General features: G+C 42.7%; 1 protein-coding gene across 1 annotated transcript; it reads left to right on the top strand.

The window, feature by feature from the left end:
- Nucleotides 1–110,145: 110,145 nt before the first annotated feature.
- LOC311143726 (contactin-associated protein-like 5) lies at nucleotides 110,146–238,942 on the top strand (the record flags this gene model as incomplete). The annotated part of the gene is made up of 24 exons (XM_084179599.1): nucleotides 110,146–110,218; nucleotides 132,954–133,064; nucleotides 135,152–135,345; nucleotides 144,422–144,569; nucleotides 153,864–154,067; nucleotides 190,526–190,710; nucleotides 190,952–191,095; nucleotides 192,226–192,493; nucleotides 199,404–199,547; nucleotides 202,057–202,231; nucleotides 209,886–209,992; nucleotides 214,553–214,672; nucleotides 219,714–219,914; nucleotides 224,280–224,436; nucleotides 224,903–225,030; nucleotides 225,237–225,407; nucleotides 226,147–226,365; nucleotides 227,315–227,554; nucleotides 232,993–233,217; nucleotides 235,225–235,358; nucleotides 235,564–235,651; nucleotides 236,258–236,461; nucleotides 236,855–236,929; nucleotides 237,131–238,942. The coding sequence occupies 24 exons, from the start codon at nucleotides 110,146–110,148 to the stop codon at nucleotides 237,364–237,366; spliced, it is 3,951 nt and encodes a 1,316-aa protein (XP_084035725.1). The 3' UTR covers nucleotides 237,367–238,942.
- Between the last annotated feature and the right edge of the window lie 49,416 nt (nucleotides 238,943–288,358).

Raw genomic sequence — 288,358 nt, 5'->3', positions numbered from 1 at the left:
CACATTAATTTCTCTGCACCTGCAATAACATCTGCAAATCTGTGTATAGGGAACTTGTGAATAGGGAATGTAAAAATAACCTGGGAGCGCATTTCTCTATCATTAGACATAAGGACAGGGTATGTGTAATACTGTCACGCCTCCTCCTGCTCCCTCCCTCCAGCGCTCAACGTCACCGGTCTACTAACCACCGGCCCTGGCAACTATATTACGCACACCTGTTCCCCATCATTACTCACACCTGGTCATCATTTTCTCCTTGATTACTCCCCCTTTATTTAGTCCTCAGTTGACATCAGTCATTAGGTAGTATTATTTTCTCTCACGTTCAGTACTCTTCTCATGTTTGTTCATATTTATTGGTTCATTATTAACCACTTAAGGATCCTACCCTTTTTTTCACCTAAAATGACATTCCCAAATCTAACTGCCTGTAGCTCAGGACCTGAAGCAAGGATATGCATATTCTTGGTACCATTTGAAAGGAAACACTTTGAAGTTTGGAGAAATGTGAAATTAATGTAGTCGAATATAACACATTAGATCTGGTAAATGATAATACAAACAAAAAAACATGCAGTTTTTTTGGGGGGTATCATCTTTGAAATGCAAGGTGTGGAGCCAGAGACAGCAGGGGGTCAAACTGTAGAACCCAGTTCCTACATTTGAATATAAAAATGTATTTTGTCAAACAAAACTATGCTACATTTTATCTCTGGGACCCTCAGGATCACAAATCAGAGCAAGATTACTGAATGTAAGTACATTATTTACCTTCAAAAGTGTTTTGTTGTTGTGCACTCTCTTCAACCAATAGCATGGTATTTTTTTTGCTGTAATAGCTACTGTAAATTGGACACTGCAGTTAGATTAACAAGAATGTAAGCTTTCTACCCATATAAGACATGTCTATGTCCCGGAAAATTGGCTTTGTTTACTTTGCCATTCTAGTCGCATATTGAGCAGCAACAGTCCCGGTACAGGGACACCGATCCCGTAGAGGTTAAACTCACCTGCTTCCTGAGTTCAGGCGTATATGTTACAAATACCCTGTTTAAACCATGTATTAGAAACACTACCTTTACTACAGCTTTTTTGTTGAGCCTATGTCGTAATTGCATTGCATCAAACACGTGTTACTTCCATGTGCAAACTTCTAAGAAACCTGTCAATCATTTAAGAAGGACTAATGGGTTGAGTTCTTTGATGTGCCTCCACTTAATTATTTAGACCTTTTATTTTTCATGTAAACTAGAATGGTCGGATTTGGTTTAGCCAATAAGAAGCCCTGTTAAGTTTTTGGTCAAATCGTGTGAACTCTGGGTTTGGAGAACCTGAGCCAAGATTAGGAGAAGAAAATTAAACACTGAAGGAATTAAAATATAAGAAGCAACAGAAACCAATGAGGTTGAGGAATCTGACTCCGTAGAAGTGAACTCAGAATAAAGGGAGGATGCAGAAACAGAGATTATAAGATCTCAAAGAACCAAGAAAGATCCTACTCTACTGACATATGACACACCTGGAATTCCTAGCGTGGCGTCTGCTAGTGAGATATGTCTCCACTAAATACTGTACAAGTGGATTGGGTACTACTCTGTATATTAATTTTTCCCTTTGAGTTACTCTAAGAAACAAAACACAAGGGTTGACACATTTCCTGTGTTTGTACATTTGTTTATTTTGATGTTTTAAATCCTTATCTTACCAGGTAAATTGACTGAGAATACATTCTAATTTACAGCAATGACCTGGGGAAGAGTTACAGGGTATAGGAGGGGGGATTAATTAACCAATTGGAAGCTGGGGATGATTAGGTGGCCATGATTGTATGAGGAGGGCCAGATTGGGAATTTAGCCAGGACACCGGGGTTAACACCCCTACTCTTACGATAAGTGCCATGGGATCTTTAGTGACCACGGAGAGTCAGTAAACCCGTTTAACATCCCATCCAAAAGATGACATTGTGTTTTTAACCCTGGTTTATTTGTCATGAGGACATGCCCATTTTGGTAGGGGGAGAGTGTAATACCCTGTTAAAACCATGCATGATAAACACTACATTTACTACAGCTTTGTTGTTGGGCCTATGTTTTAATTGTATTGCATCACACAAATGTGTTACTTTCATGTGCAAACTTCAAAGAAACTACATGTTAATGATTTAAGAGGCAGTGTTGGGTTAAGTTCTTTGATGTGCTGTCCACTTAATTATTTTGACCTTTTATGTTTTATATAACTAGAATGTCCTAATTGGGTTTAGCCAGTAAAAAGCCTTGTTAAGTTTTTGTGCCAATCGTGTAAACTCTGGGTTTGCTGTTACAAGGGACTTTTAAGTCAAACCGGAGGATTCTGCTCAAGACTTGAGGTGTTTGTTGAGTTCAAAACGTTCACATCTGAAGAGATTACGAATTGCATTTAGCAAAGAGACTTAATCTTACTCACCTGTTAGAAGTGTAGAGAAAATCTAGTTAAACATCTATCTATCGAACTTACCTGATTTCACCTTCTGTGGAGAATATAGCTAGTCATCGTTGCAACGGTTGTTAACCTGGCTTCATCGGATCGGGAGCTGCTTTGTTCCGAGACGAGTGAGGACTTTAGTGACCTGGACATCTTTTTTGTTTCATGCAAGGCATATTCCGCCATGGATTACAAATAGGCATCGGCCTTGAAATTATTGTTTCAGGGAGTTTGGTACCGTGAGTAAAATTGCTGTATTATTTGTCATACCTTCACTGAGCTCCAACGTGCTCCAACTTTAGCTTGAAAGCATGCTAGGTCTGACAGTGTCAGTGACTGAGTTTTATAAAAGTGCACTCTAATACCCAGGGTTTTTATACTTTTATTTCTATACACAATAATTGATGGTATTGTGTATGTGATAATTTTTCATAACTAGATAATACAGCCAAGTCAAATTGCATTCAGTGTGTGGTTTTATTTCATTGAGTCATACATTCATTCTTATTGCACGGGAGATTACTGAAAACAGTAATCTAAGCCTTTATATACAGTGGGGAGAACAAGTATTTGATACACTGCCGATTTTGCAGGTTTTCCTACTTACAAAGCGTGTAGAGGTCTGTAATTTTTATCATAGGTACACTTCAACTGTGAGAGACGGAATCTAAAACAAAAATCCAGAAAATCACATTGTATGATTTTTAAGTTATTAATTTGCATTTTATTGCATGACATAAGTATTTGATACATCAGAAAAGCAGAACTTAATATTTGGTACAGTAACCTTTGTTTGCAATTACAGAGATCATACGTTTCCTGTAGGTTTTGACCAGGTTTGCACACACTGCAGCAGGGATTTTGGCCCACTCCTCCATCCAGACCTTCTCCAGATCCTTCAGGTTTCGGGGCTGTCGCTGGGCAATACGGACTTTCAGCTCCCTCCAAAGATGTTCTATTGGGTTCAGATCTGGAGACTGGCTAGGCCACTCCAGGACCTTGAGATGCTTTTTACGGAGCCACTCCTTAGTTGCCCTGGCTGTGTGTTTCGGGTCGTTGTCATGCTGGAAGATCCAGCCACGACCCATCTTCAATGCTCTTACTGAGGGAAGGAGGTTGTTGGCCAAGATCTCGCGATACATGGCCCCATCCATCCTCCCCTCAATACGGTGCAGTCGTCCTGTCCCCTTTGCAGAAAAGCATCCCCAAAGAATGATGTTTCCACCTCCATGCGTCAGGGTTGGGATGGTGTTCTTGGGGTTGTACTCATCCTTCTTCTTCCTCCAAACACAGTGAGTGGAGTTTAGACCAAAAAGCTCTCTTTTTGTCTCATCAGACCACATGACCTTCTCCCATTCCTCCTCTGGATCATCCAGATGGTCATTGGCAAACTTCAGACGGGCCTGGACATGCGCTGGCTTGAGCAGGGGGACCTTGCGTGCGCTGCAGGATTTTTCTCCATGACGGCGTAGTGTGTTACTAATGGTTTTCTTTGAGACTGTGGTCCCAGCTCTCTTCAGGTCATTGACCAGGTCCTGCCGTGTAGTTCTGGGCTGCTCCCTCACCTTCCTCATGATCATTGATGCCCCACGAGGTGAGATCTTGCATGGAGCCCCAGACTGAGGGTGATTGACCGTCATCTTGAACTTCTTCCATTTTCTAATAATTGCGCTAACAGTTGTTGCCTTCTCACCAAGCTGCTTGCCTATTGTCCTGTAGCCCATCCCAGCCTTGTGCAGGTCTACAATTTTATCCCTGATGTCCTTACACAGCCCTCTGGTCTTGGCCATTGTGGAGAGGTTGGAGTCTGTTTGATTGAGTGTGGACAGGTGTCTTTTATACAGGTAACGAGTTCAAACAGGTGCTGTTAATACATGTAATGAGTTGAGAACAGGAGGGCTTCTTAAAGAAAAACTAACAGATCTGTGAGAGCCCGGAATTCTTACTGGTTGGTAGGTGATCAAATACTTATGTCATGCAATAAAATGCAAATTAATTACTTAAAAATCATACAATGTGATTTTCTGGATTTTTTAAATAAAAATTACAGACCTCTACATGCTTTGTAAGTAGGAAAACCTGCAAAATCGGCAGTGTATCAAATACTTGTTCTCCCCACTGTATCTATTAGTAATATCCCTAGCCTCTTGCATTTTCCCCTAGAATATCATTATCAAACAAGTTCATTTACTGAGATGTCCTTTTCACCATTATTCCCATGTTGATCTATCTGAGTCCGTGGTGAGAAGGTTAAACATGCCCCAACTTTCTCTATTCTACCTTTCTTCACTCCAGTTTATAAAGAATATTCTCACTTCTCTAGAAGTGCATTGCCTCAATGACCATCGTCAAACCACTTTAAAAAGATCTATGATATTTGACTAATTGAGGAAATATAAATCCTAACATTCTGATAAATGTAAATAAATACATCAACTCTATTCATGGTTTTATGACGTAAGGCAAAGGTAATAATATTTTAACCAATATTACCACCTGCTCTGCCAACTAACCATTTGTCACCATGCCAACAGTATCGGCCTAAGAGTTGGTTTCCTGAGTAGGGACTATATTCTCTGCTTCTCTTTCCCTAAGTCTCTCATTATGGCTTGTGTCTAACACCGCTGAGAATGTGCTGCCTGGCGATGTCTGACTCCCCGCAGCATTAGACAGGAGAGCTATTGGAACCAATCCTGACTCTAAATCCTAATAACCTGTTACACTTAATCTCTCTCTCTCTCTCTCTCTCTCTCTCTCTCTCCAGTGCAAGGTGTAATGGTTAAAAACGGTTTCCATAACAGTCTTCATAAAATTAATGGTCTTTGTATTCTAATTATCTATGTTGAGACTCCTGTGTGTTAATTAGAAACATGGCCGTTACCCTGCCCGTAAACAAGACTAACACAGCAGACTGCACTGCATCAAGGAACCTAGATGAAGGCAACAGTAATTAATTAACATAAATAATTACAAGAGAGCAAGAAATGCTGTCAACCAGCAGTTTAGACAAACTATTGCAGCAGTTCTCGTTGAATTGCTATATTACTGGGCTGGTATTGTATTTCACATGATGTTGACAATCGATTTAAAATTACTGTTGATCTCTGATTTTCTTTGTGGTCTGGGCAGCTTTTGTCAACACGTGAAATATTCTGAGATGTATTCTCACTTGTCAAAGGTCGCAAAGCAAATGTCAGCATTTGGATACAATAAGAGATACAGTGCCTTCAGAAAGTATTCATAGCCCTTGATTTATTCCAACTTTCCTGAATTCAAAATGGATTAAATAGATTTGTTTCTCTCACCCATCTACACACAATAACCCATAATGAAAAAGTGAAAACATATTTTTGGACATTTTTGCAAACGTATTGAAAATGAAATACAGAAATATCACATTTACATAAGTATTCACACCCCTGAGTCAATATATGTTAGAATCAACTTTGGAAGCGATTACAGCAGTGAGTATTTCTAGGTAAGTCTCTAAGTGCTTTCCACACCTTGATTGTTCAACATTTACCCATTATTATTTACAGGATTCTTCAAGCTCTGTCAAATTGGTTGCTGATCATTGCTAGACAACCATTTTCAAGTCTTTCCATTGACTTTCAAGAAGATTTAAGTCAAAACTGTAACTTGGACACTCGGGGACATTCACTTTCTTCTTGGTAAGCAACTCCAGTGTAGATTTGGCCTTGTGTTTTAGGTTATTGTCCTGCTGAAAGGTGAATTCATCTCCCAGTGTCTGGTGGAAAGCAGACTGAACCAGGTTTTTCTCTAGCATTTTGCCTGTGCTTAGCTCCATTCCATTTATTTTTTATCCTGAAAAACTCCCCAGTCTTTAACGATTAATAGCATGCCCATAACATGATGCAGCCACCACTATGCTTGAAAATATGAAGAGTGGTACTCAGTAATGTGTTGTATTGGATTTGCCCCAAACATAACACTTTGTATTCAGGAAAAAAGTTAATTGCTTTGCCACATGTTTTAAAGTATTACTTAGTGCCTTGTTGCAAACAGGATGCATGTTTTGGAATATTTTTATACTGTACAAGCTTCCTTATTTTCACTCTGTCAAATAGGTTAGTATTGTTGAGTAACTACAATGTTGTTGATCCATCCTCAGGTTTCTCCTATCACAGCCATTACATTCTGTAACTGTTTTAAAGTCACAATTGGCCTTCCGCTCTGGCTGAGTTAGCAAGGATGCCTGTATCTTTGTAGTGACAGGGTGTATTGATACACCATCCAAAGTCTAATCAATAACTTCACCATGCTCAAAGGGATGTTCAATGTCTGTTCCTTTTTATTTATATTTTCCTATCTACCAATAGGTGCCCTTCGTTGCAAGGCATTGGTAAACCTCCCTTGTCTTTGTGGTTGAATCTGTGTTTGAAATTCACTGCTCGACTTAGGGACCTTACAATTATCTGTATGTGTGGAATACAGAGATGAGGTAGTCATTCAGAAATCATGTTAAACACTATTATTGCACACAATGTCCATGCAACTTATTATGTGACTTGTTAAGCACATTTGTACTCCTGAACTTAATTAGGATTGCCATAACAAATGGGTTGAATACTTATTGACTTAAGACATTTGAGCTTTTCATTTTTAATTAATTGGTAAAATTGTCTGAAAACATAATTCCACTACAAATACAAAAAATCTCAATTTAATCAATTTTAAATTCAGGCTGTAACACAACAACATGTGGGAAAAGTCAAGGGGTGTGAATACTTTCTGAAGGCACTGTATATTTTTTAAGGAAGGTGTCCAAAGGGTTGAGTACGTTACTTTCTAAATGTAATTCGTTACAGTTACTAGTTACAGTGGGGGGAAAAAGTATTTAGTCAGCCACCAATTGTGCAAGTTCTCCCACTTAAAAAGATGAGAGGCCTGTAATTTTCATCATAGGTACACGTCAACTATGACAGACAAATTGAGGGAAAAAAATCCAGATAATCACATTGTAGGATTTTTAATGAATTTATTTGCAAATTATGGTGGAAAATAAGTATTTGGTCACCTAAAAACAAGCAAGATTTCTGGCTCTCACAGACCTGTAACTTCTTCTTTAAGAGGCTCCTCTGTCCTCCACTCGTTACCTGTTTTAATGGCACCTGTTTGAACTTGTTATCAGTATAAAAGACACCTGTCCACAACCTCAAACAGTCACACTCCAAACTCCACTATGGCCAAGACCAAAGAGCTGTCAAAGGACACCAGAAACAAAATTGTAGACCTGCACCAGGCTGGGAAGACTGAATCTGCAATAGGAAAGCAGCTTGGTTTGAAGAAATCAACTGTGGGTGCAATTATTGGGAAATGGAAGACATACAAGACCACTGATAATCTCCCTCGATCTGGGGCTCCACGCAAGATCTCACCCCGTGTGGTCAAAATGATCACAAGAACGGTGAGCAAAAATCCCAGAACCACACGGGGGGACCTAGTGAATGACCTGCAGAGAGCTGGGACCAAAGTAACAAAGCCTACCATCAGTAACACACTACGCCGCCAGGGACTCAAATCCTGCAGTGCCAGACGTGTCCCCCTGCTTAAGCCAGTACATGTCCAGGCCCGTCTGAAGTTTGCTAGAGTGCATTTGGATGATCCAGAAGAGGATTGGGAGAATGTCATATGGTCAGATGAAACCAAAATAGAACTTTTTGGTAAAAACTCAACTCGTCGTGTTTGGAGGACAAAGAATGCTGAGTTGCATCCAAAGAACACCATACCTACTGTGAAGCATGGGGGTGGAAACATCATGCTTTGGGGCTGTTTTTCTGCAAAGGGACCAGGACGACTGATCCGTGTAAAGGAAAGAATGAATGGGGCCGTGTATCGTGAGATTTTGAGTGAAAACCTCCTTCCATCAGCAAGGGCATTGAAGATGAAATGTGGCTGAGTCTTTCAGCATGACAATGATCCCAAACACACCGCCCGGGCAACGAAGGAGTGGCTTCGTAAGAAGCATTTCAAGGTCCTGGAGTGGCCTAGCCAGTCTCCAGATCTCAACCCCATAGAAAATCTTTGGAGGGAGTTGAAAGTCCGTGTTGCCCAGCGACAGCCCCAAAACATCACTGCTCTAGAGGAGATCTGCATGGAGGAATGGGCCAAAATACCAGCAACAGTGTGTGAAAACCTTATGAAGACTTACAGAAAACATTTGACCTGTGTCATTACTAACAAAGGGTATATAACTAAGTATTGAGAATATTTTGTTATTGACCAAATACTTATTTTCCACCATAATTTGCAAATAAATTCATTAAAAATCCTACAATGTGATTTTCTGGAAAAAAAAATCGAATTTTGTCTGTCATAGTTGACGTGTACCTATGATGAAAATTACAGGCCTCTCATCTTTTTAAGTGGGAGAACTTGCACAATTGGTGGCTGACTAAATACTTTTTTTCCCTACTGTAGTTACCTGTCCAAAATTGTAATCAGTAATGTAACTTTTGTATCACCCAAACTCAGTAATGTAATCTAATTACTTTCAGTTACTTTTGGCATTAGAAGACGACAAAAAGGATCGATCAAACGTGACTTGTGGTCAGACTCGCTCAGGTGGAACAAACTTAAACTTGCGCCTTCTTTCAATGCTGAATTGAATGTCATTGAGAAAACAGAAAGGTCTAAAAATATTTTCCAAACATCCTTTCTGAATTCATAAGTAATGGGTTGGGTTCTAAATTGAAATATATTTATTCATGTTACCATACTAGAACTTATTGATTACTTTACATTTATAAGGAATATATACAGTGTGGAAAAAGGATTTAGTCAGCCACCAATTGTGCAAGTTCTCCCACTTAAAAAGATGAGAGAGGCCTGTAATTTTCATCATATGTACACGTCAACTATGACAGACAAATTGAGAAAAAAAATCCAGAAAATCACATTGTAGGATTTTAATGAATTTATTTGCAAATTATGATGGAAAATAAGTATTTGGTCACCTAAAAACAAGCAAGATTTCTGGCTCTCACAGACCTGTAAGTTCTTCTTTAAGAGGCTCCTCTGTCCTCCACTCGTTACCTGTATTAATGGCACCTGTTTGAACTTGTTATCAGTATGAAAGACACCTGTCCACAACCTCAAACAGTCACACTCCAAACTCCACTATGGCCAAGACCAAAGAGCTGTCAAAGGACACCAGAAACAAAATTGTAGACCTGCACCAGGGCGGGAAGACTGAATCTGCAATAGGTAAGCAGCTTGGTTTGAAGAAATCAACTGTGGGAGCAATTATTAGGAAATGGAAGACATACAAGACCACTGATAATCTCCCTCGATCTGGGGCTCCACGCAAGATCTCACCCCGTGGGGTCAAAATGATCACAAGAACGGTGAGCAAAAATCCCAGAACCACACGGGGGGACCTAGTGAATGACCTGCAGAGAGCTGGGACCAAAGTAACAAAGCCTACCATCAGTAACACACTACGCCGCCAGGGACTCAAATCCTGCAGTGCCAGACGTGTCCCCCTGCTTAAGCCAGTACATGTCCAGGCCCGTCTGAAGTTTGCTAGAGTGCATTTGGATGATCCAGAAGAGGATTGGGAGAATGTCATATGGTCAGATGAAACCAAAATATAACTTTTTGGTAAAAACTCAACTCGTCGTGTTTGGAGGACAAAGAATGCTGAGTTGCATCCAAAGAACACCATACCTACTGTGAAGCATGGGGGTGGAAACATCATGCTTTGGGGCTGTTTTTTTGCAAAGGGACCAGGACGACTGATCCGTGTAAAGGAAAGAATGAATGGGGCCATGTATCGTGAGATTTTGAGTGAAACCCTCCTTCCATCAGCAAGGGCATTGAAGATGAAACGTGGCTGGGTCTTTCAGCATGACAATGATCCCAAACACACCGCCCGGGCAACGAAGGAGTGGCTTCGTAAGAAGCATTTCAAGGTCCTGGAGTGGCCTAGCCAGTCTCCAGATCTCAACCCCATAGAAAATCTTTGGAGGGAGTTGAAAGTCTGTGTTGCCCATCGACAGCCCCAAAACATCACTGCTCTAGAGGAGATCCGCATGGAGGAATGGGCCAAAATACCAGCAACAGTGTGTGAAAACCTTGTGAAGACTTACAGAAAACATTTGACCTGTGTCATTGCCAACAAAGGGTATATAACAAAGTATTGAGAAACTTTTGTTATTGACCAAATACTTATTTTCCACCATAATTTGCAAATAAATTCATTAAAAATCCTACAATGTGAATTTCTGGATTTTATTTCCTCATTTTGTCTGTCATAGTTGACGTGTACCTATGATGAAAATTACAGGCCTCTCTCATCTTTTTAAGTGGGAGAACTTGCACAATTGGTGGCTGACTAAATACTTTTTTCCCCCACTGTATGTTGGGGTCAATGGTGGGTGGATAAGAACTAGGTGTATGGAAAGTTACTGAGTGAGACAACGGGGAGTGTAGAAAGTTTACATTCTGTCAAATACTTTATTGTTAAATCTCATGGCTCCTATGGAGGGAGGCAAAGGGCAATAGTCTGGTTTCAGTCACCGATAAGGTAGAACAGTCATGGATTAGGGAGGAGTGAGGAAATCAGCCCGAGGTCAGGTCAGATTAAGTGAGAAGGTACAGTCATATTACACACACACACATATACTTCCACGAAGGTTCTAGCATCAGGCAGGGCCATGACTACACCAGTGAGAGGAACCAATTACGTTCCTGACTTAGCAACATAGATGTATTGGCTGTCTAGATGTGCAAGGAGCTGACTCCGCCTAGTAGGAGGGTATCAATATATGTGCTTGTGTAAACATGTATTTTTCTTTGCAGCTGTATGACGCAGTGGGTGAATAAACTTGGTTTGAGCTTTTTCTAGTTGTCCGTGAGTTTTTACTCTGTTTGGTCAGAACCTGACAAATCCAAGAAGTAATCATCTAGTTTTTTAAAAGTATCTATCCGATTACAATATTTTTGCTGGTAATGTAACTGATAACAGTTACAGGTTTTTTTGCAATCAGATTACATGTAACTAATTAGGCCAACATGTAATCAGTTATTGCCCAACCCTGGCTGTCCTTAATGTGTCCGAATGTTAAACAGAGGTATCCATAGAGTTGTGTTTTAATCAAATGCCGCTTTGCTTACTGGACTGTAATACTGCTTGTCACATTCTGTTTGAGATGACTTTGAGGGGCAAAAATGCTAAAACAACCTTTCCTGAATTAAAGGCTACATTACCACATCCTCATGGCTTTCCTAAGTGTTTTTTGGCCCAGAGATGCCATCATTCGTGTAAGATAGATACAATTTGTCCTATTAATGCATACAAATTTGGTTCATGTTAAAAATGCACAGTGACATGAGACAAAACAAAGTTCAATTGATATGAATTAGTTTGTGAACTAGCTGCTCCTAAATATCCAAACATCAGCATGCCTCGAGTTATAAGATAACCATTTGTCTTTTTAGGACCATTTTATTCCACCTCCCCAAATATACTGTATATGTTCTCCCCAAAGATATATTAGGGGAGAACTGTTTCAAAGTCAGATGGTAAACTCTGACATAAAATTGATATACATAGCCTTCTTTTCGTTGAATCACTTGCATCTCTCCCATTTCATCATTTTGAAGGTTCCTTTGTTGGAAAAGAGGCATCCTTAGAATCACATCATCACACAGTCTTTTCACTGATTGCCATTTGAAAATGAAGGTAAGGCAAGGTAATTTATCATAGTGGTGGCTTGCTAATGTTATCTGCGCTTGGCGCCAGGTTTGAATCACTCTCTTATAATAAAAAACTAATACCACACGAAGTATAACACATTGTTGTAGATTAAAGCTGCAGTGCTGGTTTGTCTTAAACTAATAGCATTTAGGCCTCCCTCCTACAAAGATACTAAATATCCATACTAATTTGTCACAATACTTCAAAGTTTTGGATGTAGAAACTTCAATAATCTGCAGTGATCTTTTCAAAATGAACTACGGATGAGCTCATAAATCATAAAGGCCAAAAGGAATCTAAGCTTAACTTTGGATTTTAAGAATTACCTTGAAGTAAAATCTAATGAGAAGCTACAAAGCAATGGGAGCTCATTATTAATCTACATACAGTATGCCTCAAATTGACTGTTATCCAGTGGGGGGGAAATTCCAAGTTGATGGGTATATTTTGTATTTTAAAGGACATTCTGGGATAACATTATTGTTTTTAGCAATTTATTGGATAACTTTTCTTCATGTTTTGAAAATCTATACTGAACAAAAATACAAATGCAACATGCAACAATTTCCAAGATTTTACCGAGTTACAGTTCATGTAAGGAAATCAGTCAATTGTGGGCCTGGGAGGGCATAGGCCCACCCACTTGACAGCCAGGCCCACCTACGGGGGAGCCAGGCCCAGCCAAACAGAATGAGTTTTCCCCCCACAAAAGGGCTTTATTACAGACAGAAATACTCCTCAGCACCCCCACACACCCCCAGCTCATGAAACATGGACCAACACTTTACATTTTGCATTTATATTTTATATTGACAATCTAATGTTCTCCAGTATTAACTGAGTTCCATTTTATGTATTAGATATAGGGCAGTCAAACAAGTTAATTGCAGGACTTGCTGTGATTAATCATGATTAATCGCAATTTCAGAATTAGCTCAAAATGAGCTGTAATTTAAGATTGATTTTCCATACAAAAACATTACAAGAATATTGACGTCTTGATTTTGTCTAAAGTAAGAGTTAGCAAAATTAGTTAAATTGAGAAAGCACACTTTCCTTAACCTCAATGTCAACGTGTTTTTACATTGCGTTGTAGATTTTAGCTGTATAGATTATGTATTTTTGATGTTTTCAGTGTATTTATTTTTAAAAAATGTGCACTAAAATGACAAAAAGTGAACTTGAGTTAACTGATTAACTCTGACAGCCCTAATTAGAACCAATATGTACTACAATGGCATGCATAGACAACAAAAATGCACCAGCTGAATTGCAATGTATTTCACTGAGGTGGGTCTTCTGAGAGAAACCAGAGGTTCCAAAACAGCTGGAGAGGAAACGTGACAGTGCCAATCTGTAGATTGTTGAGGGAGCTGTGCATACATGCTGTGGTGCAATATCTAGTCATGTGCATTGTTCCTCATTAAACCAGATGGAGACAGAGTGCCCACACATCAATTATGGTAGACTCCTGATGGTTAAACTTTCCAGGGAGACCTGTATCTCTCTACTGAAAAAATGCAATTCAGAGCATGCTGTTATTTTGCCGCTATAAGGACTACAACTTTAATATATTCAAGGATTCACACAGTCACATTTGAACAATTCTTATGTAGCCTTAATAAATGGTTCTATTGCATTTATTATTTAAAACTGAAAAGCCAAATACTTTTAAATCTGTATTTTCTTCATTGTAAAATACCCCTTACAGTTCAATATTATGGCCATGGGATAAAATCATCACAAGAGGATTTTAATTATATTTATGTCCAACTAACACACTGAGAGATTATTTTCTTAACAATGCAATGCTTTTTGTTTAACCTCCAACTGAACCCCACATGAATATAACTCAAGGCCTGAACATTAGTAATCCAATACTTGGGAAATGTATATTAATAAATACTTGTGAATCTATATGAAGTAAGGATACATTTAGATAGAGAAAAAGAAAAGAGAGAGAGAGGGTTTTTGACTCAATCTTGAACATTTATTGCTCAGTGATACACAAGTAACATTTTAATATCACATTAATATACCACAAGCAGTTCTTCAGTAATCATGAACACAGATCCAGCTAAGTGTTTTGCACTGGTTTAGCATCACTCTTAATTGCTCGTATATTTGCAGAGTTCGCAATAAGGTTACGGCAATTTAGGAACGTAATATCTTTCTCACACGGTAAGTATGACATATCATCCCACAATCCCCAAAAACTCTTGGTGACCCTGAAAAAGCTTTAATTATATGGGTGATTCTACAGAAGTGGTGCAAATTGCAATAACAAGTATTTTGTTAAATTAACAGTCCAAAGTCATTAGTTATATACCTTTTTCTATTGAGAGGTGGCTGTCCCAAACCCTGATTCTTAAACTTAGTTTGAAAATAAAAAATGTCTCACTATTATTTAAATAGAACATCTTGAGTTGTTCTATTATTACATTTAAAGATATTTATCTAATTAGTAGTTTTGTTTATTTTCTATACTTTCTCTAAAAAATGCTGTCCCACCTTTTGATATCACTACTGAAACACACACATTAAAAGACTGTAGAATTAATGTGCCTTAAGCAACACTCCTTCAAATATCACCAGGTGATGGGATTGCAGCACTCTCCAGCATGGCCACATGGTGAGTATGATTTATGATTGTATTTGGATTCCCATTAGCTGTTGAAGAAGCAGCAGCTATTCTTCCTGGGGTCCACATAAAACATGACAAAATACAGAACACTAATAGACAAGAACAGCAACACACATTTACACAAAGAACACTATGACTAAAGAACAATACGACTAAAGTATCTTAGGTTTCATAGTAAGACATTCCCATTGAGGCAGGTTTCCAGAGAAGTGACACAAAACTTAGTGATATAAAAAATTTTATAAGAAAGAAAAAGTAAAGAAAAATAAATACATTATTATTACTAATCTCAGACATTCAAGTGCTTTGTCAAGTAGACACTTTCAGGCTGTTGCAACTAAAGAATACAACTAAAGAATAATGTGTGTGCGTGCGTGTGAGTGTGTGTCTGTGTGTGTGTCCACAGTCTGCATTGTTCCTTGGGGTGTTGTTGTATCTGTTTTTTTAAACGGCTTTTATTGCTTGCCAATTTATCTGAGGTGGAAGAGAATTCCATGTAGTCATTGCTCTATACAGTACTGTGTGTCTCCCAGCCTCTGTTCTGGACTTGGAGACTGTGCAGAGACCCCTGATTGCGTGATTTGTGGGGTATGTATGGGTTTTTCAGCTGTGTGTTAACTGGCTGAACAGACAATTTGGTACTTTAAGCACTTCAATATTTCTTACAAAGATCAGCAGTGATGCAGTCAATCTCTCCGCCACTGAACCAGGAGAGACTGACATGCATGTTATTGACATTGGTCTTCCATGTACATTTGAAGGCCAGATGTGCTGCTCTGTTCTAGGCCAGCTGTTCTAGGTCATTTTTTGCCACACCTGACCATACAACTGGGCAAGAGTCAAGATGCGACAAAACCAGAGCTTGCAGGACTTGTTTTGTCGACTATGGTGTTAAAAAAAAGCAGAGCATCTCTTTATCACAGACATACCTCTCCCCATCTTTACAACAATAGAATCAATATCCTTTGACCATGGCAGTTTACAATCGAATATAATACCAAGAAGTTTAGTCTCTACTTGCTCAACAGCCACAGTATTCATTACCGGATTCAGCTGAGGTCCAGTACTTAGGGAGTGATTTGTACCAAATAAAATGCTTTTGGTTTCAGATAATGTATATTCAGCACTAGATTATTCCTAGCCACCCATTTCAAAACTGACTGCAACTCTTTGTTAACGGTTACAATGATTTCACTAGCTGTGGGTGCTGACATGTATAGTGTTGAATCATCTGCGTACATAGACACACAGGCTTTGTTTAATGTTAGCGGTAGAGCATTAGTAAAAATAGAACAGTAAAGGGCCAAGACAGCTCCCTTGTGGAATACCACATTTTACATGTTCTACTTTAGCGAAGCTTGCATTAAAGAAAACCCTCTGTGTTCTATTAGATCAGTGGTCACCAACCTTTTCTGAGTCAAGATCACTTTCACAGTCAAGATCTACCGCTCAGATTTCTTTTTAAACATGACTTAAAAAATGTAAACCTACACAACATTAACCTAATAAAAACAGTTCTGTGTAGTAGGCCTAATACATTATCACAGCATATTGGCTATACAGTATGCTTGGCCTGATGGTACTTGCATCTGATGGTCAGTCTCAGCAGAGGGAGGGAGAGAGCAGCAGAGCTCACGGTCCCTGTTCTCTCCTTTCCTCCGGTGAGACTGACCAGAGAGAGGGGACCTGATGATGAAACTCGAGTCCTATGACCAGAGAAAGTGAAATATTCCTTAATATTAAAATACACATGAGGAACTGATAATAATATAAACGCAGGCCTATCGATACACTTAGCTACTCATTCATTGCAGCTGCAGCGCAAGCAGAAGTAGGGATAAGCACGTTTTATATTTTGGAAAATGTTGAATAAAAACAGTGTTGACAGTGCTGAATAAAAACATGACCTCACTCATAAAAACAGCAGCTCTTTGCTGTATTCTTTGACAGTCTCTCTCTGGTCATGGTTTTAAAAGTTATGAAATCTCACGTAGGCTAGTATCAAACTTTGCTGTGGGATCGTGGAAGCTGATTTGAGCTATCCGATTGGCCAGCACAGTAGGCACACTTGATTTAGCCAGAGCTCTCCTGGTCCACCGGGTAGGTGGAGTTTGTCCCTTCAGACAAATGAAATGGTTTAAAATGGGAACACTTATCCTACCCGGCGCGCAGGGCTTCTGAATCAAGTGCACCTACCACAAAATTAATAAATAGGAGCACAAGCCTTTATTGTTGGCTTTTCTACAGAAATGTTTGGTGATCGACTAGGAATGACTTGAAGATCGACCAGTCGATCGCAATCGATCGGTTGGTGACCACTGTATTAGATAGATAGCTCTCTATCCATGATATGGCAGATTATGTGAAGCCATAACACAAAAATAATTTCAATAACAAATGATGGTCAAAAATATCAAAGGCTGCACTGAAATCTAACAATATAACTCCCACAATCTTCTTATTATCAATTTCTTTCAGCCAATCACCAGTCATTTGTGTCAGTGCCGTACATGTTGAGTGTCCTACCCTATAAGTGTGTTGAAAGTCAGTTGTTAAATTCTTCATAGAGAAATAGCATTGTATCTGGTCAGACAATCTTTTCCATAAGTTTGCTCAGAACTGGCAGCCAGCTGATTGATCGGCTGTTAGAGCCAGCAAAGGGAGATTTACCATTTCTGGGTAGTAGAATAACTTCCCTCCAGGTCTGTGGACAAACACCTTTCTCCAGGCTTAGAGGACTGGCAATATACAGTGGGGAAAAAAAGTATTTAGTCAGCCACCAATTGTGCAAGTTCTACCACTTAAAAAGATGAGAGAGGCCTGTAATTTTAATCATAGGTACATGTCAACTATGACAGACAAATTGAGATTTTTTTTTCTCCAGAAAATCACATTGTAGGATTTTTTATGAATTTATTTGCAAATTATGGTGGAAAATAAGTATTTGGTCACCTACAAACAAGCAAGATTTCTGGCTCTCACAGACCTGTAACTTCTTCTTTAAGAGGCTCCTCTGTCCTCCACTCGTTACCTGTATTAATGGCACCTGTTTGAACTTGTTATCAGTATTAAAGACACCTGTCCACAACCTCAAACAGTCACACTCCAAACTCCACTATGGCCAAGACCAAAGAGCTGTCAAAGGACACCAGAAACAAAATTGTAGACCTGCACCAGGCTGGGAAGACTGAATCTGCAATAGGTAAGCAGCTTGGTTTGAAGAAATCAACTGTGGGAGCAATTATTAGGAAATGGAAGACATACAAGACCACTGATAATCTCCCTCGATCTGGGGCTCCACGCAAGATCTCACCCCGTGGGGTCAAAATGATCACAAGAACAGTGAGCAAAAATCCCAGAACCACACGGGGGGACCTAGTGAATGACCTGCAGAGAGCTGGGACCAAAGTAACAAAGCCTACCATCAGTAACACACTACGCCGACAGGGACTCAAATCCTGCAGTGCAGACGTGTCCCCCTGCTTAAGCCAGTACATGTCCAGGCCCGTCTGAAGTTTGCTAGAGTGCATTTGGATGATCCAGAAGAGGATTGGGAGAATGTCATATGGTCAGATTAAACCAAAATATAACTTTTTGGTAAAAACTCAACTCGTCGTGTTTGGAGGACAAAGAATGCTGAGTTGCATCCAAAGAACACCATACCTACTGTGAAGCATGGGGGTGGAAACATCATGCTTTGGGGCTGTTTTTCTGCAAAGGGACCAGGACAACTGATCCGTGTAAAGGAAAAAATGAATGGGGCCATGTATCGTGAGATTTTGAGTGAAAACCTCCTTCCATCAGCAAGGGCATTGAAGATGAAACGTGGCTGGGTCTTTCAGCATGACAATGATCCCAAACACACCGCCCGGGCAACGAAGGAGTGGCCTCGTAAGAAGCATTTCAAGGTCCTGGAGTGGCCTAGCCAGTCGCCAGATCTCATCCCCATAGAAAATCTTTGGAGGGAGTTGAAAGTCCGTGTTGCCCAGCGACCGCCCCAAAACATCACTGCTCTAGAGGAGATCTGCATGGAGGAATGGGCCAAAATACCAGCAACAGTGTGTGAAAACCTTGTGAAGACTTACAGAAAACGTTTGACCTGTGTCATTGCCAACAAAGGGTATATAACAAAGTATTGAGAAACTTTTGTTATTGACCAAATACTTATTTTCCACCACAATTTGCAAATAAATTCATTAAAAATCCTACAATGTGATTTTCTGGAAAAAAAAATCTCATTTTGTCTGTCATAGTTGACGTGTACCTATGATGAAAATTACAGGCCTCTCTCATCTTTTTAAGTGGGAGAACTTGCACAATTGGTGGCTGACTAAATACTTTTTTCCCCCACTGTAGCCTGTTACCATCCTCAGTAGCTTTCCATCTAGGTTGTCAATACCAGGTGGTTTCTCATTATTGATGGACAGCAATAATTTTTCCATTTCTCCCACACTTAACTTAATTAAAAATTACAAAGTTTTTCATTCATGATTAAGTATTCTATGCATGAATATGATGGCTCACAGTTTGGTGTTGGCATTTCATGCCTAAATTTGCCAACTTTGCCAATTAAAATAATTGGCTATATAAAAAAGTTTTGTGATGAATTATCCATCCGATTCAATGAAAGATGGAGTTGAATTAGTCTTTCTGCCCATAACTTCATTTTAAAGTACTCCAAAGCTTTTTTCCATCATGCTTTATATAGTTTATCTTTGTTTCATAATACAATTTATTCTTCTTTGTGTTCAGTTTAGTCACAACATTTCTCAAATTTAGAATATGTCTGCCAATCAGATGTGCAGATAGACTTCATTGTCACTCCTTTTGATTCATTTCTTGGAACCATACACTTTTTCAATTCCTCATCAGTCCAGGGAGCCTTAAAGCCCCTATGCAGTCTTTTTAATCTTATTTTTAAATCATCACTTTGTCTAATAAAATCACTGTGTGTGTTTATTGTTTTCATATACCGCCCAAATAAAAAATACATAATTTATTTCCCTGAGCCTCCTTGGGCCACTGAAATTCTCAGTCCGACTGTGTGGGCATTGGGATACAAATTTGAATATATTTACATGCAGTCCTGATTGGATGATAGAATGATTTAAATCCCCTACAGTGCAGACTATAGGCCTCTGTGTCTCAGAGGCCAAACACAGTAAGCAATACTTAGTATTACTTGATATGTTAGGCCTCTGAGATGCAGAGGCCCATGGTATAATATTCAGTATCATCACAATCTCTATTTCATCATTTTGCGAAATAGACTTTCTGATAATACTGGAGATTATAATTTATTAAAATGTTCTGATGAGTAAACACTCATGGCACATTTTGGAATGTTTTCCGTTGTTGAAAGTACATAAAGAAACCAGACTACAATGAAAGCTCATTGTCATTCTTCATAAATGGTCAGTTATTTACATAACATAATAAACAGAACGTAAACAAGGTTATAATGAAAGTCTAAATTATGGCATGTAAGTATTTGTTTTACAACTCAAGATCTGAAAGGTACAACCCAGTAAAGGGTATTTCTATTCGGATCCATACAAATAAGGAACACCTGTTTTAGTGACTGATGGTGTTATTTTTTATTATATGGAATGTTCCGTGATCAGACACTTGTTTATCCAGATAGAAAATTAAACACATATCTGCACCAAAGCAAATTACAGAAAGCATTGAATCTTACATACTTATTTCATTTATTTGATAAACAAAGTTATGCAACACCCAATGCCCCTATGTGAAAAAGTAATTGCCCCCTTACACTCAATAACTGGTTGTGCCACCTTTAGTCATTGTAGCTAAAGGTGGCACAACCAGTTATTGAGTGTAAGGGGGCAGTTACTTTTTCACACAGGGGAATTGGGTGTTGCATAACTTTGTTAAATAAATAAAACATACAGTATGCAGTGAGGGAAAAAAGTATTTGATCCCCTGCTGATTTTGTACGTTTGCTCACTGACAAAGACATGATCAGTCTGTAATTTTAATGGTAGGTTTATTTGAACAGTGAGAGACAGAATAACAACAAGAAAATCCAGAAAAACGCATGTCAAAAATGTTATAAATTGATTTTCATTTTAATGAGGGAAATAAGTATTTGACCACTCTGCAAAACATGACTTAGTACTTGGTGGCAAAACCCTTGTTGGCAATCACAGAGGTCAGACGTTTCTTGTAGTTGGCCACCAGGTTTGCATACATCTCAGGAGGGATTTTGTCCCACTCCTCTTTGCAGATCTTCTCCAAGTCATTAAGGTTTCGAAGCTGACGTTTGGCAACTCGAACCTTCTGCTCCCTCCACAGATTTTCTATGGGATTAAGGTCTGGAGACTGGCTAGGCCACTCCAGAACCTTAATGTGCTTCTTCTTGAGCCACTCCTTTGTTGCTTTGGCCGTGTGTTTTGGGTCATTGTCATGCTGAAATACCCATCCATGACCCATTTTCAATGCCCTGGCTGAGGGAAGGAGGTTCTCACCCAAGATTTGACGGTACATGGCCCCGTCCATCGTCCCTTTGATGCGGTGAAGTTGTCCTGTCCCCTTAGCAGAAAAACACCCCCAAAGCATAATGTTCCCACCTCCATGTTTGACGGTGGGGATGGTGTTCTTAGGCAGCATTCCCCCTCCTCCAAACACGGCGAGTTGAGTTGATGCCAAAGAGCTCGATTTTGGTCTCATCTGACCACAACACTTTCACCCAGTTCTCCTCTGAATCATTCAGATGTTCATTGGCAAACTTCACACGGGCCTGTACATGTGCTTTCTTGAGCAGGGGGACCTTGCGGGCGCTGCAGGATTTCAGTACTTCACAGCGTAGTGTGTTACCAGTTGTTTTCTTGGTGACTATGGTCCCAGCTGCCTTGAGATCATTGACAAGATCCTCCCGTGTAGTTCTGGGCTGATTCCTCACCGTTCTCATGATCATTGCAACTCCACGAGGTGAGATCTTGCATGGAGCCCCAGGCTGAGGGAGATTGACAGTTCTTTTGTGTTTCTTCCATTTGCGAATAATCGCGCCAACTGTTGTCACCTTCTCACCAAGCTGCTTGGCGATGGTCTTGTAGCCCATTCCAGCCTTGTGTAGGTCTAAAATCTTGTCCCTGACATCTTTGGAGAGCTCTTTGGTCTTGGCCATGGTGGAGAGTTTGGAATCTGATTGATTGATTGATTGCTTCTGTGGACAGGTGTCTTTCATACAGGTAACAAACTGAGATTAGGAGCACTCCCTTTAAGAGTGTGCTTCTAATCTCAGCTCGTCACCTGTATAAAAGACACCTGGGAGCCAGAAATCTTTCTGATTGAAAGGGGGTCAAATACTTATTTCCCTCATTAAAATGCAAATCAATTTATAACATTTTGGACATGCGTTTTTCTAGATTTTGTTGTTGTTATTCTGTCTCTCACTGTTCAAATAAACCTACCATTAAAAATTATAGACTGATAATTTCTTTGTCAGTGGGCAAACGTACAAAATCAGCAGGGGATCAAATATTTTTTTGTTATTTGTAAACTCTGGTTCCCTTTATCTAAGATTAGAATTTGGTTGAAGATCTGATAACATTCAGTATCAAAAATAGAGTATCTGAAAGGGGGCAAATATTTTTTGACGGCACTCCTATGTATAGCCAACTGCTATGGTAACATAGCATGACAACTATCATACATTAAGAGTTAGTAAGACAGCATGAACAGATCTAGGACCAGGCTAGAGCATTTCTATGACCTGCACCACCAGCTTGGTATGTACAGCAGCCACCTCCACCAGCATCGATCTAGGAGGGTTAGGGGGGAACCAGTTCAGCTGCTTCTTTACAAGTCGATGTTTCCCCGTCTGTCCTGTGTGTGTCTCATACTCTTTGTCCTCATCTTCACCAAGTAGCTCCTCATCAAAAGCATCTTCCTCCAAGAAGTCCATGACCTCATGGTCCTCCTCATCCTGCAGGCCTTCCTCAGCGATGACACTTTAGCACATAAGAAAGGGGATCATGAATGGAAGGGAATTGTGTAGCTACAAGTTATCAACCTGTTTGCAAGTTGACAGTTACGTTTTATAATCATAAAGTTCTTACTCTAACAATTGAGAAAACATGTAACATAATTTTATATCTGATAGTCCATAGCTGAAATAATGTTTTAATGTATGCCTGTAGCAAAGTCAAACCAGCTAGACCTGCAGCCTGAGCATTCATAAGTCACATTATCTATCATAAGGTTTATACATTAATTCTTGCATTCAACTGCCAGAGGCTTACTATCTTTTAGGAATCATATCACAGATAAACATACACCTAGTAATGAGATATCTAGCTATGTAGATAGCTAGTAGCTAATATTCCAATCACAAGTAAGTTTTGTTTCTGTAAAACCTCATGACAAATACTCTTTAATGTTTTAATTTGAGCATTTTATTTTGTTACAAAAAAATGTGTACAGTCATCAAATAAAAAAAGTCAAGTAGCCACCTTGGTTCATTTTGGGTGACTGACTGATTGCAGTTTGAACAACAGTCAACAGGCTAGACAGCTACCATTAGTTAGCTCACAGGGGAAGCCTATCAGTACCTTTGTTAGCTAGCTAGCTAAATTAGGTTAGTGGTGCACGACTCCAGGATTTTTGGAGTCAACTCAGTCTCCTGTGGTTGGAGTCGAAAGGAGTCGTCTCTTGCTTGACTCTCAAAACACGCTGAAACGGATGCGCACACACGTAGTCCTACTAGGAAGACAACATTTGCATTCTAGAGGACTGACATGAGCATGATGCTGCCCATTTGTTCATCAATTTAGCCTATAAAAGGCCTATTTTTTTTGAATATACAGTTGAAGTCGGAAGTTTACATATACCTTAGACAAACACATTTCAACTCAGTTTTTCACAATTCCTGACATTTAATCGTAGTAAAAATTCCCTGCCTTAGGTCAGTTAGGATCACCACTTTATTTTAAGAATGTGAATTGTCAGAATAATAGTAGAGAGAATGATTTATTTCAGCTTTTATTTCTTTTATCACATTCCCAGTGGGTCAGACATTTACATACACTCAATTAGTATTTGGTAGCATTGCCTTTAAATTGTTTAACTTGGGTCAAACGTTTCGGGTAGCCTTCCACAAGCTTCCCACAATAAGTTGGGTGAATTTTGGCCCCTTCCTCCTGACAGAGCTGGTGTAACTGAGTCAGGTTTGTAGGCCTCCTTGCTCGCACAAGCTTTTTTCAGTTCTGCCCAAACATTTTCTATAGGATTGAGGTCAGGGCTTTGTGATGGCCACTCCAATACCTTGACTTTCTTGTCCTTAAGCCATTTTGCCACAACTTTGGAAGTGTTCTTGGGGTCATTGTCCATTTGGAAGACCCATTTGCGACCAAGCTTTAACTTCCTGACTGATGTCTTGAGATGTTGCTTCAATATATCCACATAATTTTCCTTCCTCATGATGCCATCTATTTTGTGAAGTGCACAGTCCCTCCTGCAGCAAAGCACCCCCACAGCATGATGCTGCCACCCCCGTGCTTCACGGTTGGGATGGTGTTCTTCGGCTTGCAAGCAACCCCCTTTTTCATCCAAACATAACGAAGGTCATTATGGCCAAACAGTTCTATTTTTGTTTCATCAGACCAGAGGACATTTCTCCAAAAAGTACGATCTTTGTCCCCATGTGCAGTTGCAAACCGTAGTCTGGCTTTTTTATGGCAGTTTTGGAGCAGTGGCTTCTTCCTTGTTGAGCGGCCTTTCAGGTTATGTCGATATAGGACTCGTTTTACTGTGGATATACAGTGGGGAGAACAAGTATTTTATACACTGCCGATTTTGCAGGTTTTCCTACTTACAAAGCATGTAGAGGTCTGTAATTTTTATCATAGGTACACTTCAACTGTGAGAGACGGAATCTAAAACAAAAATCCAGAAAATCACATTATATGATTTTTAAGTAATTAATTTGCATTTTATTGCATGACATAAGTATTTGATACATCAGAAAAGCAGAACTTAACATTTGGTACAGAAACCTTTGTTTGCAATTACAGAGATCATACGTTTCCTGTAGGTCTTGACCAGGTTTGCACACACTGCAGCAGGGATTTTGGCCCACTCCTCCATACAGACCTTCTCCAGATCCTTCAGGTTTCGGGCTGTCGCTGGGCAATACGGACTTTCAGCTCCCCAGGTCTGAAGACTGGCTAGGCCACTCCAGGACCTTGAGATGCTTCTTACGGAGCCACTCCTTAGTTGCCCTGGATGTGTGTTTCGGGTCGTTGTCATGCTGGAAGACCCAGCCACGACCCATCTTCAATGCTCATACTAAGGGAAGGAGATTGTTGGCCAAGATCTTGCGATACATGGCCCCATCCTCCCCTCAATACGGTGCAGTCGTCCTGTCCCCTTTGCAGAAAAGCATCCCCAAAGAATGATGTTTCCACCTCCATGCTTCACGGTTGGGATGGTGTTCTTGGGGTTGTACTCATCCTTCTTCTTCCTCCAAACACGGCGAGTGGAGTTTAGACCAAAAAGCTCTCTTTTTGTCTCATCAGACCACATGACCTTCTCCCATTCCTCCTCTGGATCATCCAGATGGTCATTGGCAAACTTCAGACGGGCCTGGACATGCGCTGGCTTGAGCAGGGGGTACTTGCGTGCGCTGCAGGATTTTAATCCATGACGGCGTAGTGTGTTACTAACGGTTTTCTTTGAGACTGTGGTCCCAGCTCTCATCAGGTCATTGACCAGGTCCTGCCGTGTAGTTCTGGGCTGATCCCTCACCTTCCTCATGATCATTGATGCCCCACGAGGTGAGATCTTGCATGGAGCCCCAGACCGAGGGTGATTGACCGTCATCTTGAACTTCTTCCATTTTCTAATAATTGCACCAACCGTTGTTGCCTTCTCACCAAGCTGCTTGCCTATTGTCCTGTAGCCCATCCCAGCCTTGTGCAGGTCTACACTTTTATCCCTGATGTCCTTACACAGCTCTCTGGTCTTGGCCATTGTGGAGAGGTTGGAGTCTGTTTGATTGAGTGTGTGGACAGGTGTCTTTTATACAGGTAATGAGTTCAAACAGGTGCAGTTAATACAGGTAATGAGTGGAGAACAGGAGGGCTTCTTAAAGAAAAACTAACAGGTCTGTGAGAGCCGGAATTCTTACTGGTTGGTAGGTGATCAAATACTTATGTCATGCAATAAAATGCAAATGAATTACTTAAAAATCTAACAATGTTATTTTCTGGATTTTTCTTTTAGATTCCATCTCTCACAGTTGAAGTGTACCTATGATAACATTACAGACATCTACATGCTTTGTAAGTAGGAAAACCTGCAAAATCGGCAGTGTATCAAATACTTGTTCTCCCCACTGTATATCCACAGTAAAACGAGTCCTATATCGACATAACCTGGAATCACCCCAGAACTACACGGGAGGATCTTGTCAATGATCTCAAGGCAGCTGGGACCATAGTCACCACGAAAACAATTTGTAACACACTACGCCGTGAAGGACTGAAATCCTGCAGCGCCCGCAAGGTCCCCCTGCTCAAGAAAGCACATATACAGGCCCGTGTGAAGTTTGCCAATGAACATCTGAATGATTCAGAGGAGAACTGGGTGAAAGTGTTGTGGTCAGATGAGACCAAAATCGAGCTCTTTGGCATCAACTCAACTCGCCGTGTTTGGAGGAGAAGGAATGCTGCCTATGACCCCAAGAACACCAAACCCACCGTCAAACATGGAGGTGGAAACATTATGCTTTGGGGGTGTTTTTCTGCTAAGGGGACTGGACAACTTCACCGCATCAAAGGGACGATGGACGGGGCCATGTACCGTCAAATCTTGTGCGAGAACCTCCTTCCCTCAGCCAGGGCATTGAAAATGGGTCATGGATGGGTATTCCAGCATGACAATGACTCAAAACACACGGCCAAGGCAACAAAGGAGTGGCTCAAGAAGAAGCACATTAAGGTCCTGGAGTGGCCTAGGCAGTCTCCAGACCTTAATCCCATAGAAAATCTGTGGAGGGAGCTGAAGGTTTGAGTTGCCAAACATCAGCCTCGAAACCTTAATGACTTGGAGAAGATCTGCAAAGAGGAGTGGAACAAAAACCCTCCTGAGATGTGTGCAAACCTGGTGGCCAACTACAAGAAACGTCTGACCTCTGTGATTGCCATCAAGGGTATTGCCACCAAGTACTAAGTCATGTTTTGCAGAGGGGTCAAATACTTATTTCCCTCATTAAAATGCAAATCAATTCATATTTTTTTTTACATGCTTGCTTCTGGATTTTGTTGTTGTTATTCTGTCTCTCACTGTTCAAATAAACCTACCATTAAAATTACAGACTGATCATGTCTTTGTCAGTGGGCAAACATACAAAATCAGCAGGGGATCAAATACTTTTTTCCCTCACTGTAGCTCAGGCTACTCATTGATAGCCCTACTTTAGTAAACTTGCGCGAGATATTGCAAGCCAAGAAACTGCTAAATAAAGCATTGCAATAGCCTATAGCCTACATCTTTTGATTTCCGATGCACGATTCTGACTGTCTGCCTGGTGGCCAACATGCCTACCTTTGCCTGGCTGTGCCCATCCCATCTCTCTCCCTCCCTCGCTGGCTCGCTCTTTCTTTGCTGTGAAAGATGCAAGAGTGTGTGTTCTCGAAGTACACTACTGCAAATAGTTTCCTCCGTTGCAAAAAGACTGAATCTTAGGCGTCGAGGAGTCGATTCCGCTTGACACCTAGAAATGGGAGTCGACGGGCAAGGAGTCGAGGAATCGATTATTTTGGAGTCGACTCCCCACCATTAAGTTAGGTATGTAACCTTATCTGAGGAGACACTATAGTGGCCTGGAAATACTATGACATTGATAAAGTAGGCAAATAATTAGTAGGAAACAACTTTTTCATCATTATCATGTCGTCATATTTACTTGGCAACATTGCCATCTCTCTAAAGTTTGTCAAAAATAGGTAGCAATGCTAACTTTAGCTAGCTAGCCAAAATACATTCCTCCTGTCCTTCAGTCTTAGCTAGCTAGCTAAAGTTTTACTGAATCTAAAGTCAATCTGGCAACATCACAATGATGAGGAAAGGCTTTCCTGTTAATGATTTGCCACCTTTAGAAATGTAATTATGTTGCATAATGCACTTTTGTTTAATGCCTCAATGAGCCATTGTTTACAAACAGATGTGGACGAAGCAAAATGCACTTTAGACGAAATCATTGCGTTGTAGTAGAATGTTAATTCGGGCATCGGTCCTCAAGAGATTGTTCAAAACAATATTGTGCGATGCGTGAAATCCATGAATAGCATGTCCTTTACTTTTGATAATAGAAAAATAACTATCTAGAAACTTACTTCATGAATGGTTTCTGCTGCTGCCATTTTCAAGATCCATGAGACACAACCTTGATGAAGCTGCTGTGAAATCCATGTGTGTACCTAGTCTGATTTGCAATGCTGTCCGATGCGAAGTGTGCTGTGTATGCAAAGGTTCGGAACTTCTATGGCACTGAATTATTACAAATAAATCAAAGCCAAATCCGACAAAATTATTGTTAGCTACTGAACAGTTTCTCTTGCTTTTGCTCTTTGCTTTAAAGTAGGAAGTAGACCAAACTCCAGAAATAGCTTGGTCTTTGGTAGCCTAAATGCACGCTGCTAACAATCAGCAGTGGAATGTCAATATGACTGGGAGGTACCTGCAGCTGTGTAGGAGGATATATACAAATCAAGGGTGAACTATTATTGGTCTATTACAATCAGACAGCTGGGTGACGTTATGCTGTGGGCCAAAAACACCCACACGCTTGAACAGGCTGAAATTCCAGGTGTTTTTTTTACACAAAAATAGTATTATCATCATTTTCACAATTTCAGAGTGTTATTTCGAACTCATAGTGTGGAATTATATATATTTTTTAAAACAGGGAAATCACGTTTTTGACTTGACTGGACCTTTAACAGTTTTCATGGTCTGAACTCACTGGGTCTGGATCTTGGGACCAATGTCCTGCTATAAATCTTGGCCTTGGCTCCTGGATATTACCTTAGTCGTTGGTTTACAAACCATAGGCAACCCAATTTGAAGAAGACAATGATCTCTGATCATTGGCTGATCACTCCCAACCCATATGAATCCCCACCCAGTTGACTTCTTTAAAATGGTAGAAGCCCTTAATGGCAATGTCTATACTAAAATGAGTTATATCCATCGAGAGTCCTCCATTTATCTCTTTGATTGACACTTAAAACTGACGCCTGTAGGTAAAGGGATACTTTTAACATCTTACAACAATGAATTAGATGCATAAGTAATTTAATCAATCAACAGGTTTCAGATTTGTACAATCAACATTCAATATTTTACAGAGAACAATAGAGATATTTCTCTAAATTCAAATGAAAGGTTTTGAAAATAATGTTTTTACTATTTTGTTAATTTGGTATGCAAATACATTTTCTAAAATGAATCTGTAATAGCAGGTTAATCAAAATGATAACTACTGTGCATGGTTCTCCCTTTATTGCAACTTTTTCACTATGTTTCGGTAGTGACACATTTTGTGGGGTGGTAATTCAAATATGAAATACAAACAAAGTGTGTCAGTAGGATATACAGAGCCGTCGGAAAGTATTCAGACCCCTTGACTTTTTCAACATTTTGTTACGTTACAGCCTTATTCTAAAATGGATTTTTTTTAATGTACATCCTCAGCAATCTACACACAATACCCCATAATGACAAAGTGAAAACAGGGTTTTAGAAATGTTTGTAAATTTATAATAAGTAAAAAACAGAAATACCTTATTTACATAAGTATTCAGCCCCTTTGCTATGAGACTCGAACTTGAGCTCAGGTGCATCCTGTTTCCATTGATCATCCTTGAGATGTTTCTACAACTTGATTGGAGTCCACCTGTGGTAAATTCAATTGAATGGACATGATTTGGAAAGGCACACACCTGTCTATTTAAGGTCCCACAGTTGACAGTGCATGTCAGAGCAAAAACCTGTGTCGAGGCACAGATCTGGGGAAGGGTACCAAAAAATGTCTGCAGCATTGAAGGTCCGCAAGAACACAGCGGCCTCCATCATTCTTAAAAGGAAGATGTTTGAAACCACCAAGACTCTTCCTAGAGCTGGCCGCCCGGCCAAACTGGGCAATTGGGGGAGAGGGGCCTTGGTCAGGAAAGTGACCAAGAACCTGATGGTCACTCTGACAGAGCTCCAGAGCTCCTCTGTGGGGATGGGAGAACCTTCCAGAAGGACAACCATCTCTGCAGCACTCCACCAATCAGGCCTTTATGGTAGTGGTCAGACGGAAGCCACTCCTCAGTAAAAACACATGACAGCCCGCCTGGAGTTTGCCAAAAGGCACCTAAAGACTCTCAGACCATGAGAAACAAGACTGTCTGGACTGATGAAACCAAGATTGAACTCTTTGGCCTGAATGCCAAGCGTCACGTCTGAAGGAAACCTGGCACCATCCCTACGGTGAAGCGTGGTGGTGGCAGCGTCATGCTGTGGAGATGTTTTTCAGTGGCAGGGACTGGAAGACTAGTCAGGATCGAGGCAAAGATGGACAGAGCAAAGTACAGAGAGATCCTTGATGAAAACCTGCTCCAGAGCGCTCAGGACCTCAGACTGGGGCGAAGGTTCACCTTCCAACAGGACAACGACCCTAAGCACACAGCCATTACAACGCAGGAGTGGCTTCAGGACAAGTCTCTGAATGTCCTTGAGTGTTCCAGCCAGAGCCCGTATCTAACATCTCTGGAGAGACCTGAAAATAGATGTGCAGCAACGCTCTCCATCCAACCTGACAGAGCTTGAGAGCATCTGCAGCGAAGAATGGGAAAAACTCCCCAAATACAGGTGTGCCAAGTTTGTAGCGTCATACCCAAGAAGACTCTGTGCTGTAATAGCTGCCAGAAGCGCTTCAACAAAGTAAAGGGTCTGAATACCTATGTAAATGTGATTTTTCTGTTTTTTTGATGAGGAGAAAAAACGATTTAATCAATTTTAGAATAAGGCTGTAACATAACAAAATGTGGAAAAAGTCAAGCGGTCTTAATACTTTCCGAAGGCACTGTATGTCTGCCATCTGACATATATTGGAAGACGTGTGCTGAAATTTGGGGAAAATTAGGATACACATTTATTTTCAACCCCGAATTTGCCCCACTTCTCTAGAATGATTCATATATAGGGATGATGGGGGATGGAGCAGGGGGGGATTGTAAATGTTAAATATATAAAAACATCATAAACAAAGCAGTCTTTCACCTAGCCCCTCTGGTAATCATGTTCTTTGTGCTGTTGCCGTGGGAGTGGCCCAATTGATGGTCAGATGTAATTGTTCACATTCATCACGTCCCGCCAACCTGGGTACAGAGGCAGGTTGGGCTGGAGGATCCCTCCTTCTGACAACTAGGGAGAAAACAGCAGCACAGCAAGTTAATAAATCCCCCTAGAGTTGATTGTCGCACCAGTGCGTCAATCTAAGTAACATAATAAAAAATCCCCATCAAAATGTGTCAGTTTAAGCTAGAGATACAGTGTCTTTTTTTGCATTGGATGCGTCTCAATCCACAGCATCCGCCGATGTCAGACTTCCGCTTCTGCTGTGAAAGGTGGCAGAGCTAGAGAGGAATTTGTCAGGCCATGAGACATTCCAAAAATCGGTCTTCTCAAGAAAACATCTGTATAACATCTGTACCATAAGGTTTGACCTACAAAGCTATTATGACCGCTCTATGGAAAGGGGAGACTCTCAAGAACACGATGGTGGTCACAGGACAAAAATAATTATTGCAAGTATGAAGGTAGGCTTAGACTTTTAAGGCTTAGACTTTTAAGAATGTTAACAGCACAGTGATTGAACTTCAAGGGAAGCACATGTCAAACTGGTTTGTGTTGGTGTGGGTGTAGAAGTAAACAGTAACCATTCACTTTTTTCTTTTATCAATTTAACCTGATACGTGACCTTCAAATATCCGCCCGGGAGATGCCCGCAATAGAGGCCCTCCTTTAAAACAAAATGTCTTTCTTATCAACTGGAGACCAACCACAGTAACCCTTATTCCCAAAAGGAAGAAGGAAAAGACGGTTATATAGTCCTCTGAACTAATTTTCAAATGATTGTCCCTGTGTCATTTGTAAGCTATAACCCATTATAAAACATGGCCTCAGGGACTTAAAGGTTGGAGCCTTGGATTGTTATTCATGCATCCATCTTCTAGATGTTGACGTTAAATTCTGGTGCTTTGTGGTTTATTTGGGGACATGCCATGCATAGCCATGCAGAGACAAATCTCAATTATGTCCAATCATGTTTTGCAAGTAATTTATCAGAATAATGTTAGGGCCATAATCATGACATATCTCCAACCTCATTCCAGTAAGTTATTCTACCATCACCTTACAATTTGAAAGGGGTTGTTGTTTTGTTTACTTGATAAGCCACTCTTGTCACAGCCTGTCTCTCACCCTGCGACACCTCCCAGTAAAGCCGTAACCAATGCTCAATCACACCTCTCTGCCTGTCCTGAGGCAACATCTGGCATGCAAGGACCAGGAAGATGGATGCCGCTTGCAGGCCTCCCTGAATACATTCCCTGGCTCTATCCCTTGCTGTGTGGTGAAGGTTATGGATGTGCATCGAAATACCGGGGTTAGTCGCAGCAGAATGCTACTCTAGAACTGTTAAGTGCTCTATCTACTTAATCTGTGTGGCATTCTTGGAACCAAACAACCATGATAGGAAAAAATTGAGGCACATTCAATTGAATCTAGGGCTTGGAGAAATAATGTTATGTAATGCTTTTATCTTAAAGGACACAGTATGCGATTGAACTGTTGATAGTATGTGATAGAGCTATTGATATAATCATCCAAATGGCAGGCCTGGGTTTCGTGATGTCTCGATGTATGGCCAGACAAATTAACAGTGACAGTGGGAAGGAAATTACCTTGCCCTTCCATTTTGTAAGAAAATTGTGTGGATGCACTGTCCAGCAATTCCCAATCATGCTGCCTCGTCACTGTCATATTAATATACTCACGGAATAATGACTGGCATAGTTGATTGGAATGGAAATAGTCTGACTCGGCGGACAAGCAATGCATAGTATGCTAATGGCATCTTCTCATTAGTAACACAGATTTACATAGGTTTAGCTACATAGATTATAATAGAGCTGTCCTTATTAATTGACACAGTATGGCCATGCTCATAGAATACCTGAAAGCAAAACAACAATAGACATATTCAGTGTTGTCTATGAGTGTTGAAAAGCCCTCAAATTCTCGTCCTTTATCCCTTGTGGTGTCCTCACACATTATGAGGATTTTAAAAAGAATGACCTCAATTTGTGGGCGAAAATGAATGCTGGAGGTGTACGCTGACTATACTGAAGAGGATATTAAAGGCACATGTATTTGAAGTGGCATCTTTGACATTGTTCAGAGGACCAGATTGCTAGCATTATTCATGTACATCTGTCATTATCCCACACAAGGTACCTGCACCACACTCTCCCGACAGGCTAACTACAGATCCAGGTAATAAAAACAGCCTCACATTGCCTCATATTTTAACTACAGTGTGAGACATTGTACGGTACAACACTGTTAATTGAAACTTAGAACTGAAAAGGTTGAGAAGTGTGATTAGCTGCAAACTCCAAATGAATAGTGAACATCAATGCAGATTTGTTCACTTTTTCTTAAACTTTCTATTAAATAAAATTATGCACGAAAGCCTCATGAAAACGTTTGTTTACACTGTCTTTTCGTCTGTTTTAGAGGCTGACAAAAATATTGAGACTTGGAACTTGGAAGCTTAATAATTGATTAACCTGCAATTATGCTTTCAGATACACAAAATGAGAATGAAAGAATGAGGCCCATATCAGGTAATTTTTTTGGGGGGACCAAAAAGTTGAATTGTACGGAAACCCTGAAGCACAAGGCAAAAAATATATAATTTGACTCTTCAAATTTTCTAATTTGAACAACTTAGTATCTCGTTTGAACGACTTAGTAAAAATTATATATATTTAAGTCATTCAAACAAGATACTAAGTCATTCAAACAAGATACTAAGTCATTTGAACGACATCTAATTTGAATGACTTAATTGTTATTTTGTCTAGTTAGGCCTGATTTGTTATTCTACTTGTAAGACTGTGTAATGGTTGTTGCAGCCATTCTTTCAATGATTCCATCCATTGATGTTATTTTTAATTGGCAGTTATTTTATAGCATAAAGCAGGGCTGCTTTGAATGTAAGAGCATTTCATTCAACATTTCATTCTAGCTCACAATCAAGGACAGCTGTGTATTCCCTCCAGCAGTGTGAAGTGTAAGCCTATGACTATGTAGCCTTGTGAGACTGTCCTACTGGACTCTGTGCCGTTCCTTATTTAAATGTTATAGATTACTATGGTATGATTGTCTCTCATTATCTTCCTGATGGCAGTATTGAGTCATGACCCTAGGGCCTACTTGTTTTCTTTCTCCAATCAAATCTAAATCTAGGCTTTTAAAATACATTCCATTCTCCTTTCTCTTGTTTATGTTATGGCTATATTCCCACTAATATTCTTTTATGCAATTAAGCTTTTACATGTGTATTTTTCAGCCTTTATAATAATAATAATATTTAATTTGTAGAGTGCATTTCCCGCGCTCAATGTACATTGAAGCTTGTTGGTGCTTGCTTCTTTGAGCAAATCATTTGACTGATGCTGTTTGAGATTATTTATTCCCTTTTATTTATGAAAATAAACTAATAATGGCCATTATTATTTACAATTTATTTAAGATATTTTAGATCAATTAGATTGACTTATATGATGGTGTTTCTATTCCAAGAAAACTAAAATACATTTTACAGTAGCCTATGCATTGCCTACCTAAAAATGCTAGGCAGAGCATGCCCAGAGCTTGTGGGTGAGAAGTACCAGAGTGAAATTGGAGCGGGAGAGAAGGCCAACATAATTTATTTTACCTGCTCGAATTACGCTCTGCTCCTCGCTCCACATTCGCCTAATGACATGCTCTAGCAATCAAAAGCAGCCCTGCTTTAGGCTATCAAAGAACTGTCAATGAGTAATCACATCAATGTACAGTGCATTTGAAAAGTATTCAGACCTGTTTACTTTTTCCACATTTTCTTACATTACAGCCTTATTCTAAAATTGATTAAATTGTTTTTTTCCCCCCTCTCATCATTCTACACACAATGCACCATGATGACAAAGCAAAACAGGTTTTTATAAATTTTTGCAAATGTATTAAAAATACAGAACTGAAATATCACATTTACATAAGTATTCAGACCCTTTACTCAGTACTTACTTGAAGCACCTTTGGCAGCGATTACAGCCTCGAGTCTTCTTGGGTATGACACTACAAGATTGGCACACCTGTATTTGGGAAGTTTCTCCCATTCTTCTCTGCAGATCCTCTCAAGCTCTGTCAGGTTGGATGGGGAGCGTTGCTGCACAGCTGTTTTCAGGTCTTTCCAGAGATGTTTGATCGGGTTCAAGTCCGGGCTCTGGCTGGGCAGCTCAAAGACATTCAGAGACTTGTCCCGAAGCCACTCCTGCGTTGTCTTGGCTGTGTGCTTTGGGTCGTTGTCCTGTTGGAAGGTGAACCTTCGCCCCAGTCTGATGTCCTGAGCACTCTGGAGCAGGTTTTCATCAAGGATCTCTCTGTACTTTGCTCCATTAATCTTTCCTTCGATCCTGACTTGTCTCCCAGTTACTGCCATTGAAAAACATCCCACAGCATGATGCTGCCACCACCATGCTTCACCGTAGGGATGGTGCCAGGTTTCCTCCAGACGTGACGCTTGGCATTCAGGCCAAATAGTTACATCTTGGCTTCATCAGACCAGAGAATGTTGTTTCTCGTGGTCTGAGAGTCTTTGCCTTTTGGCAAACTCCAAGCGGGCTGTCATGTACCTTTTACTGAGGAGTGGCTTCCATTTGGCCACTCTACCATAAAGAACTGATTGGTGGAGTGCTGCTGGAAGGTTCTCCCATCTCCACAGAGGAACTCTGGAGCTCTGTCAGAGTGACCATCAGGTTCTTGGTCACCTCCCTGACCAAGGCCCTTCTCCCCCAATTGTTCCATTTGGTCAGGCAGCCAGCTCCAGGAAGAGTCTTGGTGGTTCCAAACTTCTTCCATTTAAGAATGATGGAGGCCACTGTGTTCTTGGGGACCTTCAATGTTGCAGAAATTTTTTGGTACACTTCCCCAGATCTGTGCCTCGACACAATCCTGTCTCTGAGCTCTACAGACAGTTTTTGCTCTGACATGCACTGTCAACTGTGGGAACTTATATAGACAGGTGTGTGCCTTTCCAAATCATGTCAAATCCATTGAATATACCACAGGTGGACTCCAATCAAGTTGTAGAAACATATCAAGGATGATCAATGGAAACAGGATGCACCTGAGCTCAATTTCGAGTCTCATAGCAAAGGGTCTGAATACTTATGTGAAAAATGGTATTTCTGTTTTTTATTTGTAATACATTCGCAAAAACGTCAAAAACCAGTTTTTGTAGATTGATGAGGATGTAAAAAAAAAAACTATTTTAGAATAAGGCTGTAACGTAACAAAATGTGGAAAAAGTCAACGGGTCTTAATACTTTCCGAATGCCCTGTATGGAATCAGTTAATAAATTTCTCCAGCTACCATTACACAGTCTGACAAGCTGCATAACAAATGAATTCTAATTACACAAAATAACAATTAAGTCATTCAAATGAGATAAGTTGTTCAAATTACTTAGTATCTTGTTTGAACATTTTATTTTACTAAGTCGTTCAAACGAGATACTAAGTCATTTGAACAAGATACTAAGTCATTCGAACGAGATACTAAGTTGTTCAAATTAGATAATTCCTACTTTTTATTTGCCTTTGGCTTCAGGGCTTTTGTATAATAGTATCGTTCAAACACAGAATTGTTGTTTTGTTTACTGGTGTTCAGAATATCAGTACATCTCACATCAACAGATTCATGAGCTACTCTCACTCCAGAATTACACCTATAACTAGAAAGTGGAGCGATGGAGGTAGCCATGCAGGCAGAATTCAGACAGCATATAATGGAAGCACCTGACATATCCGGGCCCCGGTTTCTACTAAAATCAAAGCAGAATCCCTGACATGAAAGTGGCATGGCAAAATGACGTAGAGCTAGCTCTACTCCAATGTCAGCTTTTCAGCTGTAGACAGCTTTGTCTGTTGTGATTTCCTTTACTGGGAGTCTAGAGAGTATCCATTGGCTTACAGGTCAGCCTAGAGACATTCAATAGCCTGACTTGTTGTCTGTCTGTCCTGTCCATAGGCTGTCCTGTCCATAGAATTACATTATAAGATCTCTATGGGCCTGTCCATATTCACCCTCAGTGAAGCACCAGGCTGTGAAATATTCATGTATGAAATATACCATCCGTATAGAGACAGGATTCATCAGCCTTCATACTATCTAATTACAGCAACACTGATATCAGACCTGTTTGATTGAACAAGGTTGAACTATAAAATTGAGGTAACTAATGGAGGTAAGTGCCATGAGCTACGAATGTGATAAATGGGATATATGACCTGAGCTTAAGAAAAGAAAAGTACTTTTTTTAGATGACACAATGGCAGCAGTGATTAAATAATATTTTTACTCCTCTGTGTTATTATAAGACTTAACAATTAGAGGATAAAACATTGTCATTTTAAGAGCAGGCGAACCATGCCCTCTAGTTAATTGTGTTCCCAGATAATGTAAGTCAGAAGGACAGGAACATTCCTCTTTTAGTAGTAGTCTGACTTTACCAGATCCTAGATTAGGTACACTGAGGTATACCATCTTAAAGTTTCAAGTTATTGCCTGCTTGTACCATCAGGTTGTCCTGTCACTTGTGAACTGATATTATTTGTCATGCTCTTGTTGCTGAGCTGCTCTGTTTCAGTCAGATAATGATGATGTATGGGTGTTTTCTCTCCTAGTTCCCCAGAGTTACCTAGATCTGTGCAGCTCAATCTAGTTTATTTAATCGAACCTCTGACTCATTTATTAACACACAAACTATTAGAGAACATGCTCACATTCCTTGGAGAGAACAACCACTTGAATAGCATTTTTAGGTTATTTAATTTAGCTAGAGATCTTTATGAAGTGTGTTATCACTGTCAACTTAAATTATGAATCACATTATCTCAAAACCTCCAGGGGACCATGACACAAGGGGCCATGACACAACGTCCCAAGAACATTCAGGGGACCATGACACAACATCCCAAGAAAGTCCTAAAAACGTCCTTGTGGACATCCCCGGGACAAACTGCGAACTAGACAAAACCTCCAGGGGACCATGATACAACATCCTGATGACTTTAAGCGACCATTCTGTGACGTCCCATTATTGTTTTCAGGGTAGAACTGTTGTGGGTTCCATATAGAGCCCTTTCCACAGAGGGTTCTACATGAAACCCAAAATGGTTCTACTTGGAACCAAATAGAGTTTTACCTGGAACCAAAAGGGTTCTCCTATGGGGACAGCCGAAGAACCCTTTTGGAACCCTTCTTTCTAAGAGTGTACATTACCCGTATCTGTGCAATCAAAAGCTTTTTTTTTTCTGTCTGTCTTTTAGGGCTAGTGCCATAAATTGACTGCTGAGGAGAGATACATCAAAGGCCTCACAGCAGAAGCTCTCAGAGTGAAAAAAAAGAGTTATGATCCCTGGTTCAGCAGAAGCATTGCAATGAGCAGACGCCCTGCACAATCCGCTCTACAATTCTGCCTCTGCCCCCGTGACCCTACAACCCAAAACATTACTTCACAGACATGTCGATCCGACTTCTGATGTGTTGCCTCCTTCTTTGATCATTGTGCCTTTCCATCAGGGCCTTAAGGATAGAGCCTATGGTCTAATTAGTTTTCCTCCCAGCCTCTCCAGATAGGGTCTCATTGGAAAAACACTGCCTCTTCTCTTTAATGCAGACATCAATGATGGACTGATTATGGTCTATGGACCATAGGATTTCCCTTACTTGGTTATAGTTCCAACATCGAGTTCCAAGGCTTGATCCCTTCTTTTTTATATACCACTTATGGGATTTATTGAATTTTGTCCATCTGTTGTTTTTTTTCCTTATATACAGGTTTTTTATTTAGCCTTAGCCATGTAATGGCCTGATGAACTGAACGCTGTAAGGTTAAGCCCATGTCACTCAGAATGTACACATTGTTCATATCAGCCTCAATCCATTCACATGGCAGGTTAAGTAAATCTTGTACTAAATGTCAGTATTTCTTACAAAATGACCTGCCCGTTTGTGACTAGTGGAATTGTTCTTGATGATGCCCCTAGGGCATATGACCCTGTGAGACCATGGATTTCATTAGTGGCTAGCATAATCCACTCAAAGGTCAAGTCTGTCATATGTTGTTTCATACATCAACAGTAACTAGTCAAGCAGATTATTTATCTGTCAAACCCAAATGAGAACATCTAAACACTGATATGTCATGTTAGGCGGATATTCTTAACATCAAGAACACTAATATTATAGATGTTTGTGTGATTGAATTCACAGTAATGCGTTATTGATGTCCATTCCTCATTCTCTGTGATTGAATCATGATGTACCATGGAAGGGTTAAGATATCTTTATGACTGTAATTCAATTATAGGCAGTCTCCATGACGACACCATAATTTGACACATGAAAGAGTTTCAAGAGGCATAGATGGTTTCTATGATTGTGTTCATGCCATTTATCTTTCCCATGTGCACTCATGCTCTCTCTCTCTCTCTCTCTCTCTCTCTCTCTCTCTCTCTCTCTCTCTCTCTCTCTCTCTCTCTCTGCCTAATTAGCGATATGAAGAAGGGTTCGCACTGTAAACCATATTATCTGACCATAACAAGCATTTCAGCATGAACATGGATGAAAGATTCGTTATTTTTTTATACAGTTTCACCTGTGATTGATTTAGCATATGTGACGAATCATGACTGATTAGTCACATCTACACAGTATAAGAATGTACAAATAACTGTTTTTTCAGGTAAGTTCATATAATTGGATCCACATTATGTTACTATGGATCTGAATACACCGGAGGATTTGCATAATGGAAAAATATATACTGCAAAGCACAGACCTTGATAGGGAACCACAATAGTGGTATGATATATTTTTTTGGTTAACATAGAATTACCCCTGCTGCAGTAGAAAGTTGTCAGGTAATGATGGTTCCATAAATAATTGCAGAATTCCTCTTTCGTCAGTTCTCCCAAAATATACAGAGCCCATAGAAACCATATATCATTCTAATATGCCACAAAATATGTGATCCACAACTCAGCCATATCAGCACAATACCACAACTACAGTGTGAGGTCATTCCTCTAAGCTATATCAGCTAGCAGAGTGCCCCCAGTATATATCTAAGTGTTTAATTCATTATTTAATGTCACAGAGAGGGGCTAGAGTCTACAGGCCTGGTAACAGCCCATGGTCACAGATGGGCAGCTGAGGTGAAGGTCCCAATCACACTGAAAATGGCCACAGACAGCAAAGTTCAATACCCTGACTTCCCTGACCAGCTGCTCTCTGCCAAATATAAGAGGGAGAAAAGTCAGGTCAGATTGAACATTGCACAACCGTACAGTAACACAACCAAAAATGCCAAGGGGTTATATTAGGTTTATTCAAGAACAAGGTGCAACGAACTGATAGCATCATTGAAAGTCAACCTTCAATAATTTCCAACACAGCAATGCCTACTGTACAACTGCAAAGCATTTGAGAAGATTTCTCCCAATAAAAAAAATAGATCCATGGTAGAATAATACAACAGTGCACTCTTCAAACAGATCATTATATCCCCGGGACCACCCATACGTAAAAATGTATACACACATGACTGTAAGTCGCTTTGGATAAAAGCGTCTGCTAAATGGCATATTATTATTATTATTATTATTATATTATTATTATTATATGGACAAATTAAAAAACATACTGTACTTACAAAATCACAAGGTCCAACAATTGTCTAAGCTTAGTTATTGGCCAAGCCCCCCCCCCCCCCCCCCCCCCCCCCCCAAAAAAAAATAAATACAACAAACAATGACATAGTACCCCAGTTATTTATTTTCTCCTCAGATTTGCTGGATGTAATTTTCAGAGCAAGGTCACCATTTAAATGACTCAATCATTTTGCTGTTAAAATGTTTTATGATCCAAGGCCACATGGATGCCTAGGAGGCATTTTCATTCATATTCATACGGTAGTTATAGGGATTCAATCTATTTTCTCTCATCTCCACAGCTCCGAGCAATTCCAAACGCAAGCTAAGTAGGACTAAATATTTAAGAGGTGGGTACATTTCCCATAAATGTACATGGATGTCTAGAGTACTCCCATAGTGCAATGAGAACCCATATTGAAGTGTGTCCATTTTTATTCCAAAGGAGCAAAAATAAGTATGGTTTTGGTCCTCTTATCCCATCAAACTTCTTGGACCATTCAATACTGAGCAATACTGAAAGTGATACTGATATTTCAGACAACTTTCAGATGAGAATACTGTGCTATACCCCACTCTTTAGACAGAGCTAGGAATCTTTTGATTGACAGGTTCTGCCATTACAGCACATTGCATAATTTCTATCTATTTGAGTGCACAGCTGACATTTCAGACCTGACAGTAATTGAGGATTTTATGTCTAAGCTAAAGACTGGAGTGTTATTTCAGCAACTTCATCAAGTTTTCCATTCAGGGGATTAGATTGTAATAAAAATTTGCTATTAGACACTCATCTAATAAATAGGCCTGCAGTCAGTATCCTTTTGTCGTTCACTCTTACTGCATCTGAGAGAGGCCAGTCAATTTAATATTAATGCCTTAATGAAAATAGACATTCTAATGCCTTCCAAATTCGCATCTGTCATTGATGGTATGAGATTGCCACCCTCTTATTATCTCACAGCTAGAAATGACTGAATGTCTTTCATGATGAGACAAGCACGGGGTTTGAAATCAAAGTGAAATCTAGCGAGCTACAAAGGAGTGCTGGATCTTAGGGGCCCTTATCTATTTGCACTACAAGGAAGAACATTGTTGTTTTATCAAGAGCAAGCCCTAGCAGGTAGCTAATCTCAGACATTTCAGAAACACTGAGAAATCGAGGTGAAACACATTTTCTTGCACATGGAAACAGCTCAGTCCGGGTGCATTAGTGACTTTGTGTATTTGTTCATAATGAGTGTTGTGTTTGAGGAGGATAGAAAAAAGCATGTTCAGTAATGTTAGGCATAATAGGGGGACTCACATCATGTCAACCTTCTTGTTTGTTGTCTTCTGTAGCTGTGTTTACCAGCCATCATAGCATGTTGTATGTGATACGATTTCTGCATGTAACATTATCTTTGATACGATCACATGCAAAAGGAGAACATGATTTGAAATGGTTATCCTCTTTTGGAGAATGATTGTTATTGTCAATATTTGTATAATTAACTTTATATTAGCTCAATCTTCAGACTGCTTTGTAACTAGGGTTGTGTTTACACAGGCAGCCCAATTCTGATATATTTGTTTCACTAATTGGACTTTTGACCAATCACACCAGATCTTTTCACATCAGATCTTTTTCAGAGCTGATCTGATTGGTCAAAAGACCAATTAGTTTTAAAAAAAGATCAGAATTCGTCTGCCTGTGTAAATGCAGCCATAGTCTGGCATAAAGTGACTGTCATCAGAGTACATGAAGAGAGAAAGCCCTTTTCACAGCATCCCCTGCTTCGTCCCCTGCTTGACCTGTGATGCCCTGAGTGACAGAGGTGCCCCAGAAAGTGCCAGCTTTAGAATTCACACCAATGGTGTCATGTCTGCACCCTGACACGTACAGTGAGGGAAAAAAGTATTTGATCCCCTGCTGATTTTGTATGTTTGCCTACTGACAAAGAAATGATCAGTCTATAATTTTAATGGTAGGTTTATTTGAACAGTGACAGACAGAATAACAACAAAAGAATCCATAAAAACGCATGTCAAAAATGTTATAAATTGATTTGCATTTTAATGAGGGAAATAAGTATTTGACCCCCTCTCAATCAGAAAGATTTCTGGCTCCCAGGTGTCTTTTATACAGGTAACGAGCTGAGATTAGGAGCACACTCTTAAAGGGAGTGCTCCTAATCTCAGCTTGTTACCTGTATAAAAGACACCTGTCCACAGAAGCAATCAATCAATCAGATTCCAAACTCTCCACCATGGCCAAGACCAAAGAGCTCTCCAAGGATGTCAGGGACAAGATTGTAGACCTACACAAGGCTGGAATGGGCTACAAGACCATCGCCAAGCAGCTTGGTGAGGTGACGACAGTTGGTGCGATTATTCGCAAATGGAAGAAACACAAAATAAATGTCAATCTCCCTCGGCCTGGGGCTCCATGCAAGATCTCACCTCGTGGAGTTGCAATGATCATGAGAACGGTGAGGAATCAGCCCAGAACTACACGGAAGGATCTTGTCAATGATCTCAAGGCAGCTGGGACCATAATCACCAAGAAAACAATTGGTAACACACTACGCTGTGAAGGACTGAAATCCTGCAGCGCCCGCAAGGTCCCCCTACTCAAGAAAGCACATATAAAGGCCCGTCTAAAGTTTGCCAATGAACATCTGAATGATTCAGAGGAGAACTGGGTGAAAGTGTTGTGGTTAGATGAGACCAAAATCGAGCTCTTTGGCATCAACTCAACTCGCCGTGTTTGGAGGAGGAGGAATGCTGCCTATGACCCCAAGAACACCATCCCCACCGTCAAACATGGAGGTGGAAACATTATGCTTTGGGGGTGTTTTTCTGCTAAGGGGACAACTTCACCGCATCAAAGGGACGATGGGGATGCCATGAACCATCAAATCTTGGGTGAGAACCTCCTTCCCTCAGCCAGGGCATTGAAAATGGGTCATGGAGGGGTATTCCAGCATGACAATGACACAAAACACACGGCCAAGGCAACAAAGGAGTGGCTCAAGAAGAAGCACATTAAGGTCCTGGAGTGGCCTAGCCAGTCTCCAGGCCTTAATCCCATAGAAAATCTGTGGAGGGAGGTGAAGGTTCGAGTTGCCAAACGTCAGCTTCGAAACCTTAATGACTTGGAGAAGATCTGCAAAGAGGAGTGGGACAAAATCCCTCCTGAGATGTGTGCAAACCTGGTGGCCAACTACAAGAAACGTCTGACCTCTGTGATTGCCAACAAGGGTTTTGCCACCAAGTACTAAGTCATGTTTTGCAGAGGGGTCAAATACTTATTTCCCTCACTAAAATGCAAATCAATGTATATTATTTTTGACATGCGTTTTTCTGGATTTTTTTGTTGTTATTCTGTCTCTCACTGTTCAAATAAACCTATCATTACAATTATAGACTGATCATGTCTTTGTCAGTGGGCAAACGTACAAAATCAGCAGGGGATCAAATACTTTTTTCCCTCACTGTAGGCTACCTCTCTATCCCTTGGCCTCTGTTTTATGAAGTGGTAGAGGAGGCCGAGTAGGCAGCTGGAATCACAGGCTTATTGTTTTGGAATAACCACAGCTTCATTTCAATGTGTAAAACCAGACAATTTCCATAATAATTTGTTTCTATTTACATGTTGATTATCTTTTGACTGTGATGGGATTGTTTACATCCACAACAATTAAATGTAACAGATTTGAGAAAAGCTTGAGGGCACACTAACAATATTCCTAATGTTTCATCAAATTATACAAACTCATGTAAACTTATAGTATGCTTTCTGACTCCTAAACTAGAGCACTGCGTTGATCTACAATGCTTTTCTACTCGCCTCATGTCAAACTGTGTTCCTCTTTTAATAAATGTTGCAGTACTATCAGACTTTTCATCATGAAACAGAAATGGATTTAAACAATTTCAGAATTACCAAACGGTCAGAGGTTCCTGAATCCCCAACACTGCAGAAGGGGATAGTTGATGATTCATCATTCTTAGGCCCTCCAAGTCAGTATCTACTCTAACTGTCCCTAGGGTCAGGGTGCCATTTTCAATGGGGAATTGAAGTATGTCATGTGTTTACAATATATCTTTATGATGTGCCCCTGAGGTAAAACAAAGAGCCCTCTGCCACATCGCTGTCCTTACCAGAATCAGATGATGGAACCTCTTGATCTGCTTGATCCTTATGACTCCTGTCGCTCTATCCACCGATGGTGGTGGAACACACTGGCAACACAAGTGGCATTCATGTACATCAATATTACATGCATGTAAATTATACATTTAATGTGATTTCATATGTTAAAATTTTATCCTCAAGGGTATGTTTATGCATGTAGCTATCTTACTTGAATCCATGCCATGCTTTGATATAATTAATTGACAAACCCATATACAATTTACTGTGTTGATATCGGCTTTGCTTCACCTACACCATGACCTCACATTGAGGTTGAAACATCTCAGCGTGCATCATAATTGGTGAGATAATTTAAGAAAATCGTATTCGTAAATCAACACAGATCCTCGAAATGGCTTTCGTTTATGACTTGGCCTACCCAGCTGCCTTGGCAAGGGTGGCCTAGCTAAGTATTGTTGTCATGGCGCCAGGCAACGCAGGCCTTTGCATCATAGTGGGAGTGAGATAAATGATTCATGAACAGCTGCCATTGTTTTCACTCCATTGTGTGGGTCAAGCAGTGTCCTGTGTGCATCAACAATTATTGTCCCCTCTTTTCTTGACCCTGAATTAGAGGGGGGGGTCACTCTGATTGAGCCTTCATAACAGATTGGAACCATATTGTGGAGAAGTCTGTTCATCAATGTAGTTTGTCATCACTGTGACATGTGTCAAGGTGTACTCTACCATCATTGTTTATATACCTGGGAACGAAAATTCCGCAGATTTGTTGAATTGTGTGTAGTGGTATGTGTTGGATTGATGCTATGCTGTTGTGGATGGCATAGAAAGGAAACTGTGATTATGTTAACACACAAGTATAAAATGTTTGGACATCATCTCAGCTGTTTGACGAGTGTGAGATCAAGTATATTGAGAGGTTTTAATATTTGATTTAGATAAGGACCGAAACAGGAATGTAGTCAAGGGTCCTTTATGTGTTTATGATCAAGTGTCACCTCCTATTAACTCTGTCCTCTGGGTCATCCTGTGAATGTCACTAATGTGAAGAAGAAAAAAAAATGGTTTGTGCTTGTGTGATAAACAGAAACAGAGGTGCCAGAGATGTGAAGCACATTAAAGCAGACATTTTAGTTGCCATCGTATCTACATGCCAGGGCTTATCAATAGTGACTGCTATCCATGGGGCTGAATACGTTACTATACAGCAGTGTTGCTGTCCATGGTCCTAAATAGGTTATGACACAGCAGTGTCACTGTCAATGTTCCTGAATAGGGATTGCACTATAGTGTCGCTGTCCAAGGTGCTGAATCATAAGTTATAGTTCTATAGTGCTGCACATGGAGCTGTGAGGGGAGATTTGCACTGGCACTGCAGTTTGATATGCTGAATAAGTATGTTTTAGGGACCAGGGTGCTGAATCTCTCAAAATTGATGGAGTAGAGATGGGTGTCCACATCCCTGAATCAGCATTCTATGTTTTAGCCAAGGGCCACATACCGTAGAGTAAACCTTCCCTTGATTGGTTTGTTTTGATTATTACCTGAGCATAATATGAGCATAGCTCAGGCATTACACCATGAGTTAATATAATCCTAATCAACAAATTCCTGGAACGAATATGTTGTTTCCTTCCATCTCTTCCTTTCCATCATGTGACCTATGACATTTCTCTTCCAGGAGCATGACATTCTTCTGTGTGTATTTAAATACATTTGGAGGTGAAGGCAGCATAGGGGGAGAACATGTTGGTTCACTGTGCAGCTCTGTAACCTTTATTTTCAATGTATTTCTATTTCAGGGTGTCGGTTGGGGAGTAGAGCCCGAGCCCTGCCAGGAGGTGCAGGGTGCCAGGCTGCCAGCTAGCTCATCTTGCCATTAGCAACACTCCCTCTAACCCCATGTCTGAGGCACACAAGGTCTTTAATCAAACTCCAGATGCAGTATAGCTGCTTCAATTCTATTCACACCCAGCCTAATGCATTTGATTGTATCTGTTTAGTCATGCACCGTTATGCATTTGGATTACATAATGTGAGTGAAATGTATTCTCTGCACTTTACACTTAAATTAAGTGCAAAACAGTGGCAACATCAGGTTCTTTTTTGCTTTTTCAAATAAGGAAATAATACAGGAGATGCTGTAAGTACGCTTAGCACTATTTTACCTGTTCATCCTTGTAAAAACGTAAATTGTTTTTTTTAGATTCCTTCAAAATGTGACAGTATGAAAGAACATAGTTCACCATATTCCATTTTGCCAGACTGCTTCTAAAGTCTCCAAATAATGGTTCAGGCGAAGCCATTAGTATTGCATGGGGATAGATGGATGTGGAAGGATGACAAATCTGTGACTTGCTTTTAGTGGAACAGTGGGACGTTGCATTTGATGTGTTTATTCTGAATCTTTGAGAGGGACACACTGAGAACTGAAGCCCTTGCCTGGAATGTGAATAACAGGAAAGCATGGCCCCCAAAAATGGAGGCAATGAACAAGGACTGTTGGGGGTCTCTGTTCCATGGGAATGGGTTGCAATAAGGACGTCTTGGTTGAAAATAGAGGATATAAGTTTTAGCCTCCCTGTGTTTTCCTCTCTTTCTGTAATATTCCAGAAACCACTGGCTGTTCTTTTATCATTTCCTTTCAATGAGCTGGGTTATTTGACACGGATTGATTCACATGCATCATGCTTTGGTATTGTTTAAGGACTGTAATCAACAAATACCCCAAAATGATACTTCAATCGTTATAGGAAATCAGAGAGTATTTATTACTTTCCTGTATTACCAAGATACCAATGTTATCTTCAGTTTTGATAATCTATTAATAGGAGCATCAAGTTAATGTGATCTTCTCTATGGAGTAATTCCCATTTGGGAATAACTTTGGCATTTTGCTGTTCTGAAAATAATTCCATCTCAGGGAGAGTTGATAGCATTTAGAATAGAGTTTTCCCCGATTCTGAGCCCAGAATAGAAAATTGTGTCCCAAGCAGCCTATAGAACCTCAGGGGAGTGATGTAAATAACTAAAAGCTCTCTTGATTTCTGTTGCATTTAATTACACCAGAGTTGTTATTTACAGTTTGAAAAGCACATTAATTAAAATAGCCAGGAGGGCTCAGAAAATGTACTTGAGATAACCTGGCTCTGTTCAGAACTCAGCTGTAATCTATTCCCCTAAAGGGTGCTCAGTGGGTTTGGGGATTCATTTGTTGGACATTGTGTGTATCTGTGGGAAAATGAAATGTATACATTCTCAGAGCGAGATAGAAAAAGTAAATATGCTTATTAGATGGGAAGAGTAGATAGTCTCTGTGGAGAGTTGAAGACAACATAAACAACAGACTCTTTTCAGAAAAGCACATACCATGATTACGCCTTTATGGGTTTAAATGGAGAGAAAAAAAGAAAACTTAACAATTTATTAAAGTTTATCCAAGGTATAATTATTTACAAAATCTGAAACTCAACATCTGACATTGAATAGAGTTACAGCAAGTACAGGGTTTTATTTCTCTGGGTCCAGAGCTCATTCTGTTATGTGGGCAGCTTGTCTCTCCCTTTTCTGTTTCCCTTCCTCCTTGTTTTGTCCCCTCTGTGTCTGTTGTATCTGTATGTGTGTTTGTCCCCTTTATGTGGGTGTGTCTGGAGTGGATCAGGGGGCGGGCTCAGGATCTGCCTCTCCTGTGCAGCTGCGGGTTGTTTTCAGTGATTCCTGCATCCTATTCTCTAATCATCCTGCACTACTAATTCCGGGGCATGGCTCTCCACCGGCGCCAGATCGTTGTTCTTACCAGAGCGGTAACTTGGCGCACCAGTAAAGTATTTTGTCTTTGTCTTCAGCCTGGCTCTCCACTCTCCTTAACCTGTCGTTTGTTTTGTCTTTAGTTTCGGACATACCTCCCAACCTGCCTGCCTTCCTGCCTGTCGGTCTGCCTGCCTGCCTGCCTGCCTGCCTGCCTGCCTGCCTCAGCCTCTCCTTCCTCCGGAGCCGACTAGCCCACTCTGTTCCTTTACTTCAGTGGTTTTTGGACTAAGACAATTTTTACTTTTATTAAATATTTTGTTTCTTCCACTCCCTTTGTCGTGTTTGTTTCTCTGAGTGCTGGGTTGAACCATAGCGTAACAGAACGATCTGGCCATGGACCCAACAGAGAGACAGCACGGGGCAAACGAAGACCGCTTCCAACAAGCTATCCAGGCTCAAGGAACGTTGCTAGGACAGCATGAACAACTGATTCGGACTCTTTTGGAAAATAATCATCAACTGCTGAACCAGGTGACTCAGTTAACTACACAAGTCTCTAATTTGTCTGTTATCAGTTCTCCATCTCTCTCTGACCCCCAGTTTGATGCACCCCAAGTTGGTTCCTCGGACATGATGCAGGCTTCGTTCCATCGGGAACCCCCTGTCACGTCGCCTGAACCGTTCCATGGAGAATTGGACAAGTGCCGGGGATTTTTGCTTCAGTGTGACTTGATTTTTCGGCAGAGACCACTGTCATTTTCTACTGATTCCTCTAAGGTACATTATGTTCTGGGGTTGTTAAGAGGGAGAGCTCTGGTTTGGGCTGAGGCTGTGTGCTCAAATCAAACTTTGACTGGATTGACTTTCGCTGATTTTTCTGCTAGATTGAAGACTGTTTTTGACCATCCTGACCATGTGGGTAATTCCTCCAAGATACTTTTTAATTTGAGGCAGGGTTCTAACAGTGTGGCTGAGTACTCTATTGAGTTCTGGACTTTGGCAGCGGACTCCAAGTGGAACAATGTGGCACTTCAAGGAGCATTTCTAAACGGTTTGAATGAAGCCATTAAGGATGAACTGGCTGCTCGTGACGAGCCACATGATTTACATTCTCTCGTTTCCCTGTCCATTAAGCTAGACAACCGGTTGCGGGAAAGGCGTCGGGAGAGAGGCGGTCGGCCGCATCTAGGAGGACGAGTTCCCCAGCCTTCAACCACTCGAGTCTCGCCTCCCCGGAGCCGGCAGCTTCTTGTTCCTGATTCCATCCCGAGCACAGAGGAGGAACCTATGCAAGTGGGTCGAGCTCGACTACCTCCAGCAGAGCGGCAACGGCGCCTCCAGGCGGGTGAGTGCCTGTACTGTGGAGACGCCACACACATTCTGGCTACATGCCCTAAGCGGCCAAAAGACAAGGCTCGCTCGTAACGGTGGGTCTACTTGCGAGCCCAGAGTTAGATCCTGAACCCATCATTCCCCGATTACAAGTACCTGTAACCTTACGTTTCCAGAGTCATTCCCTGCCACTCTCAGCTCTCATAGACTCAGGTGCAGAAGACAACTTTATTAGCCACCAGTTCGTTACACAAGCTCGTATCCCCTTGGAGCCACTACCTACCCCCATTCGGGTCACAGCCCTTGATGGGCGCCTCCTCGCGGAGATAACTCATCAAACCACCCCCGTTTCCCTAGTGATTTCTGGCAATCATTGTGAAAGCATTCAGCTAAGAGTTATGTCTGGCTCAGCTACCTCCCTAATCCTTGGCTTCCCCTGGTTGGCTCTTCACAACCCACAAATTGATTGGACACGTCACACCATTCTCAGTTGGAGCACTAACTGCCATTCTGAGTGCCTTAGGTCAGCGGTTCCCCCCACTAAGTGTAACCCAACTCATCCCTCAGCTCCTCTTGATCTGTCATCTGTCCCCAAAGAATACCATGACTTAGCGGAGGTTTTCAGTAAGGACAAGGCTCTGTCTCTACCACCACATAGGCCTTATGATTGCCCTATTGAACTGCTTCCTGGTGCTCCCTTGCCCTCTAGTCGCTTATACAATCTGTCCCGACCGGAAAGAGAGGCAATGGAGCAGTACATTGGTGATTCTCTGGTCTCGGGCATAATCCGTCCCTCGTCGTCTCCTTTGGGTGCAGGTTTCTTTTTCGTGGAAAAGAAGGACAAGTCGTTACGCCCCTGTATCGATTTCAGGGGTTTAAACAACATAACTGTTAAAAACAAGTATCCCCTTCCACTCATCAACTCTGCTTTTGAACCTCTGCATGGCGCCACAGTTTTCTCCAAGCTTGACCTGCGGAACGCATACCATCTTGTGCGGATCAAACCCGGGGACGAGTGGAAGACCGCTTTCAACACTCCACTGGGACATTTTGAGTATTTGGTCATGCCCTTTGGGCTCTCAAACGCCCCTGCTGTTTTCCAAGCTATGGTGAACGATGTTCTTAGGGATTTTTTGAACCGTTTTGTCTTTGTATACCTGGATGATATTCTTGTTTTTTCCAAGTCACCCGAGGAGCATGAGTCACAGGTCCGTCAAGTCCTTCAACGGCTCTTGGAAAACAAGCTCTACGTCAAAGCAGAGAAGTGTGAGTTCCACAAACAGTCTACATCGTTCCTTGGTTTCATCATTGAGAGCGGGCAGGTGAAGGCGGACCCCGAGAAGATCCGGGCAGTGACGGAATGGCCCATACCCACCACCCGTAAGCAACTTCAACGATTTTTGGGCTTTGCTAACTTCTACCGTAGGTTCATTAAGGGTTTTAGTAAAGTGGTGGCACCCCTTACTAGACTCACATCCCCAAAGGTCCCTTTTCTGTGGTCCCCTGAGGCGGAGCAGGCGGTAGGGATTTTGAAGGAACTGTTTTCCACCTCCCCTGTGTTGATACACCCCAATACCTCTCTGCAGTTTGTTGTGGAGGTGGACGCGTCGGGCTCAGGTGTGGGAGCCGTCCTCTCCCAGCGCTCCCCCACTGACCAAAGGCTTCACCCCTGTGCTTTTTTCTCCAAAAAATTGTCACCCACAGAACGGAATTACGACGTTGGAAACCGAGAACTGCTGGCGGTCAAGCTAGCACTGGAAGAATGGCGGCACTGGCTGGATGGAGCTGAACTGCCGTTTGTGGTCTGGACAGACCACAAGAACTTGGCTTACATCCAAGCCACTAAGAGACTCAACTCACGCCAAGCCAGATGGGCCCTGTTTTTTAGTAGGTTTAACTTTATTCTCACATACAGACCGGGGTCAAGAAATGTTAAACCAGATGCTTTGTCCCGCCAGTTTGCTGACCCTTCGGAGACCAGCGAGCCTGAGGCAGTCCTGCCTTCCTCATGCGTCGTGGCGGCTGTTCAGTGGGAGATCGAGTCTCTTGTGAAGACTGCACTTGCCACGGACCCGGGACCGGGTGATGGACCTCCCAACCTACTCTTTGTTCCCGAGACGGTCCGGTCTCAGGTGTTGCAGTGGATTCACACCTCCCGTTTTGCTGGTCACCCTGGGATGAGACGCACGTTGACGCTGCTTAGGAGACATTTTTGGTGGCCTTCAATGGAAACTGACGTTCGGGCTTTTGTGGCAGCCTGTTCAACCTGTGCTCGGGGCAAAGCCTCCCATCAGTCCCCTTCGGGGCTGCTGCTACCCCTCCCAGTTCCCAGCCGTCCCTGGTCCCACATAGCCATGGATTTTGTCACCGGCCTACCCAAGTCTGAAGGTAATGATACTATACTTACCATTGTGGACAGATTCTCTAAATCTGTTCACTATATAGCATTACCAAAATTACCGTCTGCCAGTGAGACAGCGGACCTCCTAGTCCAACATGTATTCCGTCCCCATGGAATACCTGTGGACATCGTATCTGATAGAGGCCCACAATTTACTTCCCGTGTTTGGAAGGTTTTCTGTTCTGCTTTGGGTGCTTCCGTTAGTCTGTCCTCAGGGTTTCATCCCCAGACCAACGGTCAAACAGAAAGAGCCAATCAAGACCTCGAAGCAACCCTTCGTTGTGTGGCTGCTCAACATCCATCATCCTGGGCCAAACATCTGCCTTGGATAGAGTACGCCCACAACTCCCTCACCACCTCTGCCACTGGTCTTTCACCCTTCGAAGTTACCATGGGTTATCAACCCCCTCTGTTTCCTGCTCAGGAGAAGGAATTGGCTGTTCCTTCGGTTCAGGAGAACCTCCGCCGCTGCCAGAGAGTGTGGCGCGATGCTCGGGAAGCGTTGCTTCGGACCACCGACAGGAACAAGAGGACAGCGGATAGGAGCAGGACTCCCGCACCTGTGTTTCATCCTGGTCAAGAGGTTTGGCTGTCGTCTAAGAACGTACCTCTTCGTACCAAATCACGCAAGCTGTCTCCTCGGTACCTGGGTCCGTTTGTGGTGGAGTCCATCATTAACCCCGCTGCGGTTCGTTTGAAGTTGCCTTCAGCCATGAAGATACACCCTACTTTCCACGTCTCCCAACTGAAAACAGTGTCCTCCAGCCTTTTGTGTCCGCCGGCTGTTCCACCTCCACCTGTTCGTCTCATTGACGACCATCCGGCCTACACCGTCAGTAGGCTACTGGACTCTCGGAGGCGGGGTAGGGGTCTCCAATACCTAGTCGATTGGGAAGGTTATGGACCAGAGGAGAGGTCTTGGGTCCCTAAGCGTTTTGTGTTGGATCCTCAGTTGATCACGGACTTCCATCACGACAACCCTGACAGACCTGGTGGGTCGCCAGGTGGCGACCATTGAGGGGGGGGTACTGTTATGTGGGCAGCTTGTCTCTCCCTTTTCTGTTTCCCTTCCTCCTTGTTTTGTCCCCTCTGTGTCTGTTGTATCTGTATGTGTGTTTGTCCCCTTTATGTGGGTGTGTCTGGAGTGGATCAGGGGGCGGGCTCAGGATCTGCCTCTCCTGTGCAGCTGCGGGTTGTTTCCAGTGATTCCTGCCTACGCAGCTGCATCCTATTCTCTAATCATCCTGCACTACTAATTCCGGGGCATGGCTCTCCACCGGCGCCAGATCGTTGTTCTTACCAGAGCGGTAACTTGGCGCACCAGTAAAGTATTTTGTCTTTGTCTTCAGCCTGGCTCTCCACTCTCCTTAACCTGTCGTTTGTTTTGTCTTTAGTTTCGGACATACCTCCCAACCTGCCTGCCTTCCTGCCTGTCTGCCTGCCTGCCTGCCTGCCTGCCTGCCTGCCTGCCTGCCTCAGCCTCTCCTTCCTCCGGAGCCGACTAGCCCACTCTGTTCCTTTACTTCAGTGGTTTTTGGACTAAGACAATTTTTACTTTTATTAAATATTTTGTTTCTTCCACTCCCTTTGTCGTGTTTGTTTCTCTGAGTGCTGGGTTGAACCATAGCGTAACACATTCATTGGCTTGTAACATTAACATCTCTCTATTGTCCCTGGTTATGCATAAAAGGCACATTGGGCCATTCATTCTCAAGGAAAAAGTTTCCTCTGCAGTGAAACTCAGGTATGAAGGCTTTCCAGTCAACTTCTCAGCATCCTTTCATCTACAGTAGCACAGTAATGCTCACCAAAATAAATAAAATATAATAGAAGTTGAATATGCAAAAATAGAAGTGGAATATGAGTATGGGCTCACGACAAAGCTACAAATACAAGCCTGAAGCAAAGCCTCGGAGGAAACAGGAAGCAGCTAGTAGGATTGATGTCTATTTTCTTTTCAAGCAGAGCCTCTCTTTCCCTCCCAGTGGAGTAAGATGCTTTCCCACTTGTCCCTAGAAGATGTCTCACTTTTCTGAGAGGAAACCACAGTGACAAAAAATAGATTTATAGGCTACTAGGACACATTTTGGAATGGAGCAATTACGATCAATAATTGAAAGGACCAAATAGTTCAGAGAAATCAGTGAAGATATCGTCCCCGATTCAAATGAATGAAGGATGAGTTTTAGGTTTGCAAATTGGGAAGCAATTAGAAGACATTTCTGAGTATTACTTTAAATCCTTATGATTGCGTTGTGTGAAATAATTGTCTTGCTTTTGTGTGGTAAATGTTCGTAGAGTAGAGATGAGAAAGGCTTTTCATCTAGTCTTTGTGCAGAGATGACACAAAGTCAGCTGAAAGAGCTTGCTTTCTCCTCAAGCTGTTACCTCAGAATTAAGATGTAATCTGTGCTGTGAGAATTAGAGAGAGGGTTCAATTAAGTTTATCTAACAAAACCATATGCAACTGTCCCAGACTGCAGCCCTGAGTCCATTTATAGTTTTGCTCAACCATCTGCCTCTGTGTCTTTAGATAGAGCAGGACATACTCTTCTGAATATGTTATTATATCTTTATGACCTCTATTAGTTATTTTCAATAGTGACTTCTCAGAATCCTTCTTAAGCAGGGATGTCAAACTCATTACATGGAGGGCCTAGTGTCTGCAGATGTTTTTTTCCTTTCAATTAAGCCCTAGACAACCAGGTGTGGGGAGTTCCTTACTAATTAGTGACCTTAATTAATCAATCAAGTACAAGGGAGGAGCGAAAACCCGCAGACACGGCCCTTTGTGGAATGAGTTTGACACCTGTGTTCTACAGCTAAACTGTATTCATGTAGATGTCTGAATCAGCTGGGCCTTGCTCTTCATACAGTATAACTACATAATTATGTATTACCATCACTCAGGCAAAAGCATAATATATATTTTAAGAAAATCTAAAGATTACTGACATCTGAATAGAACACAGCTGCTTTGTTATTTGAAAGATTTTTCAACCTGCAGATCCTTCCATTGTGGAATTTTGTCTCTCTTCTTTCTTGTACCATAACACCCATTTGCATGTCTGTAGGACTGCATGAAAGCCTGTCCCATATAACCTTGTGTGGGGTCATTTAGAAGTACACCATAAACTAAAGTTCCTCAGCTTCACTTCGTTAGTGTTCAGTTCTGTATTGCAGGTTACAGAGGTTTTGTTTTATCTTCAAACTGTTATTTTCTCCCAAACGAAGCACTTCGTCTCCAGCTGTTAAAGTGAAGAGGGTCGCTGTGATCCAGATGTTCTGGAGTTGAAATATAGGAAAAGATTAAAACAGTTTCCTGTATTCCAAGTCAAGACTTTTCTTCGTTAGGTAGGAGGAAAAAACAAGGAATGTTGATGATTGTTACAGGGATATGTTGTACTATTGGAAGTTAATAAAATCATCAAATTAAGGTAAAAGGCAAATTAATTTCAGAGTAAAATTACATTTTCAAAGCTATTTTTATTCTATACCATAGTTGATATTATGAGCATACAGAGAGAGCTTGATTATGGTAACTGCATTAGCACTTTTTCTTAATCTTTGCATAATGATGTTAACCCTCATACTATCAACATATTTTAGATACATGGATTAACTACTGGGGTCCTTTTGACCCCAAGAAGAAACTATTGGAAACAGCAACAATCAAAGCAAAATATCAACTTAATTCTTAGTAAAACATCATAAGACATTAAAATAATGTTATATATTTGCCAAATTACAGTTAATTTGCATATTCTGTAAAACAAAAATATATATTGTATGTGTCAAAGTCACTTCTAACCAAATGTTATAGCAACCCAAATACTATAAGTTGCACATATAGAATATTGGAGGATATTATAGGAATTCTGGTATTTATATAACATTTCCCACAGAATAACTATTTTTCGAAGAATACACACCAATATAGCACTTGTGTACATTTAGAGGGAAGTTAGTTTCTTTATTACAGTTCAACCAAGTATTCATACCACTGACAGACTTTTGGGAGCTGTTTTGACTGCAATTAAGGTAATTTTGATTTAGATTATAATAACTACTTGTTTAGATTTACCCCAGAATAACTACTTTTCAGAGAATACACATCAATACAGCTCTCTGTGTAGATTCAGAGTGTATCTGAGTTCTGTATTGCAGTTCTATCAAGTATTTATACTATTGACTTTTTAGAGCATTTGCAGATTTTTATATGCACAAAACAAGGTTGGGTTTTGTACACAGTCATACAATGCATGGTATAGAAAAGTACAATCTTAGGCAATTACATGAGGCGCTATATCTCTGGCAGATGATCTGTCTATCTTGTCAAAATCACTAATACAGGTTCCCCCTCCAGACTCTGGTGGTATGGATAACTTGTAATTATGTCTCCAGAGAAACCTACACTTAGGAAAAAAAGGTGCAATCTAGGACCTAAAAGGGTTCTCCGGCTGTCCCCATAGGATAACCCTTTGAAAACCCCTTTTTGGTTCCAGGTAGAACCCTTTTGGTTCCAGGTAGAAACCTATTGGGTTCTATGTAGAACCCTTTCCCCAGAGGGTTCTATATGGAACCCAAAAGAGTTCTACCTGGAACCAAAAATAGTTATATCTGGAACCAAAAAGGGTTCTCCTATGGGGACAGCTGAAGAACTCTTTTGGAACCCTTTTTTCTAAGAGCGCAGATTCAAATAAAAGTCCTATCTATACATTTTCTTTAAATGTTTTATTGTCACATACACTGGATAGGTGCAGTGAAATGTATTGTTTTACAGGGTCAGCCATAGTAGTACGGCATCCCTGGAGCAAATTAGGGTTAAGTGCCTTGCTCAAGGGCACATTGCCATTTTTCACCTTGTCAGCTCGGGTATTCAAACCACCAACCTTTCGGTTACTGGCCCAATGCTCTAACCAAAGAATTTGGTGGTTTTGGCTGAGGTCAAATGAGCCCAACATACTTTAATTTTGTATACGTTTATATTGATACAGAAACACTAAACAATGATTTCGATTTATTAAGAACAAGTTGATTGACAAAGTCATTAACATTTTGAAGAATTCAATAAACGGCCTTTGGGCTATGATCAAAAATATGTCTCTGGTGTCAAAATGACCCCAGTCGGTAGTATGAGGGTTAAATGGCTGTCCCTCTGTATACTGCAATTGAATTAAACAAATGTAATATTTTCGGAACTGACAATTATGCTCTAATTATATTCCATATATGTACATAACATATCATCATGTATTCTTGTACTGTGCATGACCTAGACAGGTCCTACTGTCATTAGATTGCCATTATCTTTGAAGGGTAGACATTTGTGTTATGGATTGAATTAACCAGATCAAAGCTTTAGCAAAGCTACAAACACTCCTAGTGACCCTAAGAGCAACTATCAGCAAATTACCATTTCAATAGTGACATTGATGCCGTGTATGTGTATGTTGCTAATTAGCGAACAGGTAGCATCAAAGAGGTGAGAGTAGTGAAATAAGAATTTGATCTGTGTACTATTCTGTTCATCAGAAAACTAAATCAACAATCAGTTAATCAGAAAAGTAGATCAACAAATAACTCAGAGATTTCTTATTAGTTAAAATGTTATTTTTGCTTTGTTTAGTATCATTGGCGTAAAACATCAGTTTCTCTGAAGTCACTACCTCACATGTTTTGAAAGATCTTAGCTCAACTTGGTGTAATGTAATGTAACTTCATGATTCCACTCCATTTGCTTGCTTTCTGTTTCCTCAAGGGGCACGTTTCAATTCGACTGTGCTTGGATGAGAAATGTGACTCTTCAGAGGCCATCAAATGAGTATGGCAGAGAGGTCCGCTCTACAAATATAAATATACATCATGTATATCATGATCCTGCAGAACTATTGCATCGTTTACCATCATAGCAGCTGCAATCTGACTTACAATTTGTTGAATGGGGTCATATGGAGCTCAATACTGAATGTCACAAACACTGGCTATGACAAACTACAATACTTTTGGGCATAACTTTCTCACTGTATTACACGTGCACCTCTTTTGCATTAGGTTCCTTATAGAGCCACAGTGGAGGTGTCATAATACCCATAAAATCTAGCAGTCAATCAGGGACATGGTTCCAATCATTTTTCCACCATTAATTTTTCCCATAGGGGATTTGTTTCGTGTAAGCTTACCCTTGAGTGACTTTTATCAATATATCCGGCTTTATTTACTCTCAGATTCAAAAATGCTAATTAGCATAAAAGTAGACATCATGCAAAACGACAAATCCCTGCAAGCTCCTGCAAGTCATCTCTAGCTGATACCTTTGCTTACAGGTATTGTGTCAATTTAAAACTTGCACAAGACAGTTCACAGAATTGTCAACTTAAAGAAACTTAGCCAATTTATTTATTACTACATTTAGCAATCATTAGATGGCATGTGTAGCTCTTTATGATAGCCACATAACCAGCTAATTAGCATTTCATTTTGGGGTGGTAAATACAGGCGAATATATTTATAAAAGTCACCTTGTCATAGAGAGATTTACACGGTTTTCAAAACGTCACACCAGGGTAAGCCTGCACGAAACATAGCCCTTATTGTAAGTGTTTCTAAAATCACCTATGGGAAAAATGAATGGTGGAAAAACGATTGGAATCATTTCCCTGTTTGACCGCAAGGTTTTATGGGTATTATGACTCTATTCCCCAAAATGTTTACGCTTAAGCGATACAAAAATACCATAGTAGCCTTTGTGGGTATCCTTGCCCTTGCCCTTGCCGATGGCAAGATGTTGTTACAGTTTATTCAAGCTATGAAGAGAGGCAATAGGAAAGGACTTAAATGTGCAGCATCTACCTCTAACATTGCAAAAATGCTCTGTCAGAAGAAAATAGTCTCTTTATAGACTCAGTTTTCCAATGCATTGCCTGCAGTTGTTTATTACAGGGACAAATCTGTTTTCTCATAAATACCTTCCTTTTGTTTGAAACATCAAAGAAAGTAGAACACATCTACTCACCATGTAGAACTTTCTTTCACATCTGGAAAGAAAAAACAGATGTTACTGAATCGCTACACGCCAAGAAACACTCTTTGGGAGTGCTGTGAGGGATGCCATCCTTGAAGTTTATTCAAGAGTCCTCCTGTACCTTGTGTAGCACTCCCAGGGATAGACGACATGAAGTCGAAAGAACACTTCCGATAAAAGAGTCCAAAGAGTGTCAGATATTAAAACCTTTTACTGCAGTGGGCTAAATCAGGGTCACACAGAGTGATTATTGGTAGTATTAAACAAATCTACTTTGAAACAAAGGTATACACCTCACACACATGGTTATGGGCTTAAAAGAAAGAAGATGCCTGTACCATGTCAGATACAGAGTTGAAATGTATTCAATTTTGAGTTTGCATCCCAATATTACACTTTATATACATCACATAAGACTGAAATATAACAAAACTGTTTGACATAGAAACAGCGGATTTCATCTGTTTTTTTGAAATAATCGTTTTATGAAAATAAATGATAAAACGTTCCACCTAAAAATAACATTCCACCCATGAGGCCAAAGAGGGCACTTTTGGTAATTGACTGCAGGAAAGGGATGTTGTTTTAAATATGTATTTGACTAATAAACAGCCAATTAAAAAACAAATTATAGAGGGCTGATTTGTACAATTTATTATTTGTGAAGTCCTGCCCCCCTCTTCGTTAGCAACAGTTGATCTGCACTCAAACACTTTTCAAGGTTTTTAAACAACTTATTGACCGACGTCGGTCGGTTATTTTTTTATGTGAGCTCGATGTGCAGTTTCTGTAGAGATAAATCAGATCAAGCCTGAACTGGAACCATAGTTTAGCGCAGAAAATGTGGTAATTTACTACAATGACCATAATCCATTGCGTGCACGCTTAAACTTGTCCTGTCTGTGCGGAGCAGACACAGAGACTGAGAGAAGAGAGAATGTGCAATTGAGAGGGATAGAAAGCAGTTGCTTCGGGAGCCTGAAAATACATTATCTAAGTCACGTGTCAAAATCCTTCCACAGAGGGCTGAGTGTCTGCAGGTTTTCACTCCTACCTTGTACTTGATTGATGAATTCAGGTCACTAATTAGTAAGGAACTCTCCTCACCTGGTTGTCTAGGTCTTAATTTAAAGGAAAAACCAAAAGCCAGCAGCCACTAGGCCCTCCATGAAATGAGTTTGACAACCCTGATCTAAGTGATTGATAGTTGGTATTCATTCTGCAGTCATAAAGGTATGCCTTATTTACTTTGAAGAACTACTAAAATAGTGAGTTTGTCAGACAGCATAGGCAGCAGCTCTATAGAGATGATATGATGACTTGGAATTAAATAATAAAGTATTCAAATAAAACAATTATTTTATTAAAGTAATGTGAATAAATGATGGTTAATAAGTGATACGCAGTAATGGGCAGTCACTACCATCATGGGACTTTTATTAATTGTTTTATTCTGTGTTACAGCTATCAACCCACATAAGGCATAGCACATTTCATGTCTAAAAAAAAATAATAGAAACCGAAGTCAAAAACCTTGATGATTTTTTAAATAATCAAACCGAAACTGACCCATCCTCAAAAAGCACTAATTGCTCAGCACTATCAAGAACACAACATTATTTGAAAAACTGTCAATTATCAATTACTGATACTAAAGATGCACACTTTGGCATGCACCACAGTGGTAGCAACCCAAACTGGGCTTTCGTAACATGCTTTGATTATTTGTTAGAGCTGTATGGATCTCTTAAATTGACTTAGTAGTATCGATACTCTCTGAAAGTAATGTGGGTGTCCTGATGCTTTAAAGGTACATTCAGTCAGAGATCAGATACATAAGGTTTTAATGTGACTATTATACACTGGGTGTATAATGACCACAAGAAGACAGAGAGCAGGCTTGTTAGCTAAATGAGCCCTCTCTCTCTGGGTTGGATTGTTGCTGGTTCCACAGCCTTGGGGTGACATTAGTGGAAATGCTTCATTTACTGTGCTAATGGCCCCAGCCATGTCGTGACATCTTCAGTCTACAGATTAGGGCTTGTTTGGTTAAGGGTTCTATTTAAAGATGTGTGGAGTAGGTTTGACATGAATTCAGCTCTCAGGTAATCGGAAAAAAAGTAACGTTAACGATCAGATTGGTTGATATTGAATGGATAGACAAATATATATTTTTCAAAAATACAAACATATTATTAGCTTATTGCATTTACACTAAACAGTGCTCTGCTATTCTTTCTGTTAACCGGAGGCTTCACTGAAGCAGCTTCCATCATATAATTTCACATAAATCGTTTTTTACAAATTTGTTCAGAGCTCTCTAGTGCCTAAGATGTCTGCCTGTGTCTTTTCAGTCTATACTCTACCTTGTTATTTTCTGTTCTCACTCCTATAAATGAGATTAATTACAGTAGTTCCTTTCTTTTGAAATATTGTTTACTCAGCCAATTTTTACTTGATGGCCACTTTTTAAAGTGACTTAAGTAAACAGTACAACACACTTTTAAAATACACATTTGTATTGTATGAACTCAAGTAACTTTGTTGAGTCTTTTAACGTCAGGAACAAACTGCATTTCCTTCCTTTGACATACCATGTTGCATTATATTTCCCCATGGCAGCTGCCAGTTTCACTTATGGCTTGCATTAGAGCAAAGGAACCAAGCGCTGAGCTGTCTCTTGGGTTTGACTAGATCCCATTCCCTACCACAGATGTGCCAAAGAGTGGGATTTAGCAGCTGTGGGAGGAACCATGGGGACATTCCCATATTCATCTCTTCCCGAGGATATCCATGGCCACAGCTGTTTCCCAGCCAGGGATATTCTATCTCAGTGGCTCAGAGTAAACAACAGCAGTGGTGCTCCACTGTGCTCTAATAGCTACCTGAGGATGGACCCGCAAGCAGGCAAAATCCTGCAGATCCTATCTCAAAAACCACAACAGACCCTGTTCCAACCAGTCCTGTAGGCTAGCTAGATCGTACTACAATTTTCTCCCTTTTTTAATTGAAACTGATGATAAAGACACATTGTGCACATTCTGTCTTGGAAATTGACTTCTTCGTGGATTCTTGTGCTAGGGGAAATGTAATAATTATTACACAATTTACTAGCATGGCTTTTTGCTCTTTGTTTTGGTTTTGTTTGCTTGCCGGCCTTGGTTTTAGACTCAAAGTGCATGGTATGTCCTCAGACTAACACATTTCTGTTCAAGGATTGCCAAATAGCTATGCTCTAATAAAAAATAACTATTCATACTGTACTTCTATATAAAATATTTTTGAAATAGCTGCCATTTTTTTTAGAATTACAAATTGATGATGCTGTAACTTGAAACACATTATAGAAGCAATAGTCAACGACTACATTTCCCCAATTATTATTTTTATGACACTGACGTGTTACACCTTTTTAAGCTCCTCTCCATCTTACTTCTCCATATAGGACTTCTAAGAAATGTCTATCCTCCATTGACTGTTTCTGTTTCACATTCAAGAATGTGCACTTGCCCTTTGATGTTCGAGACCTGTAATTAATTTCGAATCAATGGCTTTCAATGTTCAGAGAGGAGATGGAAGGAGGTAATGGGCATAGCTACATAGTGGGTGGAGGTATGTAAGGGGGGTCTGAGTACACCACCACACAACCTTCAATTGGATGTCGAATGTTCTTCTCATCAATAGAAATGACAAGGATTAGGCTGTAGAGTCAGGTTGTTCAGATGGATGAATAGGCCACATTGTGCGCTGAGGTGACGTCTGACCTCTTAGAAGTAGTTTGCGTACCTTTTCATAATGTTATGGTGAAAAGGATGCACGTCCACATAGCTGAAATATTGCTAGGATATTCCAAATTCAACCTAGTTGCAATGTTTTCTGTATAATAATATCAAATAATCACAAGTACACTTTCTGTATGATTATGATTTCATACAGAGAAGGTATTTTAGGGACACGGAAAGTTGCAAAAATATTACATGGAATTTCTGCCAGAGCAACAGCATGCATGCAAAAGAATAAAAGACACCCAAAACAAATAGCAGCCCAATTTACCAAACTCATAATATTGTGCATCTTGATGTGCCATAAAGGCTTCTCTTCTGGGTGACCTCCACAACATTTTGCTTGAGTGACCATGAAAAATTGGCTTTGACATCCAGGGGCCATCTTATGGCTGTACTGCTATTCACACCAACCACCTCCACTTGGCCAACAGCTTTCCTCAAATTGCATGGGATGCCGGGTGAATTCCTCACACCACACGAGAGGAAAAACAGACCTGTCTCCATACCATTTAATGCCCCCTTGTGTTAAGGATTTACATGGGACTAATTTAGCCCTTGCTAGATGCAAAACACTGACATGCAATATTTTAGTAAATATACCCTTCAGGCTATTGTTATACAAAAGTTAGGCTACTCACATATACATGTTAAACATGGTGTCCATTGTGTTAGTGTAGAGTTTCCCACTTAATTATTAGGGAGGAACTAAAACGTATTGAGATATTCTGATAATTATGAACGTAATGTACTGTAATGTGACATGTGAATTGCTATACAAATGAGCAGAAATTCATCCATGAATGATCCTGTTTATTAGTATGGGATATTGATGTGCTTCACTTCCAATTAGTCAGATTGTTGATGAATTAATCAGAATAAAATCAATACTGTTCATTGTCAAATAATAATTAGATATTCTTCATACATGATCTGTGGTGTGTTGTAGATGTTTTATCCTCCAGGTTATTAATTGATTACAAAGTATTACAGCAAACATTGTATTTATGTACTTGTATTCATCCATGACAGAGAGACAAATGACTATTAATCGAAAACAAATGTAAGTGTAATTTGTATTCTGACCTTTTTCATTCGAGCATTACCTCCTATGGACTCAAGTTCTTCATTTATACAAGATAACATAAGTCAAACATTTTGATAAATAGTAGTGATTGAGACTATTTATTCTAATTAAGCCTAATTTACACCTTCCGTTTCCACGCCGTCTGCTTGGTCCGCTCGAACGAAATGATGCAATATCGAATCTCTTTTCAAGGGAGTTACGTCGATTTCGGACACGGAAACCTGTGAAGACGGGAACGGATGTTCGATTGAAGAGGAAGGTGTACATTAGGCTTTATGCTTTTAGGTTCCATTTAACACATTGGTGTAACCATACAGTAACATCAGCATTTGGAGTGAGGCAATGAGGCCATACATAAAATGGCCACGTAGGTCATGTACAGAATAACGTATTAACATATTAGCTAGTATCCACTGTCTTACACAGAGGCCTTTGGGCATTCCACAGGGAATCTCCTGCCCAGGGTGACAATGGGATTCATATTTAATGCATGGCAACAGGGTTGTGTAAATGTTTGTGGCCCATACGCTATGGACAGCGCTCGTATGAGACCTTGGACTCCATTGTAGATTTTTTCAGGGGGGAAAGTTTGCTCAAGACTGAATGCACTGGTCACTTTAGGATGACCTTGCTATCCACATACAGTGAAGGTAGTCCACACTAACATTTATTTAAGGGTACTTTTTGGTTTGTATGGAACTGCACATGGAATTTGTAGGCAAAGACATTTAGGATTTCCATTGAGAGGGATGTACGTGGTCTATTTTCCCCTTTGCTTTTAGCAGGGTTAAGAGACAAATTCTCTCTGTGGAGCTATCTTAACTTTATCTCTGTTTTTCACACTGTTGTATTGTTGACATCCTCTGACTGTCCCATAATAGGAGAGGACATGTTTGTTGACACTATGTTATTGGACAGATGGTGCACTGTCCGATAGTTATTGGCAGCATCCACAGTCTCAGCACTTCCAGTGATGACAGATATGCCAGGTGGCACACTCTATCCTCTGGGTGCAGAGTTTTCTGCTGCTCCGTCATATCATACGACCTTACTTGCTTAATGACGTTGCAAGTCTTCATAGTCCAAGTTCAGCCTATTTTTCCTGTTATTGTATTTGACACTTAAAGAGAGTTCTTCACTTCTATCATCTATGTAATGAAGATGTCATATAACGTGAGCTTTTAAACTCAGAGAAAAGATAGACAGATCCAGACACTTGATGTTGTTCTCCCAAATCTGCGTGAGGTTGACAGACATTTTGGCGTACTGCAGAGAGGAGGCGGCACATCAGTTTGATCACAATAAAGATATGAACCACTCAGTCAGTCACTCAACGCAGTGAGATTCTGTGTTGTGACACGCCGGTGCAAATTAGACCCTTCCCCCAGGACATACACTCAGTGTCCAGTTTATTAGGTACACCCGTCTAGTACCGGGTCGGACCCCCCTTTGCCTCCAGAACAGCCTAAATTCTTCTGGGAATGGAAACGTTGCTCAATTGGTATCAAGGGACCTAACGTGTGCCAGGAAAACATTCCCCACACCATTACACCACCATCACTAGCCTATACTGTTGACACCAGGCAGGATGGGGCCATGGACTCATGCTGCTTACGCCAAATCCAGACTCTGCCATCAGCATGATGCAACAGGAACCGGGATTCATCAGATCAGGCAATGTTTTTCCACTTCTGAATTGTCCAGTGTTGGTTATCGTGTGCCCACTGGAGCCGCTTCTTCTACTTTTAGCTGATAGGAGTGGAACCCGGTGTGGTCGTCTACTGCAATAGTGTGACAAGGACCGACGAGTTTTGCATTACGAGATGCCGTTCTGCACACCACTGTTGTACTGCGCCGTTATTTGCCTGTTTGTGGCCGGCTTGTTAGCTTGCACGATTCTTGCCATTCTCCTTCGACCTCTCATCAATTACCTGTTTTCGCCCACAGGACTGCCACTGACTGGATGTTTTTTCTTTGTCGCACCATTCTCGGTAAACCCTAGACACCGTCGTGCGTGAAAATCCCAGGAGGCCGGCCGTGTCTGAGATACTGGGACAGGCACACCTGGCACCGAAGATCATACCTCGCTCAAAGTCGCTTAGGTCACTCGTTTTGTCCATTCTAATGTTCAATCGAACAGTAACTGAATGCCTCGATGCCTGTCTGCCTGCTTTATATAGCAAGCCACGGCCACGTGACTCACTGTCTGTAGGAGCAGTCAATTATCGTGAACGGGGTACCTAATAAACTGGCCACTGAGTGTCTATCACACATACAAAAACATACACTTACTACTGCTTTGTTGTCTTCCCATATTTACATTAGAGCTCACTGAAAGAAGAGCAAAGTATGGTTATTTGAGATCTAATGTCACAAGGTCACCATATATTCTCTTTGTTGCTGCAAATGCTGTCAGTAAGATAAGTCCTACTATCTCTGTGCTCATGGGAAAAAAATTAAATTCACATCATTCTATTTGAGAAAAGGTGTCCATATCATACCAGTGTCATCATCACTTGATGAAGTTTTCTCTAACATGTCAGACACTTTTAAATAGAGCTACAATCTCGGATATACAGGTATTTCTGAATCCCCCTCCCCATAGACATACTTTAAAGCAAATGACAAAGGACATACTGGGAGAGTGGATGAAAAGTACCGTTCTGTGCTGATCCCTACAGTTCTATAGCGGCTGTGACAGATGATTCTAAGGCTGAGTGTATGAGATGTGTAAAAGCCCTTGCCCATGTGGAGCTGCTCACCGGGTGCCCTGTGTTGTCCTGGTGGAGCTGTGGAGAGAGGAGTGGACAAGCCGGCTGACTGGGGGATTTTTGGAGGTGTCCAATGACTTATTGATTACACTCTGTGCTTTTCAAAGTCGTTAAAAGTCACTCCTCTCCATGTCTGATGAGGCCAGTGAGTAATTGTGAAAAAGACTCAGCCTCTGGTAATTGAACTTCTGTGGTTGGAAACAGATGGCTGTAGACAGACAGGAGAGGGGAGGGATCATTTAAGGATGATAAGTTGGGGAAGATTGCTCTTGTAGAGTGAGGACAGACACGCCTTAACAGCTTTATAGTTTAATCATGGATTCAAATCAAAATCAAATCAAATTATATTTGTCACATGCGCTGAATACAACAGGTGTAGACCTTACAGAGAAATGCTTACTTACAAGCTCTTTTCCAACAATGCAGTTAAATAAGAAAATAAATATAAAAACACATGAGAAATAAAACACACAGGAATGAAGCTACAGTATATACAAGGAGTACCATATCCATATCAATGTGCAGGGATACGTGGTAATTGAGGTAGATACTGTATGTACATATAGGCAGGGGTAAAGTGACTAGGCATCAGGATATGTAATACTAAAAGTAAAAAGAAGTAGCCTCAGCGTATATGGTGGGTATGTGTGTGCATGTGTGTCGATGTGTATACGTGTGATAATGTGAGTGTCTTATGGATGTTTGTGCGTGTGTATGTGTGTGTGTGTGTGAGAGTGTTGGTGTAATTGTGTGTGTGTGTGTGTATAGAGACCTGTGAGTGTACATATAGCCAGTGCAGGTAGAGTCACTGCAGATAGGCCATACAGTCCAGCCTACAGTGGGGTGTTAAGTAAATGGCAGAATTTCTGTAATTTGCCTTTTTATGTCAAAAGAAACCTCATGAGGTAATACAAACCACAGTACAAAACACAAGTCACAGTAACAGCTAACTGATAAGTAAAAGTAATAACAGCATGTACTTACAGTGGTATTTCCATAAGAGTAAGAACAATGAAGTGACCCGAGGAACTGCTGTGATTTCTGGGCGTAGCTAATTAACTGTCGGTTTGTTCTTTTGTTCTTTTTTTTAATGCTTAAGATATTTTTTAATCTATCCAGACTTTGTAATTATTTTTTAGATTTTTTGTTCTCAGTCATTAGGTACAGCTTTATTGTACAATACCTCAACAAAAGCAAAGGGGTCTGTTTCTGAAATGAACCTGACTCATTTTATTCACAACAGATATAGTTATTGAAGTGGAGCCGTTCAAATTATCGGAATACCCCGGAACATTGAACACTGCTTAATTAAATGAACCACTGAACCGCTCAGTAAGAGAATTGTAATCTTAATTTCCTGTGGTCTACCCTCATAACTAGGTGAACTATTTCCATAAGAGGTACTTTGTTACCAGTCCACATGAAACTCCACATGAAACTCCACATGAAACCTGTGCTTTAAAAGCTCTTCTGCTTTTACTAGCCTTTCTCTAATCCTCCTGATATGGTATGATCAGATCATATAATGTTAATAAGGGTCCCCAGTGGATAGCCATAGTGGTGCAGATATGTATTAGCCAGTGAAGGGCTTATACCGTAGCATGTATAAGCCCTGTGTAGCTCAGTTGGTAGAGCATGGCGCTTGCAACGCCAGGGTTGTGGGTTTGATTCCCACGGGGGGCCAGTATGAAAAAATAAAATAAATAATGTATGCACTCACTAACTGTAAGTCGCTCTGGATAAGAGCGTCTTCTAAATGACTTAAATGTAAATGGCTAACAAGACCCACGTGACTCGCAGCGCAGGGAGAGCTGTTACCACACTGGTCTGGAATGGAGACCATTTGTTAATGCAATATTTGTCCGAAATTGTGTGAGGGGTTTGATTGGTTCTTTGAAATGTATTTTTCCTCGGGGGTTGAGACCTCTCATTGTTTGGATTTGAAAATCCAACCGTTGTAATGGAAGTGGGCGGCGCTCGGGAAAGACACAGAGGAGAGCCAACCACTAAAAGCACAGCCCTCTTCATTATCAACACATTGTGCCGACAACATCAAAGAGCCATTCCAGATTATGACGGCAGGGGGACTTTGAGAGTTAGGTGTTAGCCAGACTACTTACACCCCCCATATGCATAAATTATCCCTATGACTCAGGACAATGAAGAGTGACTGCTTTGTGGAGGGGCCTGTCCTACAGGCTAGACTTTAATCCATGGTCCTAGCTCTCTTTGGTCATTAAAAGTCCCATGGCATTCATTGAGTAACGATGTGCCAAAACTCTGAATCTAGTCACCTTATCACCCTAAGCGTGTAATCGGTTATACAAACTATTTTAGTCCTCCCATCCCCTTGAATGCATTTTAACTAGAAAAACAATATATTACTGGAGTAAATTAAGACAAACTGTATAAATATATGTATTAAGAACTGGATGGTTCCTGCCTGCCCAGACATATTGGAATCTGTGCTCCTTTACTTATTCAAATTCTTCAGGCTTATTCTGGCATTTTAGCCTAAGTCTGGCCTCTGATGGCATTGCAAACTTTATGTCCTCTACAAAATTCATCCTCCAATGATTTTTTCTGGTCTGCTGTTTGACCTGATTTAACTTTACTCTAAGACTGGCTTTAGATGTTTGATACATAGACTCCTCTGTACACTCCCAGGGAGGGACCTTTCAGTTTCTTTATATTAACCTGCTCCGGTTTCACACCACCAACCACAGGGACCTGAACACCTTTTTATTCTCGGCTGTATTTTTGGTCCAAAGTGCTGTCATTGCACTGTCAAAGTTATGGCTCTACATCCTGGCTCTTTCATATACCTATTGATCCAATGGTGAATATAATATTGTGATATACTGTATTCTTTGATTCATTTATGGTACAATGTTGCCATGTGAAACTTAACTTTCATTTCTACTGCCAGTGATTGTTCCACAATTACAATTTTCAAATCTAATAAAATGTTATTTGTAACATACTTTGTAAACAACAGGTGTAAACTAACACTGAAATGCTTACTTATAGGCCCTTCCCAACAATGTAGAGAGAAAAATAGAAAATTATAGAAAAATAATAACACAAGGAATAAATACACAATGAGTAACAATAACTTGGCTATATACATGGAGTCCCAGTACCGAGTCGATATTCAGGGGTACGAGGTAATTGAGTTTGATATGTACATATAGGTAGGGGTAAAGTGACTAGGCAACAGGATAGATAATAAACAGTAGTAGCAGCATATGTGATGAGTCAAAAGAAAGAGTTAATGTAAAAAGGGTCAATGCAGATAGTCAGAGTAGCTATTTGGTCAACTATTTAGCAGTCTTATGGCTTGGGGGTAGAAGCTGTTTAGGTTCCTGTTGGTTCCAGACTTTTACTTTGCAATATCTTAGTACATTCCATGTATACCTCATATATGAGTGTGGGATGAAACTATTTGTAATGAGTCACTGAGCCAATTTAAAATAACCTAATCAATCATGTTGTCTAAACTTCTTGACGTCTAGATTGACATTTACCCAAAGGCCATTGAGATGTTGCTTTCCAAAAAAGGTCTTAGTCGTGACAGCATTTCATCTACATTAAAAAAACATTAGCTTCAATAAGCAATTAAATAGACAATCTTCAATAAGCAATCACACGTCTGGCCTACATGAACGGCACCATCATTGATGAGTGTACATGGTCATATCTTTACTGCAATTAATGCTATCTGACCGTGGAAGCTAAAACTCATCTAGGCCTAATAGCCATAGGAAATGTTGTTATTTTACCAGAACTTGGATACTGTAGGCCAGTGGTTCCCAATCTATGGGTCGCAACCCCTGTAGGGGGGCGCCAAAGTTTCCTGGGGGGTCCCGGGGCCTGACTTCATTTCAAGGGTAAAAAAAAGAATTGCAATAATTATTATTATTTGTCATTAAATTAATTGATCTATAATAATTAATAACTCTGCAATTAATAACTACATGGAGGTTATTCATCGTACAAGATACGATTCTGATGCACATAGGGGTATCTTTGGTTTGTCTCTAGAACATTCCAAGGCTGAGATATGACCAGCTAAAGATGGGGAGTAAAAAATGTAAGTAAAAAATGTAATCAGACTTTGCTTTGAATGGGATGATCTGTCTCCATCAATTGAGCTATTCACTTTCTGTCAGAGAAAATCTGCAACTAAATTGATACTTAACATAAATTATACGTTTTTTTAAGTTTCAAATTTTACTTGTCACATGCACAAGTACAGTGAAAGTGTTCAATATCAAAACAGTAAGAAATAAGAGGTGAAGCTATATAAAGAGTCAGTACCAGATTTCTAATGTGCAGGGATACTGGAGTATTTGAGGTGGATATGTACATGTAGGCAGGGAGTAGGAGAAAGTGACTGGTAGCAGGATAAATAATAATAACAGTAAACAGTATGTCAGCAGCATAAGTGGTGGGTGGGTGGGTGTATGCAAGTTTAAGTGTGTGGGTGTTAGTGTGAGTGCGTGTTTGTGTGTGTGTGTGTGTGTGTGTGTGTGTGTGTGTGTGTGTGTGCGCCCGCGTGCGTGTGTGCGTGCGTGCGTGCGTGCGTGCGCGTGTGCAATAGTGTCAGTGCAGGCGTGATAGGCGGATATACATTTAAAAAGTGACTGGTAGCTGGAATATATAAATACGTATGTTAATATACTAATAGTAATATAAACATGTAAACAGGAGTAATAGTGACCAGTAGTAGGATAAATATATAGATACCAATGGTAATGGCAATCAATAATCAATTAACAGCAGCGTAGTGGTAGTAATAAATCTAATAAATAATGATTTTAGCAGCAGCATAGGTGTAAGGGGGGGCAGTAGTTGTAAGCCATTTAACAGTCTTATGACCATAGAAGCTGTTTAGGAGTAGTTGGTCTGAGCCTTGATGCACCGGTACCGCCAGCCAGACAGGAGCATGGAGAACAGTCCATGTCTCGGGTGGCTGGAGTCTTTGGCAATTTCTCGGGCCTTTCTCAGACTCCACCTGGCATGTACATCCTGGATGGCTGGGAGCTCACCCCCAGGGATGCGCATGGCCGTCTGCACCACCCTCTGTAGGGCCTTCCGGTCGAGGGTGGTGCAGTTGCCATACCAGACGGTGATACAACCAGTCAGGATGCTCTCGATTGTGCAGCTATAAAAGTTCCTAAGGATCTGAGGGGCCATGCCAAATCGTTTCCTAAGGGAGAATAGGCACTGCCGTGCCTTCTTCAAGACTGTGCTGGTGTGAGAGGTCCATATTAAGTCCTCAGTGATGTGGACACAGAGGAACTTGAAGCTTGTCAAAGACCCAGTCCCCCAAGTTATTGACCGTTCTCTCTGCTACCGCACGGCAAGCGGTACCGATGCACCAAGTCTGGAACCAACAAGACCCTGAGCAGTTTCTACCCCCAAGCCATAAGACTGCTAAATAGTTAGTTAAATAGCTAGCTGGACTATCTGCATTGACCCTTTTTGCACTAACTTTTTTGACTCATCACATACGCTGCTGCTACTGTTTACTATCTGTCACTTTATTCCTAGTTCTATGTACTTATCTATCTAAATTACCTGGTAACCCTGCACATCGACTCTGTACTGGTGCCACTTGTATATAGCCAAGTTATCGTTACTCATTGTGTATCTATTATTTATTTGATTAATAAGTGTTTTACTTTTCTATTATTTCTATATTTACTTTCTCTCTGTATTGTTGGGAAGGGCTCATAAGTAAGCATTTCACTGTTAGTACACACATGTTCACAAAACATGTGACAAATCAAATCTTGTACATGTTCGTGTCCTCAGCCGTACCCTTGGGGTTGGCTGTGATAGCCCTGTGAGCAGTAGCTATGTCCTATAGTTTAGCGCGCAGCTCCGGTGTTAATCCAGGGCTTTTGATTGGGGAAGCAGCAAACCTTCACTGTGGGGACGACGTCTGTGATGCATTTCCTGATGAAGCCGGTGATGGAGGTGGTTAGCTCGTCGATGGTATCGTCGGAGTCCCAGAACATATTCCAGTCAGCGCTAGCAAAGCAGTATTGCAGCATAGTCTCTGCTTCGGTAGACCATTTATTCTTTGGGTGCGTCACAGGTACTTCCAGTTGGAGATTCTGTTTGTAAACAGGAAGTAGGAGTATAGAGTCATGATCTGATTTGCCAAAGGGGGGACAAGGGAGGGCCGGGTATGCTTGCTTGTGAGTTGAGTAACAGTGGTCTAGGACTTTATCGCCCCTAGTGGTGAAGGAAATGTGTTTATAGAAGTTGGGCATCGCCCCACTGGGCACAGACGTCAGTTCAACGTCTAGTTTTGATTTATATTTGGTTGAGTTTTCAACTAAAGTGAATTCAAAGTGAAATCAACAAAAAATTTCACCATTTCATAGGATTGAGGTTAAAAGTTGGATGAAAAAAAGACGAAATGCCCTTAAATTGATGACGTTTTGCAAATCCAATCAGTTTTCCACATTCATTCAACATCATCACATAGATTTATTGGGTTGAAATGACGTGGAAACAATGTTGATTCAACCAGTTTTTGCCCAGTGGGATCTGTTTTAGTGACGTGGAATTAAAATCCCCGGCAACAAGAAAAGCTAATCAAATCAAAGTTTATTGGTCGCATATACAGTTTAGCAGATGTTATAGCGGGTGCAGCGAAATGCTTATTTTACTAGCTCCTAACAATACAGTAAAATGTCAAGTAAATAAACATTTAAATTAAAGAAAATTAAGAAAAATTGGAACAAATCTAATTAACAACCCAAATAGTACTGTAACAGTAATCCAAATGCAATCTATACGTGTACACTGGATGTGCATGGTTTCATGCTTGTTTATATCCTCGTACAGTTCTTCAAGTGCCAGCTTGTTGTTGTTGTTGTTGTCCTAGGTGGAATATATACAGCAGTCACGATAACAGATGAAAACCCTCTTGGGAGGTAGAAGTGTGGGCATTTGAACATCAGGTATTCCAAGACGGGTTAACAATAGGTTGAGACTTCCACTGTGCTAGAGTCTGCACACCATTTGATGAATAGACATACCCCTCTCCCTCTGAATTTCCCTGAATCCGATGTACTGTCCACTCGGTGCACAGAGAATTCAGCAACTTGGATATCTTCTCCGAAAGCCATGTTTCAGAAAAACAGAGAATATTGCAGTTACGAGAGTCCCGTTGATAGCAACTCCGCGATCGGAAGATTTCCATCTTATTATCAAGTGACTAAAAGAATGGAGGGAAGTGGTGGCCGGTTTTCCCTTCACCTTAGTCTCAGGATGCCCGCTCTCCTGCCTCTTTTTTGCCTGTGTTTCCTCTTGGGTAGCCCGAAGATTGGGTCAGAAGTACACAAAGAGCCTAGGGCAGATCAGCCAAATTCAAAGTTGAAGCTGGAATTTAGGTTAGTAACTGCCGATCAGATGTTCAAAAGTTTTTGTCGATCATAGGAAATGATAGCAGACACATTTCATGAAAAAGAAAGTAAAGATAAATGCCAAAAGAATCACAAAATAGCTAAGTTGGGTTGGAGCACGCAAGATGGCAGCAATACAATACGGCGCCACATATACATATAACTATGTAGAATTATATATTATTACGGTATACATAAAAAAATTAAATACAGAAATATCACGAGCAAAGCACCCCCACACTATCACACCTCCTCCTCCATGCTTCACGGTGGGAACCACACAGATCATCCGTTCACCTACTCTGCGTCTCACAAAGACACAGCTGTTGGAACCAAAAATCACAAATTTTGACAGATTTCCACCAGTCTAATGTCCATTGCTCGTGTTTCTTGGCCCAAGCAAGTCTCTTCTTATTAGTGGTGTCCTTTAGTAGACAATTGAGACATGGATTGTGCATGTGTGCCATTCAGAGCGTGAATGGGCAAGACAACAAAAGGTACCTTTGAACAGGGTATGGTAGTAGGTGCCAGGCGCACCGGTTTGTGTCAAGAGCTGCAACGCTGCTTCGTTTTTTCCCGCTCAACAGTTTCCTATCTGTATCAAAAATGTGCAGTTTTGTCACACAACACAATGCCACAGATGTCTCAAATTTTGAGGGAGCGTGCAGTTGGCATTCTGACTGCATGAATGTCCACCAGAGCTGTTGCCAGATAATTAATTGTTAATTTCTCTACCATAAGCCGTCTCCAACATCGAATTTGGCAGTACGTCCAACCGGCCTCACAACCACAGACCACGTGTGCTTACGCCAGCCCAGGACCTCTTCACCTGCAGTATCATCTGAGACCAGTCACGCGGACAGCTGATGAAACTGAGTAGTATTTCTGTCTGTAATAAAGCCCTTTTTTGGGGGGGAAACTCATTCTGATTGGCTGGGCCAGCTCCCCAGTGGGTGGGCCTGGCTCCCAAGTGTGTGTGCCTATCTATCACTTGATGGTTTCATTTCATGTTTTGTTGTAACCGCTATATATATCCGCCTCACTCTCATAGAAATACGTGGTACTGCTAGGTTTTACACAGTCAAATGTGAAAATTACTACATTTTTTTATAAAGAACTTTACAAACGATACATTTTGACATCAATATATACATTTTAAATTGTTTTTAAAAAATGGATCAATACAGTAATATGAGATCTGTATGTCAAATATTTACATTTGACATTTTAGTCATTTAGCAGATGCTTTTATCCAGAGTGACTTACAGTTAGTGCATTCATCTTAAGATAGCTAGGTGAGACAACCACATATCACAGTCAAATATACAGGATATGAACATTCCATTCCAACTAAACAATAGTTATATAGCATTTTGCAACTAAACCCATTTTATTGCACATCTAAAATCTATGAATAAAAAATTTGAGAACATTAATATTTTACACACACATGAAGGTACCCATAAGAAATAATTTCTGATGAACAAACACAAAATGGGTGGATATAGCGTTTTGGAAGGAAACTCTGCAACTATGAAGCTAGAGAAGCACATACAATCAGAAATACCATGCAGTATTGCATTGTAAAATATGTGGTGGAAAAAGTACTTAATCGTCATACTTGAGTAAAAGTAAAGATACAGTGGGGGAAAAAAGTATTTAGTCAGCCACCAATTGTGCAAGTTCTCCCACTTAAAAAGATGAGAGAGGCCTGTAATTTTCATCATAGGTACACGTCAACTATGACAGACAAAATGAGAAAAAAATATCCAGAAAACCACATTGTAGGATTTTTTATGAATTTATTTGCAAATTATGGTGGAATATAAGTATTTGGTCAATAACAAAAGTTTCTCAATACTTTGTTATATACCCTTTGTTGGCAATGACACAGGTCAAACGTTTTCTGTAAGTCTTCACAAGGTTTTCACACACTGTTGCTGGTATTTTGGCCCATTCCTCCATGCAGATCTCCTCTAGAGCAGTGATGTTTTGGGGCTGTCGCTGGGCAACACAGACTTTCAACTCCCTCCAAAGATTTTCTATGGGGTTGAGATCTGGAGACTGGCTAGGCCATTCCAGGACCTTGAAATGCTTCTTACGAAGCCACTCCTTCGTTGCCCGGGCGGTGTGTTTGGGATCATTGTCATGCTGAAAGACCCAGCCACGTTTCATCTTCAATGCCCTTGCTGATGGAAGGAGGTTTTCACTCAAAATCTCACGATACATGGCCCCATTCATTCTTTCCTTTACACGGATCAGTCGTCCTGGTCCCTTCGCAGAAAAACAGCCCCAAAGCATGATGTTTCCACCCCCATGCTTCACAGTAGGTATGGTGTTCTTTGGATGCAACTCAGCATTCTTTGTCCTCCAAACACGACGACTTGAGTTTTTACCAACAAGTTCAATTTTGGTTTCATCTGACCATATGACATTCTCCCAATCCTCTTCTGGATCATCCAAATGCACTCTAGCAAACTTCAGACGGGCCTGGACATGTACTGGCTTAAGCAGGGGGACATGTCTGGCACTGCAGGATTTGAGTCCCTGGCGGCGTAGTGTGTTACTGATGGTAGGCTTTGTTACTTTGGTCCCAGCTCTCTGCAGGTCATTCACTAGGTCCCCCCGTGTGGTTCTGGGATTTTTGCTCACCGTTCTTGTGATCATTTTGCGTGGAGCCCCAGATCGAGGGAGATTATCAGTGGTCTTGTATGTCTTCCATTTCCTAATAATTGCTCCCACAGTTGATTTCTTCAAACCAAGCTGCTTACCTATTGCAGATTCAGTCTTCCCAGCCTGGTGCAGGTCTGCAATTTTGTTTCTGGTGTCCTTTGACAGCTCTTTGGTCTCGGCCATAATGGAGTTTGGAGTGTGACTCATAGTTGACGTGTACCTATGATGAAAATTACAGGCCTCTCTCATCTTTTTAAGTGGGAGAACTTGCACAATTGGTGGCTGACTAATACTGTTTTTATGTTATCCAGAGTATTAGTGACTGCAACTGTGCTGCTGGCAACAATTTACACTTTTTTTTGCCAATGTTTGCTAACACAGGCCATATTCAACGGGTGTTGAGCGTTTGTAAATTGGTCAGTTATTCTGCGCTCTGGCACACTCAGACGAGTGTGCTCTGAAATCGGAGTGGATAGCCAGAGCGAATTTACCTGCTATATCTATCAACAGCTGTCATGTCGCAGTGACATCATGAACATTCTATTGAAATGGATACTTGCATAGTGGAGTCTTTTGTTAAGACATGTAGCTAGCTAGCTAAACAATGAACCATAATCCCAACTCATGACGTTACTACCCTGCATGAATCTGCAGGTAGGTAACCAACCAGGTTCAATGTTAGCTAGCTAACATTAGGCTATAACTAGCAAAGCAAATGGCTCTGAGATACGAATAATATTACTACACAGATCATACACGTAACGTTAGCTAGTGAGCCAGCCAGCTAACGTTAACTAGCTAGCTAACAGTACACTTTAACTTGAAATGAAAGCGACTTTTTTCTGACAGAAACGTGTAATATCTGAAAATGTAGCTAGCTAGACTGTCTTACCCATATACATGGATGGACGCTTCTCCCTCTCTGTCACAGATGCCATGGTTGCCCTTAGTTTGAAGATGTAATCCGGAGACAAGTGTTTTCTCCATCTCCTTAGCTATCATACTCTAATTCCACTGATTTCAGAACTCGGTCCTCCAGAAAGTGGAGAGCAACACTTATGCAGTTCTACTACGCTATATATATTATTTTTTTTAAAGCCTTGTTAGACAGGATTCCTTACACGTACTGACCAGCTCAAATAGACGGAAGCGTGCTACATGGCAGACCAATCCGAACTCATCTCTCAGCATGTCCAGCCCACTCATCATCTCAGCCAATCAACTAGGCTCATAATTTAACAATTGTATTCGTATTTACAGATGGCATACAAGTTTGTTATTTAGGCACATGAAAGTTTACATGTTCCAGAAGGCATTTCTGCCATTACAGGTAGGCTAGAAACTGATTTACCTCCTCGGGCAATGCAGCAGCTGGAGTATTCTCTGATCCAGCTGTTGCTGTGAGGCAGCCAGATGCTGACCCCGCCCTCTCCATCCACCAGTTTCACGATGGATTTGTATGTCAGAGTGGGTTATTATGTAACAAAATTTTTCCCAGAGGGATCCAATAAGTAGATTGTAATTCTGTTAACTACAATCAAGTTGTTTAATTGAAAGACAAACAACTTAAAGTTTCTTAATTACAATCTATTAGTCGCTCTTTCTATTTTTCTCTCCCTTTCTCTCTCTCTCTTTGCATCTCTCCCTCCCTCCCTCCATCTCTCTCTCTCCTTCTCTCTCTCCCTTTCTCTCTGGTGTACTGTAGGCTTCATTATTTCATATCGAGTCACGCTCACCTCAGCACTCATCAGGAACAAATGCAACATTAAGTTAATGGAAACAAGCAGACAAAGCACATGTTCAGCTCCCACCCTCCCAACAACACACAGAGAGCCAATTACTGAAGAACACCCCCCTCTGCCAGACATGCACAGTCTATGCTATAGGCCTACTCTCAGTCTTTGGGTGTTGGCCAGTGATAAAGCGTAAACAGCATTTATAGAGTAGGGGTTTTGATATTTCATATTTAAGATCCATTCACAGATAATATTTTGACTGTTCTATTATGACTGCTCTCTTAATGTTTATGTTCAATCGGTCCTATCTGCATCACAATAAAACAAAATAGGCCAATTTCTCTTTTTTGTTTTGACCATTAAAGAAGAACAAATGGTACAGAGAATATTCAGGACCTTAACTGAACTTCAGTATATGCCCTTTTGAATAAGCTGTTCCAAGAAACACATAACGGTCAATCCGAGGTATAAGAGGGGAACAGTGGCAACATTTACATGTTCAATAAAGCTGATATCATCCTTATTAGCCCCAATGAAGTGCTGCTGTGGGCATGGATGGGCAATTCCTTAATGGACTATAGAAAGACTAGATTAGCTCATTGACTGGCAGTATTGGATCCCCTGAGTGAAATTAGCCAGACTGCCTGTCTGGATAAGAGTGAGGGAATGCTTAAGAGAGGAGAGAGAGGTCTCTCACTTGCTGTTGGTCAGACTGTAGTCAGCTCTCTATGGGACTCTGATGATAGAAGTCTGCCTTGCTACCTTTTATGTGGCCCTGTTTTAAAATCAATTGGGCTATAATCACAAAATCCAGACATTTGAATATATATTTATCAATCCAAAACAATCCCCTGTAAAATCACCAGATAACATTTTTGCCAAATGCTTTTTAGTTACGTTTTTGATGTAGACTAATAGTTTTTGGTGCCCTTATAGTACTGCTGATGTGTTGTTTATGATGTACTCTGGCATCTAAAACCAGCCATATGGCTTATCTGGTACCCAGAACCAACATTTGCTCAGATTCAAACAGGACTCAAAACAAAGACACAAAGGCTTCATTGAATTGGAATGATCAGACATTTACAAGCATGTTTTTGCTTTCAGCTATGTGTACTGACATCACACATGACATTCATTTGTAACCATTGCCAAATTGATAAGTTCTCATTTGCATTTCCGATCAAAAGCAATATGAAAACATGGGGAAATGTCCACGAAGGGTAATTGCTGCTACATAGAACTGTTTGAATAGCTACAGGGGAGAAAATCATTATACTTATTATGCTCAGTGCATGCATGGGGTAAGAGCAGACTGAACTGTATAGAGATGAAGTACTATTTGCATTATAACTGTGCATGCTAGAGAAGCATACTGCATATGACTGTATTGCATCCTCTCTATCCAAAGCCATTAAAACAATTATTATTATGTGTAAAATCACTAGAAACCAAGTTTGCACTGGAGAAAGCCTAAAATGTTACATCTCAATGTGAAAATACCTTTTTATCCTTGGCAGAATCATACATTTCCGAGGACCACTGCTACTTACAGATGTAGAATCTTAATTTGAGCCAGTTTGCTACAGCAGGAAAAAATCCCGCAGCAACAGGACATGTGAATTATTATGTGGATTATAATTAATGGACATTTTTGTTGATACATTTTTCACAAGGGAAAATCAAGTCTGAAATTTCAAAGTGGAAATTACAAACTTCAGTAGCCTTTTTAAACCTCAAATACACTATACATTTAAAATGTACTGCATTGCAGGAAAGTCCTCCTGCAAAAGAGTGATCAAATTAAGATCCTACATCTGTAGTTACTCCACTGTCAATCATACGGAAACAACTTATACACCCTCTACTTACTATTATCAAGGTTACACACACAGAGCTTGGAAAAGAGGGTCCTTGTGTTCAGTACACTGTAATTCAGTGCAATGTAATACTGTGAAGGACAGTTCCTCAAGTCCAACCTTATGACACAGCATAAACCCTATTGTTTGGTACTGCTGTGATATAGTAAGCGGATGTGAGGATTGTTATGCTGCTCAGTACTGTACCTATACCCACGCAAAGCGTTCTGATATTAGCACAAACCTCACCTACCACTCAACACATCAATTTACCCAGCAGCCTCTACTGCATAAACTGCCAAAGTGAAAGCCACAGACACAGGGGGCTCAGGAGTGGTTTTGTGAGTGCACATTTGTGAATGAAAAATAATTAATGATATCTTGGACATTTATATTTTAGCTGACAATTATATTACGGTATTGTAGTGGGGTAATATTTTATATATATGATATTATAGATACCTCACATGCGACCCATAATATGACTAAGCAATTAGCCCATTAAAGGAATTATCTGACTCCCTCAGATAAAGAGCAATATGCAAGAGACTATAGTTGTGTATTTAATTACTTAGTAAAATTAATGATGACATTATACAAGGCATAAGCTTAAGTTACAAAGCATTACCAAGCATTACAAGGCATTATTCTAGACATGATCAGAGAGAGAGAGAGAGAGAGAGAGAGAGAGAGAGAGAGAGAGAGAGAGAGAGAGAGAGAGAGAGAGAGAGAGAGAGAGAGAGAGAGAGAGAGAGAGAGAGAGCCCATAGCTCATATTTATTATTACCTTTATTTATATATGTTTTAGAGAGAGACCTGGTCCAACAGCAGCAGGGGGATTAAAGTTTCAGACAAAACAACTTCCATACACTAACACAACATTGAACAAAACTATAGACTATAGACACACATACAGTACAACAATTGCATACTACGTAAAGAAATACAAATGTCGTAACTAATAAACAGCTGGCCTAAAGACAATCACTCAATGATATTTACATCGACCAAGTGTTTAAACTCCAACGTGACTAGATCAGAAAGAAAGAAAAAAAAAAAGAAAGAGTATCTCAACACAGCAGTTCAGGAACAAAAAAGAGAAAGCATAATGAATCTAATACCTTTAATAAGCATCTGAGTTGTTTGGATTCAAAAACTGAGTTGTTGACCAATAGTATTACTGTAAAGTTAACCGCCAATCAGATATCATACCTACAGGATGTAACCTCTGCTCTCAGAGGTGAGACAATTAGGGTTGGAGAGATAATACAGAGAAGGCTGAATTCCTGAGAAGACAATAAAACCTTTGCATAGAGTGTTGATAAAAATAGTCACTTCGGAGGCTGCCATACATAATTCTCCCTTGAACACATCGGATTCTGCATCAGAAAGAAATGTTCAAAACCGGACGGCCAATTACTGTAGTCACTGTAGACAATCTTCAGACTAGCAGTTCATGGTCCAGCAGCATCACTTCAGTAGTGTCCTTTTGGTGGGTAGCATAGTCTTATTTAGACATGCAAATGTATTAGATCAAATCAAATCAAATCCAATCCAATTTTATTGGCCACATGCACCAAATACAACAGGTGCAGACATTACAGTGAAATGCTTACTTACAGCCCTTAACCAACAGTGCATTTATTTTTTATAAAAAAGTAGAATATAACAACAACAAAAAGTGTTGAGAAAAAAAGAGCAGAAGTAAAATAAAATAACAGTAGGGAGGCTAGATATACAGGGGGGTACCGGTGCAGAGTCAATGTGCGGGGGCACCGGCTAGATGAGGTAGTTGAAGTAATATGTACAACACCTTTGCTGCAAGCAAGCTAGAAAGGAATGCTCCATTCTTCTTTGTAAAAGCAAAACTCAGAACTGAAGGTACATCACAGATTAATTCACATTTCAATTAACATAAAATAGTATGTTTATCTGATTGGATTGGTCAATAGCAACTTCAGATGTAGTTTTATCGAATCAGTCAGATGAATATAAAACATATCAAAGATCACTGCATCATAGAATACAGTATATTTCTAATTACATCTCTCAAACTCTCCTCCCTTTGAGAGAAAATAGATTTGCCTTGAAAATGAGAAAATAAACTAAATAACAATGTATTTTGAAATAATCAAGAACAATTCATGAAGCTAAATCAAAACAACTTTCAAGAAACTGAAAATATTAATCTAACACGTTTTAGGTCTAGCCTATGTGTGAGAGTTACAATGTAGGCTCAGAGTGGTTTCACAAGCTGTTTGAAAATTAGCATCTCAGTTTACAGCACAAAACATTAGCATAGCAATAGTGAAAGTTCTAAGGCCATTTTGTAACAAACAGTGACTTTTCACAGCACACACACATCTATACATTCAGATGGACTTACTGTAGACATATGCACCACGCATAGGAAACCAAACTATTCTTTGATAATACAGAGAAGGCTGAATACCATAGAAGACGATACATCTTTTGCATAGAGTGTTGACCTCCCGAGTGGTGCAGGGATCTAAGGCACTGCATTGTAGTGCTAGCTGTGCCACTAGATATCCTGGTTCGAATTCAGGCTCTGTCGTAGCCGACCGCAACCGGGAGACCCATCGGGTGGCGCACAATTGGCCCAGCGTCGTCCAGGGTAGGGGAGGGAATTGCTGGCAGGGATTATAGCTCAGTTGGTAGAGCATGGCATTTGCAACGCCAGGGTTGTGGGGGGGGGGGGGGGGGGGCAGTATGAAAAATAATGTATGCACTCATTAACTGTAAGTAGCTCTGGATAAGAGTGTCTGCTTAAATGACTAAAAATATATAAAAATAATAAGAATAATCACTTTGGGGGCTGCCCTAAAGTGTACAGTATGGCACAATAATTACTGATAGGCCTGTATCAGCCCAAAATATGCACTCACAGCATTATACACCTTTTTATTTTTTATCATAAAAAATGGGATCTGTCTTGTTGTTGTTTATTGCCATATAAAGATGAATAACATTTACATAGGGTATAATAACACATCAATAGCCTCCACCTACATTTTCTACATTTTCTGACAATCATGTAAATGAATCGGTGGTCTGAACCAAAGGGTGAGACCAGATCAAGACAAAGGGCCCTGACAACTGCAGGGGAATGGAACTGGCCCAGCCGGGTATTATGACAAATCTTCTTCAGAATGAGAGCTTACTGTGCAATGCATCAGAGAGGAAGATTAGTGGGCCACTTCAAGTCTGAACTTCATTCAAGTTACAGAGTTTTTCTTTCTCTCTCTCTTCTTTCAAAGTTTCGGAGAAGATGAAATGCCAAACACTAGTAAAAAGAGCATTAACCAAACCGTCTTATCTTTTGGACGGAACATTGTCAGTGAAGAAGTGTCATCCCACAGGCAATAATTGGTTTTGAAGAAAGGGGACATGTATTGTTTTATTTTGGTTTATTGTGTTATAAGTTCTATTTTTTGTTGTTCAATGTAATTATTGCAGACAACACAAGCACATTACTTTTGTGTATGCTATGTGCATTCGTTCTCTTGCCCCCTTGGATGCTGTAACAAGCTTTCTACCTCTCTCAACACTGATATTTCCACCCTGTCACCCATGGCATATCCTCTGATCATATCCTCTGAACATTATATTGAGTAACTGTCTGAACCTGTCATCGTGTCATTGGCTATATGAGGTTTGATTGACAGGTGTATGCAGTGAGACTCCATGTTCCCACCGTTCCTCTATATCCTCTGTCATGACACCCTCATGGGCTAAGGATCAAAGATGCCGGCTAGGCAAAGGTTTGAACACCCCCTCTCCTGGGAGACAGTTTTATGACCGGTCGTAAATTCCTTGCAGAAACTTTATTTTCCGTGCCATGCAGTATTGGGAGAGGGAATTTCCCTGTTGAACAAAGGAAGTCTTCCCGCCAAGACTCCAACATCCAAAAGTGGATAACGAAACAATATTCCTACTTAAAATAATGTGGGATATGGTCGGTGGGGACTTAAAGAACAATCCTGTCAAATTCGTTACCATGTTGTGATGTCATTAACGACAGTGGAACAACATAACTGTATCTCTGGGGGTGTACACTTCCCAGTAATGAGGTTTGCATCTAATTGTAGAATAAAACAAATTATTAAGTATAATAATAATTTTGTGAAGATAACAATGAGATTTTAGCATTCTAGATGAGATTATTGTTTTTCATATTGATTTGTTCTCAGTCAGTGGCCACGCCCAGATGAGCACAAAATGATGGAATGCCCCTTTTACCCCGAGTGCATAAAAAGCCTTGAAAAACAAATTAACATTAGACCAGCAGACGTGAAGCATGAGCTAAATGTTGCAAATGGTTGAATTTTTACAAGACCAAGCATACTACGGTATAAGCCGGATGTTGCAAATGGTTGAATTTCTACAAGACCAAGCATACTACGGTATAAGCCGGATGTAGCAAATGGTTGAATTTCTACCAGACCAGGAAGCGTGAAGCTGAAGCTACACGTTACAAAATGGTTAGACCAGAAAGACCAGAAAACGTGAGACCTTAGTCCACACGTTTGAAATGGAGAAACTCTGAAACTCTCAACCTCTACACGAGGTGAAGAAGAAGACAAGAACACACTAGACCTTATCATCTCAGTGTGCAGCTGGTATGTATAGTCGTCTAGAGAACTTTCACTAAAGACATGAGTTGGGAAGGACAATCCCTCTCCGACAACTGCTGGTACATTTGAAGTATCTATCCTAACAGATCAACTCCATGAACTACAGGGTACACTGAAGTATCCATTCTAACCACCACTACGACCAGAAACTCTACCAAGAACATTGGGATCTCTGGTGGGCAAACCAGAGTCCTACATCATCAACTCATCTATCGAGGACAGCTACACATAAATACATGTTGCATTTCTAATCCACATGAGCGATGATTAGGGTTCTAAGCATTTGTATTTCCGTGAGTGTAGTTAAGAAATGTCCGATAGGTGAATTCCTTTGTCTCTTCCTTCCCCCCCTCTCTCTGAATCAGCCAACCCTCCTTCTACCCAAACATTCATGCTATTGTTAGTCCAGTCCACTAGGGACCTGTTTTCATTGTATTACGTTAGTAATCAATAACCTATGTGTGCGTGTGTGTTTGTATTGTGTTATTATTTAGGTAGTTAGTAAATAAATAATTTAGCCAATTTATGTATTGCTGATTCATCAATAAGGTTAGGTTTCTTGCAGGTTCAAGGATTATGCGACATTCAGAATGAGACTGATAAGAGGTAATTATTGTGTGACTGTTATCGATATATAACATATATATATAATTTAATAGTTTAATTCGGGAGATGGTAACTCGATAAGCAACTTCTTCCTTGTTGCCCCAAATTCCTAATGAGATAATTGTTACATGATTAATTTAATCGAGTGACCATTAAACATAGTTTGGTGATTCGATAAATAACAGTCATACATTAAAGTAAGTCACATCACGACACCTCTTTGAAAGAGTTAAATAACCTCATTGATTCATGGCCTGAGAATCAAGTGTATGTTCTTGAATTGAAAGGTGTCATTAAATAAGCAAATTAATAATTGAACAATGTGAAAACCATACCATGGAAAACAGGAGGGTTTCTGTAGATAAAAACAAATAGATGATTCATTACATGATTCATAGAGTATGGATTCAGAAAGTACACTATCACACAGCAGTATTGTGGACAACAAACAGAATGAGAAATACAACATGTCAAATCTGATCAAATAAAATGTAATGCGTCACATGCTTCATAAACAACAGGTGTAGACTAACAATGAAATGCTTACATACGGGTCTTTTTCTAACATTGCAGTTAAAGATCCAAAATAAATAAATACATTGAAATAGTGACATGAGGAATACATACTCAGTGAATAACGAATAACAATAACATGGCTATATACAAGGAGTACCAGTACCGAGTCGATGTGCAGGGGTACGAGGTAATTGAGGTAGCTATATAGATATACCGTAGGTAGGGGTAAAGTGACTAGGCAACAGGATAGATAATATACAGTAGCAGCAGCGTATGTGGTGAGTGTGAAAGTGTGTGTGTGTGAAAGTGGCGTCAGTATTTGTGTGTGCGCATGTTATGTGTGTGGTGGAGTATGTAGAGTGTTTGTGTGTGTGTGTATGTTTGTGTTGGGGTGTCAGTGTAAGTGTGTGAGTGAAAAGGGAAAAGGGGATATCTAGCCAGTTGTACAACTGAATGCATTCAACTAAAATGTGTCTTCTGCATTTAACCCAACCCTCAGAGGTGCGGGGGGCTACCTTAATCGACATCCACATCATCGGCGCCCGGGGAACAGTGGGTTAACTGCCTTGCTCAGGGGCAGAACGACAGATTTTTACCTTGTCAGCTAGGGGATTCAATCCAGCAACTTTTCGGTTACTGGCCCAACGTTCCTACCCACCAGGCAGAGTCCAGTGTGTGTGCATAGAGTCAGTGCAAGAGAGTTAGTGCAAAAAAGGGTAAATGCAGGTAGTCCGGGTAGCCATTTGATTAGCTATTTACCGTTATGGCTTAGCAGTCTTATGGCTTGGAGGTAGAAGTTTTTCAGGGTCCTGTTTGTTCCAGACTTGGTGCACTTGTACCGCTTGCCATGCCGTAGCAGAGAGAACAGTCTATGGCTTGGGTGGCAGGAGTCTTCGACAGTTTTTTTGGCCTTCCTCTGACACCGCCTGGTATAGAAGTCCTGGACGGCAGGGAGCTCGGCCCCAGTAATGTACTGGGCCGTCACAACCATCTGTATCGCCTTGCGGTCGTGTGCCTTGCAGTTGCCATACCAAGCGGGGATGCAGCCAGTCAAGATGCTCTCAATGGTGCAGCTGTAGAACTTTTTGAGGAACTGAGGGCCCACCTCAAATCTTTTCAGCCTCCTGTTGGGAAACAGGCGCATGTGTGTGTGGACCATGTTAAGTCCTTAGTAATGTGGACACCGGGGAACTTGAAGCTCTTAACCCGCAGCCCAATCGACGTGGATGGGGCATGCTCGCCCCTCCGTTTCCTGTAGTCCACGATCAGCTCCTTTGTCTTGCTGACGTTGAAGGAGAGGTTGTTGTCCTGGCACCACACTGCCAGGTCTCTGACCTCCTACCTATAGGCTGCCTCATCTTCGTCGTTGATCTGTCCTACCATTGTCGTGTCATCAGCAAACTTGATGATGGTGTTGGAGTCATGTTGCGGCCACACAGTCATGGGTGAACAGGGAGTACAGGAGCGGACTAAGCGCACACCCCTGAGGGGCACCTGTGTTGTTGGCCAGTGTGGCGGATGTGTTGTTGACTACCCTCACCGCTTGGGGCAGGCCATCAGAAACAGAGGATGTGAGCGGAGTGGAGCTGGAGTGGAGCGAGGAACGGAGCATGCGTAATTTGGCTGGAGCATGGACCGGATAATTTTTTTGGGGGAGAGTCAGCCTTCTCTCCCGCTCCAATTTCGCTCCGGTACTGATCAGCCAGTAGCTCTGGTCATGCTTTGCCCAGCATTTTTCATTTCCTTCATCACTGTTCTTTTAGTTAGGTCCATTCTGTTGTATTTATTTAGCCTACCCCACCACTAATGCGCTGAGATGATATGAGTCCACCAAGAAATAGGTCACATAGCCTGTGTAATTGATGGCAAGACAACGAATGAGCCCATGAAGCAGCACCGGAGACGTTTTGATTTCTACATAGGCTATTGTTAAAAAAATAGGAATCTCAGTTTGTAACAGTGCTAAAATTGTCTATCAACTGTAAAATGTGAGCGCAACATAGCCAGTTACAACTGAAGTATCTGATCATTAATAGATTAGAGAAAAAGCAAAGCCTATCATCAGGTTGGTCCTTGTTTAATAGCATATGACATGCTGTTGAAATGTTGAAGCGTCTTATGATAACCTACTTCAAAACCAAATGGTATATAGTCACAAAAGTAGATGGGGTGTTTGTTAAATTATCTTTTTAAATAAAAAATGAATGGAGCGAATTTGGAGCATCAGTTTCGGTAGGCTCGCGTCGCTGGGCAGCTCGCGGCTTGGTTTCCCTTTGTAATCCGTGATAGTTTGCAAGCCCTGCCACATCCGTCGAGCGTCAGAGATGGCGTAGTAGGATTCTATCTTAGTTCTGTATTGACTCTTTGCCTGTTTGAAATGCAGAAAGTAGAGTAGCATACATAGTGTAATGTAGCTACAGCGGGTGAAGTAGAAATAGTTGTGCATTCCTTTACCAGAGTGGCCAGGCATGAATTCTTTAGAAGAGTGTTTTTTTACATTGGATATACATTCCACAACACTGATTGTTGAAATGGTAAATATTGATGCAGTTTTGCTGACTGGATCTGTAAAGGGACTCTGTTGCTGCAGCAAAAATGAATTAATGTAGGGATTTTGTTACCAGTGGTACAGTTCATAAAGTGCAGTAAATTGCGATTTCCCTATTTCCTTGCATTTGAATGGTTTTCGATTTATCCTGATTATGTAATAATATCAATATGTAGATTTCGTATTGTTTCAAGCCTAGGTCGAATTAAGAGCATCTTCATTGATATTGTCCATGTTTAAAACAATGTAGATCTGCATTGTTAGAGTAATAGAAAAGGTGTCTCCCGAGTGGCGCAGTGGTCTAAGGCACTATATTGCAGTGCTAGCTGTGCCACTAGAGATCCTGGTTCGAATCTGTCGTAGCTGGCCGTGACCGGGAGACCCATGGGGCGGTGCACAATTGGCCCAGCGTCGTCCAGGATAGGGGAGGGAATGGCCGGCAGGGATGTAGCTCAGTTGGTTGAGCATGGCGTTTCCCACGGGGGGCCAGTAAAAAAAATATATATATATATATAAAAAAAGAATGATGTATGCACTCACTAACTGTAAGTCGCTCTGGATAAGAGCGTCTGCTAAATGACTGTAATGTAAAATGAGTATAAATTATTCCGAATTACAACACATTCTCTCTGTGTCTACAGTATGTGCGTTAGTCACTGTTGTTTTCCCTCCCAGTGCCATTGTCTATGTGGCGATCCCCCTGGATGTAGAGGCCAGGGTATTCAGGGATCTGCAATGGACCTGGGCCAGGGCTTGGCCACTGCCATGGGATTGATGAATATTCATCATATCTACCCTGTGGAAGACATCAGTTCAGCTTCCTGCTTTCCTCCCCATCCATCAGAGTGACTGCAGCCCTCCCCCTGGGCAACTCCATGCAGTGGCTCTGACTCTGCCCTCTCACTCCAGAGCAGAGAGACAGAGAGAATCCACAGCTACTCAGCCCAGAGTGTGTCATGAACTGGGCCCATGTGATATGCTTTTATGGAGACTGCAAGCTCTTCTTCTATTGCTAGTGCCGTCGGTTACACATTCCTGATACCATTGTGATGCATAAGTTACTCTTGAGGACCTATATTTCAGCGAGAAACATGCACTTTTGTTAAACTTTGTGCCTAAATGGAGCTCAGGTGCACACTCTGCGGCGAGTGTTACCTCTCCATTTTAGAATGACGCATTTGCATCCACTTATATCAGGAACTTTATGAATTCAACAAAAGCTATTCTTTTTTCTAATCAAAGCAGTTGAAATATAAAATGAACACACTCCCATCCATCAGGCTTCATAGGCATCTGGCTGTGGTAGACAGAAGCATACCAAATCAGTTACTGATTGCCTTAGTAGGGTAATTAAGCTTTGGGTACTGCCAGATCCTGTCACCTGTTTGTCTGCTTTGTTTACCCTTTCTAGCTCCACAGATACAGATGATGAGCGGTCCTCAGAGGAGACAAAAAAACAATTGGAAGTAGAGATACAGAGGCTCAGGGGTTCTCAGAGAAGACAGCAGCCAATCAGAAGCACAGATACAGAGGCTGAGTGGTCCTCTGAAAAGACATACAGCCAATCAGAAGTTGAGACACAGAGGCTGAGGGTCTTCAGAGGAGACAAAGAGCCAATTATAAGCACATATTCAGAGGCTGAGTGGTCCTCAGAGACAGACAACAAATCCGAAACAGGTGTGCAGATTAGTTTGAATTCTGTCACAATCAAATGATTGAGTCCAAGACAAACAGAACTAGAGGTCATTCCAGTCTATCGAGGTCAGGCGCAGGAACAGTTGCCCCTCCCTCGCATGCCGCCTGCCTAGGGTTGCAAAGCTATTCGTATTTTACTCAAGTTACTTCTGTAATTTTGGTAATGCATACCTGAATAACTTTCAAAAAATGTATTCATATATAGTATACATTTTTCATATCTGTGTCGATATTGTCAATGAGTTTCTAGTAGACAGACCATATGGTTCAAGAAAGAATTATTGAAAAAAACATCTAATCAACAATGGCATTTTTTCAATAAACTGCAACTCTTCCAACTATTGGCTTTTTTCTAAACTGCGACCAGTTTGGCTCCAAAAGTTCCCAAAAAGGCCAGTAGATGTCATCTTTTAAAATTAAAAATACAAAACTTGAAAGCTACCAAAATGTTGGTAGTTTACCGGTCAACTTTGAAAGTTTCCAGTAGTATACCCTCCCTTTGTAACCCTACGCCTGACTCACTTGGGACAACTTTAGAAATTTCAAATGTTCTACAGTCAAAAGACTACAATAGGCTATTGACAACTAAGGCAACCATGACTGCAGTTGTTTAACATAGAAGTCAACCTATTTTCTGTGGTCTCAAAATGATTAAACGTTTTATTTAATGTAAGAAAGTATATTCTTTATTTATACTTCAATTGGAGCACACTTTGTTAATATTGTGTGTTAAGTGATATGAAATAATGTCATTCAAATAAGTTCACTCACATATATAAATAGCCTATGGAAGATGTATCAACTTTTAAACATGTTTCTCTTTGTTTGGGCTAATGGCTATGGCTAAAGGCCTCTACCTGAGCACATGGCACATGGTACAATTCACACCTCCCTTGTAGATGGCGATAATTAGCCTAACACTCAGTGCTCAGCCCCTCTTTCCCACCAAACACTTGTTTGTTTGTTGAGCAATAATATAATATATGCCATTTAGCGGACGCTTTTATCCAAAACAACTTACAGTCATGGGGGTCTAAATGTTTTATGTATGGTACTGGGAATCAAACCCACTATCTTGGCATTGTAAGCACCATGCTCTGCCAACTGAGCTAGATGTTGCTGCGTGAGCTATGTGGCAGAGAGCTACTACAGCGCTGTGCAGCCCCATGGACATTTTACAGACGCAGGTGATGACACCAATACGTGTAATTGTAAGGACAGCCGGGACTTTTTTTTTTTCTGCTATGAACACAGCGTGAACCTGCAGGAGATCACCCATTGGTTGATGCAATGGAGAATCACAACCCTAATTTGCTCTCAATGTGTATGGTATATTACCTGGATATACAGTACATTATAAGGACACAAGGATGTGGAACTTTCTCTGAGATGACAAAGACAATGCAGTCCTTTATAATAAAGTTAGAAAACAGCTGATTTTGTAGTGATTGTTGCCTAGCAGTTTCTCGGGCCCCGTGTAGCTCAGTTGGTAGAGCATGGCGCTTGCAACGCCAGGGTTGTGGGTTTGTTTCCCACGGGGGGCCAGTATGAAAAATGTATGCACTCTAACTGTAAGTCGCTCTGGATAAGAGCGTCTGCTAAATGACTTAAATGTAAATGTAGTGCAGTGTCAAATTTCCACCATAAAAGTAATTAATAATAATATGGTGAATTATCGTGCATGCAGGTGTCTGGTCATTGACAGTCGGTTTGAGCGGTTCCTCTCTAGCGCAGATTGAAACACCAATGTCCTCATTATGTTTGCATATAACGCACAGGTACCATCAATGTGGGAGTCTTGTAATGCTTCATTTGTGTGATGGAAACTAAACTCACCCACCTCCTCAGCCCACAGGCAGAAGATAGCAGTGAGTAGGAACCCTGACTCAGTACATCAACCATTACATTCATCCCCTGTTCTAATCCTTGGTGTGATGACTCGGCGGTTCTAACAGCCTGCCAGGCAAATGGGGGCTCCCAGTCAGCCGCGGTTAGTGCCTCCCATGTTGAAACTCAATAATAGCGCCTTCATCTCATTGGCTCCCGAGGGATGTGGTGTCAGGGTTTATTGGTTCATCAGTCATTGCTCTATTGTCCTACCCCTCGGTTTTAAAGTCAACTTTTGGGCAACCCTCACCCCAACCTCTCTCCCTCCAGTCCTCTCCCCTTCCAGTCAGAACTGGTTAGCTGCGGCAGTGACTCCCATGGCAGGAAGCTATTACAGGATTGGCCTGGATATGCCGTTAGCCTGTCTGCAGACTGGCCTCCCTGGAGGAGCAGCGGTGGGTTCAGAGGAGAAATGGGCAGCTGCCTCCTCCATCACTGTTTTTATGGGAGCAGCAGAACCTCCCAGAGGGAAACAATTTGGCATGGTTGTGGATAATGGATGAGGATTATCCTTTGCTTGTTAGTTAGGGATAAGAGTAATTTTCAATCGAATAACTAATCATTTCTACACCAATGCATTCATAGAAAAACACTACAAGGAACAGAAAACAGAAGGGTACTAACCTGTGCTTTTTTCAAGGATTTACTACTACAGCATTACATTACTGTTTTCACATGAAGCTGGCATACTGTCCAGGGGTACAACACTGACAAGAAATGAGGGATGCCCTCTCTTTGTGTGACCCAGTGATCACCTCTCCACTGACTGTGCATCAGAGCTGGAGACAGAACTGTTCAATATCCGTCAAGTGTCTCCCTGTCTCTGTCTGGCCCCGCCTGAGCACTGTGACAGCCAGAGAGGAGATGAGAGGAATACAGACGAAGCCAAGGCTACAGCAGACTTCAAACAGACAAAACCAGTCAGAACAGGGGACCTCTGCCAACAGAGACATATACAGTATACTGCTGCAGTCGAAAAACAGCCCTAGGTGGATGCTTTATAGCTAGCTAAAGTAAGTCGTTAAGGCCCAAACGGAATCTGCAGGATTTTTTTCTGCGGAAAATCTGCGGAAAACTTATTTTTTTTACCTCTGGTGTATGTGTACATCATGCAGTGTAATGGGACACTTAATTTTATACAAATAAATGTCACATGTTACATGTAAAAATACATTAACCCACTTACTTTAGATTTAGAACATTTATTTAACTTTTATTTCAGTACAATCAGTGTAGACAGATATGAAAACAGTAAGTTCATTAATAAATGAATAAATAAATCGATATAAATAGTGTCATATAAAGTGTCATGAATTAGATACTTTTTCGAGTGAGAGAGAGCGCAAAAGAGCTAGAGAGAGAGAGAAATGTGAGGTGGAAAGAGTCAGCTCTTTTCTGCCTGGAGGATGTATTAATGTAGCCTATACAACTCAGAACGCAAACTTGAATTCAATAACATATTATGTTTTTGTATGTATGAACTAAGATCCAAGAATTTCATTGACAAAATAAGTGTTACACTATAAAACCCTGAGCACTTAAATCTGAATTTGAATCACTTGAATCACTTGTGTTTGAAGAGTCAATCAGGCCATCAGATAAATAAACTAAACATAGAGAGGTGTAGACAGGAATGTAACAAGGCCAACCAACATCATTTACTAAATACCTGTTCAACAAAATACATTTCTGCCTATAACATCCATAACTTTACAACCTGTTATACTGACCCAGGGTTCTTCAGAAGGCTCACCTTCCAGGGTTCTTCAGAAGGCTCACCTTCCAGGTGAGCAAGCTACTTAAGCAATAAGGCAAGAGGAGGTGTGGCATATGGCCAATATACCACGGCTAAGGACTGTTTAAAGCACGACACAACGCGGAGTGCCTGGATACAGACCTTAGCCATGGTATATTGGCCATATACCACAAACCCCAGAGGTGCCTTATTGCTATTATAAACTGTTACCAACGAAATTAGAGCAGTAAAAATACATGTTTTGTCATACCCGGCTAGTCGAGGTAATTGAGGTAATATGTAAATGTGGGTAGAATTAAAGTGACTATGCATAAATAATAAACAGAGTAGCAGCAGCGTAAAAGAGGGGGATGGGGTGGGGGTGGGGGTGGTGGGGCAATGTAAATAGTCTGGGTAGCCATGATTAGCTGTTCAGGAGTCTTATGGCTTGGGGGTAGAAGCTGTTAAGAAGCCTTTTGGACCTAGACTTGGCGCTCCAGTACTGCTTGCAGTGCGGTAGCAGAGAGAACAGTCTATGACTAGGGTGGCTGGAGTCTTTGACAATTTTGAGGGCCTTCCTCTGACACTGCCTGGTATAGAGGTCCTGGATGGCAGGAACCTTGGCCCCAGTGATGTACTGGGCCGTATGCACTACCCTCTGTAGTGCCTTGCGGTCGGAGGCCGAGCAGTTGCCATACCAGGCAGTGATGCAACCAGTCAGGATGCTCTCGATGGTGCAGCTGTAGAACCTTTTGAGGATCTGAGGACCCATGCCAAATCTTTTCAGTCTCCTTAGGGAAATAGGTTTTGTCGTGCCCTCTCACGACTATCTTGTGCTTGTGCTTGGACCATGTCAACCTGCTCCACTACAGCCCTGTCGATGAGAATGGGGGCGTGCTCGGTCCTCTTCTTTTTCCTGTAGTCCACAATAATCTCCTTTGTCTTGATCAGGTTGTGGGAGAGGTTGTTGTCCTGGCACCACACGGCCAAGTCTGACCTCCTCCCTATAGGCTGTCTCGTCTTTGTCGGTGATCAGGCCTACGACTGTTGTGTCATCGGCAAACTTAATGATGGTGTTGGAGTTGTGCCTGGCCATGCTGTCATGAGTGAACAGGGAGTACAGGAGGGAACTGAGCACGCACCCCTGAGGGGCCCCCGTGTTGAGGATCAGCGTGGCAGATGTGTTGTTACCTACCCTTACCACCTGGGGGCGGCCCGTCATTAAGTCCAGGATCCAGTTGCAGAGGGAGGTGTTTAGTCCCAGGGTCCTTAGCTTAGTGATGAGCTTTGAGGGCACTATGGTGTTGAACACTGAGTTGTAGTCAATGAATAGCATTCTCACATAGGTGTTCCTTTTGTCCAGGTGTGAAAGGGAACTGTGGAGCGCAATAGAGATTGCATCATCTGTGGATCTGTTGGGGCGGTATGCAAATTGGAGTGGGTCTAGGATTTCTGGGATAATGGTGTTGATGTGAGCCATGACTTTCAAAGCACTTCATGGCTACAGACGTGAGTGCTATGGGTCAGTAGACATTTAGGCAGGTTACCTTAGTGTTCTTGGGCACAGGGACTATGGTGGTCTTCTTGAAACATGTTGGTATCACAGATTCAGACAGGGAGAGGTTGGACATGTCAGTGAAGACACTTGCCAGTTGGTCAGCGCATGCTCGGAGTACACGTCCTGGTAATCCGTCTGGTCCTGCGGCCTTGTGAATGTTGACCTGTTTTAAAGGTCTTTCTCACATCGGCAACAGAGAGCGTGATCACATACTCGTCCGGAACAGCTGATGCTCTCATGCATGTTTCAGTGTTACTTGCCTCGAAGCGAGCATAGAAGTAATTTAGCTCGTCTGGTAGGCTTGTGTCACTGGGCAGCTCGCAGCTGTGCTTCCCTTTGTAGTCTGTAATAGTTTGCAAGCCCTTCCACATCCGACGAGCGTCGGAGCCGGTGTAGTATGATTCGATCTTAGTCCAGTATTGAAGCTTTGCCTGTTTGATGGTTCGTCGGAGGGCATAGCGGGATTTCTTATAAGCTTCCGGATTAGAGTCCCGCTCCTTGAAAGCGGCAGCTCTACCATTTAGCTCAGTGCGGATGTTGCCTGTAATCCATGGCTTCTGTTTGGGGTGTGTACGTACAGTCACTGTGGGGACAACGTCATCGATGCACTTATTGATGAAGCCAGTGACTGATGTGGTGTACTCCTCAATGCCATCGGAAGAATCCCGGAACATATTCCAGTCTGTGCTAGCAAAACAGTTCTGTAGCTTAGCATCTGCCTCATCTGACCACTTTTTTATTGACTGAGTCACTGGTGCTTCCTGCTTTAGTTTTTGCTTGTAAGCAGGAATCAGGATGATAGAATTATGGTCAGATTTGCCAAATGGAGGGCGAGGGAGAGCTTTGTACTCATCTCTGTGTGTGGAGTAAATGTGGTCTAGAGTTTTTTGGTTGCATATTTAACATGCTGGTAGAAATTAGGTAAAACTGATTTAAGTTTCCCTGCATTAAAGTCCACGGCCACTAGGGGACTTTAGGAGGACCACAAGCTCCAGACTGTGTTTTACATTTACATCATTTAGCAGATGCTCTTATCCAGAGCGACTTACAAATTGTTCTACAATGAACACACCCTAGGCCTTCAGCGAGGATTTGTGGTTCCCCAGCAGCTCCTTCAGATCTTGGAAACACTTGGCAAAGGTGTCGAGGAACTCAGAGAGTACATCCATGTGCTCTGCCAGCCACTCCACAGCACTGACCCATGAGCACCGCCTGGTCTGTACTGTGTAGACTGGCATTACAGGAGTGAGGTCCTTTTCCAGCATGCTGTTGGCGACACTGGGGGACAAAAAGACCTCTTAACTAATAAGGTGTTCATCTCCACGAACACTTCAAGCAAGACCTCTAAAACAAGGTTCAGGAGAGGTGCAACGTATGTCACATGGGTTGCGTTGGGAAAGAGCTTCTTACATTTAACATTTTAGTCATTTAGCAGACGCTCTTATCCAGAGCGACTTACAGTTAGTGAGTGCATAAATTTTTCATACTGGCCCCCCCATGGGAAACGAACCCACAACCCTGGCGTTGCAAGTGCCATGCTCTACCAACTGAGCTACACAGGGCTCTTAAAGGCCTTTTTCATGTAGCGGCTGAATTGATACAACGGCCCACACCTGATTGAAGCTCACCACATTGCTACTCAGACAGGATATCAACGCCTGGGACACTGTTGTAAAGTTGACTTGATCCAAATAGGTCCAGTCTGCCATTATAGGTCTCTCCTTTACTGGCTGAAGTAGAATGGCCAAGGCACACCTCACACAGGCGTCGGTGGTCTTGTCCAAGATCACGTAGAGATCCTGGCCCTTCAATACATCTTTGATATCCTGGGTGTAGTGCGGGTAGAGCTCAGGTAGGTATTCAGTGCACATATGGGAGGCTGCAGGAACACTCCCTCCTTGCTTGGAGTGTTTATTTAGAAACATGGAGATCTTCGGTACCTTCTCCTGCGGGACATCTACCTCAGTGTTTTCACAAAATCCAGGACAAACTCCTTCCTCTCTGACGTAGAGGATGTCTTGGCCAAACACTGTGCCAGCGTCTGAATTCTTGATTGACCTGTAGGATAACAATAAAAACATGGGTTAATATAAATGAAAAACTAAGGATAACTTAAAGCCATAATATGGCTTGGGTAAAACAGACTCTCTCCCTCTCACACATACACACAGAGAGAGAGAGAGAGAGAGAGAGAGAGAGAGAGAGAGAGAGAGAGAGAGAGAGAGAGAGAGAGAGAGAGAGAGAGAGAGAGAGAGAGAGAGAGAGAGAGAGAGAGAGAGAGAGAGAGAGAGAGAGAGAGAGAGAGAGAGAGAGAGAGAGAGAGAGAGAGAGAGAGAGAGAGAGAGAGAGAGAGAGAGAGAGAGAGAGAGATCCCAACACCCCCAAACCCACACACAGTTTACAAAAGGATGCCCCATCATTCATTTTGTGTTCATAACCTAGGCCTATTTATTGTTCTGGTCATTATTTCCTCTGTGCTAACCCTAACCCTATTTAGGCCAGTGAGTAAATACAGGCTAGGAAATCTAGCAATATTGGCCACTGTTGCCTTTGATCAATGTGCCAAGAAGCTGTGCATAGCACTCTCTCTCCCTCTCACACACGCGGGCAGAATCCAACACCCCCCTCTCCACACAAACTCCCCCCCCCCACATACACTAGAGAGTTCAGACACACACACACACACACACACACACACACACACACACACACACCACAGAGTTCACAGACACACCACAGCTAGATACTGTAGCAGAAACAGTAGCCAACCACACAGTGCTGATCACATGATTTCACATGTGCCTGGACTGATTTAATGACCGTCAATAAAAAAGACAAACAGACTCTCAAACATAATTGAGAAGAGGAGATGGAGGAGAGCAGGCTCATTGTCTCAACATTAGCTCTGTTCTCAGCCAGTGAAGGACATTGTCACACACGCACACACACACACACACACACCCACACAGTCCCCCGTGGACCTAGGGTGATACATCAGAGGAGATGAGACGTGCCATTAAATTGAACTAACGTTATGCCCAGTCACACAATAGGGCTGGGTGAGATGTCGAGTTATACAGCAAGTCATGAAGTCAAGGATCCTTATGAAAATGTCATCATTTAAAATGGCAGCCATCTTCCATGCTTATTAACAGGATTTGTCAGCTTGTGGTTCCTAGTTAATTCCAGACGTACTATATATGTATTTAGAATAAACAGGATTTTAAGTGAGAAAATAAGTGAGAAAATAAATTATGGTGGATCAATCTCCAGAGGGTAGAGCATCAATTCAGCAAGTGTTGTGGCTTAAGAATATGATAATATCATATGTAGACTACAGTATATCTATCTGCCAACTCCTCCATCTTCCCACCATGAACAAACAAGTATACTTGAGGAATGTTTTTTTTATTTGTTATCCTGACATAGTATAATTAAGAGACTATATATATGCCAACATACTATTGTTTTTGAACAACAACAACATTTAGTTGTAAATGGATCAAGCTGCTTAACGATATCAACGTCAAAGTCAGGACGTTCCCAATTTCACTCTCATCTGATAAGGCTGTCAGTTCTATTATCTGTGACTTGGTTGCTGGGAAGGTTGGCTTGACAAACCCAGCGCCATGGAAACGCACGCCCACCGTGAGCCCTGTCACTTATTGCCTTTGTAACAATATTACTTCAGCTGAGGGAGAGGACCAGAGCTAATATGAAAATGATAATGCAGCCATGATTAAAATAAAAATCTGCCCTCTGTCTCTAGGTAATACAAAAGCAGATAGCTCATATTGCCTTCATATCGTTACAAATACATCTAAAGGTGAGAAATTAACGGTTATTGCATCACAGTTTTGAAGCCAGGCAGTTAATATGACATTTTAAGAACTCTGTGACTCAGATCTCTCCTCCGTATTTGTTTCTTGTCTGTGGATGCCACAATGCCGGGGTAAATGTAATTGAGATCAAAGGAAAGGAACACTGAGATGACAACAAATGAAACACAGACAACTGATAGAGCATTTGGGACACAGAGATGAGTAGCACTGTGGCCAGAGGGTTGGTGGCTCCTTGTGGCAGCATTATTTAAAAAGCACTGCTAGAGTCTTTTTAAATAAAGACAGAGGCCTGTGGTGATTGAGAAACGCTCCAGGGCGTCATCATCAGAATCACTCAGCCCTAAATGTGAGAGTTCTTTGCATCTGAGATCTCAGCCTCATCCATCATCCATATGAGTGAAACTATAGGCAGCCTCTCCGTGTCCCAAATTAAATTCTCCACAGTGGCTGCGTCTGAGGATGTCCACAGAAGAGTAATGTGGCGGAGAGGACAACCTGAGAATGCAGCAATCAGGGTGGTGTCGGAGATCTAGTTGATCTGTGAGTCCTAGAAGGACATTTCTTTTTTTTTGTCAGGTGAAGGTGTTCGCCTGATTATACCAATGATTTTACACAAGTCTACATAGCGGTTTAATGCAAATGTCTAGTTCAAGCATCTGTTTCTGCTGGTTATAATATCCTGCCTCTGGAAGGAAAATCCATGATAGAGATACAGACAGGGGCCCAAAGTGATTTTGGCTGATAACCTTCCAAGTAATGTCATTCCACTTTGCCTTCTAAGAGTAATTGTATTTCTGTTTCTTCCTGATCCTTCCTACAACAAGCATGCACTTGATGCCATTGTTTACCATCACTATTGCTAATATTACCACTATTTATTATCTGAATGAATACCACAGCCATTTTACTAGCCACAGTATGTAGGTTGGGAAATCATCAATGCATAAATCAATTATTTTTACTCCAGAATTCAAATGTTGAGGCTAGCATTTCCTGTATCACTCTCTGGGTAAAACAATACACTATGGAGAATACTGTAGATGAAATGAGAGGAAAATCCATTAATATAAAACAACAAATGTTCAATTATTGATCAGGAATAATATTTCAGCAGTTTCTATTTCGTTTCATCTGCATTTTTCTCTTAATATTTTCCTCTCATATAAAATGTAGGAGCTCAATCTACTTATCCACATTTTCAGTATCTGCAGATTTCATCAAGTGGGTCCATTAGTGCAGTTTAACATTACACCTTGCCAACAATTTAGGCGGAGCATCTGGGAAGCTGTGATGCGTGTGATAGAGTTTATTCCGTCGATAAACAGTCGCGCAAGCATGCGACAACAAAACTCAGGCACAGGAGAAATATCTATCCTGGCAACAACAACGTAAGGGTAGCTCAACCGAGCTACACACAGCTCACTACCAACAATCACCCACACAGACAAGGAAGCAGAGGGAACACTTATACAATGACTAATTGGGAATAAGGACCAGGTGTGTGTGATTAATTAGACAAGACAAGTGGAGTGATGATAAATGGATCGGCAGCAGCTAGTAAGCCGGTGACGACGAACGCCGAAACCTGCCCGAACAAGGAGGGGAGGCAGCCTCGGCGGAAGTCGTGACAGTACCCCCCCCCCCCCCCCCCTGACGCGCGGCTCCAGCAGCGCGCCAACTCCGGCCTCGGGGACAGCCAGGAGGACGTGGAGCAGGGCGAGCCGGATGGCGACGGTGGAAATCCCGTAACACGGAGGGATCAAGGATATCCCTCACCGGAACCCAGCACCATTCCTCCGGACCGTACCCCTCCCACTCCACAAGGTACTGAAGGCCCCCCACCTGACACCTCGAATCCAGGATGCAACGGACAGAGTACGCCGGGGCCCCCTTGATGTCCAGAGGATGTGGAGGGACCTCCCGCACCTCAAACTCCTGAAGCGGACCAGCTACCACCGGCCTGAGGAGAGACACATGAAACGAGGGGTTAATACGGTAATCGGGGGAAGTAATAACCTATAAGTGACCTCGTTGACTCTCCGCAGGACTGACGGCCCCACAAACCGCGGGCTCAGCTTCTGGCAGGGCAGGCAGAGGGGCAGATTCCGGGTCGAGAGCCAGACCCGATCCCCCGGTACAAAGACGGGGGCCTCACTGCGGTGGTGGTCAGTGTTGGCCTTCTGACGACGCACGGCGCGTTGGAGGTGAACGTGGGCAGCATCCCAAGTCTCCTCCGCGCGCCGACACCAGTTATCCACCGTAGGAGCCTCGGTCTGGCTCTGGTGCCACGGTGCCAGAACCAGTTGGTTACCTAGAATACACTGGAACGGCGTTAGGTTAGTGGAGGAGTGGCGGAGAGAGTTCTGGGCATATTCTGCCCATGGCAAGAACACCGACCACTCCCCCGGGCGGTCCTGTCAGTAGGACCACAGGAACGTACCCACATCCTGATTTACCCGTTTCACCTGCCCATTACTCTCGGGGTGGAACCCAGACGTCAGGCTGACCGAGCCCCCAGACGTTCCATGAACGCCTTCCAGACCTTGGACGTGAACTGGGGACCTCGGTCAGACACTATATCCTCTGGTACCCCGTAGTGCCGGAAGACGTGTGTAAACAGGGCCTCCGCAGTTTGCCGAGCCGTGGGGAGACCGGGCAGAGGAAGGAGGCGGCAGGCTTATGAAAGCGATCCACAACGACCAGGATGGTGGTGTTACCTTGGGAGAGGGGAAGATCAGTTAGAAAATCAACACTTAGGTGTGACCATGGTCATTGTGGAACTGGTAAAGGTTGTAACTTACCAGCTGGGAGGTGCCTAGGTGCCTTACTCTGGGCGCACACTGAGCAGAAGGAGACATACACCCTCACGTCCTTAGCCAAGGTAGGCCACCAGTATTTTCCGGACAGGCAGCTCACTGTACGGCCGATACCTGGGTGACCAGAGGAGGGTGACGTGTGTGCCCAGCAGATCAGACGATCATGGATAAGAGCAGGCACGTACTGTAGCCAATCTGGACACTGAGGTGGAGAGGGATCTGTGCGTAATGCCTGCTCTATATACGCGTCCATCGCCCATACTACCGGCGCCACAATGCAGGAGGCCCGGCAGTATGGGAGTGTTGTCTCTGGGCCTCTCCTCTGTGTCATACAGCCGGGACAGCGCGTCTGCCTTCACGTTCTTCGTACCTGGGATGTATGATAGAGTGAAATCAAACCGGGTGAAGAATAGGGCCCACCTGGCCTGGCGAGGATTCAGCCTCCTCGCTGCCCGGATGTTCTCCAGTTTACGGTGGTCCGTCCAGACGAGGAAAGGGTGTTTTGCCCCCTCGAGCCAATGCCTCCACACGGTCAACGCTCGGACAACAGCCAACAGCTACCGATCACCAACACCGTAGTTCTGCTCCGCCGGGCTGAGCTTCTTCGAAAATAACGCACAGGGGCGGAGCTTGGGTGGCATACCCGAGCGTTGAGACAGGACAGCTCCTATCCCAAACTCGGACGCATCCACCTCCACTACGAACAGTAGTGATGAATCGGGGTGGGCCAATACTGGGGCTGAGGTGAACAGACCCCGCAGTTTGCTGAAGGCCAGGTCAGCCTCAGCAGACCAGCAGAGCCGGGACGGCCCACCCTTCAACAGGGAGGTAATGGGAGCTGCGACCTTGCCAAAGCCCCGGATAAACCTCTGATAATAGTTGGAAAAGCCAAGGAAGTGCTGCACCTCCTTAACCGTGGTTGGAGTCGGCCAATTACGCACGGCTGAAATGCGATCTCCCTCCATCTCCACACCTGAGGTGGAAATGAGGTATCCAAGGAAGGAGATGGACAGCTGGAAAAACATACACTCCTCTGCTTTAGCATAAAGGTCATTTTCCAACAGTCGGGCCAGCACCTTGCGAAACAGGGACACATGCTCGGCGCGCGTAGCGGAATACACCAGGATGTCATCGATGTAGACCACTACACCATGACCAAGCATGTCCCGAAACACCTCGTTCACAAAGGACTGGAAAACTGAGGGAGCATTCATCAAACCATAGGGCATCACCAGGTATTCATAATGCCCTGTGGTTGTGCTGAATGCTGTCTTCCACTCATCTCCCTCTCGGATACGCACCAGGTTGTACGCACTCCTGAGATCTAATTTGGTGAAGAAGCGCGCCCCTTGCATTGATTAAATCACTGAAGGAATGAGGGGGAGAGGATAACAAAATCTTATCGTCTCCCTGTTCAGTGGTCGATAATCAATGCACGGGCGCAGACCTCCGTCCTTCATCTTCACAAAGAAGAAACTCGAGGAGGCGGGTGAAGTGGAGGGACATATATACCCCTGGCGCAGGGATTTAGTGACATATGTTTCCATAGCCACCGTTTCAGCCTGTGACATGGGGTATATATGACTCCTGGGAGGTACAGCTTCTACCCGGAGGTTTATCGCGCAATCCCCCACCCGATGAGGTGGTAATTTAGTAGCCTGCATTTTAGAGAACGCTTGCGCCAGATCTAGGTATTCAGGGGGAATGCGCACGGTGGAGGTAATGTCTGGACTTTCCACCGTGGTTGCACCAACGGAAACACCTAGACACCTACCCTGACACTCTCGCGACCACCCTGTGAGAACCATCTGCGGCCATGAGAAGGTGGGGTTGTGGAGTGCTAACCAAGGGATACCTAATACTACAGGAAAAGCAGGAGACTCAATAATGGAAAAAATAACCTGCTCACAATGATTCTCCTGGGTAATCATGGTGACTGGTGCAGTAACTTCCTTAACCAATCCGGACCCTAATGGTCGACTATCAAGTGCTCTGATGGGGCGTGGAATGGATAGGGGAATCAATGGAATGCCTATACGGTGTGCGAATGCCCTGTCCATAAAGTTCCCAGCTGCGCCTGAATCGACTAGCGCCTTACACTGGGGAACATCCATGTGCTCAGGAAAGGAGACAAGTATTTTACAGTGCGCAGCAGAGGGCTCTGAATGAGTGTGGGTGTTCGATACCTGGGGTGATGCGTGAGTGCCCTGCCTGCCGCCTCCAGGCCCAAAAGAACGTTGACTACGACGTGTGGTGGATTGTCCCTTCGTGCCACCAGAGTGGCACTGTCGCTCTCTCGGCCGGAGTGGCACTGAGTGGCACTGTCGCTCTCTCGGCCTCCGCTCTCTCGGCCGGCGGCTCCACCCAGCTCCATCGGCTCGAGGTCCGGGTCTTCCGGGGTGGAAACGGGCAGACCCCTACCAGGACGTCCTCTGGCTGACAGCAGGTTGTCCAACCGAATGGCCATGTCCACCAGTTTATCGAAGGACAACATGGTGTCCCGGCAGGCTAGCTCCCGTCGGACGCCCTCCCGCAGATGGCACCGGAAATGGTCGATCAGGGCCCGCTCGTTCCACCCGGACCCCGCTGCCAGCATCCGGAACTCCAACGTGAAGTCCTGCGCAGTCCTTGTCCCCTGCCTCAGGTGGACCAGTCGCTCACCCGCCTCTCAACCCTCGGGCGCGTGGTCGAATACCTCCCGAAAGAGGCGAGCGAACTACCTGTAGTCCTCCAACGCGGCTCCTCCTTCGTTCCACACCTCGTTGGCCCACTCCAGGGCTTTCCACAGAGGCAGGAAATGAGGACGGACACCTTCTCCCGCTCCGATGGTGCTGGCCTGATGCTGACGAAGTGAAGATCCAATTGGAGGAGCCGCTGTCCCCTCAAAATGCCCGTGGTCGGGATATCTGGATCCCTCCTGGTGCTGGGGTGTAGGTGGCTGGATCCGGTTGGCCAGCTGGTCTCGACAGATCGGGTCTGCTCCTCTCCAGGCTTTGGACGACTTGAAGAACCCGATCCATCACTTCCCCCAAGCTGGCCAGCATCGTGGAGTGCTCCTGGACCCGTGCCACGACTCCAGGCATGCGCTCTTCTCCCGCTGACTCCATAGCGGGTGGGTGATTCTGTGATGCGTGTGATAGAAGGAGTCAGGCGCAGGAGAGTAATACGCATGCAAAGAGTTTATTCCATCGATAAACAGTTGTGCAAGCATGCGACAACAAAACTCAGGCACAGGGAAAATATCTATCCTGGCAACAACATGGCAAGGGTAGCTCAACCGAGCTACACACAGCTCACTACAAATAATCACCCACACAGACAAGGAAGCAGAGGGAACACTTATACAATGACTAATTGGGGATAAGGACCAGGTGTGTGTGATTAATTAGACAAGACAAGTGGAGTGATGATAAATGGATCGGCAGCAGCTAGTAAGCCGGTGACGACGAATGCCGAAACCTGCCCGAACAAGGAGGGGAGGCAGCCTCGGCGGAAGTCGTGACAGAAGCTTGAGGTTATTGAGCAAACTTTAACGGTCAACGACCTGCTCTATTGACTAGCGCCGTAACATGAGATTTTCAAACTAATAAAACGAACACATTTATTAACGCAACATGTAAAGTGTTGGTCCCATGTTTCATGAGCTGAAATAAAAGATCCCAGAAATGTTCCATACGCACAAAAAGCGTATTTCGCTCAAATTTTTTGCACAAATAGTGAGCATTTCTTCTTTGCCAAGATAATCTATCCACCTGACAGATGTGGCATATCGAGAAGATGATTAAACAGCATGAGCATTACACAGGTGCACCTTGTGCTGGGGACAATAAAAGGCCACAAAAAAAATCACACAACACAATGCCACAGACATCTCAAGTTTTGAGGGAGGGTGCAATTGGCCTGCTGACTGCAGGAATGTCCACCAGAGCTGTTACCAGAGAATTGAATTTTAATTTCTCTACCGAAAGCTGCCTCCATTGTCGTTTTAGAGAATTTGGCAGTACGTCCAACCGGCCTCACAACAGCAGAGCACGTGTATGGCGTCGTGTGAGCGAGTGGTTTGCTGATGTCAAGGTTGTGAACAGAGTGCCCCATGGTGGCGGTAGGATTATGGTATGGCAGGCATAAGCTACGTACAATGAACACAATTGCATTTTATCAATGGCAATTTGAATGCACAGCGATACCGTGACGAGATGCTGGGGCCCATTGTGAGGCAAATTTTAAGGTGTCTGTGACCAACAGATGCTTATCTGTATTCCCAGTCATGTGAAATCCATAGATTAGGGCCTAATTTATTTATTTCAATTTACTGATTTCCTTATATGAACTGTAACTCTTAAATGAACTGTTGAATGTTGCGTATATATTTTTGTTCAGTGTAGATTCATGGCAGATGGAACAGTTATTGCTAGCGTCGTTGTACTGTACAAATTATCATCTCAAGTTTGGACAGTTCTACAAAACATCTTGAATGAAATGGACTCTGTCTTTGCTAATGAACTGCACTCCTAATGCGGCATGCAATGCTCTCCCTGTAACCTCAGAAAGTGCCAATATCCATTATGGTGTACTCTAATCCATGGAAGAGTAGCATTTAGGTGCATTTAGACACAGACTGTGTAAACAGGCTGCTGATAAAAGCTGCTAAATTATACAATGCAGTGGACTTCCATTTAGCTATAATACATTTACAAACAATACTGTCAATGCATGGCTATTCCTATAGCCACCAAATATGGTCATCAATACTTACAGATGTATGATCTTAATTTGAGCCAGTTTGCTACAGCAGGAAAATAATCCTTCAGAAGAAGGAAATGTGAATTATTATGTGGATTATAATTAATGGACATTTTTGTAGGGGTTGATACATTTTTCAAGTCTGAAATTTCAAAGTGGAAATGACAAACAATAGAAGCGTTTTTAAACCTCAAATACACTACAAGTTTGCATTTCATGCTGTGCAGGAAAATTCTCAGCAACAAAAAAGTGATCAAATTAAGATCCTACATCGCTACGGCATCAAAGCTCACACCTTCATTGTTCAGTGGACAATAAACATCACACCTTTCCACACCTGACACAACACAAGGAGATATGTTCTGTAAATATCACCACACTAATACAGTATGTCAAGCACATGTAGGACTTATTGGCTTGTCCACTCCTGGTTCTGCATTGATTATACCAGACTCAAGTGATCTGCAGCAAAGCGGTAAAGTGAGGTAGAAGGGAGCGGTGGAGGACAGGTGGGAGAGCAGCTGTTCCCAGTGGGTACAGAGACATCAGCAAGACAGGGCAGATGGAGCCTCTCGACACCTCCAACAACACCATTTGCTTCAAACCAGAACAGGGCACACATGATGAATGGTTTTATTAATGCGTGACTATTGTGAAGATCAAATTAAATTAAGTCCGTAGCCATCTCTCTGATTACTATATATTCAATATATTCAGTATTAGGTCTTTCAATTTCCTTTGCAGTAGAACAGTCATTCACTAATAACCATTACAGGCATAGTGAGATGAGTCACTGTCATTAGTTCTACACAGCTCTTCGACATCAACCTAGTTTTCTCTATCCATTAGTCAATGATCAACCAACAAATCACAATTAATCAATCAACCACCCAATAAATCAGTAATTCAATCAACCAGCATGTCAATAAATCAAAAGTCAATCTAAAATAAAAGTACTGTTTTAACTCCTTGAGACAAGCCATTTTGTTTTCAGATCAGCAAAGAATTGACTGAACACTGAAGCCTGAAAAAGGTGTGGTAGAATGGACCTTGTGGTGATTTTAGGGCTTTTTGGATGCATGTACTTTTTACTCTTTCTCATTCAATATTCAATTTGCCGCTACCTTGGAGACCTTAAAAGAAAGTATACATTTTTCATGGGGCACTTGTCAAGTGGAAATGGTGTTGAACCCGGTACCATATTTGTAGACCTGAGAAAGGTGACAAATATTGCCCTGTAATTTAATAGCACTTTAGTGTAGGCCTCATATCTTGACACCTGACATGAACCCCAGGGTTATGCATTGAGGAATAGAGGTGTTAGATAAATGAACGCTGCATGCACTTATGCTAATGGTGAATTCTGCCAGATTATTCAGGGGGGTATCAGAAAGAAGGCAGATGAGAGCACGTGGACGGTTATGTGAGGTAAATAACTCTGAAATGGCTGTTTTCCATTATTCACAGGACAGTAAATCACCATAATAATCAATACATTAGAGAGGAATGTCTTATTCTAAGTCCAAAAGGTGGCCAATGTGATCTAAACTGTGATAATATAGCAGGTAATGTATAGTGCCTATAGATGTATGATGGGATTTTCAACAATATGGAAGCATAAGGGAACAATTTGCGTCTACGGTATAAGTCTGCATGTGAAAACCCCTGTTGTGTTGAAGTATTTTTTTCTCACAATGTGTTACCATGAAATCAATGACAATGATCGAGCTTATGTCACCCTACCTACCCTACCTGTCGTGAATATTCTTTGCCCAAGGATCACCATATTGTTGTAAATTATCATCCGAAGAGGAAATCTGTTTTTAGATACAATAATAGAGACAGTAGTATTTGTGTGTTAGCTGGAGAAGTCGAAATAGACGGTAATCACCGCGAGACTGGAGGCTATCCACCGCTTGGTGACCGCCTGTGGGCAGAAGCAAATAAAGAGAGAGAAGGAAACACGCGTGTTTCTTTGTACGGTCTCTGTAGACTATGTAGTCTCAACATGTAAAACATACAGCCTGTGGCACAATATCTGGAGGGAAACTTAGAGAAACTGCAACATTAAGCCAAACAAGTGGGAGAGGTAGACATGAAGTGTTAATTTGAGCCAGGCCTGCTAGCAGCTTGGTCTTGTTTTGACTGCTGGCTGTGCTTTGTGAAGAATGCAGCATGCGGATCTGTCCATTGTTGTGGTGCTGAAATAGTGTGAACGGTAGTTGAGAGAGCGGCTGTAGCCCACATTTGCATACATCGCAAGCCCTCCGCAGTGCCCATTCCTCTTAAATGAGCCATATAACATTTAAAAACGTTCATAACTAATGCAAAATATGGCTTAATCGTACAGAATGTCTCAAAAATAAACTCGAAATGATTAAAGACGATTTATGTTTGTGAGACAGAGAGAGAGAGAGAGAGAGAGAGAGAGAGAGAGAGAGAGAGAGAGAGAGAGAGAGAGAGAGAGACGCACAGATGTGACGGAGATTTGGGAGCAGCAGCAGAGTAGAGGGTGCTGTGCGCGCTAGCAGACCTGCCTCTTGATGGTTCTGTAGTGAATAGGTGAAGTCGAAGCAGCTGGAATTATAGCACACTGCTCGGAAGTACGCGTCATCGGAGGTATTTTCACTGAGGATATACAGAAGCCTGGATATCTGTGGCGAGCAAGGTGGAAATGTCATCTCTGGCCATCGCCTTTATTCTCACTGTGCTTGGCATTGTCAGTGCTTCGCTGGCGGCCAGTCACTGTAAGTAACTTGACAATACTACAACATACATTGTATAGAGAGAGTTGGTTCCTGTTTTCTAAGTTTGTATGACATTTTTCTTTCTCTCAGTCCTAAATCAGCAGAAATTGGAGCGTGGAATTCCAAACATGCCACCGCTTCCGTCCCCAACATCTGATAACCTAAACTCAGTCAGATAAGCTACAGAGCGGGTTTGCAAAACGTGTCTTTGTCTCTACAATTGTAAACGGATCTAATCGATTGTTTTTAATACTCAGATTAATCAACACACTTCCTGTACTTGGGATACTTGTTTTAGCACTTGAGTAAACATGTGTCGCATAGATCCATCTTTCTCACATTGCAGTGTTCTGTATTAACAGTAGGACCAACATTCGATTTTAAGTTTTCAACAACACTTTTCTATCTCGGGATTTGTGAAGCCCTTGTGAAAACCTAGAGCTGTATAGGACTGGGCACAGACGTCAATTCAACTTCTATTACATGTTGGTTCAGCATAATTTCATTAAAATGATATGGAAACAACGTTGATTCAACCAGTGTTTGCCCAATGGGATAAGCTGTTTTTATTTTATTAAATGTGTATATGCTACTGCTTCTTTGAGGGACCACACTCAAACACAATGCATGTGCATTATACCTACTACCTATGTGAACCCTATTCGACTAGAGGCCTATGCTGCTAGAGAAGCACAGCCTACCATGGTCATCAAACTTGCCAAGAGGAATGACAATTGCATTCTCAAGTGCAAATGCTTAGGCTACAATCGGTGTTACCATGTCTGCACTGTCACTAGAGGTCAGAATTAGTCTACTTAGGTGCAGGAAGCTCTTTGACCAGAGAATAGAATTGATCATTTTGAAGTGGAATGAGACAGTTATGAACACTATATTCTCAAAGCTAAGAAAAATATGACATGGTTCCTCATCTGAAGAGTATACTGTATACGACAGATGTCACTTATGATTATCAGCATAAAAGGTCATCAGTAGAAATAATATCAATTCATAAGACATAGCTTATTTCAAACTGGTAGAGCACGGCGCTTGTAACGCCAGGGTAGTGGGTTCGATCCCCGGGACCACTCATACACAAAAATGTATGCACGCATGACCGTAAGTCGCTTTGGATAAAAGCATCTGCTAAATGGCATATTATTATTATATTATTGATAAATAAATACAATGGAATTAGCAATCAATCTCTGATATTGATTTGGTAGCACTGTAGCTTTACTGTCCGTACAATTCTTTGAAACCTTGTTTCAAACAGGGAGTTGTCTAAATGGCATTACTGTTTGCAACATTTAAGGGTGAGGCAAAAACTGTGCATTGGGTGCTTTGCTGCTAATGTTAGTGCCTGAGACCTGTTTAGTCTGTGACTTGGTACCCTATTTTCACCTACAGTAATGAATTAATGTGGTTGGTGGCAGCTGAATGTCTCCCGTCGGTCAGGCATTGTGTTGCAGTAGCTCTACCTGGTGCTGGAAGGCTGCCTGGCAGGCAGCCTGGCTGAGAGAGAGAGAGAGCAGGGGGAAACACTACAGTGTGTTTGTGCCTCACAGTTTGAACAGCCTGCTGCTCTTCTCTATTTGGATCAGAGTCTTATCAAGTGAAGCTTCAGTTTAATGGTCCTCCCAGACAGTGCTCTGATCATTATGGTTCATTCTCCCCATCCCTCCCCCTATTTTTAAAGCTTCAATTTCAACTCGAGGAATGTACTCAGCACAGGATGCATAGAAGAGTGGTTTCTCTGACATTAATATGCATATCAATGTTTTGGTCAATGATTCTTACAGTATGTTATCCTGACATGGTGTCTAACGGATTACTAAAGATGACTAAAGATAGCAAACTTTCACATTGCGGTTTACCCTTTCCTGTGTGTGTGTGTGTGTGTGTGTGTCTGTGTGTGTGTGTGTCTGTGTGTGTGTGTGTCTGTGTGTGTGTGTGTGTGTGTGTGACTGGTTGCATGCATGAGTACTGGTGCTGTGCATGTGTGTGGCTCATTTAATTTCATGGCCTAACAGTTCAATGACCTCGTCCATCAGTTGTGATAACTTCTCATCATCTCATCGTGTATTTATTCAAAGGATATGGACTTGAGTCAACTGTGTGCACCGACCTGAAGCATGACATTTCAAATGTTAGGAGAAGACCCTTTTGTTCGAGCTATTCATGGTTTACTATTAGTTTATATATTTTGTTTATAAATAAGTAATACAAAGTTAGGACATAAAAATAGTGCTTTACAATAAAGCACTTCTTTCGGTAGTGCTTTATAATAACTCCACGTAATAAAGCATGTATAATGGATTAGTAAATAATTTATTCATTATTTATTAATCATTACTCCCACATTTGTAATGTTAGTAACCTAGTTATTCACACATTTATAAACAACATTTGAAGTATTTTAAATCAATTTATATTATTACTCATAAGACGTTTTTTTAGTTAAGTATTTTTGCGTGGCCTTATATAAAGTGTGGGCTTTTTATATGGTCCCCTTTTGATGAGCTATTTATACTTTATACATACTTTATAAATGTTTTGAGTGACCAGTGTAATTTCTCACAAAAAGATGGACATGCCATTGGTAGAAAATTCCAGCACTACCTGATGCTCCTTAAGGTCTCAAAATAGGCCCTACAACATGTCAATGGTTAAACAATAAGCACACAATATTCTTTTGACATTTAAAAAAAAACATTTTTAGTCATTTAGCAGACGCTCTTATCCAGAGCGACTTACAGTTAGTGAGTGCATACATTTTTTTTTATACTGGCCCCCCGTGGGAAACGAACCCACAACCCTGGCGTTGCAAGCGCCATGCTCTACCAACTGAGCTACAGGGGGCTACATAGAGGATGTTTAAGAGAATATATTGAACATTTTATTCCATAACATTCACACTGTTGTAATAGTGTGATGTGTAACTTCAGACAGACTCTATGCTGAGTAAAATAAAAATGTAATCTGAAAATGCTAACATAAGTGTTATGTTTCTCCCAAAACCAAAGTGTGGATTGCAGCAGTCACTCCTTAGAGTCTAATATCTGAATACATTATTTCACTGAACAATCCCATTACGTTTAAAGAGAAAAACGAAAAACGACACTGGATTCAAAACTTAGAGTTTTTCAATTAAAAGTATTACACAAAATTCTTGCAACCAATAGAATGTTATATATGGGTGATACAACCATCCCAGCTCTGCAGATTTTGCTGTGAAGATACAGAATCTTTAGATCAATTGTTTTGGTACTGTCCATATGTAGCTTGTTTTTGGTCGCATGTTCAGGAGTGGCTGAAGAATTGCAATATTTACCTGGCGCTAACTCTGCAAATAGCACTGCTGGGTGATTTAAAAAGTCATAGTCAATCAATCAATAATATAAAAATACTTTTAGCAAAAATGTTTATCTTTAATTTACAATCTGTAGAAACTATGATAATTGAAATGTTCAGAACTTTTGTGAAACATCACAGCACAGTTGAAAAATATGTCGCAAATAGAAATCAAAACTGGATGGTGTTCAGAGATGGATGGGAGGGGTTGAGTGGAGCTGAAGGATGGGACTAAAAACAAACAAAAAGATAACTATTGTAAAATATGCTGTGTCCGTAAAACGTATATATTATGTATAAGCTGGAAGTAGAATCCTAAGTGTTGTTGTCCATTCGTTTACGCCAATTAGGGGAGGGGTGGTGGGGTTAGGGGAAAATAATAAAGGAAAACATATAACACATTATAAATATACACTACCAGTTAAAAGTTTGGACACACCTACTCATTCAAGGGTTTTTCTTTATTTGTAAAAATGTTTACATTGTAGAATAATAGTGAAGACATCAAAACTATTAAATAACACATATGGAATCATGTAGTAACCAAAAAAGTGTTAAACAAGTCAAAATATATTTTATATTTGAGATTCTTCAAATAGGCCACACAAAATGACTTAACTAATGATTAGTAAATGGTTTATAAGGACCTATATTAAACATATTACAATTGGAGTGATGATTAATAAATAATGTTCTATTTACTAATCCATTATAAATGCTTTATTACATGGAGTTATAATGAAGTGCTACCCTTCTTTCACAATTAACCATTCAACGCGGTAAGGTTCAAAGGCATCTACAGACCTTACAGCAGCACCGCGCACATACCGTCATTTGATCCACTGCTACCATTCATGTGTTTTGGTGCAAGAGATTTGTTTTCCATCCTCCTCTTCATCTGTAAATATTCCATTGCAGTTGTAGTCCATTGTAGGAAAATTATTTAATCCAATGGTTCTCTGTAGCTCAACTGGTAGAGCACAGCGCTTGTAACGCCAGGGTAGTGGGTTCGATCCCCGGGATCACCCATACACAAAAAATGTATGCACGCATGACTGTAAGTCGCTTTGGATAAAAGCGTCTGCTAAATGGCATATTATTGATATTATATTATGAACTAATCCAATCTCCTCGAGAGGTAAATTCTTACTTTTCTTCTTACTTTTTAAACATTATTTTTGGCTAATCTATTAAAAAAATGTTGATAGCCACTCTTGCACATGTGGGATTTCAGATGGTAATAAACATGTGCAAAACTTGACCGGTTTCCTGATGTAGATATTTGGTTGGGTCTTTTAGCAAGAATTTCATTCAGGCAGATGTAATCACTGTAGGTGCGTATCATAATTCCAACAGTGATCACAATAATAACTGTATGCTGTCCATGCCTGTGTATTGCTACTGCGTACACACATGACCGATCACGCATAACCCAACATGACCCAACATAAAGTGCACCTTGTGTACAAATTAAGTGGAATATACAAAGGCAAACTATAGACAACACAACACAACAACCATATAAGTAGGCCGAAATGGCTCCTACAGTTAAAAACAAAATATTGTTTAGCTTAGCCATCCAAAATGTTTTGGTGCATCCAGTTTTTGTAATGTTTGGTCAAAAAGCTTAAATGTAAGGTGGCCAAAACAGGTATGGGCATGGGCAATGGACATAAATAGACATGTATTATAGTTTTGCTTAGTCTATACGGGGTGAATCAAAACACAAGCTGATCAATCATTCATGAACTTTCTGCATTCATATCAAATGTACTCTGTGATGAGGATTGACAAGCTGCTCAGAGATAAAACAGCTAGATTATCCTAGAGGACAAGCAAATAACTGTTCTCATATTTACCTTTGAGAAACAAAAGGAGAAGCCAGATATCCATCATGGGTGGTTTGTGTGGCCCCTGTGACAGAGACAATGGCAGCCACATCCTCTCAGAGGAGCCTGTTGCCACAAGAAAAGGGCAACCAGTGAAGAACAAACACCAATGTAAATACAACCCATATTTACAGTATGTTTATTTATATTCTCTTTTGTACTTCAACTATTTGTACATTGTTACAACACTGTAGACAGCCATAATATAACATTTGAAATGTCTCTATTCTTTTGAAATGTTTGTGAGTGTAATGTTTACTGTTAATTTCTGATTGTTTATTTCACATTTCACTTGCTTTGGCAATGTAAACATATGTTTCCCATGTCAATAAAGCCCTTTGAACTGGATTCAATTGAAATTGAGAGAGAGAAGTGTCTCTCTTACAGTAGCTGTGATAGAAGCAAGTTTATCATTGTGTGTAATGGGATTAATAGAGGCTCAACATAAGCTGTGTTGGGTTGACTAGGCCAATATTAATATTTGGGCCAATCTTGTTTAGGGCCGCCACACTAGCAGTAGAGTAAACAATCCTCTCATATGAACTTCTTTATACTAGAACTTGGACTGTCTGATTGCAAATGGCATAGGCTATTACAAAGTATATCTTAAGATTTAAAACCAGGAGAGGATTTTATTCTGACATTAAACTGTAAGTGAGCACTCAAAAGGTTAAAACAGTATATGTAATGGGATTCACTATATTTGTGAAAGCAGTGGCTAATTTTACATTTCCTAATACATCCCCACTCTCTGTGGGGGATTGTGGACTTTTGACCAAAGCATTAGTGTAATAGAGTCTTTTACCTCAACTTTTCTATGAGGTCAAACATGTTAGGTGTTTTAAATGGAGTCACCCTGCTGGGAGGGAGAGTACGGTTGTGAGGGTTGCCTTGGGCAAGGAACAGCAGCGGGGGAGGGGGGGGGGGGGGGGGGGGGGGGGGTTCCATTAAAAAAACTCATACTGATAGTAGAACCTATGACATACTTCCCTAGGGTCTGGCTACAGCATATTGCTCCAGATCCTGTCAATACCGTGGGGAAATGGGTCTTGACAACCCACACAAAGTCAAAGGGATTTATACAAGAGCACATTAGACACACACCTACACCTACACACACACACACGCACACAACTACATACACATACACCTACACATGCACACACCTACAGCCATGAAATAAGCGCGTGCATGCGGACACACAAAGACTGTCAGACATAGCAAGCCAGCCAACCTTTGAAACCCTCTAAAATGTAAATGAATACCTCTTATCGTAGATAGACCATATCACCGCACACAGCGGAGGCAGTTACGGTATGAATGACCTTGCGAGGGAAGACAAAGACAATAGCAGTGGCATGTGGCCGTAATTCTCTCTTTACCCATGCTAATTTAGTCCAGGTGTTTCTATAGGGGTCATTTAAACCAGGGAGTGATTGGTCAATTTAGAGATGAATGAAACAACTTTGAGAGATAGCCGTGTTCTGAATTGCCCTCTAAAAAGCCCCATCACTCGCCCCTTTTGCTCTTCTCCAGATCTCCAAGACAGATGAGGATCCATTATGTGATCAGGGAGTTAGGAGGAGGACAAAATGTCACTATAAATTACGCAGAGGGATGTTGTTGTGGTGTTGTTTAATTACGATGGGGACATTCCTATCAGCTGATGTGCTATATTTTCAAAATGATAATCAGCTGTTGACCTGGTGCTGAAGAAGACATTGTGATAAACCGTTATCATCATCAGGATCATGATAGTCTGCCTCACCATGGCTAGCCTTCTGCCAGGATCACAGATAATGCAGATTATGATACGCCTCGGGGGGCATTAAAATGTTTACGTTGGCAAGACACAAAGAACAGGACAGTGATACAGTTGGCAGGGAAAATAGAGCTGGCTTTATCCTAAAGGGGTTTCTATCTAAATCCATTACAAACACAACTGTTCTGGATAAACCCACAGCCGTAACTGCCTCTTTCTCACTGACTAGAGTTCATGTCTTCCTCTACCAGATTTATTCTTTTTGAACGGTTCAGCCCCCACTGTTCGAAACCATTGCTTTTTGTATTAATGAGAACGTGGCTATTATTTCGCTTGAGTTTGACTTATTGCAGCTGTTCCGGCTGAATTGAGTACTAAAGCAAAGAGAGGTAGAGTGAAAAGCTTTTTCTTCCTCTCCCAGAGCTCGTGATCAAATTAGAGTTCTATTTTCTTTCATAAGTTTTTGCTAGTGCCTGGTCCGCTATGTATTACCCTAGGCTTTGGATTATGGTTTGATATATTGTGTAAGATGACAATTCAAGTAAATTGTGCTTTCTTTTCAATAGGTCTGCAGGGCAGACTGTTATTGCTGTTCTGTTCTGATTTATCACACTTGATGAAGTGTTAAGACTAAACTAAATTTGTCTGTAACACAACGACCCACACACACAAAAGAGCATTTACATGTTCATTGCTGTGAGCTAGTTTATAATTAGTATATTTTTGTTAAAACTAGTTTCCTTTTTATTACATAGCTGTGTCTTCAAGTTGCCACAGTCTGAGTAATATACAGAGCGTGAGTGGGAGAGATTAGCTGTTTCCAGTTAAATTAGTACCCATATATGACATGCTTTTTTCATCTTCCAATGTGTGGAAGATAACATTGTAGGCCAGCTCTGGTCAGCTGAGGGCATCTCACCCCACGGTTGTGTTTTCTCATTAAGCTGGTGTTTCATGTGATAACGTCTAATGATGAATCGCTACAAATTATGGCAGCCTGAAAATAAATTATCCACTTGCATCAACTTCAGCAATTTGCATGCATTGACAGTAATCACCACACGTAAGATACGTTTCTCTCTTTTTGAAGGTGCCCAAATTAATTAATACTATAGAATCACAGTTCAATTTAGCTATAATGGGGTCTCAGTTACACCACTTCTGAGTGTGCTCACACTCACTCATACACGCGCAGACACACACAGCAGACACACACGCACAGAAACAAACACACGCGCACACACACACTATCTATTTGACAAATGTGGCGCTAGTGGAGGTCTTTGCATTTACGGTCTATTCACTCTTACACTGATGGAACACCATTCTCCATCTATTGAGTCCTATACATTTGCTGTAAATAGTAGTCTATTCATATGCTTTCAAATCTAATGAATTCATGGCATTTAGTAACTAACCACAGAGTAAAAATTCCCACAAATCTGTTTTTAAAAGATATAAGCAGAAATAAAGACTTTGTAAAGCCAAAAAATAGTAAGAGTTTATATTTGATCCAGTAATCCATTTTTGTTTGAACATATTTGGGGACATTTTTGCAGTCAAGATGACACTGTAGCGGTGGTGTAATCCCAACTGGCCAGGCAGTCCCAGATGCTCCTTCTGTATCCTTTGATCTTTAATGCAGGACACTTAATCAATTACTATGAAGTAGGGTTGGGCGGTATCCAGATTTCCATACCATCATACCGTTTCTGGACCATACTGGGGTATACGGTATTACCGGAAGTGCACACAAGGGGCGCTATTTAATTGTTTTATTTTATTATTATTATTGCATTTTTTACCCAGAAAACAATTTAGGCAACAGGGAACTTGATCCAGGAGGCGATTGAATGTTGCTGTGGGGTTGCGTGCTATGCCACAGCTTTTATTTTTTTTGCGGTATTGATAATCTTACCGTCGGTATTTCGAAATAACCCAGTATAGGATATAAACAGTGTATCGCTCAAGCCTACAGTAAAGTACACTTTTCACTGCATAAATCCACACAGCGCCCCTCCACTGTAACTTAAGGCCTCCATGCGTAACCTACAGATCATAACCTTAATAACCTTTTACTGCAGTGGGCTAAATCAGGGTCACACAGAATGTTTCTTGGTAGTCTTAAACAAATCTACTTTGAAACAAAAGTATACACCTCACACATATGGTTTGGGCTTAAAAAAAGAAGACACCTGTCAGATATAGAGTTGAAATGTATTACGTTTTGAGTTTGCATCCCAATATTACACGTTATATACATCACAGAAGACTGAAATATAACAAAACCGTTTGACATAGAAACACCGGATCTTCTGTGGGCTATTATGAAAAATATTAATAACATTCCACCCATGAGGCCACTAGAGGGCGATTTGATCATTTGACTGCAGGAAAGTTATGCCTTTGCATACTGTACCATAGAGATTTATACGTGTGCGGTTATCTACAGCTTCAAATAGTGTACATTCTATACATGATTTACAGTATACCTATTTAGATTTTGGGGTTGCCACACGATATTAGCACCATGTATTCTAATATCTGTGATATTATTCCAGTGTATTTAAGTGTGAGTGTGCTGGCAGACATTTCTACAGGAAACAGAGAAGGATGTAGTGTCAGACCCACCATCTGGGGCTGCTGGGATACATTATTCTCTTTCAATGGGAGTCCCTCTCCTTCAGTCTAGTATTCAGTTGGGGCTAATCTTCCACTAACCCCTGGTTGCTGACTTCCAGTGAGGGCTAATGTGTGGGGTCACTTTGGACCAACTAGGATCCAGATTTGTTCCCAGCACTGGAGCCGTTCAGTGGAAGTGAGGCAGGACCACCTGGAGTGTCAAATATGATTGGAATTACCACCCTGGAATCATTGTGGCTATGGTTGAGAAGGTTTGCTAAATTTAATGGTAAAAATAGTAACTTCTGTGATATTTTGTGATATTCGTTCTCCCATCCTATCGACACCTCATGGATATCTGAGGCAGGTCTGAGTTCGGGTGAACTGACGTTAACATTTAGTATAAAAAAACAAGAAAACGTTGGCATATAGTCTGTGGAATAAATAAATAACAGTTTGAACATCTGACTCACTAGAGAAAGAACCTCAGCTATCCTGTGAAAATAGGGCAATTTGTTACCGTAAATTAGTCTGGTTTCATTGTAGGGCAATGTTTGTTTGGTGTCTGAGAAGCTTGCTAATGAGCAAAGAGAGTTGAGAGATCTGTTGATAAGCACTGTCAAAAAGACGAATGGGCCCATGATATCAGGAGGAGATCAAAGCCGTCATCAGGACAGATAAAGAAGCTGGAGCCAAAGGCAAAAATTGGCATCACTGGTTTAAAAATGGGTCATAAACAATATTTATTTCAGCCTCTAAAAGTACTTAGTACTTTTCTCCTGGTTGAATTTAGGCCGACTATTATTAAACCCAGTTTAGTTGGCATATCATTGTTAGTCATCCGTATATACAGTGGGGAAAAATGTATTTAGTCAGCCACCAATTGTGCAAGTTCTCCCACTTAAAAAGATGAGAGAGGACTGTAATTATCATCATAGGTACACGTCAACTATGACAGACAAATTGAGAATTTTTTTTCCAGAAAATCACATTGTAGGGTTTTTAATGAATTTATTTGCAAATTATGGTGGAAAATAAGTATTTGGTCACCTACAAACAAGCAAGATTTCTGTCTCTCACAGACCTGTAACTTCTTCTTTAAGAGGCTCCTCTGTCCTCCACTCGTTACCTGTATTAATGGCACCTGTTTGAACTTGTTATCAGTATAAAATACACCTGTCCACAACCTCAAACAGTCACACTCCAAACTCCACTATGGCCAAGACCAAAGAGCTGTCAAAGGACACCAGAAACAAAATTGTAGACCTGCACCAGGCTGGGAAGACTGAATCTGCAATAGGTAAGCAGCTTGGTTTGAAGAAATCAACTGTGGGAGCAATTATTAGGAAATGGAAGACATACAAGACCACTGATAATCTCCCTCGATCTGGGGCTCCACGCAAGATCTCACCCCGTGGGGTCAAAATGATCACAAGAACGGTGAGCAAAAATCCAAGAACCACACGGGGGGACCTAGTGAATGACCTGCAGAGAGCTGGGACCAAAGTAACAAAGCCTACCATCAGTAACAAACTACGCCGCCAGGGACTCAAATCCTGCAGTGCCAGACGTGTCCCCCTGCTTAAGCCAGTACATGTCCAGGCCCGTCTGAAGTTTGCTAGAGTGCATTTGGATGATCCAGAAGAGGATTGGGAGACTGTCATATGGTCAGATGAAACCAAAATAGAACTTTTTGGTAAAAACTCAAGTCGTCGTGTTTGGAGGACAAAGAATGCTGAGTTGCATCCAAAGAACACCATACCTACTGTGAAGCATGGGGGTGGAAACATCATGCTTTGGGGCTGATTTTCTGCAAAGGGACCAGGACGACTGATCCGTGTAAAGGAAAGAATGAATGGGGCCATGTATCGTGAGATTTTGAGTGCAAACCTCCTTCCATCAGCAAGGGCATTGAAGATGAAACGTGGCTGGGTCTTTCAGCATGACAATGATCCCAAACACACCGCCCGGGCAAAGAAGGAGTGGCTTCGTAAGAAGCATTTCAAGGTCCTGGAGTGGCCTAGCCAGTCTCCAGATCTCAAACCCATAGAAAATCTTTGGAGGGAGTTGAAAGTCCCTGTTGCCCAGCGACAACCCCAAAACATCACTGCTCTAGAGGAGATCTGCATGGAGGAATGGGCCAAAATACCAGCAACAGTGTGTGAAACCTTGTGAAGACTTACAGAAAACGTTTGACCTGTGTCATTGCCAACAAAGGGTATATAACAAAGTATTGAGAAACTTTTGTTATTGACCAAATACTTATTTTCCACCATAATTTGCAAATAAATTCATTAAAAATCCTACAATGTGATTTTCTGGACCTTTGATGAAAATTACAGGCCTCTCTCATCTTTTTAAGTGGGAGAACTTGCACAATTGGTGGCTGACTAAATACATTTTTCCCCACTGTATATATATTTAGTATTCAGCTCACAAACTACCTGCAGCCTTTATGCCCTTCAGTCTGTGTTTGGTTCATAACTGGTGAGTTCATATGAAACAATGTCTTGCCCTCAGCAATATGGATACTATACTTCAGACAGTCCTCTCCAGGCTAACAGACTGTATTTGGGATTATGTCTTCAGGGATTTGTTTGACTGCATCAGAAGCAGCACTTGATTTGAATATGTAACTACTGTAAACTCATATTTCAGGTGGAGAAGTAGACTACTTGCATCTGAAGTTGGCAATTCCTAAATAATCCATCAAATTCCACTTCAGCTATGAACCCATTTAATCTGTTTGCTTTTAGTATTGTGTCAACTCAACAAATCCCTTTCTGACTAAACTCCAACAGGCGAATCCCTTCATTAGCCTTTATTCAGAGAAGGGATGGTCATTTTGGATTTGAATTAATACCAGCCCTTCTGTTCCAAGTCTAACAGGCAGACAAGAATAGCACAGTTCAGTGCTGCTCAGTCCAGTGCTGCTGCCTAAAACCTTCTATTACAGTACAATGCTCCAGCCTTCCTCCATCAGCCTCAATGTGCTGACTGCAGGGAAATGTAATTATGCGACCACCGATGGTTTGAGCTGAGTCACCGCTGCAGTTGGGGCTCTCTTCTAGTCCTGCCACAGGGGCGGGATAGAGTGTTTAACCATGTGCTTGGACACATGTTGTGCTGTAGTGATGACGGGGATTGTATTGTTGACACTGCACAAGCAACTTGTTAAGTTACTATAATACCTGTGTAGTAAAAATTTAATTATACCAACAACATGTTATAAACAGCTGTTTTTGTTGTGGAAGTGGAATGGAAACTGTACCTTATTTCAGTTATTTAATAATAAAAGAAGTATTACCAAAGATGTAAATTAGGTAATCTGACAGAACATGCATCCATACTGTAGATGAACTGTATGTGCCATCCTAAACCAGGTTGTTTACTTGGAACTTGACCTGTGAGAAAAACAAGTACTTATCTATTTAAAGTAAAATATTATGTATTCCTGATCCTATTTCACTAAACCTTGATCCTCTTACATGATGTTGATGTGAAGATGTAAATCCTGCAGAGCAGTGGCAGGCATCTCAGCTCAGAGAGTAGCAGAGGGAGATAGAGGGGCAGAGTGTGAGATAGGCAGGGAGAGAAAGCAAACAGCCAACATGCACAGTAGCCTACAGCATACCACAGACTAAAGAGGAGAGTGTCAACATCAAAATCCCTTCAGAGCACATTGGCACTTGCAGCCGTGATGTGTGTAATGTACATTGGCAGATATCTCACTGCCCGACTGTATCTGGGTCTTAAAAAATGGCTTGATCCACTCAGCATCAGAGACATCTGCTGGCGAGTGATCTGAGTGCCGTCAAATCAGGTCAGATGAGATCCAGTGGTCCAAACTATGCAAACAGGCTTAATGCTGTCTGTTTTCTAACATAACATTGTTGTCTACTAGATGAGTGGTCATTAGCCAATGCAGATGTTTCCAGGAGGAGAGCTCCAACATGGAGACGGCATCCAAAACAAGAAAGAAATCGATGAATGAGTCACTGATGGAGAGAGTACAGTGGTCATTATAATCAAGCTGTTGCCAGTTCTTTTTATGTCCTGGGATCCTCTTTAGCAGCCACACAGTAATGCTCCAGGAGCCACACTGCTCAGTGGAAACAACATAGGAGAGTTGTGGTGCAGTAGCTAGCTAAGTGAAGGAGCTCCACCCCACTCACTGCTCTTATTGGGGCCTGGCAGGCAGGACTGGATCATTGGAAGCTGAGGCCGACACTTTCAGATCACTGGACTCTTAATGTCCTTCTGCCTGGTTGAAGTGATCTAATCTCACACTGATGGATTAGGAGAACATGACAAGTGTTCGTGCAGGATGCCACCGGTTCCGCCTATAACTCAACTCAATTTGGATTTATGATTCAGTTAACGTGCACACCACAATCTGACTGAATGATACAATGAATGTCATGTTATCAGGTTTATCTTTGGCCGATATTGTCGTTATCTAAAAGCCGTGGTAATTTGAGTTTTATTTAAGTTTTAATGAGCCCTGCTTCATGTGTTAATCTCTAGATGATTTTCAGGCCTCAGAAAGCAGGTAATAGGCTAATCAAAGCCGGTGGGTGATTTGTAGAACCAGCGGAGAAAATCAATCTCAGGATTTAATGGGGGTAGAAAATAGTTTGATTTCATATAACCACTCATTGATTTAAAAGGTTAGACGTCATTATCCATGAATCCACAAACTACAGTATAATGTTACCTGGTTGCCTTGTATTTGCCTATAGTAGAGTGTACTAGAAAATGTTTATTCAGTCGCATATTTCTGTTGTCTTAAAGACATGGAGGAGATATTCAGCTACTCCTGAAGGACAATGGAAGTTCAGCAAAATAGTATTGGTTTATTATTTAAAATCTATTTTTATCTCCAATTCATGCGCCTTGGTTGGACTGTGTGGTAGCAGCAGCATTCGTTTTCCTTTTGTCTTAAATCTGTGCAGACAGGAAGATATAACAATGCTTTTTGGCAATGATATGAAAGACACCTAAGGGTCAAGGAGATGTTTTTAATCAGAAAAGTAATTGTTGCAAATGTAACCCTCTGGGGGTGTTTTGTGGAGATTTGCTATAGAAACGACTGCGTGAAATATATATTAAATATATTAAAATTTAAATGGATTTCATGACCTGCATCAGCAGTGGGCTGGGTTGACTAAGAATTCCCTTGAGTAAATATTGCTATTCTATTCTCTTTATCATTTAATTTTTCCCTCTCAAGGCCATTGACTCCTGTGAGAGTCGTAGATGGAGAGGTAGCTGCCCCTGTGAGCTGCTGAGAGCTTAGTGGAAATGTGTTTGCAATTACATGTAAATTCCCCAGAAACGTCAAGAAACGTCAAACCTTACAGTAGTTAACGTCGCTAGCTATATCAGCCTTTCATCTATGCTACAATAGTAATATGCTAAGACAGAGAACTGAAAGTAAAACATGGTGTAGAGTATTACACAACTCAGAAGAACGATTCTAAAGACTACTGTATATTCTGAAGCAGTTGAGTTTATTCTTCTGAAAAAGCAATGGATCACTGAATCCCTGTTTGTTTTCTCCCTCTCCACAACCTTTGTTCAGAAGGGGCCGAGACCTTGAGAGAGAAGTGTCTGGCTGCAAGTGCCAGAATAGGCCTCATTTTAAAGATAGCTGGTGAGCCACAGTGTGTCAGAGCCTGCAAAGCCATGCTGTGCAGCTTGCCCCCAGTCTTTAGAGTCCACAGGCAGTCGCACACAAATCAAATCAAATCAAATGTTATTTGTCACATACACGTGTTTAGCAGATGTTATTGCGTGTGTAGCGAAATGCTTGTGCTTCTAGCTCCGCCAGTGCAGTAATATCTAACAAGTAATATCTAACAATTTCACAACATATACCCAAAACACACCAATCTAAGTAAGGAATGGAATTTAAGAATATATACATATATGGACAAGCAATGACAGAGCGGCATGGACTAAGATACAGTAGAATATTATAGAATACAGTACATACATATGAGATGAGTAATGCAAGATATGTAAACATTATTAAAGTGACTAGTCTTCCATTTCTTAGTGGCCAGTGATTTCAATAGGCAGCAGCAGCCTCTAGTGTGCTAGTGATGGCTATTTAACAGTCTGATGGCCTTGAGATAGAAGCTGTTTTTCATTCTCTCGGTCCCAGCTTTGATGCACATGTACTGACCTCGCCTTCTGGATGATAGCGGGGTGAACAGGCAGTGGCTCGGGTGGTTGATGTCCGTGATGATCTTTTTGGCCTTCCTGTGACATCGAGTGCTGTAGGTGTCCTGGAGGGCGGATAGTTTGCCCCCAGTAATGCGTTCGGCAGACTGCACCACCCTCTGGAGAGCCCTGCGGTTGCGGGCGGTGCAGTTGCCGTATCAGGCGGTGATACAGCCCGACACACTGACATGGATGGTGTTTTTAAAACTAACGTTTATATTCCAAGTTTTGGAATGTTTTTGTTTTTGATAACTACAATATTCACATGCCATTCCAATCCTCTAATATCCTATACATGACCTGTCAAGGTGTAGAGGAGAGGTGCACAACAGATATTTGGGACATTTATGTTCTAAAGGCTGTTGCCATGGAGATGACCTTGACCTCTGTTAATATTGCTCTAGAAACCCAATTTTATGTTGTATAGACGGGATAGTTGTTTAGCAACAAAACCGACCGGTGCGCAACTATGGGGCAAAACAGACAGGGTTGGCTTAGATTGTTGACAACATGTGAGCTATATTTTGTCTCCAATGTTTATTGAACATTTGACTGCATTTGCACAATGACCACTTGTTGTCTCTCAAATACATCGTTACAGTTGTTGGTTAGCTAGATAGCGAATTATTTTGGCATATTAGTATTGACATTAAATCAGTCAAAACACCTCAAAACAAGACATGGTATCAAGTGCAAGATTAAACGAGCCACTTACGATTCCCCACATGGCAGTTTCTTGTCATTCTTGCTAGCAATCTGGCCACCCAGTATCACAACAAAACGGTGACTTCTGCCCCATGGAAGCACGCACATCACTTTTGTGACGTTGTCAGCTAACTCATCTATGTGTGTTTATGCTCCCCTGAAGTACCATACGATATTACATTGGTGTCAAAAGGGTGATGTGTACGCGGCAAGTGAAGTCAGACGCAGGACACAGAGACTACTTTACTGAATGCAAACGCACAAACAAAAGTCTCCAAAACACTGGAGGGGAAAAACACCCTGTGCGTAATGAGGCGAAATAGCTATGCCGAACATCAACGAGACAATACACAATAACACACAAAGGCCAAACGTAAAACAAGGGAACTAATATGCTACACAATCAACACTAATAAGCAACAGGTGTATAAACTAGACAACACAAGACAAACACCGAAAACATCGATCGGCAGTAGCTAGTACTCCGGGGACGACGAACGCCGAAGCCTGCCCGAGCAAGGAGGAGGAGCAGCCTCGGCAGAATCCGTGACAATTGGATAGACATGGCTGCAGTCACATTTGTGGACTGCACAGCATTGAAGGTCAGGGTTGAGAAAAGATGGTTGTAGATCTTCTTTCCCTTTAGACCTATCCTCCTCTGCAACCCAGGAATTTCTCATGGATGGCACACAATTGACGATGGACTAGTGTTGTCACGATACCCACATTTTGACTTCGATACCGATACCAGGTTTAGTATCACCATACATGATATCATCACAATACTCGATTCCAAAACGATACCACAACAACAAAAAAGAAGGCGTTTTAGCCAAAGTCACAGAATAGCACTTGACCCAGACATAAACTCAGCTACTGCTCTGTTTAATCGTTGGGCATCTTTTGAGTTCAATATCATCAGTATGAAAATGTATGCACTCGATAACTGTAAGTCTCTCTGGATAAGAGCGTCTGCTAAATTACTAAAATGTAAATGTAAATGACTACATTTGAAAATGTTTATGTCCTTTCTTTTGTATGCATTAATTAATCAATTAGACAATCATACAATTATTTTGACTTTGTTGTTAACAATCTAACTACAAATGTAACTACAAACAACATAATGGTAATCATTTATTTGAAAGGTAATTCTCTATTGTTAATCTGGGTAACTCAAGATGTAGCCTAGGTCTATTCACAATACAGGTGAATGCATATTATTCAATAGGAGTGTGTGCATGCATTGAGTTATTGAGCTTGTTTTAGCTGATTTCATGGGGCTACAATGACAAGCAGTCCCTTCCATTTAGGACTTATTTTATTGGCAACTGCTAGGAAAGACAAAGACAAAGAAGTGAATGAGTATTTGGTGGCAAGGGAGACGAAGTTAAGTAATACAGTTTTTGGTGACAGTCAGCTTTGAAATCAGCATATTTTGCATTATGGTTTGCATATTATCACAAACAAAGTATTAGGGTATTGAGTTGATGTTGCTTCAGCTGTAAGCTAGCAAGGAAATTTAGCCTACAATTAAAGCTGGAAGCTACCGGTAATGTCTGTTTATTATTATTTTGCAAACAGTAATGAACAGTTTCAACATTTCTGCGTGCCGTGTTGCATTATTCAAGTATGTTAACCTTTGTGCATCATGAGTGGGGAGCTAACAATGCAGCCCCGTCAGCTCTAGCAATGAATGAGTAATTGGAGCATGTACGTTGCTCTTCACACTATAAAGGGGCTGCACTGATAGACAGACTTGATCCTCTCAATCACGTGAGACACATTTGACAGAAGTACGGAACGTAACAAAAAGTTTAGTACCGAACAGTTTTTTAATAGTTTTTTGTATAGAAAAACAATCTACGTTTTGGCATACTGTGCAACGATGGACTAGCGACTATATTGCCCGGTACCCAGCAGTGTAATATTCCAGTTTCAAGAGTTGTTTGCAATGTTAATTTAAATGGAATAGACATCCAAATCATTTTCATGTTAGGTACAATATTGTGAGATTTTTTTTTTTTTTACTTGTTTTTGACAATGTATGGGGGAGGTAATGCATACATTTAAATGCAGATAAATGTAATTCAGTTTGGCATATGCCAAACACAAAGCAGATGGTCCTGTTTTAATTACTTTGCATGACTAAACCTGACACCTCGGAAGTGGAAACAATTACTCACTTTTATTATCACAGTACACGAGAGAGAGCGTGAGAGAGAGAGAGAAAGTGCTTATATAAACAAGGTATGACGACAGTGCAATATGCAGATCGATAAGAGGAGTTTATTGAATTGCACTCAAGGCCCTCCTTACTTTCAAAGACTGTGTAGTCCAATACTGTTGATGCCAACCTTAAGGCTTATTGCAGATGTGACCGCCACCAAGGACGGTGCCCTCTTAGAAAAATGGTTCTACCTGGAACCAAAAAGGGGTTCTCATATGGCAGGGTTCCCCAACTGGCGGCCCGTGGGCCAAAATTGGCCCGCGGGTAGTTTTATTTGGCCCCCCAAGTTTTCTGAGCAAAAAATAATATTAAAACAAATATACAGTATATCTTTGTTGAATTTTCATTGTTGGACAAGAAAGACTGTAAAAACCAGGAAATCAGCTCCAAGTGATTTTCATTTTGGAAATCTGTTCCCAAGTATTCCCACGCATAATAGAGAGACATCATGATCGTATACAAATAATAATAATTTATAAAAATTAATTGGATTCATATAGAACATTTCTCCAAAAAGTACGATCTTTGTCCCCATGTGCAGTTGCAAACCGTAGTCTGGCTTTTTAATGGCAGTTTTGGAGCAGTGGCTTCTTCCTTGCTGAGCGGCCTTTCAGGTTATGTCGATTACTTGTTTTACTGTGGATATAGATACTTTTGTACCTGTTTCTTCCAGCATCTTCACAAGGTCAATGGCTGTTGTTCTGGGATTGATTCGCACTTTTCGCACCAAAGTACATTCATCTCTAGGAGACAGAATGCTCTCCTTCCTGAGCGGTATGACAGCTGCGTGGTCCCATGGTGTTTATACTTGCGTACTACTGTTTGTACAGATGAACGTGGTACCTCCAGGCATTTGGAAATTGCTCCCAAGGATGAACCAGACATGTGGAGGTCTACAATTATTTTTCTGAGGTCTTGGCTGATTTCTTTTAATTTTCCCATGATGTCAAGCAAAGAGGCACTGAGTTTGAAGTTAGGCCTTGAAATACATCCACAGGTACACCTCCAATTGACTCAAATTTTGTCAATTAGCCTATCAGAAGCTTCTGAAGCCATGACATCATTTTCTTGAATTTTCCAAGCTGTTTAAATGCACAGTCATCTTAGTGTATGTAAACTTCTGAGCCACTGGAATCGTGATACAGTGAATTATACGTGAAATAATCTGTCTGTAAACAATTGTTGAAAAAATACTTGTGTCATGCACAAAGTAGATATCCTAACCGACTTGCCAAAACTATAGTTTGTTAACCAGACATTTTTTGGAGTGGTTGAAAAAAGATTTTTAATGACTCCAACCTAAGTGTATGTAAACTTCCAACTTCAACTGTACCTCATTCTCACCTCAACTTTTCTTTTTTTGTATTTTAGCACAGAAAGTAACACCACAAAATATGTGTGGTCGGTGTGAAGTTCTGAATGTTTTTCTCTCCAAATCGTGGAGGGTGAGGCTTGGGGATATATCACAGTGATTCTACAGTACACCCTGTATGTTTCTGAGCAGATTGGAGCCTCCTTGCTCTCCATTTCAATAGGTACTTAGAGCCCTCATTGAGAGATTACCATTGGGTATCATATAATTCCCTGGCCACTACAGCCTCACAGCTTATAACTCCACAACCACATCTTCCAACATTTCTTCTTCTTGTTTTTAAACAGAATGTAAAGCCTACTTTGGGGCTTAACCCTATCGGTCTCTGAAGTATCTTAGCTCTGATGTTGAGTGCAAATGCAGCACACTGAGAGATAACAAGAGGGCCTCCACACACTCCTGGGCCCCTCTCCACCCTGCACACTTTCTCCATGCTTTCATCATGTCTCTTCTTCCTGCTGTCACCCTCTCCTCTCTCTCTCATGATGATGTTGGAAATCAATTCCTAAAACCTGGAGCCATCTTTTTTGATGTGGGGCTCATTGAGGAGACCTGTGAAAAGGTTAATTAGCTGAATAATCAGCTTAGCTACTGCTTGGCAACTAAAACTGCAGGCCTCTATGGAGTGTTTCAGACATGGTTAGGGGCTCTTCCTCTGTATTTAACCATACTGCTAGTACAGCTATAGGCGATCCAATGGATGGTCACCTGGGAAGCACATGGGGTTTTGCTCAGAGTACTCCCTGTCCCATGCTATTACACGTCAAAAAAATCAGTAATAATGCATATGGGGGTGAGGCCAGGGTGAGCCTAAAAATAAATGGCTGTCACTGTTTGGTTGATGTTGGAGTCTTCTTAGCTCACCTGCAGATGCCTCATGGCATGGGATATGGTAGGGAGGGCTTGGCTGACAGTGGGGGAGGGGAGGAGGGATGGAGGAAGGGAGGGGAGGAGGTAGAGGGAGGGGAGGAGTGGGTCAGTGACAGGTCCCAGACTGCAGTCTGGGGGCAAGCCTCATCCAGCTGACGAGGGAAAAAGCTGTCCCCAGCAATCACAGAGGAGAGGAGATGAGAGGAAATATGCTCTAATGAGAAAGAGAGAGAGACAGCAGAGCTGGGGCAGGCAAGTGTGCAGAGAGGAGGGAAGAGGAGTAAGAAAGGGATAAAAACAAGGAAATAGAAGAGGGCATGGGAACAAGAGAGAATACAGTTCTATGAAAAGGAGATGATGTATTATAGATACATACCACGCTTCTCTGTGGAGCTGAGTCGCATGCTGGCATTCACTCGTCTGTAAAAAAACTGCTCTTGGCGTACCCATGGTGAGGGCCAATAAGGTGCAATAGAAAGCAGCAGGTCTCAGCAGGTCAATGAGGTACTACTGAATCAGTGATGTAATGAAACCTTGGAATACTAATTGGCCTCAGGGAAAGAGAGAAAGTCTGAGAGATAGAGATAAGAATGGAGGGAAAAGAAGAATGTGAGAAGAGAGAACGGAGGAGTGATATTTGCTCGGTATGTGAGATAAATGCCCTGCAGCCACACAGTCAAATGCAGTGCAGATGCTTCAATAGAAGCCACAATTGTAAACAGGAACAATAATGGATTGTCTCTTGGGTTTTCTTGACACTATTCTAAACAGATACATTAATGTGTCAATTGCTGGAGGAAGGGCAAGCAGCGAGCAGACAAAATAAGAAAAAGCACTTGTGGTATTTTATGTGAACAAGGAGGCGATTGCTTGTTGATTTCCTCTGAACTGAAAATGACTCTGTCCCAACAATGAGAGATTAAAGAGACTTGTATCCCCTTTGAACCAGGACAGATCACTTCAAACACTTTCTAGACGGTTTGTTGTCGGTCATTTGAAGGGGCTCTGTTACTTTCTGCATAACCAATCCTCAAAACATAAAAATCCTCTAAATACAAACCTAAACAAAATGCTGCACAGTCCTAGGTAAAGGGAGATAGCTTCAATATGTTGGAAACCATGTATTATCCCATATGAATTAATGATATATGACACATATGACTGACTGATCATTTATAATGAGAAAACTGTTATTTCTCATCATTCTTGTCTCAAGGATTATAGCAACAATGGGTAAATAAACTTTCACTGTAGTGCCTCATCACATGGCAAATATTTGACTGATTATGACGCATGTAATTAGTTACATCTCCCAGTCCACAAAGAACAGCAGAGTTTGGTTAAACAAAGAGAAAAGGTTACAAGAATTCATATTTCATCAGCCTGTGCATGACTTTGAAATCAAGCATTAAGCGTAACCCTTCTCAGAACCGATTGTCTTTCTCATCTTTTGTGTCTAATGCCATCAGAATTTAATGAGTTGGTTGTCACATTTGTCTGCATATACAATACACTGTCATTTGTCAGACATTGGGGGCATCATTCACTGGAGACAGTATAATACATGCTCAAGGAGATCAGAGGAAATAGGATCATTCAATGTTATAAAATGTATGTGGAAAGCATATTTGCTACAGTTTTCAGAAGTGTATCAAGGCTAATGTATTATCACGCTAACCTGATTGCTGTGGTTTTGATCTCTTTAGATAACTGCGATGGCCCTTTGGTATCAAATCTGCCCCAGGCCTCATTTCAGAGTTCCTCGCAGTCCTCCATCAGTAACATTCCACACTTCTCCAAGCTCAACAGAAGAGATGGTGAGTAAAGATTAAGACCATGCTCAACGCTGTGAATAAGTACATATCCATCAGTAATAACCTCTTGATGGATTGTCAACTTCCCATGAACGTCCTGTGCAGAGTATGTTGCTTTAACATTTAATTTCCACATGTAGCTTAATAAACATAAATGATCTGTGTATAGCTGTAAATTATTTGATCGATGGATTGTAAACAACAATTGCTTGTCATTTAATGATATTGTTGTGAGCAGTTAATTGCCAGCTGTTTCCTTTAGAGTCCGCCATCTGCATTTGATCACTAAACATCAATGGCTTTCACTCACTTAAATGAGAACTTGTCAAAGTATTGATGAACTCCAAAGGCCAACCTAATTGTCCCACACACTCCATACTCCTCAGTCTGGCAAGTAGTCAATGTGATAACAACGTAGAGTTGATGGAGTTGTGCCTGACTTAAAAAATGCTCTTCACTGTTTGGCCTTTAACATAGGGGGGGGGGGGGGGGGGGGGCTCCGTAAACAATGCTTCCTTTGTGGCTGAGACTCACAGTCCCAGCCCACAGCAGCTAGGTAATGAACATCTCTGCCAAAGCTGACCTGTTTCTTCTTCTTGATAGCTGAGTAGCTGTGGGGCTTAAACACATCTTTATGGAACATAGCATACATTACAATTAGGGCTACTCAAATGATTAAAATAATTAATGAAGTTAATGGCATTAATTAATTTTTTGTTGTTGAATTTGCTCAAATTTGGCCCTAAAGAAAGAAAGCAGTTCATTGAGTTACATGCATACTATGCTTTGATTGTAAGGGACGGAAACACACAATTATTTAGGCTACATCAGAATGTTTTAATAGCATTTTCACCATAAACAACTCAAAAGTCACTGCAACATAAAGCTATTAATGCTCACAATGTTTTAATGCTTCCAATGTTTAAATAGGTCTACTCCCACTTGTCAATGTTCTTGAAGATTAACACTTGCACACAGCACCCCCCCCCCCCCCCCCACACACACACACACACACTCTTGCTCTTTCTCTCTCTCTCACACACACACACATACATTTACATTAAAAAAATGCTATAGTTTGATATACACTTTACACATTAAAAGGTACTCAGACATATACGGTAATCATGATATATGGTGTTTTCGGTACTAACTACTACAGATCATGAGCTTTTCCCAGCCCTCAGCTACTCTCAGCCCGGGGGGGGGGGGTCTATTATCAAAATACAGTAGATATATCTCACACTTTGACAAGCTTCTCATACTGTATACTGGTGATGCATAGCTTAAAGTCAGATAAATATACGTTCTACACTGTATGTAATTTCAAGCTTTGGTATCGGTATCGGAATCTCAATGCAGTCGGAGGATAGGCTATTAATCCATCTCTGCTAGCATGTCTGTTTCTCTGTTCATTTCTCTGGGAGACTAGGTCCACAGGCTAAGGGTTATCAAGACTGTGTCCATATTTTTGAGTAATGGCTATGTGTAATATAATGCTGAATACCAGACCAGAATCAAAGCCTATTGTTAGTTGCTTTTGTTTCATGTTTTACTCTCATTGTTTTTCTAAGGCACAACTACATTATTGAAGTCATTAATGGTTCACTACTATAAAGACAAGAAAGAAAAACCCTTGGTTCTAATTGTTTCCGATCCGGCTCAAAGGACTGACTAGTCTAGGGGTGTCTGAATCACCTCCAACAATGCTACATTAAACTGCTTTTAGACAGGGTTTAGACAATTGTGAAGTGCTCATGAACACATAGTAGAGTACAGCCAGTAAGTCGTATGAGGTAACCCAAATGAAAAATGCTCTATTATTTCTGTCTGACTCACAGCCCTACATAGTAACTGCCACAGTGACCAGTGACCAAACACAATCCCACTCTCTCCCACACACTCTATATTCTCTCTGGCTGGAGCTTTTAGGAAAATAAACTTTCACACTAGAGATAACTGTCTGGACTACCCATCTGTTTGGGGTTGTGTGTGTGTGTTTGTCTGCTCATGCTGTGTCACACCTAGCCATGCTAGGTCACTCTTTGCACCTTCCTGTCCTGAAAAGTTTTTTCTCTCTCTGGTCTCAGGAGTGGGAGGCTGGTCTCCCCAGGTGACAGACAGACATCCGTGGCTGCAGCTGGACCTCAGGGACAGGATGGAGGTGACGGCCATCTCCACACAGGGTCGCTACGGCAGCTCAGACTGGGTCAGCGGCTACCTGCTGCTGTTCAGTGACACCGGCCTAGCCTGGAAGCAGTACCGACAAGAGGACGGGGTTGGGGTGAGTCTCCTTGCTGATGATTTCTGTACCATGAAAGGCTCTGTTCTCTATTTTAATCCTTTAAACATTTTTGCAGGCTGCAAAGTGTGTTCAATAATATGTGAGAGCTTCAGTTCTATAACTGTCTTCTCCATGACAATGCCTGGAAGAGGCGTCAGATAAAGCTGTATCTGACAGTAACGTCAGACATACTTGGGAAGATACATAGCTAGCTAGTTTGCCTTCTACCTGTCAACTCAGAGGCACTACATGCTGACTGCAATGTTTGGGTTTGCTGAAGTGGATTTGAGTCAGACTAAAAGTATGAAAGAATGACAAAAAGTCTATGGAAGAGTGACACTGCTAAATAAGACTCTTGGCTAAGAAACATATGACTCAGTGTCTGAGCTCTCTCTATCTTCACTATGCCAGATATGAGGGAGTTTTAATCCACTCTTTCAAGTCTTTACTTAGTTTTAGCATTGCCATGAGGGACAGAGAAACAGTTGATCAAGATTCTTTGAGTCAGACCGTTTTTTGTTCATGTGGTTTGAAATCCTAACAAAGGAGGGCTTTTGCAGATGCACATACTCATCAGGCAACTATACCCCACGGACAAACATACACACATGTTCCTCTATCACACCCTTCCAGAGTGTGGAATAAGAATTGTTATTCATGTCCACTCACGATTTTAAATATTGCACTTGGCTCTCTGTCTATTTTTTTCCCTTCAGATTCAGTGTGTGAGCACAGAGTACAGGAAAACATGCAACTGTATGCCCAGTGAAAAGTCATATTACAGGAGAAAAGATTAGTTGACTTATCATGTCCATTTTTTTGCCTCATCAAAATGGATGCAGTGTCTCAACCTGGAGGTGTGAACTTTTCATCACTCACACACTCAGAAACACATGGATGAAAGAACACCTTTTCTTCTTCTGTTACAGTATGATTGAGCCCAGCTGCTGCTCATGCAGCAGTCATATAGGGTAGGTCCAACTATAGATCAACAACACTCCTATATCATGTCACTTGAAACCAAGCAGTCATAAACCTTGCAGTATTGTTGTTGGTGTGAGAGGTGTAGGAGCCATTCGATTCAGAGTAGTGGCCATAACTGTGTTTGTGCTGACAAGCCAGCTTAGGGCTCTTATGGCGCTGACATTGACACATATCGCTCCACACCCTCATCTCTCTTCATCTCCTAGCCTTTGTCACTTAACGGCAGGTGAACCTTGATTCCTCGCAGTGGAAAGTGCTGAGCGCAGGGGCTTTTTGAGTGCTTGTTGCTACACAGTTATTACTGTCATTGCATGTCTTCTCCAAAGATATGCATTTTAGACGCTTTCATGCCTCATAGGTTGTCATCTCAATAATAGTTTTCAAGGGCATAGTCTATACTCAGAGGTACTTTGCTTGGCAGAAATGCATGTACTTTGTCTGTCATGAAAGTATTGCCATTCAAAGAAAGGAATGGAAGTTGCTACAATAATGTCAACAGCCTTGTTAATAAAAAGAAAAGCTATAACTTTGAGAGAGCATCATATTTTTCTGATAGATAAACACATTTAAAAAATAGACCAAGGTAATGATGGTTATTTTTGGTCAACCATTACATAGCAGTTGAAAAATGAAAGATTTCTAATAAAATGAACTCCAATTCTCCTACGAAAGTTACATCGTAATTGTTTGATGGTTATGTATTTGACATTGAGATAAGAAAGTATTAACTTTGTCTCTAAATGATAACCTTATAGCAGAGGTCATAGGCTATTTCTGCCTACAGTGCATGTTTGAAAGGGTTAACACAACATTAATTATGTTGCATACCATCATGTTCTAAAGGTGCTGATAACCATAAGAAGGAACATTTATTTTTCATTTAACCTTTATTCCACCAGCAAATCTCATGAGGTTTGTGGTCCTATTCTCCGAGAGACTTTGCCCTTGATAAAGAAGCAGCGAATGTCACTCATTTAAACCATTGTGTTGAAAAGGTTTCCCAGGTTCAACCCACTCTTAATTTTCCATGAAGGGTTTCAGTGACTCTTTTGATGTAGGAGGGAGCACAGCACTTTTCAGAAACATTATTATTTATTTATTTTTTGACAGGGGCATCTTTTTCAGAGAATGGTATTCATTGACATGCTGCTGGTAATTTTCCCCAGGTTTCCAAGATCAAAGACAGTGAAAGGCCAGAGCAGCTACAACATTGGCCTTGCTGCATACAAATGTGGAGAAAACGGAGCCTTCGATATAAACAGGTTGTGCTTTGTTAAAACCTATGCTTTTTGAAGCCATCTTTTACCTTACGTTTTATGTCTCATGTATGTTTTGAACCTTGAGAAAAAGGTCACATAAGGACATTTTCATACATGATTTGTCATGCAATTATGTAGGCATTATAAAGGGTTTATGGAGGCTTCATTAAGCATTCAAAGTGTGACCGATAAACAGATTAACAGACCTCCCATTAGTGCTGAGTGCTGCTCCCAGGCTCTCATTACCCCTGATTGACCACATGACCAGATACATCAGATCACGTGCTCTCCCTACTTTCTGTTCATCCCTAATATCCAGCTCTCAAGTTTTCCATTACAGGGAGGCTTGAGCAGCCCACAGGCCAATCAATATGGAGTCTATTACCATGTGAAGATTGGGTGCAAGAGCATGGTCTGGCGGTCAATGTAGATCTTCTCTGGGTCTAATTGATGTAGAGTCCATGACTCATTTAGTTGTTAAGGCACAGAACTTGGGGGTGTTGCATTTATTAGTGGCCATGGATCTTCTGCAGACCAGATCCATGCTGTTCTCTGCAGTGATCCTTCCGAGGGCTTCGTTGGGATTGTCGAGGTGATCGGAAGATCCAAACTGATGCTGAGTAATTGGCGGGAAGAAGACAAACTTATCTCCATGGGTTGATATCTCTCTTGTTTAACACATAGCTTTATATTAAAGATTGATGATGCTGATGATGAATGAAAGTTAACTTCCAAGAAACAGAGGTTAACGGTTAGCTTGGATTACATTTTAATGACTATGTACACAAACATTTATACATTTTAGAAAAATACGAGCATTAATATTAAAAAAATCCCTTTTTAGATTTTGCTCATTATGTATTCATGAGTTTTTGTACTACATCGTAAATGTATTGTATTTTTTCTAGTGCATAAAAAATCCAGGAAATGAAACAGAATGTTGTGTTACTTAGTGCAGCTGAGGTGGGAATTCCGTCTGCAGCTGTTTGTCCAAGGATGTGTTCATAAATTGCCTCCAGTGTGTCAGAGTGCGCTCTGGGCCGTTCATAAATTCAAAGTGTGTCACTCTGGAGCATTCAGAGCGCACTGGACGGTCTGGCCAAGTAGTAGGGTTGATCCGAGCCTTCTGACCTCACAATGTCAGTCAAGCACCAAGAAACTCCTGAGTGGCGCAGTGGTCTAAGGCACTGCATCGCAGTGCTAACTGTGCCACTAGAGATCCTGGTTCGAATCCAGGCTCTGTCGCAGCCGGCCGCGACCGGGAGACTCATGGGCGGCGCACAATTGGCCCAGCGTTGTCCAGGGTAGGGGAGGGAATGGCCGGCAGGGATGTAGCTCAGTTGATAGAGCATGGCGTTTGCAACGCCAGGGTTGTGGGTTCGATTCCCACGGGGGGCCAGTATAAAAAATAAATAAATGTATTCACTAACTGTAAGTCGCTCTGGATAAGAGCGTCTGCTAAATGACTAAAATGTAAATGTAAATGAAACTGGCTAAAGTTGGCTAGCTTACTAGTTACTTCCAGAAACAAATGAGAGAACACCTAACTCTGACCATTTTACTCGTCCTAGCAGAGCTGGTTAGACTGTTTTCATGTTATCAAAAGGGTTAGTGACTGTAACTGTGCTGCTGGCGACTATTTAATTATGTTTTTTGCCGACGTTTACTGACACCTGTCATATTCAACGGGTATTGGGCGTTCATAAATCCATAAATTATTCTGCGCTCTGGCACACTCAAATCGGAGTAGATAGCCAGAATGACTTTACGAACACACCCCAAATCAACATCTGGCAAGTATTTGTGAAGTAGTAGACTTCACAAGTAGCTCAGCTGGTAGAGCACGGCGCTTGTAACGCCAAGGTAGTGGGTTCGATCCCCGGGACCACCCATACACAAAAAATGTATGCACGCATGACTGTAAGTCGCTTTGGATAAAAGCGTCTGCTAAATGGCATATTATTATGATTATATTATATGATGATATTGCTCCCTATCTGGTACTTTAACTAGACCCATAATGTCACAAACTGGCCCATTAGCTGTTCTCAAACAGGAATTAGTTGTTCCCATTTCACACATGCAGAATATTTTTCAGCAGCAGAATTAACAATGATTATGGTCCATAGTCTCTGCAATGTAGTAACTTCCTAGTTTAGCTAACAACTAACTCAAAGTCTTCCTGACTTCAGAGTATGGGAAGGCTGCATGATGTTGTAGGCACGATGCAATCGATAATGGGGGCTGTGCTATTTTACTGATTGTTTCTCCTCTGTGTCTTTCTTTCTGACTCAAACACCCGCATGTACAACCACACACAGCCCCCCGAGTGCCCCTCCTTTCCAATACAACTGTTGGATTTTCAAATCCAAACAACCTGAGGTCTCAACCCCGCAGGAAATATTTTTTGGGGGAGAGAGAACCAATCAAACAAATGGAATACTCCATTTACAACGTCCAGACTAGTGTGTCACAGCTCTCCCTTGCTGTGTACCATGTGAGTCAGCCAGCCTAGTAACTTCCCTGCATTTTACTAGTTTTCTAGTTTTCAAATTATGATGACAGTGTCACGATCGTTGAGAGACGGGTCGGACCAAGGTGCAGCGTGAAAAACGTACATGTTTATTAACTCAATAAACATAAAACAAAACAAGAAACAACGTAATGTGAAGTCCTCAGGCTATACACATACAAGCCTAAACGGAACAAGATCCCACCACTGGTTTGGTGCGGGGAGCAGGTAAGGGCCGTACCGGACTGTGGAGCTGCACTGGAGGTCTGGAGCTTAGAGCTGGCACAACCCGTCCTGGCTGGATGCCCACTTTCGCACGGCACGTGCGGGGCGCTGGCACAGGACGCACTGGGCTGTGAATGCGCACTGGCGACACAGTGCGTATCTCCGCATACCTAGGTTCCTCAATGAACACACGCTCCTTTTGTTGCCTGACCAGCTCCTCTCTCCGTGCCTCCACTACTTCCTTCTCCCTTTGAGCCTCCTGTAGCGCCTCCCTCTGAACGGATAACTCCTGCTCCCTCTGAGCTAACAGCCCCTGTAACGTGGTGGCCTCCTCTCTCAGACTGCTCCAGTTCTTCTCTCTCTCTCTCTCTCGCCAATTCTCCTCCAGTGAGAACTCCTCCGGGAGCCCCCACGAGTTAGGGAACAGAACCTCATCATCGTCGTCATCCTCCGACTCCTCCGTGTAAAACTGTTCCCATTCCTGTTCCCATGGTCGTAGGGACTCCAACTGGAACCCCACCGGGTGCAGTGGTCGGGGCTCTTCTCTCTTGATTCCCGACCACCCCTCTAGCCCCCCCAAAATGTTTTATTGGGGTTGCCTCTCGGGCTTCCTCAGCGGTTGGTCCCGTTGTCGTTGATCCTCTCTTGCCAGGGCCTGTACCTTCGCCCAGGGTCCTTTCCCAGCGAATATCTCCTCCCATGACCACCATTTGCCCACCTGTGACAAAGCTATTCGCTCCTCCTCGGCACGCTGCTTGGTGGTTTTGTGGTGGGATCTTCTATCACGATCGTTGAGAGACGGGTCGTACCAAGGTGCAGCGTGAAAAGCGTACATGTTTATTAACTCAATAAACATAAAACAAAACAAGACGTAACGTGAAGTCCTCAGGCTATACACATACAAGCCTAAACGGAACAAGATCCCACAATGCAACGTAGGAAATAGGCTACCTAAGTATGATCCCCAATCAGAGACAATGAGCGAAAGCAGCCTCTGATTGGGAATCACACCCGGCCAAACATAGAAATACACATTCTAGATCCTAAACATAGATATACATAACATAGAACTACAATAGACATTCACACCCTGACTCAACAAACAAGAGTTCCATAGGTCAGGGCTTGACAGACAGGAAATTGTAATTGCTTTCACTGGGGATCTTTTAGGAGCGTCATCAGTTTCTCCTTAGATCCTAAGAAATATGCTTTTGTTGTGTATTAGTAGTACATGTTTGGTTAATGCATCAATTTGTTTACTTTAATGTCTCCATTGTTGTTGTGAGTCAATATTGTTTCAATGGCTGTACTGAGGATAGCAAGAGCTTGAGTCTGTAGATATCAATATGGGAGACAACATCCTTTCAAATAAATAAATATTTACTTACATAAACAGAGTATACAAACATCTCATCAGATCACAGCATTTGTGATTATTAGCTCGTATTTAATCCATATCAGAGAATGGCTAATCATATATCAGTATTTACGAGTATGTCTTTGTTGCATTTTTATCTTCAGTTTCTGATGCTTCAGACAGAAGCGATGCAACATGTAGACGTACTGTGATGAATGATGAAATCATATTTTCTCAAAGTTTCTGTCCCAGGTGCTATTCTGTGTTTTCTTCCTCATTGAACAGAGTAAATAATAGATTGTCTCTGATGTTTGCCTATGTGCAAGTGTAGCAGAGCATCAGAGACAGTGGAATGAAGAAGCGCTTGGCGTAACCCCCTGGGAGAACTTGGCTGCCTTTGCCTCCCCTGTAAGCCCGGTAACCATGGCACTCAGGTGCTCTTTGTGTTTGACACATAGCTACGTCCGCCCGGCTCAAGGGACCACACAAAGCATCTTTCTGCAAGGGGAAGGAATATAAGTTCAAGCTACTGTACTGTAGCTAAAAGAAACACTGGGGCATTCTTTTCTAAAACTGGATACATCTTCCTTTGTTTAATGTACTGTTCGTATGTTTGTTTTGCATCGAGTGAACAGTGCTTCAAAATAGTAGAAACTATCCTTAGAGAGCTTTCATATCCTTTCAAATGTCTACGTGACATGAGAAGATGTGCCATTTGCCTATGTTGTTACAATATATTGTCTTATAATTTTGTTATCCTAAATTCTCATATAACAGGGGAGTGAATATTTTACCCTAGGGCTTGTGTGCAGTCAGCTGACGTGTGTGACATTAGGGACCTCATCACAGTAGAGGAAGAGTAAAGCGTCTTAATGAATGGGGAGGGAGGCCGTTGGTTCAGGAGTCGATAAAGGAATAGAAATAATTAAGTCACTGTGGGGTTAGTAGCTGTTTATGTGGACAGTGACTAACCTAAAGCTCTGTGGTCCAATGAAGATCTTCTGTCCCCTCAGGGTTCCAGCCAAAGACTCTGGTTCACATCTGCACAGTAATTGGGCGGATGTGTTGTCGCCATTTTTTCAGATCTGGAATAACAAGGGTTGTTCTGGGACAGGGTTTAGTTTCCATTGTGTGCTTTAAAATAGATCACTCTTATGGGAGAACGATGTTCCTGACATGACGCAAGATGACTGCTGGGGCTTTTGAAAAGCAAACTGCAAAGCTTGAGGTCACTGTCCCTGCTGAATCACCTTTTGTACATGTGTTTCCAAGGTTACACACACCATGCATTCATCCATTTCAGTCCAAACACCAAACAAAAAATGTGTCTTAAGTCTGCTGTATATGACTCATTTGAGAGAAAGAGATGCCATTCATGATGACGATTTGTATGACCTTCAAGGGCCTTGATGTGTTTGAACTGTAAGTATATTGCACAGAATGTTATATAAAAGGGAAACAATCATTGTTCCATTACAACTCACTTTCTGTAACTGAATAGAGTTTAACCATGATTCTTGTAGCCAACAGGGAGACATGCAGATACTGCCTCTGGGTCTTACCCAGTTCAACACAAACATTTGGGCTTGACAGTTTGGTTTGAATCAATATAAGTCATTTCAGTGCTGATTGCCTTCATTTTCAAGACACAGAAATGTTACAAAGAGAAAATGACTGATCAGTATGGCATGCCTATGCTATTGATGTAAGGATTTAAGGAAGATTATCTTTGACCCAAATGACGCGAGATAACACTGATAAATCTATTCTATTGAATTATTATCTACTTTATAGGGAAGGCATTTTGTTGTATGCTATTGATGAGATGATTATGAAATGCTAAGATATGTTGGACATAAAGGGGAGATTTTAATATCAAGAAATTAGATGGCAATAAAGTATTGCATTTGTATATTACAGTCATGGGGGGGGGGGGGGGTGTTGGCGGGGAGTGCCTTGAAAAAATATATACTGTATATAAATAAACAAATCCTGCTATATAAATCCTAATGAAAGGGGAAACAAAATCCAATATTATGAAAGCTGACACTTGCTGTAGAAAACAGAAAAGGGAAAACAATGATGAAATTGCACCATGCAGGGTATAGTTTATGTTTCCAGGCCATTCTAATTCAAACAGAATACTAATGGTGGCTTCATGCAAATGGAATTGTAAATAGCTTTTGCCATGTTGTTATTCATATTGTGGTATCAAAGTGTTTTAATTAAGTAAAACAGTGTGCACAGAAGCCACAGTACAACATCGCAACATGCAGGACAGAATCTGCATGATTATGAATTCACTGTATGGGTGTCCTTAGTCTCTATGTAGTGACTATGATATATTTGCATACTATGTGGGTGTAGGCATAGGTGTCTAAAGACCCTATGACACATGCGTGGAAGGTGTTGTAACTAAACACCTATTGCACAGTTGAGAACTACCATCTGTGGAATGAATGGAGAACAAAGAGAGTTTGTCCAATTGTGTTGCCCTCAATGTTTCCTTTGAGAATGGATGAATGTTCAGTCATGGCTTACACATTAGAGTCAATGATGTGATTAAGATGATAAATATGATGAGTATCTTCATTCAATTTGCATTTGCATTTTACTTTTCCACCTCTCAAGGTGCATTTAAGGTTACTGTAGTGACGCTGCATGAACGATGAGAGACACTTAATGCATCTTATCTAACTATTCTGCCTGTTCTCCCCTCCTCTCTCTGTGTGTCTCCAGAGGTTTGTGGGGAACGTGAATGCTGACAGTGTCGTCCACCACAAGTTGTCCCACTCTATCAGAAGCCGCTTCCTGCGCTTCGTCCCGCTGGACTGGAACCCCAGTGGCTGGGTGGGACTCAGAGTGGAGGTGTATGGCTGTGCCTACAGTGAGTGACCAGACCACCAACCTTACAGAACACGAACACGTTCAGCTAATATCATAATAACTACAGTAAATGACCCCTTAGACACAGAACAAACTCCATACACATTGAGCTAATATGATAATGTTCTGGCGTATGTGATTCCAACACATTTGGTATTCACTCTGTGGGACTCCTGGACTGCGTTGGACATTGCTCTAACAAGAGTGTGTTCAGACCTGTCCAGACACTAACACTTTCCATTGGGGCTTGTTTAAGCATGCAATCTATCATGGGGCTGATTGTATCCCCATGTTGACAGTGGAATCCATGAGAAAATAGCATTATGCTAGCCAGTAATGTCATTGTAACCATCCTGTACATTTTCGCCCACTATTTAATAAGATATACAGTATCTGCTAATTGAAGAGACATTTCCTTCTGGCATGCCTTCCTTCATACAAGATCAAAGCAAATACTGACGGAACACAATCCTCACCAGCTAATAGAGGCAGACAGTGACAGCCAGCCAGGCGTGCCAGTTGAGAGCCAGTCTCTGCATGGATAATGCTAAACAAATAAAGGGGAGTCACTGGGACGCCTCTCACACACATTCTGAAGCAGCATTAACTGGATCAGCCAGTGAATTACTGCTCTGTGAAAGACAGTTATAATTAACCCTGAGTGAGCACTTTCATAATGCCAAACTGTTCCACAGCATGATCCCTGTATTAATGTTGGATGAATGTGTACTCTGCTAATAAATGCTGCATGACAAGCACCTAATTTCAACTTACTGTAAAAATGAAACTCCGGAGTGCTCTAACAACAAGCAAATAAAGAGGGGAATAGGAAGATCTTGAAGCCATTGAACAGGTCATAGTGTCACGGTTTCGGCCGAGGCTGCTCCTTCTCCTTGTTCGGGCAGGCTTCGGCGGTCGTCGTCTCCGGAGTACTAGCTGCCACCGTTCTTTGTTTTCGATGTTTGTTTGGTTTGGTCTGTTTGGTACACCTGTTCTCGTTTAGTGTTGATTATGTGTCCTTTAAGTTCTTGTTGTTTCTGTCATGTGTTTGTGTGTAGTTGTTCTTTTGTCAGCTGGAGCAGTCAGTACATTTTTCTCTATTTGTTTTGTTTTATAGAGAGTCCGCACTTGTTGTGCGCGTTTGTTGCATTCAGCTCGTTTACGCAGTGTGCGTAATTTTCTCGTGCCTCCGGCTCTGTTTTGTAGCCGTGTCATTTTGTCTTTACTAAAGACTTTTGGACTAAGCCTCTGTGTCCTGCGATTGATTCCTACACCACATCCACGCCGTCTGACAGAACTACACACCTCTTCATGGAATCAGCAGGAGTAGCAGCAGCGACCGAGTCATGGGAGGAGCGCGTCCGCGGACAGGATGACAGAATAGCCCAAATCACAACCGCTCTGCAGGGAGTGATGAATACCCTGCATCGACTGGAGACCAGTTGGGTACCCGCGCCTCCTCCTACCTTACCACCATCACCGGTCAGTCCGTTCGTCCAAGCTCCGGAACCCAGTGGGATTCGGCTCTCGCTCCCGAGGGCGTATGATGGCACCGCTGCCGGGTGTCAGGGTTTTCTCCTACAAGTAGAACTCTACCTAGCCACCGTACACCCGGCGCCCTCGGGACACGAGAACGTTTCCTCCCTCATCTCCTGTCTCACCGGCAAGGCGTTGGAATGGGCCAACGCCGAATGGAGGATGATAGACGCCGCGACGATCACCTATGCGGAGTTCTCCCGTCGCTTCAGGGCTGTGTTCGACCATCCACCTGAGGGGAAAGCGGCGGGAGAGCGTCTATTCTACCTCCGACAGGGGAGGAGGAGCGCCCAGGAGTTTGCACTGGAGTTCCGGACTCTAGCGGCAGATGCAGGGTGGAATGAGCGGGCCCTCATAGACCACTTCCGATGCAGCCTACGGGAGGACGTCCGTCGTGAGTTGGCTTGCAGGGACACCACCCTTACGTTTAACCAGTTGGTGGACATGGCCATTCGTCTCGACACCCTGCTGGCTACCCGCGGACGTCCTGAGTGGGGGTCGTCCATTCCACCCTCCAGCACCTCCGAGCCGAGTCCTATGGAGCTCGGGGGTGCTGGCGCTAGAGAGGAGAGGAGAAGTCCGAAGGGGGCCACCCCCTGTACCAACTGTGGCCGTGGAGGACACACTGCGGCTAGGTGCTGGGGGGGGGGTCTCCAAGGGGACGAGACGGCAGGCCACGCACTGGGGAGTACTTCCAGGTGAGTAGGCGCCCCACTTACCCAGAGCTCTCTGTTGTGCACCTAACCATACCTGTTTGTTTTCCACAGGTTGCACCTCGTTCCCAGCATAAGGCGCTAGTAGATTCAGGCGCAGCCGGGAATTTTGTAGATTGGAAATTTTGTGTAGAGTTAGGGATTCCTCTCCTTCCTGTCAACAATCCTTTCCCTGTACATGCTCTAGATAGCCGTCCGTTGGGATCGGGGTTGATTAGGGAGGTCACAGCGCCACTTAGGATGGGGACGCAGGAGGGTCATGAGGAGACTATTCAGCTATATCTTATCGACTCTCCTGCGTATCCGGTGGTGCTGGGGCCTCCCTGGTTGATTACCCATAATCCCTCTATTTCGTGGCAACAGAGGGCTCTGAAGGAGTGGTCTGCCCAGTGTGTGGGGCGATGTCTGGGTGTTTCCGTGGGGGCGACCTCGGTGGAGAGTCCAAACCAAGTGCCCGCAATGCACGTTCCCCCCGAGTATGAGGATTTAGCACTTGTGTTTAGCAAGGCGAGGGCGACGCAATTGCCACCACATAGACAGGGGGATTGTGCGATAGACCTCCAGGTAGGAGCTGCGCTTCCGCGGAGCCATGTGTATCCTTTGTCTCAAGAGGAGAAGAGAGCGATGGAGACTTATATAGCCGAGTCTCTGAGACAGGGATATATACGGCCCTCCACTTCCCCTGCGTCCTCGAGCTTCTTTTTTGTGAAGAAAAAAGATGGGGGTTTGCGTCCGTGTATTGATTACCGCAGTCTCAATCAGATTACTGTGAAATACAGTTATCCACTCCCTCTGATTGCGACTATGACGGAGTCATTACACGGAGCACGTTTCTTCACAAAGTTGGACCTCAGGAGCGCCTACAACTTGGTGCGCATTAGGGAGGGAGACGAATGGAAGACAGCATTTAGTACCACCTCGGGTCATTACGAGTATCTCGTCATGCCATACGGGTTAATGAATGCTCCTTCAGTCTTCCAATCCTTCGTAGATGAGATCTTCCGGGATATGCAGGGGCAAGGAGTGGTCGTGTACATTGACGACATTCTGGTGTACTCTTCTACCCGAGCCGAGCATGTTGCCCTGGTGCGCCGAGTGTTGAGGAGGTTGTTGGAGCATGACCTATATGTCAAGGCAGAGAAATGTCTGTTTTTCCAGGAGTCTGTCTCCTTTTTGGGTTATCAGTTGTCTGCGTCAGGGGTGAAGATGGAGGTTGACTGTGTGTCTGCCGTGCGTAATTGGCAAACCCCAACCACCGTTAAAGAGGTGCAGCGGTTCTTGGGCTTTGCGAATTACTACAGGAGGTTTATCCGGGGTTTTGGACAGGTGGCAGCTCCCATAACGTCCCTTCTTAAGGGGGGTCCGGTGCGCTTGCAGTGGTCTGCTGAGGCTGATAGGGCTTTTGGGAGACTGAAGGACCTGTTTACTTCGGCTCCGGTGCTGGCGCATCCGGATCCCGCGCTACCATTCCAGGTCGAGGTGGACGCGTCTGAGGCCGGTATAGGGGCCGTGCTCTCGCAACGGTCTGGCACGCCACCTAAACTCCGTCCCTGTGCCTTTTACTCTAAAAAGCTCAGCCCGGCGGAGCGAAATTATGACGTAGGGGACAGGGAGCTGCTAGCCGCGGTACAGGCCCTAAAGGTGTGGAGCTTGGACGAACACCCTTTCCTCATTTTGACTGACCACCGGAACCTGGAGTACATCCGGGCAGCTAGGAGACTGAACCCTCGCCAGGCTCGGTGGAACATGTTTCTGGCCCGGTTCGTATTTAAGATCACGTACATCCCTGGGTCCCAGAACGGTAAGGCAGACGCCCTGTCCCGGCGGTATGACACGGAGGAGAGGTCCGTTGAGCCCACACCCATACTACCGCCGTCTTGTCTGGTGGCACCGGTGGTGTGGGAAGTCGATTCCGAAATCGAGCGGGCGTTGCGTACCGATCCTAGTCCTCCCCAGTGTCCTGTGGGTCGGACGTACGTTCCGTTCGAGGTTCGGGATCGACTTATTTAATGGGCTCACACGTCACCCTCCTCTGGACATCCAGGTATTGGCCGGACAGTGCACTGCCTTAGCACTAAATACTGGTGGCCAACGTTAGCCAGGGATGTGAGGGTTTATGTTTCCTCCTGCTCGGTGTGTGCCCAGTGTAGGGCACCCAGACACCTGCCCCGGGGTAAGTTACAACCCCTGCCCGTTCCACAACGACCCTGGTCTCACCTCTCGGTGGATTTTGTTACAGACCTTCCCCCCTCCCAGGGGAATACCACCATCCTGGTCGTTGTGGATCGGTTCTCGAAGGCCTGTCGTCTCCTTCCCATGCCGGGTCTCCCTACTGCCCTACAGACCGCTGAGGCACTATTCACTCACGTCTTCCGGCATTACGGGGTACCCGAGGATATAGTGTCTGATCGAGGCCCCCAGTTTACCTCTAGAGTCTGGAGAGCGTTCATGGAGCGCTTGGGGGTCTCGGTGAGCCTTACCTCGGGGTACCACCCGGAGAGCAATGGGCAGGTCGAACGGGTAAACCAGGATTTGGGTAGGTTTCTGAGGTCGTATTGCCAGGGCCAGCCGGAGGAGTGGGCGAAGTATGTTCCCTGGGCCGAGATGGCACAGAACTCTCTTCGCCACTCCTCCACCAAACTAACTCCTTTCCAATGTGTATTAGGGTACCAACCGGCTCTGGCACCTTGGCATCAGAGCCAGATCGAGGCCCCTGCGGTGGATGAGTGGGTGCGGCGCTCGGAGGAGACGTGGAACGCTGCACACGTCCATCTGCAGCGGGCCATCCGTCGACACAAGGCGAGCGCCGATCTCCACCGCAGTGAGGGACCGGTGTACGCACCGGGAGATCGAGTCTGGCTCTCAACCAGAAACCTGCCCCTCCGCCTGTCCTGCCGGAAGCTGGGTCGGCGGTTTGTGGGGCCTTTTAAAGTCCTGAGGAGGTTGAACGAGGTGTGTTACAGGTTACAACTACCTATTGATTATAAGAATATTAACCCCTCGTTCCATGTGTCTCTCCTCAGGCCGGTGGTAGCTGGTCCACTCCAGGACTGTGAGATAGGAGAGACTCCTCCGCCCCCGCTGGACATCGAGGGGGCTCCGGCGTACACAGTTCGGTCCATCCTGGATTCGAGACGTCGGATGGGGGGTCTCCAATATCTCGTGGAGTGGGAGGGGTACGGTCCGGAGGAGCGGTGCTGGGTGCCGAGGAGAGACATCTTAGACCCGTCTCTTCTGACTGAGTTCCATCGTGGTCATCCCACGCGCCCTGCTCCGCATCCTCCTGGTCGTCCCCGAGGCCAGGGTCGGCGCACGGCTGAAGCCGCGCGTCAAGGGGGGGGTACTGTCACGGTTTCGGCCGAGGCTGCTCCTTCTCCTTGTTCGGGCAGGCTTCGGCGGTCGTCGTCTCCGGAGTACTAGCTGCCACCGTTCTTTGTTTTCGATGTTTGTTTGGTTTAGTCTGTTTGGTACAACTGTTCTCGTTTAGTGTTGATTATGTGTCCTTTAAGTTCTCGTTGTTTCTGTCATGTGTTTGTGTGTAGTTGTTCTTTTGTCAGCTGGAGCAGTCAGTACATTTTTCTCTATTTGTTTTGTTTTATAGAGAGTCCGCACTTGTTGTGCGCGTTTGTTGCATTCAGCTCGTTTACGCAGTGTGCGTAATTTTCTCGTGCCTCCGGCTCTGTTTTGTAGCCGTGTCATTTTGTCTTTACTAAAGACTTTTGGACTAAGCCTCTGTGTCCTGCGATTGATTCCTACACCACAGCCACGCCGTCTGACACACAGATGACAAACTTGCACTTATAGGTAAGCCCTTGGAATCTGTAATGGGCTCATCATAATCATTATGGAAATCTTGCTGATAGGAAGGTCTGACTTTTATACATCCTCTAAAATAATTTACAGACATGCATAGGATCCGGGCACAATCAATGAAAAATGTTGAAGTTAGCTGTCATTTGCTTAACTGTTGTCAGTACTGCCAAAATTAGCATGATTCAAACATAGCATGTCTACTTTAATTACACTAACAGACCAGCTAAATACATGTAGAAATATATCAACATTAGAATGCAGATTTCATTTCTTAATGTTCAATAGTCACAAAGTAAGTCATGCATACACACTTACTGCACATCTTGTTAATGTCAATTGAATAGCCATACTTTGCCTATAGACTGAGTCACGTCCATGTCTCTCCCTCATCTCATTTTGTTTTTCATTCACTAGACTCTCAGACTTCAGATCTATAAAGGGTAAAAACAATTTGAATTCTTTTCACGGCAAATCACGTGAACTGTTCTTACTTTTGTTCTGAGTAATCCCCATAATTGCCATAGTTCCCTATTGTGATTAAAATAATAATAATATGCCATTTAGCAGACGCTTTTATCCAAAGCGGGTGGTCCCGGGGATCGAACTCACTACCTTGGCGTTACAAGCGCTGTGCTCTACCAGCTGAGCTACAGAGGACCATGATTGATAGCATGGTTATGCATATCCAGCTCATATCAGCTAAATTATTAGCATTTATATATTGGCATATCCATATGGGTAAAAACCTTGAGTTTAAATTAAGCTTGGCCTTCTATATCCCACAGTGAATTCCACTGACTCCATTATATAAGTACAGTGCATTCGGAAAGTATTCAGATGCCTAGATGTTTTCCTCATTTTCTTACGTTAAAGCCTTATTCTAAAATTGATACAATTGTTTTTTTCCCTCATCACTCTACACACAATACCCCATAATGACAAAGCAAAAACAGATTTGTAGGAATTTTTGCAAATGTATTAAAAATAAAAAATGGAAATATTACATTTACAGTAAGTAAATTCAGACCCTTTACTCAATACTTTGTTGAAGCACCTTTGGCAGCGATTACAGCCTAGAGTCTTCTTGGGTATGACGCTACAAGCTTGGCACACCTGTATTTTGGGAGTTTCTCCCATTCTTCTCTGCAGATCCTCTCAAGCTCTGTCAGGTTGTCCTGAAGCCACTCCTGCATTGTCTTGGCTGTGTGCTTAGGGTCGTTGTCCTGTTGGAAGGTGAACCTTCACCCCAGTCTGAGGTCCTGAGCGCTCTGGAGCAGGTTTTCATCAAGGATCTCTCTGTACTTTGCTCCGTTCATCTTTCCCTCGATTTTGACTAGTCTCTCCATCCCTGCCGCTGAAAAACATCCCCACAGCATGATGCTGCTTACCGCCATGCTTCACCGTAGGGATGGTGCCAGGTTTCCTCCAGACGTGACGCTTGGCATTCAGACCAATGAGTTCAATCTTGATTTCATCAGACCAGAGGATCTTGTTTCTCATGGTCTGAGAGTCCTTTAGGTGCCTTTTGGCAAACTCCAAGCGGGCTGTCATGTGCCTTTTACTGAGGAGTGGCTTCCGTCTGGCCACTTTACGATAAAGGCCTGATTGGTGGAATGCTGCAGAGATGGTTGTCCTTCTGGAAGGTTCTCCCATCTCCATAGAGGAACTCTTGAGTTCTGTCAGAGTGACCATTTGGTTCTTGGTCACCTCCCTGACCAAGGCCATTCTCCCCCGATTGCTCAGTTTGGCCGGGCAGCCAGCTCTAGGAAGAGGCTTGGTGGTTCCAAACTTTTTCCATTTAAGAGTGATGGAGGCCACTGTGTTCTTGGGGACCTTCAATGCTGCAGAAATGTTTTGGTACCCTTCCCCAGATCTGTGCCTTGACACAATCCTGTCTCGGAGCTCTACGGACAATTCCTTCGACTTTATGGCTTGGTTTTTGCTCTGACATGCACTGTCAACTGTGGGACCTTACATAGACAGGTGTGTGCCTTTCTAAATCATGTCCAATCCATTTAATTGACCACAGGTGGACTCCAATCAAATTGTAGACACATCTCAAGGATGATCAATGGAAACAGGATGCACCTGAGCTCAATTTCGAGTCTCATAGCAAAGGGTCTGAATACTTATGTAAATAAGGTATTTCTGTTTTTTATTTGTAATACAGTTGCAAACATTTCTAAAACCCAGTTTTTGCTTCGTCATTATATGGTATTTTGTGTAGATTGATTATTTTTTATTTAATTTAATCAATTGTAGTATAAGGCTGTAATGTAACAAAATGTGGAAAAAGGGAAGGGGTCTGAATACTTATATATATATATATATATATATATATATATATATATATATATATATATATATATATATATATATATTCCGGACTAATTTCTTTCTTTTTAACTTTTTGGATAATGTGTGTATTGTTTAATATTGCTAGGTATTACTGCAATGTTGGAGCTAGAAATGCAAGCATTTCGCTGCACCTGAGATAACATCTGCAAATCTGTGTACGCGACCAATAAACATAGATTTTTATTTTAATTTTTACTCATTAAATTGAGCAAACCATTTTAAGAGGTAGGGGAATTCTAGAATTGTGTTTGTGTGGTTATGAATGTGTTAAACATTCTTTAAATACACAATAGCTCCAAACACTATTTGCATAGTCATGTCTTTGATACAATGTAATGTAAACGCTATGCCCAAACGTCAAGTTTTCTCCTACTCATTGCTGATTCGCTTGTTTCTCTAGGCACATCAACCTCCCTCTGTTCTGTGTTGGAATAGCAGGTGCATGTTAGAGATTGCATTATTTATTCAGACAGCTTTACCTACACAAACTGAATCCCATCAGAAAATATAATGTATTCAGACTTTAAAAACAGGAATTCAACATTTCTCCTGCTGCTGAAGCTCACTACAGTATATTTTCAGTTCAGGCCCATCCACATGAACTGAGCATGGAGCAGAGGCACAGTGTTAGATAATGTATTAGACAGAGCTAGAGAGTTGTGATAAAAGTACCTCAGAATAAATAGAAAACGTTTGACATCAGAATTTGTGGTGAAAAGTCAATTCTGTTGAAAGAAATGGAACTTGCCAATTCAATTCCTCTCAAAAGTAGTGGCAACAGAATACTCACAGCTCAGACATGACACAGAGTGCTATCATTGGGAACATTTTCTAAAATGTAATGATTATTTGATCTTCTCTCAATCCTCATCTAGAATCGTACGTGGCAGACTTTGATGGCAGAAGCTCCCTGCTCTACCGGTTTAACCAGAAGTCCATGAGCACAGTGAAGGATGTGATCTCGCTGCGCTTCAAGAGCCGCCAGGCTGAGGGGGTGCTGCTCCACGGAGAGGGTCAGAGGGGCGACTACATCACTCTGGAGCTGCACCGGGGCAGGCTGGCCCTCTACCTCAACCTGGGTGAGTTTGTCACACCGGGGCATGCTGTCTCTCTACCTCAACCTGGGTAAGTCGCTGGCCCTGCACCTCAACCTTGCTCACATAGGTCAGGGGTTAGAGGTCAGAGATTAGAGGTAACAGGACGCAAGAGGCTCTGGGTAAGGATGGAGGAGTCCTTTGAACCTCTAATTAGTCTGGGGAGCAATCTGGGAGGATAACTGGATGTTTGTGTTCTACTGCCCTTCCAATTACCACTGCACCTGAGCTCAATTTACTAGCTGGACTCAGACTGTTAAGGATCCACATTGTGAGCATTTGAGCTGGGAAAGAGGATTCTTAAAGGGCAACTGCACTTCCTGATTTGGCGTCATTTTCATCAATGCTCATTAAGAAAAGCTAGCTGCCATCACTGAAGGCTAACGAGAGTTGCCTTAAGGGGTGTGGTTTAATGTTGGTGTTTGCCATTCTATCAGAACAAACAAGTACAGTAGCTACAGCCAGTTCAAGTTGAAACATTATTGAAAGCAAGCTGGCAACATGCATCAAAAATGTCGTCAGGTTTGCTTGTTTATTAGCTTGTCATAATCAAGCAAAAACATTAGCTAACAGGGATAAAATCAAATAAATGTAATTTGTCACATGCTTCGTAAACAACAGGTGTGGACTAACAGTGAAATGCTTACTTACGGGCCCTTCCCAACAACGCAGAGAGAAAGAAAATAAATAAATAATAGAAAAGTAAAAGACATAACAATAAAAGTAATAATAGATGCACAATGAGTAACACTAACTTGGCTACAAGGGGTACCAGTACCGAGTCGATGTGCAGGGATCGGAGGTAATTGAGGTAGATATGTACATATAACTAGGAATAAAGTGACAGATAGCAAACAGTAAAAGCAGTGTATGTGATGAGTCAAAAAGGTTAGTGAAAAAGGTTTTGGGATAGCTATTTAGTTAACTATTTAACTAACTATTAGCAGTCATGGCTTGGGGTTAGAAACTGTTCAGGGTCCTATTGGTTCCAGACTTGGCGATTCGGTACCGCTCGCCATGCGGTAGCAGAGAGAACAGTCTATGACTTGGGTGGCTGGAGTATTTTAGTGCCTTCCTCTGACACCGCCTAGTATAGAGGTCCTGGATGGCAGGGATCTCGGCCCCAGTGATGTACTATCCTCTGTAGCGCCTTGTGGTTGGATGCCAGGCAGTTGCCATACAAAGCGGTGATGCAGCCAGTCAAGATGCTTTCAATGGTGCAGCTGTAGAACATTTTGACGATCTGAGGGCCCATGCCAAATATTTTCAGCCTCCTGAGAGGGAAGAGGCATTGTCGTGCCCTCTTCTGTGTTGGTGTGTTTGGACCATGATAATAATAATAATAATAATATGATAGATCCTTAGTGATGTGGACACCAAGGAACTTGAAGCTCTCTACCTGCTCCACTTCAGTCCTGTCAATGTGAATGGGGGAGTGCTCGGCCCTCCGTTTCCTGTAGTCCACAATAAGATCCTTTGTCTTGCTGACGTTGAGGGAGAGGTTGTTGTCCTGGCACCACACTGCCAGGTCTCTGACCTCCTCCCTATAGGCTGTCTCATCATCGTCGGTGATCAGGCCTACCACGGTCAAGTCGTCTGAGAACTTGATGATGGTGTTGGAGTCGTGCGCGACCACAGAGTCGTGGGTGAACAGGGAGTACAGGAGGAAACTAAGCACGCACCCCTGAGCGGCCCCCGTGTTGAGAGTCAGCGTGGCGGATGTGTTGTTGCCTACCCTCACCACCTGTGGGCGTCTCATCAGGAAGTCCAGTGCCTTCAGAAAGTATTCACACCCCTTGACTTTTTCCACATTTTGTTGTGTTACAGCCTGCATTTAAAATTGATTAAATTGAGTGGAATTCTATTTTTGGAATGGTGTTTTTAGACATTTTTTTAATTAATTAAAAATGAAAAGCTGAAATGTCTTGAATCAATAAGTGTTCAACCCCTTTGTTATAGCAAGCCTAAGTAAGTTCAGGAGTAGAAATTCGCTTAACAAGTCACATAATAAGTTGCATGGACTCACTTTGTGTGCAATAATTGTGTTTAACATGATTTTTGAATGATTATGATGATGATGATTTGTGGTCCTCTGTAGCTCAGCTGGTAGAGCACGGCGCTTGTAACGCTAAGGTAGTGGGTTCGATCCCCGGGACCACCCATACACAAAAAAATAAAAAAATTCATGTATGCACGCATGACTGTAAGTCGCTTTGGATAAAAGCGTCTGCTAAATGCATTTATTTTTATAATTTTTTATTACGTCATCTCTGTACCGCACATATACAATTATCTGTAAGTTGACCAGTGAATTTCAAACACAGATTTCCAATTACTCTTAAAGAAGGGCACCTATTGGTAAATGGGTAAAACATTTAAAATCAAACATTGAATATTCCTTTGAGCATGGTGAACTTATTAATTACACTTTGGATGGTGTATCAATATACCCAATTACTACAAAGATACAGGCATCCTTCCTAACTCAGTTACCGGAGAGGAAGGAAACCGCTCAGGGATTTCACCATGAGGCCAATAGTGACTTTAAAACAGTTGCAGTTTAATGGCTTTGATAGGAGAAAACTGAGGATGGATCAACAAGATTGTAGTTACTCCACAATACTAATCTAATTGACATAGTGAAAATAAGGAAGCCTGTACAGAATAAAAATATTCCAAAACATGCATCCTGTTTGCAACAAGGCACTAAAGTAATACTGCAAGAAATGTGGCAAAGCAATTAACTTTTTGTCCTGAATGCAAAGTGTTATGTTTGGGTCAAATCCAGTACAACACATGACTGAGTACCACTCTCCATATTTTCAAGCAAGGTGGTGGCTGCATCATGTTATAGGTATGCTTGTAATTGTGAAGGACTGTGGAATGGAATGAAGCTAAGCACAGTCAAAATCCTAGAGGAATACCTGGTTCAGTCTGCTTTCCAACAGACACTGGGAGATTAATTCACCTTTCAGCAGTACAATAACCTAAAACACAAAGCCAAATATACACTGGAGTTGCTTACCAAGAAGACAGTGAATGTTCCTAAGTGGCCGATTTACAGTTTTGACTTACATCTACATGAAAAGCTATGGCAACACCAGAAAACTGTTGTCTAGCAATGATCAACAACCAATTTGACAGAGCTTGAAGATTTTTTTAAAGAATAATGGGCAAATGTTGCACAATCCAGGTGTGGAAAGCACTTGAGACTTACCCAGAAAGACTCACAGCTGTAATTGTTGCCAAAGGTGCTTCTACAAAGTATTGACTCAGGGGTGTGAATACTTATGTAAATGAGATATTTCTGTATTTCATTTGTATTAATTTGCTAAAATTTCCAAAACATGTTTTCACTTTGTCATTATTGGGTATTGTGTGTAGATGGGTGATATATATTTTTTTATCAATTTTGAATTCAGGCTATAACACAAGAAAATGTGGAATAAGTCAAGTGGTATGAATACTTTCTAAAGGCACTGTAGGTGTTCCTTTTGTCCAAATGGGAAAGGGCCGTGTGGAGTGCAATAGAGATTGCATCATCTGTGGATCTGTTGGGGCAGTATGCGAATTGGAGTGGATCCAGTGTGTTTGGGATGATGGTGTTGATGTGAGCCATGACCAGCCTTTCAAAGCATTTCATGGCTATAGATGTGAGTGCTATGGGGCGATAGTCATTTAGACAGGTACCTTGGCATTCTTGGGCACAAGGACTATGGTGGTCTGCTTTAAACATGTACTGTAGGTATAACAATCTGGGTCAGGGAGAGGTTAAATATGTTGTTTTTTTTTATGTTTTTTTTTTCACCTTTATTTAACCAGGTAAACCAGTTGAGAACAAGTTCTCATTTACAACTGCGACCTGGCCAAGATAAAGCAAAGCAGTGCGATAAAAACAACAATACATAGTTACATATGGGGTAAAACAAAACAAAGTCAAAAATACAACAGAAATACATATAATATACAGTGTGTGCAAATTTAGCAAGTTATGGAGGTAAGGCAATAAAATAGGCTATAGTGCAAAATAATTACAATTAGTATTAACACTGGACTGATAGATGTGCAAGAGATGATGTGCAAATAGAGATACTGGGGTACAAATGAGCAAAATAAATAACAATATAGGGATGAGGTAGTTGGGCGGGCTAATTTCAGATGGGCTGTGTACAGGTGCAGTGATCGGTAAGGTGTTCTGACAACTGATGCTTAAAGTTAGTGAGGGAGATAAGTGTCTCCAGCATCAGAGATTTTTGCAATTTGTTCCAGTCATTGGCAGCAGAGAACTGGAAGGAATTGCGGCCAAAGGAGGTGTTGGCTTTGGGGATGACCAGTGAGATATACCCGCTGGAGCGCAGACTACGGGTGGGTGTTGCTATGGTGACCAATGAGCTAAGATAAGGCGGGGATTTGCCTAGCAGTGATTTATAGATGGCCTGGAGCCAGTGGGTTTGGCGACGAATATGTAGTGAGGACCAGCCAACAAGAGCGTACAGGTCACAGTGGTGGGTAGTATATGGGGCTTTGGAGACAAAACGGATGGCACTGTGATAGACTACATCCAATTTACTGAGTAGAGTGTTGGAGGCTATTTTGTAAATGACATCGCCGAAGTCAAGGATCGGTAGGATAGTCAGTTTTACGAGGGCATGTTTGGCAGCATGAGTGAAGGAGGCTTTGTTGCGAAATAGGAAACCGATTCTAGATTTAACTTTGGATTGGAGATTCTTAATGTGAGTCTGGAAGGAGAGTTTACAGTCTAACCAGACACCTAGATATTTGTAGTTGTCCACATACTCTAGGTCAGACCCGTCGAGAGTAGTGATTCTAGTCGGGTGGGCGGGTGCAAGCAGCGTTCGGTTGAAGAGCATGCATTTAGTTTTACTAGTGTTTAAGAGCAGTTGGAGGCTACTGAAGGAGTGTTGTATGGAATTGAAGCTCGTTTTGAGGTTTGTTAACACAGTGTCCAATGAAGGGCCAGATGTATACAAAATGGTGTCGTCTGCGTAGAGGTGGATCTGAGAGTCACCAGCAGCAAGAGCGACGTCATTGATATACACAGAGAAAAGAGTCGGCCCAAGAATTGAACCCTGTGGCACCCCCATAGAGACTGCCATAGGTCCAGACAACAGGCCCTCCGATTTGACACATTGAACTCTATCTGAGAAGTAGTTGGTGAACCAGGCGAGGCAGTCATTTGAGAAACCAAGGCTATTTAGTCTGCCAATAAGAATGCGGTGGTTGACAGAGTCGAAAGCCTTGGCCAGGTCAATGAAAACGGCTGCACAGTACTGTCTATTATCGATCGCGGTTATAATATCGTTTAGGACCTTGAGCGTGGCTGAAGTGCACCCATGACCAGCTCGGAAACCGGATTGCATAGCGGAGAAGGTACGGTGGGATTCGAAATGGTCGGTGATCTGTTTGTTGACTTGGCTTTCAAAAACTTTTGAAAGGCAGGGCAGGATGGATATGGGTCTGTAACAGTTTGGATCTAGAGTGTCACCCCCTTTGAAGAGGGGGATGACCGCGGCAGCTTTCCAATCTCTGGGGATCTCAGATGTTACGAAAGAGAGGTTGAACAGGCTAGTAATAGGGGTTGCGACAATTTCGGCGGCTAGTTTTAGAAAGAAAGGGTCCAGATTGTCTAGCCCAGATGATTTGTAGGGGTCCAGATTTTGCAGCTCTTTTAGAACATCAGCTGTCTGGATTTGTGTGAAGGAGAAGCGGGGGGGGCATGGGCAAGTTGCAGCGGAGGGTGCAGAGCTGGTGGCCGGGGTAGTGGTAGCCAGGTGGAAAGCATGGCCAGCCGTAGAAAAATGCTTGTTGAAATTCTCGATTATTGTAGATTTATCGGTGGTGATAGTGTTTCCTAGCCTCAGTGCAGTGGGCAGCTGGGAGGAAGTGCTCTTATTTTCCATGGACTTTACAGTGTCCCAAAACTTTTTGGAGTTAGTGCTACAGGATGCAAATTTCTGTTTGAAAAAGTTAGCCTTTGCTTTCCTAACTGCTTGTGTATATTGGTTCCTAACTTCCCTGAAAAGTTGCATATCGCGGGGGCTATTTGATGCTAATGCAGTACGCCACAGGATGTTTTTGTGCTGGTCAAGGGCAGTCAAGTCTGAGGAGAACCAGGGGCTATATCGGTTCTTAGTTCTGTATTTTTTGAATGGGGCATGTCTATTTAAGATTGAGAGGAAATTACTTTTAAAGAACAACCAGGCATCCTCTACTGACGGAATGAGATCTATATCCATCCAGGATACCTGGGCCAGGTCAATTAGGAAGGCCTGCTCGCTGAAGTGTTTTTGGGAGCGTTTGACAGTGATGAGGGGTGGTCGTTTGACCGCGGACCCGTTACGGACGCAGGCAATAAGGCAGTGATCGCTGAGATCCTGGTTGAAGACAGCGGAGGTGTATTTAGAGGGTAAGTTAGTCAGGATGATATCTATGAGGGTACCCATGTTTACGGATTTAGGGTTGTACCTGGTAGGTTCGTTGATAATTTGTGTGAGATTGAGGGCATCTAGTTTAGATTGTAGGATGGCCGGGGTGTTAAGCATATCCCAATTTAGGTCACCAAGCAGTACGAACTCTGAGGATAGATGGGGGGCAATCAATTCACATATGGTGTCCAGGGCACAGCTGGGGGCTGAGGGGGGTCTGTAGCAAGCGGCAACAGTGAGAGATTTATTTCTGGAAAGGTGGATTTTTAGTAGTAGAAGCTCAAACTGTTTGGGCACAGACCTGGATAGTATGATAGAGCTCTGCAGGCTATCTCTACAGTAGATTGCAACTCCACCCCCTTTGGCAGTTCTATCTAGACGGAAAATGTTATAGTTGGGGATGGAAATTTCAGAATTTTTGGTGGCCTTCCTAAGCCAGGATTCAGACACTGCTAGAACATCAGGGTTGGCGGAGTGTGCTAACGCAGTGAATAACTCAAACTTAGGAAGGAGGCTTCTGATATTTATGTGCAGAAAACCAAGACTTTTACGGTTACAGAAGTCAACAAATGATAGCTCCTGGGGAGTCGGAGTGATACTGGGGGCTGCAGGGCCTGGGTTAGCCTCTACATCACCAGAGGAACAGAGGAGGACTAGAATAAGGATACGACTAAAGGCTTTAAGAACTGGTCTTCTAGTGCGTTGGGTACATAGAATAAAGGGGGCAGTTCTCCGGGCGTTGTAGAAAAGATTCAGGGCATTATGTACAGAAAAGGATATGGAAGGATATGAGTACAGTTCAGGTAACCCTAAGCGTTGGGTAACAATGAAAGAGATAGCGTCATTGGAGGCATCGATTGAGCCGGTCTCGGCGTGTATAGGGGGTGGAACAAAGGAACTATATGAGGCAGTTTGAGAGGGACTAGGGGTTCTACATTGTAATTGTATAATAAGAACTAACCCAAACAGCAATAGGCAAGGCATAATTGACATGGGAGAGAGGCATAAAGCAGTCACAGGTGTTATTAGAGAGAGCTAAGACACAACTGGAAATAGCGATAACGTTTGGGCTAAGACTAAACAGAATAAACAGGACAGGGTACCGTGTAAAGGAACAGTCCAGCAGGCATCAGCTGTGCAGCTGAATGATCATAAGGTCCAGTGAACAGCAATATGTGAGTCCGAGAGCAGTTCAAATTGGTGCTTCAGCACAGCTAGCAGGGAGCACAGTTGTAGTTAGCGTGTGCTAGCGGGCCGGGGCTGGCAGATGTGCTAGCGGGCCGGGGCTGGCAGACGTTTGGGCTAAGACTAAACAGAATAAACAGGACAGGGTACCGTGTAAAGGAACAGTCCAGCAGGCATCAGCTGTGCAGCTGAGTGATCATAAGGTCCAGTGAACAGCAATATGTGAGTCCGAGAGCAGTTCAAATTGGTGCTTCAGCACAGCTAGCAGGGAGCACAGTTGTAGTTAGCGTGTGCTAGCGGGCCGGGGCTGGCAGATGGATCTTCGTGGTCGTCGCAACGGGAAGCCTGATGAAACCACATCAGACTATTTCGTCGGCAAACCAGTCGTGTTGGATCGGCGGGGCTCAGTGTCAACACTAGGAGGTCCCGTCCGGTTGACAGAGAGGTAGATAGCCGGGAGATGGGCCTGGGGCTAGCTCAAGGCTAACTGGTGCTTGCTATAGGGGAATGGTAATCAGCCAACAACAGGTTGCAGCTAGCTAGCTGGTTGTGATGATCCGGCGCTAGGGTCCAGTGAATCCGGCAGAAAGTCCAATAAGCTCTGGGTCGATAGCACGCTGTGCAGACTGGCCGACGAATTGTCCAGGCTAGAGCTAGAGCTGGCTGGTGGATAGTGTAGGCCACGGACAGTGGTGAAGACGTGACTAATAGCAGATTGCGGCTACACTCGATTCAGCTTACGGTTCTTGATGAAAGTTATAAAGAAATAATAGAGTCCTTTCCACGTTGGGTGAGGCGGGTTGCAGGAAAGTATATTTAGTTAAAGAATGAAAGTAAAAATTGAGAAATATATACAAAATAGACAAAAAAACAAGAAACGGGATATTTACACAGGACGATGAAATAAAAGCGACCGCACTGCTACGCCATCTTGGAATCCAAGGTTAAATATGTAAGTGAAGTCACTTGCCAGCTGGTCAGCACATGCTCTGAGTACACGTCCTGGTAATCCCTCTGGCCCTGTGGCCTTGTGAATGTTAACCTGTTTAACACTAGAACCGCTGGGCCTCGATGGACCCCCTTTAAGCTAATGAGCAGTCATTCTGACTGCAACATTCTAACAGTGTAATTAATACATTTCATGTATGCTATCGCAAAAATAATCAATTGATTGTGTTTATGAAGGCCTTGGGTAACCTTAGAATTAGGGTTGGGCGGTATCCAGATTTTCATATCGTCACACCGTCCTTCTCTCATACCGGGATATACAGTATTACCGGCTTAGTACACAAGGGGGCACCTAGAAACACAAAAAAGTCCAATGGGTGTCTATTACCTGAATGCTAACAAAATGAGCAAAAGTAATACATTTTACATTTTAGTCATTTAGCAGACGCTCTAATCCAGAGCGATTTACAGTTAGTGAGTGCATACATTTTCATACTAGCGAATATCAATGGAGGACGCTAGCTAAATATGCTAGGGAGCGCAAACGAAAATAAACAAATTGCAAAGACAGGCAATCCAGCTCATGAAGTTATACATACAGTGCCCTCCACTATTATTGGCACCCCTGTTTAAGATGTGGTCGAGGACTTCCAAAAATTATCCTTTTTTTTTTAAACAACATAGAACCCAAATGCAAAAAAAGAGAAAAATCCAACCTTTTATTTAAGTACATTACTTTGGTGGTAAAAAAAAAAATCACACATTTTGAAAAAAAATAACTTGAAATCATGTGTCCCACAATTATTGGCACCCCTAACAATTCCGCTGAAAATGTTAATTGATTTTGAAAAATATATATTTTTCTGTAGTTGCTAAAGTTGGTCAGGGTATCTTTTAATTAGTAATTCATGACTTCCTGTTTCCCTGGGGTATAAATATGACGTGACACAGAGGCCTAATTCTCTTACCCATTTGTCAACATGGCAAAGACAAGAGAACACACCATTCAAGTAAGGCAGATTTGTGTCGACCTTCATAAGTCAGGCAATGGCTACAAGAAAATAGCCACTCGCCTTAACTTGCCCGTATATACAGTCAGAGGAATCATTAAGAAGTTTAAAACAACTGGAACAGTGACAAACAAGGCTGGAAGAGGTCCCAAGTTTATCTTGCCACAACGCACAGTGAGGAGGATGGTAAGAGAAGTAAAAAAAAGTCCTAAGCTCACTGTCACAGAATTGCATCAAAGAGTGGCATCTTGGGGTCACAAAGTCTCCAAAACAACCATCAGCTCTCTACATGCCAACAAGCTGTTTGGGAGGCATGCAAGGAAAAAGCCTTTTCTCACTAACACTCACAAATGTAAACGTCTGGAGTTTGCTAAGCGGCACTGGGACTTCAACTGGGATCGTGTGCTTTGGTCAGATGAGACTAAAATTGAGCTTTTTGGCAACAAACACTCTAAGTGGGTCTGGCGTAAAACAAAAGATGAGTATGCCGAAAAGCACCTCATGCCCACCGTGAAGTATGGTGGAGGATCTGTGATGCTGTGGGCCTGTTTCTCTTCCAAAGGCCCTGGGAACCTTGTTAGGGTGCATGGCATTATGAACGCTTTGAACTACCAGGACATTTTAAATAAAAACCTGATGGCCTCTGCCAGAAAGCTGAAGATGGGTCGTCATTGGGTCTTTCAGCAGGATAATGATCCAAAACATGTGGCAAAATCTACACAAAAATGGTTCAGCAGTCACAAACTCAAGGTCCTCCCATGGCCATCTCAGTCCCCAGACCTCAACCCAATCGAAAACCTGTGGGGCGAGCTAAAGAGGAGAGTGCATAAGAGAGGACCCAGGACACTGGATGATCTAGAAAGATTGTGCAAAGAAGAATGGTCAAAGATCCCTCTCTCTGTGTTCTCCAATCTTGTGAAATGTTATAGGAGGAGATTAAGTGCTGTCTTGTTGGCAAAAGGGGGTTGTACAAAGTATTAACATCAGGGGTGCCAATAATTGTGGGACACATGATTTCAAGTTTTTATTTTTCTAAATGTGTGATTATTTATTTTACACCAAAGTAATGTACTTAAATAAAAGGTTGGATTTTTCTCTTTTTTTTGCATTTGGGTTCTATGTTGTTTAAAAAAAAAAGGAGAATTTTTGGCAGTCCTCGACCACATCTTAAACAGGGGTGCCAATAATTGTGGAGGGCACTGTATATAGGTAGGAGCTACCGAATGTCATTTTGGTGAGTTTGTACATTCACAAGAACAGTACTGGCTCTGGAGCAGCATGTGTAGGCTACACGCTGTGTCTGTGTGGAGTCATTAGGGCAACAGGCCTGCCTCCTCTGCTTAGAGAAGAGAGGAGAGCTGAAGATGGACCCTGCTTGGAGAAGATGGGTCAAGAATAGAGAGGAGAAAATATGCAAGGAAATCAAGATAGCACTGGTAGCTGTACAAATAACTCCTCCAAAGGGCTTTGACTTCTCAAACACAGCAGAAAGCTAACACAATATGATGCCCTGTCACTTAATTAATTCAGCCACATACTTAGATTAACTAGCAAGTTAAATTTAGGGGTTGGGTTAATGCAGAATTCTGCGCTTTTCACCTAGGAAAAAAATATAAAACGCATAAGAAATACAGTAACTTGCTGCTTTTTGTAAACACAGATGTAAATTGCTTCTTATTGTAATTTCTGCTTGGCATCAGACTAATTTCGTGCTTCAATTGCACTTCTCCACTCAGATCAGAATTCAATAACAGGCATTCTATCAGCAGACAGCTACTTTTCTACTTTTTTCTCGGTGTAGCCAGCCTACTTTTCTCTGGTAAAATGCAAGATTAACTGTAGCTGGCCTCATTCTTTCTATGATAAACATGATATATATGGTGGCCATGCATCGTTTTTGCAAAAAATACCTTGCTTTTTCATTGTTAGCTCATTTACTTGTGTGACTGCCAGCCAAATAGTGTTACACTTCTGTTGTCAACTGATGAAAACGAAGCTATTTTCTGCTGAAAGTGTTGCACTAATGGATTTTCTGTGAAGAAAAACTATAGCTGTCCGTCCCTGATCACTGTATTGAAGCAAAAAAACACTGTTGACTTTCAATATAAAACGCGACCCCTGTCAATACACAGCTGGACTCACCTGCTCCCGCTTTCTCCTGTTGTGCTATTTACAAACAAACTGGCTCAACTGTTCTGGGGAACTATGGTAAGCTTTATAATATAAAATAATGTGACAGGTGAAATGAAGAATGCAATCTGCTTCATCTCCTAACGTATTGCACGCAGGTATTTACTTAAAAAGTAATAACACATTTATGATGTATTGAAAAACTTTTGAAATAGTTGAAATGCACTGAAAAATAATATAAATGCAATCTGTAGAGTGTAGGTCTTATGTTCCATGAGCTGAAATAAAAGATCCCAGAAATGTTCCATATGCACGAAAAGTTTATTTCTTCTCAAATTTGTTTACATCCCTGTTAGTGAGCATTACTCCTTTGCCAAGATAATCCATCCACCTGACAGGTGTGGCATATAAAGAAGCTGATTAAACAGCATGATCATTACACAGGTGCACCTTGTGTGTTTTGTCACACAACACAATGCCACAGATGTCTCAAGTTTTGAGGGAGTGTGCAATTGGCATGCTGACTACAGGAATGTCCACCAGTGCTGTTGCCAGATAATTAAATGTTCATTTCTCTACCTTACGCCGCCTCCAACGACATTTTAAAGAGATTGGCAATCTGTACAACAAGCCTCACAACCGCAGACCACATGTATGGCATCATGTGGACGAGCGGTTTGCTGATGTCAACGTTGTGAACAAATTGCCCCATGGTGGCGGTGGGGTTATGGTATGAGGCAAATGGTATCTGTGACCAACAGATGCATATCTGTATTCCCAGTCATGTGAAATCCATAGATTAGGGCCTAATGACTTTATTTCAATTGACTGATTTCCTTATACGTAACTCAGTAAAATCTTTGAAATTGTTGCATGTTGCGTTTATGTTTTTGTTCAGTATAGTTTCAAGGTATTGACGGTATTGAAAAACCATCTCATGGCTATTTCCAAATACACGCTATATGGTATATAAAGGTATACCGCCCAAGCCTAATTAGAATACTATTTGTATTTTATTTCAAATAACACAAGAGCATTTTCATTAGTTTATGTTACTGTAGGCTATATGAAAAACAAAAATAAAACATGTCAAGTGTTCAATCAATCTGGTGTTTCTATGTCAAACAATTGTGTTATATTTCAGTCTTCTGTGATCTATATAAAGTGTAATATTGGGATGCAAACTCAAACTTTAATAAATATCAACTCTATATCTGACATGGTACAGGTGTTTTCTTTTTTTAAGCCCATAACCATGTGTGTGAGGTGTATACTTTTGTTTCAAAGTAGAATTGTTTAAGACTACCAAGAATCACTCTGTGTGACCCTGATTTATCCCACTGCAGTAAAAGGTTAAAAAGAAAACACACAAAAAAAAACACCAAGATGCATGGTCAAGACGGGTGTTCAAATTATGAAAACATCAGTAGCCTAAACATCATTATAAGCACCAAGTGGCCTTGATAAACAGTGAAACCCGGCACAAAAGCAATAATGGCATTATAATGAATATAAGTGTTGATATGACAGCAGTCAAAAATAGTCAATTATTGTCAGCGCGTGCTTGTGTGCATCTTCACGCAATGTCATCAGTTTGATTTAGCTGTTATCCCTTGTCCTAACAGTTGACACAATTTTTGTACGTTTCACTTGCTTGACACACTTTGACATATCTTTTATTTGGTTGTAATGAGTAATAGTCTCCGGTTTTCTCTTTATTGTGTCCTGTCGTCTTGTCATTCTTCAGCACCATTATGGAGTACAACGGCTGTGCAGGTGCCTTATTTTGCGCAGACGGGGGGAGCTCCTGTCTCACTTTGTTCATGGTGCCAGCCAGACTTTTTTTTATTTGCAAGCAACATGTTCGCCAATGACAGTGAAGTGAAGAAATTGTCCTCGGTGACATTTCTCCCCTTGCCAACGTAAGCTTCCTCAAGCCTTATCACCACTTTCTCCGACACTGGGTTCCACATTCTCCTACTCCTGCTGCCCAATGTGGATATTATCCCAGATATTGCAAGCCATTCAGCATGTGCAATTACCCACGCTCTCACTGTGTAGCCTACTCCAAGTAGGCCAGAGTAGACTGATAAGACTACTTTGATTCAGTGGACTGATCAGTGGCAATTTTAGCATGTAAATCTTGGTGGGGCAAACTTAAAAAATAGTTTTTAGATACATGCCAGCAAAGCCACTACACAACACAACACTAAACAATACATTCATTGGACTATAACGATGAGAAACGGTGCCCACAAACTGTTAGGGCCTACATAAAGTCTTCCCAACAGCAGAGTCACAACAGCAGTCCCAAAACCTTACCACTGATACACCTGCCTTGTCTGGCAGCAAAACATGCAGCCTCATTTACTGTCTTTTAAAAAAACGTAGCTGATATGGCTGACTTGCTTAAACAAATGTGGTTTCTACTGACAATTAATAATTGAGATGTATAAACTATGGCATAAGGGAATGACGAGCGGATAAGAGGCAATCCGTAATTTCGATTAAAACATTAATGAGCGAGCTAGGACGGACGTAGTCAATATAACTATTTGTTCAGCACTTTTGAAATGTACAGCGACAGAATTCAGGCCATTCTTACAGTATTCTCCCTGTACACCAAGTCAGAACCGTAGGATAAATAAAGGGGGCATATAAGCAGAAAATGAAAGCTCTTACAATATTAGAGGATGACATTTCTCTAAAACAGGCTATAGGCTACATGTGCACCACCAAGTCATAGCAGTAGGCTAAATTAAGAGGGGAAAAGGGACCAAATGATTAGGGTGAGGCACGTGGGCTACTAATAGCTTACTACACAACATACAGTTAGTATTACTTTCTCAGCTACACTATACACATCTCCTTGGCATATTACATCATTTATGCAGCAGCATACAATACATTTTTGGACTCATCTTGTTGTGCCGTGCTCACTTGAATAGGAAGGTGGCGCGGCGGTCCTTCGTGGGCAAATTTTGTCATCAAACTTTGTCATCAAAGTCTGGCATTCTCTGGATTTATGATGCTTTCAAGACAACTGGGAACTCTGAAAAAAACAAGGGTGAATCATGATCTTTGTGATCTTCAGGACAGAGCTCTAGAAAGGCCCAAGTTCCCGACTTGGAATTCCGAGTTGGATGACCGTTCAAAACTTATTTTCCCAGTCAGAGCTCATTTTTTTTCAGAGTTCCCAGTTGTCTTGAACTCACTGAAGTCTGAGATTTCCCAGTTCCGAGTTTCCAGTTTTGAAAGCGGCAGAAATCATGCTGGATTGACAGCATGGCCAATGTTGAATGATTATCCTTTTAAGCTTGGAAAAGAGACCAACCCAGACTGGGACCACACATCCACTCCACTGAATAGCAGGCTAGTGATTGCATTGTAATGCTTGCAGTTAGCCACTGATTCCTTCCAAACCACTCATTGTTGAATTTGCGATTTCCAACTTGTTGTATTATGTTAATGTCCAATGGCTGACGTTTTATCTATAACTTCTCTTCATAATTTCTCTTCATATGACAAGGATTGAAAAGGATTTGCCAGTAGATTGTCGACTTGATTCATGATGATGACTGCTAGCTTGCTAGCTAAGATTTTGAAAGTATGATGTTGACATGATCAGTCCAATCAAAGCTACTGTAGATATAACGTGATTTGACGTCATTTTATCTGTGGCCAATGACCTTGAGCCTTCTTGGATGGGCACTTCTAATGTAACTCTATGGCAGCACCTAAGGGGCTTGAATTTTCGAGCTCTCCCCGTAGATTTTGCGGTGACGTAGTGGCCCTATGAGTGACAGAACACTGAACCAATCACGGCGCAACTAGAGAACATAACCAACCCCTATGCGTTGTATTTTCCGCTGGTTGCCCCACCACCACAGAAAGCAGTGAGGTAGGCTGAAACACCAGCATTTTGGAGCTGCCTTACTCAAGAAAGCAAAAAAGAGACCATGTTTGTATGCGGCATTATTAACTCAATGATTTCTTCTTCTTTTTATTTTTTTTTGCAAACTGATATGTGACATGTATTAATGCCAAAATAACATGCAAAACAGGCAAACAAAATGAGCTAAACAAGTGGGGCTCAAAACAGAATGAATGACGGGTCGCCACTGGGACTGATATAGGGTTTATTCCATTTTCAGTAGCAGTGCGTGGGTAAAATCACTGAGGAAGCCAAGCAAAGCCAGTAAAACATTGTAGGATTTTTTATGAATTTATTTGCAAATTATGGTGGAAAATAAGTATTTGGTCACCTACAAACAAGCAAGATTTCTGACTCTCACAGACCTGTAACTTCTTCTTTAAGAGGCTCCTTGTCACGGTTTCGGCCGAGGCTGCCTCTCTCCCTTGTTCGGGCAGGCTTCGGCGTTCGTCATCTCCGGAATTCTAGCTGCCACCGTTAGATGTTTCATGTTCGTTTGCTTTTGTCTGTTTGTTTCCGTCAGTGTTGTGTTTTGCTCGGTTGAGCGTATTTCTCCACTGTGCTGGAGCTTATTTGCACTTGTGTGTGCACCGTTACATTTTGTCGCACCTGTTAGTGCGCATTTACCTTTCGCCTTCGTGCGGGTTTTGCTGTCGGGCTTAGTTGTCCTGTTGCCTGTGTTGAACCAGTAATACAGCCTTTGGAACATTCAGTCTGCGTCCTGCGTTTGATTCCTACACTACACCTACAACACGCCCTGACAGAATCACACACCACCAATGGAATCAGCAGGAGCCGAAGCAGCCCAGACGAGACTGGAAGCCCAGGTTCGGGACCAGCAAGAGCAGCTCCTGCAGATGGGGACCGCCCTGCAGGAGGTGATTACCACACTCCGAGGCTGGGGTTCGCCTCCACCGCCGCCCGCCCTGCCAGCACCATCGGCCAGCCCGCCCATTCCAGCGCCGGAACCTCGAGGAGTCCGACTATCTCTCCCGAGGGCCTACGACGGGACCGCGGCTGGGTGTCAGGGATTCCTGCTCCAGGTAGAGCTATACCTGGCCACAGTGCACCCGGCACCTTCAGGGCATGAGAGCGTGTCCGCCCTGATCTCCTGCCTGGCCGGAAAAGCGTTGGAGTGGGCCAACGCGGAGTGGAGGAAGATCGACGCCACGACGATTACGTACACCGAGTTCTCCCGCCGCTTCAGGGCGGTGTTTGACCATCCCCCGGAGGGGAAAGCGGCGGGGGAGCGTCTGGTCTTCCTCCGGCAGGGGAGGAGAAGTGCCCAGGAATTCGCGCTCGAATTCCGTACTCTAGCGGCAGATGCAGGGTGGAATGATCGGGCCCTCATCGATCTATACCGATGCAGCCTACGAGAGGACGTCCGTCGGGAGCTGGCTTGTAGGGACACCAGCCTCACTTTCGACCAGCTGGTTGATATGTCCATCAGGCTGGATACCCTGCTGGCTACCCGCGGACGTCCTGCGGAGGGTCCGTCCATTCCACCCTCCAGCGCCTCCGAGCCTTGTCCTATGGAGCTCGGGGGCGCTGGCGCTAGAGAGAGGAGGAGTCGGCAGGCTAGGGGGTCCATCCACTGCACCAACTGTGGTCGGGGAGGACACACCGCGGCTAGGTGCTGGGGATGGCCTCCTAGGGGAGATGACGACAGGTCCCGCACTGGGGATTCCCTCCAGGTGAGTAGGCGCCCCACTCACCCAGAGCTCACTGTTGCCCATTTTTGTATGCCTGTACGTTTTCCACAGGTAGCACCTCATTCCCAGCATAAGGCGCTGGTAGATTCAGGCGCGGCTGGGAATTTTATTGATAAAAAGTTTTGTTTAGCGTTAGGGATTCCCCTCATTCCTGTTGATGTTCCTTTTCCCGTTCACGCCCTAGATAGTCGTCCGTTGGGTACGGGCTTAATCAGGGAGGTCACGGCGCCACTTAGGATGTGTGCGCAGGGGGATCATCAGGAGATGATTCAGCTGTTCCTGATTGACTCTCCTGCGTATCCGGTGGTGCTGGGCATGCCCTGGTTGAGTACCCATAACCCAGCGATTTCGTGGCAGGAGAGGGCTCTGATGGAGTGGTCTGCTCAGTGTGTGGGTAGATGTTTGGGCGTTTCCGTAGGGGCTACCTCGGTGGAGAGTCCAAACCAGGTGCCCGCATTGCACGTTCCACCTGAGTATGGGGATTTGGCTATTGCGTTTAGTAAGGCGAGGGCGACGCGGTTGCCACCCCATAGGCAGGGGGATTGTGCGATAAACCTCCAGGCAGGAGCTGCGCTCCCACGGAGCCATGTGTATCCTCTGTCTCAGGAGGAGAAGAAAGCTATGGAGATTTACATAGACGAATCGCTGAGACAAGGATACATACGGCCGTCCACTTCCCCCGCGTCCTCGAGTTTCTTTTTCGTGAAGAAAAAGGATGGTGGTTTGCGTCCGTGCATCGATTACCGTGGTCTCAATCAGATTACGGTGAAGTATAGTTATCCACTCCCGCTGATTGCGACCATGACTGAGTCGTTGCATGGGGCGCGTTTCTTCACGAAATTAGATCTCAGGAGCGCGTACAACTTGGTGCGCATCAGGGAGGGTGATGAATGGAAAACAGCCTTTAGTACCACCTCGGGCCATTACGAGTATCTGGTCATGCCATACGGGTTGATGAACGCTCCATCAGTTTTCCAATCATTTGTGGATGAGATCTTCAGGGACATGCAGGGGCAGGGGGTGGTGGTGTACATTGATGACATTCTCGTGTACTCACCTACCCGTGTCGAGCATGTGGCCCTGGTGCGCAGGGTGTTGCGGAGGCTGGTGGAGCACGACCTGTATGTGAAGGCAGAGAAGTGTCTGTTTTTCCAGGAGTCGGTCTCCTTTTTGGGTTATCAGTTGTCTGCGTCAGGGGTGAAGATGGAGGTAGACCGGGTGTCGGCCGTGCGTAATTGGCAAACACCAACCACTGTGAAGGAGGTGCAGCAGTTTTTGGGGTTTGCAAATTACTACAGGAGGTTTATCCGGGGTTTTGGACAGGTGGCAGCTCCCATCACGTCTCTGTTGAAGGGGGGTCCGGTGCGTCTGCAGTGGTCGGCCGAGGCGGACAGGGCGTTTGGGAGGCTGAAGGACCTGTTTACCTCGGCCCCGGTGCTGGCGCATCCGGATCCCTCTTTGCCGTTCCAAGTAGAGGTGGACGCGTCGGAGGCCGGTTTAGGAGCCGTGCTTTCACAACGGTCTGGCGCGCCACCTAAACTCCGCCCCTGTGCTTTTTATTCTAAGAAGCTCAGTCCGGCGGAGCGGAACTATGACGTAGGGGACAGGGAGCTGTTAGCCGTGGTACAGGCTCTAAAGGTGTGAAGGCACTGGCTTGAGGGGGCTCAACACCCTTTCCTCATTTTGACGGACCACCGTAACCTGGAGTACATCCGGGCGGCGAGGAGGCTGAACCCTCGCCAGGCAAGATGGAGTATGTTCTTGACCAGGTTTACTTTTAAGATCACGTACATCCCTGGGTCACAGAATGGCAAGGCAGATCAATCAATCAATCAATCAATTTTATTTTATATAGCCCTTCTTACATCAGCTAATATCTCGAAGTGCTTGACCAGATGCGCTGTCTCGGCGGTATGACGCGGAGGAGAGGTCCGTGGAGCCCACTCCCATACTGCCTGAGTCGTGTCTGGTGGCACCGGTAGTGTGGGAGGTCGATGCTGAACTCGAGCGGGCGTTACGCACCGACCCTAGTCCACCACAGTGCCCGGAGGGTCGGAAGTACGTTCCGCTCGAGGTTCGGGATCGATTGATCTATTGGGCTCACACGTCACCCTCCTCTGGACATCCGGGTATCGGCCGGACAGTGCACTGTCTTAGTGCCAAGTACTGGTGGCCCACGTTGGCAAGGGATGTGAGGGTTTATGTTTCCTCCTGCTCGGTGTGCGCCCAGTGTAAGGCGCCTAGACATCTACCTAGGGGTAAGTTGCTACCCCTGCCCGTTCCACAACGGCCATGGTCCCACCTCTCAGTGGACTTTATAACAGACCTTCCCCTCTCCCAAGGGAATACTACCATCCTGGTCGTTGTGGACCGGTTCTCTAAGGCCTGTCGTTTGCTCCCCATGCCGGGTCTTCCTACGGCCCTGCAAACTGCCGAGGCACTGTTTACCCATGTGTTCCGGCACTACGGGGTACCCGAGGACATTGTGGCTGATCGGGGTCCCCAATTCACCTCCAGAGTCTGGAGAGCGTTTATGGAGCGGTTGGGGGTCTCGGTGAGCCTCACCTCGGGTTACCACCCGGAGAGCAATGGGCAGGTGGAACACGTAAACCAGGATGTGGGTAGGTTTCTCAGAACATACTGCCAGGACCGGCCGGAGGAGTGGTCAAGGTACGTTCCCTGGGCCGAGATGGCCCAGAATTCCCTACGCCATTCCTCCACTAACCTAACTCCATTTCAATGTGTGTTAGGTTACCAGCCGGTTCTGGCACCCTGGCAGCAGAGCCAGATCGAGGCTCCTGCGGTGGATGAGTGGGCGCGGCGCTCGGAGGAGACTTGGAACGCTGCACACGTCCACCTGCAGCGGGCCCTCCGACGTCAGAAGGCGAGCGCTGATCTCCACCGCAGTGAGGCACCGGTGTACGCACCTGGTGATCGAGTCTGGCTCTCTACCAGAAACCTGCCCCTCCGCCTGCCCTGTCGGAAACTGGGTCGGCGGTTTGTAGGGCCATTTAAAGTCCTGAGAAGGTTGAACGAGGTATGTTATAGATTACAGCTACCTGTGGAGTATAAGTGTATTAACCCCTCGTTCCATGTGTCCCTTCTCAGGCCGGTGGTAGCGGGCCCACTCCAAGAAGATGAGATCTTGGAGACTCCTCCGCCCCCGTTGGACATCGAGGGGGCACCGGCGTACTCCGTGAGATCCATCTTGGATTCGAGACGTCGGATGGGGGGTCTCCAGTATCTAGTGGAGTGGGAGGGGTACGGTCCGGAGGAGCGGTGCTGGGTGCCGAGGAGAGACGTGTTGGACCCGTCGCTCCTGACGGAGTTCCATCGGAGGCATCCGACGCGCCCTGCGCCGCGTCCCCCTGGTCGTCCCCGAGGCCGGAGTCGGCGCACGTCTGGAGCCGCGCGTCAAGGGGGGGGTACTGTCACGGTTTCGGCCGAGGCTGCCTCTCTCCCTTGTTCGGGCAGGCTTCGGCGTTCGTCGTCTCCGGAATTCTAGCTGCCACCGTTAGATGTTTCATGTTCGTTTGCTTTTGTCTGTTTGTTTCCGTCAGTGTTGTGTTTTGCTCGGTTGAGCGTATTTCTCCACTGTGCTGGAGCTTATTTGCACTTGTGTGTGCACCGTTACATTTTGTCGCACCTGTTAGTGCGCATTTACCTTTCGCCTTCGTGCGGGTTTTGCTGTCGGGCTTAGTTGTCCTGTTGCCTGTGTTGGGCCAGTAATACAGCCTTTGGAACATTCAGTCTGCGTCCTGCGTTTGATTCCTACACTACACCTACAACACGCCCTGACACTCCTCTGTCCTCCACTCATTACCTGTATTAATGGCACCTGTTTGAACTTGTTATCAGTATAAAAGACACCTGTCCACAACCTCAAACAGTCACACTCCAAACTCCACTATGGCCAAGACCAAAGAGCTGTCAAAGGACACCAGAAACAAAATTGTATACCTGCACCAGGCTGGGAAGACTGAATCTGCAATAGGTAAGCAGCTTGGTTTGAAGAAATCAACTGTGGGAGCAATTATTAGGAAATGGAAGACATACAAGACCACTGATAATCTCCCTCGATCTGGGGCTCCACGCAAGATCTCACCCCGTGGGGTCAAAATGTTCACAAGAACGGTGAGCAAAAATCCCAGAACCACACGGGGGGACCTAGTGAATGACCTGCAGAGAGCTGGGACCAAAGTAACAAAGCCTACCATCAGTAACACACTACGCCGCCAGGGACTCAAATCCTGCAGTGCCAGACGTGTCCCCCTGCTTAAGCCAGTACATGTCCAGGCCTGTCTGAAGTTTGCTAGAGTGCATTTGGATGATCCAGAAGAGGATTGGGAGAATGTCATATGGTCAGATGAAACCAAAATAGAACTTTTTGGTAAAAACTCAACTCGTCGTGTTTGGAGGACAAAGAATGCTGAGTTGCATCCAAAGAACACCATACCTACTGTGTATCATGGGGCTGGAAACATCATGCTTTGGGGCTGTTTTTCTGCAAAGGGACCAGGACGACTGATCCGTGTAAAGGAAAGAATGAATGGGGCCATGTATCGTGAGATTTTGAGTGAAAACCTCCTTCCATCAGCAAGGGCATTGAAGATGAAACGTGGCTGGGTCTTTCAGCATGACAATGATCCCAAACACACCGCCCGGGCAACGAAGGAGTGGCTTCGTAAGAAGCATTTCAAGGTCCTGGAGTGGCCTAGCCAGTCTCCAGATCTCAACCCCATAGAAAATCTTTGGAGGGAGTTGAAAGTCCCTGTTGCCCAGCGACAGCCCCAAAACATCACTGCTCTAGAGGAGATCTGCATGAAGGAATGGGCCAAAATAACAGCAAGAGTGTGTGAAAACCTTGTGAAGACTTACAGAAAACGTTTGACCTGTGTCATTGCCAACAAAGGGTATATAACAAAGTATTGAGAAACTTTTGTTATTGACCAAATACTTATTTTCCACCATAATTTGCAAATAAATTCATTAAAAATCCTACAATGTGATTTTCTGGATTTTTTTCCCTCATTTTGTCTGTCTGTCATAGTTGACGTGTACCTATGATGAAAATTACAGGCCTCTCTCATCTTTTTAAGTGGGAGAACTTGCACAATTGGTGGCTGACTAAATACTTTTTTCCCCACTGTAGGTATTCCTCTTTTCCAAATGAGATAGGGCAGTGTGCAGTGTGATGGCGATTGCATCATCCGTGGAACTATTTGGGTGGTATGCAAATTGCAGTGAGTCTACTGTAGGGTTTCGGGTAAGGTGGAGGTGATATGATCCTTAACTAGCCTCTCAAACACTTCATGATGACAGTAGTACTGAGTACAGATGTACTGAGTGCTATTGGGTGATAGTCATTTAGTTCAGTTACCTTCGCTTTCTTGGGTACATGAACAATGGTGGACATCTTGAAGCAAATGGGGACAGCAGACTGGGATAGGTAGAGCTTGAATATGTCCATAAACACTCCAGCCAGCTGGTCTGCGCATGCTCTGAGGACGCGGCTGGGCAGGCAGCCTTGCAAGGGTTAACATACTTAAATGTCTTACTCACACTGTACTTTATTATCCTCAAAGTGGGCGAAGAAGGTGTTTAGCTTATCCGGGAGCAAGACGTTGGTGTTTGCCACGTGGCTGATTTTCCCTTTAAAATGTGTGATTGTCTGGAGTCCCTGCAACGTACATCTCATGTCTGAGCCATTAACTTGCGACTCCACTTTGTCTCTGTACTGACGTTTTGCCTGTTTGATTGCCTTACGGAGGGCATAACTAGACGGTTTGTATTCAACCATATTCCCAGTCACCTTGCCGTGGTTAAATGTAATGGTTCGCGCTTTCAGTTTTGCGCAAATGCTGCCATCTATCCACGTTTTTTGGTTTGAATAGTTGCAGTGGGAACAATATCCCCTATACAGTTCCTGATTAACTCAGTCACCGTGTTAGTGTATACGTCAATGTTATTCTCAGAGGCAACCCGGAACATATTCCATTCCGTGTGATCAAAACAATCTTGAAGCATGGATTCCGATTGGTCAGACCAGCGTTGAATAGACCTTAGCATGGGTTCTTCCTGTTTGAGTTTCTGCCTATAAGAAGGGGGGAGCAGAATGGAGTCATGATCTGATTTGCAGAAGGGAGGGCGGGGGAGGGCCTTGTAGCCATCCCGGATGGGAGAGTAACAATGGTAGAGAGTTTTTGAAGTGCGAGTACTGCAGGCAACTTTGGTAGAGCTTTCCTCTGATTTGCTTTATTCAAGTCTCCAGCTACAATAAATGCAGCCTCAGGATATGCAGTTTCCAGTTTGCACAAAGTCCAGTGTAGTTCATTGAGAGCTGTCGTGTTATCGGCTTGAGGGGGAATATAGACGGTTGTGACGATGACCGAAGATAATTCTCTCAGGAGGTAATGTGGTCAGCATTTGATTGTGAGGTATTCTAGATCGGGTGAACAAAAGGACTTGAGTTCCTGTACGTTACCACAATCACACGATGAGTAGTTAATCATGAAACATACACCTCCGCCTTTCTTCTTTCTGGAGAGTTCTTTATTCCCATCTGCTCGATGTACTGAGAACCCAGCTGGCTGTATGGACGTGGACAGTATATCCGGAGAGAGCCATGATTCCATGAAACAGAGTATGTAACAGTCCCTGATGTCTCTCTGGAAGGAGAGACATCTACTTTATTGTCCAGGGACTGAACATTAGCGAGTAATATACTCGGAAATGGTGGATGGTGTGCACACCTCCTGAGTCTGACTAAAATGCCACTCTGAATACCTCTACTCCGCCGGCGGCGTCTTGGAGCAGCCTCTGGGATAAGTTAAATCTCCTTGCTGTTTGTAATAATATAATAATATGTGTAGTTCAGTTGGTAGAGCATGGTGTTTGCAACGCCAGGGTTGTGGGTTCGATTCCCACGGGGGGCAGTATGAAAAAAATGTATGCACTCACTAACTGTAAGTCGCTCTGGATAAGAGCGTCTGCTAAATGACTAAAATGTTTTAAAAAACTTTCTGGGCTAATAATGTGACAAATAACACACAAAAAAACAAAATACTGCAAAGTTGCTTAGGAGCCAGAAACAGAGCGGCCATGTCTATGGACGCCATCTTGTGATACACTTGCACATTGATGGAAAATTATGAAAACACAGAGGGAGACGAAAGGTCAAATACTTGGGGAAGCCTGGCTTCACTTGGCATCCATGAATACACGCCACTGACCATTTTAAGATTATAATTAGAATACAGTGAGGGAAAAAAGGATTTGATCCCCTGCTGATTTTGTACGTTTGCCCAATGACAAAGAAATGATCAGTCTATATTTTTAATGGTAGGTTTATTTGAACAGTGAGAGACAGAATAACAACAAAAAAATCCAGAAAAATGCATTACAAAAATGTTATGAATTGATTTGCATTTTAAATGAGGGAAATAAGTATTTGACCCCTCTGCAAAACATGACTTAGTACTTGGTGGCAAAACCCTTGTTGGCAATCACAGAGGTCAGACTTTTCTTGTAGTTGGCCACCAGGTTTGCACACATCGCAGGAGGGATTTTGTCCCACTCCTCTTTGCAGATCTTCTCTAAGTCATTAAGGTTTTGAGGCTGACGTTTGGCAACTCGAACCTTCAGCTCCCTCCACAGATTTTCTATGGGATTAAGGTCTGGAGACTGGCTAGGCCACTCCAGGACCTTAATGTGCTTCTTCTTGAGCTCTCCTTTGTTGCCTTTGCTGTGTGTTTTGGGTCATTGTCATGCTGGAATACCCATCCATGACCCATTTTCAAGGGAAGGAGGTTCTCACCCAAGATTTTACGGTACATGGCCCCGTCCATCATCCCTTTGATGCGGTGAAGTTGTCCTGCCCCCTTAGCAGAAAAACACCCCCAAAGCATAATGATTCCACCTCCATGTTTGACGGTGGGGATGGTGTTCTTGGGGTCATAGGCAGCATTCCTTCTCCTCCAAACACGGCGAGTTGAGTTGATGCTAAAGAGCTCTATTTTGATCTCATCTGACCACAACACTTTCACCCAGTTCTCCTCTGAATCATTCAGATGTTCATTGGCAAACTTCAGACGGGCATGTATATGTGTTTTATTGAGCAGGTGGACCTTGTGGACGCTGCAGGATTTCAGTCCTTCACGGCGTAGTGTGTTACCAATTGTTTTCTTAGTGACTATGGTCCCAGCTGCCTTGAGATCATTGACAAGATCCTCCCGTGTAGTTCTGGGCTGATTCCTCACCGTTCTCATGATCATTGCAACTGCACGAGGTGAGATCTTGCATGGAGCCCCAGGCCGAGGGAGATTGACAGTTATTTTGTGTTTCTTCCATTTGCGAATAATCGCACCAACTGTTGTCACCTTCTCACCAAGCTGCTTGGCGATGGTCTTGTAGCCCATTCCAATCTTGTCCCTGACATCCTTGGAGAGCTCTTTGGTCTTGGCCATGGTGGAGAGTTTGGAATCTGATTGATTGATTGCTTCTGTGGACAGGTGTCTTTTAGACAGGTAACAAGGTGAGATTAGGAGCACTCCCTTTAAGAGTGTGCTCCTAATCTCAGCTCGTTACCTGTATTAAAGACACCTGGGAGCCAGAAATCTTTCTGATTGAGAGGGGGTCAAATACTTATTTCCCTCATTAAAATGCAAATCAATTTATAACATTTTTGACATGCGTTTCTCTGGATTATTTTGTTGTCATTCTGTCTCTCACTGTTCAAATAAATCTACCATTAAAATTATAGACTGATCATTTCTTTGTCAGTGGGCAAACGTACAAAATCAGCAGGGGATCAAATACTTTTTTCCCTCACTGTAGATCAATACAATAGATTAGCCCGCCCTGTTCTTCATTCAGGTGATTACATAATTATGCATTGTTCGCTTCCCCTCGCTAATCGACTCATCCATTCTCTCCTTTCTCCACATCATACTTTACTTAATTTATATAAACTGTGGTTATATGTGTGAAATTAGTTTCGGTATAGTTTAAGTTCAGTTTCAAATCAATTATCGGGGTGATTATCAGCTGGGCACTGCACTTTCAACTGTTGCAAGAAGGAGCGGAGCAGGCCCTTGGGAGAAGGAGGGGCAACAGGGGAAAGCCATTAAAAGAAATTACATGCCCTCCTAAAACTGGTTATAACTCCAGTTCTGTTTGTGATATTAAGATTCTAATATCGACAGTGTGTTATATAGACTTATTTAGGAAACGTCAAGGACAGAGGGGAACATTACTTAAAAATGGCAGAGTAATAATAATAATAAAAGAGCAGTCAAAATGAGTTCTTTAGCGGTTCTAGTGTTAAAGGTCTTGCTCACATCGGTTACGTAGAGCGTGATCAGACAGTCGTCCGGAACAGCTGGTGCTCTCATGCATTGTTTCATGTTGCTTGCCTCGAAGCAAGCATACAAGGTATTTAGCTCGTTTGGAAGGCTTGCGTCACTGGGCAGCTCGCGGCTGGGTTTCGATTCGTATTCCGTGACAGTTTGCAAGCCCTGCCACATCCGACGAGTGTCAGTGCCGGTGAAGTAGGATTCGATCATAGTTCTGTATTGTCACTTTGTGTGTTTGATGGTTCATCGGAGGGAGTAGCATGATTTCTTAGGAGTGTCCCGCTCCTTGAAAGCGGCAGCTCTAGCCTTTAGCTCAGTGCGGATATTGCCTGTAATCCATGGCTTCTGGTTGGGATATGTACAGTTGAAGTCGGAAGTTTACATACACTTAGGTTGGAGTCATTAAAACTCGTTTTTCAACCACTCCACAAATTTCTTGTTAACAAACTATAGTTTTGGCAAGTCGGTTAAGACATCTACTTTGTGCATGACACAAGTAATTTTTCCAACAATTGTTTACAGACAGATTATTTCACTTATAATTCACTGTATCACGATTCCAGTGGCTCAGAAGTTTACATACACTAAGATGACTGTGCCTTTAAACAGCTTGGAAAATTCCAGAAAATGATGTCATGGCATTAGCAGCTTCTGATAGGCTAATTGACATCATTTGAGTCAATTGGAGGTGTACCTGTGGATGTATTTCAAGGCCTACCTTCAAACTCAGTGCCTCTGCTTGACATCATGGGAAAATCAAAAGAAATCAGCCAAGACCTCCGAAAAATAATTGTAGACCGCAATTTCCAAACGCCTGAAGGTACCACGTTCATCTGTACAAACAATAGTACGCAATTATAAACACCATGGGACCACGCAGCCATCATACCGCTCAGGAAGGAGACGCGTTCTGTCTCCTAGAGATGAACGTACTTTGGTGCGAAAAGTGTAAATCAATCCCAGAACAACAGCAAAGGACCTTGTGAAGATGCCGGAGGAAACAGGTACAAATGTATCTATATCCACAGTAAAACGAGTCCTATATCGACATAACCAGAAAGGCCGCTCAGCAAGAAAGAAGCCACTGCTCCAAAACTGCCATAAAAAAGCCAGACTATGGTTTGCAACTGCACATGGGGACAAAGATCATACGTTTTGGAGAAATGTCCTCTGGTCTGATGAAACAAAAATAATAATGACCAGCGTTATGTTTGGAGAAAAAAGTGGGTTGCTTGCAAGCCGAAGAACACCATCCCAACTGTGAAGAACGGGGGTGGCAGCATCATGCTGTGGGGGTGCTTTGCTGCAGGAGGGACTGGTGCACTTCACAAAATAGATGGCATCATGAGGAAGGAAGATTATGTGGATATATTGAAGCAAGACATCAGTAGTTAAAGCTTGGTCGCAAATGGGTCTTCCAAATGGACAATGACCCCAAGCATACTGCCAAAGTTGTGGCAAAATGGCTTAAAGACAACAAAGTCAAGGTATTGGAGTGGCCATCACAAAGCCCTGACCTCAATCCTATAGAACATTTGTGGGCAGAACTGAAAAAGCGTGTGCGAGCAAGGAGCCCTATGAACCTGACTCAGTTACACCAGCTCTGTCAGGAGGAATGGGCCAAAATTCACCCAACCTATTGTGGGAAGCTTGTGGAAGGCTACCCAAAATGTTTGACCCAAGTTAAACAATTTAAAGGCAATGCTACCAAATACTAATTGAGTGTATGTAAACTTCTGACCCACTCGGAATGTGATTAAGGAAATAAAAGCTGATATAAATCATTTTCTCTACTATTATTCTGACATTTCACATTCTTAAAATTAAGTGGTGATCCTAACTGACCTAAGACAGGGAATTTTTACTAGGATTAAATGTCAGGAATTGTGAAAAACTGAGTTTAAATGTATTTGGCTAAGGTGTATATAAACTTCCGACTTCAACTGTACGTGCGGTCGCTGTGGACACGACATCATTGATGCACTTATTAATGAGGTCGATGACTGAAGTGGTAAACTCCTCAATGCCATCGGAATATATTCCAGTCTGTGCTAGCGAAACAGTCCTGTACCTTAGTATCCGCTTCATCCGACCACTTCCATATTGAGCGTGTCACTGGTAGTTCCTGTTTGAGGTTTTGCTTGTAAGCAGGAATCTGAAGTGTAGAGTTATGGTCAGATTTGCCAAATGAATCTGCCTAAGATTGTTGAACAACTTTATAGAAGCCCATTTTCACTAGAGTAGCTGTTTTCTGAGCAAGGGCAATTACTAACCACACGTCTTGTCTGGGGAAGAGGTTCCAGTGGGCGAGTTCATTTTGCTTGACCCAGTGCCCCGGGTGGGCAGGGTTTGCTCATTTTTTACTTTCTATTGGTCCTCCCAAGGAGTGGTCTCTGCCCACCTGGGGCATCGGGCCATGCAAAGCGAACTCACCCAATCTTTTCACAGAAAACACGGTGCCACCACGTGTTAATGGACAAAAGGGGGCATAAAATGTTGACATACAGTACCAGTCATAAGTTTGGACACACCTACTCATTCAAGGGTTTTTCTTTATTTTTACTATTTTCTACATTGTAGAATAATAGTGAAGACATCAAAACTATGAAATAACACATATAGAATCACGTAGTAACCAAAAAAGTGTTAAACAAATCCAAATATATTTTAGATTTTAGATTCTTCAAAGTAGCCACCCTTTGCTTTGATAACAGCTTTGCACACTCTTGGCATTCTCTCAACCAGTTTCGTGAGGAATACTTTTCCAACAGTCTTGAAGGAGTTCCCACATATGCTGAGCACTTGTTGGCTACTTTTCCTTCACTCTGCGGTCCAACTCATCCCAAACCAACTCAATTGGGTTGAGGTCGGGTGATTGTGGTGGCCAGGTCATCTGATGCAGCATTCCATCACTCTCCATATTGGTCAAATAGCCCTTACACAACCTGGAGGTGTGTTTTGGGTTATTGTCCTGTTGAAAAACAAATGATAGTCCCACTAAGCGCAAACCAGATGGGATGGCGTATCGCTGCAGAATGCTGTGGTAGCCATGCTGGTTAAGTGTGCCTTGAATTCTAAATAAATCACTGACATTGTCACCAGCAAAGCACCCCCACACCATCACAGCACTATTTGGTAAAAGACCAAGTCCATATTATGGCAAGAACAGCTCAAATACGCAAAGGGAAAGGACAGTCCATCATTACTTTAAGACATGAAGGTCAGTCAATCCAGAAAATTTAAAGAAATTTGAAAGTTTCTTCAAGTGCAGTCGCAAAAACCACCAAGCGCTATTATGGAACTGGCTCTCATGAGGACCGCCACAGGAAAGGAAGACCCAGAGTTACCTCTGCTGCAGAGGATAAGTTCATTAGAGTTACCAGCCTCAGAAATTGCAGCCCAAATAAATGCTTCACAGAGTTCAAGTAACAGACATATCTCAACATCAACTGTTCAGAGGAGACTGTGTGAATCAGGCCTTCATGGTAGAATTGCTGCAAAGAAACCCATACTAAAGGACACCAATAAGAAGAAGAGACTTGCTTGGGCCAAGAAACACGAGCAATGGACATTAGATTGGTGAAAATGTGTCCTTTGGTCTGATGAGTCCAAATCTGAGATTTTTGGTTCCAAACGCTGTGTCTTTGTGAGATGCAGAGTTGGTGAACAGATGATCTCCGCATGAGTGGTTCCCACCGTGAAGCATGGAAGATGAGGTGTGATGGTGTGGGGGTGCATTGCTGGTGACACTGTCTGTGATTTATTTAGAATTCAAGGCAGACATGCAGCGATACGCCATCCCATCTGGTTTGCGCTTAGTGGGACTATCATTTGTTTTTCAACAGGACAATGATCCAAATCACTCTTCCAGGCTGTGTAAGGGCTATTTGACCAAGAAGGAGAGTGATGGAGTGCTGCATCAGTTGACCTGGCCTCCACAATCACCCGACCTCAACCCAATTGAGATGGTTTGGGATGAGTTGGACCGCAGAATGAAGGAAAAGAAGCCAACAAGTGCTCAGCATATGTGGGAACTCCTTCAAGACTGTTGGAAAAGCATTCCTCATGAAGCTGGTTGAGAGAATGCCAAGAGTGTGCAAAGCTGTCATCAAAGCAAAGGCTACTTTGAAGAATCTAAAATCTAAAACATATTTTGATTTGTTTAATACTTTTTTGGTTACTACATAATTCCATATGTGTTATTTCATAGTTTTGATGTCTTCACTACTATTCTACAATGTAGAAAATAGTAAAAATAAAGAAAAACCCTTGAATGAGTAGGTGTGTCCAAACTTTTGACTGGTACTGTACATGTAATTGTAATCTAAACCAAACCCTCAAGTAAGTTTTGACGCAGTCACTTACTAAATTCAGTTTGGGACGAGACTGACTTCATGACCAAGATTATCCTATTTACACTTTGTAGTACATTTTAACACTATATCAGGCGTCAGTGTGTAGCGGTAGGACGGAGTCAGGCGCAGGACACAGAGCTAGTAGACAACGTACTTTACTCGTAAATATAAATGAACATAAACTCCACACAGGGAGGACAATCCCGCTCACCAATCGATAACACCAAACATAGAACAAACACGCACACAACACAGTGGGAGCCAGAGGGTTAAATAGGGAACATATCATAGACATAATGGGAACCAGGTGTGTACAATGAAGACAAAACAAGTAGAACACAGAAACATAGATCGGTAGCAGCTAGTACTCCGGTGACGACGAATGCCGAAGCCTGCCCGAGCAAGGAGGAGGGGCACCCTCGGCTGAATCCGTGACACACTAGAATTAATGTTTCGGACTCATATCGATGCCACTTAGGCCGATTAAAACCAGAGAAGTTGGTTCTAAAGGGCAGTTGACCTTTAAAGGACAGCCTTTTTCCATCTTCATAACATTGCAAATTTCAGAAACCTTTTGTCCAAAAAGGATGCAGAAAAGCTAATCCAAGCTTTTGTCACTTCTAGATTAGACTACTGCAATGCTTTACTCTCTGGCTACCCGGATAAAGCACTAAATAATCTTCAGTTAGTGCTAAACACGGCTGCTAGAATCTTGACTAGAACCAAAGAATTCGATCATATTACTCAAGTGCTAGCCTTTGACTTCCTGTTAAGGCTAGGGCTGATTTCAAGGGTTTACTGCTAACCTACAAAGCATTACATGGGCTTGCTCCTACCTATCTCTCCGATTTGGTCCTGCCGTATATACCTACACGTACGCTACGGTCACAAGACGCAGGCCTCCTTATTGTCCCTAGAATTTCTAAGCAAACAGCTGGAGGCAGGGCTTTCTCCTATAGAGCTCCATTTTTATGGAATAGTCTGCCTATCCATGTGAGAGACGCAGACTCGGTCTCAACCTTTAAGTCTTTACTGAAGACTCATCTCTTCAGTAGGTCCTATGATTGAGTGTAGTCTGGCCCAGGGGTGCGAAGGTGAACGGAAAGGAACTGTAGCGACAAACCGCCCTTGCTGTCTCTGCCTGGCCGGTTCCTGTCTCTCCATTGGGATTCTCTGCCTCTGACCCTATTACGGGGGCTGAGTCACTGGCTTACTGGTGCTTTCCAGACCGTCCCTAGGAGGGGTGCATCACTTGAGTGGGTTGAGTCACTGACGTGATCTTCCTGTCCGGTTTGTCGCCCCTTCGGGCTTGTGCAGTGGAGGAGATCTTTGTGGGCTATACTCAGCCTTGTCTCAGGGTAGTAGGTTGTGGTCTGTTGATATCCCTCTGGTGGTGTGGGGGCTGTGATTTGGCAAAGTGGGTGGGGTTATATCCTGCCTGGTTGGCCCTGTCCGGGGGTATCGTCAGACGGGGCCACAGTGTCTCCCGATCCCCCCTGTCTCAGCCTCCAGTATCTATGCTGAAATAGTCTATGTGCCGGGGGGCTAGGGTCAGTCTGTTATATCTGGTGTTATTCTCCTGTCTTATCCGGTGTCCTGTGTGAATTTAAGTATGCTCCCTCTAATTCTCTCTCTCTCCCATCCCGGAGGACCTGAGCCCTAGGACCATGCCTCAGGACTACCTGGCCTGATGACTCCTTGCTGTCCCCAATCCACCTGGTCGTGCTGCTGCTCCAGTTTCCACTCTTCTGGCTGCGGCTATGGAACCCTGACCTGTTCACCGGACGTGCTACCTTGTCCCAGACCTGCTGTTTTCAACTTTCTCTCTCTACCGCACCTGCTATTTCAACCACTAAATGGCCGGCTATGAAAAGCCAAGTGACATTTACTCCTGATGTACGGACCTGTTGCAACCTCTACAACCACTGTGATTATTATTTGACCATGCTAGTCATCTATGAACGTTTTAACATCTTGGAGAAAAATCTGGCCTTAATGGCCATGTACTGTAATAATCTCCACCCGGCACAGCCAGAAAGGGACTGGCCACCCCTCAGAGCCTGGTTCATCTCTAGGTTTCTTCCTAGGTTTCTGCCTTTCTAGGGAGTTTTTCCTAGCCACTGTGCTTCTACATCTGCATTGCTTGCTGTTTGGGGTTTTAGGCTGGGTTTCTGTATAGCACTTTGTGACATCTGCTGATGTAAAAAGGGCTTTATAAATAAATGTGATTGATTGACTGATTAAAGGGTGTCTTTTGGGACTGTCTTGTCTACATTTCCTATGAGAGCTCTTCTTTCAGTACTGTCCCTATGGTACTGTATTATGATCAATATTAGCAACCATAAAAGGCAGGGGCGCAATTTTGGTTTTAGAATTGTGGGGGACATAACCTGGCGGGGGGTCTGGTGGTCCTCCCTCTGAATTGTTTGGGTTATCTTAAGCTCATTTCCTGCTTTTCTACACAATCTAAAATGACCCTTTTGGAGTTATTTTGGGATCACTTGTATTGTAAATAAGAATAGAATATGTTTCTAAACACTTATACGTTAATGTGGATGCTATCATGCTTACGGATAATCCTGAATGAATCGTGAATAATGATTAGTGCGAAAGTTATAGACATATTTATAATAGCGAGTGGCGCAGCGGTCTAAGTGCTTGAGGCGTCACTACAGACCCCCTGGTTCAATTTCAGGCTGTATCACAACCGGCCTTAATTGGGAGTCCCATAGGGCGGCGCACAATTGGCCCAGCGTCGTCCGGTTTGGCCGGTGTAGGCCGTCATTGTAAATAAGAATTTGTTCTTAACTGACTTGCCTAGTTAAATAAAGGTACAATTAAAAATTAAAAATACCCCTCCAAAAATGCTAACCTCCCCTGTTATTGTAATGGTGAGAGGTTAGCATGGGTTGGGGGTATGATATTTGTGCGTTTAACTTGTATTATTCATGATTCATTGAGGATTATCCGTAATCATGGTAGCATCCACATTAATGTAGAAGTGTTTAGAAACATGTTATTTTCTTATTTACAATAAAAGTGACTTCAAAATGACACAATACCTTATTTATCATTCATTTCTATTGGCCACAAAATAATCTGAAACACAACCAAAACAAACAGCAAATGCATCCAACAAATTTGGAGAGTCACAAGCTTGATATAGTCATTGCGTGCTATGAATGTGGGACCAAATACTTAACTTTTTGCTACTTTAATACACATACAAGTGAATTTGTCCCAATACTTTTGCTCCCCTAAAATGGGGGGACTATGTACAAAAAGTACTGTGATTTCTAAACAGTTCACCCGACATGTATGAAAATACCCTCAAATTAAAGCTGACAGTGTGCACTTTAACTTCGTAGTCATTGTTTGATTTAAAATCCCAACTTTTGGAATATTGAGCCAAAAGAAGAGAAAATGATTCACTGTCCCAATAATTGTGGAGGGCACTGTAATTCAAATCACAGGCCTAATAGTACTGTAGAGCTGTTTTTACTTGCACACAATATAGCTGGATTGCCCCGTCCTGCCCCTAGGGGTCCACCGCTCTGCAGCGCCCCAATCCAACACACCCCACTCAGCTTTAGGATCTTAGTGAAACGTTCATTAAGGCCAGAGTGACAACCAACAGTACGGCAGACCCCCCAGGGCCACGACTGAGCAGCCCAGCAGCTTAGGTATATCCCCTGATGTGGGCATGTTTTCAATACAGATTCCTTTTGTCATACATTATTCCATATAAGGCATCCAGACCTTATGAAAGTTGCACAGTATACCTTTAATCTTGTAATAAATAAAATCTAGTGATACATAACTTGACATTTCTGGCATCCATTGTGACATTGTGGGAGGATAACCAACCTTCCATTTAATGGCAATACATTTCTTAGCCGCTATAAATGCTAGGTTACACAGTTTCTTCTGATAACAGTCTTCAGTATCAACATTTCCAAGTAAACAAACACAGGGAGAAGGGAGAATCTGTAGACATGTTGAGATAAAATAACATACTCTTTGCCAGAATTCAGCCAGCCTTCACAAGAGCATAACATATGCAAATATGTCCCCTTTTGTGTTATACACCTCCAGCAGAGGAATTACATTATATTCACGTTCACTGGTATATAGTACGTTCTATGGATGGTCTTAAACTGCAGTAATTTATGTCTGAGATTATATGAACATGACTGGGCATCAGGAAAAGTCTCTATATATCAACCAATGATACAGTTTGTAACTCAACTTTATAGGTTTGTCAGACTGTCAAATCTTTGAAGCTTTGTTTGCTGCACAGATAGAATAAAGTGTTGCATCTGCGAAAGTTCACCTCAGCGCCTTCACAGACTGGTCTTCCCTGGTTGCCTGATCCTGCTGAGACCCCTGTCACCATCTGATCCTGCTCAGATGAGGCATGACAAAGAAGTACCTTGGTGTACATTTATACATTATATTATCCAAGAATAGAGTCAATGGTTCAATAATGATGAAATGACCATTATTCCAAGATCCCAGACTGTAGCCTACCCATCAACTCAAGATTGAAACTTTGTATCCATTCATTGGTTGTTATAATACACTACAAAATTCACCTGAGCTCCGTAGACTGGCCTTCCCTGGCTGTCTGACCCTGCTGGGACACCTGTCACCATCTGATCCTGCTAAGACGATAAGAATAGTGTTGTGTACTGACTGTGCACCATGACAGTGAAGCCTGTAGAGTTGTTTACATCGTGTCAGTGTGAAAAGTAGGGAATTAGCTAGGGAAACTGTCAGATCAGTAACGTTACATTGCTATTTTTGACTAATAAAAACTCACAATGTGCTGTCAAAAAACATCAGAATGTCGGTCTTCAATCGTTTGGCCGCTGGTTTCATTGTTTGATTCAGGTCTAGTGGGATTGAGGCAAAAATAATAACTAAAGTTAGTGAAAACTAGGCAAGTTAATTTACTTCTGTTGAAGCAGGACAAAACAAAGGCTACAAAACATTTCCATACACACAAGAGCTGTTAGATACTGCTGCCTGACAGATAGCTAGAGGCTAGAGCTGAACTGGCTGTGGTAGCTAATAGCTAGCTAGATCATTCACTTCAGACAGAACTTCAGTCGAGAGGGGATGAAACATGTAATGCATTAGCTAACATTACATGTCAGTTACAGTACATGCCACCACTAACTTTTTTTCTGTTGAGTCAAACAGCAGTTACCTTGCCAGCGACATCAGTCAAATAAAGAGTAGCCAGTTTCTGCTCTACTTGCTTTTACAACTCGGAGAAAAATGCCCCCCCGTCCCCGTCCCCAGTGAAAGTTGCGCCTCTGATAAAAGGCCTTCCTTATATTTTCTGTTTGTTTTTTTTGTCTTCAGATGACACCCGGCTGCGGTTCAGCAGTGGTCGTGTTGCGGTCACTCTGGGCAGTCTTCTGGACGACCAGCACTGGCACTCTGTCCTCATCGAGCGCTTCAACAAGCAGGTCAACCTCACAGTGGACAGCCACACACAGCACTTCAGGACCAAGGGGGAAGGAGACTCTCTGGAGGTGGACTATGAGGTGTGTCTATCCAAACATCCATCATATTTCCTTACAGTAGGTCTGAGTAGATTACACCACCAGCATCCAGTCAGAAAAACACTTTAACCCGATACCAGGGTGAGATTAACAATAATACTTGGTCTATCTCGTTAGAACCTGACATCTCTTTTCAACCTGACACCTGACACTATACTTTCATAGGACTTTTCTTCTATTTCTTTCTAACATGTCTATATTTCACCTTCTTTCCTTATAAAAGCTCAGCTTTGGGGGCATCCCACTGCCAGGTAAGCCTGGCACCTTCCTGAGGAAGAACTTCCATGGTTGCATCGAGAACCTCTACTACAACGGGATCAACATAATTGACCTAGCCAAGCGACGCAAGCCTCAGATCTACAGTGTGGTATTAGCTTTTCAGCTACTCATTTTTAATGCTTAAACTGTAGGCCAAGGCCAAGTTTATTTTGCACTGCATTACCAATATATTAACTTATGTAAATGATAATGCTCCATTGTGTTAGAAGTGAAGGTTAACAACACCTAACCTTAGAGAACTAGAGAACCATAACAGTTGTTGCGTACAAAATACAGACTGTGGATAGGGTTCCATGGGAATACAGGGTGCATGGCAAGAACCCCTTAGAGCTGATAGTCTTCTAATTTCTTCTCTTGTTCTTATTTTGGAAAGAGATCAGGGCTCAGTGATGAGGTGGACCAGGAGCTGTATTCAGTGATCCATTCAATATAGAGGTATTATTACCTCCTGTAGCCAGAGGTAAATTGCATTATTTAAGATAGTCCTCTCAGAGATGTCAGGGCCTTGTGCAGCCCCTAAATGATACATCTTCATGGATATTAACCTTGAGAAACCTTCTGTCTCAGTGGTCTTGCAGCCCCAAAAACAAGGGGCGTGATGCACAACGGGTGTCACCCAACCTCTAACAACAAATCCGCTAACACTGAAATAGCATTAGTATGAATAAGTTATCAATGATTCTGTGTGAGTTAGTGTCAGCCTATTGAAATAGAATGATACTGAAATCAAGTTTGGTGGATTTGATGGAAGAGTCCCTGTGGAGGGTTTAGTTAACATGCTCCATGTCGCTGCCACTCCATGTCACCAGGATCGATTATGTGTTCATCCCCACACTGCTCTGACCTTTTCCTGTGTACAGGAACTCATGTCCTCTATACTGACTCTTCCTGTCCCTAGGAGTCACAGTGGGGTTGGCAGTGATATTTAACCTAGCTCCCTGCAGAGTTGATTTTATCTCATTCCCCTGTTCTCTCTATTGTGTACTCTCTCTCTCTCTCTCTTTTGATTTTGTCTCATACTTTGTCTCTTTCTCGCTCTCGATACTGTACCCACCATTCTCTTTCTCTCTTTCTAGAAAGGGGGCCAGTAAGGAGTTCATTAATAACAGCACTACGCGTACAGAGTTGACATAATTTTTAATTAACCCTAAATGTTGAAAGTTGATCTTGATCGGGGCAAGGTGACTGTAAGACTGAGTGTTCTATGTGTGTCTCCAGGGCAACGTGACCTTCTCATGCTCGCAGCCCCAGCTGGTGTCCACCACATTCCTGAGCTCCAGCAGCAGCTTCCTGTCGCTCCCAGCCACGCCGTCTGCTTCAGGGGGCTTCACGGTGCATTTCCAGTTCAGAACATGGAACCCAGACGGGCTACTGCTCTTCACACAGCTGGCCCTGGAGCCCCAGAGACTGGAGCTGCAGATAAGCAACAGCCGGCTGCGCCTGACCCATCACAAGTCAGCCCAGCAGAAAGAAGAGGTCTCCACCGGTGAGGGCCAGGCCAACAGCCTCTAGCTTAGCTGACCCACACTATGGGCTGGAATCAGTGGTTCTGCCTATGGGGACTCAAGTGAAGCAGGCAGACAATGAGAAACCCATTTTATTACTGCAGAGAATGTTTGTGGTTTTACACACAGATAGTCTGATAGTGATAGTAAAGATTATGAGTAAAGATTATAAGAAGAGAGAATCAATTCAGTTGGACCTGTGCTTATCTCATTTTGAGTTCACAAACCAGACCTGGGTTCAAATACGTGTTCTTGAGTATTTCATATTTTCAAATACACAGCCCAAAACAAGTACTTTTATTTGTGAATTTGAATGGTTATTTGTAAAAACCAAATAGTCGACCAAATTGTATTTGAATGTTTTTTTTAAATATACTTATTTAAAATACTAATGTCAAATACCTGTGTTAAATGCATGGGAGTGTATTTGAGTCAGTGTATTTGAGTATTTTCAAATACTTACCAAGTGTATTTCCAAATTCATTGCAATATTCATATTCTTGTATACATGATATCATAGGAAAACGTCATTGTGGCACGTTTTTGCAAAAAAATTTAAATGTCACAGTAGCTGATGTTTTTCTCAATACATTGCCATCAATGGTAAAAGGTGAGTGTTACATGGTAGTGATGCGCAGGTTGACTCATAGGCCTTAACCCTAACCCTAGCTTCATGTCCACTCCCAGCTCAACCCTTACCCTATCGTAACTGCAGTGGCGGTCGGTGCCGTTTAAGATCAGGGAGGACAATATTTTTTTTCATGAGCATGGCTTTATTTCTAATTTCAGTATATTAGATGACTGTCATTCATATTCCACCCAGCTCAATGTAACATTGGCTACCTCATGATACTTACATTTTCCCTATATCCACCAAGAAGTTGCTATAACCTAGCCTATGAACTAAAGTTTACAACATAGGTGCACAGGTAGAGAGAAAAATGAGAGTAATCAAGGTGATAGACAGTGATACATTCAATACCACCTTGCGCACTCTTGCCTGCATCTAGCTGATCTAGGGTGTAATCATTAGTCCAACAGTTGCAAATGATAGTTTCTATTGGACAGATTCAGGTATGTTTATCCCCGTTTAGTACCTTTTGCTTCTGCTTAAGAAACTTTTTTCAACAGAATCGGCTAGGGCTGACCCCATTTATCGTAACCACTAACCGGTACACACAGCATACATCGTTGTAACCATATTAGCTAATGTCATAGTCAACATAGCTACTAGAGCTAACACATTAGTAAACCCACTACAATCATGCAGTACAGTGTACAGTCAGCAAGCAGTTTAGCAGTTACACCGGCGCGCCCCGGTTGCAATAAATTAATAAAACCATTTGATTGGGTGGACAACATGTCAGTTTATGCTGCAAGAGCTCTGATAGGTTGGAGGACGTCCTCCGGAAGTTGTCATAATTACTGTGTATGTCGATGGAACGGGATGAGAACCATGAGCCTCCTAGGTTTTGTATTGAAGTCAATGTACCCAAGATGGCGTAGCAGTGCGGTCGCTTTTATTCATTGTCCCTGTGTAAATATCCCGTTTCTTGTTTTTTTGTCTATTTTGTATATATTTCTCAATTTTTACTTTTCATTCTTTAACTAAATATACTTTCCTGCAACCCGCCTCACCCAACGTGGAAAGGATTCTATTATTTCTTTATAACTTTCATCAAGAACCGTAAGCTGAAAATAGTGTAGCTGCAACTGAATGGCTACTTACTATTAGTCACCGTTAGCGTCTTCACCACTGTCCGTGGCCTACACTATCCACCAGCCAGCTCTAGCTCTAGCCTGGACAATTTGTCGGCCAGTCTGTACAGCGTGCTATCGACCCAGCGTGCTATCGACCCAGAGCTTATTGGACTTTCTGCCGGAATCACTGGACCCTAGCGCCGGATCATCGCAACCAGCTAGCTAGCTGCAACCTGTTGTTGGCTGATTACCATTGCCCTATAGCAAGCACCAGTTAGCCTTGAGCTAGCCTCAGGCCCATCTCCCGGCTATCTACCTCTCTGTCAACCGGACGGGACCTCCTAGTGTTGACACTGAGCCCCGCCGATCCAACACGACTGGTCTGCCGACGAAATAGTCTGATGTGGTTTCAACAGGCTTCCCGTTGCGACGACCACGAAGATCCATCTGCCAGCCCCGGCCCGCTAGCACACGCAAACTACAACTGTGCTCCCTGCTAGCTGTGCTGAAGCACCAATTTGAACTGCTCTCGGACTCACATATTGCTGTTCACTGGACCTTATGATCACTCAGCTGCACAGCTGATGCCTGCTGGACTGTTCCTTTACACGGTACCCTGTCCTGTTTATTCTGTTTAGCCTTAGCCCAAACGTTATCGCTATTTCCAGTTGTTGTCTTAGCTCTCTCTAATAACACCTGTGACTGCTTTATGCCTCTCTCCCATGTCAATTATGCCTTGCCTATTGCTGTTTGGGTTGGTTCTTATTATACAATTTCACTGTAGAACCCCTAGTCCCTCTCAAACTGCCTCAAATAGTTCCTTTGTTCCACCCCCCATACACGCCGAGACCGGCTCAATCGGTGCCTCAAGTGACGCTATCTCTTTCATTGTTACCCAACACTTAGGGTTACCTGAACTGTACTCATATCCTTCCATATCCTTTTCTGTACATAATGCCCTGAATCTTTTATACAACGCCCGGAGAACTGCACCCTTTTTTCTATGTACCCAACGCACTAGAAGACCAGTTCTTAAAGCCTTTAGTCGTATCCTTATTCTAGTCCTCCTCTGTTCCTCTGGTGATGTAGAGGCTAACCCAGGCCCTGCAGCCCCCAGTATCACTCCTACTCCCCAGGAGCTATCATTTGTTGACTTCTGTAACCGTAAAAGTCTTGGTTTTCTGCACGTAAATATCAGAAGCCTCCTTCCTAAGTTTGAGTTATTCACTGCGTTAGCACACTCCGCCAACCCTGGTGTTCTAGCAGTGTCTGAATCCTGGCTTAGGAAGGCCACCAAAAATTCTGAAATTTCCATCCCCAACTATAACATTTTCCGTCTAGATAGAACTGCCAAAGGGGGTGGAGTTGCAATCTACTGTAGAGATAGCCTGCAGAGCTCTATCATACTATCCAGGTCTGTGCCCAAACAGTTTGAGCTTCTACTTCTAAAAATCCACCTTTCCAGAAATAAATCTCTCACTGTTGCCGCTTGCTACAGACCCCCCTCAGCCCCCAGCTGTGCCCTGGACACCATATGTGAATTAATTGCCCCCCATCTATCCTCAGAGTTCGTACTGCTTGGTGACCTAAACTGGGATATGCTTAACACCCCGGCCATCCTACAATCTAAACTAGATGCCCTCAATCTCACACAAATTATCAACGAACCTACCAGGTACAACCCTAAATCCGTAAACATGGGTACCCTCATAGATATCATCCTGACTAACTTACCCTCTAAATACACCTCCGCTGTCTTCAACCAGGATCTCAGCGATCACTGCCTTATTGCCTGCGTCCGTAACGGGTCCGCGGTCAAACGACCACCCCTCATCACTGTCAAATGCTCCCAAAAACACTTCAGCGAGCAGGCCTTCCTAATTGACCTGGCCCAGGTATCCTGGATGGATATAGATCTCATTCGGTCAGTAGAGGATGCCTGGTTGTTCTTTAAAAGTAATTTCCTCTCAATCTTAAATAAACATGCCCCATTCAAAAAATACAGAACTAAGAACAGATATATCCCCTGGTTCTCCTCAGACTTGACTGCCCTTGACCAGCACAAAAACATCCTGTGGCGTACTGCATTAGCATCAAATAGCCCCCGCGATATGCAACTTTTCAGGGAAGTTAGGAACCAATATACACAAGCAGTTAGGAAAGCAAAGGCTAACTTTTTCAAACAGAAATTTGCTTCCTGTAGCACTAACTCCAAAAAGTTTTGGGACACTGTAAAGTCCATGGAAAATAAGAGCACTTCCTCCCAGCTGCCCACTGCACTGAGGCTAGGAAACACTATCACCACCGATAAATCTACAATAATCGAGAATTTCAACAAGCATTTTGCTACGGCTGGCCATGCTTTCCACCTGGCTACCACAACCCTGGCCACCAGCTCTGCACCCTCCGCTGCAACTTGCCCATGCCCCCCCCGCTTCTCCTTCACACAAATCCAGACAGCTGATGTTTTGAAAGAGCTGCAAAATCTGGACCCCTACAAATCTTCTGGGCTAGACAATCTGTACCCTTTCTTTCTAAAACTAGCCGCCGAAATTGTCGCAACCCCTATTACTAGCCTGTTCAACCTCTCTTTCGTAACGTCTGAGATCCCCAGAGATCGGAAAGCTGCCGCGGTCATCCCCCTCTTCAAAGGGGGTGACACTCTAGATCCAAACTGTTACAGACCCATATCCATCCTGCCCTGCCTTTCAAAAGTTTTTGAAAGCCAAGTCAACAAACAGATCACCGACCATTTCGAATCCCACCGTACCTTCTCCGCTATGCAATCCGGTTTCCGAGCTGGTCATGGGTGCACTTCAGCCACGCTCAAGGTCCTAAACGATATTATAACCGCGATCGATAATAGACAGTACTGTGCAGCCGTTTTCATTGACCTGGCCAAGGCTTTCGACTCTGTCAACCACCGCATTCTTATTGGCAGACTAAATAGCCTTGGTTTCTCAAATGACTGCCTCGCCTGGTTCACCAACTACTTCTCAGATAGAGTTCAATGTGTCAAATCGGAGGGCCTGTTGGCTGGACCTATGGCAGTCTCTATGGGGGTGCCACAGGGTTCAATTCTTGGGCCGACTCTTTTCTCTGTGTATATCAATGACGTCGCTCTTGCTGCTGGTGACTCTCAGATCCACCTCTACGCAGACGACACCATTTTGTATACATCTGGCCCTTCATTGGACACTGTGTTAACAAACCTCCAAACGAGCTTCGATGCCATACAACACTCCTTCAGTAGCCTCCAACTGCTCTTGAACACTAGTAAAACTAAATGCATGCTCTTCAACCGAACGCTGCCTGCACCCGCCCACCCGACTAGAATCACTACTCTCGACGGGTCTGACCTAGAGTATGTGGACAACTACAAATATCTAGGTGTCTGGTTAGACTGTAAACTCTCCTTCCAGACTCACATTAAGAATCTCCAATCCAAAGTTAAATCTAGAATTGGTTTTCTATTTCGCAACAAAGCCTCCTTCACTCATGCTGCCAAACATGCCCTCGTAAAACTGACTATCCTACCGATCCTTGACTTCGGCGATGTCATTTACAAAATAGCCTCCAACACTCTACTCAGCAAATTGGATGTAGTCTATCACAGTGCCATCCGTTTTGTCTCCAAAGCCCCATATAATACCCACCACTGTGACCTGTACGCTCTTGTTGGCTGGTCCTCACTACATATTCGTCGCCAAACCCACTGGCTCCAGGCCATCTATAAATCACTGCTAGGCAAATCCCCGCCTTATCTTAGCTCATTGGTCACCATAGCAACACCCACCCGTAGTCTGCGCTCCAGCAGGTATATCTCACTGGTCATCCCCAAAGCCAACACCTCCTTTGGCCGCAATTCCTTCCAGTTCTCTGCTGCCAATGACTGGAACAAACTGCAAAAATCTCTGAAGCTGGAGACACTTATCTCCCTCACTAACTTTAAGCATCAGTTGTCAGAGCACCTTACCGATCACTGCACCTGTACACAGCCCATCTGAAATTAGCCCGCCCAACTACCTCATCCCTATATTGTTATTTATTTTGCTCATTTCTACCCCAGTATCTCTATTTGCACATCATCTCTTGCACATCTATCATTCCAGTGTTAATACTAATTGTAATTATTTTGCACTATAGCCTATTTATTGCCTTACCTCCATAACTTGCTACATTTGCACACACTGTATATATATGTATTTCTGTTGTATTTTTGACTTTGTTTTGTTTTACCCCATATGTAACTCTGTGTTGTTGTTTTTATCGCACTGCTTTGCTTTATCTTGGCCAGGTCGCAGTTGTAAATGAGAACTTGTTCTCAACTGGTTTACCTGGTTAAATAAAGGTGAAAAAAATAAAAAAATAAAGAGGAGGACGGAAACTAGCTGTGCAGTTGAGGCTACTGTAGACCTTCATTGCCAAACAGTGTTTTAATCAATTATTTGGTGACGTGAGTATATCTAGTATAGTTTTATCTAAAAAGGATATGTTTGACCCGTCTCTGTGTCTGTGTGCTCATTGATCTCACTCACTGCAACATAATCGAGATGTTATCAGGAACAATCCGAGGTCGTCCTCCATCTGTTGCATGTTGGAGGCTTTTGCGAGTCAATGTTTGCACCAGGTGTGCTTTTTTGTTTGTTTCAAACAATTTACTGCCTGAAATCTAGCACATTTAATTGCATTCCATTGTAATTCTCCTAGCCTGCAACCCTGAAAGCAGATGGCAATCACAGAGGGGATTGTAGACAGAGCAGACACACACAGAGCTTGGATGCCCTTCACTGTAAAGGCCTGAGTTTAATTAAATCAAAAACCAAAGATTATACCTCTGAGGTTTACCATTGGTTCCTTCTCAGAATGGAACTACAAACACAACAGATGGGGGTTGTGGGTGATCCATTGTTTATTTGATAATATAAGGGAAATTATATGAAATGTGTGTGTAGTGTGGAGGGAGATCCATAAAGTCAACATCTGCGAGAGCAACAGAGTAAATGCAGAGGTTTGTTGCAGACAAACAGATTGTATATCTAAATATACAACTGTACTGGAAAAATGTTTTCATAAATTGCTTTTGAAACAGTGTAGTTGCTATGGTAAAACAACAGTGATGTGCAGAGATTGATAGTGCATATTAAAGTCTCCAAATCACCCAGAACCTACACCCTGCTGTCTCCACAGGTCACAGAGTGAATGATGGACTGTGGCACTCCGTGAGTCTCAGCTCCCGAAGTCTCCAGGTCACCATGACTCTGGACAACGAGCCGCCCTCAACCGTCGAGCTGGCGGACCACATGGAAGCAGGAAACAGCCTCTACTTTGGAGGTAAGAGGACAGATAATATGACCAATACTTGATTAGGTTTGAAAATATGTTCTGGTATTTACAGTAGAAACTCAATGATTTGATTAAACTGTGGACTGTAATACCTAAGAAGCCTCACTCTTTGGCATCGTCACTCCAGCGCCTTAGTGGCTCTTAATATACATTGGCTTGTAAGCAGAGATTTACTTAATACATCCCTGTACAAACTTTAGCTTCCCAGAACTTGCCATGTACATCTCAAATCTTCTGATAGCTGGCGTTTTACTAAGCTGCTTTTAAAAGGCTTCAACTTTTATAATGGCGTGTCTTGGCAGGTTTAACTCTGCTCTCTTTTTTTGGGCGACTTCTCTCTCTGCCGTAACAGAGGTTTAAAAACGGTACATGATTGTCACGCGAATTTTTTTTTATTTTTATGTACATGTCCTGTTTAGATAATTTTCACTAAATCACAAATGTTGTTATTTCTGCTTGCGTGTCTCCAGTCAGTGTCACACCCTGACTCTGGGGACTCGTATATGTTGAGTCAGGGTGTGTATGTTCTATGTTGTGTATTTCAATGTTGATATTCTATTATGTGTAGATCTATGTTGGCCGGTGTGGTTCCCAATCAAAGGCAGCTGTAGCTCGTTGTCTCTGATTGGGGCCCATACTTAGGCAGCCTATTGGCACTAGTGGGTTGTGGGATCTTGTTCCAGTTAAGGTATGTTGTGTTGTGCTGCCTTGGACTTCACGTTTCGTTTTGTCGGTTGTTTATTCCTTTAAATAAACATGTATGCATATCACGCTGCGCCTTGGTCCGTCCCGTCTGTAAGCGAACGTGACAGTCAGTAAGTCAGTCAGCATACAACCCTCTTAGCAACTTAACATACATTGCCTTTGGAAAGTATTCAGACCCCTTGACTTTTTCCATATTTTGTTACGTTACATCCTAAATTTGATTCAATTGTTTTTTTCCCTCATCAATCTACACAATACCCCATAATGACAAAGCAACAACTAGTTTTTATAAATTTTAGCTAATTAAATTTGTTCAAACCCGGAAATATCACATTTTCATAAGTATTCAGACCCTTTACTCAGTACTTTGTTGACGCACCTTTGGCAGCGATTACAGCATCCAGTCTTCTTGGGTATGACACTACAAGCTTGGCACACCTGTATTTGGGGAGTTTCTCCCATTCTTCTCTGCAGTTTCTCTCAAGATCTGTCAGGTTGGATGGGGAGCGTTGCTGCCCAGCTATTTTCAGTTCTCTCCAGAGATGTTAAATCGGGTTCAAGTCCAAGCTCTGGCTGGGCCACTCAAGGACATTCAGAGACTTGTCCTGAAGCCACTCCTGCATTATCTTGGCTATGTGTTTAGGGTCGTTGTCCTGTTGGAAGGTTAACCTTCACCCCAGTCCTGAGTGCTCTCGAGCAAGTTTCCATCAAGGATCTTTTTGTACTTTGCTCCATTTATCTTTGCCTCGATCCTGACTAGTCTCCAAGTCACTGCTGCCACCAACATGCTTCAGCGTAGGGATGGTGCCAGGTTTCCTTCAGACGTGACGCTTGGCATTCAGGCCAAAGAGTTTAATCTTGATTTCATCAGACCAGACTCTTGTTTCTCATGGTCTGAGAGTATTTAGGTGCCTTTTGGCAAACTCCAAGCGGGCTGTCATGTGCCTTTTACTAAGGGGTGGCTTCCATCTGGCCACTCTACCATAAAGTCCTAATTGGTGGAGTGCTGCAGAGATGCTTGTCCTTCTGGAAGGTTCTCCCATCTCCACAGAGGAACTCTGGTGCTCTGTTAGAGTGACCATCGGGTTCTTGGTCACCTCCCTGACCAAGGCCCTTCTCCCCCGATTGCTCAGTTTGGCCGGGCGGCCAGCTCTAGGAAGAGTCTTGGTGGTTCCAAACTTCTTCCATTTAAGAACGATGGAGGCCACTGTGTTCTTGGGGACCTTCAATGCTGCAGAACTGTTTTGGTACCCTTCCCCAGATCTGTGCCTCGACACAATCCTGTCGCAGAGCTCTATGGACAATTCCTTCAACCTCATGGTTTCTGCTCTGACATGCACTAACAACTGTGGGACCTTATATAGACAGGTGTGTGCCTTTCCAAATAATGTCCAATCAATTGAATTTACCACAGATAGACTCCAATCAATTTGTAGAATCATCTCAAGGATGATCAATAGAAACAGGATGTACCTGAGCTCAATTTCGAGTCTCATAGCAAAGGGTCTGAATACTTATGTAAATAAGGTATTTCTGTTTTTCTACAGAAATCTAAAAATGTGTTTTCACTTTGCCATTATGGGGTATTGTGTGTACATTGCTGATGATTTTTTATTTATTCAATCCATTTTAGAATAAGGCTGTAACGTAACAAAATGTGGAAAAGTCAAGGGGTCTGAATAATTTCTTAAGGAACTGTATGTGTAAGCCTGTTTTGTTGCATTATTACTGTAGAAGCTTGTTTGGCAGATGTTGTGTTACATAAACATCCTTCTGCTGTGTGTTCCATTAGGCTGTCCCTCCTCATCCCCAGCTGACCCAGGCTGTGAGAACCCCACATTGGCATTCCAGGGTTGCATGCGTCTCATTTCCATCAACAGTCAGCCCATGGACCTGAACCAGGTGCACCAAGGACGGCTGGGAAACTACAAGGAGCTACAGTTTGACACATGTGGCATCCATGACAGGTATCACAATTGCTGTATACAATATTCGATTTTCGAAATTATGTGCCAAGGTGGCAACCTTCAACTTAAAGCATATGCATGGGACTTTTGTTTTTTGCTTATGCAACTAACACAACTTAACACTTGATTATTGTCAGACCTTGTTTGATATATTATGTTCCAGCAAAATGTTTGGATTGTGCAAGCACATAATTTCTGTCTCCTCATTTGATGTTATGGCACTGGTATAAAACATTGTAGTTTATTTTGGACCTGAAGCTTGTGAAATCCTTTTCTCACAGCTGAAGTGTGAGCAAATGAACATTAAGTTCTAAGGCAGGGGACCTTTGAAGTCAGTAGCCTTTACAGGGTCTACAGTAATTAGTGAGGAGGGTTGAGTAATTATAGAAACATGTCAGGTTCCTATGTTGCCCAATGGAAAAAGCAGCTGATTGGGATCTGCTTTCGACTGTGTCTCTAATTAACTGTGACTGGAGTCGGAGTGCAGATTGACTGATTGCCAGACTGAAATGTTACTGTACAATTTTTACTGGGTTGCCATGAAACCAAGGAGCCAGTTAACCTAAGAGACAAGATCCCCCGAGAAGTGATGATGAGGAGAGGAGCTTGTTTTTCTTTAGTGTTTCCGAAAGTGTCGGGAGCAAAATGTCTCATGTTATAACACCTCACCAAACATATTTTAATTGGGAACCCAGCATGAGAAACAGTAACCAAAAATAATGATGTGGCAAAGCTCAAAAGAAGCAACTTGTTTCTTAGTGTTAAAATCTTGAACATTGTTTTTCTATTTTTATGTATAGAGTAAGCGCCCAATACATTAGTCATAGCACAATATGAATAATCTGATGTCTACATGCAGAACTATACTGTAAATATATAGTCACTATTTCAGGATCTGCAACATGGAGTGTTTTTGGAGAACTGGTGATTTAAATAGCGCCCATTTCTGAATGACTTTGTATTTCATTCCTGTGTTGAGGATTAAGCACTGTGTTTATGCTTGTGGGGTTCAAATAATCAACACAATCAAAAACAGGCTTTAATCTTCAACCTTTTCAATATAATGACAACCTACTTATGATTGCACAACCTCAACAGTAACGGAGAAATCACTGCAATCAAACAAGATTACTACATACCCTGGATGTGGTGAATGATGGACGGAGTCAGGCGCAGGAGTAAAATAACCGGATGCAGATGTATTCCTTCCAGACATACAATGTGCCTACAACAGCAATCGAAACAGGTACAGGGGAAACAATCCTCCCTGACCAAACACAGTCTCAGAAAATACAATAAAAGTAATGACACAGGGCAAAATCAACCCTGGCAAAATAAATGAGAAAGTATCTCAACCGAGCTACTCTCCTCCCACATAGAACAATCACTCACAAAGACAAGGGGGCAGAGGGAACACTAATACACCGACTAATTAGGGGATGAGCACCAGGTGTGTGTGATTGACAAGACAAGACAAGTGGAGTGATGAGAATGGGAGCGGCAGTAGCTAGTAAGCCGGTGACGACGAATGCCTAAACCTGCCCGAACAAGGAGGGGAGGCAGCCTCGGCGGAAGTCATGACAGTACCCCCCCCTCGGGGACGGCCAGGAGGACGCGGAGCAGGGTGAGCCGGATGGCGACAGTGGAAATCTCGCAACAGGGAGGGATCGAGGATGTCCCTCTCCGGGACCCAGCACCGTTCCTCCGGACCGTATCCCTCCCACTCCACGAGGTACTGAAGGCCCCCGACCCAACACCTCGAATCCAGGATGGAACGGACCGAGTACGCCGGGGCCCCCTCGATGTCCAGAGGAGGTGGAGGGACTTCCCGCACCTCAGACTCCTGGAGCGGACCAACCACCACCGGCCTAAGGAGAGACACATGAAACGAGGGGTTAATACGGTAATCAGGGGGAAGTAATAACCTGTATGTGACCTCGTTTATCCTCCTCAGGACTTTAAACGGCCCCACAAACCGCGAGCTCAGCTTCCGGCAGGGCAGGCGGATGGGCAGATTCCAGGTCGAGAGCCAGACCCGATCCCCCGGTACGAAGACCGGGGCCTTGCTGCGGTAGTGGTCAGCGTTGGCCTTCTGACGACACACAGCGCGCTGGAGGTGAACATGGGCAGCGTCCTAAGTCTCCTCCGCATGCCGAAACCAGTCATCCACCGCAGGAGCCTCAGTCTGGCTCTGGTGCCACGGTGCCAGAACCGGTTGGTAACCTAAAACACATTGGAAGGGCGTTAGGTTAGTGGAGGAGTGGCGGAGAGATTTCTGGGCATATTCTGCCCATGGCAAAAACACCAACCACTCCCCCGGCCGGTCCTGGCAGTAGGTCCGCAGGAACCTACCCACATCTTGATTAACCCTTTCCACATGCCCATTACTCTCGGGGTGGAATCCAGAGGTCAGGCTGACCAAGACCCCCAGACGTTCCATGAATGCCTTCCAGACCCTAGACGTGAACTGGGGACCTCGGTCGGACACTATATCCTCTGGTACCCCGTAGTGCCGGAAGACGTGAGTAAACAGGGCCTCCGCGGTTTGTAGGGCCGTGGGGAGACCGGGCAGAGGAAGGAGGCGGCAGGACTTCGAAAAGCGGTCCACAACGACCAGGATGGTGGTGTTACCTTGGGAGAGGGGAAGATCAGTAAGAAAATCAATACTTAGATGAGACCATGGTCATTGTGGAACTGGTAATGGTTGCAACTTACCCGCTGGGAGGTGCCTAGGTGCCTTACTCTGGGCGCACACCGAGCAGGAGGAGACGTACACCCACACAGTATTTATCGGTCAGGCAGCGCACTGTACAACCGATACCTGGGTGACCAGAGGAGGGTGACGTGTGTGCCCAGTAGATCAAACGATCACAGATAAGAGCAGGCACGTACCGCAGCCCAGCTGGACACTGAGGTGGAGATGGATCTGTGCGTAATGCTCGCGTCCATCGCCCATACTACCGGCCCCACAATGCAGTAGGCCGGGAGTATGGCGTGTTGTCTCTGGGCCTCTCCTCTATGTCATACAGCCGGGACAGTGCGTCTGCCTTCACGTTCTTCGTACCCGGAATGTATGATAGTGTGAAATCAAACCGGGTGAAGAGGGCCCACCTGGCCTGGCAAGGATTCAGCCTCCTCGATGCCCGGATGTACTCCAGGTTACGGTGGTCTGTCCAGACGAGAAAAGGGTGTTTCGCCCCTTCGAGCCAATTCCTCCACACTGTCAAAGCTCGGACAACAGCCAGCAGCTCCCGATCACCAACACCGTAGTTCTGCTCCGCCGAGCTGAGCTTCTTAGAAAAGAAGGCACAGGGGCGGAGCTTGGGGGGCATGCCCGAGCGTTGAGACAGGACAGCGCCTATCCCTACCTCGGACACATCCACCTCCACTACGAACGGTAGTGATGGATCGGGGTGGGCTAGTACCGGGGCTGAGGTGAACAGACCCTGCAGTCTACTGAAGGCCAGGTCAGCCTCAGCAGACCAGCAGATCCGGGATGGCCCACCCTTCAACAAGGAGGTAATGGGAGCTGCGACCTTGCCAAAGCCCCGGATAAACCTCCGATAGTAGTTGGCAAAGCCAAGGAAGCGCTGCACCTCCTTAACCGTGGTTGTAGTCGGCCAATTACGCACGGCTGAAATGCAATCTCCCTCCATCTCCACACCTGAGGTAGTAATGTGGAATCCGAGGAAGGAGACTGACAGCTGGAAAACCTCACACTTTTCTGCCTTGGCATAAAGGTAATTCTCCAGCAGTCGGACCAGTACCTTGCTAACCAGGGACACATGCTTGGCGCGCGTAGCGGAATACACCAGGATGTCATCGATGTAGACCACCACACCGCGACCAAACATGTCCCGAAACACCTCGTTCACAAAGGACTGGAAGACGGATGGAGCATTCATCAAACCGTAGGGCATCACCAGGTATTCATAATGTCCTGAGGTTGTGCTGAATGCTGTTTTCCACTCATCCCCTTCCCGAATACGCACCAGGTTGTAGGCACTCCTGAGATCTAATTTGGTGAAGAAGTGGGCTCCATGCATTGACTCAATCACTGAAGGAATGAGGGGAAGAGGATAACTAAATCGTATCGTCACCTTGTTCAGTGGTCGATAATCAATGCACGGGCGTAAACCCCCATCTTTCTTCTTCACAAAGAAGAAACTCAAGGAAGCAGGTGAAGTGGAGGGACATATATACCCCTGGCCCAGGGACTCAGTGATGTATGTCTCCATAGCCTCCGTTTCAGCCTGCAACAGGGGATACACATGACTCCTGGGAGGTACAGCGTCTACCTGAAGGTTTATCGCACAATCCCCCTCCCGATGAGGTGGTAATTTAGTCACCTGCGTCTTGGAAAACGCGAGCGCCAGATCATGTTATTCGGGGGGAATGCGCACGGTGGGGGTACCGTCTGGACTTTCCACTGTGGTTCAACCAACGGAAACACCTAGACACCTACCCGGACACTCTCGCGACCACCCCGTAAGAACCCTCTGCGGCCATGAGAAATTGGGGTTGTGAAGGGCTAACCACGGGATACCTAATAATTCCTCAGGGTAAGCAGGAGATTCAATAATCAAAAAGGTGATCTGCTCAAAATGAGTCTCCTGGGTGATCATGGTGACTTTTACAGTAACCTCCTTAACTAACCCGGACCCTAATGGTCGACTATCAAGGGCTCTGATGGGTCGTGGAATGGATAGGGGAACCAATGAAATGCCTTGATGGCGCGCAAATGCCCTGTCCATAAAGTTCCCAGCTGCGCCTGAATCGACTAGTGCCTTACACTGGGGAACTACCATGTGATCGGGAAAGGAGATAGATAGGGTGTGGGTGTTCAATACCTGGGGTGATGCGTGAGTGCCCTGCCTACCGCCTCCAGACCCAAAAGTACGTTGACTGCGACGTGAGGTGTATTGTCCCTTCGTGCCACCAGAGTGGCACTGTCACTGTCCTCCTCCGCTCTCTCGAACGGCGGCTCCACCCAACTCCATCACCGAGCAGATGGACATCCTCTGGCTGCCAGCAGATTGTCCAGCCGGATGGCCATGTCCACCAGTTGGGAGAACGATAGCATGGCATCCTGGCAGGCTAGCTCCCGTCGGATGTCCTCCCGTAGGTGGCACCGGAAATGGTTGATCAGGGCACGTTCGTTCCACCCGGACCCCGCTGCCAGCGTCCGGAACTCCAGCGCGTAGTCCTGTGCGGTCCTCTTCCCCTGCCTCAGCTGGACCAGCCGCTCGCCCGCCTCTCGACCCTCGGGCGGGTGATCGAAAACCGCCCGAAAGAGGCCAGCGAACTCCCTGTAGTCCTCCAACGCGGCTCTTCCTTCATTCCACACCGCGCTGGCCCACTCCAGGGCTCTCCCACAGAGGCAGGAAACGAGGACGGATACCTTCTCCCGCTCCAATGGCGCCGGCCTGATGCTGGAGAAATGCATCTCCAGTTGAAGAAGGAATCCTTTACAGCGCACTGCCGTCCCATCAAACGCCGGTGGCCGGGATATCTAGATCCCTCCGGGTGCTGGGGTGTAGGTGTCTGGATCCGGTTGGCCAGCTGGTCTCGACAGATCGGGTCCTCTCCTCTCCAGGCGTTGGACGACCTGAAGAACCCGATCCATCGCTTTCACCAAGCTGGCCAGCATCATGGAATGCTCCTGGACCCTTGCAACGACTCCAGGCATGCGGTCGTCTCCTGCTGACTCCATATCAGCGGGTGAGTGATTCTGTGGTGAATGATGGACGGAGTCAGGCACAGGAGTAAAATAACCGGATGCAGATTTATTCCTTCCAGACATACAATGCGCCTACAACGGCAATGAAAACAGGTATAGGGGAAACAATCCTCCCTGACCAAACACAGTCTCAGAAAATACAATAAATGTAATGACACAGGGGAAAATCAACCCTGGCAAAATAAATGAGAGAGTATCTCAACCGAGATACTCTCCTCCCACATAGAACAATCACTCACAAAGACAAGGGGGAAGAGGGAACACTTATACACAGACTAATTAGGGGATGAGCACCAGGTGTGTGTGATTGACAAGACAAGACAAGTGGAGTGATGAGAATGGGAGCGGCAGTAGCTAGTAAGCCGGTGACGACGAACGCCGAAACCTGCCCGAACAAGGAGGGGAGGCAGCCTCGGCGGAAGTCGTGACACTTGAGTTATGCTTTCTATCGTCTTACCTTTTTAGAACGTTTCAAAACAATGTTGATTTATCCTTCCTGCTGCTCAACACTTCCTGTTTATTAATAGTATAACATAGCATAGCTAGGCCTCCCTCTGTCTCTCTCCATCACTAATTCTCCAGGTTTAAAACATTCATGAGCAGCTGTCATCTTCCAGGACCCTGCCAGGCTCAGGGTGGCAGTCCCCTAACAGCCAGCGCAGGTTGACTGGCAGACCGCGGCCTCTGCATGCCACCATGGAGGTGGAGGCCATGGGTTCCTAGAAATGTTCAATAGAACCATTAGGGGACATGCACAACCCAACTTAGCACTTTGGCTTGTGACATACTTACTTATAGAAAAACAATTAATTAATTTGTCAGTGAGGGAACTAATTAAATAACACAAAAAACTCTTAAGAGATTATAATACCTTTTGTTGAAGAGCTTTCCTCGCCATTCACTCCTACCACTAAAACTTCATTGTCCGGTTTATTGCGGAGGAACAGTTCTGCAAGTTGAGCAGCATAATTTTATGGTCCACGAAAGCCTTTTCTGTGTGCATGAATAAAAATAGCACAGCAATAATTAAACCATCACCTGAACATTATCTGGAAAACAGTTGACTCCCTTTGTAGTGCTAAATAGGTAAATGGGAATTGTAATGGCTGTGTTGTATGTACAACCCCCACTAAACCAGAGCTCCCGTGGGACAGGATTCACAATTTAAGCAGAATTAAATAATATATGCAAGCTTAAAAGGCTGGTAATCTTAGAAGGTACAGAGGCATTTTTAATCAGAGTGTCTTTCCATAGCCAGTTTCACTGGTACTTTTTCTGCATATTGTTAACATTTACAGAGACCTCAGATGATTTGCAAAAATGGCATTGTAGAGAGGGAGAGGGGTGAGGAGAGGAGAGGGGGGTTGAGTTGCTTACACCTACCATAGCCATGCATGTTTATGCAGTAACTTTGTTTACAAACAACTGCCGGCACAAACACCTGCCTTTCTTGGAAATCAGTTTGCCTGGTTCAATTGAATTTGAGCCCCACAATAAAACACAATGGGTACAGAGGTCAGCCCAGTCATGTCCCGTACAGCCGAAGAGCAGGCAGGTACTCACCCAAAAATGAACATAACAAAATTGTTATGAAAATCTAAACTCAATATTCTGTTTGCTAAAATCTATTGTCACTAGAGAGTTTTGTATGCAGATGTTCATCATGGATAATAACAATTTTAAGTCTTACAGCCATTTTGTTGTTAAGAAGTTGTCACAGATATCAAAACACCAGCCATCATCAGTCAAGCATATTTTGTAGTGTTGTCAAGTTCATTATCTCCAGCTAGTTCAGTTCAGTCAGAGAGTGGGAACAACCATATTGTTTTAGCATTGCTGTCTCAATGACTTTGCCTCTCTGGTACCAGGTCACTTGGATTCCTTCCCACTGTCTGATCTTTCCTGTCTCTCCAGATGTCTGCCCAACTTCTGTGAACATGGAGGGCAGTGTTCCCAGTCCTGGAACACCTTCTACTGTGACTGCTCTGGAACAGGATACACTGGAGCCACCTGCCACAACTGTGAGTACCTGCCTGCTCTCCGGCTGTTCTGGACATGACTGGGCTGACCTCTGTACCCCATTGTGTTTCATTGTGTAAATACATTACCTGATCAAATGTATGTGGACACCTGCTTGTCGAACATCTCATTCCAAAATCATGGGCATTAATATGGAGTTGGTCCCCCTTTGCTGCTATAACAGCCTCCACTATTCTGGGAAGGCTTTCCATTAGATGTTGGAACATTGCTGCGGGGACTTGCTTCCATTCAGCCACAAGAGTGAGGTCGGGCACTGATGTTGGGCGATTAGGCCTGGCTCGCAGTCGGTGTTCCAATTCATTCCAAAGGTGTTCGATGGGGTTGAGGTCAGTTCTCTTTGCAGGCCAGTCAAGTTCTTCCACACTGAACTCGACAAACCATTTCTGTATGGACCTCGCTTTGTGCAAGAGGGCATTGCCATGCTGAAACAGGAAAGGGCCTTCTCCAAACTGTTGCCACAAAGTTGGAAGCACAGGATCATCTAAAATGTCATTGTTTGCTGTAGCATTAAGATTTCCCTTCACTGGACCTAAGGGGCCTAGCCCGAACCATGAAAAACAGCCCAGACCATTATTCCTCCTCCACCAAACTTTACAGTTGTCACTATGCATTGGGGTTGGTAGCGTTCTCCTGGCATCCACAAAACACAAATTTGTCCGTCGGAATGCTGGACTGAAGCGTGATTCATCACTCGAGAAAATGCGTTTCCACTGCTCCAGAGTCCAATGGCGGTGAGCTTTACACCACTCCAGTCGACGCTTGGCATTGCGCATGGGGATCTTAGGCCTGTGTGCGACTGCTCAGCCATGGAAACCCATTTCATGAAGCTCCCGACGAACAGTTCTTGTGCTGACGTTGCTTCCAGAGGCAGTTTGGAACTCGGTAGTGAGTGTTGCAACCGAGGACAGAGGTTTTTACCCGCTACGTGCTTCAGCACTCAGCGGTCCCGTTTTGTGAGCTTGTGTGGCCTACCACTTCGCGTCTGAGCCGTTGTTGCTCCTAAACGTTTCCACTTCACAATAACAGCACTTACAGTAGACTGGGGAAGCTCTAGCAGGGCAGAAATGTTACGAACTGACTTGTTGTAAAGGTGGCATCCTATGACGGTGCCACGTTGAAAGCCACTGAGCTCTTCATTAAGGCCATTCTACTGCCAATGTTTGTATATGGAGATTGCATGGCTGTGTGCTCGATTTTCTACACCCTTCTACAGCAACGAGTGTGGCTAAAATAGCCGAATCCACTAATTTGAAGGGGTGTCCACATACTTTTGTATATATAGTGCCTTGCAAAAGTATTCATCCCCCTTGGCATTTTTCCTATTTTGTTGCATTACAACCTGTAATTTAAATTAATTTTTATTTGGATTTCATGTAATGGACATACACAAAATAGTCCAAATTGATGAAGTGAAATAAAAAAAATTACTTGTTTCAAAAAATTTATAACGGACAAGTGGTACGTGCATATGTATTCACCCCCTTTGCTATGAAGCCCCTAAATAAGATCTGGTGCAACCAATTACCTTCAGAAGTCACATAATTAGATAAATAAAGTCCACCTGTGTGCAATCTAAGTGTCACATGATCTGTCACATGATCTCAGTATTGTGGAGAAGTGCAGATCAGGGTTGGGTTATAAAAAATATCAGAAACTTTGAACATCCCACAAGGCACCGTTAAATCCAGTATAAAAAAATGGAAAGAATATGGCACCACAACAAACCTGCCAAGAGAGGACCGCCCACCAAAACTCACAAACCAGGCAAGGAGGGCATTAATCAGAGAGGCAACAAAGAGACCAAAGATAACCCTGAAGGAGCTGCAAAGCTCCACCGCAGAGATTGGAGTATCTGTCCATAGGACCACTTTAAGCTGTACACTCCACAGAGCTGGGCTTTACGGAAGAGTGGCCAGAAAAAAGCCATTGCTTAAAGAAAAAGGAAGCAAACACGTTTGGTGTTCGCGAAAAGGCATTTGGGAGACTCCCCAAACATATGGAAGAAGGTACTCTGGTCAGATAAGACTAAAATTGAGCTTTTTGGTCATCAAGGAAAACACTATGTCTAGCGCAAACCCAACACCTCTCATCACGCCGAGAACACCATCCCCACAGTGAAGCATGGTGGTGGCAGCATCATGCTGTGGGGATGTTTTTATTGGCAGGGACTGGGAAACTGGTCAGAATTGAAGGAATGATGGATGGCGCTAAATACAGGGAAATTCTTGAGGGAAACCTGTTTCAGTCTTCCAGAGATTTGAGACTGGGACAGAGGCTAACCTTCCAGCAGGACAATTACCCTAAGCATACTGCTAAAGCAACACTCGAGTGGTTTAATGGGATACATTTAAATGTCTTCGAATGGCCTAGTCAAAGCCCAGACCTCAATCCAATTGAGAATCTGTGGTATGACTTAATGATTGCTCTACACCATCGGAACCTATCCAACTTGAAGGAGCTGGAGCAGTTTTGCCTTGAAGAATGGGCAAAAATCCCAGTGGCTAGATGTGCCAAGCTTATAGAGACATACCCCAAGAGACTTGCATCTATAATTGCTGCAAAAGGTGGCTCTACAAAGTATTGACTTTGGTGGAGTGAATAGTATTTGTTGTTTATTTCACAAGAAAAAATATTTTGCATCCTCAAAGTGGTAGGCATGTTGTGTAAATCAAATGATACAAACACCCCCAAAATCCATTTTAATTCCAGGTTGTAAGGCAACAAAATAGGAAAAATGCCAATGACCTGAATAATTTCGGAAGCCACTGTATGGTTTATACAGTCGTGGTCAAAAGTTTTGAGAATGACACAAGTATTGGTCTTCACAAAGTTTGTTGCTTCAGTGTTATGAGATTTTTTTGTCAGATGTTACTATGGCATACTGAAGTATAATTACAAGCATTCCATAAGTGTCAAAGGCTTTTATTGACAATTACATGAAGTTGATGCAAAGAGTCAATATTTGCAGTGTTGACCCTTCTTTTTCAAGACCTCTGCAATCCGCCCTGGCATGCTGTCAATTAACTTATGGGCCACATCCTGACTGATGGCAGCCCATTCTTGTATAATCAATGCTTGGAGTTTGTCAGAATTTGTGGGTTTTTGTTTGTCCACCCGCCTCTTGAGGATCGACCAGAAGTTCTCAATGGGATTAAGGTCTGGGGAGTTTCTTGGCCATGGACCCAAAATGTCGATGTTTTGTTCCCCGAGCCACTTAGTTATCACTTTTGCCTTATGGCAAGGTACTCCATCATGCTGGAAAAGGAATTGGTCGTCACCAAACTGTTCTTGGATGGTTGGGAGAAGTTGCTCTCTGAGGATGTGTTGGTACCATTCTTTTTTTAATGGCTGTGTTCTTAGGCAAAATTGTGAGTGAGCCCACACCCTTGGTTGAGAAGCAACCCCACACATGAATGGTCTCAGGATGCTTTACTGTTGGCATGACACAGGACTGATGGTAGCGCTCACCTTGTCTTCTCCAGACAAGGTGTTTTCAGGATGCCCCAAACAATCGGAAAGGGGATTCATCAGAGAAAATGACTTTACCCTTCTTGACACAAGGCCATCCTTCAAAAGTCTTCGCATCACTGTGCATGCAGATGCACTCACATCTGCCTGATGCCATTCCTGAGCAAGCTCTGCACTGTTGGTGCCCCGATCCTGCAATTGAATCAACTTTAGGAGATGATCCTGGCGCTTGCTGGACTTTCTTGTGCGCCCTGACGCCTTCTTCACAACAATTGAACCTCTCTCCTTGAAGTTCTTGATGATCCGATAAATGGTTGATTTAGGTGCAATCTTACTAGCAGCAATATCTTTGCCTGTGAAGCCCTTTTTGTGCAAAGCAATGATGACGGCACGTTTTTCCTTGCAGGTAACCATGGTTAACAGAGGAAGAACAATGATTTCAAGCACCACTCTCCTTTTAAAGCTTCCAGTCTGTTATTCTAACTCAATCAGCATGACAGAGTGATCTCCAGCCTTGTCCTCGTCAACACTCTCACCTGTGTTAACGAGAGAATCACTGACATGATGGTAGCTAGTCCTTTTTTGGCAGGGCTGAAATGCAGTGGAACTGTTTTTTAAGTTCATTTTCATGGCAAAGAGGGACTTTGCAATTAATTGCAATTCATCTGATCACTCTTCATGACATTCTGGAGTATATGCAAATTGCCATAATCAAAACTAAGGCAACAGACTTTGTGAAAATTAGTATTTGTGTCATTCTCAAAACTTTTGACCACGACTGTAAATAAACAATCTAGTCTCACTATTTCATTATCTAATATGTTGTTGTAAGGTTTAGCCATAGATTGTTTTGCATACTTAGAGGGTGTTTGATGAGATATGAGACACTGTAGTTATTGCTAGGCCACCATCACATTTGAAATGGAAACGAATACGAATACACATGACCCCATAATAAAACTCTGTTTCTGCAAGCATTTTTGTTTTTATAACAGCCTGTGAACATATGTTATTACATTTACCTTACTCAAATTGTATTTTCATTCTCTACTCCCGTGTGTGTTCCTCTGTAGCCATCTATGAGGCATCATGTGAGGCCTACAGGCTGACTGGCAGCTCCTCAGGCTACTTCTCCATTGATCCAGATGGCAGTGGACCTCTGGGGCCGATACAGGTCTACTGCAACATGACAGGTGAGCTGCCATCCTGGCCCTCAACCTTACATACACATTTAGACTGATGGCCTTTATGATCTTGTTGTCAGACTAATCTAGATTTACAGCCGGATTGCCATTGATTGACTTTAAAATGGCGCCGGAGGGGATTGATGCCGTTTTATGGGCTCTTAACCAACCGTGCTATTTTGTTTGTATTTTCGCATTGTTTGTAACTTATTTTGTACATAATGTTGCTGCTACCATCTCTTATGACCGAAAATAGCTTCTGGACATCAGAACAGCGATTACTCACCTTGAACTGGACGAATAATTTTTCTTTAATGAGTCGGACGAGAGGGATTTTCAGACACCCGACAGGGCCCTCATCCCTGTCATTCGCAGGAGAAAGAGACGGAGATATCGCGGAAGGAGATCGGGGTGCCTGATAAGGAGCCGGCGACAAGTGGCTAATTTGCATTGGCTTGAGGGGGCTCAACACCCTTTCCTCATTCTGACCGATCACCGTAACCTGGAGTACATCCGGGCAGCTAGGAGATTGAACCCTCGTCAGGCTAGGTGGAACATGTTCCTGACCCGGTTTGTTTTTAAGATCACATACATCCCAGGGTCCCAGAACGGTAAGGCAGACGCCCTGTCCCGGCGGTATGACACAGAGGAGAGGTCCATTGAGCCCACTTCCATACTGCCGGAGTCTTGTCTGGTGGCTCCGGTGGTATGGGAGGTCGATGCGGAAATCGAGCGGGCACTGCGTGCCGACCCTACTCCCCCCGAGTGTCCTGTGGGGCGGAAGTACGTTCCGCTCGAGGTTCATGATCGTCTTATTTATTGGGCTCATAATTCACCCTCCTCTGGACATCCAGGTATTGGCCGGACAGTGCACTGCCTTAGCGTGAAATACTGGTGGCCAACGTTATCTAAGGATGTGAGGGTTTATGTCTCCTCCTGCTCGGTGTGCGCCCAGTGTAAGGCGCCTAGACATTTGCCCAGGGGTAAGTTACATCCCCTGCCCGTTCCACAACGACCATGGTCCCACCTCTCGGTGGATTTTGTGACCTACCTACCCCCTTCCCAGGGGAATACCACAATTTTGGTCATTGTGGATCGGTTTTCCAAGGCCTGTCGTCTCCTCCCAATGCCGGGTCTCCCTACTGCCCTACAGACCGCCGAGGCCCTATTTACCCACGTGTTCCGGCACTATGGGGTCCCCGAGGATATTGTGTCTGACCGAGGTCCCCAGTTTACCTCCAGAGTCTGGGGGGCGTTCATGGAACGCTTGGGGGTCTCGGTGAGCCTTACCTCGGGGTACCACCCAGAGAGCAATGGGCAGGTTGAACGAGTCAACCAGGATGTGGGTAGGTTTTTGAGGTCCAATTGCCGGGACCGGCCGGAGGAGTGGTCCAGGTATATCCCCTGGGCCGAGATGGCCCAGAACTCTCTCCGCCACTCCTCCACCGGTTTAACACCTTTCCAGTGTGTTTTAGGGTATCAGCCGGTCCTGGCACCGTGGCACGAGAGCCAGATCGAGGCCCCTGCGGTGGACGAGTGGATTCGGCGCTCGGAGGAGACGTGGGACGCTGCCCATGTCCATCTGCAGCGGGCCATCCGTCAACAAAAGGCGAGCGCCGATCGCCACCGCAGTGAGGGACCGGTGTACGCACCGGGAAATCGAGTCTGGCTCTCGACTCGAAACCTGCCCCTCCGCCTGCCCTGCCGGAAGCTGGGTCGGCGGTTTGTGGGGCCCTTCAAAGTCCTGAGAAGATTGAACGAGGTGTGTTACAGGTTACAACTGCCTATTGAATACAAAAATATTAACCCCTCATTCCATGTGTCTCTTCTCAGGCCGGTGGTAGCTGGCCCACTCCAAGAAGATGAGATAGGAGAGACCCCTCCGCCCCTTTTGGACATCGAGGGGGCCCCGGCGTACAGGGTCCGGACCATCTTGGACTCGAGGCACCGGATGAGTGGTCTCCAGTATCTCGTGGAGTGGGAGGGGTACGGTCCGGAGGAACGGTGCTGGGTGCCTAGGAGGGACATCCTCGATCCATCCCTCCTGACTGAGTTCCACCGTGGGCATCCCACGCGCCCGGGTCCGCGTCCTCCTGGCCGTCCCCGAGGCCGAGGTCGGCGCACGGCTGGAGCCGCGCGTCAAGGGGGGGGTACTGTCACGGTTTCGGCCGAGACTGCTCCTCCTCCTGGTTCGGGCAGGCTTCGGCGTTCGCCGTCCCCGGAGTACTAGCTGCCACCGTTGTATGTTTCGTGGTGTGATTGCTTTAGTCTGTCTTGTACACCTGTGTCTGTTTGTGTTCTGATTACGTGTCTTATAAGTTCCCTGTTTTGTATTAGTTAGATTGTGTGTTGTTGTTTGCCTGTCGTGCGGAGCTGCGTGTTTGCGCTCTGTTAGTTTTGTTTATTGTTTTACGCATGTTGCGTAATTCCCTCGCCTCCGTTTGTTTTCGAGGTCGTGTACTGTTTTGTTGAACTTTGGACTAGTAAAGTCTTTTGGACGAATCCTCTGTGTCCTGCGCCTGACTCCTCCACCACATCCACATCGGTTCTTTTGACACCTACTAACGGGACATTAAAAACGTTAATATGTTTCACCGAGTCGTGGCTGAACGACGACATGAATAACATACAGCTGGTGGGTTATACACTGTATCGGCAGGATAGAGCAGCAGCCTCTGGTAAGACAAGGGGTGGTGGTCTATGTATATTTGTAAACAACAGCTGGTGTATGATATCTAAGGAAGTCTCGAGGTTTTGCTCGCCTGGTGTAGACCACACTATCTACCAAGAGTTTTCATCTATATACTTCGTAGCTGTCTATTTACCAGCACAAACCGATGCTGGCACTAAGACCGCACTCAATGAGCTATATACAGCCATAAGCAAACAGGAAAATGCTCATCCAGAGTGGTTCTAGTGGCCGGGGACTTTAATGCAGGGAAACTTAAATCTGTTTTACCTCATTTCTACCAGCATGTTAAATGTGCAACCAGAGGGAAAAAAAACTCTAGACCACCTTTACTCCACACACAGAGACGCGTACAAAGCTCTCCCTCGCCCTCCATTCGGCAAATCTGACCATAATTCTAACCTCCTGATTCCTGCTTACAAGCAAAAACTAAAGCAGAAAGCACCAGTGACTTGGTCAATAAAAAAGTGGTCAGATGAAGCAGATGCTAAGCTACAGGACTGTTTTGCTAGCACAGACTGGAATATGTTCCGGGATTCTTCCGAAGGCATTGAGGAGTACATGGCCGTGTGGTGCCAGGATTACAACCTCTCCCTCAACATGATCAAGACAAAGGAGATGATTGTGGACTACAGGAAAAAGAAGAGGGCCGAGCACGCCCCCATTCTCATCGACGGGGCTGTAGTGAAGCAGGTTGAGAGCTTCAAGTTCCTTGGTGTCCACATCACCAACAAACTAACATGGTCCATGCACACCAAGACAGTTGTGAAGAGGGCACAACAAAACCTATTCCCCCTCAGGAGACTGAAAATATTTGGCATGTGTCCTCAGATCTTCAAAACGTTCTACAGCTGCAACATCGAGAGCATCCTGACTGGTTGCATCACTGCCTGGTGTGGCAACTGCTCGGCTTCCGACCGCAAGGCACTACCGAGGGTAGTGCGTACGGCCCAGTACATCACTAGGGCCAAGCTTCCTGCCATCCAGGACCTCTGTACCAGGCGGTGTCAGAGGAAGGCCCATGGGGCGGCACACAATTGGCCCAGCGTCGTCCAGGTTAGGGGAGGGTTTGGCTGGCAGGGGTATTCTTGTCCCGTCGCGCACTAGCGACTCCTGTGGCGGGCCGGGTGCAGTGCACGCTGACACGGTCGCCAGGTGTACGGTGTTTCCTCCGACACATTGGTGCAGCTGACTTCCGGTTTAAGCGTGCATTGTGTCAAGAAGCAGTGTGGCTCGGCTGGGTTGTGTTTCAGAGGACCCATGGCTCTTGACCTTCGCCTTTCCCGAGTCTGTATGGGAGTTGCAGCGATGGGACAAGACTGTAACTACCAATTGGATACCTCCAAATTGGGGAGAAAAAGTAATTTTATATATATATTTTTTATAAAATATTTTTAAAAAGACTCCAGCCACCCTAGTCATAGACTGTTCTCTCTGCTACCGCACGGCAAGCGGTACCGGAGTGCCAAGTCTAGGTCCAAGAGGCTTCTAAACAGCTTCTAACCCCAAGCCATAAGACTACTGAACATCTAATCAAATGGCTACCCAGACTATTTGCATTCCCCCCCTTCCGCTTTTACGCTGCTGCTACTCTTTGTTTATTATCAATGCATAGTCACTTTAATAACTCTACCTACATGTATATATTACCTCAATTGCCTCAACTAACCAGTGCCCCCGCACATTGACTCTGTGCCGGTGCCCCCTGTATATTGCCTCACTATTGTTATTTTACTGCTGCTCTTTAATTATATGTTACTTTTATTTTATTTTTTAGGTATTCTTTCTTAAAACGATATTGTTGGTTAAGGGCTTGTAAGTAAGCATTTCACTGTAATGTCTACACCTGTTGTATTTGGGTGCATGTGACAAATATAATTTGATTTGATTTGATTTTGATCATAATCCAACAATATTATGATAATTCAGATCAATCTCAGTCTATTTCATTGATCTTCATGGGCTTTATTTAAGCTAGGTACATTCTGGATTAAATGCATTTTTCTTTTCCCTTTATCCCTTTATTTGGGAAGCAGCCACATTAGACCGTTTCATATCTGTAAAATCTGAATGCACTGGTTGACCAAGACTGACTGGTAATTAGGGGGACTGTCAGATATGTAAATATCTCCCAGCTTGGTACAGGATCGTGAATAATCATACATCATATTCAAATCACTCCTCGAAATGAAACTTAACGTATAATCAGTACGGTGCTTTCAGATTGTGACTCTGACTTTCTGACTTGTGTCATCCTCAATTATTCTATTTATGCATGTTCCTTTTTACATCTGTTTTTAAAAGTGTCAAAATAAACTAAACTAAAACCTGTTTCTTATTTGCTCCATATTGTGTGTGTAGAGGACAAGGTGTGGACAGTGGTGACACACAACAGCACAGATCCAGTCAGTGTCCAGGGTTCTACACTCCAGAAGCCCTACATAACGAAGTTCAATTACAGCGCCTCACCTGAACAACTGATGGCCCTCGTGGCCGGGTCAGTGCAGTGTCAACAGGAAGTAGTATACAGCTGCAGGAAGTCCCGCCTCTTTAACACTTGGGGTGAGCATTTCCTGTATTGGCTTGCAACGTGATTGAAACCTGATCTCCTCAAAACAGTTCAGTTACAGATATTTAGCACATTTCACTTAGCAGGCATCCGAAGCACAACCCATTTAATACCCATTGTTTGTCCATGAAGAGTTTGTTTATTCCCAGCTGTATAAGTTCTATTGAACATTGTTTGTGTGCTGTCGCATGGGGAGTTGAAGAATTCATCTAGCTAGTGAGACCCCTTTATTCCCTCAGTTTTCTCATCGCTTGGGGAGAACTCAACTATAGGTTCATCTTTTATGAAAAATGTAGTCAGATCTCTATGAGGTGAATACAATGTCACCGCAGACAATAAACAAGTTTATTATGCCCAAACAACAAGATAATTAAAGGAAAAAAATAGTGTTATTTTCAGGCCCAGTAGATATGAAACAAAACATAATTGCTTTCATTGTTTGCTTGAACGCTTCAGAAACCGCTGCTGTCTAAAAAAGAAGAGATTTAAAAACACAGCTCACTGTAATTTGACTTGCAAACAACAGATGTGATAGAAACAGGAAGATTCGGTGTAATTGTATAAATCCTGACAGATAATTTGTTCGTTCGACATGTTGGGATCTTTTTTTGTCAGTAAAATGTATAATGCAGGAAATGGCAGTGGAAACGCCTTTAAAGCGCAAATATTCGTATAATAACCATCATATCGAAGTAAATTTGGAGTCACGCGATGATATGGTGTGTGGTCCTCCTACTACAACTCAGGAAACCATTCAGTTTATTAGGCTACAGATAAAATAAGTTATCATGAACTTCACAGGGTGGTGAAAGTGCACGTGATCAGCTTGATGCTGCTTCTTGATGCTGCTTTCCAATAAATATCGAGGGTCTTATTCTGGTGACATGATGATCGATGCTTGACTACCGTTTGACAAATAAAAACATTCTCTCTCTTATCCATAATAATCTCATCATGTAGACTAGCCAACCCTCACAGCCTACTGTATCTGCGTGCTGTTGGCTAGAGCGCAGGTACCAAGGCCAGAGTAGGCACATTTGCTATTTAACACAACAGTTTTTGTGACAAAACTATCGGTAAAGTTGAAAATGCAATGGAAACACATTGAACTTTCAATTTGTATTCAGTACATGAAAACTTAAGCGAAAAAGTACATTTTGTGTGCGCTACGTCATCACGCACTGATTTTTATCCTCAACAAGTCAGTTTAGTAGAAACATACCACTTGTGGGAAAATGCTCATATTTTCTTTATGCGGATTCTAGAATATTCACATGAAAATCTGTCGCCAATTGGATGGAATCCTAGCTAGTGATGCACTTTCTATCCTGCTACAGTGGGGAAAAAAAGTATTTTGTCAGCCACCAATTGTGCAAGTTCTCCCACTTAAAAAGATGAGAGAGGCCTGTAATTTTCATCATAGGTACACGTCAACTATGACAGACAAATTGAGAATATTTTTTCCTGAAAATCACATTGTAGGATTTTTAATGAATTTATTTGCAAATTATGGTGGAAAATAAGTATTTGGTCACCTACAAACAAGCAAGATTTCTGGCTCTCACAGACCTGTAACTTCTTCTTTAAGAGGCTCCTCTGTCCTCCACTCATTACCTGTATTAATGGCACCTGTTTGAACTTGTTATTAGTATAAAAGACACCTGTCCACAACCTCAAACAGTCACACTCCAAACTCCACTATGGCCAAGACCAAAGAGCTGTCAAAGGACACCAGAAACAAAATTGTAGACCTGCACCAGGCTGGGAAGACTGAATCTGCAATAGGTAAGCAGCTTGGTTTGAAGAAATCAACTGTGGGAGCAATTATTAGGAAATGGAAGACATACAAGACCACTGATAATCTCCCTCGATCTGGGGCTCCACGCAAGATCTCACCCCGTGGGGTCAAAATGATCACAAGAACGGTGAGCAAAAATCCCAGAACCACACGGGGGGACCTAGTGAATGACCTGCAGAGAGCTGGGACCAAAGTAACAAAGCCTACCATCAGTAACACACTACGCCGCCAGGGACTCAAATCCTGCAGTGCCAGACGTGTCCCCCTGCTTAAGCCAGTACATGTCCAGGCCCGTCTGAAGTTTGCTAGAGTGCATTTGGATGATCCAGAAGAGGATTGGGAGAATGTCATATGGTCAGATGAAACTAAAATATAACTTTTTGGTAAAAACTCAACTCGTCGTGTTTGGAGGACAAAGAATGCTGAGTTGCATCCAAAGAACACCATACCTACTGTGAAGCATGGGGGTGGAAACATCATGCTTTGGGGCTGTTTTTCTGCAAAGGGACCAGGACGACTGATCCGTGTAAAGGAAAGAATGAATGGGGCCATGTATCGTGAGATTTTGAGTGAAAACCTCCTTCCATCAGCAAGGGCATTGAAGATGAAACGTGGCTGGGTCTTTCAGCATGACAATGATCCCAAACACACCGCCCGGGCAACGAAGGAGTGGCTTCGTAAGAAGCATTTCAAGGTCCTGGAGTGGCCTAGCCAGTCTCCAGATCTCAACCCCATAGAAAATCTTTGGAGGGAGTTGAAAGTCCGTGTTGCCCAGCGACAGCCCCAAAACATCACTGCTCTAGAGGAGATCTGCATGGAGGAATGGGCCAAAATACCAGCAACAATGTGTGAAAACCTTTTGAAGACTTACAGAAAACGTTTGACCTGTGTCATTGCCAACAAAGGGTATATAACAAAGTATTGAGAAACTTTTGTTATTGACCAAATACTTATTTTCCACCATAATTTGCAAATAAATTCATTAAAAATCCTACAATGTGATTTTCTGGATTTTTTTTCCTCATTTTGTTTGTCATAGTTGACGTGTACCTATGATGAAAATTACAGGCCTCTCTCATCTTTTTAAGTGGGAGAACTTGCACAATTGGTGGCTGACTAAATACTTTTTTCCCCCACTGTATATGAAAGATGGCTTTTTTCATTCTACATCATAAGAAGCTTTACAGAAAGGTTATCATTATGGCCAGGCCAACACTTCATTTGCCAGAGACAGAACTAGATCCATATGCTAAATATAAGCTGCATAATGTGCAAAGCTGAAAGAGGTTAAACTAAAGCAAACGAGAATGGATTTGTAAAAAGCGGATTATCTTAACATGATAACATTTACTCCACATGTACATATTTCATTTGCATGAAAAAGGGAAACTTTATTTAGCTCACCTTTTCACTATAATGACAGTAAGATCTTACATAACATTATATTTGAGTAACAGGAACTTACTGTTTACCCTCACCATTTATCTAGATGAAAGCATCACTTTGTCCCTCCTGTCATTGAAAATTCCAAGTGATTTATTCTCTGGAAGGGTCTTGATAAATACATTCTTCCTAACTCCTTGAGACGGTAACTCATCTCCCTATACGGAAATATAGATTTAATCAGATCTTCCACTGTGTTTGAGCACTTTTGGAAACCAATTTCCTCATGATTACTTTGATTTAACTGGAAAACAAGACACAGACACCACTACTGCATTTTGTTGAATTATTAACCTGGCTCTTATCCCAGACCTACCTAAACCATAATTACTGTATATCCTGTCTCAAACTATATCGGACGCTAATGGAAAGCAAACAACTGATTTATTGCGATTCATCACGATGGTTGAAATTTTGTGAAAGAATCTTGATGCAAATATTAAAGTCAAGGTCAGGCTATATCAAGCATAATTTTAGCATCAATGCATGAATATGGGGAAATCCTCTGGTGTAGAATTACCACCAATCCAAACCCATAAAGTATAGTATATACTCATCCTATTTCCATATAATTTCTTATTCCTAAACCATTTCTGTATTCGGTGGTCTATTCAGCTTTGTTTCAATTGAGTAACAATGGCAATTTGACATGATGAACAAAGGCAGAATAATATTGGATAACATGCTTTGGTACACTGTAATCCGTTACCCAAAACATACACTGTCAATGTCAGTCAGTGTGACTTGACCAGTATCACTGTCACAAGCCCCCCATGCCCACACTTATCAAATTACTCTCAATGTAATGTTTCCATTATATGGTCCCCACTCTCCCACCACTCTCCTGTCTTAAGAGTACAGTCTGAGAGCTAAGAGGCTGCTCCCTGCAGGCCTGTAGTGTCTCTAATGCAGAGTCATATTGTCTGACGGATGGCTGTAGCGGGGCCACTTACAGATGCTCCAGGAAATGAGCCCTGGGTGTCTGACTGGCGTCACTGAGGGCTCATTGACACAATGCCATGGGATGCCAACAGATGCCCAGGGCTCTAATCACAGTCACTGCACAGATAATGCTACTCTATATGTGGATCTAATTGTAATACTGTGGTTGGTGCAGATGGCAGCCCCCTGTCCTGGTGGGTGGACCAGGGTGGAGAGAGACGGACCTACTGGGGAGGCTTCCTGCCGGGGGTTCAGCAGTGCTCCTGCAGCCTGGAGGAAAACTGCATGGACATGAACTACTTCTGTAACTGTGATGCTGACACAGACTCATGGTAACAATGCAAATGGCTCTCTGTGTATCTACTGCCCTGTCCATTTAAATTTTTTATTTAACCTTTATTTAACTAGGCAAGTCAGTTGAGAACAAATTCTTATTTACAATGACGGCCTACACCGGCCAAACCCGGACGACGCTGGGCCAATTGTGCGCTGCCCTATGGGACTCCCAATCAGGGCTGGTTGTGATACAGCCTGGAATCGAACCAGGGGGTCTGTAGTGACGCCTCAAGCACTGAGATGCAGTGCCTTAGACCGCTGCGCCATCAATATGATTTAGCTACAAATCTGTGTGCATATCTTTTAATTCTTGTCCCATCTTATATTTCCACATGTCTACAGTATTCAGTATATTACCTTGTGTCAAATATTGAGATTAAGTGGGTCATGACAGGGGAGGCGTGTGTTCTATCATTGTTTGATTCCTTCCACAGAGAGCATACTCTCCTCTCTGTATTGCAGGGCTAATGACACAGGAGTCCTCTCCTACAAAGAGCACTTACCAGTGAGTGAGATCGTGATTGGAGACACCAGCAGAAAAGGCTCTGAGGCGCTCTACAGAATCGGCCCACTGTGTTGTTATGGTGACAGTAGGTGAACTCTTCTATTTTGTGACATTTTTATCTTACAGATGGTCCCTTTAAACATCCTTGTTTTTCCAGGCCAAATGCTGATGAAATATTGAGTATGTTCAAATGCTCCACTCAGTCCCAAGATATTCATCCTCATCTCTGTATCTTTCTTATGTGAGTCAAGACTTTCCTCCAAGAAGAAATGTGTATTTCCTGTTTTCTAGAGTCTGTGTGGAATGCAGCGTCCTTCTACCAGGAGTCATCCTACCTGCACTTCCCGACCCTCCAGGCAGAACTCAGCACTGACATCTCCTTCTACTTCAAAACCAGCGTCCCATCAGGAGTCTTTTTGGAGAACCTGGGCCTCAAGCACTTCATCAGACTCGAGCTCAGCTGTGAGTTTGTGGGCCACACACGCACACACAAACACACACACGCTCAGAAATAATCTGCACTTCGTTTCATGAGAGCACGACATTACATAAAATCACAAATCTAATCAAATTTTATTGGTTGCGTACACATATTTTGCAGATGTTATCGCAGGTGCAGTGAAATGCTTATGTTTCTAGCTCCAACAGTGCAGTAATACCTAAGAATACAAAACAATACACACAAATTCCCACAAAATTAAGAAAGGAATTAAGAAATATCAGGACAAGCAATGTCAGAGTCTGGAATATAAATATACTTTATATGTATATCATGGTGTGTATAGACATTATGGAGAGTATATTAATAGAAAAGGTGTGTACAGCAGTAGTTATATAGGATGAGCCTTGACATGTGCTTCAAAAAGCTGTCCAAGCTGTCCATCTAGATATAGACTTCATAATGTCATCCAAATGATAAGATGTATTATAAAGTACCAGTGCAGTGCTATATCTTTAAGCTGTCAACTTAGCTTTGAATAGATGCAGAAAATGACCCATGTGCCTAGAGAGAGAAAGAGCATAAAAGAGGGTTGGAGGGGTGGCAGGGGGTGGGAAAGGAAATTCTCAGAACTCATTGTGAGGACATACTTCTATTGAAGGGAAAATGTGAGAAACCATTGACAATGGAAGTACAAAATGTGAAAGATGAGTTCTCTGTGACCTGACTGTCAGCTATTCTCCTCCTGTTCTGCTCCCTCAGCTCCGTCCATGGTGACGTTCTCCTTTGACGTGGGAAACGGGGGGGTGGTCCTGGCTGTCAAGTCCCATGTGCCACTGAATGACAGGCAATGGCACTATGTGAGGGCGGAGCGCAATGTGAAGGAGGCCTCTCTGCAGGTGGACCAGCTGCCCTTGCGCTTCCTGGAAGCCCAATCTGACGGACACCTCCGCCTCCGGCTCAACAGCCAGCTGTTTGTGGGTAGGACTGGCTTGTCCTCATAGCCTTAGTCTCAGTCTCAACAGCCAGCAGTTTGTGGATAGGGCTGGTCTGCTCTTAGTCTCAGTCTCAGTCTCAACAACCAACTGTGTGTTGGTAGGGCTGGCCTTGGCCTCATTAGATAATATAACCCCCCTTAGGAAATATTTTATTTCTTTAGGCAGCCTTTAACAGTGGCCTTTCCCCCTCAAGTTCCACCAGAGATATACTGTATTGTCTCGGTACAGTTGCTATCTCAGGATTTACAGTGTCCTCAAATTTGACAGTAGGTCACTGTATGAATTATAATGCTATTAGATATTCTTTTTCATATTCATTATCATTATTTCACTGTAACTTTCTGGTTATGCCAAGGCATTACACACATGAATGGGTTCCCTATAAGAAATTCCCAATGAGCTTTCCCTGAGATTAAACCTTTATTTGGCCATAAATCTTGATTTGTCATTCAGGGGCTATACTGTTTCTTCTGCTCATAATGGCTTGAAAGGTCAGCCCAACTCTTCATTGTTAAAGATATTCTTCCATATTTGCATATAGTTAGTCTTAATGAGGCCTCTTCACACATGAATAGTTCCAGAGAGGTCTTAGATGCTTACTGGAATTCAATCAAGGGTTACAGTAAATCAGTGAGGTGCTTTCATATGTATGAAGACTAGTTAGAAATATGTTATAACATATATAACTTGTCATCTCCTCCTCTAGGGGAAACAGCAGCCAGGCAGTGGGGCTTCATGGACTGCATTATGTATATAGAGTAGTTATAAATCTGTAATAGGCATTATTAACTAGTTATAACCTGCAGTCTCACCTCTAGGAGGAACAGCAGCTAGTACTCAGTGGAATATTATGCATGATATACTAGTTATAAATGTGTTATAATTCTGTAAAAGCCATATTAAGTCATTATAACCTGTGGTCCCTCCTCCAGGGGGAACAGCAGCCAGGCAGAGGAGCTTCATGGGCTGCATCAGAACACTGAATATAAACGGCATGACCTTTAACCTGGAGGAGCGGGCTAAGATGACCCCGGGCGTAAGTGCCGGCTGCCCCGGCCACTGCAGCGGCTCCAGCCGTCTCTGCCACAACAGAGGGAGGTGCATCGAGAAGAACAGCGGCTACGTCTGTGACTGCTCCCAGTCTGCTTACGGGGGACCCTCCTGCAAGGAAGGTCTGTGAGGATATGCCCCAAAAATTTGATGTAAATGGGTTCACTCATGAGATTGTCTATGATGAATTATTAAATGGAAAAACACTTAAACACAATGATTAAGACATAAGAATAGGCTTACACTTTGAAATTATTAATAATTTATCTAATACAGTTAGTACTTCGAAGTTGCCCCAGGTCCTCATCACACTGCATGTATTATACAATAGAGTGATGACATCTATATGCAACTGGTACTGTACAGCAAGGGGTGTAACAGTACACGTATTCATGCCGAACCATTCAGTGGCCGATCATCCATCATCGTTTAAATCTACAATTTGGGAACATTTTGACTTCCCAGTAGATTACAACGGTGATGGACAAATAGTTGTGGATAAAATGTAACAGTATGTCGCCACGCTCAATGAGAATAGCCTATGCAGCTGCCAACACCTCAAATATGTTGACACATCACCCCGGTATACCGGAGCAAGACGGAAACGCAAAGAGAAAACAACACAACATCGTCTCCCCTCTGCATTCAAGCATTCCTTGCAGCTGATTCTGACCGGGCCAAAGAAATTACAAGAGTGATAGGTAGGCTATGCTTATATTTTGTAGTCTTTGGTTCATAGACGCGGATATGCGCCCATTCATGGTGGTTGAGAATGGGGGGTTTCAGCACCTCATGAAAGTGCTCGAGCCACGTTACGAACTTCCCTCTAGCACCCATTTCAGCAAACACTTAATACCTACTCTATAGATGGGTTTGTTGTTTAGCAACAAAACCAAGGCGTGCGCAACTATGGTGCAAAACAGACGGGGTTGGCTTAGATTGTTGACAACATGTAAACAATATTTAGTCTTCAATGTTTATTGAAAACAGAAATAAATGTGCACAATGAGCACTTGTTGACCCTTAAATACATCGTTACAGTTGTTGGTTAGCTAGCTAGCAAATTTTGCCATATTAGCATTGACATGAAATCAGTCAAAACACCTCAAACAAGACATGGTATCAAGAACAAGATGAAACTAGATGAAACAAGCCACTTACGATTCCCCACATTGTAGTCCTGTTATTGTTGCTAGCCATCTGGCCATCCAGTCACAACAACTCACAGACTTCTGCCCTATTGAACCGTACGCATTGTGTTAGTGACGTTGTCAGCTAACCCAGCTATATAAACAAGCCAAAGCCAACGTTTTCAATGAATTGGCCAATTCACCCTGTGTTACGCTTACTTAACAGTGACAGCCCATCACATTACCCCAGAGTGAGAGATGTACCGTGCTACAGACATGCCCCCTTTATGAGAGTCACAACTGCGCATCTGGCACTCAAGGTGGCAGTGTCATGGTACGTTCCTAACTAAGTGGGAAGTGGGAATTTACCACATACGACTGTGAAAAATCCTCTTGAACGGCCCTCCAACTGGTAATTACTAGTGGGAAACTCGTCTATCATCCTGAGCACCCACTTTTCCCACATGGTGACTTCTGACGTCACCTACTAAGGAAACAGACTCTATAACAGCATTTTCGGCAGTTAAATGCAACAGCAAAACATAATTTATCAAAAAGCAATATATTATTGTGTTTTTTTTTACTCTATAATTTGTTTACAAGCATGATAGCTGTACAGTCGTGGTCAAAAGTTTTGAGTATGACAAGTATTGGTCTTCACAAAGTTTGTTGCTTCAGTGTTTTTTAATATTTTTGTCAGATGTTACTATGGTATACTGAAGTATAATTACAAACATTCCATAAGTGTCAAAGGCTTTTATTGACAATTACATGAAGTTGATGCAAAGAGTCAATATTTGCAGTGTTGACCCTTCTTTTTCAAGACCTCTGCAATCCGCCCTGGCATGCTGTCAATTAACTTATGGGCCACATCCTGACTGATGGCAGCCCATTCTTGCATAATCAATGCTTGGAGTTTGTCAGAATTTGTGGGTTTTTGTTTGTCCACCCGCCTCTTGAGGATCGACCACAAGTTCTCAATGGGATTAAGGTCTGGGGAGTTTCCTGGCCAAGGACCCAACATTTAGATGTTTTGTTCCCCGAGCCACTTAATTATCACTTTTGCCTTATGGCAAGGTGCTCCATCATGCTGGAAAAGGCATTGTTCGTCACTAAACTGTTCTTGGATGGTTGGGAGAAGTTGCTCTCGGAGGATGTGTTGGTACCATTCTTTATTCATGGCTGTGTTCTTAGGCAAAATTGTGAGTGAGCCCACTCCCTTGGCTGAGAAGCAACCCCACACATGAATGGTCTCAGGATGCTTTATTGTTGGCATGACACAGGCTGATGGTAGCACTTACCTTGTCTTCTCCGGACAAGGTGCTTTCAGGATGCCCCAAACAATCGGAAAGGGGATTCATCAGAGAAAATGACTTTACCCCAGTCCTTAGCAGTCCAATCCCGGTACCTTTTGCAGAATATCAGTCTGTCCCTGATGTTTTTCCTGGAGAGAAGTGGCTTCTTTGCTGCCCTTCTTGACACCAGTCCACCCCCCAAAAGTCTTCGCCTCACTGTGCGTGCAGATGCACTCACACCTGCCTGCTGCCATTCCTGAGCAAGCTCTGCACTGGTGATGCCCCGATCCCGCAGCTGAATCAACTTTAGGAGACGGTCCTGGCGCTTGCTGGACTTTCTTGGGCACCCTGACGCCTTCTTCACAACAATTGAACCTCTCTCCTTGAAGTTCTTGATGATCCGATAAATGGTTGATTTAGGTGCAATCTTACTAGCAGCAATATCCTTGCCTGTGCAGCCCTTTTTGTGCAAAGCAATGATGACGGCACGTGTTTCCTTGCAAGTAACCATGGTTAACAGAGGAAGAACAATGATTTCAAGCACCACTCTCCTTTTAAAGCTTCCAGTCTGTTATTCTAACTCAATCAGCATGACATATTGATCTCCAGCCTTGTCCTCATCAACACTCTCACCTGTGTTAACGAGAGAATCACTGACATGATGGCAGCTGGTCTTTTTGTAGCAGGGCTGAAATGCAGTGGAAATGTTTTTTGGGGATTAAGTTCATTTTCATGGCAAAGAGGGACTTTGCAATTAATTGCAATTCATCTGATCACTCTTCATGACATTCTGGAGTATATGCAAATTGCCATCATCAAAACTGAGGCAGCAGACTTTGTGAAAATTAGTATGTGTCATTCTCAAAACTTTTGACCACGACTGTACTTTTAGTTTATGGTTGATGCAGCATGTTGGCCATTAGCCAATCTGCGTTTCTCAACGAGTTCAAATCACATGAATCCATCCAACTGGTATTTACAACTTCACAACTGGTACATTTCCACCTACCACATGGTTACAAACGCAGCATCAGAGTGGAAACTTGAGAAGCCCAACATAACAATCCTGTCACAACAGACAATGCCATGAACATTGTGAATGCTGAACATTGTGAATGGCATTTCATTTTCCCGCTGTACCGAAACCGAACTGAACCGTGACCCCAAAACCGCAATAGGTACCGAACCGTGGGTTTGGTGAACCATTACACCCCTATGTACAGCTCTCCACTCCCCTGTGGAAAAGTACTTTTTATAACCTTGCTAGGTTTTGAGCCCTCATACTTTACAACAGAAGCCCTGTTTATACCTGGTTCTATCATGTATCCTTTGTCCTGATCTTGTCCACATTCTGATTGTGCCCATCTTTTTTGACAAGTGTAGATGATTAATAAAAGACGCATTGAAATCTGATTGTGATCAGATCTTCCTCAACACCTACCGAGGTAGTCAGACTCATTGTGTCTGGATATCTTACAAGTGTAGACGGATCTCCACAGTGAAACCATTTCAATCATCATCCCGTCCTATAAAACATTGACACATATTGATGCCATTGACTTATGGCATCAATATGTGTCTTAAAATAAATAAATATTATTTTGAAAGAATATCTCTCAAATAATTAGCATAGAGGGAGGGACCAGGATATCTGATCACAATGCAGTGTCACGCCCTGGCTCCGGGGACTCTAGTATGTTGAGCCAGGGTGTGAGTTTTCATGTGTTTATGTTCTAGTTGTTGTATATCTATGTTGGCCAGGGTGGCTCCCAATCAGAGACGGCTGTAGCTCGTTGTCTCTGATTGGGAGTCATACTTAGGTAGCCGTTAGGCATTCATTATTTGTGGTTTCTTGTTCCGTGTTGGTTTGTTTATGTAACCAGGGACGTCACGTTTCGTTTTGTTGTTTTGATCGTGTGATCATTCTAATAAATAAAATGTTCGCATTCAACGCTGCGCCTTGGTCCTCCTCTATGAATGACGATCGTGACATGCAGAGACAGTGGACAGATAAGAGACACATTTTACTACCATGTGTTGATGCAACAGCTACAATGTGGGCACAATCTGAAAGTGAATAAGATCAGGACAAAGGACACATGGGATGCGTTTACACAGGCAGCCCAATTCTGATCTTTTTTTCACTAATTGGTATTTTCACCAATCAGATCAGCTCTGAATTTTTTTTTGAAAATACTAATTAGTGGAAAAAAGACCTGAATCCGGCTGCCTGTGTAAACACAGCCATGTTAGCCCCAGGTATAAACGAGGCTAGAAATAGCAGTTTTTAAGCAAAAAGCATGATGTAGTGACCGCCACATGTGTGGGATTCTTGCATATTTTGAGATAGTTTGTTTTCTTCTGAAGCACTGGATATACTTGTTCCTGAGCCACTTTCCAGTTAAAGCAATCCTTGCCTTCAATCATGCTTAAGAAAAAAAGCAATATTGACTTATCATAACCCTGTTCTGTCTTTGAAGATTCTTCTTTATTTCCACTGTAGGCTCTTTTGTGGGTGGACCGCTATTCATTCTCTTTCCGCTAAGTCATGACTTGTTATGAAACTTAGTTATGAAAACATAAAACTCGCTGAGAACGTGCTTAGACAGCGCTATAGTTATGCAATATCTGTCTTTGTCCATGAATAATTTTGAAAAGAACGGGGGAAGAGAAAATAACAGAATATTTGGAGAGGTGTTCACATTGCTCTTAAAGTGGAGGTGTTGAGATCAGTGGCATTCAGAGGGCAGATTGGAGTACATCTGAAAAAGAGATCAAAGAGGGAGAGGATGAGATGACAGATCCTTGCTGCTCTGCTGTCTCTGGTCTGTCTGAGAGGATCCGGCTCTCACATTCACACTAATCTAGGCCTCCATTATCATGGAGCACACACTTCCTTAACAAAGGGTGGTCTGTTTATTATAGGAGGTACATTTTGTTCTATTTCGTCCAATGACATTGACAGAACGTGTATTTGTCAAGAGTGTTTGTGATTTTTTAAATTCTGACTGGTGATTAGGTTCATCTAAGTGCAGCTACAACTTATAGAATGTGATCAACAATATATCTAATGAATTCAGTGTATGACAGCATGACTCCCCTAATGATCCATCGTCTCACTCTGTGTCCATGCAGAGGTGTCTGTGTCATTTGACAGAGAGTCGTCGGTGACCTACACCTTCCAGGAGCCTTTCTCTGTGATGCAGAACAGGAGCTCCCAGGCCTCCAGCGTCTACAGAGAGAGCAGCAGGGCCAGAGAGAACATGGCTTTCAGCTTCATGACCACACAAAGCCCTGCCATGCTGCTCACTGTCAGCACCTTCAGCCAGCAGTACATAGCTGTAATCCTGGCACTCAATGGTAGGGACACCTCTACTACTCATTTGTCTGTAGTAGTGGAGGCTGCTGAGGGGAGGACGGCTTATAATAATGGCTGGAATGGAGTGTAAAAGTTGGCACTCCACCAAGGCTTTAGCAAAGGGGGTTATAATGGCTCAATTAGCTAGCAGAGTGCAACTCTAAATTCGGAATTTAATCTCATTATATGGAGGAGTGTTTTCTCCCATTGTACCTCACAGCAAAGGGCTGAAAGAACCAAGTTGCCTTGTGCAACTTTCAACACAAATAATGCAATCCATTTTTATAGAAATATGGAATTATAGTCCCTTCACAAGTATGGAACAAGTAATGTGTCATGTTTAAAATATTTCCATCCATTACATAACGGACAGGAATAAAAAAAGAATTTAACCTTGACAGATCCAGGTTCAGCAATGCGTCTAAGCCTATTCAGCCTCATCCATAACGAAGCTTTGAGTGCTCCAGATCACGCACCTTAGACCTCTAATCTGACAGCCTTCCAAGTAGAACAGAAAGCCCATCAACATCGTGTTGAGTTACACTCGTTGTTCTTTAAGTTGTTGCTCCTTTATGCTCTTTTGTGTTCATCGGGGCGTGTGGAAGAGTCACGCCTTTGTAAATATTGGAGGATCAGGAGGACACTTCATCCACAGTAATCTCCGGCACCCGGGCACTGTCAGGGGTTTCTCAAACAAAACATAAAACCATTCGCCAACTGAGCTGGAATTGTAATATTGACCCATCTTCACTTGATAATGTAAAGCTCTCTGCCTCTCTGATCTAGTGTCGTGTGTGTGGGAGGACCATTGAGGCTGTTTGAGGATAACTATTTATACATCTACAGATGTAGGATCTTAATTTAATCACTCTTTTGTTGAGGAGAATGTTCCTGCACAGCAGGAAATGCAAACATGTTGTGTAGTGTATTGTGTAAGGTTTCTGAAATTTGTAATTTCCACTTTTAAAATTTGCCCTAACGTAAAATGTATCAACCATTACAAAAAATATCCATAAATGATAATCCACATAATAATTCACATTTCCTGTTGCCTCAGGATTATTTTCCTGCTGTAGCAAACTGGCTCAAATTAAGATCCTACATCTGTAAAGAGGTAACTGTGGGGGCATCAATAGAGAAGCACACTGAGTGTACAAAACATTAGGAACACCTTCCTAATATTGAGTTGCACCCCCTTTTGCCCTCAGAACCGACTCAATTTGTCAGTTCATGGACTCTACAAGGTCTTGAAAGCATTCCACAGGGATGCTGGCCCTTGTTGACTCCAATGCTTCCTACAGTTATGTCAAGTTGGCTGGATGTCTTTTGGGTGGTGGACCATTCTTGATACACACGGGAAACTGTTGAGCGTGAAAAACCCAGCAGCATTACAGTTCTTGACACACTCAAACCGGTGCGACTGGCACCTACTACCATACCTCTTTCAAAGGCACTTAAATCTGAATGGCACACATACACAATCAATGTCTCAATTGTCTCAAGGCTTAAAATCCTTCTTTAACCTATCTCCTCTCTTTCATTCAGTCATAATGCTCTTTTTGTTCGCATTCCAAACTAAATGCTCTTTGGTTCTCGGCTTTCCAAACTTATTTAGATTGATTGATGTGCGTGGGGCATTGAATAGGTTAAGGTGAGGTGAGCCTCATGAGATAAGTTTAGCTATTTAAAGGTTATTCTCAAGCCTTTGGCTTTTTAATGATTAAACAACTCTTGGGACAATCTCATAGGCACAGCTCATGGAAAATTGACGTATTCAAAGAAACAAGCCAATAACATTTCCAAAGCACTATAAGGGCAATTGATGGATATTTCAAAATAAGTTTTCATTTTGGTGCATACTTTAGCCCGAATGATAACTAGAGATATTTGCATAGTCTTCACATTGACTTCGATGCATAATTTAAACAAGTCCAATAGTCCCACACATTAAGGTAAGTTTTAGATCTTTCAATGCATAGTTTTCACCCAGTTTGTGTTGTGTTCTGCAGGGAGTCTCCAGATCTGGTATCGTCTCCATGTGGACAGGAAGCCAGATGTGTTCAGCCCCAGCCCCAGCAGCCTGGCAAACGGATGCCTCCACCGTATCAGAATCCACCGTCAGGGGAAAGATGTCTACCTACAGGTGAGCAATGGAGACATGTACAAGAGGTGTAGATCCTGTGCATTGTAATTCCATCACAGCATCTGGGCAATATTGTTATCGTTATGAAAGTGCTGTAGTTCCCAATCAATTTAGCTGGACTACAGAAAACTGCAGCCATTTAGATGAATCAGTATTTCCTGTAATCCTTGTTTTTATTTTTTGATTACTTTCCACTTTCCCCCAGATCGACCAGGACATCCACAGAAAGTACACCCTGTCATCTGATGCAGAGTTGATCTTAATCAGATCCTTGACTTTGGGCAAAGTCATTGGTAAGCCCGCCTATGAAATGATACTGCCATGCATGGAGCTATTTTGAATAAAGGAATGAGGAGGACCACGCTCACACGTGTGCTGTTTCATGACTTTATGTGATACTGTTCACACCTATTTCTCCACATTTTCAAACCCGTTCTCAGAATAGCTTTTGTAAGCCCGGACTTGCAGATTGAAAGATTTGACCATCACTGCTGAAGCATAATTATTTGTATATCCCTCACTGCTGTTGCCATAGAAACCTTTATCTTTAATTCAGGAGGCAAAGGAGGCTGAATCTAATAAAGGCTGAATAAAGATTAATTGACGGGGCCTAAAAGGGTTCTGTCAGAGAGCAAATAAAAGTTGTATACAATAACCTAAGCAGAAAGCCAATTCTCTCTCTCTCCTACTCACTCACTCCTCTAATCAACAGCATACAAATGAAGATCTATTAAAAATGCTCTGCATACATATATTCCACAATGACTAACTTGTACATCATAATAGATATCTGTTTTGTTTGTTTTAGGTTAAAATAAACTTGTTCTCTTGTGAGATGACTTTCTTTCCAGTGAGAGACTATACTGCTATAACAGTTCAATGTTAATTCTGAATTACAGGAGGAGAGAATTTTGATGAGGAAGTGATGCAGGCAGGATCTAAGGGCTTCTTTGGCTGCCTGTCATCAGTTCAGTTCAATCACGTGGCTCCACTGAAGGCAGCGCTACTAAACCGTGGCAGCTCATTGGTCAGCGTACGGGGTCACCTGGTGGAGTCAAACTGTGGGGCGCTGGCTGACTCAACAACCTTACACCCACTCTCAGGTAAGCTATTGTAAAACACAGTCTCCACTCAGCTAGCTGGATAAAACTCAGGTCGAACAAATACATTTGTTTGTTTACTATGCCACAGCTGTTCAGCTTTCATACTGGAAGCCATTTAAAGGTGTGTGGGATCAACTGTGGATGTTCAGTTTTGCCTCCGGCTTAAAGCATCATTATTACATTTCAGGGATAAATCAGGAACGAATCGAGACCACAATGAGCTGATGCCTGACAGCCTAATGGAAGTTTTGTTTATCATTGTTTACGCAGTTACCAAAATACGTTATCTTCTGCCACATACAGCCTGTTGAGGAACATCCATTGGCTGCACAGCTCGTTCACTCATTACTGAAAGTTAATTAATTAGCTGGCTTCTCTTTTCTTCTCTGCCAGATCAAGCTGCGAAACCAAACAAAGATAAGGAGCAGCATGGCAATGACACCCGGCATGATTCAGCAGTAATAGGAGGTTTGTTTCTCTATTTTGTCTTAATTTATTGTTCCTGTGTTAATATGAAATTAGCCTCAGATGTCACTTTGTCTGACTTTCTTTTTCTTTCTTCCTTTCTCTTACTCTCTTACCTTACACTAGTTTTTTTTTGGTTGTCTCATTGTTGAGTCCTTGATAACCTAACCTGTGATGTCACAACCAACCCTTGCTCATCTACAGGTGTGGTGACAGCAGTGGTCTTCATCACTCTGTGTGTGGTGGCGGTGATGACCCGTTTCCTGTACCAACACCGGCAAGCCCAGAGAGACGCCAGCATCAAGGAGAAGGAGCACAGACACAACCTGGAAACAGCCTACCGGAGAGAAGCAGCCTACCAGGCAGAACCAGCCTACCGGACAGAGCTCCACCTCCATGACAGCTCCACCCTCAGGGACAACAGGGAGTACTACATCTGACCACAGCATCCAGCCAAGCCTTCTAGCCATCGCTGCTTACCTCTATTCTGTTTTGTCTAGCTGTCTGCATGGCAGGAGGCACCAGACTTTTTTCCCTCGCTCCTCTGGGGTAGAAATGAAGAATTCCTTCTCCTTTAGGGAACTGTGGGAATATCCTGGTGGGGAACGTCTTTCCATTTCTGTGTAGATATTTCGTAGGACAGGACTTGTAGCTGCAAAGATGTTGACCGGTCGGCTCACGAATGCTGGTGATGGGACAGGAAAACGGTGCCATAAAGAGATTGAAGCATATGGGTATGGTGCAATGGATTTATCCAATGATAGAAATGCAAAGAGCCTGGAAAGGTTAGAATAGAAAGGCAATGTTATAGGATATGTAGGTAATGTTATGGTAAAAAGCCAACTAGAGGGAAACATGGACAGTGGCACTGTTTTGGTGGCTCAATGTATGTAGATGGCCAAGATTAAACTCTCCCACTGTCATGTGGGGAAGAAATCTCATGTTCTGATGCAGAGAATCTAAGCACAGATGCAATGAATCTATTTCAAATTCTTAAGAAAAGGGTCAGATGCTCAACAGAATGGAATGGTTGAAAAGACTAAATGCAAAGGCCATCTTAGATAATATACTATTGAAAAATACAAAGTAAGATAAGTATTGTTTTACTGATCGTGATAATGCAGTGGTTAATTAAGATGAAAATAATTCCACAAGAACTGATATTAAAATTAAATCTCCATTTCAATAAATCCTTAAATAAAGCCATTAAAAAATTAGGTGCCCCAAACCGGTTTCCTACATTATAATTATTTGAAAGTTTGATTTAAAATTCATCTTTCTCCCCAATGTTCTTGAGGTTTCTAAGCCACAGGCTGGGCTGGATTTATATTGCTGCAAGAAATGGAATGTAAAAATAACCCAGCTAACTGGAACATCTGCTAGCTGTCCCCTAGCAAGAAAACCAACCCCATCATATACCACAGAAGTGGCTGCTGGCCAGGGGTTAGAGGAGTCTTCAAAGAGCTGCCATATACAAGGCTTTAGTTGTTCACCCAAGCTCTTTAGATTTTCTTCGTAGATTTTTTATTGTTTTGTTTGTTTCCTTCAGCAAACATTTTGTTCTTTCACACCTTTGATCTGTTCACGCATTTGCGACCATTTTATATTGTATTTTTTATTTGAAGTTTTTAATTAATTGCTTCTGATTGAAGTCAACAGTATCCCTGTGTTAGATCTACAGTATAAGGTGATTAGTATCTACTGGTATTTGATGCTGGATATTGATGCTTAGCGTAGTGTAAATTTTCTCCTAAAATTAAGTGGGAAAGGATAATGAGAACTAAGTGCAAAATATCAAATAAATAATAAAAACAGAATGAGAATGAAAATCGTATACGCAAAAGTCTTTGATGACAACAGTTCATAAACACACCATCACAAAATAATACTATTGGCGAAAGTATTGCCTGAAAACATGTTTTCTTTCATATTAAAGTGTCCTTGACAGCAAGTTATGATTAACCTCTGAGACTCTGAAATCCTTTTTGTACTCATGTTGATATTGTGGTTATTTTGAGAGACCATTTTGTATGGCTATAATTGTACAGGTATATTATGATATGTTTAATAAAACCAAACATTCTTTTTGAAAAATAACGATCTCTTCCAGAGAAGTTTTATGCTACATAACCTTTATCTCAATCTTTAACTTTCTTATTTTCTCTGATACTTTGTCACACAACCATTTTTCTGGCTCTGAATATGTGTGATTGTGTTTGTTTTTACATGTGTGTAGAAGCATACATAGACCAAGGATGGTAAGAGGTGTTCCTTTGTATTTGGATATAGTAGAAACATTCATTATGCGCTGTGAAACTACATCCTCTCTTCCTATAAATGTTGTTATGGTAAATGTGGTGCAAAATGGAATCTGACCTAATTCAATCACAAAGCCACAGTATTTAATTACTTTAATGGGTGGAAAATTGTATTGTCTCTAAATTAATTGTTCTATCTGCAGTATTTTATCCTGACCAGGCTAGTCAAATATTACAACACAGGGAGATATTCTTATTCATCCAATTAAGTGTCCAATTAAAAAATGAATTCCTGCTATTTTATTTAATTAATTGCATAATAAATGTACTATAGTGGAGTACCCATTTACATTCCCCTTTTTCTATTATAACCTGGTCTAGCCCATGGTTCTGTCAATCATAAAATAACATGGTGTCTCCATGATCTGTACAGTGGCTTTAGTAGTGTGGCAATAGGCAAGGTCAAGGAAGTTCACTTTCATCGAAAATACTTTGCATATTGCTAAGTGTTTTTCTTCTCAAAACATAAACGAGCAGAAAGACACCTGAGAAAACCCCTTTTGCGTGCATGCAAACTGGATTGCTCCGGATCTATTAGGGTTGCACAAGGTAGGGTTGTAAATATGTGTCCAGCGAAAGGGAGTATTTTCAAAGATGGATTATGCTGTGTTTGCTGGTATTTGGGGACCCATTTATTAACATATTTTTTGTTTTTATTTGAGATTGTATTTTTTTTTCACTTTCAGTTTCACTTACTTAGCTAGCAAATAGCTAGTTTAGACTAATGAAACACCCTGCTCAAACAGAGGGATGCTATGTTAGCTAGCTGGCTATGACTGTCCAACACATTTTAGTCATTTAGCAGACGCTCTTATCCAGAGCGACTTACAGTTAGTGAATACATTTTTTTTTTTATACTGGCCCCCCATGGGAATCAAACCCACAACCCTGGTGTTGCAAACGCCATGCTCTATCAACTGAGCTACATCCCTGCCGGCCATTCCCTCCCCTACCCTGGACGACGCTGGGCCAATTGCGGCCGGCTGCGACAGAGCCTGGATTTGAACCAGGATCTCTAGTGGCACAGTTAGCACTGCGCTGCAGTGCCTTAGACCACTGCGCCACTCAGGAGTACTACACAACACTGGAACTCTTCCAAGTCAAGGTAAGCTTTTGGTATTGCTAATTTATTGCCACCGGGTCCTGCCGGTGTAACTGCTTACTGACAATACACTACCATTACTGCATGATTGTAGTGGGTTTACTAACGCATTAGTTCTATTAGTTATGCTGACTATGACGTTACTTTAGCTAATATGGTGACAATGATGCAAGCTGTGTGTAGCGGTTTGACTTGGAAAGGTTTTTTCACCTGGTCACATACAGCTGATGTGTTGTGCATTGAAGTCCACAAGCGAAGGGACAAGGTGAGAGGAGGAGCGCGCTAGAAGGAATACAACATGGCTGCTATGAAAGTTAATTTTGTTTACGTGTGATCAGGGGTGTACTCATTCTGGCGATTCTGTTGAAAAACAGAAGCAAATGGAACAAAAAAAACGGGGATAAACATACATGAATTTGTCCAATATAAATTATTGTTTGCAACTGTTGGACTAATGATTACACCCTACATCAGCTAGATGTAGGGAAGAGTGTGCAAGGCAGTACTGAATGTCACTGTCTGTCCATGTGTCACTGTCTGTCGCTTCAAATTTGTCTCTCGACCTGTGTGCACCTACGATTGTAAACTTTAATTTATAGGCTAGGTTGTAGCAACCTCATGATGGATATAGGGAAAAATTCTAGTATTACATTTACATTTTAGTCATTTAGCAGACGCTCTTATCCAGAGCGACTTACAGTTAGTAAATACATATTTTTTTATACTGGCCCCCCGTGGGAATCGAACCCACAACCCTGGCGTTGCAAACGCCATGCTCTATCAACTGAGCTACATCCCGGCCGGCCATTCCCTCCCCTACCCTGGACGACGCTGGGCCAATTGTGCGCCGCCCATGAGTCTCCCGGTCGCGGCCGGCTGCGACAGAGCCTGGATTCGAACCAGGATCTCTAGTGACACAGTTAGCACTGCGATGCAGTGCCTTAGACCACTGCGCCACTCAGGAGTACTATGCATGGAGTACTATGCCTAAACCTAACGCTGTTACATTGAACTGGGTGAATGGAATATGAATGAGAGTCATCCAATATGCTGTAATAGAAATAAGGCCATGCTCACAAAAAAAAAGGTGTCCTCCCTCATCTTAAACGGTACTGACCGCCACTGGTGTACACAAAGCACTCTTTAATGTTTGGCAAATAAATGTGACTGGTTACAGGATCGGGGGCGTTTGACGCTAGTTCCTACTTCACAGTACGGTTGTTTAAAAAAAAGAACTCTGTCTTCTCAAGTTTTGTGGTGGCAGTATCATATTATGGGTATGCTTGTCATTGGCAGGGACTGGGGAGTTCCACAAAATGAGTGCCTTTGATATTTGGAAATTGATATTTAGAAATTGTGCACCAATATGGAATTTTAAAAGCCTGTTATTTTCAATGAAGTGCCCTTCAATATAGACCACATGGAGAATTTGATAAATATGATTTTGTATATGAATAAAGACTTGCTAAAGTGCAAAAAATCTGCATTTTGACATTTCCCTCCAAAAAGCATTAGACCTCTCACTAAAGGCTTCAGTCATACAAAAGTTATACTTAAATCCGAACTGGTTCTCTAGCAGATTAGTAAGAATGTCTCACCCCATGTTCAAGAATGGCCTTTTTCCCTTTATTCAGATTACAACCTCTCACTTTCGGTTACTTGAAAATGAAATCATCTCCAAAATATCACTATTTTTAAAACAAAGTTGGTTGCAATTTCATTTTAATCCACCAGAAAAGACAGAACAAAATTGTTGTTAAACTCAAATATACTAACTGATTTAAAAAAACATTATTTTTCTAAACAATGTTTAAAAAAGGTATAATCTTTGTAAATGATATCATACATGGGACTGGTGGAGTTATTTCCATATATGTTTGTTAGCTGCATGTGTGACATGTCTGCTCTACCCAAAATTACAACCAACTATTTGCAGCATTACCACAAAAATGGAAGAGGCAAGTGGAAGAGGGTAAAGTAAGGAACTTGTCTGTTGGCCCTGCATTAAAGAAAATTATGATAAATAAAAAAGTATACCAGTTTAATTTAAGGACCAAAAAATTGACAGCTGTGCCATATGGATTGCAAAATAGTTGGGAAGAGATTTTCGATGTACTGATTCCATGGCACATGGTTTATGAACTGATACACAAAACAACGCCAGATTCAAATCATAGATTTGTTCAATTTAAATTATTATACAAAATTCTTGCAACCAATAGAATGTTATATATATGGGGGATACAACCATCCAAGCTCTGCAGATTTTTCTGCGAAGAGACTGAATCATTAGATAATTTGTTTTGGTACTGTCCATATGTAGCTTGTTTTTGGTCACAGGTCCAGGAATGGTTGAAGAAGCGCAACATTTACCTGGAGCCAACTCTGCAGATAGCACTACTGGGTGATTTGAAAAGTCATAGTCAATCGATCAATAATATAATACTTTTAGGAAAAAATGTATCTTTAATTTACAATCTGTAGAAACTATGAGAATAGAAATGTTCAGAACTTTTGTGAAACATCACAGCACAGTTGAAAAATATATAGATGGGGAGAGATAGATGGGAGGGGTTGAGTGGAGCTGAAGGGTGGGATTTAAAAACAACAAGATATCTAATGTAAAATATACTGTGTCTGTAAAATGTATATAGTATGTTAAGCTGGAAGTAGATGCCTGAAGTGTTGTTTCCATTAGTTTACTCCAATTAGGGGAGGGGTGGTAGAGTTAGGGGAAAATAATAAAGGAAAATATATTGTATATACACTACCGTTCAAAAATGTGGGGTCACTTAGAAATGTCCTTGTTTTCGAAGAAAAGCAATTTTTTTGTCCATTAAAATAACATCAAATTGATCAGAAATACAGTGTAGACATCATTTATGGCTTCTGTAGCTGGAAATGGCTGATGTTTAATGGAATATCTACATAGGCGTACAGAGGCCCATTATCAGCAACCATCAGTCCTGTGTTCCAATGGCACGTTGTGTTTCCTAATCCAAGTTTATCATTTTAAAAGGCTAATTGATCATTAGAAAACCCTTTTGCAATTATGTTAGCACAGCTGAAAACTGTTGTGCTGATTAAAGAAGCAATACAACTGGCCTTCTTGAGACTAGTTGAGTATCTGGAGCATCAGCAATTGTGGGTTCGATTACAGGCTCAAAATGGCCAGAAACATATAACTTTCTTCTGAAACTAGTCAGTCTATTCTTGTTCCGAGAAATGAAGGCTATTCCATGCGAGAAATTGCCAAGAAACTGAAGATCTCGTACAACGCCGTGTACTACTCCCTTCACAGAACAGCGCAAACTGGCTCTAACCAGAATAGAAAGAGGAGTGGGAGGCCCCGGTGCACAACTGAGCAAGAGGACAAATACATTAAAGTGTCTAGTTTGAGAAACAGGCGCCTCACAGGTCCTCAACTGGCAGCTTCATTACATAGTACCCACAAAACACCAGTCTCAACGTCAACAGTGAAGAGGCGACTCCGGGATGCTGACCTTCTAGGCAGAGTTGCAAAGAAAAAGCCATATCTCAGACTGCCCATCTTAATCTCTTCATTTTATTGGCCAGTCTGAGATATGTATTTTTCTTTGCAACTCTGCCTAGAAGGTCAGCATCCCGGTAAATGGCTATTGTAGCCTTTTAAAATGATAAACTTGGATTAGCAAACACAACGTGCCATTGGAACACAGGACTGATCGTTGCTGATAATGGGCCTCTGTACGCCTATATAGATGTTCCATTTTTTTTTTTTTATCAGCCGTTTTCAGCTACAATAGCCATTTACAACATTATCAATGTCTACACTGTATTTCTGATCAATTTGATGTTATTTGAATGGACAAAAAAATTGCTTTTCTTTCGAAAACAAGGACATTTCTAAGTGATCCCAAACTTTTGAATGGTAGTGTATGCAGACAGTTAAATTGATGGAAGCTACAATCTATTTGCAGTATTAAAGCTGATCTACCCCCTAAGAAAAAAAAGAGCAGGTGTTCTTAATATTTTGTATGCTATAATATTTTTTTTTCTAAAGAAACACTAAACATCTACTAGTCAAATCAAAGTGTAAAGCAGGTGGGATGGTTCTACTCTTCTTGGCCATTCTCTGGTGTTTTGTGGTAGGAAACGGAGTGGGTCGAGGATAACACATGAACCTTGTTACCCATAGATTGACAGGCTAGAAATGTTTTAACAATTTACATTTTTGGTGAAGCAAGAAATTGCCCCTCCCTGTTGCACACAAGCTTCCATTCCTCCTGTCACAAGGGGATTTATGTAAGGGATAGACACCAAGGTTCTGTACATTACCTTGGAAATGGGGCGGCAGGTAGCTTAGTGGTTAAGAGCATTGTGCCAGTACCGAAAGGTCGCTGGTTCTAATCCCCGAGCCAACTAGGTGAAAAATCTGTCGATGTGCCCTTGAGCAAGGCACTTAACCCTAATTGCTCCTGTAAGTCGCTCTGGATAAGAGCGTCTGCTAAATGACTAAAATGTAAATGTAAATAATGGACGACACATCGGGACGAGGCAGAGCCGAGTTTGACGGGTCCTGAGTATACGAAGAGGCAGGACGCAGACGCAGGAATTATTCAATTATTCAACAGGGGCTGTGTCACTCAAGGACATTCAGAGACTTGTCCCAAAGCCACTCCTGCGTTGTCTTGGCTGTGTGCTTAGGGTCCTTGTCCTGTTGGAAGGTGAACCTTCACCCCAGTCTGAGGTCCTGAGCGCTCTGGAGCAGGTTTTCATCAAGGATATTTCTGTACTTTGCTCCATCGTCTTTGCCTCGATGCTAACTAGTTTCCCAGTCCCTGCCACTGACATCCCCACAGCATGATGCTGCCACCACCATGCTTCACCGTAGGGATGGTGTCAGGTTTCCTCCAGATGTGACGCATGGCATTCAGCGGGCTGTCATGTGCCTTTTACTGAGGAGTGCCTTCCGTTTGGCCACTCTACCATAAAGGCCTGATTGGTGGAGTGCTGCAGACATGGTTGTCCTTCTGAAAGGTTTTCCCATCTCCACAGAGGAACTCTGGAGCACTGTCAGAGTGACCATCGGGTTCTTGACACCTCCCTGACCAAGGCCCTTCTCCCCCGATTGCTCAGTTTGGCCGGGCGGCCAGCTCTTGCCTTGGTGGTTCCAAACTTCTTCCATTTAAGAATGATGGAGGCCACTGTGTTCTTGGGGGCCTTCAATGCTGCAGACATTTTTTGGCACCCTTCCCCAGATCTATGCCTCGACACAATCCTGTCTCGGAGCTCTATGGACAATTCCTTCGACCTCATGGCTTGGTTTTTGCTCTGACATGCACTGTCAACTATGGGACCTTATATAGACAGGTGTGTTCCTTTCCAAATCATGTCCAATCAATTGAATTTACCACAGGTGGACTCCAATCAAATTGTAGAAACATCTCATGGATGATCAATGGAAACAGGATGCAACTGAGCTCAATTTCGAGTCTCATAGCAAAAGGTCTGAATACTTAGGTAAATAAGGTATTTCTGTTTAATGTTGTTAATAAATGAGCAAAAATCTCTAAAAACCTGTTTTTCACTTTGTCATTATGGGGTATTGTGTATAGATTGCTGAATAAGGCTGTAAAGTAACAAAATGTGGAAAAAGTTAAGGGGTCTGAATACTTTCCGAAGGCACTGTACATCTACCTGCAAAAGCACATGAAGAGGATGGCAGATAGCAGCAGCCCTTTCTCCCAGCCCCAGCTACAGAGCCAGTTGAGGGTCACAGTAACATCCATGGTACAGGCTACTCTCTACCTACTCAGCTGCATATGGACAGTAACGTTCATCTTCATATTTCAATTGGACATCTACTAACAACTAGATAAAGATGGGTTAATACTTTACACAGTTGCCTCTGTCCTTAGCTTCTGTAACTATCGGTTCTCTCAGTCTGTATTCAGGCAAAGGTTTACTGCTCTCTTTGAGAAAGCATCACTGGCACTTGGGTTTCTACATCTTGTATTCTTTTCCCATTTTACACAGTGGTTGTATTTACATGTACTGGTATTTGTAATCTGTTAATTGGATTAATTAATTTTTATTCTGAAAAAAAAGGTTGGTACATATATTATTTTGCAGCCTGGTATCAGTTTATAAGCAACACACTGTGACTCTTTTGCAAAATATATGCTTCACAGTTATTGATGGCTAAGTCAATAGATTGCATACAATGTAGAAAACCTTTGATAATCAATCTAATATGTAGACAATATTGAATATATATTTGTGTAAACAATACATTTGAATTAGTAATTTAATCAAAGTAATTTTATGCTCATGTGCATGTGTAGACTTTCTTTTAACCACAAAATTAATCTGTTGAGATATTATTAACTTGCTATCCTTATTGTTGGCTTAATGTGGAATGGAATGAACCAATGGGATCATCTTTTGTCACATTGGAACATTCTCTTTTACTCTATTTACAAACAGACATGGTATGTTAGACACACAGTAAAGACTCTATTCAGTCTGTATCGCTGGAAGCATTACAGATTGCGCAATAGAAATGTAAATGTAATTTCAGATTGAGCCGACATATGTAGAGTTTACCGTGAATGAAGTCTCCATACAATTTCAATCACGCTGTAAGGCTTAACTTCCGCGATATCGATTGAATAGAGCCCTAAGGTCTTCAGTTTGGTTTGGTTATAATGTACACTCCCCTTCGTATTTATTTGGACAGTGAAGCGAAAACTTTTGGTTCTATACTGCTGCATTTTGGATTTGAGATCAAATGTTTCATGTGAAGCGACAGTAAAGAATGTCAGCTTTTATTTGAGGGATTTTTCAAAATATCTGTTTTACCATTTAGAAAGCACTTTGTGTATTTAGTCCCCCATTACGGATAATCATGACTGAATCGTGAATAATGATAAGTGAGAAAGTTACAGATGCACAAAGATCATACACCCAAAACATGCTAACATCACTATAAAAGGGGAGGTTCAAATTTTTTTTTTTTGGGGGGGGGGCATGAAATGTATGCCTCTGTAACTTTTTCACTCATCATTATTCACGATGCATTCATGGTTATCCATAATCATGGTAGCATCGACATTAATGTAGAAGTGTTCAGAAACATCATCTATTCTTATTTACAATAAAAGTGACCCCAAAGTGACATACTACTGATTCTGTCTCCTCAACCCTCCTTTCCTCCCTTTCTGCATCTTTTGACTCTCTATGTCCACTATCCTCCCGGCCGGCTCGGTCCTCCCCTCCTGCTCCGTGGCTTAACAACTCATTGCGAGCTCACAGAACAGGGTTCCGGGCAGCCGAGCGGAAATGGAGGAAAACTAGACTCCCTGCGGACCTGTCATCTTTTCACTCCCTCCTCTCTACATTTTCTTCCTCTGTTTCTGCTGCTGAAGCCACTTTATACCACTCTAAATTTCAAGCCTCTGCCTCTAACCCTAGGAAGCTATTTGCCACCTTCTCCTCCCTGCTGAATCCTCCTCCTCCTCCCCCTCCCTCCCTCTCTGTGGATGACTTCGTCAACCATTTTGAAAAGAAGGTTAACGACATCCGATCCTCATTTATTAAGTCAAATGACACCGCTGGTCCTGCTCACACTGCCTTACCCTATGCTTTGACTTCTTTCTCCCCTCTCTCTCCTGATGAAATCTTGCGACTTGTGTTGTAAGTCGCTCTGGATAAGAGCGTCTGCTAAATGATGTAAATGTAAATGTCAATGTGATGGCCGGCTGCCCAACAACCTGCCCGCTTGACCCTATCCCCTCCTCTCTTCTCCAGACCATTTCCTTTGACCTTCTCCCTTACCTCACCTCGCTCATCAACTCATCCTTGACCACTGGCTATGTCCCTTCCATCTTCAAGAGAGCGAGAGTTGCACCCCTCCTCAAAAAACCTACACTCGAACCCTCCGATGTCAACAGCTACAGACCAGTATCCCTTCTTTCTTTTCTCTCCAAAACTCTTGAGCATGCCGTCTCTAGCCAACTCTCCTGCTATCTTTCTCAGAATGACCTTCTTGATCCAAACCAATCAGGTTTCAAGACTGGTCATTCAACTGAGACTGCTCTTCTCTGTGTCACAGAGGCTCTCCGCACTGCTAAAGCTAACTCTCTCTCCTCTGCTCTTATCCTTCTAGACCTATCTGCTGCCTTTGATACTGTGAACTATTAGATCCTCCTCTTCACCCTCTCCGAGTTGGGCATCTCCGGCGCTGCTCACTCTTGGATTGCGTCCTACCTGACAGGTCGCTCCTACCAGGTGGCGTGGCGAGAATCTGTCTCCGCACCACGTGCTCTCACCACTGGTGTCCCCCAGGGCTCAGTTCTAGGCCCTCTCCTATTCTCTCTATACACCAAGTCACTTGGCTCTGTCATATCCTCACATGGTCTCTCCTATCATTGCTACGCAGACAACACACAATTAATTGTCTCCTTTCCCCCTTCTGATAACCAGGTGGCTAATCGCATCTCTGCATGTCTGGCAGACATATCAGTGTGGATGTTGGATCACCACCTCAAGCTGAACCTCGGCAAGACGGAGCTGCTCTTCCTCCCGGGGAAGGACTGCCCATTCCATGATCTCGCCATCACGGTTGACTACTCCATTGTGTCCTCCTCCCAGAGTGCAAAGAACCTTGGCGTGACCCTGGACAACACCCTGTCGTTTTCCGCTAACATCAAAGCGGTGACCCGATCCTCCAGGTTCGTGCTCTACAACATTCGCAGAGTATGACCCTGCCTTACACAGAAAGTGGCACAGGTCCTAATCCAGGTACTTGTCATCTCCCGTCTGGATTACTACAACTCGCTGTTGGCTGGGCTCCCTGCCTGTGCCATTAAACCCCTACAACTTATCTACAATGCTGCAGCCCGTCTGGTGTTCAACCTTCCCAAGTTCTCTCATGTCACCCTGCTCCTCCGCACACTCCACTGGCTTCCAGTTGAAACTTGCATCTATTACAAAACCATGGTGCTTGCCTACGGAGCTGTGAGGGGAACGGCACCTCCTTAGCTTCGGGCTCTGATCAGACCCTACACCCAAACGAGGGCACTACGTTCATCCACCTCTGGCCTGCTAGCCCCCCTACCTCTACGGAAGCACAGTTCCCGCTCAGCCCAGTCAAAGCTATTCGCTGCTCTGGCACCCCAATGGTGGAACAAGCTCCCCCACAACGCCAGGACAGCGGAGTCACTGACCACCTTCCGGAGACACTTGAAACCCTACCTCTTTAAGGAATACCTGGAATAGTCTAACAGTAATCATTCTACACTCCCCCTCCCCCAGTGGTGGTTGTCCCACTGGCTATCCTAAGTTGAATGCACCAATTTGTAAGTCGCTCTGGATAAGAGCGTTTGCTAAATGACTTAAATGTTAAATGTAAATACTACATTATTCAACATTCAGTTCCTATTGGGCAATACACCAACCAAAACAAACTGCAAATGCATCCAACAAGTTTGTAGAGTCACAAGCTTGATGTAGTCATTGTGTGCTAGGAATATAGGTCCAAATACTAAACTTTTGACTACTTTAATACACTATAAGTGAATTAGTCCAAATCTTTATGAAAAAAGCTTATTCAAATGGGGGGACTAGATACATAAAGTGCTTTCATTTCTAAACAGTAAAACAGATACTGTATGTATGAAAATACCCTTAAATAAAAGGTGACATTCAGTACTGTCACCTCAAATGAAACATTTGATCTCAAATAAAAAATGCTGGAGAAGAGAGTAAAATTTACAAGTTTTACCTTAACTGTCCAAATAAATAAGGAGGGGAGTGTATAATGTGCAATGTAAAGTCTTCAGTTTGGTTTGGTTATAATGTGCAATGTAAAGTCTTCAGTTTGGTTTGGTTATAATGTACAGTTTAATGTAAGGTCTTCAATTTGGTTTGGTTATGATGTATAATGTAAGGTCTTTAGTTTGGTTTGGTTATAATGTGTCATATATCATGTAAGACAGTGGTCACCAACCGGTCCATCGCGATCTTCAAGGCATTCCTAGTCGATCACCAAACATTTCTGTAGAAAAGCCAACGATAAAGCCTTGCGCTCTCTTTTTTATTTGTGTTGCGCTGTTGGCGGTAGCCACACTTGATTCAGAAGCCCTGTGCACCAGGTAGGCAAAGTGTTCCCATTTTGAACCATTAATTTGTCTGAAAAAAAAACTTCGCCTACCTGGCGGACCGGGAGATCTGTGGCTAAATCGAGTGCGCCTACTGCGCTGGCCAATCGGATAGCTCCAATCACCTTGCCTATAGCTTCCATGACCCCAGCCACAGCAAAGTTTGATACTAGCCTACGTGAGATTTCATAACTTTTATAAAACCATGACCAGAGAATGACTGTCAAAGAATACAGCAAAAAGCTGCTGTTTTTATGAGTGAGTTCATGTTTCTCTGGTCATAGGAACAACATGAATCGTTGCAACTCGAAATTCGCCTTCAGGTGGAAGACTGTGTCTCCTCTCTCTGGTCAGTCTCACCGGAGGAAACGAAGGAGAGAGCAGGGACCATGAGAGGCAGACCCTCTGCTGCTCTCTACCTCCCTCTGCTGAGACTAATGCCGTGTTCAAAACAACTGGGAACTTGGAAATCTCAGACTTCTGACTTCAACTAGGAACTCTGAAAAAAACGAGATCCGACTGGGAAATATGTTTTTGAACGGTCATCCAACTCAGAATTAAAAGTCGGAAACTCTGGCATCTTTTAAGTGTTCCAACTTTCCGACCTGAAGATCACTGACGTCATGATGTGATCTTGTTTTCTTTCCGAGTTCACAGTTGCCCTGAAAGCACCATGATCATCAGATGCAGGTACCATCAGTCCAGTAAAATAAAAAAGCTAATTGTTTCAATTTATGCTCAGCTGTGCCTCGCAAGTGCTACACCAACTGATGTATTTTGTTATCAAAGCTTGAGTTTTGAAATATAATATGGTCTGAGAAAAACAATATTGGCAGGCATATAGCCAATATAATGTGATAATGTATTAGGCCTACTGCACAAACCTCATTCCTACAGAACTGTTTTGATTAGGCTAATGTTATATTTTTTAAGTCATGTTTAAAACAAATCTGAGCGGTAGATTTGGGCTTGCTTTTTGACTGCGAAAGTGATCTTGACTCAGAAAAGGTTGGTGACCACTCATGTAATGTCTTTAGTTTGGTTTGGTTATAATGTGTAAAAAAATCATACATGGTAGGAATGGAAAGACTGAAAATGTATTTGAATAATTTCAAGTTCCGCATGCATTTAAAACAGCATATGTGATACTTAAGTTTTAGTTAATACATATTGATTAATTATGTGATAAATATACTGTAAATCCAAGTTGTTTCCACAGCACATGATTTGCATGGACCATGCATGCAAGATACAGTCTGTTAAAGACAAATCAACATTGCAAACAAGCACCTAACAAAACATATTCTGGAGAAAGCAAAACATAAATAACATACAGTAGGTTGGTTACACAACATCTAAACTAGCTAGCAAGCACAAGGTACCTTCTGATTGAGCCAATTCTGCAAGTGTAGTACCCTGTCAGTGCATTGCTGTTTGCTTGAATCCCAGCCTAAATATCTCTATAGGTCACTGTTTGTTTTGGTCTTCATGTTTTTGAGTCTTCCTTCCCTATATCCTGTTACCATCATAAGCATAAACAAAACCAAGCTTCATGGGCCAACTATATTGAAATTGCAACAGGGGAGAAATTAGTGGAAATATTCTCTACTCAACTTCAGAACCTTCCAAGAGAGATCTGCGATGGGTATAGTACATACAATAATAATGGGGTTGGTTTCATTCGTTGGTATATTTTTTAACACATTCTTTGCCTTAAGTCTGCACTGTGATCAAGAGAAGAGCTATAAACAGCCACTTTTAATGCTCATATATTACATTTTGGTATCCAATGGCCTGCTTCAAATGGCAACATTCTAGTCCATCTACGACAGCTTTTTTCCATAAAAATAACACACTATGTATAAGCTCCCAGTCATTTATTGACGTTATTGACGTTTCTGCATCAACGTGCGTTCTTCAGGCTTCAGCTTTTTGCCACCAAACACAACAATCGATAATGCTCTCACTTGCACTTTAATGTACACAACATTGTTGAGGATATCCTCATGTGTATGGCTCGGCGTCTTCTTCTACACCAAGATTGTCCCAAACCAGCGACCGCTCTTCATCTGGTTGAGAAGGAACATCAAAATCGTTATCTACTGTGCCTTCACAGCCGATTGGATCTTTGTTGAGTTTGATACTTACATGATAGCGACATCCAGATATCCTGTGACTGAGGATCATTTCAACCATGTGTGCTCTGGTGACAATGACACTCTCAATAGGGATATGGACATGTGCGCTCCCATCCGTGGAGCATTTCAATACATCCATATTGCACATTTGCCAAGTTTCATTGTGACGATGGCAGGGTCATGGGGAGCCACACTTGTCTACCTGCGCAGGCACATGAAGAGGAAGGAGGGAAGTAGCCCCAACATCAGCGCCAGATGAGGGTTACTACCATCAGCATTGTTCAGACCATTCTTTACCCTTTTTTGTTCACTTTGGATTGTTGCTTGCAAACTAATCAAAGACATGCTTGACGCCAACAAAATTATTCTAATAAAGATGTGTTATGATTGCTTTGCTCTTTTTGATTGGTACCACTGTCAATATGAGGTTTGGCCAACCTCTGTTCTGGAAGAAAGCAGTTGATCTTTTGAAAAAGGTTAAAATGGGGTTTGTCTGGATCTGTACACGAATCACTAAAGATTGAGTTTGACATCAGTTAATGAGCTGGATTTTTTTTTTTTTATACCAAATTTTTGGACTGCAAAAGTAACTACAGCTTTACTACAGTAGTAAACATAGTGTAATATTATATTAAATAACCTCTAGAAAGCATTGTGGTATACAGATGTCAGATTGTAATTTGACCCCTTTCATCGCAGGAGGAAAATAATCCTTCAGCAGGAAAATGTGAATATCTGAAGTGGCGCATTTACTGGTAGAAAAAAAGTAGATTTTTATTTTTTTAAAGCAAATTCATACTTTCTCATCTTTTGGTTGCTAGAGACGCGACCCAGTTGTTCGTTTGATTAGTTCTATATTTAAGGACGCGACCCAGTTGTTTGTTCTATATGTTTTGTTGCCATGCTTGCTGGCAACGTTCTTATCCCTTGCTTGCTAGCTAGTCAACTAGCTACCTCTGCAGCCAGAATAGCAGCAAAGTAGCTGCATTTGTGTTAGTTTAAGCTGTTTTCTATGGACATTCATTTGGATACATCCATAACAATGAGCTGATGAGGCCCAATTTTGCCTGGCATAGTGCCTTCTCGTCAGGACACTCATTGACCCTGTTCATTACGAGGATATCACATTGCATATCAAACACTAGGCTAGAAGCTAGCTAAATAGTTTGTTGCTAGTAAACCTGCCAATATGACAACCAAATTCAAAAATATCAGTTGCTGAAAACACCTGGTCAAACTGGAAATGTAATGTGGGAGGACTTGACAGCATAGCGCCACTTGCGTCATGACTACAGTAGGGACCGGAGAAATCCATGTTCATCATTCAACATGTTAGGTCATCACTCACCAAAATACAGTATGTCTCTGCAAAAACAAATAAATGTTTCTTTGTTGGACCTGTGTTCACGATGTATCCAATTTCAGTTTGTGTGCTTTCTGTAACTTTGTAGCAAGTACAGTCTGCATATGTAGGCGCATATTGCATCATGATTGCAAGTTGTCCCGATTTCTTCTCCAACTGTCCGGATATCTTTTCCAACTGTCCCGTTATCTGGTTTTAATGTCCATTCTAGAATGTCCTTCTAGCCAATCAGAAATGAGTATTCAACAATGCTGTGATATAATGACAAATTATACATGTCTCGTTAAACCATCAATAAACGTTAAATTCCCCCGCACAGCTGATCTCAATTGCAACCATCATTGGTCACCTCATTACCGCTCCCTAAAAGATGATGTAGGTGTTACCTTAGTCCTGCTTGCAACCAAAGTCTTTCAAGATATGTTCGCCCTCTGTTTGGTATTGTAATCAGAACAACTTAGTCATTTTTGAACAGACTAAGGGCAATTTATGTATTTGACAAGCAAATTATTCTATTTGTTTCCTATTTATGTTATCCAAAAGTGTCTGGTATGGCCATTTCTTATCAAGATTTGGGGTAAAATATCCCTGGACTGTCTATATTTGAAATGTGTAAATAAATCAAGTCAATTGAGTTCTTAGTGTCTGAAAGGCATGGGCCGGAATCAAACCCACACCAACACGGTAGGCCTATATGTGCGCACTGAAAGCAGCGTCCCTAATCGCTAGACTACCCCAGGCCACAATTGAACTCAGTTTTGACCTTGGGATACCCTTGACACTTGTTTGTCGTAGCCCAGTGGAGACCAATATCTATCCTGTGTTATTAAGCTATATAAAACGACGGTTGTTGATGTGTACGGCTGCATTTCAGATACATTTTTGTACATTTGAATGTTGCAGTAATAGGACCTAGGCCTAGCGTTTGAGAGAGCGAGAAATAAAGTTATTTTGATAGCAAGCCCTGATCCCAATGACTCGACTGCCCCTGCACTTAGAGAAAGAGAACTGCTCTTTTTCAGGGACTCACGAGGCTCATTTGAATTTCCTGATGCAGCAGGAAAAAAGAGTGATCAAGTTAAGATCTGCCATCTGTAGTTTTGTTGTGGCCAGATGATGTCGATGATAGAATGTATTTTTTTTCCTGTGTGTTAGTAAAATATTATTATGGACAATGTATCTTAAACTTTGAAATGGAGAGACAGTGTGGATGTCCTTGTAAATGTACTGTATAGCATGTAAGATAATTTACAAGCAGTGGTCCATATTCTCTTTATTTGATTCTCTGTTGGCACTTATCCATGTTATTTATACAATTGATGACATTTGTTGATTAAATCAATAATTCTGCCATGCATGGTTAGAAACATGAAAATGTGTGGACCTTGTGAAACATTTACCTACCTACCTACAACAAGACCAAAAATTGATTTATTTGATGTGCTACAAACTGTAAGTCCAGAAATATATGATCAAATCCACACTGTTTTTAAATCTTACACTATTTTCATTATTCTATGTGCGATGCACACTTAGTCTTGCAACACATACAGAAAACTTAAATCTACAACCTTCTCAAAGATAGAGAGGAAATGTAGTGATACTGTTATATCAGATATGAAGTATGCCTTTCTTTCATGTACCAGCCCAGGCACATATATCCCTCATGAGTCAGAGACATCTACATTCAAACATACAGTATATATCCTCCTCTTTCTCATACAGAAGAATGACTGAATTGATGTGCGCCATAACACTTCATATCCTGGTCTATAAATAACTCCCAGAAGACTTTACAAAAGAGAATGATTTACTCCTGAATCTAAATATGCACAAACATATACAGCAAAAAGTCACCACTATTTATTCCTCTCTTTATAAGTCTCCCACTACCTGTTATTCAACCACTCTAGAATAATGTTGACCATCGTAGACCACACACCTACACATAACTTTGCTGGTAAATTATATACTTTGTTTGCTGTAACTAAAGCCTTGAATTTGTGATCCTATGACAACCCCTGCTTTGTAGTTCTGAATGCAGTGGGTGAGGGACATCAAGTAGGGTTATCAAGCAAAGAGGGTTCAACAATATCATTATGTTCAAGGGCCAATTATGTAAATTATACCATACAGTTTGGAGACTGGGTTTGGTACATGCAAGGGCAAGGGATTTACTGAAGTGATGAAACTGTCCCTGGCATTGGTTGCTTTTCCATGATAGTTTTCTTTTTACAGGTATCTATTCAAATCACACTCTAATCACTCAATTTAAACATTGTGTATACATCAAATCAAATCAAATCACATTTTATTTGTCACATACATGTGTTTAGCAGATGTCATTGCGGTTGTAGCGAAATGCTTGTGCTTCTAGCTCCGACAGTGCAGTAATATCTAACAAGTAATATCTATCAATTTCACAACATACACCCAATACACACAAACCTAAGTAAGGAATGGAATTAAGAATATATACATACAGTGGGGAAAAAAAGTATTTAGTCAGCCACCAATTGTGCAAGTTCTCCCACTTAAAAAGATGAGAGAGGCCTGTAATTTTCACCATAGGTACACGTCAACTATGACAGACAAAATGAGAAAGAAAAATCCAGAAAATCACATTGTAGGATTTTTAATGAATTTATTTGCAAATTATGGTGGAAAATAAGTATTTGGTCAATAACAAAAGTTTCTCAATACTTTGTTATATACCCTTAGTTGGCAATGACACAGGTCAAACGTTTTCTGTAAGTCTTCACAAGGTTTTCACACACTGTTGCTGGTATTTTGGCCCATTCCTCCATGCAGATCTCCTCTAGAGCAGTGATGTTTTGAGGCTGTCGCTGGGCAACACAGACTTTTAACTCCCTCCAAAGATTTTCTATGGGGTTGAGATCTGGAGACTGGCTAGGCCACTCCAGGACCTTGAAATACTTCTTACGAAGCCACTCCTTCAATGCCCGGGCGGTGTGTTTGGGATCATTGTCATGCTGAAAGACCCAGCCACGTTTCATCTTCAATGCCCTTGCTGATGGAAGGAGGTTTTCACTCAAATTCTCACGATACATGGCCCCATTCATTCTTTCCTTTACACGGATCAGTGGTCCTGGTCCCTTTGCAGAAAAACAGCCCCAAAGCATGATGTTTCCACCCCCATGCTTCACAGTAGGCATGGTGTTCTTTGGATGCAACTCAGCATTCTTTGTCCTCCAAACACGACGAGTTGAGTTTTTACCAAAAAGTTCTATTTTGGTTTCATCTGACCATATGACATTCTCCCAATCCTCTTCTGGATCATCCAAATGCACTCTAGCAAACTTCAGACGGGCCTGGACATGTACTGACTTAAGCAGGGGGACACGTCTGACACTGCAGGATTTGAGTCCCTGACGGCGTAGTGTGTTACTGATGGTAGGCTTTATTAATTTGGTCCCAGCTCTCTGCAGGTCATTCACTAGGTCCCCCTGTGTGGTTCTGGGATTTTTGCTCACCGTTCTTGTGATCATTTTGACCCCACGGGGTGAGATCTTGCGTGGAGCCCCAGATCGAGGTAGATTATCAGTGGTCTTGTATGTCTTCCATTTCCTAATAATTGCTCCCACAGTTGATTTCTTCAAACCAAGCTGCTTACCTATTGCAGATTCAGTCTTCCCAGCCTGGTGCAGGTCTACAATTTTGTTTCTGGTGTCCGTTGACAGCTCTTTGGTCTTGACCATAGTGGAGTTTGGAGTGTGACTGTTTGAGGTTGTGGACAGGTGTCTTTTATACTGATAACAAGTTCAAACAGGTGCCATTAATACAGGTAACGAGTGGAGGACAGAGGAGCCTCTTAAAGAAGAAGTTACAGGTCTGTGAGAGCGAGAAATCTTGCTTGTTTGTAGGTGACCAAATACTTATTTTCCACCATAATTTGCAAATAAATTCATTAAAAATCCTACAATGTGATTTTCTGGATTTTTTTTCCTCAATTTGTCTGTCATAGTTGACGTGTACCTATGATGAAAATTACAGGCCTCTCTCATCTTTTTAAGTGGGAGAACTTGCACAATTGCTGGCTGACTAAATACTTTTTTCCCCACTGTATATGGACGAGCAATGACAGAGCGGCATGGACTAAGATAAAGTAGAATATTATAGAAAACAGTATATACATATGAGATGAGTAATGCAAGATATGTAAACATTATTAAAGTGACTAGTCTTCCATTTCTTAAAGTGGCCAGTGATTTCATAAGGCAGCAGCAGCCTTTAATGTGCTAGTGATGGCTATTTGACAGTTTGATGGCCTTGAGATAGAAGCTGTTTTTCAGTCTCTCTGTCCCAGCTTTGATGCACCTGTACTTCTGGATGATAGCGGGGTGAACAGGCAGTGGCTCGGGTGGTTGATGTCCTTGATTATCTTTTTGGCCTTCCTGTGACATTGTGTGCTGTAGATGTCCTGGAAGGCGGGTAGTTTGCCCCCGGTAATGCGTTCGGCAGACCGCACCACCCTCTGGAGTGCCCTGCGGTTGCGGGTGGTGCAGTTGCTGTATCAGGCGGTGATACAGCCCAACAGGACGCTCTCAGTTTTAGGTGCCAAGCCAAATTTCTTCAGCCTCCTGAGGTTGAAGAGGCTCTGTTGCGCCTTCTTCACCACACTGTCTGTGTGGATGGACCATTTCAGTTTGTCAGTGTAGTGTACGCCAAGGAACTTGAAGCTTTCCACCTTCTCCACTGTGGTCCCGTCAATGTGGATAGGGGGGTGCACCCTCTGCTGTTTCCTGAAATCCATGATCATCTCCTTTGTTTTGTTGACGTTGAGTGAGAGGTTATTTTCCTGGCACCACACTCCCAGAGCCCTCACCTCCTCCCTGTAGGCTGTCTCATCATTGTTGGTAATCAAGCCTACTACTGTTGTGTCGTCTGCAAAATGTATGATTGAGTTGGAGGCGTGCTTGGCCACACAGTCATGGGTGAACAGGGAGTACAGGAGGGGGCTGAGCACGCACCCTTGAGGGGCCCCAGTGTTGAGGATCAGCAAAGTGGAGATGTTGTTTCCTACCTTCACCACCTGGGGGCGGCCCGTCAGGAAGTCCAGGACCCAGTTGCACAGGACGGGGTTCAGACCCAAGGCCTTGAGCTTAATGATGAGCTTGGAGGGTACTATGGAGTTGAATGCTGAGCTATAGTCAAAGAACTGCATTCTTACATAGGTATTCCTCTTTGTCCAGATGGGATAGGGCAATGTGCAGTGTGATGTCGATTGCATCGTCTGTGGATCTATTGGGGCGGTAAGCAAATTTAAGTGGGTCTAGGGTGACAGGTAAGGTAGAGGTGATATGATCCTTGACTAGTCTCTCAAAGCACTTTATGATGACAGCGGTGAGTGCTACGGGGCGATAGTCATTTAGTTCAGTTACCTTTGCTTTCTTGGCTGTGTCTGAAAATAATTTGATGTATACATTAATAATAAAAGGGCATTTCATAATTCAATTGAAAGATTGAGGCCTTAAAGGGGAATTCCTCCACTTTTTTTTTTTATATACCTCATATTCATTATCTCCAGGTGGAGATAATGAATATGTGAAAATGGCACGTTTCTATGTTACGTAGTTAAGAATATAAGAAAAAAGTTCCTTAAAAAAGTTCCACTGGATGATGTCCTCAAAAGTTGAACTAGTGAAATTCCCCTTTAATGAGACGTACTGTGTGCCTACCTCCATCTCTCTGTTGTTTTAGGTTTTGCTTCATACATTTATTTCCCCCCTTTATTTTCCAAAATCCATAAATGAAAATATGAAAAGGAGTAGGAAGGAGGGGGGAACATTCTCTAATGCTTGGGTTTCTTTTGAAAAGAAATGGATCTAAATCAAGGTCATAAACCATGCCACCACACTTGGAGAGCAGCAGAATTAAAAAGGAGCGCCAACTGGACAAGACGAATGAACCTCATCAAACAAAGGTTACAATGAATAACTCCCACTCGTATTATCCTATTAGTAAAGGACACACAGCACTTGTGAGCTGATTGTAATAAAACAAAGACTAGAGTCTACAGTATGATTCACACTATTGAATACTTTTGGCATTCACTGATAGTCGCCAGAGAACATACCAAGTTCAGGGACAGCCAAAATGTATAGGGATAGCTATTGGATGGGAGCAAGTCAAAGCCACCTGGGTTTAGCATCCTACAGCGACATTGTCTTCCTGAGACCAACTGATGCCTGTGTTTTTATTAGTGGGGTGAAATGTGTTCAAATATTCAATGAGTTAGTAGAACATTTAGCCAGATATTTATATTTTTCTTTAGATTTTAGATTTTGGGGATCCTCAGAGTATAATCAGGATATGATGTATACCCAGGACCAACCAAAAAGCAGCAGCTAATGGGGATCCCTAATAAATACAAATACAAACCATAGAGCTTCCCAACTTGTGCCCATTTGTGAATATAACTATAAAAAATGTAAAACTGTATAAATAAACCTTTATCATATTTCTGGGTGATGCTTTCTAAATTACACCCAGGAGAGTGCATTTCAGACACTTTTCCTCTGGATTGATTGGCCATACTGGTTGATATGAAATGAATCATAATGAATAAGTCTGAGCCTGTACTGTAGTGAGCCTGGAATGACCATCCCTTTCTGAGTGTTTCCTTGCAGCTGCTGCTTTGAACCCGTCAACTACTGGGATCACCAGGGAGTATGGTTTGAGGAGACAGTGCATTCTAAATTCTTCTCTGAACTCTGTTTACCGTCCAGACTGTTCCATTCACAGGATATCAGGGGAGGCAGGTGGTTTATCCATCCAACAGAAGTGCCCTCATGCTTCCAATACAAACATGCTTCCAATATGAAATGAGTGTGGGTGAAAAAAAAGACCTGACCTTGAGAGGTCTGTTGTCTTTAGTTGGTTTGGTCAGTGCGTGAGATTCTATGCTGGAGATTCTATGTTTGTGATCTAGGTAGTGTATTTCTATGTTTGGCAGGGTGTGATTTCCAATCAGAGACAGCTGTCGCTCATTGTCTCTGATTGGGGATCATACTTAAGTAGCCTGTTTGCCTACCTTAATTGTGGGATCTTGTTCCGTGTTAGGCTTGTATGTGTTTAGCCTGCAGACTTCACGTTTACGTTGTTTCTTGTTTTGTTTAATGTTTATTTGATTTAATAAACATGTTCGCATACCACGCTGCACCTTGGTCTGACCCATCTCTCAACGAACGTGACAAGGGGTCGATTGATGACTGCAAATTCTGGGTCACTATTTCCTGTAAAATGTCCCTCTCCATGGTCTGTTGTCTACAGCAAGTATGCAAGTATGCAACGATCTCATTGTTACAGTAGACTTTAAAACAATGTGATGAATAATGGAAGCTCAGTTATTAATAATTTATAATGTTTAATGTAGCTTCACCCTGACCCAAAAATGCAGCTAACACTATTTCATCAAATTAATTGTATTTTGCGATGAGCGACAAACAGATGGAAGTTAAACTTAATGGGAAATTAAAATGAATTCCAGATATCAAAGTCAGTGCCAAATTGCTAGACACTGCTAGCTTGTCCTTTTGAACTGGCTCCTGGTGGAACATCTCAAGATATCTAATAATATGTAAAATACAGTCCAGTCTATCTATTATTAGAAATGAACTTTAAATTACCTGTAGTTCCAATAATTACAGTCGGTGGAAATGTTAATAATTTCCCACTTAATGGTCATAATGTGTTAGTAAAACCAAACCTGTGTGCATTGGCACAACTTGGTGGATGTGGTGGAGAAGCTGGATCAAATGTATACCATGGTATATCTACGGTAATTTCGACAACACATAGACTCTGCACTGGGTGATACAGTATTGAGTATCCCTCGAAGGCATATCTGCAGGCTTGCCTTAGATGCACCGCCATTTCAGAACAGTGTGTCCAATTTTTGCCCCAAGATACTGCAAATGTTTGAATATGATTAATGTGGATGCAGCAACCAGTATATGTACAGTATGTATACTCCAAATAAATAGATATTCTGAGGAGCCTTTGCTTGAAAATCATGTGATGTTACAAATGTTTCAGAAAACATGTTTTTCCATCATGCGTTAATTGCATTGCCACAGGGAGTGATTTTTTTTGCCATATTTCAAGTTTGTTTTTTTATATCACGTGCACAAGTACAGTGAAATGCCTTTCTTGCAAGCTCCAAACCCAACAATGCAGTAATCAATATCAATGTAGCACTACAAATAACGTAAATTAGAAGAAAAAAAAAAAGAGAAATAAATATAAGAAATGCGAAGAACATGAGAAAGTAAGAAGCTATATACAGGGTTAGTTCCAAATACCATATTTATGTGCAGGGATACTGGAGTGATAGAGGTAGATATGTGTAGGGGTAAGGTGACTGGGCATCAGGATATATGATAAACAGAGTAGCAGCAGCATAAATTGTGATTGTGTGTGTGTGTGTATGTGTGTGTGTGTGTGTGTGTGTGTGTGTATGTGCACGTGTAGAGCAGGGGCATAGGCATGGGTGGGCCTGGGTGGACACATGCCCACCCACTGGAGAGCCAGGCCCTGCCAGGCCCACCCAATCAGATTGAGCAAAAACCAAAAAGGACTCACAGGACTCTACATTGGATATTCTGTCAGGATGGCTTGTTCGTCTCTACAGACAAAACATAGAGTGCTTCATGCACATACTACCATGCTGTTGTGACATACAGTAATTTAATTATTTTTAAGATTAGTCTAAATGGAGTTCAGGCAAGTGATACTGAGTACTATGTCAGGGATGACCAAGAAGGCAACGAGAGACAACTGAGTAGGGTGCAAATAATATAAGGGTTTTATTTCTCAAAACTTAGAAAACACAAATTATGTCAAGGAAATAACCAAATGTTTTAAAATATACAAAGTGATAAATTAATTGAAAAACATACTTTCCTATAAAGTCTTAACTTAAAAAGAACTATGCTCTAACATGCAGAAAAATAATGTACATAAACTAAAATCAACTAACTGAAGGGATATTTCACAGAGACTATAAGGGGAGTGACCAGTTCCATTCCATGCTCCAAGGGGAGTCTGATGATATAATGTTTGGATATATACGGATCATGTTTTTAAATACAATCATTATTTTAGCAATTACAGTACACAATATTAATGTGTAACTGTACTTCACTATTTTAAAGAGTTTTGGCACTTCCCAATGCCCGGCCGGAACCATATTTTAACCCTGGGATTCCGGTCGGACCTCCTTTACCAGAACACCGCGGCATCGATGCTGCTGAGACACGGAGGTAAACAAGACATTGGTTGCATTCCAAACACTTAAAAGACACACCCTCTCCCTTCAGCCCTCAAATTACGTGGACACTTCTGATGACGTTTCATGACGTCTGACGAGTTGACACTTGTAGGGCAAGGGGTGAGGGAAGAATGAATTCATTTTAAATGGACCGCTCTTGCCCAGAAATGTGTCACTCGTTCGTCCCATGGTTGTGTTTTCAGTCATAATGGAACCACTGGGAGCTGTTGTGTGTGCATTATATACGCTACAGTCAATTATGATTGCATTTCATAGTGTTGTTTATAAAGAATAATGCTAATCTTTGCTGTGAGACCAAGGAGTCCGCTTACACTGTACTTTGATTATAAAGTTTTATTTATATCACAAGATTTCAGCATAAGTTTACAGACGTCTGCAGGCATCTGGAGAACAGCGACCCAAAATAATATGTTTGTTCTGATCTCCTTTGTCTCAACCTAGTATTTATAATCTTTACCATAATATGGGTGGTTTCCCATACAGACCAATCACCTGTCTCCACACAACAGACTTCCTCTGTTCTATGGGGTGTCCCCACAAAACTGCTCCCCAGATGCTCCCTCCAAGCTGAATAAACATCCTCTCAGATACCATTTGAAAACGTTAGCAAAGTCATAATTCCTCAGATACTACATATTCCCCCCTTCGAGACAAATTAAGTCTCGAAAACACAAAGAATAGGATTATGACAAGTAACAATTTATCTTATTGAGTATCTTTAACAATAAACCAAAAACACATTTTTTATGGAGTGTAAATACATTTCTATGAAATATGAACAAATCTTTATGGAGTGTGAATACATTTCTATGAAATATGAACAAATCTTTATGGAGTGTGAGAGCGAAAAACCTGTCTGGCAGCCTTCTTTCCAAATATCCATCAATCAATCAAGACAGTAAAATTTTCTCACGGCCCCTCTGCCCCAGGCAACCACCTAAGTACTCCAGATCAATTCATAAATCTTTATCAATGCATTTGAAACTATGATGCAATTTGAATATACATGAAAGCCTCAGCAAACAAAATACTATCAAAAAATGTCCACATTCAGGCTGGTCGACCCATCGAACCCTCCTGTGGATTCTCTCTATCCCTGCCTAGACCCAATATCCCTAAGCATCCACGAAATAAACAAAAACATCTGAGATCCCCACATGTACCCAATAACAGCAAATATCATTCTACAAAAATTAATACAGAAAGAATATGACACAAATTATGTATTACACATGCAAATATGTCTATATATCATTGCAGACACTGGAATGTAGTCCACTACACTTCATCTCCTCAGCAGTGTCGACTTCCAATGCATCGTTGATGATGGAATCGGAACATTTCCACACCTTCCTTGTTCCACTTCCTCCAGTCCATTCATATTGTCCTTTCATATTGTCCATGTTTGAGTATTTGAATCCCCTCTACATATTCCCCCATATGCTTCTGGAAGAAAAGAAAAGACCAAACAGTATCTTTTGCAAAACAACACATTCAAATTAAAACATCAATATCAACTAAGAATATAAAAATGATATATAAAATGAATCACATTCTATTTCCCCCCTTTGATTGATAACAAAATACTAAAATCACACTAACATTTAAAAACATTTAAAAAACGATCGGATAATCAAAATTGATAGTTATCCATCAATACTCCATCCAGTCCCACTTGTTCATCTTCATCTAGATCAGTAACAGTTAACAACGGCATCTGAGTGTTGTCTCCAGGCATCACAACTCCAACCCATCTCAATATCATAGCCTTCGCAAAGGTCAGTAACAAAGTACAAAAGCAAAACATCACACACAGCGCTATCAGAGCTGCTACTAAAATCTGAACCATCACTGCTCCCACTGGGCCTAACTGATCTTGCAACCAAGCCTTCGCTGACCATCCAGCTCCTTCAGATCTACCAAACGCATCCCTTATATTCTTCAATGCATCTATAACACTAGTGATATTATCGGAACTATCTGGGATCAAAGTATAACAATCATCCCCCGTCAAATTCATAGCCAAACATAAGCCACCTTGTTTTGCTAAAATATAGTCAAGAGCCATGTCATGTTTCAACAGCGTCAGTCTGTGACTTCTTTGAGTATTCAACAGAAGGTTAAACCCTCTTATCGTTTCATTTGCAAAACCCTGCAAAGTATAGGTAATATTATCAATATGATCTGCCAAAAATGTTACACCATACCATGGAAAAAATCCCAGTCCCCACTTCTCTCCTAGACTTATCCTCCAATGGTAGGCTTCCAGACTATGAAATTCCGCCATGTCCCTTTTCACCCTATTTCCAAACCTAGACTCAGATTTATCTGTGTCCGGTGCTTCCCCTCTTTTAATGGTAAAAACCTCATATGGAAGGTTCAACGTCGACATGTAACAACATCCTGTCCATCCATAGGGTAAGAATATATACGCTTTATCACCACAAACCCACCAAATATCTCTAAAATTCCCAATAGTCACATTACCAGGCAAAAGCTGATCTTTCACCATCAAAGTCCTGCTCTTCTTACTAACTGGAACATAAAAAGTTACATTATATTTCTCATTACTAACCTTATGTTCATGCTTACCCAAAGTCATCATATAATCATCACAATCTGATATTCCCATAAACATACCCTTTCCATCATATGTTTTATTAGAACAAAAACAGCTTTTAGCCCTCAATGGTTTCACCTCCAATGCTTCAGGAGTCGCTGTTAACTGATTTTCCTTCCCATCTAACAAATTCACATAGGGTAATTCATTTAACCAAGAACACTTAAACCTAGGCCTAAACAAATGTTTCGACAACGACATTATTGTATCTGTTAATGATTGTTGCTGATACAACAGCCATGATAAAGCATAAGATTGACACGTACTTGATAAAGGTTTAGCAACCGTCTCTAAAATAGAACCCCATGTGCCTGGTGCTGGAATTCTCAACAGACATGGACCCTCAATATTCCTCACTGATCTTACAGAATGAGTTAACTGCTGGAACCAAAGATTCCTACCTGTCCATCCATCTTTAATTTGCAAAACAGAAGAATCAAATCCATATGCCTTCCATTTAGTTTCTCTCTTCCCTAACGAGCGGTACTGATCAAATATATCTTCTTGTCTTTCATTAAAATCAAAGAACTCATCCTGTACCTCCATGATAGTATCCTGCTCTATTTCAGATGAATCTGCATCATTCTCTACTACCATCTGCTCTCCTATCTCAACACTATCCTTACTACCATTGACAGCACTCTCCATCCGTATCATAAACTCCTGAGTCACTCTTGCTACATCCTTTAGTTTCAGAAAAGTTGTTGTTGGTGTCTGTGTCATATTTCCTACATTTGTTATTGCCGTCGTACCATTAATCTCTTTCAAAGTTACTATTAAAATAGTTGCTTTAGTTGATATATTAACACTCTTAACTATTTCCAGTGGGAAAGTTACAGATATCCTCTGTGTAGTATTTACTGTTGGAGTGGCTACTGTAATATACTTCTCCTTAACTCCTTTGGTGACTGTGGAAGCTTCAACAGACTTCAAATCTTCCATCATAAGCTTCACTTTACGAATTACATAGCCTTTTAACCAATAATTCTTAGCCGGAACAAACTTTAATGCTTGCACTAAATAAGTACACATATATTCTCCCTGATCTTTCCATGTAACTGTCACAAGCTGGGCTTGAACTCAGGTCTCAGATGTGGAGAGTTGGGTGTTCTACCCCTAAGCCACAGAGGAGGTATAGTAGGACCCAAACGAAACACTCAAGGCAATACTCCAGGCAAAGTAGATTTAATATAGAAAAAAGGTATTTCTTTGCACTTCAAAAATAATCCAACAAAAGTTCTTCTCAGAAAGAGGTATACTAACAGAGGTACAGTAAACAAAACAGGAGGACAAAACAAAATAACTCCACGAGGGGAGAAAAACAAAATAAAGATAACTTAGAAAAGCTTACTCGGAAAGACTCTGTGGGACACAGCAGGAGACACATAGCCAGGACTCAAAGACCAAGTGAGGAACAAGGGGAAAAAACACAGCTAAAATACTCTAGGGGAAACAAGGCACAGGTGACCTGGATAAAGCTAATAAGGACACACGAGGAAGAACTAAGGCAGAGGGGAACACAGATGACCTCTAGAGGCCCGGAGACAAACAGGAGGCAGGAAGCTGACAGGACCCCCTCCTCTAGGAACGACTCCTGACGTTCCTTCCAGAACACCCTGGCCTCAGGGTGCGAAACTCTCGGATCAAACCTGGGTCCAGGATGTCCTTGGCTGGAACCCAGGAGCGCTCCTCTGGCCCGTAGCCCTCCCAGTCCACCAGATACTGCAGAGAGTTCTGGACCCTCCGGGAGTCCAGTATCCGGCGCACTGTGTAGGCTGGCTGGCCGTCAATGATCCTGGGAGGTGGCGGGGGTCTGCGTGGGGGGGCAAAGGGAGAAGACAAGACAGGTTTTAGTAGTGAAACATGGAAAGTGGGGTTAATTCTAAGGGAGCGAGGGAGAACCAAACGATAAGAAACAGGGTTCACTTTCCTTGCTATGCGGAAAGGGCCGATGTATTTCTGGGAAAGCTTCTTGGATTCGACCCGGAGGGGCAGGTTCTTGGTGGCCAACCAAACTCTCTGACCAGCTCGGAAACTAGGGGCCGTCCGGCGGCGGCGATTAGCCTGACTTTGGTATCTCTGGGAGGTCCGAAGGAGGGTACGCCTGGCCTTCTTCCAGGTCCGCCTACAGCGTTGGACAAAGCGCTGGGCCGAGGGAACACCAACTTGCGCCTCTTCCTCTGGAAATAATGGAGGGGTGTATCCGAACTGGCATTCGAAGGGGGACAATCCGGTGGCTGAGGACTGGAGGGTGTTGTGGGCATATTCCGCCCAAATGATATAGGTGGCCCAAGACGTGGGATTACTGGCCGCCATACACCGCAGGATGGTCTCCAGATCCTGATTAATCCGTTCCGTTTGGCCATTAGACTCTGGATGGAACCCAGACGATAGGCTGGCTGTGGCCCCAATAAGCCTGCAGAAGGCCCCCCAAAACCGGGACGAGAATTGGGGACCTCGGTCGGAGACAACGTCCAGGGGAATTCCAAATATCCGGAAGACATGGTTCATGAGGAGCTCAGCAGTCTCCTTGGCCGAGGGCAGCTTGGGCAGGGGAATAAACCGGGCAGCCTTAGAGAACCGGTCTACAACCACTAGGACGACTGTGTTGCCCTGGGATGGAGGAAGTCCCGTAACAAAGTCCAGAGAAAGGTGTGACCATGGCCTGCGAGGAACAGGTAAGGGATGGAGCAGTCCCTGGGGTCGCTGACGTGTCGACTTTCCCTGGTTGCACACAGGGCAGGCCTCAACATAGACCTGCACGTCCTTCTTGATGGACGGCCACCAAAACCGCCGCTGGAGGAATTCCAGTGTGCGAGCACTACCCGGATGGCATGTCAAGGGCGACTCATGACCCCACTGCAAGACGCGGGCCCGAACAGAGAGAGGAACGTACAGGCGTCCGGCAGGACCACCGCCTGGATCGGGCTCATGGACAAGGGCCTCTCGTACCCCTCTTTCTAGTTCCCACTGAAGAGGTGCGACGATCCTAGACCTCGGAATAATCGATGCCAAGGGCTTCTCTTGTATCTCGGGAGAATAGGCTCGAGACAGGGCATCCGGCTTGACGTTCTTGGTGCCAGGTCTGTAAGACAGGAGAAACTGGAATCGATTAAAGAAAAGGGACCATCGTGCTTGCCGAGGGTTCATCCGCTTTGCCTGTTGGAGATACTCCAGGTTCTTGTGGTCTGTGAGAACCTGGAAAGGATGCTGAGCCCCCTCAAGCCAATGGCGCCACTCTTCCAAGGCCAGTTTTACCGCAAGCAACTCTCGATCCCCCACGTGGTAGTTGCGCTCGGCCTCAGACAGGCGGCGAGACATGAAGGCACAAGGGTGTAATCTCCCATCCTTACCCCTCTGTGACAGGACGGCTCCCACCCCCACCTCTGAGGCGTCCACCTCCACCACGAAAGGTCTTTCTGGGTCAGGGATCACCAGAATCGGAGCAGAAGTGAAGCGGCGCTTGAGATCCTCGAAGGCCCCTGCTGCTTCCGGACCCCAGTGAATCTTGGTCCCTCCTCCCTTGGTAAGCGTCGTCAAGGGGGCTACCACAGAGCTGAAATTCTTAATGAACTTCCGATAGAAGTTAGAAAAGCCAATGAACCGTTGAACCTCCTTGACCGTGGCAGGTGTGGGCCAGCTGTGGACCGCTTTGACCTTCTTGGGATCCATCTCTAGGTGGCCGGGAGTGACAATAAACCCGAGAAACTGGATCTGGGAAACATGAAATTCACACTTCTCAGGTTTAACGTAGAGGTGATTGTCAAGGAGCCTCTGGAGAACCCTGCTAACATGCCCCTCATGCTCCTTCAGTGACCTCGAGAAGATGAGGATATCGTCCAGGTACACGAAGACGAACAGATTAAGCATATCCCGGAGAACATCATTAATCAGGGCTTGGAATACTGCGGGGGCATTGGTGAGCCCGAACGGCATCACCCGATATTCATAGTGCCCCGTGGGCGTGTTGAATGCCGTCTTCCATTCGTCACCTGGCCGGATCCGCACGAGATGGTAAGCATTGCGGAGATCCAGTTTAGTAAAAATGGAAGCCCCTTGAAGCAGCTCAAAAGCAGTGGCCATGAGAGGAAGGGGGTATCGATTCCGAACCGTGATCTTGTTGAGTCCCCGGTAATCAATACAAGGCCTAAGACCCCCGTCTTTCTTTTCAACAAAAAAGAAGCCCGCCCCAGCCGGGGAAGTAGAGGCACAGATGAGGCCGGCTGCCAAGGACTCCTTAATGTAGGTGTCCATAGCTGAGTGCTCGAGGGAGGATAAGGAAAAGATCCGACCTCTAGGAGGGCAGCAACCAGGGAGTAGATCAATGGCACAGTCATACGTGCGGTGAGGCGGTAAGGAAGTAGCCCGGGACTTGCTGAACACTGCCTTGAACCGATGGTAAACACTGGGGACTCGGGAGACGTCAACAGACTCTTGAAACTGGGTACTAGGGGCTGAGGGATTCTGAAGCATGCAGGTGAGTTGGCAAGTGGGACCCCAGCTTAGAATGGTGCCAGTAGGCCAGTCGATCTGGGGATTATGTCTGCATAGCCAAGGGTGACCCAGGATAATAGGATACTCGGGGGAGTCAATGAGATAGAAGGTCTCCTCCTGCTGGTGTTGAAAGATGGTAAGTCGCAGGGACTGAGTCGCCTCTGTAACCTTTCCTGGTTCCAGAGGTCTGCCATCTAAGGCTGTAACTGCCTGGGGTTGAGGAAGTAGTTGGGTAGGGATCTTAAGTTCCTTAGCCAAGGTTAAATCCAGGAAATCACCTGCGGCACCGGAATCGATCATAGCCTGGACCCGATGCTGGTGGCCCTTCCAGGACAGAGTGGCTGGAATAGCTAAGACAGAGTTAGTAGGAGGAGCTCTAATTTTCCCCATCACAGCCCTCCTGTAGCTAGGCGGGGACAGGCGTTTCCCGAAAGCTCGGGGCAAGTGGAGCGGAAGTGGCCGACAACCCCGCAGTAGAGGCACCGACGCTCCCTCATGCGACGTTCCCTTTCGTTGGGAGAAAGCCTGGAACGGCCTAACTGCATGTTCTCCGGGGAATCCTGGAGCAGTTCAGGAGCCGGGGAAGCTCTGAATGACGGAGCCCAAACAGGAGAAACAGAGCTGCTCAGAGGAACTTGGGACTGAGACACCTGGCGGCGAGCCGTTCTCCGCTCTCTTAGACGATTGTCCAGGCGGATGGCCAAGGCTATGAGGGACTCGAGATCCCCAGCTGGTTCTCGGGTAGCTAACTCATCCTGAAGGGGCTCAGATAACCCTCCCTGAAAACAGACCCTCAGCGCTTCATCATTCCATCCGCTCCTTGCTGCTATGGTCCGGAATTCAATGGCAAAATCTGCCGTGCTTTGGGGACCCTGACGGAGAGACAGTAGGCGCTTGGAAGCTTCCCGCCCACTGACAGGATGATCGAACACCCGCTTGAACTCTTCTACAAATGCAGCGTAGGAGTCACAACAGGCCTCCTGGGACTGCCACACCGCAGAGGCCCAGGAGAGCGCCTTGTCTGAAAGAAGGGTAATGATGTAGGCAATCTTGGAACGGTCTGTGGGAACACTTGAGGGTTGGAGCTCGAAGGTGAGGGAGCATTGGGTGAGGAAACCCTGGCAAGAGCTTGGATCCCCAGAGAAGGGCTTGGGAGGTGGTAGTCGGGGCTCCGCCAATGGAGAAGGCCTGTCGTCACTGGGGGGTGACCTGGAGTAAGGGGAAGGACCAGGGAGGCGTTCAAAGAGCTGGCGGAGGGAACTCATCATCTCGGCCAGGAGTTGAGAATGACTAGCCATCAGCTCCTCCTGTCGGCTGAGAACGGCTTCATGGCGCTGGAAAGATGCCTCATGTCGAGCGATCACCGCCAACAGGTCCTTGGAACTGAGTGTTTCTGAGTCCATGATTGACTTGGTCTTTCTGTCACAAGCTGGGCTTGAACTCAGGTCTCAGATGTGGAGAGTTGGGTGTTCTACCCCTAAGCCACAGAGGAGGTATAGTAGGACCCAAACGAAACACTCAAGGCAATACTCCAGGCAAAGTAGATTTAATATAAAAAAAAGGTATTTCTTTGCACTTCAAAAATAATCCAACAAAAGTTCTTCTCAGAAAGAGGTATACTAACAGAGGTACAGTAAACAAAACAGGAGGACAAAACAAAATAACTCCACGAGGGGAGAAAAACAAAATAAAGATAACTTAGAAAAGCTTACTCGGAAAGACTCTGTGGGACACAGCAGGAGACACATAGCCAGGACTCAAAGACCAAGTGAGGAACAAGGGGAAAAAACACAGCTAAAATACTCTAGGGGAAACAAGGCACAGGTGACCTGGATAAAGCTAATAAGGACACACGAGGAAGAACTAAGGCAGAGGGGAACACAGATGACCTCTAGAGGCCCGGAGACAAACAGGAGGCAGGAAGCTGACAGTAACATTACGCAAAATAAGTGAGCAATCACTCATAACCCTCTTCCACTTCATATCGTTGTACAAAATATACTTCCTTTGACTAGGGGGCACAGCTTCTACTTCTGGTCCTGATAACAACACTTCTTCTCCATAATTATCTCTCCATGTGGGAGGAACGTCACCTCTACACATTCCTTCTCTCACATCTACAAGGAAGATGAGCTGTACCACCCATCCTAACCTTAATGACAGTCTTTTCCTCTAAAATTGGTGCTGGAGCGATTGGCTCCCTTGTAATCAAATGTGAAATATTTATAGCTTTAATAACTGTCAATGTTGAAAGAGTTGAATTGCTTCTCACTGTTGTTATAATAGGCTGAAGTGTTGATGTCATTGTTGTTAATTCATCCATTCTCCCTAAGGCTTTGAACTCTTTACTTGTATTTCCATCCATCACCACTAGTGTCACTACATTAACTCTCAGTCCCAACTCTAATCCCTCACTTTCAAACTGTTGATTATAAAAAATACACTTATAATCACCTTGATCTTCCTGCTGGGAATTGTAAATATAGATACTGCAATCACCCTCAATCTTCATTCTTCTCTCATCATTCAGCAACGCATACTTTCTCAATGCAACTGCTCCTAACAGATCTAAACTCCTGCCATATCTATCTTCCCACTGAACTCTAAATTTCCCTTCACCACTGTTCTCTCTCTCTTACTACTAACATTGAAGCTTAGCTGACTGTCCTAGAGTTCCTTCAACCCTAGTTTTCCTAACTGTTTTAATCTGACTTTTCTCCTAACTTTTTCAAAAACCATTTCACTGATTTATCCACAAATTCCTTTCCCACTAATTTTAGGATATGTGACCGGGAAGTCCCCACCTGCTTATGACTTCTTTACACACAGACTTGGCAAACGATTGAGCATCTTTTAGCCTAGTTTGACATCTTATTCCCCTCTTGGTGTAGGAATGTAACCAAGAATAACAGTCACCCCCTGTAAACATCATTTTTCAGACAGATTGTCCTCCTTCCTATGATATAATCAACCTTTTCAAGCAAATACTATTCCCAAAAACCATACTCTTTTATAATCTTTCTCCTAACCTTAGCCTTCTTTAAAGAATCTTCACTGAGATTTCCAATCCAGAATACTAAAGACAAATCCATCTCTGTCATCATCAACAATTGGTAAACCTTTTCCTTTGGCACTTCTACCAGACAGCCATCTGGTGTACATCTTATTTTACAGTTCAACTTACACAATGCATCTCTTCCCAACAATGCAATAGGTGTATGTTCTGATACCAGTATGGGTATTGTAATTTTTAGATTTTTATAGCAGAGCTCAATTGGTTCCGTAAGAGGAATCAGCTGTTTTACTCCCTCGAATCCCTATCCTAATTAGTTAATTTTACATAGTGAGATGTGTAACCTCTTCAGGCTGAACACAGATAAAAGCCTTTCCGCTATCCATCATCACTTCCAATGGTCGGTTGTTTATTTTCACCTCAATTGTTGGATCTTTTCCCGGTCCTGATGCTACCAGCTGACACCCCTCTTTCGGATCTTCTGGGCACCCCTAGAATCCTTGCTCCAGGCCCCTATAGGGGTTCACCTGTCCTCCAGATGATCTTCACTTGCTCCTGTATCTTCCTCTGAAATTCCCTCTTGTGTTTTTTCCTTCTGGCCCATTGCACTCACAGCAAAGTGACCAACCTGTCCGCAACTATAACACACTTCTGGAGATTGCTGGAAGTATGGCTTAAATCTTCCTCCTCTTCCTCGTTCTAAGCCTTCTCGTCCTCTTCCTCTCCAATTCTTTCAGTCCAGAAACTATCTATAGATATGAAACAACTCATTCCACCCTTAGTTTCCAGACATCTCGGTTTTTTCTTACTTTTGGAGTTTGGATTCATTTTTATTGTCCTCTCTGCTTGTCCTCTCTCTATTATTCATCTCTGATGCAATAATCACCCTCCTGAATGATCACTGGAAGCTGAGGATAGACGTCCTTAAACTCTACTTCTTTCTCATAAGGTGGGGGTCTTTTTGCTGAATCCGTATGTGAGAAAGGTGTACTGACTTCTGTCATTAGTTTTTCTGTCACCTTCACTGCTTTTACAATTTTCTCTATACCTTTGTTTATTTTATCGCTGGTATCTTTTATCAGTTTTTGTCCTTCATTTTCAAACAACTTAAGAACACCCAGCTCTCTTTGTCTCTTTTCTTTACTTTGTTCCCTTTTTTTCCCTTTCTTTTGACCTGCTTTATGAATTGACAGAAGCACTTTCATTATGTTGATGACGTCAGGGTTAAGAGTCCCTTCCACTGGCCATGGTTGTTCAATGTCAGGCCAACGTTTATTCCATTTTCCAGATAACCTTGCAATACCATTAACTAGAGGATTACTATTTTGTACTATATCAACAGGTGTATTTACTTTCATAGTTTTGATGTCCTTTTTCCCCATTGTAACAACTATTTTATATTCCTTTATTTTATATTCCTTTATTGTGAATTATAGCTTATAGTTTCCTCCCTTTAATTATTTTTTATTTGTATTTTTATTATTAAACAATTAATTAATCAATCAATTGATGAATAATTAAAATAAAATAAAAAGTATTTATTTATTTATTTTACCAATTTATTAATTAGTGGCAATCTTACCACATCCGATCAGGAAAAGTAAAGGAAAGTAGTCAACTTCAGAGCAATCCAAAAAAGAAAAGACCTATAATCCAGCAACACTACAGTACTCACAAACCAATTGCTTAATAAGCACCCAATGACCTTAATTTTACATAATAATGTCAGTACTCGATTCCCAACACAACTTATTCACAAAAACTCCAATATGCAATTACATCAATTGATCAGTCTGTTGCCAAGTCCTTGTCAAATTGTCATAACATCAAATATGCTAGGCACACAAAATATCCTGTATGGGAAGGTACGTTTTGTAAATAGAACAGTACTGGCCTTAGTTTGACTTGATCCGTTGCAGCAGACTCTGTCGCAGCACACCCTGTCGCGTGATGTACACGTCAGCACTTCCGCTCTCTCTCTGTCTCCCCCCTCTCTTCTCTCATATGACAGAATAACAAAGAACAGACAAGAATTTAGTATTTTATGCACACACTGAGTTATTTCAACCATTCAATATTCCTCCGTTCACATTCGCGCTAAGAAATAAGCAAACAACATAACTCAGGAATATTATAAATAGCTCAATAACATTTTATTTTATTTATTTTTAATCCGTCGACATATCTCTAATTGATCAATTCGATAGGTCTTAAGAAAACAGTTTAATCTTCAAACAACAGCCGATTTAACAACCAGAATACACTATTAGTCTCTAAATCTTCTCTCTCTTTGTCTGCGTCTCCCAGCCGCTCAGTGTAGGGGAGTGGCATATTTAGCCCTACGTAACTCTAAAGTCATAAATCACGCGCATGCGTAGTTCATTCACCAAAACGATTTCAGAGTGGATGGAGCTCTCTCCCAGCTCTCTCCAAGCCAGACAACAGAAAGTTAACAGTCCCGCTATACCTCCATTCTTTTACCCCCCATAGACAAACAATAACATTTAACAGAGCTCACAAACCACATAAAACATTGAACACAAATCCTACTTAGAAGTTTCTTAACTTCCCTTTATCCTAATCTGCAGATTGATAGTGAATATCTTATCCATTACAAAACATGTCTATACACTATTAAAAACTCCTCCCTGTAGGCTCATGATATTATAATAGTTAGTAAACGTTCTCTTTTTATAGAGAGTCATGACATTTTTAACCTTAACGTCCTTCCAGGGGGCTCACATATAGTTAACAACCACCAATGTTCTCACCCACGGAGACTCACAAGATCTCCAACACAAATTCCATCCCAACATGAGTCGACACACAGCTCAGACACGTCTCCACTCCACCATTGTTCTCTCTTCCACAAACACAAATACATAAATACACAGTTTTAAGAGGCTCGTTCCATTCCTATGGACCTCTAAGGTAGCATGTAGCATGTAGCATGTAGCATGTAGCATGTAGCATGTTACCTCCATTGCGCCGTATAATTCCTTTGTTCTAAATTTCTGCTACCACGAGGTCCGCGGAAATTCAATGAGCGGTCACATCAATCATATAATTCGTCAACCACATGTTGAGAGGTAACTTGCAACCGAATATATATATACCACAGCCTCAAGTCCCCTGGACTCACCTAAATACACCTAACGTGTTTTTAGGATTTTCGGCCCATCCTAATGATCGCCTCCTGAGAGGGCTACCATAGATTCACAATGATTCTAATTTGTACACATTTACCCTAGTTCCTGGCCTTATTCCTTCTATTCTTCAATAGTTATAGACAGTCCCCCCCTGTTTGCGTTGTTTTACCAGCGCAAACAAATTTAGAATTTTTAGAACGGACTCCTATCCCACAGCAAATAACAGCAGAATCTGCACACATAAGTCCTTTAAACGGTACATCTCTCCAGCGCACACACCCATAAGCAAGCGAATCAACCCGCGCACAAAATTGTGAGAAATCTCACCTTATGAGCCGGCGTCTAGAGCGGGAGTCACTTCGCAGCTCATGAATGTAACACTGGAGAGACGCAGACCGTCCCAAACGTTCCTCGTCGCTATTTCTGTTGTTTATAAAGAATAATGCTAATCTTTGCTGTGAGACCAAGGAGTCCGCTTACACTGTACTTTGATTATAGGTGTTTGAGCCGCCATGTGCATTAGTAGGACAATTTCTAACTTATTTACATTCATTTTTTTACTTACACTTGTATGTTTACTTCTCCATATTAATGTTGGTTTTAAGTTTTGGCTGACTTTTCTTAGCAGATGAACAATCATCGCAAATTGAATTATGGGGCTTTTCAGGCCCCTGAGTGAACATAATTGTACACTCGCAAACTCGATCAAAAACAAGGGCTGAGGGGCTTACGTTGCCAACTTCCCTTGCTTGGCTAATCATTTGGACCGACGACAAAGATGGCCGCGGGGATTCCCCCAAGGGCATAAGGCGAGGGTAAGTGGAGGAGGGTGTATCTTTTATGTGTTTGAAACACAGCCATTACATTGAACTGTGGCTATTAGCTTTATAATTATAAAGTTGGATGATTGAGTTAAATCATACCAATGACCATTACCACGTAAACTATGAAGCGTGCACTCAACATAGAAAGCAAGGATAGCAAATGTCAAACTGTATTTCTGCAATAAATTAATGTATGGGATTTAAGAAACAAAAGCTATGTGTCTCGTTTTCATTTATATATTATGTGTATCGCCATGCAAACTGGGTGTTAACGTGCTTAAAATGAAAATGATATTTCTTAGGCAGGGGTTTTACTGTGCGGCCGGTGGTGCAGCCGTCACAAGTACTGAGCAGTGGAGAGAGTATTTTCATTTAATCCTTTGTTAGGCTCTCACAAGGGTTATTTCAGTGATATTCTGGAGATTTAAATTTGTAGTTCACTGAAAACGTTTGATGGACCCAAGGGCTTAAGAAAGGCTGACATTTTCACATCTATGTGATGCTCTTTACAACTTTTTTTCCTGTTTCACAGCCATATGTATTCTTTTCATTTAGAAGTAGTGAGCGATTCCATGCCAGGGTAGGTCGAACATATTTTGGGTATCTCAGATTGTTTGGGCAATTCTCCCATAGAAACTTCATTGGGAGGAAGGATGTTTGACATGCTGTTTACATTTCTATCACAATTATTATATTTTTATAATTGAGAAAGTGGCCATTTTAAGCCCTTTATAGACCTATACATGCCTCCTGTAAGACCCTATGATCCGTAAACCATGCATGCTACAGACAACATCTTGGTGTCATTATACTCCTTTATAGGGTAAAATATGGAGTATGTAAAAAATAATAGTGTGAAATTTTGCTGCCATCAAATCCCTATGTTAGAGCATATTATAAGGAGTATAATGACACCAAGATGTTGTCTGTATCATGTGCGGTTCACGGATCATAGGGTCTCACAGTAGGAATAAATAGGATAAAGGGCCTAAAATTGCCAATTTCGTCATGATTATTATTTTTTTTTTACTGTTTGCGATACAAATATAAAAAGACATGTCAAACAAACTTCCTCCAAATGAAGTTGCTGTGAGAATTGCCAGAACAATGGCATGGATTCGCCCCAGTACTATACTTGAAATGAAAATCTACATGTTAATAATAGCCAATTCTAAGAATAGTACACAATGTTGAGTGAGTGCATCCATATTTCAGATTTGCCTTAAAACTATCTTTGATATAAATTCATGAATTAGTCATTAATGAATTATGTGAGATTATAAACCAAAAAAATATTAGTAAGATGCAATATAAACTAACATTGGAATGTAAAAGTTAAAAGAAACGTACGGTAACACTTCATTTTAAGGGGTCCTTATTAGTGTAATTACATGTGTAATTACACTAACAATCATTATAGTTAATTGTAATAACTCAGTTACACTGTAATAACATGTAACTGGTGGTAATTACAGACTGTAATTACGGAGGTGTAACAATTAATTCTTGTTACTGTGCTTGTTACAAATGGGCAAGTTTCCACTAAATTCACCAATTTAGTGTTTTGTTTCTTCTCAGCTGCATCCAATTCAGTAATAACGATCACAAGTTTCTAAACTCTTGTGGACAGATACGCTGGGTGTCCCGGGATTACATAGGCTATAATTACGTACCTGTGAATGCACTCTTCAAAATGTCCACTCAATGTTGTTGCTAGCACTTGCCCCCAAAAAGTGTACCATCTGGGTTAAACTTGGTTGAGTTTACAAAATACAGATATAGGACAACCTTATTGACTGGAGTCTACCATACCGGTGTCATCAAGTGGGAAGATGAACACACAAATACATCTCAGAGTACATGTAAAACTGGCATAAATACAATGTAATTACTAGGTGTTACACAGGATTTAGCTAGTTAAAAGGAAGTTTATCTTGAGGGGTACATACTTATAATAAATAAATAATTGGTCATTTAGCAGACGCTCTTATCCAGAGCGACTTACAGGAGCAATTAGGGTTAAGTGCCTTGCTCAAGGGCACATCGACAGATTTTTCACCTAGTCGGCTCGGGGATTAGAACCAGCGACCTTTCGGTTACTGGCACAACGCTCTTAACCACTAAGCTACCTGCCGCCACCTACTTGTAATTAATGTGTACTTATATTACATTACCCATCCTGACAAACTGCCCCTAATTGTAATGCTTCTAGAAGCGCCATACAAGTGACTAAATAAATACACTAGTACACCGCAGAGTACATGCAATATCTGCATAATTATGTACATGTCACGACTTCCGCCGAGGCGGCCTCCCCTCCTTGTTCGGGCAGGTTTCAGCGTTCGTCGTCACCGGCTTACTAGCTGCTGCCGATCCATTTATCATCACTCCACTTGTCCTGTCTAATTAATCACACACACCTGGTCCTTATCCCCAATTAGTCATTATATAAGTGTTCCCTCTGCTTCCTTGTCTGTGTGGGTGATTGTTTGTAGTGAGCTGTGTGTAGCTCGGTTGAGCTACCCTTACCTTGTTGTTGCCAGGGTAGTATTTTCCCCTGTGCCTGAGTTTTGTTGTCGCATGTTTGCGCAACTGTTTATCGACGGAATAAACTCTTTGGATGCGTATTACTCTCCTGCGCCTGACTCCTTCTATCACACGCATCACAGTACATTAATTACAAGGTGTTACACTTCATTTTAACTAGCTAAATCCTGTGTATCTTGATGGGTCCTTGTAATTATTTTGTACCTATAAAGTATGCTGACAAGTAGTACAATCTAATTGTCAGCTTATGAAAGCGCCATCAAAGTAAAAAAATAAACATGCTACACTGAACAAAAATATTTAACACAACATGGAAAGTGTTGGTCCTCTTTCATGAGTTAAAATAAAATATCCCAGAAACAAAAAGCTTATTTCTCTCAAATGTTGTGCACAAATGTGTTTACATCCCCGTTAGTGAGCATTTCTCTTTTGCCAATATAATCCACCTGACAGGTGTGGCATATCAAGAAGCTGATTAAATGACATGATCATTACACAGGTGCACCTTGTGCTGGGGACAATAAAAGGCCACTCTAAAGTGTGCAATTTTGTCACACAACACAATAGCACAGATGTGTCAAGTTTTAAGGGAGAGTGCAATTGGCATGCTGACTGCAAGAATGTCCACCAGAGCTGTTGCCAGAGAATGTACTTAATTTCTCTACCATAAGCAGCCTCCAATGTCATTTTAGAGAATTTGGCAGTACGTCCAACATGCAGAACATGTGTATGACGTTGTGTGGGTGAGTGGTTTGCGCATGTCAATGTTGTGAACAGAGTGCCCCATGGTGGCGTTGGGGTTATGGTATTGGCAGGCATAAGCTACGGACAACGAACACAATTGCATTTTATTGATGGCAATTTGAATGCACAGAGATACCATGACGAGATCCTGAGGCCGATTGTCGTGCCATTCATCCACCGCCATCACTTCATGTTTCAGCATGATAATGCATGGCCCCATGTTGCAAGGATCTGTACTCAATTCCTGGAAGCTGAAAATGTCCCAGTTCTTCCATGGCCTGCATACTCACCAGACGTCATCAATTGAACATGTTTGAGATGCTCTGGATCGACGTGTACAACAGTGTGTTCCAGTTCCCGCCAATATCCAGCAACTTTGCACAGCCATTGAAGAGGAGTGGGACAACATTCCACAGGCCACAATCAACAGCTAGATCAACTCTATGCGAAGGAGATGTGTCGCGCTGCATGAGGCAAATTCACGCCCCTATATTCTTTTAAGGTATCTGTGACCAACAGATGCATATCTGTATTCCCAGTCATGTGAAATCCATAGATTAGGGCCTAATTTATTCATTTCAATTGACTGATTTCCTTATATGAACTGTAGCTCAGTCAAATCTTTGAAATTGTTGCATGTTGCGTTTTTTTAATTTTTCATCAGTATAATTACTCATTACCAAGTAAAAATACCTACAAACAAAAGATGAGCTTCTCCTTTTAGTCAACTTTATTGCAACATGTAAAAATACCTTACATTTCTTACAAATTACAAGGATTTGTATTGTTAAACTGATCATTTGATTAATTAGATTAAACAAAGATATAGGCCTACTCAATAACATAAAAATAACTATTCTAGTGGTGGTGAGTAGTAGTCTAGATAGCTAAATTGGAAAAACGTGATTATCTTTTTCTTAACTTTTTAACATTACAAGTAACAATGCCAATCGACAACTGTCTTCATCTGTTTCTTTGTTGTAAGCATTTCCCATCCTTGAGTCTGAGACCTTGTGGGAATCTGTGGTAGAGAAGAAGAATGTAGTTATGACAATTTACATTACCCTATACTAGTTATTATCATCATGATTTCTCTATTTTAGGCCTGCTACCTAGCTAGTTGTTGTATTATCCACCTAACAATAATTGTGCTTGCTAACACTAAAATTAGCTAATGTTTAAACACATTGAAAAGGAACTAACGTTACTCATAGTGTGTTGACACAAGTAGCTAGCTAGCTAACGTTAACATGCTGGGTGTGTCCCACATAATACCGTTGGGGTACGGATACCCTGAGAACAAGGTTCAGGGGAAGATAAGACCATCGATCCCATCTAAACTTAGCTAACTAGTTAGCTAGCGAGTAGTGACCATAGCATAGCTATTGGCCTGCTTTAGGTAGCTAGCTAGTCAAGGTTAAAAAACTACCTAATCCAAAAAAACTCAACGGATTGCATGGAAAGTCTATTCTGTTGATGGTAACTTGCTAGCTAGCTAGTTGGTAGGCCTAACAAAAACATTAGCTAGGTACAGTTAACTAGCTAGCCAACACTAGGATAGCTCGCTGGCAAATACAAACTAGCAAACTACCTAGCTATGCTGAATTGTCCAGCAGAATTAATGTATACAAAAAAGCAAAACAAATTGCATCGAAAACCTACTTTCTATCTCTTGTGTTGACATTCTCTTGTTGTCTACAACACGTTGTTTTTTTCCGCTGGATTTTGCACACTGACCTTATTCTCAACCTGTTTTTTGCACACGTTTTCTTCTGTGGTATTATGGAGGTCCGCAAACAATGTTAGAGGTGCATGCCACCACCTAATGGATGGTTGAAAACTGATCAACTTTTAATGCAGAAATAATAGGGGAAGGGTGAACAAAAACAAAAACTTTACCCCTTCAATCGGATTCAAATGTCTTCTCAGATCCCTACACAGGCTCAGGAGCCTGAGTGGAGGGAACTCTTCATTCAGTATTCCCTGTAACGTTTCAGCCGTGAAGTCCTGAAGATCCAAAAATATTTTTGCCTCCTTCACAATGATTTGTAGTTTCTTCGATTTTTGTATTAGTTTGTCCAGTGCAATGTATCACTTCCGCGGCAAATGCAACAAAGTCTACCTTCTTCCCTGTTAGTATCTCAGGATCCCTCTGATGAACGACATTCACTGCAGGCTGTGGGATATCCACTCTCATCTTATCTCCACTTGCTCTTTCCGCTATTTGCACTGCCTCCACATAGGAGACCTGCTGGATAGCCCTGATCCTAGCTACTTCAACCTCTTTTACCCTAACAGGGCACTCCGGGAACTCGAGAGCGTGATTCCCATTACAATTACAGCACCATCCAAGAAGCAGTAGATATGTTCTATGTGCGCTATTTCTATTCTTCCGGTTCTTAAGTTTTGTTTTTGCGTCTTTTACTTTTGGTTTTGCACACCAGCTTCAAACAGATGAAAATACAATATCTTTAGTTATGGAAAATATATTTCACAGCGGTTTAGCTGGTACAATGATTCTCTACACTGTACTTGCTTGTTTTGTCACATAAATTGAAACTAGGCGAACTATTAGAATTTTAGCAACCAGGAAATGGCGGAGCGATTTCTGCATAATGCACCTTTAACAATGTAAAGTATTTTTTGATGTGAACCGTTTGTGAACTCGTTTTTGCCATTGGGCCTTGGCATCAGTCCTTTATTGCAAAGTTGCGTCAATGAGGTGGTCGGTTTTCAATTGGCTAACACTTATCACTTGGTTTGCGCAGGCTGAAATATGGTGCATTGGTTTATATGGTTGCGATGCTGTCGAAAACTTGCCCATTTGTAACAAGCATGGCAACAAGCATTCATTGTTACACCTCTGTAATTACAGACTGCAATTACCACCAGTTACATGTTGTTATTACAGTGTAACTATGTATTATTAAAATGTATTACAATACTTGTCACAGTGTATGTAATTACACTCTAAGAACCCCTTAAAATTAAGTGTTACCAAATGTACTCCAAGTAATGGAATACTACCAAAATTGTAGTACTGAATTTTTGTATGGTTGATTTTGACTTTCCAGCATGTTGTTTTAGAAGCTTGGTCAACTTCATTTAAGATAACTTTTTCACACCTTGTTTTACCAATGAACATGACCTTAGGTTAAACTAACACAAAGTTTGAATTGAAACTAAAAATCATTAACTGAACTGATGCCTATGTAACACCACAAGCATGGATATAAAATGAAACGTTTCAGGGTTTGCTAGTGTTCACCTGATATAGCAAGAACAAGCTTTCATGCAATAAATTGCACTGACACACTTAATTGTATTTTGTTCCAATGTGTTTTCTAATGTTTGTGTTTTAGGGGGAACACTGCCTATGTTGTTTACAACATGTATTACTTTCAGCTCTATATGATTACAATGGGATTGCGGTCACATTTTATGTCTTGGCGTTCTTTTCTTTCTCATCTCAACCAAAATGGACATGCAGTCTTTAGAGCTGAATTTACAGACGGTGTTCTCATGAAAGTTTTGACCAGCTATTAATTTTATAGTATGACTTAATGGTTTTCCTATTTTTCCAAACATGCTTCATCCTAGCACTATTATCAATGTGATGTCCACTCAAAATAAAAGAGTTTTGAAGGCACGGAACCCAAAGGAGTTGGGAAGCCACTCTTTGGCAAACAAAATGTACAGACTGACCTCCATCCAAGGGGGCTTTTGACCTCGCCTTGCCACTGTGCATATTAATCATCCAGTGATTGTTATTATCAGTCCTATTCAGTGCCTCTATAGTGGGTCTAAGCTCATTGATATTCATTTATTTCTACCTCCCTATAATCTGCCCTTAATAGACTGCTGGTAGGAGGCATAATGAACCATAATGAACCATTGAACAGGATAATTGTTGTTGTAATTACCTGTAAAGAGCTTTCCACACAATTAAAATGGCAAGGGGGACCTTCTGCGGACATGCAGAAGTTTGTGCAGAGTGGACAAGTTGGCATCCTTCATTCATGTGTGGGGTCCTGATTCCCACAGAACCATAGTTGTTTTCTTATGCGTAATTAAGTTGTGAATAGAAGCCTGACTTAGTCTTCACATTAGTCTTCAGTTCTGAACTTACTAGTTACACTTATCTTACAATCTAAAAGTTATTCTTACTTATACTCTGAAAATAAACAGGAAAAGTATTGGTGTTGATCCTACATTCAGTGCAGTAGTGTGAATACTAGAGACCTTCAAACCAGTAAAGCCCTGTTGTACTGTATTCTCTATTGTCGTCCAAAAATTTCTTTTTTTGACAAGGCAGCAACTCAGAATTAATTGCTACTAACAGCCCACAACAAGGTGAATGGAACCACATAGTTTTTTTCTTATTCTTTGGGCACAAACAAGCTGTCAAATTGATTGCTGTAATTTGAGTGTGGGAAGAAAACTATTGAAATGCAGTCCGTTCTCTTCGAGAATAGCTCATCAGTAGGTAGCTCAGTCAAAGTGCATTTTCAGGAGCAATTCAGTGTTAGTTTTTGATTGGGAGATTATGGAGCCTATTCAGCAGAAGACTGTTAAGAGACCAATAAACTTGTCAGAAAATAACTTCATTATGCACACAATAGGGGACTTTCGAGAACTTACTTTGAACTAAATAAAATACAAAGTAAAAACAAACTTGATTTGGTATACTTAATGTTTTGGAATGGTGATGAGTCAAGTAGGTTATGAATGATAATTAATTGTTACGTCACCTATGTCTACATTATTTTTGTGGTTTAAGTTTTTGTAGAAAATATACTGAGCATGGTCACAAAATGTCCTTACTGAGCTCCAGATGGAGATATCATCCAAGAGAAAAGATTGTCTGTGATGAATATCCTTATTTATTGTCATTGTCTATGTCTAAAGCTGACAGCTATGACAAATCAAAATAAAGTTATATTTAGAGAAACGAAGGACAGCAGCTACGATCTTGGCTTTGATTTTTTAAATTCAGTTTTAGAATTCGAAATGTTCACAAAAAATGTAAAGGATAATTTGATGTTGTGAAAATGACTAGAAATGAACCCATCAGATCCCTCCTGAGATGACAGAACTTCTATGGGCTGCCATTTAGTCAAAGAGACTCTTATTTCTAATGGGATCTTCTGATGTCTTTATTTGCTGTGCCTTGATACCAGCTATTTTGCCTGCTTTCTCCCAGAGCCTATCATGTATCCATGCCAGTGAAAGATGTTGTCCGGTTTTTAGATTCATATTCACCATCTATAATGTACCTTTTGGTATGGAGGGAATTCATGATATTATAAAATGATCAATGTTCACATTTCCTAGATGTTATATATATTAACATGCTTAGTAAGCATGTAATAACATGTAATATGTAAACTCAGCAAAAAAAGAAATGTCCTCTCACTGTCAACTGCGTTTATTTTCAGCAAACTTAACATGTGTAAATATTTGTATGAACATAACAAGATTCAACAACTGAGACATAAACTGAACAAGTTCCACAGACATGTGACTAACAGAAATTGAATAATGTGTCCCTGAACAAAGGGGGGGTCAAAATCAAAAGCAACAGTCAGCACCTGGTGTGGCCACCAGCTGCATTAAGTACTTCAGTGCATCTCCTCCTCATGGACTGCACCAGATTTGCCAGTTCTTGCTGTGAGATGTTACCCCACTCTTCCACCAAGGCACCTGCAAGTTCCCGGACATTTCTGGGGGGAATGGCCCTAGCCCTCACCCTCCGATCCAACAGATCCCAGACGTGCTCAATGGGATTGAGATCCAGACTCTTCGCTGGCCATGGCAGAACACTGACATTCCTGTCTTGCAGGAAATCACGCACAGAACTAGCAGTATGGCTGGTGGCATTGTCATGCTGGAAGGTCTTGTCAGGATGAGCCTGCAGGAAGGGTACCACATGAGGGAGGAGGATGTCTTCCCTGTAACGCACAGCGTTGAGATTGCCTGCAATGACAACAACCTCAGTCCGATGATGCTGTGACACACCGCCCCAGACCATGGGGTCTCCAAATCGATCCCGCTCCAGAGTACAGGCTCATTCCTTCAACGATAAACGCGAATCTGACCATAAAATCACCGCTGGTGAGACAAAACCGCAACTCGTCAGTGAAGAGCACTTTTTGCCAGTCCTGTCTGGTCCAGCGATGGTGGGTTTGTGCCCATAGGCGACGTTGTTGCCGGTGATGTTTGGTGAGGACCTGCCTTACAACAGGCCTACAAGCCCTCAGTCCAGCCTCTCTCAGCCTATTGCGGACAGTCTGAGCACTGATGGAGGGATTGTGCGTTCCTGGTGTAACTCAGGCAGTTGTTGCCATACTGTACCTGTCCCGCAGGTGTGATGTTCGGATGTACCGATCCTGTGCAGGTGTTGTTACATGTGGTCTGCCACTGCGAGGATGATCAGCTGTCCGTCCTGTCTCCCTGTAGCGCTGTCTTAGGCGTCTCACAGTACGGACATTGCAATTTATTGCCCTGGCCACATCTGCAGTCCTCATGCCTCCTTGCAGCATGCCTAAGGCACGTGGAAACAATGTTGATTCAACCAGTGTGTACCCAGTGGGTGGGTTTGAAAGTATTGCAGATACTGTAAGATTGTTATATGACAAGGGCCACTCCTCATCCCAAGTGGGACATCAAAAACATGGGTAGTGTTATAACGGACGATTGAGCTGCCATGCTGTTGCAGTGAGCTAAATCAGCATCAGAGAGAGATTGCTCAGCAATTTTCACACACAGGATGTTCATCCAATCAGTACATCTGTTTGGGTACCACTCACAACCAGATCACACTGTAAACAATCTGATACAATCTGCAAGAGCATGTTTCAGCCTATCATTGGGCTGTCTTGCTAATAAAGCAACTGCAATCTTTGTCATTTGTATGCATCGTAAATCCAACTGGCTACTTTGCTACCAGAGTCAGGGTTGTCATTCTCAAGTCGCTATTCTCAATGATCTGCCACACCAATTGCGGCCCAACTGTGTTTTCAGACAGTGAACTAATCCTTGGAATACCTTTAGATTAAGGGAGGATTTTGGCCATAAATGCCTGGTATAAATGTATTGTTTTAATGAACCAAACATGCAGTATGGAGTGTCCTCTCAATGATAAAACCAGAGCCTGTCATAAAGAGCTAAATACATGCTTCTCTTTTTATCTCTGCTATCAGTGTCCAACGATGAGTGCATCCTTACTCTTCCCAAAATATCTGTCACCGATTACAATGATTAATCTCTTATCCACTGAAGAATATCTTAATCTAATTAAGTGCATGTTGTAGGCCACAGAGAAGAGGGAAACGCAGCGGGTAATTATCTCAGGCACTAGGGGAGGATGCAGATCATTCACCGCTGATCTGGTAGGGCATTTTGATGATTAATCACCCTTTGGGTGCACTTTTACCAAATGTGACTCATTTCAGGAAACTAGGCGTATGTCGCGGGTTACTACTTCACATGAGAGCCATTTGAATGTAAACGTGTTTTTTAAATCAAAATGTGTTTTTGGGCAGAAATGCCTTCTGGAACACGTGAACTTTCATGTGCCTTAATAACAAACTTGTATGCCATCTGTAAATACGAATAAAATTGTTAAATTACAAGTCTAGTTCATTAAGCCACAGAAAAAGACAG

Source organism: Coregonus lavaretus (assembly GCF_964263955.1).
Source record: "Coregonus lavaretus genome assembly, chromosome: 16".
Classification (NCBI taxonomy): domain Eukaryota; kingdom Metazoa; phylum Chordata; class Actinopteri; order Salmoniformes; family Salmonidae; genus Coregonus; species Coregonus lavaretus.
Note: the sequence above shows the minus strand (reverse complement) of the source record. Positions and strands in the feature narration are given on the sequence as shown.